This window comes from Mobula birostris, chromosome 16, assembly GCF_030028105.1.
Source record: "Mobula birostris isolate sMobBir1 chromosome 16, sMobBir1.hap1, whole genome shotgun sequence".
Taxonomy (NCBI): domain Eukaryota; kingdom Metazoa; phylum Chordata; class Chondrichthyes; order Myliobatiformes; family Myliobatidae; genus Mobula; species Mobula birostris.
The window spans coordinates 56591653-56880010 of record NC_092385.1 but is presented as its reverse complement, the minus strand read 5'-3'; the positions used below and the strand labels follow the sequence as shown (position 1 = coordinate 56880010).

Below are 288358 nucleotides of genomic sequence, written 5' to 3'. Positions count from 1 at the left end.
GCTGAGAAGTATGTTTGACATAACATCTCTGCCGGCATTCTGGATCAAAGTCAAGGCTGAATATCTTGAGATAGCCACGAAAGCACTGAAAACGTTGTTTCCATTTCCAACATTTTTCTGCGAAGCGGAGTTTTCTGCAATGAATGCAACGAAAACTAAATTGCGGAATAGACTGGACATAAGGAACCCCCTTCGAGTATCGCTGTCTCCCATCACTCTTTGATGAGACCGTGTTGTTGCAGGGAAACAAGCCCAGGGCTCCCACTGATTCAGCGATATTGGTGCGTTGCAATAATTTTATATGTTCATACCGGGAAAATATGTGCTGTGTGTTTAATATCCAAACATTACTTAAAATGTTATGATGCTATTGATTTACTTATATAACCATATAGCAATTACAGCACGGAAACAGGCCATCTCGGCCCTTCTAGTCCGTGCCGAACGCTGCTCTCATCTAGTCCTACCGACCCGCACTCAGCCCATAACCCTCCATTCCTTTCCTGTCTATATACCTATCCAATTTTTCTTTAAATGATAATATCGAACCTGCTTCTGCCACTTCTACTGGAAGTTCGTTCAATACTTACTTCAAGCTCCCCTGTCCTCCCCTGATAATTGACTTATCACTATATTCATGCGAGGAAAATATGCGCTGTGTGTTTAATATTAAATTCGTTAGATAAACCCTTTTACAAACAAAATTGAGTGTATTAGCCACTTATCACCTATATTCCGGTCGTGATTAACAACTCCCCCCACCCCCCCCAAAATAGAATCACCAAAAACGATTTGCAGGGAAAAAATCAGCAGGTCACGCATGCGCACAACAGGTGCCCGCACAAGGCTTCATGGTCATTGTAGTCTTTCTCTGAGTAAACGCAACGTATTTGACTGCTACTCTTGTCCGTTGGCAACCCTATACCCCCCACCCCCGGGTAGGCCGGTCCGCAAGAATATTGCCAATATTAAACTGGTCCGTAGTGCAAAAAAGGTTGGGGACCCCTGCTCTAAGTTCATCACTCTTACCTATAATACTGGCGATAAAATATACACCTTTCAGTCCATCTGTCGCATCGTTATTCATTACTTTGCTCCCATCTGTTCTTATTGGTCATGGCATCTACGTTCCTGTCCATCCCTTTGCTTTCACACCTGGTACTGTGGATCCCATTCCCCTGCCAAACTAGTTCCAACCTTTCCAGTTAGCATGAGCGGACCTCCTCGACAGGATATGGTTCCCCTCCTGTTAAACTGCAACCCATCCCTTTTGTATAGGTTACCCTTGCCCCGGTAAAGGTTCCAATGATCCCAGAAGCTGAAATCCTGCCCCCTCTACCAGTTTCTTAGTCGCACATTCAGCTGAGTTACCTTTCTATTCCTATCCTAACTCACGTGTGGCACCAGGAGTAATCTCCAGATTACTATTTTACTCTCTGGATTAAGGTTAATCCAGAGAATAAGGTTCTAAACTCTGAATTAAGGCACAAGGACAACTACATAGATTTCCTATACATTACCTGTAAAAGTGTCTTTTAAACTTTGTAGTTGTACCCCCAAAGTTGTAACCTCTGAATTAAGGTACAAGGACAACTACATGGATTTCCTATACATTAGCTGTGAAAGTGTCGTAAACTTCGGAGTTATACCCTCTCGACCATTTTGTCCAGCAGTTCATTCCATATATGCACCACTCTGTATAAAACTTGCTCCTCGGGCCCCCTTTAAATCTCTCCCTCTGTTTTAAACCTATGCCCTTTAGTTTTACACTTCCCATACCCTGGGGTATAGGTGAGTATTTGAATGATACTTCTCATTATTTTATAAACATCTATCGGGTCACCCTTCAGCTTCCTTTACTTCAGGGTAAAGAGCCCAAGTCTATCCAGTCTCTTCATAGCTCAGCCTTCCAGTCCCCGCCACGTTCTTTTGAATCTTTTCAGCACCCTTTCTGACTTAGTCACAGAGCAGTGGGAATGAGACACAAGGGATTGTGTGGAGACCCTGATGAAAGGACTTGGTCCAAAACATCGACTGTTTATTCCTCTCCATAGATGCTGCCTGACCTGCTGAGCTCCTCCAGCAGTTTTTATGGGAATGAGACAGTAGTGAGGAGTGAAGACAAGAGAAGAATGCAGACTAGGCCGCTACCTTCAGCTTCTCCCAACATTACCTATATCCGAGTGTTAGGAATTATTTTGGAGTTAAGACATTATGGATAGCATAATTATGCATCAGTCTTCAGGAAATAAAACTTGTTCACAATTTAACTTCAGACTGATACCTTTTGGCTATTGAAACCAGTCACTGTATGTGGGATTTTCTGATCCTGTCCCATTGAAACTACACAGGAGTAGAGAACAGGCAAATATTTCCGTTATTAGCACATTGTTAAAGGTGTATCCCTGCCTCTTAATGCACAGTTCAGGACAGGTCTATTTTGTCACTTTTTCTTCTTGTTAGTTGTGTATTCATGGAGCCGTCCTTCAACACTGTAACAAATGGAGTATATCTCGGTGTCTGGAGTTTGTACACAGAGGCTTTTGCAACAGACACCAGCACTGAATATTCAAAGGGGTTCTACTGGTTGGGCTGTGCTACTGTTGTAAATACTGTATGTAGTTCTGCAAAGTTACCTGGCTATATTGAAAATGTCCAAGCAGGTGATTATGGCTATTGTATTGAATTGAATTGACTCTATTACTTACATCCTTCACATACATGAGGAGCAAAAATCTTTATGTTGCGTCTCTGTCTAAATGTGCAATGTGCAATTTATAGCAATTTGTAATAATCAGTATGTACAACAGGACAGTCAATATAGCATAGAAATACAATTGTGTCAGCGTGAATTAATCAGTCTAATGGCCTGGTGGAAGAAGCTGTCCCGGAACCTGTTGGTCCTGGTGTAAACGTTTCTAAGACGGTAGCAGCTGGAGCAGTTTGTGGTTGAGGTGACTCGGGTCCCCAATGATCCTTCGGGCCCTTTTTACACACCTGTCTTTGTAAATGTCCGGAATTGTGGGAAGTTCACATCCACAGATGTGCTGGGCTGTCCGCACCACTCTCTGCAGAGTCCTGCAATTGAGGGAAGTACAGTTCCCATACCAGGCAGTGATGCAGCCAGTCAGGATGCTCTCAATTGTGCCCCTGTAGAAAGTTCTTAGGATTTGGGGACTCATGCCAAAATTCTTCAGCCATCAAAGGTGAAAGAGGCACTGCTGTGCCTTGTTCACCACACAGCCGATATATACAGACCACGTGAGATCCTTAGTGATGTTTATGCCGCGAAACTTAAAACTGTTCACCCTCTCAACCCCACATCCATTGATGTCTATAGGGGTTAGCCTGTCTCCATTCCTCCTGTAGTCCACAACCAGCTCCTTTGTTTTTGTGACATTGGGGAAGAGGTTGTTTTCTTGACACCACTGTGTCAGGGTGATGACTTCTTCTCTGTAGGCTGCCTCATTATTATTTGAGATAAGGCCAATCAATGTAGTATTGTCAGCAAATTTAATTAACAGATTGGAGTTGTGGGTGGCAACACAGTTGTGGATGAACACAGAGTAAAGGAGGGGGCTTAGGACACAGCCCTGAGGGGCACCTGTGTTGAGGGTCTGACGGGCAGAGGTGAGGGAGCCCACTCTTACACCTGCCGGCAATCTGACAGGAAGTCCAGGATCCAGCTACACAAGGCTGAGGTCTCTAAGCTTCTTGTCAAGCCTGGAGGGAATTATGATGTTGAATGCTGAACTGTAGTTAATCGTTTATTGCTATCTTTGTGTTGAAGTATAAAACGCCACGTCAGGTGAGTGAGATTCTCTTGGGGGTCTCCTGGACCTTCTCTCTTGGAGGTTCACTGCATGAATACAGACTTGTATATTTCCCAGTTTCAGCTTCCGTGTGGCTCAGTTTTAGCCAGTCACAACAATTTGCAATGTGCTGGTAAAACTGTGGAACCTTTTTGGAGAAGTTGAGGGTTTAGTATTATAAGACATTGGGGCAGAATCAGGCAATCTGACCCATTGCATCTGCTCCACCATTCAATTACAGCTGATGTTTTCCCCTAAACCCATTCTCCCTGTAACCCTTAACCATCTCACCAATCAATAACCTATTCACCATTTTTAAATACACATTGTGACTTGTGCTGTACTGCCTCTGCAGCAATGAACTCTACAGAGTGAACACTCTCTGGCAGGGCATATTTCTCTTCATCGTTGTTTTAAGGACCATTCCTTCATTCTGAGGCTGTGCCCTTGGATCTTAGATTCTCCAATGTCCATTCTACCCAGTCCTTTCAGTATTCAGTAGGTTTCAATGAAACCCAGCCTCCTCCCGTCCTTCTGCTCTCCATCAAGCTCAGGCCCAGAGACATCAGACACTCCTCATTGTAGTACTGATCCAAAGAGAAGCAATGGGAGAACGGAACGAAAGGCAGGAGGAGGTCAACACAGACTCAAACTGGCATGGATCTACTAGGATGTACAAAAAGATCTGTCTGTAGCTATATTGTAATACAATACAAAACCACAATCAAGCATACAGTCCCTACAAACCACAGTGAAACGTTAAGTCTGAGGCAATACCACACTCAAACACTGACTCTAAAACATTAACACACTCCACCAGTTTCCAAACATTGCAAATCCCCTCAGGTGCAGCATGAGACAGCAAGAAAACTTTGAAAAGAGAGCTCCAACACAATAGGGAAGTCTCAGATAATTAATAATTAACAGTAAAAAGCAATGAGATGTCAAATCTTTTAAACATCAGCTCACACACTGATACCCCTGCTCCGTTTATAAATCTGATTAATCTGTCAACTATTTCAAGTAATGTGCAGCCTTGAAACTCCTTCCATGCGGTTAACATTCAGAGCTAATCTCAGATTCACCTTTGTGGACACATCAAGCCGTGACCCCAGCTGGAAACTTGCTGGATGACTAGGTAACAGCGCAGACATAATTCCGTATAACTCTACAATATCCGCCTGTACCCAATCCCCTTCTGACTCACGTCCAAGATAGTTACTCATTACTTCAGCTGCTGTGTGGAAGGGAAGTAATGGCTTCTGCAGTAGAGGGCCACTTTTGTGATAAATGTGTAGATAAGCCATGTGACAGTCTGTTCAGTTCATGTTGCTATCATCAGGGAGGAGGTACAGGATCCCGAAGACCCACTTTCAATGTTTCAGGAACAGCTTCTTCCCCTCTGAACATACCACACCACCTCATTATTCCACTTTTGAACTATTGATTATTTTTATTGTAATTTACAGTAATGCCTGCACCGTACTGCTGTCACAAGACAACAAATTCAGCTTTGACTCAATGAAAATTTGACTTTGGTATTGGCCTATTTTCCCAGTCGGCATTGATCTACAGTGAAACTCGTGCCCCTGTCTCGAAGCTCCTGTTGAACTCCAGAGGTTGTGACCAGAATCGGAACCTGGTTTATCGTCACTGGCATTTTATTTCTACTTTTATCTATTTAGAGATACAGCGAAGTAGCAATGGGGCTGCGCCTCCCCAGTTACACCCATGTGACCCTGTCCGCCTTTGGAATGTGGGAGGAAAGCAGGACATCCAGATGAAACCCACGTGGTCATGGGGAGAACGTGTTGGCTCCTTCCACACAGCAGCAGGACTGAAGTCAGCCACTGGCGATGTAATGGTGTTACGCTCCTGTGCTGCTCCTTTTCACCCGAAGCAGAAGAATGGGCAAAATCTTGTCATCGCTCAGTGGCAAAAGCTGAGAATTCCGGGAGAAAAAGGCTAACACTAGGCAGAGTCAGAATTAAATTTGTTGTGACAGCAGTGCAGTTCAGGCATAACAAATTACTATAAATCCCAGTAAAAGTAAATTCAGTGCAGAAGTGGAATGATGAGAAGAGTAGTAGCAAAAAAGTGAATTTAAGGTCAGGCTAGAATTTTGCCCTTAAATTCCACCCTGCCCTTAAATTCACTCTGACACTTCCCTCCCCCTTCTCGATCTCTCTGCCTGCATCTCTGGAGACAAACTGTCAAATGGCATCTTTAATAAACCCACTGATTCCCACGGTTAACTTGACAGGACGTCTTCCCGCCCTACCTCCTGTAAAAATGCTATTCCCTTTTCTCAGTCTCTTCGCCTCCACCACATCTGTTCCCAGGACTCGGCTCTCCATTCCAGGACATCAGAGATCCCCTCCTCCTTCACAGAACAGAGTTTTCCTCTCTCCATTATTAATGCTGCCCTCAACTGCATCTTCTCCATTTTCCAAAGATTCACACTCACCACATCTTCCCTCCACCTTAATAGTGATAGAGTTCTTCTTGTCCTTACCTACCACCCCATCAGCCTCACATTCAACACACTATCTCCCACAACTTCTGCAATCTCCAAAGGGATCCTACCACCAAACACGTTGTTAGCTAACCACCCCCTCCCATTTACCACCCCCTCCCATTTTCCACCCCCTCTGCGATTCATCCCTCCCCACTAATCTTCCTGCAGGCACCTAGTAAGTGGCCTTAGTGCTACACCTGCTCATACACCCCCTCCCTCACCTCCATTCAGGGCCCCAAACAGTCCCTCCAGGTGAAGAAACACTTCACCTGCGAATCCACTGGGGTTGGCTGTTACAGCCTCCTCTACATGAGTGAGACCTATCATAAACTGGGGGACCGCTTTGTTGAGCACCTCCACATCATCCACCAATAGCAGGACTTCCCGGTGGCCAAACATTTTAATTCCCATTCCCATTCCCATTCCTATTCCCATTCCCATTCCCATTCCGAAGTGTTGGTTCACAGCCAAGAGGAGGCCACCCTTAGGGGAGGGGAACAACACTTTATATTATGGCAGAGTATGCCCGCAGGAAAATGAATCCCAGGGTTGTGTGTGATGACATTTCTGTAGTTTGATAATAAAATTTACTTTGAACTTTGAACTTTGGGTACCCACCAACCTTATGGCATGAATATCAATTTCTCCTTCCGGTAAACAAATTTCCCGCCCCCCCCTTCCTCTGTTCCCCACTCTGACCTTCTATTTCTTCTCACCTGCCTTTCCCCCTGGGTCCCCTCCTCCTTCTCTTTCTCCTGTGGTGCACCCTCCCCTCCTATCAGATTCCTTCTACAGCCCTTGACCTTTCCCACACACCTGGCTTCACCTATCACCTCCCCACCACCATTTTATTCTGGCATCTTCCCATTCCCTTCCCAGTCCTGAAGAAGGGTCTTGACCGGAAACATCGACGACCCATTCATTTCCATAGATGCTGCCAGACCCGCTGAGTTTCTCCAGCATTTTATGTGTGTTGCTAATGAAGTACAAAAAAACTGATCGCAAAGGGGAAGAAGCTGTTCCTAAAACATTTAGTGTGTGTCTTCAGGAAGGTGTCCTCAGTGTTGGGAAGGTTTGTGGTTTTGCTGGAGCTGGCTGAGAATACAACTCTCTACAGCCTCAGGTAATGTGTATTTGCATCTCCAAACTGGTCCTATATGGTCCTGTGTATTTGCATCTCCAAACTGGTCCTATATGGTCCTATGTATTTGCATCTCCCATCTGGTCCTATATGGTCCTGTGTATTTGCATCTCCAATCTGGTCCTATACAGTCCTGTGCATTTGCATCTCCAAACTGGCTGGTAATACAACCAGTCAAAATACACTCCCTCTCCACCATGCAAATTTTCAAGAGAAATTAGGTAGACTTTGGTGACATACCAAATCTCCTCAATATTTTAAAAAGTATAGTTGCTACTGTGGTCTTCCTTGCAATTGCATCAATACACTGGGCACAGGAAAGATCCTCCGAGATGTTAACATCTAGGAACTTGAAAATGTTCACCCTTTCTACTCCTGATCCCTCAATGAGGACTGGTGTGTGTTCCCTTCGCTTCTCCATCCTGAAGTCTACAGTTGCTGACATTGAGTGCAAGATTGTGACAGCTACTATTTACCAGGAAGCAGGACTGGGTCACAGAAGGTCTCCATGTAGTTCTCTTCTTGGAATCTTCTGATATCCTGTGATGCAATGAGCCCAGGCCAAGCCACCACCACAATATTACTATGTTTCATTCAGCCTCAAGATTTCCAAAGCTTCCTGCAGAGATGGCATTTTCATAATGGCTTCTGAGAAAGTTTTTGGGGCCAGTATTCAGAAGGGGCCAACTTCATCGGGATCAGTAAGGCTCTGCCTATGAACCTTGTCGTGTGGTTCATTTTCCAGCTTCTGGTTCCTCCTAGCATCCAAAAGCCCAGTCAGTCACTCTCTTTGTGGGGGTTGGGGGGGCTGTGAGAACTCTAACTGGAGGCAACTAAGTCCCAGACTCTGTAAAGATTGCTGTGAGAAAGGCAACTGTCTGGTGGAAGGTGTATGTTGGCCTGGACACATATCTAGGAGGGAGCTCTGCCCAAGGCCTCCAGAAATTGCAGAGAGATATGCAACCCAGTCCATCACAGAAGTCAGGCTCTACACCATTGACTTCCTGCTGCCTCTGGAAATCAGAATGACATTCATTATCATTGACTTGGATGACAGTATTGACTGGTGACCAGCTCTCAGCCCCTATAGGAAAGACTCCTGTCTTTGTAATGACTTTTGGCTCCAGCTCCTGTCAGTTTATCAGTGAGGGTCAGGTGAGACTCCCTGATAGAAGAGGTGCATGGTTTTCCACATGAATGGTCTCATCTCCAGAAAGGAGTCCACCTTTCAACGATCTACCAAGACATTTCTCCCAATTGCAGAAGACCCAACCGAAGAGACCTGTGGCATGTATGCAGGTCAATGGGATCCATCCCCATAAGCCAAGAAGATGACCTTTATGCTCAGCTCTCATATAACCAAAACTCTCAAACTCCAAAGGAGAAGATACCGGGAATGGTTCCACACAGCTGGCCAGATGTAGGGCAGGTCTGATGGATTCCTCTCCAAAATGAAAGGGTGCCATTGAGCGTTACTAACCCTGCTCCAGACCGTTTGCAGTAGGGTCCCAACACCTGACCTGGCTCACAAAATGCAGCACAACTCCCCCAAAAGGTATTCACGATCAACTTTGTCAAACATCTTCTCAAGGCTGAGAGAGGGGAAGGTGACTGATGGACTAACACTTTGGGAGAGAGGATCTGCTCCCTGACCAAATCAAAGTTGTCTTAAATGGACTGTGTAAGAGTCAGAACAAGGCTTATTGTCACTGACATGCGGCATGCCATGAAATTTGTTGTTTTGAGGCAGCAGTATCATACAATACATAAAACATACTATAAATTGCAATAAGGTATGAGTGGTCACTTTATTAAGTGCACATGCTTATTAATGCAAATATCTAATCAGTCAATCATGTGGCAGCAACTCAAAGCATAAAAGCACATAAACTTGGTCAAGAGGTTCAGTTGTTGTTCAGACCAAACATCAGAAATGTAATCTAAGTGACTTTGACCATGGAATGATTGTTGATGCCAGCCAGGACGGTTTTGAGTATCTTAAAAACTGCTGATCTTCTGGGATTTTCATGCACAACAATCTCTCGAGTTTGTAGAGAATGGTGCAAAAATACAAAGTGCAGCAGTTCTTTGGCGAAAATGCCTTGATAATGAGAGAGGTCAGAGGAGAATGGCCAGACAGGTTCAAGCAGACTGGAGAGTCATATACTCAGAGTCATGGAACACCACAGCACAGAAACAGGCCCTTCTGCCCATCTAGTTATGTGCCAAACCATTAATCTGCCTAGTCCTATCGACCTCCACCCAGACTGTAGTCCTCCATACTCCTACCATCACACACAGTGGCATGCAAAAGTTTGGGCACCCCTGGCAAAGTTTCTGTTACTGTGAATAGCTAAGCAAGTAAAAGATGAACTGATTTCCAAAAGGCATAAATTTAAAGATGACACATTTCTTTAATATTTTAAGCATGATTACTTTTTCTATTTCTATCTTTTACAGTTTCAAAATAACAAAAAAGGAAAAGGGCCCGAAGCAAAAGTTTGGGCACCCTGCATGGTCAGTACTTAGTAACACCCCCTTTGGCAAGTATCACAGCTTGTAAACGCTTTCTGTAGCCAGCTAAGAGTCTTTCAATTCTGGTTTGGGGGATTTTTGCCCGTTCTTCCTTGCAAAAGGCTTCTAGTTCTGTGAGATTCTTGGTCCGTCTTGCATGCACTGCTCTTTTGAGGTCTATCCACAGATTTTCGATGATGTTTAGGTTGGGGGACTGTGAGGGCCATGGCAAAACCTTCAGCTTGTACCTCTTGAGGTAGTGCGTTGTGGATTTTGAGGTGTGTTTAGTATCATTATCCTGTTGTAGAAGCCATCCTCTTTTCATCTTCAGCTTTTTTACAGACAGTGTGATGTTTGCTTCCAGAATTTGCTGGTATTCAATTGAATTCATTCTTCTCTCTACCAGTGAAATGTTCCCCGTGCCATTGGCTGCAACACAAGCCCAAAGCACGATCGGTTCACCCCCGTGATTAACACTTGGAGAGGTGTTCTTTTCATGAAATTCTCCACCCTTTTTTCTCCAAACATACCTTTGCTCATTGCAGCCAAAAAGTTCTATTTTAACTTCATCAGTCCACAGGACTTGTTTCCAAAATGCATCAGGCTTGTGTAGATGGTCCTTTGCAAACTTCTGACGCTGAATTTTGTGGTGAGGACGCAGGAAAGATTTTCTTCTGACGACTCTTCCATGAAGGTCATATTTTTGCAGGTGTCACTGCACAGTAGAACAGTGCACCACCACTCCAGAGTCTGCTAAATCTCCCTGCAGGTCTTTTGTAGTCAAACGAGGGTTTTGATTTGCCCTGCTAGCAATCCTATAAGCAGTTCTCTCGGAAAGTTTTCTTGGTCTTCCAGACCTCAACTTGACCTCCCCCATTCCTGTTAACTGCCATTTCTTAATTATATTACGAACTGAGGAAACGGCTACCTGAAAATGCTTTGCTATTTTCTTATAGCCTTCTACTGCTTTGTGGGCAACATTTATTTTCATTTTCAGAGTGCTAGGCAGCTGCTTAGAGGAGCCCATGGTTGCTGATTGTTGGGACAAGGTTTGAGGAGTCAGGGTATTTATAAACCTTTGAAATTTGCATCACCTGGCCTTTCACAGAACATAGAACGCAGTACAGGCCCTTCGGCCCACAATGTTGTGCCGACCCTCAAATCCTGCCTCCCATATAAGCCCCCAGCTTAAATTCCTCCATATGCTTGTCCAGTATTCTCTTAAACTTCACTAGTGCATCTGCCTCCACCACTGACTCAGGCAGTGCATTCCACACACCAACCACTCTCTGAGTAAAAAACCTTCCTCTAATATCCCCCTTGAACTTCCCACCCCTTACCTTAAAGCCATGTCCTCTTATATTGAGCAGTGGTGCCCTGGGGAAGAGGTGCTGGCTATCCACTCTATCTATTCCTCTTATTATCTTGTACACCTCTATCATGTCTCCTCTCATCCTCCTTCTCTCCAAAGAGTAAAACCCTAGCTCACTTAATCTCTGATCATAATGCATACTCTCTAAACCAGGCAGCATCCCGGTAAATCTCCTCTACCCTTTCCAATGCTTCCACATTCTTCCTACAGTGAGGCGACCAGAACTGGACACAGTACTCCAAGTGTGGCCTAACCAGAGTTTTATAGAGCTGCATCATTACATCGCGATTCTTAAACTCTATCCCTCGACTTATGAAAGCTAACACCCCATAAGCTTTCTTAACTACCCTATCCACCTGTGAGGGAATTTTCAGGGATCTGTGGACATGTACCCCCAGATCCCTCTGCTCCTCCACACTACCAAGTATCCTGCCATTTACTTTGTACTCTGCCTTAGAATTTGTCCTTCCAAAGTGTACCACCTCACACTTCTCTGGGTTGAACTCCATCTGCCACTTCTCATCCCACTTCTGCATCCTATCAATGTTTCTCTGCAATCTGCAACAAACATCTACACTACCCACAACACCACCAACTATTGTGTCGTCTGCAAACTTGCCAACCCATCCTTCTACCCCCACATCCGGGTGGTTAATAAAAATCACAAAAAGTAGAGGTCCCAGAACCGATCCTTGTGGGACACCACTAGTCACAATCCTCCAACCTGAATGTACTCCCTCCATCATGACCCTCTGCCTTCTGCAGGCAAGCCAATTCTGAATCCACCTGGCCAAACTTCCCTGGATCCCATGCCTTCTGACTTTCTGAATAAGCTTATCGTGTGGAACCTTGTCAAATGCCTTACTAAAATCCATATAGATCACATCCACTGCACTACCCTCATCTATATGCCTGGTCACCTCCTCAAAGATCTCTATCAGGCTTGTTAGACACAATTTGCCCTTCACAAAGCCATGCTGACTGTCCCTGATCAGACCATGATTCTCTAAATGCCCATAAATCCAATCTCTAAGAATCTTTTCCAACAGCTTTCCCACCACAGACGTAAGGCTCACTCGTCTATAATTACCCGGATTATCCCTACTACCTTTTTAGAACAAGGGGACAACATTCGCCTCCCTCCAATCCTCTGGTACCATTCCCGTGGACAACGAGGACATAGAGATCCTAGCCAGAGGCTCAGCAATCGCTTCCCTCGCTTCGTGGAGCAGCCTGGGGAATATTCCGTCAGGCCCCGGGGAGTTATCCATCCTAATGTATTTTAACAACTCCAACACCTCCTCTCCCTTAATATCAACATGCTCCAGAACATCAACCTCACTCATATTGTCCTCACCATCATTAAGTTCCCTCTCATTGGTGAATACTGAAGAGAAGTATTCATTGAGGACCTCGCTCACTTCCACAGCCTCCAGGCACATCTTCCCACCTTTATCTCTAATCGGTCCTACCTTCACTCCTGTCATCCTTGTTTTCTTCAGATAATTGAAGAATGCCTTAGGGTTTTCCTTTACCCTACTCGCCAAGGCCTTCTCGTGCCCCCTTCTTGCTCTTCTCAGACCCTTCTTAAGCTCCTTTCTTGCTTACCTATATTCCTCAATAGGCCCATCTGATCCTTGCTTCCTAAACCTCATATATGCTGCCTTCTTCCACCTGACTAGATTTTCCACCTCACTTGTCACCCATGGTTCCTTCACCCTACCATTCTTTATCTTCCTCACCAGGGCAAATTTATCCTTAACATCCTGCAAGAGATCTCTAAACATCGACCACATGTCCATAGTACATTTCCCTGCAAAAACATCATCCCAATTCACACCCGCAAGTTCTAGCCTTATAGCCTCATAATTTGCCCTTCCCCAATTAAAAATTTTCTTGTCCTCTTTGATTCTATCCTTTTCCATGATAATGCTAAAGGCCAGGGAGCGGTGGTCACTGTCCTCCAGATGCTCACCCACTGAGAGATCTGTGACCTGACCCAGTTCATTACCTAGTACAAGATCTAGTATGGCATTCCCCCTAGTCGGCCTGTCCACATACTGTGACAGGGATCCGTCTTGGACACACTTAACAAACACTGCCCCATCTAAACCTTTGGAATTAATCAGGTGCCAATCAATATTAGGGAAGTTGAAGTCACCCACGATAACAACCCTGTTATTTTTGCACCTTTCCAAAATCTGCCTCCCAATCTGCTCCTCTGTATCTCTGCTGCTACCAGGGGGCCTATAGAATACCCCCAATAGAGTAACTGCTCCCTTCCTGTTCCTGACTTCCACCCATATTGAATCAAAAGAGGATCCTGCTACATTACCCACCCTTTCTGTAGCTGTAATAGTATCCCTGACCAGTAATGCCACCCCTCCTCCCCCTTTTCCACCCTCTCTATCCCTTTTAAAGCACTGAAATCCAGGAATATTGAAATCCATTCCTGCCCTGGTGCCAGCCAAGTCTCTGTAATGGCCACTACATCATAATTCCATGTATGTATCCAAGCTCTCAGTTCATCACTTTTGTTCCTGATGTTTCTTGCATTGAAGTACACACACTTCAGTCCTTCTACCTTACTGTCTTCACACCGTTTATTCTGCTTCTCTTTCTTCAAAGCCTCTCTGTGTCTTAGATCTGGCTTTACTCCATGCACTTCTTTCACTGCTCTATCGCTCTGGGTCCTATCCCCTTTGCAAATTAGTTTAAATCCTCCCAAACCACGCTAGTAAACCTACCTGCAAGGATATTGCTCCCCCTCGAGTTCAGGTGCAACCCATCCAATCTGTACAGGTCCCACCTTCCGCAGAAGAGATCCCAATGATCCAAAAATCTAAAACCCTACCCCCTGCACCAACTCCTCAGCCACGCATTCAACTGCCATCTCCTCCAATCCTTACCATCACTGTCACGTAGCACTGGCAGCAATCCTGAGAACGCCACCCTTGAGGTCCTGTTCTTCAGCCTTCTGCCTGGTTCCCGAAACTCACTCTTCAGGACCTCATTCCTCTTTCTGCCTATGTCATTGGTCCCAACATGTATCACAACTTCTGGTTGCTTTCCCTCTCGTACCAGGATGTCGTGCACCCGGTCAGAGACATCCCGGACCCTGGCACCCGGGAGGCAACAAACCAGGCGGGTGTCCTTCTCACGTCCACAAAATCTCCTGCCTGCTCCCCTGACTATAGAGTCTCCAATGACGACAGCTCTCCTCTTCTCCGTCCCACCCTTCTGCACCACCGGGTCAGACTCAGTGCTGGAGGCCCTGCCACCGTGGCTCACACCTGGTCGGTCGTCCCCGCCAACAGTATCCAGGACGGTAAACTTATTATTCAGGGAAATGGCTACAGGGGTGCTCTGCACTACCTGTCTGCTCACCTTTGCTTTCCCCCCTCTGACTGTCACCCAACGACCTGCTTCTGACAGCCTAGGTGTGACTACCTCCCTGTAGCTCTCATCTATGACTGCCTCATTCTCCCTTATGAGTCGAAGGTCATCCAGCTGCTGCTCCAGATTCCTTACATGGTTTTCCAGATCGCCCAGCCGTATGCACTTCTGGCAAATATGACCCTGCGGGAGAGGGGCGTTCCCCCAAGACTGCCACATCTCACATGAGAGGCACATCACCATCTCAGGAGGGATTGTAAAGACTAACTGTGAGCAAGCTCGTCCTCCGCCTCTTCTCTTCGAAGCCTCTCGAGTCAAAGCCTCAAAGCTCCACTCCTTCACTGGCCCACTCACTCACTGGCCACTTTCCTAACGATGACTGTGAACAAGCCATAGCCCTAACAAGCTAATTAAGGTCTGAGACCTTGGTAAAAGTTACCTGAGAGCTCAAATCTTTTGGGGTGCCCAAACTTTTGCATGGTGCTCTTTTCCTTTTTTTCACTCTAAAATTGTACAAAACAAAAACAATACACAAATCTTTCTTAAAATGTTGAAAAGAATGTTTCATCTTTAACTTTATGACTTCTGGAGATCAGTTCATCTTCTTAGTGTGGGCACATAGCCAAGTGGTTAAGGCCCTCGTCTAGTGATCTCAAGGTCGCTAGTTTGAGCCTCAGTTGTGGCGTCGTGTTTGTGTCCTTGAGCAAGGCACTTAATCACACATTGGTCTTGTGACTGTGCGAGGAGTGGCGCCCCACACAGACTTCCAATCTGCACCTTGTAAGGCACGAAAGTACCCGATGCAGACCGCTCAGGGTCTGAGTCGACATTCCCTCTCATCTTCTACTCACTTAACTATTCACAGTAACAGAAATTTTGACGAGGGGTGCCCAAACATTTGCATGCCACTGTACCTGTCCAATTTTCTCTTACATGTTGAAATTGAACCCGTATCCACCACTTTCGCTGGTAGTTTGTTCTACACTCTCACCACCCTCTGAGTGAAGAAGTTCCCTCTCATGTTCCCCTTAAACATTTCACCTTTCTGTCATGGTCCGGTCCGTGAATTCCATATTCCGGTTCATGGTCCGGTCCATCGACCCTTGCTCCAGGTTTTCCTGTCTACCCTGTTTCTGTTCTTGTTGAGCTCTAATTGATGCAGCTGATGCTCGTTGGGTCTGGCTGCATAAATACATTCAGAGACCAGGGTGTGGCTGCTGGATTGTTCTTGTCCTTACTCCTTGTATCCCTTCCTCTGTCTTCTGTTTCCTCCCCTGAAGCCTTGCCGGTAACTCTCACCTCACCTGAAGTTCTCGTTTCGCTTTGCAATGCCTGAAGCCCTGCCTTGTCTTGCCAGTAACTCTCACCTCGCCTGAGTTTCTGTCTTGCCTTGCATTGCCTGAAGCCTTGACTTGTCTTGGTGTCTTGTCCTGGAGCCACCCCATACCTAGCTCCTTTCCTGTCCCTTGCCTCCGTCGGGTAAGCCAGGCCATCTTGCCGTTACCTGCGGTTGGTTCTGTCCCTTCCTGTCCCCTGCCTCCGCCGGGTAAGCCAGGTCATCTTGCCATTACCTGCGGTTGGTTCTGTCCCTTCCTGTTCCTTGCCTCTGTCGGGTAAGCCAGGCTGTCTTGCCGTTACCTGCGGTTGGTTCTGTCCCTTCCTGTCCCTTGCCTCCATTGGATGGAGATCCGTGCCCTGCCCAGGAGGAGCTTCCAGCCTCCTGCCTCCAGCCTCACCTCGCCTCCAACCTCCAGCTTTGCCTCGCCTCAAGTCTCCAGCCTCCTGCCAAGCCTCGCCTCAAGTTTCAAGTCTCCAGCCTCCTGCCAAGCCTCACCTCAAGTCTCTAGCCTGCCTAGCCTCAAGCCTGAAGACTCCAGCCTCCTACCTAGCCTCAAGCCTGAAGACTCCAGCCTCCTGCCTAGCCTCAAGCCTGAAGACTCCAGCCTCCTGCCTAGCCTCAAGCCTGAAGACTCCAGCCTCCTGCCTAGCCTCAAGCCTGAAGACTCCAGCCTCCTGCCTAGTCTCAAGCTTGAAGACTCCAGCCTCCTGCCTAGCCTCAAGCCTGAAGACTCCAGCCTCCTGCCTAGCCTCAAGCCTGAAGACTCCAGCCTCCTGCCTAGCCTCAAGCCTGAAGACTCCAGCCTCCTGCCTAGCCTCAAGCCTGAAGACTCCAGCCTCCTGCCTAGCCTCAAGCCTGAAGACTCCAGCCTCCTGCCTAGCCTCAAGCCTGAAGACTCCAGCCTCCTGCCTAGTCTCAAGCCTGAAGACTCCAGCCTCCTGTCTAGCTTCAAGCCTGAAGACTCCAGCTTCCTGCCTCCTGTCAAGCCTCACCTCGTCTCTAGCCTCTAGCCTCTAGCCTCAAGCCTGAAGACTCCAGCCTCCTGCCTAGCCTCAAGCCTGAAGACTCCAGCCTCCTGCCTAGCTTCAAGCCTGAAGACTCCAGCCTCCTGCCTAGCCTCAAGCCTGAAGACTCCAGCCTCCTGCCTAGCCTCAAGCCTGAAGACTCCAGCCTCCTGCCTAGCCTCAAGCCTGAAGACTCCAGCCTCCTGCCTCCTGCCAAGCCTCGCCTCAAGTCTCCTGCCTGCTGCCAAGCCTTTCCTCAAGTCTCCAAGACTCCAGCCTCATCCTGCCTGCCAGCCAAGCCTTGTCCTTGCCTAGTTCTGGGGTCCGAGCCAGAGGCAAGACCCAGGTACTGGGTCCTTGTCCAGTCTCTGGCTCGGAGTCTAAGCCCGGGCTCCTAGCTCTCTTGTCCAGTCCTGTTCCAGGTTCCCGGTTTTTGTGTCCATGTCCTTGCCCTCACCCTGTATCCTAGTTCTGTCCCTAGTACTTAAGTGTCTGTGTCTTGCACTTGGGTCTGTTCCCAGCCACCACCGTATGACACTTTCACCCTTAAGCCATGACCTCCAGTTGTAGTCTTTGTGCAAATGTATGAAAAATGGAAGGAAACCGTAACTCAAATAACCATGGTGTACAGAAGAGCATCTCTAAATGCACAATACTTTGAACCTTTATAAGTAACAGGAGGTACCTAATCAAATGGCCACTGAGTGTGCATAAAGTTAAAAAAGTAATGCTTAAGAGAGCAAAAATACCAAGGTAGTATTCATGGGCTGATCAGAAATCTGATGGCAAAGGGGAAGAAGCCTGTGTGTCTACAGGGTCCTGTACCTCCTCCCTCATGGTAGTAAAGAGAATAGGGCACGTCCTGGATAGTGAGTGTCCTTAATGATGGATGCCAGCTTTTTGACACATCACCTTTTTAAGATGGTCTCAATGGTAGGGATGCTAGCACCCACTGTTCCCACTAAGCTGCATGGGTTGCGGCCACACAATAACTAAAATGCTCCCATGCACATAGCCTTCGTTGCCTTGCAGCTGGAATTGGATGCAGCTAGAAAAAGTTTACGAAACATGGAAGATCTTCTTTGTTGTATGGTATTTCATTATACCATTCAATTAATAAATAAAATCAGAAGTATGGGATTTTTTTAATGTTCTTTCTAAATATTCATCGCGTGTATGTTACGCAATGGTTGGTCTGCATAGCTGTTAAAAAAAACAAGAGAACTTTGCTAGCACCCATGGCAAAGCTGCTGAGTTTACAACCTTCTGCTTTTTTTTTCTGATCCCTCCATACCAAACAATATTGCAACCAGTTAGAATGCTCTCCATGGTACATCTGTAGAAATTTGCTATAGAGTTTTTGGTGACATACCAAATCTCCTCAAACTAATGAAATCTAGCCTCTCGCATGCCTTCTTCAATATATTGGGTCTGCATGGAGACTGGACAGGTGGACATGACCCAAGAAAAGATCTTGTAGTTCATGCTGAGTAGGGAGACCAGACACTAGTTTCTTACATGGTGGTTATAGCTCCTCTTCAACAGCAGAGCAATGATAGCCTTGTCCTGAGACAGGGGTATCTCTCTGGTCACCAGGAACCCACACATAGTTCCTCCATCCTGTATATCCCAGAATGCTCCAAGGAATACCTTGGTCAGCCTGTCCAGCCCCAGAAACGTGGCCCTGTAGAGCTGATAGAGTACACCAATCAGCCGAGACTTTCCGAGCAGAAGTCCCAAACAACTAGTGACCTCCAAGGTGATTTTATACAGGTGCTTCCACAAGGGGTGAACGTGGTAGCATAAAGCTGTTACAGCACAAGCAACCCGGGTTCAACTCCACTGCTATCCACAAGGAGCTTGTATGTTCTCTCCTTGACCATACAGGTTCCTCTGAACAACACATACAAAATGCCGGAGGAACTCAGCAGGCCAGGCAATATCTGTGGAAAAAAGTACAGTCGACATTTCAGGCCGAGACCCTTCGGCAAGACTGAGTGTTCTGCTTTCCTCCCACATTCCAAAGATGTACGGGTTATTAGGTTAATTGGTCACATGACTGTAATTGTGTGGGATGGGCTTATTTGACTGGAAAGGAGTTGAAATAAATGAACTTTGCCTGTGTTCTTGCTGGAGGGATCCAAAGGGAAGAGTCCAGTAAAACAAATGGACCATTCTCTCTGAATCCACGATGCAGGAGATGACATCAGCCAGCAGCTCCTCAAGCTTCCACACTTTTCCTGAGTAGTTGAAGAGTGAGGCATGGACCAAACCTGACCTGATCCAGGTCACTGACCTTACACAAACCCTTTGGGATTCCTCTAGCTGCAAGTCCCTCAGTGTAAACGTTTCTTTGCACCCAGGGCTGGGTCCTCAAAAGCCCAGCCTTGATGGGATTTCAAACACCTCCCAGTCAGGTCACTTTATCTCGCACTCCTGTCTCTCGTTTGATCCCTCCTGAACCAGCTCAGCTCTGAACGGCTTCCACAACTCACACTCACGTTGTGTACTCCTGACCTAAAAGATGCATGTGATGTCAAGCCCACATCTCACCAAAGTTTCAAGTCCCTGCACAAACAAGAGAAAATCTGCAGATGCTGGAAATCCGAGCAACACACACAAAATGCTGGAGGAGCTCAGCAGGCCAGGCGGCATCTAGGAAAAGAGTACAGTCAATGTTTTGGGCCGCTGACCTTTTGGTAGTAGAACTTTGTTCAGAGAGCTTTACGATGTATCTAACTCTGCTGTCTATGAGCTGGGACTGTTCAATAGTATGTGATACACTGTATCTGCGCTGTCCCTGGGCTTGGTGGGATGGTGCCAGAGTCCGTTTTTGTTTCTGAGATCTCATTTGGGTGATTTACATTAAAGCATTTCTCCACTGTTGACTGTTTTGATAAACCACGATAGAAATGGATATAAATATCTGAAATTGGCTTTTTATGAAAATGCCACGCATTCAAACATTCCCTTGATAGTGACGCTCACAATGCAGGAGTATTCAGCGTTCCATAAATCGGTAACATCTGTTTCACCAGCTGTGCATTCCGAGTCCCATTGAAATCCAGGTTATAAATATAGTTTTACAGCTGTACCCTCAGGAGCTGTGAACAAAGTACAGTTAGAAACCATCGCCACCTGGTCCTGAGATCTGAGGACTCGCACGGACAAAAACAAGGAACATTTCAGCATTGACAACTGATGCGCGCTACTTACAGAGCATTAGAAAGACTGGCCAATACTGGGGCCACACAGTACACGCAACCACTCTGACAGAAACGACAGGTTAAGAGACAGCGCACATTTACCACTCACCCGAGAGTTTGCAGTGACAGCACAGCTTTTGCTTTCCCTCCATTTCCTTCTCACTGTCCATCACAGCCATCTCTCTTTCCTTAAGTAATTAACTCTTCCCTTTCTTCATGCAAGTGTTAGTGTTATGTCCCTCCCAAGGCACAGACCATTCATGCGTTTACATACTTTGAAATGAGAAATAAATCTTGCCAACTGTGAAACTCACAGGTAGCTGTACACAATGTCAGATAGATTTCAAGTTCAGTGTCCTGTCCAGATAAAGGGTCTTGACTTGAAATGACACCTGGTCATTTCCCTCCATTGACGCTGCCTGACCTGCTGAGTTCTTCCAGTATTCTGTGTGTTTTTCCCTATTCCAGCATCTGCAGTTTGTTTTGTCTGACAAATACCGGGGTGTGAATCTCATCCTCCTGTACAAGTCCAGCCTTAAGCTTCTCTCTCACTGAAGCCTCCTGTGCTGTTCATTGTCCACTGAGTACCCCACTCTCCTAACCCTCCAATTCCTTGAATAAGAACTGAAAATGCTAGAAACACTCGGCAGGTCAGGCAGCATCAAAGAAACAGCTACTGTTTCAGCTCCTGGACACTTCTTCAGAATGGAGAGAGAAAACAAGTTGGTGTTAGAAGGGTGTGGTATACACAGAATCTCCACTGGAGACACAAGAGACAATGGAATCTGTGGCAGCAACTCAGCTGGTTGACCAGCAGCTGTGTGAGAAAAGAATTGTTAATATTTTGGGTCAAAACCCTGTATCAGAATCTTCTGTTCTTGTGATTGGTTACTTAGCACCTTTACTGGTTTGGCCTGTGCTTACAGCCTTTAGAATACAGTATCGCTCCTCTTTCCACTCAGGCATCACTTGAGGTTGAGTATAATTCACTTCCAGTCCGGTTTCGTGGCTCCTGAAATGGCGGATAAGGCGGATGAGTCTAAACAGATTCTGCTTTCCTATTCCCCTACTCTGTTATCAGCTTACATTGGACTGACCTTTTGGCCATGTTCTCAGTTTTTTTCTCACCTCTTTAGTGAATTGCATTTTCATTCAGTTTTCTGTGCCACGCAATTTCCCAGGACTATTACAGAGATCCATAAATGACCATTTATTTCCATACTATCCAGATGGAATAAACTTTGATTAAACAAGCAGCAGGCTCACAGCCAACTCTTTCTGGAAATCTGTTCTCAGCAAATTATTTCAATATTACAGGCTTTGGCTGTTCTGCATCCCCTTAAATGGCCGGCAGTGTTGTTATTGTGAATTGAATTACAATTCCATTATTAAAGAATGGGGGACTTTTACTCTGTTAATGGGTAGAGCTCATTGAATTATTCATGGGGGTCATCATCATTTTACGCTCTCAGGGAATGTAAACTATGCCTACAGCATAAATGAGAGTATTGTGGGGACTATCCATGGGAATATTCCACAGCTGGACCAGGCAGACACTTGGAAATCTGTTCACTTAAATCCACCCATTATACTGTCGGGAATGGGACCGGTGGCTTAAACCTGTTAGGCAACAGTTCACTGGACCTTAAAAGAGTGAAGTGGGGAAGGGCCTTAGTCATTAGGATGTGAGTGCTTGCCAACTGGGAAGTTTCTAGGTCACTTCACTTCAGCTGGGTAAGAGTCCTCCGGGGGGGCCAAGGCAGGCAACAAGAATTGGCTGGAATGGACTGGGGAGGTAAAAGAGAAGTTGGGACTGTGGGGGTTGATGCTCCCTATCGGTAACTGGGAAGAACCTGGTCATCAGAATCAGGTTTATTATCACTGGCATGTGTCATGGAATTAGTTACATTTTTTGAGAAAATAACAGGCAGGATAGATAAAGGAGAGTCAGTAAATGTTGCTTACTCGGACTTTCAGAATGCCTGTGTCATGAGGCTGCTAAACACGATAACCAGATGGGCTGACTGGCCAGAGGCAGAGTGGGAATAAAGGGTCCTTCTCTGGCTGCTGGTGGCTAGTGGTGATCCACAAGCGTCAGAGTTCAGACCACTTCTTTTCATCTCATTTATCAATGATTTGGACGAAGGAATTGATAGCCAAGTTTGCGGATGATTCGAAGGTAGATGAAGGTGCAGGTAGTGCTGAGGAAGCAGGGAATCTGCAGACGGAATAAGGCAGATTAGAATGGGCAAAAAAAGTGGCAGATGGAATATAGTATAGAGAAGTGTATGGTCATGTACCTTGGTAGAACAAATAAAGACATAGTCTATTTTCTAAACAGGCAGAAAATTCAAAAATATGAGGTGCAAAGGGACTTGCGAGTCTTTGTGCAGGATTCCCTAAAGGTTAACTTACAGGCTGAGTCAGTGGTGAGAAAGGCAAATAAAATGTCAGCTTTTATTTCAAGAGGACCAGAATATTAAAGCACAAATATAGTGCTGAGGCTTTATAAGGCATAGGTTGGACCACACTTGGAGTATTTTGTGCAGTTTTGGGCCCCTTATCTAAGAAAAGATGTGCAGACATTGGAGAAGTTCCAGAGGAAGTTTACAAGAAACATCCCAGAAATTAAAGGGTTATTGTATGAGGAGCATTTGATGGCTCTGAGGCTATAATCACTGGAATTTAGAAGAATGAGGGGGGATCTCATTGAAGCCTATTCAATTTTGAAAGGCCTAGATCAATTTAACATGGAGAAGATGTTTCCTATAATGGGGGAGTCGAGGACCAGGGGACACAGCCTCAGAATAGAAGTATATCCCTTTAGAATGGAAACTAGGAAGGATTTCTTTAGCCAGAGGGTGGTAAATCTGTGGAATTCATTGATACAGATGGCTGTGAAGGCCAAGTCATTGGGTATACTTAAAGTAGAGGTTGATAGGTTCTTGATTAGAAAAGGCATCCATAGTTACAGGGAGCAGGCAGGAGAATGAGGTGGAGAGGGATATTACATCAGCCATGCTGGAATGGTGGAGAACATTTGATGGGCTGAACAGCCTAATTCTGCTCCTATGTCTTATGGTATGACTTTAAAGAAGACGAGACAGTAGCTTATCTCTTCTGGGGGCTGTGTCTTTGCAAAATGGGTGTGGAGAGAGATGCAAAGGTCTGTGTCACGATTCATCCTGAACTGTTGGGTGGTAGAGGATTCCCTGATTCACCTGATATTCCCAGGGGACATACACAGAGACCGCTGGTAGATCATGAACTCGGTGGAAGCTTGCCTTTGGTCTGCCTGAAACTAGTTGCTCTGGCAGCACGTTGAGACGTCCACCGGGGAATGCTGCCGACTGGCAGCTTCCAGGCTGCAGGAGTACAGTACGTGCTGCTGGACGCACGGAAGCTTGATGCAGCTACCACAAGTTATTGGGGGGAGGGCACAGTAAACTGTTCCTCCGCTATTGGACAGGAACGTGCCGGGTTGGATGAGGAAGCTCCTCCATTATTGTAGTAGTGTGCCACCCTAGGGTACACATGAGTGGCAACAGTCCTACTGGTTTTAAGGAATGCCATAAAAACACTACTTAATACATTAACTACAAATATAAGAATGAAAAAGCACTGTACAGTTTGTTCTTCTAAATGATTTTTATTATGAACAAAATGATTATTTTGATATTAAAAAGGTTTTGCTTCCACGAGCTGAATGCCTCTTTGCTTGCTTTGACTGTCGAAACATGCAGAAACCATTACAAGCTCACGCAGCCCCACCTCCATTCCCTGATGATCCTGTGATTTCTGTCTCTGAGGCTGACGTGAGAGTATCCTTCAGGATAGTGAACACACGTGAAGCACCCGGCCCAGATGGGGGAACCTGGCCAAGTGCTGGCCAGCTGGCTGGAGTCTTCACTGAGATCTTTAACCTCTTGCTTTGGCGGTCTGAGGTACCCCCTGCTTCAAGCAGGCTTCAATTATACCGGTGCCCAAGAAGAACATAGCAACCTGCTTAAATGACTATCATCCAGTAGCACTTACACTCACAGTGAAGTGTTTTGAGGGGTTGGTGATTAAACACATCAACTCCTGCCTGAAAGGTGATTTGGATCCACTCCAATTTGCCTACTGGTGCAACAGGTCCACAGCAGATGCCATCTCATTGGTTTTTCTCTCAACCCTGGAATATCTGGACAGTAAAGATGCATACATCAGGATGTTCTTCATTGACTATATCTCAGCATTCAATACTATCACCCCCTCAAAACAAATCAATAAACTTCAAGACCTTGGCCTCAATACCTGCCTGTGCACTGGATCTTCAGTTTCCTCAGTTGCAGACCCCAGTCAGTTTGGATTGGTAACAACATCTCCTACATGATCTTTATCACCACCAGGTGCACCTCAGGACTGTGTGCTTAGCCCCCTGCTCTACTCACTTTACACATCTTTTCCAATATTTTTATTAATTTACATATAAGAATACAGAGTACAGGAAAAAAAACAAGACATTATACTAAATCATATATAAAGACTCCTTACCCTATATTCATACAGGTTAATTAATTCATAACATTGAAATATAGTCATTTTATTATCTAAAAAAAATCTAACCCACTACCAAGACCGAAGCTGATTAGTAAAGAAAAAAAGGGAAAAAAACTTATTAGTCATCATCTGTGCTTTAACAACAAATCAAAGGTTTTGAAAATAATTCAGAAAAGGTCCCCACAATGTTTGAAAGTCTTGACTAGATTCAGAGATTGAGCATTGAATCTTCTCTAAATTTAAACATGACATTATATCATGTAACCATTGGGCGTGAATAGGAGGAGCCGCATCTTTCCATTTAAGCAAGGGTGTCCTTCTGGCCATAAGAGAAATAAAAGTCAAAATGTGCAAATCAGATGGCTCCAAAATAATATCCTTTCCTCCAACAATACCAAATAAAGTGGTCAAAGGATTAGGCTTAAAGTTTACTTTAAAAAGTATCGAGAAAGTTTGAAACACTTCTTTCCAATATTTTCCAAGACTTGAACATGTCCAAAACATATGAATGAGTGAAGCTTCTCCATTGTTACATTTATCACAATACGGAGATATATCTAAATAAAAACGAGACAACTTATCCTTGGTCATATGAGCCCTATGGACCACTTTAAATTGTAGGAGAGAGTGACGGGCAGATAATGATGAAGTGTTAACCAATTAAAAAATTTGATTCCAAGTTTCTTCAGAAATTGAAGTCTGTAAATCTTATTCTCAAAGATTTTTTAATTTTATCTAAAGGAACACTTCTCATTCCTAGCAGCATTTTTAAAATACTAGATATAGATCCATTATAAAAAGGTTTCAAATTAAAAATTACATCTAGTAGATTCTTATCAGGACTTTTAGGAAATGTACTTATTTGAGACCGTAAAAAATCTCTTATTTGTAGGTATCGAAAAAAATGAGTTACACTTAATGACTGTGTGGCTAAGCACAGCTCCAATGCCATCTTCAAGTTTGCTAATGACATCTCTGTCATAGACCGAATAAGAGGTGGTGACGAGTGAGCATACAGGAAGGAAATTGAAAATCTGGCTGAGTGGTGCCACAGCAAGACCAAAGAGTTGATTATTGACTTCACGTGGAGGAAACCAGAGGTCCACAAGTTAGTTCTCATTGGAAGATCAGAGGTTAGCAACTTCAAATTCTTTGGTGTAATTATTTCAGAGGACCTGTCCTGGGCCCAGCACGCGAGTGCCATTACAAAGAAAGCATGTCAGCATCTCTACTTCCTTAGGAGATTGCAAAGACTCAGCATGACATCTAAAACTTTGAGAAACTTCTAAAGATGTGTGAAGAGTATTACTGACTGGTCGCATCACAGGTTGGTATGGGAACAAATAACAATGCTCTTGAATGGAAAATCCTACAAAAAGTAATGGATACGGCCCAGTCCATTTCATGTACACATGAAGTGCTCAATGATGGGTAAATCCCTCCCCACTTCTACATGAATCGGTGTTACAGGAAAGCAGCATCCTTCACCAGGGACCACCACCTCCCAGGACATGTTCTCTTCTCGCTTCTGCCACCAGGAAGAACTTACAAGAGCCTCAGGACTCGCAACAGCACGTTCAAGAACAGTTATTAATCCTCAACCATCAGGCTCTTGAACCAAAGGGGATGACTGCACACAACTTCACTTGCCCCATCACTGAAATGTTCCCACAAACTATGGACTCACTTTCAAGGACTCTTCATCATGATATTTATTGCTTTTTTTTTCTTGTTGTGTTTGCAGAGTTTGTTGTCTTACGCACACTGGTGGAATGCCCATGTTAGTGCAGCCTTTCACTGATTCTATTACAGTTAGTATTTTATTACGGATTTACTGAGTATGTCTGCAAGAAAATCAATCTCAAGGTTGTATATGGTGACATATATGTACTCTGATAATAAACTTACTTTGAACTTTGAGGTCTCCATTGGAAGACACTGGTGGGTAACGTTAAGAGAGGCACATTGATGTTGCACAGAGGCATATGCCCAGGTTTAATTCAGGCCTTTGGTGTGTCCTGAGAGGTTTGGGTGACCTGCTCGTGTTTCAGTTGTCTACTCCTAATGGAGTTTGCCTGTTCCTTCCTGTGAATGTGCGGGTTCTCCCAGATTCCTGCTACATCTCAGAGGTGTGTGAGTTGCCAAGTTAATTAGCCATTGTAAGTTGTCCGTAGTGAATAGGCAGGAAGATCGGGGGACGCTAGTAGAGGACTGGACCTGTGAGGGAATTTACCAGGAAATCTTGGAGTTTGGGATTGATGAAAGTGGCACCACAGTAGACATGCTGGCTAGGTTATCTGGAACACAGGACTTCATTGGTCAGGGCACTGAGTATAAGATTTAGGAAGCAATGTTGCAGTTGAACAAGAAGCTGTGATACCACACGTTGAATATCGTGTGCAGTTTTGGTCACCCTGTTATAGAAAAGGTGTTATGAAACTAGAAAGAGTACTGAAAATATTTATGAGGACGCAGGCAGGACACGAGGAGCTGATTTATAAGGGTTGTTCAGTCAGGATAGGTCTTTATTCCCTGGAACATTGGAGAGTGAGAGGTGAACTTTTTGGGGTGCATAAATGAAGAGGAGTATAGGTTAACACCTTTAGCCTTTTTCCCAGGGAATGTGAACTAATACCTGCAGAGCACAGCTAAGGTGAGAGATGAAAGATTTAAAGGGGGACCTGAAGGGAAACTTCTTCCTGCAGAGCGTGGTGCGTATATGGACTGAGCTGCTGGAGGAAACAGAGATGTATGGGTTTGGGTTAGTGAGTTGTGGGCAGGCTATGTTGGCACCAGAAGAGTAGTGACACAACACTTGCTGGTTTGATTTGACACAGATTGGCACATTTTGCTGTATGTTTTGATGTACATTAGATTAGATTCAACTTTATTGTCATTGTGCCAAGTACAGATACAAAGCCAATGATATGCAGTTAGCATCTAACCAGAAATGCAAAGAATAGTGTTATTTACAAAATAACTGTGAATGAAAAGTACTACAGCACACAAATATAAAAGTACTGAGACAGTACAATATGGGTGCAATACTGCTTAGCGCTGTGATAAGAGGTTCAGCAGGGTCACAGCCTCAGGGAAGAAGCTCTTCCTGTGCCTGCTGGTGCGAGAGCGGAGGCTCCTGTAGCACCTACCGGATGGGAGGAGAGTAAAAAGTCAATGTGAGATGCATCCTTGATAATGCTTTTCGATAATATTTCTTTCTTTCTTTATCACCATTCTTTGGTGTAAGCTACATTTACTAAACCTCTCATTTGATCTTTCATACTCACACCTGGTGTTTCAGACCTTGCCTCTAGGTCTTAGTTCTGAGTGCGGTCCTTGGAATCCTTTTCCTTCAGGAACAAGGCTTCTGAATCCCAACAGCGAACTGGTAGGTAGCTCCTAACCTGCTCATGTGTGGAGGTACCAGTGCTAGGCACCAACCAGCTGGAAAGGTCAGGATCACATGTTGTTATTCTGTGTGCAAGCTCAGTCATGTTCCATGCCAAAAACCTCCATTGAGGCATTGCATTAAAACCTGCTTCATTACTCTGCTTGCTAAGTGAGAGGTTGCCTGACTAGAATAAACAGATTGGCATAGATGGCGTATGGATTGATTTGTAACAAGGAAGTCCCATCCCGATTATTAAACCTGAACTCTGGGAAGTAAAGTCCATACCACCCAGGCACAAAGGTTGCTGCACACTCAGTGCTGGAGCACTAAGGGTTAATGAAAATAATTTCTTTATCAGGAATTCTGGCTTCTTCCTCCTCCTTTTCCAATCCTGATGAAGGACCTTGGCCCGAAATGTAGACTGTTTATTCCTCTCCATGGATGCTGCCTCATCTGCTTGACTTCCTCCACCAGCTTGCGTGTTTTACTCTGGACTTCCAGCATCTGCAGAATCTCTGGTGTTTATGCTTAGAGTTAAGGCCAACACTCTTGCCCTGTTAAAAAACACACAGCAGTCTTGTGATTATGGTGCACAGTGGTAAACTCCCAACTGTGGAAACCTGCAATTCTAAAACTATATAATTGAGATAATCTCTCTCATGAATGAGTTTCCCACCTCTCGCACTCTGTTAGATCCCCATTACTGAGAGAACACACACACAATGCAAGTGGACAGTGAGATGCCATTGTCATGGGTACTGTGATAGTGAGAAGTTTCTTTTTGTATGCCATCCATATAGATCATGCCATGCACAAATACAGAATGCGCAGTCGCCAAATTTCACCAACAGGCACTGCGAGAAGCCCTCACAATCACGATCCTTCCTGCATGCACTGAAGCTTGGCGCAACCACCACAAGGACTTGGTGAGGAAGGACCACCGTATAGGGCTCTTTCGCTTCTGGAGAGGGAGGGGCAGGGCTGGATGAGGAAGCCCCTCCATTATTGTATTAGTGTACCACCCCAGGGGGCCTCCTGAGTGGCAACAGCCCGACTGGTTTTAAGGAATGTCATAGAACACTACTTAATGCATTGACTGTCAATGTAAGAATGAAAGTCATGGCATGGTTTATTCTTCTAAATAACTTTTATTACGAATAAAGTTTATTTTGATATACTAAAGGTTACACTGAAGAGGTAAAAAGAAAACAGAATACAGAATAAATTGTTATAGATGCAGAGGAAATACAGGACAGGTATACAGATAAAGTGTGGGAGTCAGAACGAGATAGACTGGTACGACAGGAAGGGGCTGTGGTGGTAGACAGGGCTTCCTACATCTGCCAATAGAGAATATCAAACAGAAGAGTACAGCACAGGAACAGGCTCTTCAGCACACAGCGTTCTGCCAAAACAATTAAATTAGTAATCAAATACAGTGGCTGACTGAACTAATCTCTTCTGGCTGCATTATGTCCATAATCCTACATCTTACTTACACTCATGTGCCTGTCTAAATGTCTCTTTAAAGCGCCTAATGTTTCTGCCTGTACCACCAGCCCGGGCACTGCATTCCAGGCATGCACCACTCTCTGTGTAAAAAACTTGCCCCTCACATCTCTTGTTAAATTACCCCCTTTCTCCTTAAATGCTGCTCTCTGGTATTGCACATTTCAACCCTGGGAAAAAGATACTGCCTGTCAACTCTAGCTATGCCTCTCATAATCTTATAAACTTCTATCAGTTCTCCCCTTAGCCTCTCTGCTCCAGAGAAAACAACCCAAGTTTGTCCCACCTCTCGTTATAACACATGGCCTCTAATCCAGGCAGCATCCTCTCCTGCACCTCCCCAAAGACTCAACGTCCTTCCTATAATTGGGCAACCAGAACTATATGCAGTACTCCAGATGGAGCCTATCTAGTTTTATAAAGCTGATAACATCCTGAGTTCTGAACCCAGTGCCTCAACTAATAAAGGCAAGCATGCCAAATGCCTTCTTAACTGACCTGTGTCGTCACTTTCAGGAAACTGTGAACTTGAACCCTAAGATCGCTCTGCTCATCAATACTTTTAGGGGTCTTGCCCTTAGCAGTGTACTGTCTCTTTACAGTGAACCTACCAATGTGCAACACTTCACATTTGGCCGAGTTAATCTGCATCTGCCATTTCTCCACCCACATCCACAACTAATTACTTTAAACTTCAATTTAACCATGTGTGAAACACCCAAATTTTACACATAGTAGTGCAACAGTGAGCAGTTTGAGAGAGGCTGGACCTCCTCACAACATCTCCCAGCTGCAGACAACAATGGGCTGTACAGCTTGACCTATGTGTTCTGAGGGAATCGTTGGAAGAATTAAATCCGTTTTTCTTCACAGCAGGTCAGGCAGCTCCTGTGGAAAGAGAAACAAGTTAATCCTTTGGGTAAAATATCTTTTGTCAGAACTGGAAAAGGGAGATTTTAAAAAGGTCATTTGAATTGCAGAGAATTTGAAGGGCAGGCTGGTCGGGGCAGGGGTAATGTCAATAATAGGGTGGGGTCAGGCTGCTCAAAGGTGTTCTTCTTTGTTGTCTGTGAAATGTGTTGCTGGGGACATTCCCAACAGGCCAGGATGGCTGATGGAGCAAGTGAAAACAGCCCAATATTTTGAGATTGAGCTGTTTTTACTCTCTCCAACAGCCAGCCTGGTGGTAGATGCTTTCAGGTGTTTGCATCTTCTGCCTGATGGGAAGGGGAAGAAAAGAGAAAGCCTGGGTAAGTGGGGTCTTTGATTATCCTATCTACTTTAGTGAGGCAGCTCGACAGAGTTGATGGAGGCCAGTTGTAGACAGAACAGCCAGTTACTTAAAGCTGACAAATTCAACATAGGAGTCCTGCAGGCTGCAATGTGCCCAGACTGAAGATGAGCTGTTGTTCCTCAAGCTTGGATTGGACTCCACTGTAGTAGCGCTGGAGATCACAGGGTTCAGCGTGGAAGGAGGCTGGTCAATTAAAGTGGCTCTGCATTTCATGCATTCTCTGTTAGAACCACAAGCAATAAGTTTCTGCCCCCCCCCAGTTCACAGAACTGTGTTTTCTGATAAAGGGGGTTGAGAAGATGCTGTGTGTCCTTCTTGAGGGCTGGACAGAGGGAACAAGTGCGAGTCAGGGATTGCTGCAAAGTGTCTGGGAAAAGGACGCCAATTCCCGAGATTGTGCTTACAGCAGAGGCTCAACCGTGTGATGTTGTCAACAGAGAAAAGACCCTCATTCATGACGAGGCAATGAGTTGAATCATAGACCAATAAGAATCACTTCGAACCACATTCAAGGGCACAGATGATGTCTAGTGTGGCCGGGAAGACAATCACAGACTGAATTCATTTCTAGGCAAGTGTAGTTCTTCGATGATTTACACAAAGGATATCTTTATGGAAAACATTTTGTTTGGCAGAACATTGCAAAGATTATAAAGGTTAATTTTATTTGTCACGTGCACATTGTAACAAACAGTGAAACGCATCATTTGCAGCACCAACCAACACAGTCCAGGGATAGAGCTGGCAGCAACCCACAAATACCGCCACGTTTCTACCGCCAACATATCATACCACACTGACCCGTACACCTTTGGGATGTGGGAGGAAACCAGAGCACCCAGAGGAAACCCACGCGGTCATGGGGTGAACATACAAACTCCTTACAGACAGTGGCAGGAATCAATCCTCAATTGGTGATCACTGGCACTTCAGGTGAGAAGGGAAAATTTTAATGGAGACATGCTGGCCAAGTTTTGTTTTACACAGATTGGTAGGTGTCTGGAACTGGTTGCCACGGGTGATGGTGGGGGCCAATACAACAGTGCTGCTTAAGAGGTTTTAAAACAGGCACATGGACAGGAAGAGAATGAAGGAATATGGATTACATGCAGACAGAAGGGTTTAGTTTAATTTGGCATCGTGTTTGGTACAGACATCGTGGGCCAAAGGGCCTGTTCTTGTTCTGTCTATTCCTTCAAAATTCTTTGGCCAAGTTGAAAAGTTTGACAACTGTTAATAATCTTACATGAACAGAGTACAACTCTCGTTATTATTAACAGATGAATGCCAACAATGTAACTACTGTCGATGCCAAAGGCTGCAGAACACATGGAAGAAAAATGCAGCTGGTTGCTCGAGAGAGGTTAAACAAGGATAGAAAGAGGGCACAGGCCCAAATTGTCCCCCAGCCCTTAGGCCTTCACGTCCCTCTTGGGTCTGCAGAGCTGGCTGTTTCTGTGCAACTAGGAGCAGTAGTTGGTGTGGCTCGGACTCAGACTTCTACCCCAAATAGAATGAGTACTCATACTGCAGCCAACAGGAAGTTGAACTTGCAGAAGGGTCTTGTTGTGTACAGCATGTTCCCATCAATCCTTTTGCTCTTTTACACCAATCCCATTTGCCTACACTGGGACTGAACCCTAATGCAGACCTGGTCCAAAAGCTTGTGAAAACGACTCTTAAACACAATGATTGTATTTGAATCGCCCTCAGCTGGCAGTAAATTCCAGGTATCAATGCTTTTCAATTACCCCCCAGATCTCCTTGAAAACTCCTTCCTCAGCTTAAATCTATGCCCTCTTGTTTTTGATACTTCTACCATGGGGAAAAAAGCTTCTTTCTACCCAATCGCTGACTCTTATAAATTTATCTCCCTCTGTCAGGTCAGCACTCAGCCTCCTTCACTTCATGTCCAGCCTATCTAATCCCTCCCAAAACTGAAGTCCTCGAAACCAGCAAATATCCTAATGAATCTCCTCTGTGCTCTCTCCAGTACAGTCACATCCTTCCTTTAGTGTAGGGTCACAGGAAGACAGGGTGGTGAAGAAGGTTTTTGGCACACTGGTCATCGGTCAGAGCATCGAATATGGAAGTTGGGACGTCATACTGCAATGGTAGAAGATGTTGGTGAGGCTGCATTTGGATTACTGCATTCAGTTTTGGTCACCCTGCTGTAGGAACAATGTCATGAAGATGGAAAGAGGGCAGAAAAGATTTTTGAGGATGTTGTCATGACTCCTGAAAATGGAATACAGAGAATGGGTAAGTAAGGACTTTATTCCTTGAAGCTAGGAGACTCTAATAGAGGTGTATAAAATAATGTGATGCATAGATTTTAAAAAAGATGAAGATTAGCTTTACTTGTCACATGTACTTGAAAACAATTCATTCATATCAAACCCGCAAAGTTGGTGCTGGGGACAGCCCATTGGTGTCACCATGTTTCTGGCACTGACATAGCATGCCCGCGACTCACTAACGCTGAGTGTACATCTTTGGAATGTGGGAGGAAACTGGAGCACCTGGAGGAAACGCACACGGTCAGTGGGAGAAGGTACAGACTCCTTACAGATAGTAGTAGGAGATGGGGAAATGCAAACAGTTCTATTCACAGGGTTGGGGAACAGGAGCTCGAGAATTAGAGGGCATAGTTTTAAGATGAGAGAGGATAGATTTAAAATGAACATGAAGGGCAAACTTTTTACCCAGAGGGTGGTGTGCATCTGGAGTGAGCAAGCCAAGGAAATGGTTGAACCAAAGTTGAAAGTAAATTTATTGTCAAAGTGCGTATATGTTAACATATACTCCCTTGAGATTCATTTAATTTCAGGCATTAAATACAATAGCATTAATAAAAGATTATTCTTAAACTCACAAAGACTGACAAACAACCAACATGCAAAAGCAGACTAACTACAAATAAAAATTACTGAGAACAGATTGTAAATAGTCTTTGAAAGCAAGTCTGGTGATCATAGAATCAGTTCAGAGTAGTCGAAGTTGCCCTTCTCTCAGTTCCCCTTTTTCTGTCACATCTGTTCTCAAGATGAGGCTTTCCATACTAGAACATGTGAGATGTCCTCTTTTTTCAAACAATGGTTTCCTTTCACACCACCCTTGATGCTCTCCTTACCCATATCTCTTCTCTTTCCTGTGCATCTGCCCACTCTGCTGACATAACAGAGATAGGGTTCCCTTTGTCCTTATCTACCACCCCAAGAGCCTCTGTAATCAGCGCGCCATTCTCCATAATTTCTGCCATCTCCAACGGTAGCCTCGCACTCCCTCCCACCCACTCTCCACAGGGATTGCTCTCTACATGACTTCCTTGTCCACTTGTCCCTCGCCAATGATCTCTCCCTGCAAACGTGACAAGTTCTACCCCAGCCCTTATACCTCCTCCCTCACCAGCATTCAGAAGACTCCAAACAGTCATTCCAGTTGAGGCGAAGCTTCACTTGCAAGTCTGTTGGGATCTTCTACTGTATCCAGTGCAACCTGCTGCAACTTCCTCTACTTTGCTGAGACCGAATACCAGTTGTGGGACCACTTTATCAAGCATCTTTGCTCTGTCTGCCGTAAAAGGCAGGATCTCCTGGTGGCCACCTGTTAGGGCGTTTTTGGGGTTAGAACATAGAGCAAACAACTTCAGCAAGTAACTTCAGCCACCAACCTTCAGATCTGAATATGGACCGTAGGTTAAATTTAAAATGCAGTTCTGAACAGTGGGTTCCTAAGAACCGTGAACCATAGTTAATTGGAAGATCAGACAATTCTGATTTAAATTCATTTGGGAGTCGAGTGTGGGGTTGAGGAGGGAGGTGTGAAACTTGTATGTAGTTCAAAGGAAGCACTGTGGATGCATTGTCTGGTCTTCCCTTTAACTGATTCATGGGAAGTTTGAGAAATCGATGTTCAGGCCATCAGCCTGGGGGCTACCCAGACAGAATATAAGGTGTTGTTCCTCCAGCTTAAGTGTGGCCTCATCACGACAGTGGAGGAGGCCATAGATTGACATAGCGGAATGGGAATGGGAAGTGGAATTAAAATGGGTAGCTACTGGGAGATCCCGCTTTTTCTCATGTACGGAGTGTAGGTGCTTGGCAAAGCTGTCTCACAATCTACATCAGGTCTCGCCGATATACAGAAGGCCACACCGGAAGCACCGGACACGGTATATGACCCCAACAGACTCACAGGTGAAGGGTTGCCTCACGTGGAAGGACTGTTTAGGGCCCTGAACAGTAGTGAGGGAGGAGGTGTAGGGGCAGGTGTAGCACTTAAGACCATAAGACCAAGGAGCAGAATTAGGCCAGCTGGCCCATCGAGTCTGCTCCACCATTCAATCAGGGCTGATCCTTTTTCTTCCTCCTTCGGGAACCCTAGTTCCCAGACTTCTCCCCATAACCTTTGACGCCATGTCCAATCAAGAACCTATCAATCTCTGCCTTAAATACACCCAACGACCTGGCCTCCACAGCTACATGTGGCAACAAATTTCACAAATTCACCACTATTTGGCTAAAGCAACACACATCAAAGTTGCTGGTGAATGCAGCAGGCCAGGCAGCATCTCTAGGAAGAGGTACAGTCGACGTTTCAGGCCGAGACCCTTCGTCAGGAAGGGTCCTGATGAAGGGTCTCGGCCTGAAACGTCGACTGTACCTCTTCCTAGAGATGCTGCCTGGCCTGCTGCATTCACCAGCAACTTTGATGTGTGTTGCTTGAATTTCCAGCATCTGCAGTATTCCTGTTGTTTACTATTTGGCTAAAGAAGTTTTTCCGCATCTCTGTTTTGAAAGGGCACCCCTCTATACTGAGGCTGTGCCCTCTTGTCCTAGACTCTCTCACCATGGGAAACATTCTTTCCACAACTACACTGTCTAGGTCTTTCAACATTCGAAAGTTTTCAAAGAGATCCCCCCTCATCCTTCTCAATTCCAGCGAGTACAGACCTAGAGCCATCAAACGTTCCTTGTATGATAACTCTTTCATTCCTGAAATCATCCATGTGCACCTCCTCTGGATCCTCTCCAAATCCAGCACATCTTTCTTAAGATGAGGAGCCCAAAACTCTTCACCCCTTTATTCTCTGATAGATAAAACTCCCTCTTTCCAGGTGCAGCAGCCAGGTAAATGTATCAGGCTGACAAGCCCACTGCAAAAGGCAGGATCTCCTGTGTGTCCATTGCCTCTTCTACTGCTACGACAAGGCCCAACTCAGGTTGGAAGGGCAATACCTTATACTCCATCTGGGTTGCATCCAACCTGATGGCATAAGCATCAATTTCTGAATCTTCAGGTAATTTCTCCCCATCTCGCCTCTCTTTGTTCATTTCCCATTCTGGTTACCCTCTCAAACTTTCACCTCACTCTGTTTTCCCTCCTCCTTTCCTTTCTTTCATGGTCACTGTCCTCTCCTATCAGATTCCTTTTTCTTCTGCCCTTCTCCTCTTCCACTTATCACCTCTCAGCTTCTCACTTCATCCCCCCGCCCCCAACCATGCACCTTCCCCCTCACCTAATATCATTGATCAACTGCCAACTTGTACTTCTCCTCCTTCTGGCTTCTGCCCATTTCTTTCCAGACATGATGAAGAATCTTGGTCCAAAATGTCAATTGTTTATTCTTGTCCATAGATGCTGCCTGACTTGTTGAGTTCCTCCAGCATTTTGTGTACGTTGTGCAAGACTTCCAGCATCTGCAGAATCTCTTCTGTTTAGAATAGTGGTGACTGAAGTTGTCCACGTCAGTTCAGAAGCCCGATGGTTGTAGAGTAATAACTGTTTCTGAACCTGGTGGTGTGGGACCTAAGGCTTCTGTACCTCCTGCTTAATGGTAGTAATGAGAAGAGAGCATTGCCTGGATAGTGGGGGTCTTTGATGGTGGATGTTGTTTTCTTGTGGCAGTAAATCTACTCAATGGTGGAGAGGGCTTTGCCTGTGATGGACTAGGCTACATTCACCAGTTTTGGTAGACCTTTCTGTTCCTGAGCATTGGTGTTTCTATGCAGGCCATGTCCAAGCCTGAGCCTGGGACAATAACAACCCTTGAAATACATTTGGACAGGTACATGGATAAAAAAGGGTTAGAGGGCCAGGGGCCAAATGCAGGATAATGGGACTAGCTTAGATGGGCATCTCTTGGGTATGGATGAGTTGGGCTGAAGGGTGTTTCCACAATGTATTACTCACACCATGACCACAACTACTCACGCTATTCCAAGTGCACTCAAACCAGTGTATTGTGAACTTCATCGGGCATATTCACTGAAAACTGACAGACCAGAGCAACAAACCAGGGAGTGCCCACAGCCTGTCTTCCACTCACCACCTGGCCCATCCCTTCCACCTTGGGAGTGCGACTCTCATTTTGGCCACCTGTTACAGGCTCCTTCCTCCAGCCGGTATACACTTGTGTTTGAGCTGACAAATGACAACCACGTCCCCTGCCTTGTTCTAGCCCTTCTCTCACTGAGAGTCAAACCCCCTCCAGGGTCTGGTACCAGCACTGCCAGCTCTGCAGGATCAGCACGATGGTTGTTGGCACTGTCAACATACTCATCGCTCTCGTAACACTCAACATGTCTTACTCACCCCACCAACTCAGCACCAGCCTCGATGCATTCACTTGGCCCCAGTTGGAGCATGGGTCTTCTGATGGGAAACTCCACCTTTTTTTAAGCAAAAATACAGTTTTTACAAATTAATTTCTAAACTACTACAAAAAACATAGACGTATTAATTGTCACTAACATGATCACCAACATAAATGAAAATGTTCTTAGAAAACGTGAGAAGAACGTTGTAGGTCAGGTAGCATCTATGGAGAGGAATAAAGAGCCAACATTTTGGTCTGAGACACTTCATTAGTCCTGATGAAATATTGGTTCTTTATTCCACTTCATAGATGCTACCTGACCGTGTTGAGTTCCTCTAGCATTGTGTGTAAGTGTTGCTCTGGATTTCCATCGTATGCAGAATCTCTTGCGTTTGTAAAATATTCCCATCCCTGTCACGGATGACATTTATTCCCTGCAGTTCCCTACAGTCCAGGAATACCTCAATGTTACCCTTGCACTTCCTCCCTCATTCCATCGTTCCTTACAATGTAGCAGACCCATCACATCTATGAGCAATCCCATTCCACCAATTTTTCCTGCAAACTATTCTCCCTACATTCCCATCAACTCCCCCGATTCTAATCCTCACACAAGGAAACAGAAAAGGGAGTAGTACACAAAGCTCCTTAAGCCTATCCTACCATTTAATATAGTTACATCTGATCTACGCTTGCCTCTTCTGTACTACTGTCAACAGTGCTTGATTAATCAACTTTAAATTCCTCGGTGTTATTATTTCAGAGGACCTGCCCTGGGCCAAACATGTAAGTGCAATTACAAAGGAAGCATAACAGCATGTCTATTTCCTTAGGGGTTTGCGAAGTGTCTTCATGACATCTAAGACTTTGACAAACTTCTATAGATGTGCGTTGGAGAGTATATTGACCGGTTACATCATAGCCTGGTATGGAAATACCAATGTCCTTGCATGGAAAAAGTAGTGGATATGGACCAGTCCATCATGGGTAAAGCTCTCCCCCCAACTGAGCACATCTACATGGAGCACTGTTGCTGGAAAGCAGCAGTCATTATCAAGGAACCCCACCACCCAGGACATTCTCTCTTCTCACTGCTGCCAGCAGTAATGTGGTATAGGGGTCTCAAGACTCACACCACCAAGTTCAGGAACAGTTATTACCCCTCAACCATCAGGCTCTTGAACTAAAAGCGATAACTTCATTTCCCCAGTTCCCACAACCTATTGACTCACTTTCAGGGACTCTTCATCTCATGTTCTCAAAATTTATTTCTTATTTATATATTATTATTATTTCTTTCTTTTTGTATTTGCACAGTTTGCTGCCTTCTGAAAACTGTTTGAACACCCAAGTTGGTGCGGTCTTTCATTGATTATATTATGGTTATTATTATATTATGGATTTATAGAGTATGTGCAAAAGAAAATGAATCTCAGGGTTGTATATGGTGACATCTATGTACTTTCATAATAAATTTACTTTAAACTTTGAACTTTGAAGTATTTATCCTCTTCCCATTGAGATACTTTCAAAAATCCAGTTTTCATTAGCCACTGGGGCAGAGAATTCTAGAGATTCAACACCTTCCGGGAGAAGTAATTTTTATGTGCCTTAATTTTAAATAACTAGCCTTTATTTTGTAGCTATGTCCCCAGGTTATGAATACCCAATTTACTGTATGGACCCCCACATACAAATGAATTCCCAAGTTATTTTTAAATTTGTATATATATTTGCTCCTACAAGAATAGAACTATTTGTCCCTCTCTCCACATTGTAATTCTTCATTATCAGTCTTTTAATGTCGTGGATGTATGATTACCATACAGAGTTGTTTTTGTATATTTTCCAACTTACAGGCAAAATTATCCCAGGGACGGCCTGGAGTTATGTTCCCTTGTTTGAGACTCTCTCTAGTGGAAACATCCTAAATTTTACCCTGTCACACTCCTTAGGATCGAATATTCAGATAAAGATTTTATTTATCAGGTGTACATTGGCTGCATCGGCGTGGTAAGTGATGCGTAAGTGGTCTAAACTCAGTTGCAAATAAAAGGAAGGTAGGTTGAAAGGGAGCGGTCATTGTCGGAGTGTGCCAGTGATAAGAGTGGGAAGGCTTTGGCTTGACAGGCTTCGTAATGAACAGGCAGAGGCATAGATAATGTCCTAATAGCCACCAGGACATTAAGGAACAGATATGTAATCAGATTAAGGAAATGTGTAAAAATAATAGGGTTGTTGTCATGGGGGATTTCAACTTCCCTAATATGAACTGGAACCCTTTTTAGTTGAAGGGGTTTAGATGGGGCAGTGTATCCAGGAGGGTTTCTTAAACCAGTATGTGGACGGTCCAACAAGGGGATAGGCTGTACTGGACTTAGTGTTGGGTAAAGAGCCTGGCCAGGTGACTGACCTTTCTGTGGATGAGCAGTTAGGGAACAGTGACCACAATTCCTTAACTTTCAGGATAGGTATGGTCCAGCCAAGCAGAGTATTATATTTACTATCGTTTCATACTCCAGTGAGCGCGAGCGCAGAATCAAATATCACTGTGATGTTTGTAAGCTCTAGTATCAATTGTTTGGTGACAATAAAATAAAGTAAAATAAAGTAGGTATGGTCTTTGTGGGAGAGTTTTACATTGGAGTGGGACAAATTATGAGGGCACGAGGCAGGAACTAAGAAGAGTTAATTGAGAACTTTTTTTTCCGGCAACAGACATGTGAAGGGTGTTTAAAGATCAATTCCACAGAGTACAGGAAAGGTATGTTCCTGTTAGATGGAAGGACAGGGATGGAAAGATAAGAGAACCTTGGATGTCCAGAGAGGTGATGAATTTAGTCAAGAAGAAAAAGGAAAAATACATAAAGCTTTGGAAGTCAGGATCAAACAAAGCATGTGAGGAATATAAAGAAGCCAGAAAAGAACTAAAGAAGGGAATTAGGAAAGCCAGGAGGGGCCATGAAAAGTCCTTGGCTACTTGCCAAGGTGAATCCCAAGGCATCCTACACATACATCAGGAGCAAGAGGATAACTAGGGAGAGGGTAGGGCCACTCAGGGATAAAGGAGAAAACATTTGCTTGGATGCAGAGAATGTGTGTGAGGTACTTAATGGGTACTTTGCCTCAGTATTTACCAAGGAAAAGAATATGGAGGACCAGGAGATCAGTGCTGAGTGTAATGGTCAAGGAGGAGGAAGTGTTGGGCCTCCTAATGAGTATTATAGTGGATAATTCCCCAGGGCCTAATGGGATTTACCCCAGGTTATTGAAGGAGGCAAGGGACGACATTGCTGGACCCTTGACCAGTATCGTTGTGTCCTCTCTAGACACAGGTGAAGTCTCAGAGTACTGGCGAGTGATGTGGCTAATGATGTATCTCTATTTAAAAGGGAACAAGGGTAAATTCTGGAAGCTATAGACCAGTGAGTCTCACATCAGTTGTAGAGAAATTGCTGGTGAATTCTTAAGGCTAAGATATATGAGCACTTGGAAACCCATGGTCTAATTAGGGAGTGCCAGCACAGCTTTGTGAGGGACGGGTCATGTCTTACCAAATTGAATGAGTTTTTTGACAAGGTGACGAAAGAGATTGATGAGGTTAGTGGATGTTGGCTATATGGATTTTTGTATGGCGTTTGACAGGGTCCCTCATGGGAGGCTAATCCAGAAGATTAAGATGCATGGAGTGCGCAGTGAATTGGCTGTTTGATTTCAGAACTGGCTTTCACATAGAAGGCAGGAGGTAGTGTTTGAATGGACTTATTCGAGCTGGAGGTCTATAATCAGTGGAGTTCCACAGGGATCTCTGCTGTTTGTGATGTGTATAAGTGATCTGAATGAAAATGGAGGTGGTCAGGTTAGTAAATTTGTGGATGATACCAAGATTGGTGGCGTTATTGGTGGACATGGTGGAGGATTACAAACGCCTGGGGATACGAATTGACAATAAACTGGACTGGTCAAAGAGCAGAGGCTGTCTACAAGAAGGGGCAGAGCCGTCTCTATTTCCTGAGGAGACTGAGGTCCTTTAACATCTGCCGGACAATGCTGAGGATGTTCTACGAGTCTGTGGTGGCCAGTGCTATCATGTTTGCCGTTGTGTGCTGGGGCAGCAGGCTGAGGGTAGCAGACACCAACAGAATCAACAAACTCATTCGTAAGGCCAGTGATGTTGTGGGGATGGAACTGGACTCTCTGATGGTGGTGTCTGAAAAGAGGATGCTGTCCAAGTTGCATGCCATCTTGGTCAATGTCTCCCATCCACTACATAATGTACTGGGTGGGCACAGGAGTACATTCAGCCAGAGACTCATTCCACCGAGATGCAACACTGAGCGTCATAGGAAGTCATTCCTGCCTGTGGCCATCAAACTTTACAACTCCTCCCTTGGAGGGTCAGACACCCTGAGCCAATAGACTAGGCCTGGACTTATTTCCGTCTGGCATAATTTACGTACTATTATTTAATTATTTATGGTTTTCTATTGCTATATCTATCCTCTATTCTTGGTTGGTGCAACTGTAACAAAACCCAATTTCCCTCGGGATCAATAAAGTATGACTATGACTATGACTATGGATAGCGTAGAAGGGAGGCAAAGAATTCAGTGTAATATATATCAGTTGCAGATATGGGCAGAGAAATGGCAGATGGAGTTTAACCCAGATAAATGTGAGGTGTTGCACCTTAGTAGGGCAAATGCAAGGAGACAGTACACTGTTAGGGGCAAGAAACTTAACATTGTTGCTGAGCAGAGAGATATTGGGATCCAAGTTGACAGCTCCGTGAAAGTGTTTGCACAGGTCAATAAGGTGGTTAAGAAAGCTCATGTAATGCTTGCTTTATTAGTTGGGCCAATGAGTTCAAAAGTCATGAGGTTATGTTGCAACTTTATAAAAACTCTGATTAGGCCACAACTGGAGTACTGTATTGCATACAGTTCTGGTCACCCCACTATAGAAAGGGTGGCTTTGAAGAGGGTGCAGAAGAGGTTTAACAGGATGCTACCTGGTTTAGAGAGCATATGCTATCATGAGAGGCTGGACAAGCTTGGGTTGTTTTCTCTACAGCAGCGGAGACTGAGGGGAGATCTGATGGAGGACTATAAGATTACGAGAGGCATAGATTGTGTAGACAGGGGAACGCAGCTTATACCAATGTTTGTCCAAGCAACAGGTGGGGAGCAAATGGGAGCCAGCATACTGTGTGTTCTCTCCTTAAACTCCAAAAACAAACTGAATGTGTTCAATCCCTCCTAAACTTTGAACTCCATTTTGGACTGGACACAAGGAGAGAGGGAGAAGCAGTGAGCCCTATACTATGTGCAAAAGTTTTTCAAGTGTTTTTGATAGCTTTCTCTTTTGTACATTCTTACAACTATTGCATTAGAAACGACACTAATCAAATATTGCAGCCTGGCTCTGAACTCAACTGTATAAAGGTTCAAAGGTCAAGTTTAATGTCAGAGAAATGTATACAATATACATCCTGAAATGCTCTTTCTTCGCAAAACATCCATGAAAACAGAAGTGCCCCAAAGAATGAACAACAGTTAAACATGAGAACCCCAAAGTCCCCCCCCAGCTCCTGCCTCCCGTGCGTAAGCGGCGGCAGAGAGTAACGATACCTCCCTCTCCCTGCCAGCAAAAATAAACACGTGTCAGTACAATCACCGAGCCCAAGTGTGTGCTAAGCGATGGCAAAGACACAGACCCCGACGACACACGAGTCTCTGGCTGTGACACCGACCCTCGATCTGCCCGTCTCCAAAGCTCCGAGATCTTAGGCTTCCGAACACGATTGAGATTCTCAGGCTAAACCCTTGGCATGTCGAATAGCGGCCAGTTGAGGAACCCCAAGAGCGGGTTCAATTCTTGCAAAGAACTGAAGCCTGCATGTAACCCTAGGTCAGGATCTTCAAAAGAACCGTGAAGGGAAAAAATAAAGATATTAAAGGTAGAAATAGAGCTGTTTCTGAAGATGCAACAAAGAAGTCACTGTTAGGTGCCATCATTCCTCCTAAGATGGATAAAATGAATCAGAAGCTGTTTACAAACATAATTATCACTGAACTTCTGTTTTACTCTACCCTGCCTTGGCACTCCATACACCAATGCAACTAGGGAAGACCTCAGTTGTGACAAGTACTCATACCACTGTACACGCACTTCTGAGGTTGGGAAGGTCCACTTTAAAAACTCTCCTACACAGGTTTCAAAAGTCAATCAATCAATCAAACATCAATCTGCTTTGCTCTACACTACAGAGTACCAGTCGGTTTATGGGCTTAGCAATCTCAGTCCCTGTCTGGCACCTGGCATACGTATGTTCATTTGTTCCTACAAGTGGCAGAACTATTTGCCTAACTGTCAATGGAGCCAAATCTTTACCTATTAAACTTCTGAGTTTAAAAACTTCTCCAACAGATATCAGAACATATTATTCACTCTGTGTCAAAAGCACCTCTCTCAAATCTGATTGAATTCGAATCATCCTTAGACATATTTTTCAAAAGTACAATGAATTTTGTTGATTATAGTTTGCATTTCCATGGAACTGAACATGCTGTCCGTTGCTAATGGAGGTGGGAACTGTTTTGTCCCCATTAAAAGTGCATCATATAAAACATGTGGATCGAAGCTCATAGATTTTTTACACTGTATTATTTAGGAATATAATTCAGAAATTGTGATAAATAGAGCATACGAAATGCTCTTACTGGAGATGAGTGTTTTGCTTTGAATAATTTTAAACTACCTGCAACGTCAACTCATTAAAAGCACTTTTTAATGTAGAAACTGTGCCAGAAGGACAACACTGATCTAAGACAACAGACAAGCATTCTCCAAGCTGTGTTCGCCTTGCCACTTTATTCAAGGTCACCTTACTTCCGAACTGAGCTCGAATGGAGTATGCTGAGGTCGAACCTGCTTGTCCTGCTTGGAAAGACTGGGGTCAGAGGAAAGCCCCTTCAGTATGTTCTATCATTCACCTAGATTACTGTTGATATATAAAAAAATCAGAGACATTTGTCTGCCCACCATTGAGTATATTTACAGGGAGCACAGCCACAAGAAACCAGCATCCATTAACAAGGACCCCCATCAGACAAGCCATGCCTTCTTATTGCTACCACCATTGGGCAGGTGGACAGGAGCTGTCGGTCGCACACCATCAACCACCATTATCCTACAAACATCAAAGTCCTGAACCAACGTGGATAACTTCACTCATCACAACTCTAAGCTGATTCTACAACCTACAGACTCACTTTCAAGGACTTTATAATTCCTTGTTTGTACACTGGTTGCTTTGTTTGTCTTTGCTTATTTATAGTTTTTCATAAATTCTATTGTATTTCTTCATTTACCTGTCCCAAAGAAGGGTCTGGACCCGAAACGTCATCTGTTTATTCATTTCTATAGATGCTGCCTGACCTGTTGAGTTCCTCCAACATTTTGTGTGTGTTGCTCTACAAATCATGCTCTCAGTATTATCTTTTCATAGTTTGCACACTGGTTGTTTGTCAGTCTTTGCTTATTTATAGTTTTTCATAAATTCTACTTTATTTCTTTATTTTCCATAAATGAATCTCAAAGTAGTACATGGTGAGATACATGCACTCTGATAATAAATTCACTGTGAAATAGCTCCTGACTTATTCAATATCTAGGAATCTAATCAATCTGTTTTGAATGAACTCAGTGACCAAATCTCCACAGTACTCCGAATAGAGAATTCTAAGGAGTCACCCACCGTTGAGTAGAGAAATTGTCCTCATATAACTCCCAAATGGCCCAGTTATTCTAAGGTTGTCCCCCCACAACCCCGGCTCTAGACTCTTCAGGCAGATGAAACATCCCTTCCTGCTTCCAGCCTGTAAGGACTTCGTAAATTTCAGTGAGGACACTTCTCAGTTTTCTAAAGTTTAAACAAAAGGGGTCTCACCTACCCAATCCCTCCTCATTCAACAGAAATCATTTCTGCAAGACTTTACTGCATTCTCTCAATGGCAGATATGAAAGAGAGCAAAATTACAAACAATAATGTGCGACGTCACTAAGGTCATGTGTAATTATAGTAAGATATTTTTAGGTTTGTACTGAAAACATCTTGCATTAAGAGCCAACATATCTTTTGCCTTAGTAAGTACCTCTTGCACCTGCATGATCACTCTGAGGGATGTGGTGAACGACTCATCTCCCTTTTGATCATCGACATTTCCTAATCTCTCATTTACAAGATCTCAGCTTTTGTGCTTTTTTTCTACCTAATTAGATTTTATTTAGAGATACAGCCCAGTAACAGGCCCTTCCAGCCCAATGAGCCCGTGCCACCCAATTACACCCATGTGACCAATTAACCTCCTAACCCACACGTATTTGGAATGTGGGAGGAAACCAGAGCACCCGGAGGAAACCCATGCAGTCAGGGGGTGAACGTACAAACTCTTTACAGACAGTGGTGGGAATTGAACCCAGGTCACTGGCAATGTAATAGTGTTATGCTAACTGTTACGCGACCTGTCATGTTTTTTACACCGGATTTTATCTGCCATGTTTTTCTCGGTCAATAAGTTTGTCTAGACACCCATGAAATCCCTCTGCAGCCCTTTCTCTGCTCACTTGTGCCATTAGCAAGTTGGAACAGGTTTCACTCGGTCCCTCAGCCCTCAGGCAAGCTGGTGATGTCGAATTTGACAATGTTTGGCCCAAGCGCTAATTCCTGTGTCGTAGAGTCATCCAGCAGAGCAAACATGCCCTTCAGCCTAACTTGTCCTCGCCAACCAAATTGTCTACCTGAGCTACCCGAATTGCCTGAATTTGGTCCATATCCCTCTAAACCTTTCCTATCCATGCACCTATCCAAGTGTACTTTAGAAGTTGTGGTTATATCTGATTCAACCAGTTCCTCTGCTGCTCATTCAATAAGCTGGCCATCCTGTGGGGGAGAAAGATGCAGCTCAGGTCACTGTGATATCGTTCCCCTCTCATCTTTAAACTAATTATACCCTCTAGTTCTTGATTCCCCTACCCCGAGAAAAAGACTGTGTGCTTTCATCCTCTCTATGCCCCTCCTGATTTCATATACCCCTGTAAGATCACCACTCAGCCTCCCATACTCCAGGGGAAAAAAAGTCTCAGTCAGTCCAGCCTCTCCTTATAACTCAACCCCCCCCCCCCCAGCAGTTGTGCATCCTATGCTCTTCTGCCTCATGCTACTGACTGCAATAGTCACCTCCTGACCTGAGAAGGGACGGATTATTCCCACTTTGTTTCCGTGTGCTAACCAATCTTACACTCGCATACACTGTCCGGCACTCTTCCCCCTGACTCTAAGAGCACTATTGCACAGACCCGTTCACCCTAACCCAGACTCTTTAAACAGGAACTGCTCACCAACTTCGGTCTGTCTTCCCTCAGACAACCTACAATCCTAACCGGCAAGTTTTAAGTCACCTGAGTCAGAAGATCATGGGATCAAGTCCTATCCCGGCAATTTGGGTACAAAATCCAGACCAATACTGCTGTATTGGAGAGCTGAAGAGGTAAATCAGTTTATTGTTGCCACATGTACCAAAAACTTTGCATGCTGCCTACACAGATCATTTCATCACACCAGTGCAGCAAGGCAGTACCAAGGAAAACAATAATACAATGTAAAATAAAGTGTTACTGTTACAGAGAAAGGGCAGTGCAGGCAGACAATAAGGTCATTTGCGAGGTTCAGAGTCCATTTTGTCATACTGGGGACAATTCTATGTTGTGATAATAGGATAGGAGCTGCCCTTGAGCTTGATGGAAAGTACTTTCAGCCTTGGGTATCTTCTGTCCAGTGGGAGAGAGCACAAAGGAAAATGTCTCACCTGGGGTGGGTGGGGTCTTTCATTAGGTTGACTGCTAACCTAACGAACGTAGATAGAGTCCACGAAGTGGAGGCTCTTTTGCATGACAGGCTGGGCTGAGATCACAACACTGCAGTTTCATGCGGGTTTGAGCGGAGCCTGTTCAACCCAATGCGACTCGGGCGTGAGGGGAGGGCTGAGTTGAGAAAGCATGTGGAAATGCCCCGTTTCAGCTGAAGGAGCCAGCAGCCAGGCAGACGTTTGTAACCTGCGAAAGACCTGTAATGTCCCTAAAATATTGTCCTCTCAACTTGGGAGAAACAAGTGACCACAAATGCTGGAATATTCAATTCAATTCAAGTGTAATTGTCTTTCAACCATATATGCATACCCCTGAATACACTCAAGCGGGGCAGCAGTATATGGACCAACAACCAAAATACTGGAGGAATTCAGCTGATCAGGCATCACTCAAACACGAGGAAATCTGCAGATGCTGGAATTTCAAGCAACACCCTTAAAAGTTGCTGGTGAACGCAGCAGGCCAGGCAGCATCTATAGGAAGAGGTACAGTCGACGTTTCAGCCTGAGACCCTTCGACACATTACTGAAGGGTTTCTTCCCTGTTCTGACCTGCTAAGCTCTTCCAGCATTTTCTTGGTCCAGCGACTTTTAATGTGCCTGGGATCTTTCTGTGCACAGATTTCATTTGGCCATCTTACAGTGGGGACTACATATTGGATATTTTGAGATTGTGAGATACATTGTACCATTTGTAAGCACTCCCTGCCTCTCAGAGTGACCAACCTTCAAAAGCTTTCTGCACAATGCAGGCTTCACCAATCAAACCCTCCTGATTTATCACTGCAGATTCTATCCTTGCACCTTTGACAGATACTAATTTGTGTTATATTTGAACCAGGGCCAAAGTCTAATGCGGGAGCTAATTGTCAGTTCTGCGGAGCTGAGTGACAGGTCACCAAGGTCTGATCCTTTGATCAGTATGCTAATGACACCAAACTTAGATACTCTTGCTCCTGAGTCCTCAGATTGCAAATGTTAATAGGTCACCCAGTAATTAAGTTCTTCATTAAATGATCTGATTAGCATAAACAATTCAAAATCGAGTAAAACACTGAACAAAGGCCTTGAAGGAAACTGGAAAAAAGGGGCATACTGAGATTAAAATTATCACATGCATCAATCTGACTAATACTGCCAATTAATTAGTATTCCTCTTTTCTCAATGGATGTCTCATTTAAACATAAAGGTTTGAACTGAGTATTCCCTGAAGGGGCTGTGGGTGATGTACATAGATTCCGAGACCCTACACTTCAAGACTTCTCTGTCCAGTGGAACATGATACATTCTTCACTTCCCCCCACACTTACAGCATCAGGGACTGTAATGAAGACGTGGTTTCTGTCTGCAAGACAATTAAGTTCTTTCAGGAACCACAGAATGCAGTTCATCTCAGTTCCCCCTTCCCATATGTTTTTAATAGCTCCCCCAGGGAGGCTGCTGTAAAATTAACACACCAAAATTAGATTAGTTGTGTTGATTGTGAATATGTTATTTTATTTAGCAATACAGCGTGAAGTAGGCCCTTCTGGACATTTGAGCCACACTGTCCCAGCAACCCCTAACAAACCCGATTAACCCTAAGCTAATCATGGGACAATGTACAATGACCAATTCACCTACCCGGTAGCAATGTTCCCTCTAATTTTAGTAGTCAGTGTGCGCAAAAATATAATGTTGTGCAAATTTCTTTCCTGTGACAAAAGTACGTGCGCACTGAATGCACACATGGGACAGTTTATGTAGGTTTACAAAATACTTGACATAAAACTGCACAGAATAACAACAAAATAACATACATATTTAAGTCACACACACAAAAAATGCTGGTGAACACAGCAGGCCAGGCAGCATCTATAGGAAGAGGTACAGTCGACGTTTCAGGCCAAGACCCTTCGTCAGGACTAACTGAAAGAAGAGATAATAAGAGATTTGAAAGTGGGGCGGGGGAGATCCAAAATGATAGGAGAAGACAGGAGGAGGAGGTTTGGAGCTAAGAGCTGGACAGGTGATTGGCAAAAGGGATACGAGGCTGGAGAAGGGAGAGGATCATGGGACAGGAGGCCTAGGGAGAAAGAAAGGGGGAGGGGAGCCCAGGGGGCAAGGAGTTATAGTGAGAGGGACAGGGGGAGAAAAAAAGAGAAGAAAAAAGGGGGAAGAAAAAAAATCATAATAATGAAAATAAATAAATAAATAAGGGATGGGGTACGAGGGGGAGGAGGGGCATTAACGGAAGTTAGAGAAGTCAATGTTCATGCCATCAGGTTGGAGATATTTAATTTTTATCATATTCAAGTCACTCAGTTCTTTTTTCTCTCTCCTGTCTTTGGCATTTACCCATTCTTTGTAAACTCTATCTCGACTAATAGAACTTGCATCACATTGATAGCTTTTGATTCTCATTAACATATCCAAATGACATTCACCTAAACGGTTTCTCAGCTTGTTTCTGAGTTGATTCATTAGGCTAAAACCTCGCTTACAGTCCGCACTAGACGCAAGAAAGGTTTCCCCAATGTCCATCAACTGTGCAAGGTCACAAAACTGTTCATTTTGAAGTACACATGCCACCATTTGAGAAAAGTTTGAAATCGGTCTGGATTTAATTTTTTCTTGCACGGAAAATTTGAAATCATTAAACTGTCTAACTATTACAATATCTTCAGCTAGAAAATCATGATATTTTAGACATAAGGCATTAACTTGTTCATCACCAAATGTGAAGTCACAATCTGCAATTGCGGAGAAAGCAAAAACTGACCATTCTTGTACCTCAACTTTGATCTCCTCTGAGTTTGATCGTTTTCGCTCTCGCTCATCTGCACTCAGCCGTAACATGCGTAGCACTCCTGTAACGGGTAATGACGTACTCTGTTGCCTGAGCTTTTGTACACCGTCCAAATGCGATTTACTTGCCAAATGACGCTTCAAAAAGTCAAGTTTCCAAATATTATCCCACTTCTTTCCACTAGCAAATTCTCCAGCAACTTTCGCATCACGATAATACAAACAGATAACTCCAGTTTCCGAATCATACATAAATATTTCTCGTAGCTGAACGTTCATGATCTCATGAGCTTTCGGTGTAACAGTTTCTACTATTTTGTTAAGCCATTCAACTTTAAACAAATTTGCAGTTCTTTTGTGCTTCACGCCCTTCACTTCTTTTGAATTCGACTGGAACAGGATAGGTGAGGTGACGTAAATTAGTGACGTGCATTGTGGTATTTGAAAAACTGACTAACTAGTTAACAGAAACAGTTAGCTAAAAGATTATTTTCAATAAGTATAATTATTAACTACTACACTATTTTAGGTAACTAACCTTTTGTGCGCACATTAATTTCCTTTGTGCGCTGGTTGAAAAACGTGTGTGCGCGCGCACACGCACACAGCTTAGAGGGAACTATGCCCAGTAGGTCCTTGGACTGTGGGAGGAAAGCAGAGGACCCGGAGAAAATCCACACATCCTGACAGAACAGCGTCAGACTTGAACTCTGAATTTCCAGAAAACCCCAAGCTGTAATAGCATTGCGCTAACTGCTATGCTTCCGTGCTGCCTCAGGATTGAAGTGTATGAGTTCTCCATTGACATAAAGGATTTTCACCCCAACTCCAGACTTATGGGTGAGTGGAGTCTAGAACAGGTCTCACGCATGGAGCTAACCACACATCCTTGAGGTGAATCAGTGTTGATTGTCAGAGAGGAGGAGATGTTATTTCCAATCCACACTGACTGTAGTCTCCAGATGAGGAAGTCAAGTCAAGGATCCAATTGCAGAGGGAGGTACAAAGGCCCAGGATTTGGAGCTTGTTGATTAGTACTGAGGGTACATTGGTTTTGACGCTAAGCTATTATCAATAAACAGTAGTCTGACATAGATATTGCTTTTGAATGAGGATGTGACCAACAGGGTGGATAATGAGAAACAGATGATGGAATCTCTTTGGATTTCAGAAAGCATTCAGTAAGTTGTCACTTAAAAGGGAAGGGAAAACCAACTACCCTTCTACCTGCCCTACTGGCCACCTCCAAACCCACCTGTAACAATCTGATGACTTTCCTTTGGCATCAGAACCCACAGAAGACTGATTTCTGCAGGAAGGTGGCCCTGGTTCCAACCATCACCAGCCAGCCTCGGTCTCACACCTCCCTCTCACTTCCATTCCCTCTGTGCAATCCTCATGCAGTCCTGATGCAGTGCCTTGTAAGTCAAAGTTGACCTGGTTGTAATATTCACAAGTACATGTGCAATGAAAAATTTACTTGCAGCAGCCTGACAAACACAAAACATCAGATTAGCAATATTCATAAGAGAACAAACATCAGTACAATTCATACAAAAAGGAACACAATTAAAACAAAGGAAAACACCCACTCTAGTGAGCGTGACATACAGACAAGAGTTATGAAAGTTGGCTCTGTCTCTGCCACCACAGATGCTGCCTGACCTGCTGAGTTCCTCGATCTGTTTGTATTTACCCTATACTTCCGTAAAGTTGGATCAAAACGTCCTCACATTTATACTCCTTATTCCTAGCAATAAAGGCCAATATTTCACCAACCATCTTAATTATCTGTGGTTATCTAGATGCCATCTCTTTGTGTTTAAGGCAGATTCATTTGTTTCATAACATTTTGTCATCTTACTTCATCTAAATTATTATTTGCTTTTTCTTTTGTCCTTTCAAATTGGATATCTTCCCACCTTCCCACATTATATTCCATCTGTCAGTTTTGATTTAAGCACCAGGCTGAACTGGAAAGGTTGGGGAAGAGGTGAATCGAGGTGGCAGGGCCCAGGCTCCAGAGCACATCGAACCAGCAGGGCCAGGTCTGAGAGTGAGGAAAGACCCAAAGTTTGGACAACTTAAACATTGGGCTAGCTTGAAAAGGTCAGGGTGTCAGGGTCGGAGGCAAGTGACAGGCCGGTTCACCCTGCAAGGTTTACTTGTCTCTGTGCTGTACTGAGGCTGTAGCCTGCGACTAATGGGCTCCTGTATCAGCTGCAGTGATGACTGGCTTTGTGGCTGTGAACTCACTTTTGCGAACTTCAGTTCTGAATGATATTTGCTTACTTTTACTGTTTGCACGATTTCCTTTTTCCTACACATTGGGTGTTTGACGATCTTTTTTTAATGAGTTCTATTGGGTTTCTTTGTTTTGTGGCTGTCTGTAAGGAGATGGATCTCAAGGTAGTTTATAGTATACATACTTTCATAGTAAATGTACTTTCAACTTCAACTTTGAATTTCTTGCTCACTCACATCACCAGTCATCCTCACAACTCTCTCACTAATCCACCTAGCTTTGTATCATCAGTAAGTATGACTCCAGTACCCCTGGTCCTTCCAGTCATCATTAACATTAATTGTTGAGGCCCATCACTGATTCAGGCAGCACCCAATATCTACTGACTGAACATCTGAAAATTACCCATCAGAAATTTGTTTTCTGTAAGTGTGTGCAATCCTCTGTCCAGTCCCTACACTGTATACTGACCCTTTATGCATCACCTGATTGAATGTCTTCCAGAAATTCAAAAAGATTTGAGGTTGACCTGTTGTCAATATATAAAATCTAGATGGCGATATCTACAGTGGTTGGTCACAGTCTTTCTCCTTGCAGTAGGGGTACCTAAAACTAGAAGGCCTAGGTTTAAGGTGTGAGGGAGAAAACTTAATGGGGATCTGAAGGACAAGGTTTGCACAGAGAGAGAGAGGTGGGTATATGGAACGAGTTGTTAGAGGAAATAGTAGAGGTGGGTATAAAAGGTATTCTCCTAGTATATGAATAGGAAGGTTTTAGAGGGATATTGGGCAAATGCAGGCAAATGGGACTACTTTGATTAGGCAACTTGGTTAATAGAGTTGGCCCTAAAGGTCTATTTACCTAATGCATGGTTCTATAACCTCAATGCTTCCACTGGGTCTCCTTCATATACCTTGTGGGTTACATCCTTAAGAGTGGCATAGCTAGCTCAATCTATGTAGTCCACTCTGGAGAGTGGTGGTGTGTGGGAGTTTGACTGGACTGAATAGTGTATTAATAACCAGGTAGAGTACCGCCTGCATGTTGCCCTTAGTTGCAGTATCAGGGAACGGTAACACGGTCAACTCACACCCTGCGGTGAGCAGCCCAAACATCTGTACAGTCTTACAGTTTTATGCAGATTACAGAGGTTCCTTGGCTTACCTAACATCTCAAGAAGGTTTTGTTTGCTTGAAAGAAAACGGTAAGATAAAGGAGCAGAATTAGGCCATTTAGCCCATCAAACCTGTTCCACAGTTCAATCATGGCTTTTTTTTCCAAACCATCCTCCCATTCTTCTGTAACCCTTAACTTCCTGAACAATTAAGACCTATCAACCTCTGCCTTAAATACATACAGTGACTTGGTCCTTTATGTGGCCAGGGTTTCAACAATTTCATCACCTCTGACTGAAGAAATTCCTCCTCATCTCAGTTTTAAAGGGCACCCCTTTAATCTGTGGTTGTGCACTCAGTTCATTGACACTCTTACTAATGGAAACACATTTTTCATGTCCATTTTATCCAAGCTTTTCAGTATCCAGCAGGTTTACAAGATATTTTCACTCTTCCTTCTGAATTCCATCAAGATCAGGCCCACAGGCATTATATATTAAGCCTTTCACTCTTGGGATTATTCTTGCGAACCTTCTCTGGACCCTCTCTCACAACTTTTGTAGATACAGTGCCTAAACTAGCTCACAATATTCCAAATGCTGTCTGACCAACACCTGATAATCCCTCAACATTACATCTATGCTTTACGTTCTGCTCCTCTTGGAAAATCACCGAAGCCAATACAATATAATTTAAAATGTCAGCTGATTGAATGCAGATATTGTATAGCCCAACCTATTAATACCACTACAGTGGTTTATAAAATGGCTGAGATGGTAAGAAATGTTAAATTTTATCTCAATTGTCCCTGTATACTCTTCGTTACAAGTCACTGAAAGTAGATACAGCAGATATTTGGAAGACAAATTGTTTTAAGACCTAATTTGTAAAAGGTAAGGTAACCAAAATTGTACCCAGGCTCTCTAAGGTTCTTTGTAGTGTAAAGATGTATCTGTATTATAAGGAATCTTAATGAGATCGCATCTAGACTATTGTGCACGATTTTGGCTTCATTACCTGAAATAAAGATCACCTTCCTCCCACACCAGGTCTATGGGTTCTGATGCCAAAGGAGAGTCATCAGATTGTTACAGGTGGGATTGGAAGTGCCCGGTAGGGCAGGTAGATGGGAACTTTATATTTTATTGTCGCCAAACAATTGGTACTAGAATGTACAATCATCACAGCAATATTTGATTCTGCGCTTCCCACTCCCTGGATTACAAATATTAAATATTAAAAATATTTAAAATAGTTAAAATTAGTAAATATTAAAATTTTTAATTATAAGTCATAAATAGAAAATAGAAAAATGGGAAGTAAGGTAGTGCAAAAAAACCGAGAGGCAGGTCCGGATATTTGGAGGGTACGGCCCAGATCCAGGTCAGGATCCGTTCAGCAGTCTTACCACAGTTGGAAAGAAGCTGTTCCCAAATCTGGCCGTACGAGTCTTCAAGCTCCTGAGCCTTCTCCCGGAGGGAAGAGGGACGAAAAGTGTGTTGGCTGGGTGGGTAGTGTCCTTGATTATCCTGGCAGCACTGCTCCGACAGCGTGTGGTGTAAAGTGAGTCCACGGACAGAAGATTGGTTTGTGTGATGTGCTGTGCCGTGTTCATGATCTTCTGCAGCTTCTTTTGGTCTTGGACAGGACAACTTCCATACCAGGTTGTGATGCACCCTAGAAGAATGCTTTCTACGGTGCATCTACAAAAATTAGTGAGGGTTTTAGGGGACAGGCCAAATTTCTTTAGTTTTCTCAGGAAGTAAAGGCGCTGGTGGGCCTTCTTGGCAGTGAACTCTGCTTGGTTGGACCAAGTCAGGTCATTTGTGATATTGACCCCAAGGAACTTAAAGCTTTTGACCTGTTCCACTTGTGCACCACCGATGTAAATTGGGTCGTGCAGTCCGCTACTCCTTCTGAAGTCAACAAACAATTCCTTCGTCTTGCTGATGTTGAGAGATAGGTTATTGTCTTCACACCATGCCACCAGGTTCTTAATTTCCTCTCTGTACTCAAACTCATCATTACCCAAGATACAGCCAACAATTGTTGTGTCATCAGCAAACTTGTATATTGAGTTTGATGGAAACTTGGCTACACAATCATGGGTGTACAGTGAGTACAGCAGGGGGCTGAGTACACAGCCTTGTGGGGCACTGGTGCTCAGAGTGATTGTAGAGGAGAGCTTGTCCCCTATTTTTACAGCCTGGGTCCTGTCTATGAGGAAGTTGAAGATCCGGCTGCATATCTGAGTGCTAAGGCCCAGGTTCCAGAGCTTAGGAATCAGTTTATTTGGAATGATGATATTAAAGGCAGAGGTGTAGTCAATGAAAAGGAGCCTTACATATTCATCTTTATTCTCCAGGTGTTCTAAGGAGGAATGTAGGGCCAGAGAGATGACATCTGCCGTTGACCTGTTGCTCTGCTAGGCAAACTGCAAAGCGTCCAGGTTGACCAGTAGGCTGTGGTTGATGTGTGCCATAACCAATCTCTCAAAGCACTTCATAGCAATTGATATCAGAGCCACAGGTCGATAGTCATTCAGGCATGCCACCTTGTTCTTCTTCGGCACTGGGATTATCGTTGCCTTCTTAAAACACAAGGGGATCTTAGAGTGAAGCAAGGCGCAGTTGAAGATGTCAGCAAACACTCCAGCTGGCTTGCTTGCACGGGCCCGGAGAACCCGTCCCGGGACGCCATCTGGGCCCATCGCCTTCCTTGGATTTATCTTCAGGAAGGCCCTTCTAACGTCCTCCTCGGTGACGATGAATCTCGATGCCACCAGGTCCAGTTCATTCAGAGGGAGCGGGGTGCTCCTCTTCTGTTCGAATCTTGCGTAGAATACGTTACGTTCGTCAGGAAGAGAAGTGCCACAGTTATTGATATTCCCAGCCTTTTCTTTGCGCCCAGTGATCTCATTTAGACCCTGCCATAGTCTACTGGCATCCCTTTGGTTAGTCTGGTAGTTGGTTTTAAGTGGCAATACAGTGAATGCTTTCTGAAATCCAAAGAGATTCCATTGTCTGTTTTTCATTATCCACCCTGTTGGTCACATCCTCATTCAAAAGCAATATCTATGTCAGACTACTGTTTATTGATAACGACTTAGCACCAACACCAACGTACCTTCAGTACTAATCAACAAGCTCCAAATCCTGGGACTCTGTACCTCCCTCTGCAACTGGATCCTTGACTTGACTTCCTCATCTGGAGACTGCAGTCAGTGTGGACCAGAAATAACAACATCTCCTCCTCTCTGACAGTCAACACTGATTCACCTTAAGGTTGTGTGCTTAGCCCACTGTTCCACTCTCTCTACACCCACCACTGTGCAGCTTGGCACAGCTGAAATGCCATCTACAGTACTAATATATATATATATATATAGCTAGGGTGACTACGACTTTAGCACAGTACTGTATTTGTCAATGTGCAGTGGAGAGTGAGTTTGTAAAATCTGGTAGGAGCAAAGGATTTTAGGAACGGAGAGGTGTGTGGGACAGGTGGCAGAGGAGGAATGCCAGGAGTGGGAGTTGGTGCAGGTGCAGACACACCCAACCCTGAGACACCAAGCAAGGATCCAAACAATTGGTTTATTGATCATTACAGAATGTTTCTCTGGTGCTTCCTGCTCCCTCCCCTCTCCCTTCCCCTTTTCCCAACCATTCTGTAATGATCAATAAACCAACTGTTTGGAATCAAACGACTTTGCCTGGTGTCTCAGGCCTGGGTGTATCTCTACCTGTGCAACCCCCTGTCCCTGGCACTCCTTCTCTGCCACCCGTCCCACACCCCTCCCACAGTGCTCCCCCCTCATCATTCCCAACATCTTTTGCTCTCACCAGATTCACAAACTTGCTCTCCGCACCACATTGACAAATACAGAACTGTGCAAAAATCTTATATATATATATATGTGTGTGTGTGTGTGTGTGTGTGTGTATATATGTAGCTCTAATTTTATCATGTTTTTATTCTATATTACAAATTACTGCTGCAGCACAGCAAATTTCATATGCCAGTGATATTAAACCTGATTTTGATTCCACAAAGGATCCACTCCGGAGTGACCCTGGTGAATGGGAGTGGCATATTCATTCTATTGCTTACAAAGTCTCCCAAACACTCAATACGGGATGTACATTAGTCAGAGGTCCATAAGCTGGGGAGCGTCTGTGAAAAGGAACTGAAATCAAGGTTCATCAAGTTTCTTCCTGAGACGATGGGCCTGTGGCGGGGACATAAGAGATTTCAGATATTGTAATGTGGAGTAACAAACAAAAAGATGGAGGAACTTAGTGGGTCAGGTAGAATCTAGAGACAGAAACTGACATTTCAGGTCAAGGCCATCTGGATTAAAAGGTGGGAGGGTGGGGAAATAGCTGGAAGAAATATAGATCAGATTAGTTTAGCAGCACGCATAAAATGCTGGAGGGACCCAGCAGGTCAGGCAGCATCAATGGAAAAAAGCAAACAGCCAACGTTTCACCACCATACCACCCTATCTCTGTTGGGGTGGTGTGAGGATGTGGTGAAAGCAGATGTGTGCGAGGAGGAAGAGATGCAGGTGAGGGCAGCGTTGATGGTGGAGGAAAGAAAGCCCTTTTCTTTGAGAGAGGAGGACAGCTCATTCGCTCTGAAATGAAAAGTCACATCCTGAGAGCAGGTCAGGTGGATCTGAGAAAAGGGGATGGCATTTTTACAAGTTACAGGGTGGGAAGAGGTATAGTCCAGGTAGCTGGGGGAATCAGTGGGTTTATAAAAGATATCAGTAGATAATTGTCTCCAGAGATAGAGACGGATCCATTCCCATTCTGACATGTCAGTCCATGGCCTCCTCTGCTGCCGCAATGAGACCACACTCAGGCTGGAGGAGTTTATATTCCGTCTGGATAACCTCCAACCTGTTGGCATGAAGATCGATTTCTCAAACTTCCAGCAATTGCCCCCCGTTCACCATTCCTCATCCCCTTTTCCCTCTCTCACCTTATCTCCTTACCTGCCCATCACCTCCCTCTTGTGCTCCTCCCCATTCCCTTTCTTCCATGGTCTTCCACCCTCTCCTATCAGATTTCCCCTTCTTCATCTCTATCTCTTTCACCAATCAACTACCCAGCTCTTTACTTCAGCCTACCCCGCTTCCTGGTTTCACCCATCACCTACCACCTTCTACTTCTTCCTCCCCTCCCCCCACCTTCTTGTTCTGACTTTTCATCTTTTTTCCCCCAGTCTTGATGAGGAGTTTCAGTCCAAAACGTCGACAGTTTAGTCTTTTCCATAGATGCTGCCTGATCTGCTGGGTCCCTCCAGCATTTTGAGTGTGTAGCTTGGATTTCCAGCATCTGCAGATTTTCTTGTGTCAGATTCGGATTTATCTTTACTTGTCACACGTACATCGAGACCTACAGAGAAATGAGTTGCTTGCATCAAATCAAATCTGCGAGGGTTGTGTGGGCAGCCCACCAGTGTCACCACATTTCCAACGCCGACATAGCTTGCCCACTACTCAGTAACCCTAACCCAAACGTCTTTGGAACATGGGAGGAAACCAGAGCAGCTGACAGAAACCCACGCGGCTCACAGGGAGAACATACGAACGCTTTGCGGACATCAGCGGGATCGAACCCTGATCTTACAGCTGGTGCTGCAAAGCGTTACACTAACCGCCACGTTACTGTGCCACAAACAGAAGTGAAGGGCAGAGATGGAGCAAGAGCAGGCAGGCGACAGGCGAAGAGGACGTGTGATAAGGTTGATAGAGTGGTGAAAAGAAGGTGGGGGGTAGGAATGATGACAAACGAGACTGTCAGCAGAGATTGATTAGGCAAGGCCTCCACTTCCGTAACTTAAGAATGAGAAATGCTTTCACTGAAACACACAACAATTTTAGGCAATTCAATAGGGTATGTGGGGAGAGGATGTTTCTCCTCAGAAGTCTAGAATTAGGGATCACAGACTCAGAGTAAGAGGTAGTCCATTATAGATTAAAATGTGGATTCATTTCATAGAAACATAGAAACATAGAAAATAGGTGCAGGAGTAGGCCATTCGGCCCTTCAAGCCTGCACCGCCATTTATTATGATCATGGCTGATCATCCAACTCAGAACACCGCCCCAGCCTTCCCTCCATACCCCCTGACCCCCGTAGCCACAAGGGCCATATCTAACTCCCTCTTAAATATAGCCAATGAACTGGCCTCAACTGTTTCCTGTGGCAGAGAATTCCACAGATTCACCACTCTCTGTGTGAAGAAGTTTTTCCTAATCTCAGTCCTAAAAGGCTTCCCCTCTATCCTCAAACTGTGACCCCTCGTTCTGGACTTCCCCAACATCGGGAACAATCTTCCTGCATCTAGCCTGTCCAATCCCTTTAGGATCTTATACGTTTCAATCAGATCCCCCCTCAATCTTCTAAATTCCAATGAGTACAAGCCCAGTTCATCCAGTCTTTTTTCATATGAAAGTCCTGCCATCCCAGGAATCAATCTGGTGAACCTTCTTTGTACTCCCTCTATGGCAAGGATGTCTTTCCTCAGATTAGGGGATCAAAACTGCACACAATACTCCAGGTGTGGTCTCACCAAGGCCTTGTACAACTGCAGTAGTACCTCCCTGCTCCTGTACTCGAATCCTCTCGCTATAAATGCCAGCATACCATTCGCCTTTTTCACCGCCTGCTGTACCTGCATGCCCACTTTCAATGACTGGTGTATAATGACACCCAGGCCTCGTTGCACCTCCCCTTTTCCTAATCGGCCACCATTCAGATAATAATCTGTTTTCCTATTTTTGCCACCAAAGTGGATAACTTCACATTTATCCACATTAAATTGCATCTGCCATGAATTTGCCCACTCACCCAACCTATCCAAGTCACCCTGCATCCTCTTAGCATCCTCCTCACAGCTAACACTGCCACCCAGCTTCGTGTCATCCGCAAACTTGGAGATGCTGCATTTAATTCCCTCATCCAAGTCATTAATATATATTGTAAACAACTGGGGTCCCAGCAGTGAGCCTTGCGGTACCCCACTAGTCACCGCCTGCCATTCTGAAAAGGTCCCGTTTATTCCCACTCTTTGCTTCCTGTCTGCTAACCAACTCTCCACCCACACCAATACCTTACCCCCAATACCGTGTGCTTTAAGTTTGCACACTAATCTCCTGTGTGGGACCTTGTCAAAAGCCTTCTGAAAATCCAAATATACCACATCCACTGGTTCTCCCCTATCCACTCTACTAGTTACATCCTCAAAAAATTCTATGAGATTCGTCAGACATGATTTTCCTTTCACAAATCCATGCTGACTTTGTCCGATGATTTCACCGCTTTCCAACTGTGCTGTTATCACATCCTTGATAACTGACTCCAGCAGTTTCCCCACCACCGACGTTAGGCTAACCGGTCTATAATTCCCCGGTTTCTCTCTCCCTCCTTTTTTAAAAAGTGGAGTTACATTAGCCACCCTCCAATTCTCAGGAACTAGTCCAGAATCTAACGAGTTTTGAAAAATTATCACTAATGCATCCACTATTTCTTGGGCTACTTCCTTAAGCACCCTGGGATGCAGACTTCAAAGTTCGAAGTATATTTATTGTCAAAGTATGTATATGTCACCATATACTACCCCAAGATTCATTTTATTGCAGGCATTCATGGTTGAACAGAGAAATACAATATAATTAATGGAAAAACTACTCAAAAACAAAGACTGACAAATGACCCATTTCACTGTATGTTTCGACGTACATGTGATAATAAATCTGAATCTTTTTCCAGCACTGAATCTGGAACATTTGTACCATTTTACAGGGACAGATAGGTGTTGTATTGCCATCTAGTGGCCATATGTGGCAAGCAGAGATTATGCAGCCAGTTTTCCCTCTTCATGCCACAGATCTGGGGGGGCGTAGAAAGTATTGCACAAAGCAGTACCATGTAACAGATTCTTATGTCAGCTTACGGACTCGCCACCTGCCTGTCATTTCTGAGGCCCGGGAAGTCAGTGTGTAATGTACATACACTGTACATTGAGAGAGATTGCAGGCTCTACTTGATTATCTGATGCGGCTTTTCCTCAGGTTTCAGCTGCATTTCAGGCCCGTGCTCCTGATCGTTGGTCACCCGGTCTGGGGCAATCAGGGAGATCTCCAAGGAGGTGGACAGTCGAGGGATCTGCCCAAGCTGATTGCTTGCCCTTCTCCCAGGTGTATCCCTGGTGAAGGAGAATTAACTATTCATAGGTACAACACGGTCCTCCCAGCACCTGTGTGAATCATACTAGATCGATGACGAGAACATGGCAAGTGCACATGCAGCCGTTTGATCATGCGGTGAATTGATTGGGCCTCCTACACACAGAGGGCGCTCTCTTTTGACGCAGCCCCTCTGTGGGCCTGGTACGGAGCCCCCGCACTGTAAGTTACCCAGCAGGTACCACTACTAACATGACTCAGTAAAAACATTTAATCCAACTACTCCATTCTCGTCCTTGCTCTGCGCATACGTAATCGTTTCTGACAAGGTTCAAAACACAAATGGCCTCTCTACTCCAACCACACAATCCATTTTGGGCTGCAGCTATGGCAGAACTGATCCCTGGAACCTGGCTGCGATGGAAACAACCTTCACGGAATATGTGAAACTCCTGCCAATCTTAACACCAGTGGTACAGCTGGAGGAAGCAATGAAGCTCAACCTGCTCCACCTGCACTTGGGAGAATCTGAGCAGAAATACTTTGATGCTGTGGCACCTACAGAGCGAGTCTGAACAGACAGATGCACTTAAGGCTCTGGGCAAAGTTTAGGGGATGTAGGATGCTTCAGGTTCTCAGAGTGGCAGTAAACTTGCAACAATAATGTAGATGATTTCATCACAAGATCCTAGCGGGGCACAGGAATGCAAGTACTAAGGTATTCCTTCGAGCAAATTCGAAAACGTGATGCTAATCCAAGCACTGATTGTTGGAGCTTCCTGAACCAAGGTACAATTTGGCCTGGGACAAAGCATGCTCCACAGCTCACCACCAGGAGGCAGTCAAGAGAGGCCTTATGCAGGTTCAGACTCCTCCCGAAAACGTCAAGGTTTGTCAGTGGCTACTGACCCACAATGTACAGTCTCCGCAGAGATGCCATCACTGTGGGGAAAGTCACGCCCTGGTTCTGCCAGAAGATATGGCACCTCGAGAAGCTGTGCTTCGCTAAGGAATGTGGCATGAGAAAATCGCAAAATTCAACCATCATCCCCATGCAAGAGGACAGCCGGCACTGAACTGTCAGCACTATTTTCCAAACCCATGAGAGGGGGCACCAGAACTAGCCTCCTTACTTGGTTATGCTCACAGTGGACGACCGGCCTGTGAAATTTAAGCTGGATACTGGGCCAGTCATCACCTTGGTAAGTGGATTACCCTTATGACTGCCGAGCTCGTCGATCTGCAGCAATGCTGGAGATGTGTGGTCTTTATGGCAGAAGTGGTTCGCCAGGGGAACCTGTTTCACTTACCTGTACATGTGGACAGGGGAGGCCGACGGCCTGATCAGCTGGGCAGAAATTGGACTGTGATGGAAGTTACTGGAGAGATTCTGAATCTGATGATATAGAAGTCAAGCATGCATTCTTCCGGAACTCTCTTGGTAGAGTCTCTCAAACTCAAGAGTATGTCACATTTTTATACCCTTAACATCAAAGGTAACAGTAGGTGATTCAATACAATTTCAATAGTTACAATGACATTGTTTACTTCAATACTTTGCATTGACGATGCTTTCTTTGAATTACATATCTACAGTGGGAAACACCTCTGAATGTTCAAACATCCCTTCTGGGACATACTATTTGACACAGATTCCCTAGCTGACTCTCTGAGTACACAAATCTCCCAACTATTGATTGATCAGCTATTTGATCTGTTCAATGATAGTATCAGTTCTAGTCTGCAAGCTGCCATGAACTTGTTTACAATGGTGCAAATTAATCTAAACTCATAACAGTCTGGATTGGGGTAGGCCAATTAACACAGCCCCATTGCCCTACATTGCATCTCTTGAACAGCTAGCCCTGTGCCTTGTGCTCCACAGGCAGTACTGTTTATTTGCAAAGGTGTTCTTTTAAGTTCAATTTTCTGGATGCAATTTACAATTTACATTAAGAACTGAATATTGGTTCTTGTTTGAATTAGATCTCCTATGTTCACATAACTCCAGCATACTCCCTAACACACTGCCCTCGACTTCAGCTAACCAGGAAGCCACAGAGAGAGAGGCTGCCCCCTGCAGCAGTCCATATGAGAGTGTGCCAGTTGACCCCTACCAAGGATGGAGAGTTCATCATTTTGCTCTGTTTACCTCATTTATTCCCCTCCTCTATAATTCCCATTCATAGGGGGAGGAATAAACTGTATCAGATTGAATGCAAGAATGTGGCAAGTACGCATGTGACTGGCTGGTCATGCAGTTATTCATTGGGCCTGCTAAGTGCGGGAGGCACTCTCTTTTGACATGGGTTTTCCGGTGTGCGTGTTTTTCTTCTCAGCAGGCCATAGTTCAGACCAATATGACTCATTAAAACTTTTAGTCCTACTGCACCATTGTTGTTCTTGTTCCGCAAATGCGTAATATTGTGGGTGCCACAAGGGCTCGAGTGCCTTCTAGATAGAGATGACCATGTCGTAATGTGAAATTATTGCTTAAAAATGGTGTGAATTGTGGAATGCTACAGTATTGTAGTATTGCAATGCTGAATAAGCCTGCTTTGGAAAAGAATAAAAGGAGGAAAGGTGTTGAACATCTTGTATGAAGGTGATCAGGATTCCACAGATTCCACTTTGCAGCCAACCTTCAAAGTAAGTGAAGACCTGCTCATGATCCAGCTGTTGTGCAACCTTTTCAGAGTTGATAGCATTCACCTGAAGACGATGGTGAGGTATCAACAGTACTACTAGCAGAACAGCTCACGTATAGACCCAGAGAAAGAGAAAGCATAAAGACAGGCCCTTTGGCCTACAAGGTCTGTGCTGGCCATCAACCAACCATCTCTTCAGGGGGCAGATATCAGATCCTTCTCCCCAACACAAGTTTTCACCTTAAAGTTCAGCATGGCTTTGTGTGTGTGGAACCAAAGGAAACAGGGGACAATTTTAATGAATATTTCTTGGGAGTTTTTATTGTGGAGAAAATGGTGAAATCTAAGGAAATGGGGGAAGATGAGTGGCGATGTCATAGACAAACATACAAATTAACAGGGAGGAAGTACTGAAGGCCTTACAGTGTATAAGGTGGATAAGTTCCCAGGGTACATTAATTTCTGGTAAAACTGTGCCATATTAGTGTTCTCAGCCTTCTCTTGGTATCAGCATTGTTACTAGTATTATCACAAATGACACAATGGAAGTTTCTGTGCGTAACTTGGAAGGATCTTTTCAATGACTGAGTTCACTCTCTGTCTTCTGACTCTCACTAGCTTCAGCTCCCACACTCCTTTCCCACTTAGTAGAGGTCCTGTTCCTAAAATTCCCAAAGCTTGGCAGAAACCGTGGAGGACCTTGAAGAGATTCTTGCTTCTTATCTGGCCACAGATGTGGTTCCAGAGGACTGGAGAGTGGTTAATGTGGCACCACTGTCTAAAAAAACGGTGGATAAAGCAAGCCAGGAAACTACAGGCCACTGATTCTGATATCAGTGATGGGTAAACTACTTGAGTGGATTCTGATGGACATCATCTACCAATATTTGGGGAGACAAGGTCTGATTTGGAACAGTCAGCGTAGCTTTGTATGTGGGAAGTCATGTCTGACAAATCTCTTGGAGTTCTTTGAGGAGGTAACTGAGTGGGTAGATGAAGGCAGGACAGGGGAACTTTAAATCCAGATAAGTGCAAGGTTTTGTATTTTGGAAGATCAAGCCAGGCTATGGATGTTAGGGCTCTGGGGAACGTGGTAGAAGGACCAAGAAGAGCAAGTACATAGTTCACTTTAAGTGGTGTCACAGGTGGATAGGGTGGTGAAGTAGGCATTTAGCAAACTAGTCTTCGTCACTCAGAGCTTTGATTCAGGAACTTGGAGTTACATTGCAGTTATGCAAGTTGCTGATGAGGTTGCTCTTGGAGCATTGTATACAATTTTGGTCATCCTGTATGAGCAAAGATGTTATTGCAGTTACTTGTACATTGTATTTTATAGGATAGCTTTTAAATTTTATTTATTGTGTTTTTTGTGCTTATTGAGTATTTTTATGCTGCATCGGATCCGGAGTAACAAACATTTCTTTCTCCTTTACATTTGTGTACTGAATAAAATGGAAAGTGGGAATGGTGGCAACACAATGCTATGGAGCAGATCAAGAACCAGCACCATCCATTCCATTGGGGAATATCTGTCCACATCCCAGGAGAATTACCTTTGGGTGACAATCCTCCATCATGAGGGATTACCAATGAGTCTATGACAAGTGGCACTTCTCATGACCTTCTGCTCACCAGCACCCCCTCCTGGCCACTAGCTGCCTCTTCCACTGCAAGGCAGCATGCTTTTCAAAAACTGGTAAAAATGATAAGAAAGATAACCTAACAGTGTAAATACTGCCAGAACGTGCGCAAAAATTGTGACCATGTTCAGCAATTATATGACTGTGGTGATTTGGAAATGCATAAAAAAAATGAGGTTCAGTTCCTCTGAAGCATCAATTACTTTGGACACAAGCATCAAAACTCCCAAAATTCAAAGGTGGATACTCCTGCTTTGAACTTTTTGAACTAATCAGTGTACATTCACGGCGAGTTTGTTCAAATCTATCAAGAGTTTATAAGGATGATACATCGAGTGGACAGCTAAAGAATTTTTTCCCCCAGGGAGGAAATGGCTAATACACAGGGGCATAACTTTAAGATGATTGGAGAAAAGTAAGTTTTTTAAAAAACAGAGCATGGTGGATGCTTCGAACTCCCTATCAGTGGTGGTGGTAGAGACAGATCCTGCCTGGAGGGGTGATGGAATGCTGCCACAAGAAAGCAGCATCCATTATCAAGGACCCCCACCACCCGGACATTCTCTCTTCTGTCTGCTGCCATTGGGAAAGCTGTACAGGAGCCATCAGTCCCACATCACCAGGTGCAGGAACAGTTATTACCCTTCAGCCATTAGGCTTCTGAACCTGAGTGGATAACCTTACTAATCTCAATGCTGAACTGATTCCACAACCTATGGACTCACTTTCAAGAACTGTACAATTCATGGTCTCAGTGTTATTTGTTTATTTATTTGCAGTTTGTCTTCTTTAATACATCGGTTATTTGCCAATCTTTATGTGTGTGTAGTTTTTCCATTGACTTGATTGTATTTCTTAGCTCTACTCTGAACGGCTGCAAGAAATCAAATCTCAAGGTATGGTGATATATACAGTAAGTACTTTGATAATAAATTTACTTTGAACTTTGAGATAAATGGGGGACATTTAGGGAACTCTTAGATATGCACATGGATGATAGAAAAATGGAGCTGTGTAGGAGAGAAGAGTTAGACTGATCATAGAGTAGGTTGTAATGTGGTGTTACATTGTAGGCTGAAGGGCCTGTACTGTGCTGTAATGTTATATGTGACTTCAGTGTCCCACACAGCGCCACATGATCTTCCTATCACATCTTCCCTCAGTAACTAAAAGTCATACAATGGCTGCTTCTAGCCTCACATTGCCCCAGGAACACACATCAAGTCCTCAGTTACCAGAAGACTCCATCAATATCTGTCCTCCCTGTCACCCTCACATCCCTTCATGCCAGAGTATTTTTATCCCACTTCACCGAGCTCAAGATGCAATATTCAGGGCATGTTGTGCTGTTTGACTTACCATACACCCTGCCTGCTGGATGCAGACTCGCTGAACGACAAATGCAGCCAGATGTTGTAAAATCAGCACCCTCTGCTATAGGAGCTTCCTGCCATCTAGTGGTCCAGGCAACTTACTGCCACTATTCAAATTGTTCCACTAACATTGCAAGATTAATTAATGAGTCCCAATGAAGGGTCTTGGCCTGAAAAGTCGTCTGTTTATTCCTCTCAATAGATGCTGCCTGTTAAAGAGTGTTCTGGAGTTACGTGAACTTAGCAGCTATCAATTCAATTGCAACATAAATTGCAAGCAGTAACTGGAAGTTAAAAGCACACCTTGGTAAATAAACAATACTGCATGTGGGCTGGCTGCTCCAGAGATGTAATGTAAGACAATGGGTTTGTGTTAATTGGCCTACATAAATCCACACAGCGCTGGGTTTAGGTTAATTTAACACTATTGTAAACAAGTTCAAGGCAGCTTGCAGATCAGACTGATACTATCACTTAGCAGATCAAATAGCTGATCTATCAGTAGTCAGGAGGTTTGTATACTAAGACAGTTGGCTCTTGCAACACCAATCTAGGGAACCTGCGTCAATTAATTTTGTCCCAGAAGGGGTGTTTGAATAACCAGAGATGTCTCCTACTGTAGATATGTAATTTAAAGAAAGCACTGTCAACCCAAAAAATTGAAATAAATGATGTCATTCTATCTATTGAAATTGTATTGAATCACTTACATTAAGGGTATAAAAATGTGATATACTTTGGGGTTTGTGAGACTGTACCGTCAGGATTTCCAGAAGAATGCCTGCTTGTTGTGATGAATAAAGACTTCTACGTCACCAGATTCAGTGTCTCTCCAATAACTTTGATCACAGTCACAACATTAGGGGCTCATCTGGGATTTGTTTATGACCCACTGTATAGCCAGTGACTTAAGCAGTCTAAGGGGATGAGTATTTTTAAGAGAAGCACCCCACGCTTTGATCTGTTCAGGTCAATGGCCATGGAACCACCAAGTATCAATGAACAGGGTGGAGAGCTGATCTGGTAGATATGAAACTGTGGTGTGTGTTTGTGTAAGGGACCAGCTAGAAGACAATTTTGAGCATTTTGGTGAAACAGGACTACCAGTTGCAAACGGTGGTTACTGACCAATTTGGACGCAGAAGGGTGCGTGTATACTCCTTCAGGACAGTGCATAAGCAGTAGATTTGATGGTGAGTTTTAAGAATAAGTATGAAACTTTGGGGTAACAGACTTTTATCTGGAAAGGAATATAACAGACATCATGAGTTCAGCTGCACAGAAGAAGCAGATTGCATACTCTGTGGTTGTAAGTAGGTCCTGTTTAATCGTTGGCCATCACTTCCATTTTGCTTAGTGTGAGAATTAATTTGTAGATACTTGAGGGAGAGGTGTATCTGTTGGGATGGCACATATTGAGGTCAACCAACACCACGTTAAGAAGCCTGCCAGCCCCTTACACTGATAACCAACATCCGTAAGCCCTTCACCCCTAGGGAGAAGCAGAGCATCTTGTCTGAGCTGCCTTCGCTCAAAGTCGCTTGTGGGAATTCAGGATTCTGAAGCAAGATTGAAGAATTGATTGAAATGCACCAGATGCACCCCAAAGACACACATCTGTTGGTAAAAGTGAAATGCCCGAGGAATATATGGGACAGTATGGCCTGTGGAGTACAGAATGCTAGCACTGAGGAGAGACATCGCTTTAGGGGGAAGTGAGGCAGTGAATGGGGGAGGTGAGAATAATTGGGGAACGATATCAGTGATTCAGAGAGCTGATGAACCTGCCATGGATTACGCAGATTGTAAGTATCAAGCAAATGAGGAGTACTCAGTATTGGACAATCCATGGAGGGACTGAAAATGCTGAAGGAAGGCCTGAACTCAGCCCACCAGAAAGTTTTAGATTTGGGGACAGTAGTGGGGTCGACACCCCATGATAGAATCTTGGGCTGGGGAGATAGACTAGAGAGGGAAGAGAAGTTGTTACGTGCTCTTAGTGAATTTAACTGCTATGAAGACACAGAGGACTTGCTTTGTGTGCAAACCATTGTGACTGTGAACAAAGCCACCGGACAGACACGGCTGGTAGATATAGAACATTTTATTCGGGACATCCACAAGCCGACAGGGAGGGGAGGAGATGGGAGTAAATTTGCTCCAGGAAAGGCCAAACTCAATGGAGGATCTAATTAAATATGACAGAAAAAAAGTCCTGTACTTTGGATCCCCTTCCCCAATTACCTGCAGGTATCTACATCTACCTTATCATCCCTAATGGCTACTCACAAGGCTCTAAGCAGAGATTGTTCCAGAAATTTGACCACAGGATGAAGAATTGATTGAAATTCACCAGCTGCACCTGAAAGATATACATGTGTTGGTAAAAGCGAAATGCCCAAGGAATATGAGGGACAGTATGGCCCAGGGAGTAAGGGATGGTACATGGGCACCTAGTGGGAATGCCAGCAATAAAGAGAGATATTATTTCTTTAAAGGGGAGGTGAGAGTAACTGGGGAATGATCATGTCAGTGGTTCAGAGAGCTGATGAGACTGCCATGGATTATGTAGAACGTAACTACCAAGCAGGAGGGGTATTCAGGTTTGGATAATCCAGGGAGGGATGATTCAGTCTTCCCAGAAATGTTGAAGGAAGGCTCTGAACTCGTCGTAGACTTGAGGATAGCAGTGGGATTGACCTACCCAAAGATAGTATCATGGGCTGATGAGATAGACCAGAGGAAGGGGAAGGGAAGTCTTAAAGTGGCTGTAGTGGGTGTAGCTGCTGTGAAGAAATGTAGGGCTTGTTTTGTGTGCCAGCAACCAGGGCACTAGCAAGGTTCTGCTGGAATAGATGTAGAAAGGAGATGATTTGTTACAGTGTGGCCTTCTGGGCTATCATGGAGGCAGTGTCCATAAAAGGGAGAAAGATCTACCACCAACACAGGCAGAATCCACAGCGGTGCCCTCTCTGTCTGATCTGACTGCTGACCCGATTATAGAGGTACTAAGGACAGCATCCAGGACAAACAAATGGCAGGTGACGGTCTCTGTTGACAGTGATTGTCACCCATGGATGTACATAAAAGGATTTTTAGGGGCTGACAATGTGATGTCAGTGGACAGCGTCATCAGTGTCGATAACTAACAAACCCTTTCCTATGATTGGGGAGGTGATTTACAGTTCCAGTGCAGGGGGTGAAACAATGAGGGTGGAGAGAAGTGAGCCTCAGGTACCTGAGATTGAGGGAGTGCAGTTTCCTGCAGATTTTGGAGTGTGCCAAATAATGAGGGTACTGTTCCCAGAATAAACAGTTCATGTAAAGCAGGTGCTATCACAGACTCAGCAAAGGGAGAAATAACATGGACAAGACAGGGACAGTGAGCATGTATGATCCCCAGAGCAGCCAACATTGCCCACAGAGAGACAGCAGCCCTGTGCAGGGATGGGAGATGGGACAGTGTTTCTGAATCATGTCAAACACAGGCGAGAACTATTACAAGCAGTGCAGCAATCAAAAACACAACAGAAAGGGGATAATAAGGAGCAGGAAGAGAATGAGTGTGCCGATCACAGGGCCAAGAGAGAAGCAAATGAATATGAGATGACAGAAATTGAAAGTCCAGAGAAAGAAACTACTGAGGCAATTTGGTAAACTTGTATGATGATGTGAAGGACCATTGTAATCAGGTCAATTCATTAAGGGACTGAGCAAAACAGCAGTAACATACTGCTGATCAGAGAGATCCAGAGGGAGAGAAGATTATCCTCACCAAGTCATTGGGAGAGAGCTGCCTGAAAAGGCAGTGTTTGCTTCCAGATGGACAGGATCACAGCTGATGCTTCAGACAAGTGACACCTATGTCTGTGTGCAGACCTGGCGATGCAACCAGTGGAAATACTGGACTCAGGTTAAATGGTGTGACTCACCTTGTGAGAGGAACAAGTAGATTCAGTCTGATAGTTTCAGGTATCAGACTGAAGGGGCGAAGACAAGGATGTGATTAAAGTACAATTGCAATGGTCCAGCAGGGAGGGAGGCAACAAGCACATGAACAACAAAGCTGCATTTTCCAGACTGGTTGACACTGAGAGGACAAAAGTATCCAAGAAGACAACATGACCAAATTTCTGGAATGTTTTCTTGCCATCTCTGCTAGCATCAGTTAGGGTGATAGCAGAGGGACATTGGGGAGGAGATCCAGAGTGAAGGGCAAATTTTGCTGACCTACTTAATTAGATCCTCCTTAAAGATTGCCTTTCCTGGAACAGACTTCTGTCCAGGGGCCAAGAGGAGGATATGTTAGGGAGTATTCTGGAGCTTTGTAATTATAGCAGATATTAATTCAACCAAGAACCAGTCTTCAGTTATTAATGTAAATTGTAAATTGTATGCAAAAAATTGAAGTTAAAAGAACACCTTTGCAAATAAACAAGACTATTTGTGGAGCACAGGCTAACGTACAGCATGGGGTTGGCTGCTCAAGAGATGCAGTGTAAGGCAATGTGGTTAGGCTAATTGGGCCTGCATCAAACCAGGCAACATGGCTAAGTTATTTGCAACCATTGTAAACAAGCTCAAGGATGCTTGTAGACCAGACTGATATTATCACTTAGCACATCAAATAGCTGATCTATCAGTAGTTGGGAGATTTGTGTACTCATGAGTATCAGCCCTAAACAACATTATTTCTGTGTGTCTGGGATCTCTGTCCTAGAAGCTTTTGAACAATGCAAGTGAATTATTTTGTCCCAGCAAAGCTGTTTGAACATTCAAGATGTGTCCCACTGTAGATATGTAATTTAAAGGAAGCATGGTCAACCCAAAATATTGAAGTAAGCAATGTTTTTGTAACTACTGAAATTGTATTGAATCACCTACTGTTACCACAGAACTTAAGAGTATAAAAATATGATATACTTTTGAGTTTGAGAGACTTTACCAAGAAGGTCTCCAGAATATCTGCCTGTCATGATGAATAAAGACTTCTGAATCACCAGCTTTAGTGCCTCTTCAGTGACTTAGATCACAGTCACTCCAACATTTTGCATGCTCCTCTAACATATTCAAGGGAACGTGAGCCCAGTCTTTCACTTGTCCTGAAAATTGAAATCCATTATCTGACTGAATCTCTCTGGGGCTCCCATGACAACTAATTAACTTCTGCATTTCCTTCAGAGTGTTGCCCTGATCAACTTTTGTTAAATTAACGCCACAAAGAGTGAAGGGGCGAGAAATGACGAGGCGAATTCAGCAGATGAGCCAAGATGGAGTGTTGCAGAAGGAGTTCCGATGCGAGTACGACTGGCCCGGGAGTGACGTTGGATTGCTCTGGATGCTGAAAGAAGTCAGAGCCTGGGCAGAGGAGATTCAGTGCACATACAACTGGGTGCCGAACTCAATGGAAAAGCTTGAGAGCGGCTTCGGATTAGGCGACGAAACCTAGGCCCGGAGTGAGTTGCTGGTCATCTCCATGGCGCTGAGGCTATGAAGACTGCCCCGGCTGCTGTGCTCTATGCCAGCTAATATGATGAACTGACAAGCGAGGCTTTGGGCCTACTCTGGGCTGCCCTGGGGTTTGGATCTGAGGACTGTTTTGGTTGGAATGCTGCTGTTTGCCTCAATTGTTTGCATGATTTTAATTTTTTTTCTTTAATTGGGTTCCTTTCAGTTTCTTGCTTTATGGCTACCTGTGAGCAAGCAAATCTCAAGGCTGTATAATTTATACATTCTTTGATAATAAGTGTACTTAAAACTTGAACTTTTGTACAAAAATTGCCATTAGAAGACCAGAATAGGGGTTCGTGCTTTTATTTGTTAACTAATAGCCCTGCCCTGTTGACTTTTATATTTACATTCAGTTGGACAACAGAAAGGCAGCCATTTTTGTTTTTAGAATTTTTCAGTCAGACTGAAGCACATATACACAATCCCGTGCCATCTTTCCTTCATTTGTTCCATTAAAATCATTGTCTGTAGGTGTTGTTTCAGTTCATAAAGGAGAACACTACTGAGCAATATTTTGTGTTAATATTATGTAAAAATTTATTTCTGATTATTGGTATAGTGCTTGACCAGCCTTGGTAAGGAATGTTTACATGATATTAGTCTTCTCAAGTACTTTAAAACCTTGCTTACTCTCATTGTGTATATTTTTGGGTATTGTACATGTAGGTAAGTCTTCTATATTGCTAATTTCTTATGAATACATGACTTAATCGTCATCAGTGTGTTGCATTAAATACATATGGAAGGTTTTTTCTCTTTGTTTTACCCTTATTCAATTGTATATGTGAGTGCTGTCCAATAAAGCACTGGGAGCTTGGACACTATATCCTGACTACCGTGTTCAATTGAGTGGAGTTTGGCTTACTGCTGAATTGTGTACTTCCTACTTCACACACAAGCAGAGCAGTACAGTGCAAAGAGGAGAATGCAGCTAGTCGAATGGCATATGAACAGTCAATGGCAGTGAACAACAAGCATTATGGATGACAGGCACTCAAAGCACACAACACCACAAGAAACACAAAGCTGGCGAAGCAAAGTTCCTGACAACAGTTCTCACCGTAGTTCACTGCGATCATGCAGACCATCAGTTTGTGCTGCAGCAGCATAAGCCAGAGAGAAGGCAGAGGCTGCATGAACCCAAGTTACATTTGCAGAGAGGGAGATTGCCATTAAAATAGACAAGGCTCAGCGAGAGGCTCATTAGGAAACTCTGCATCATGAGCGATTATGTCAGGGCCCAAGCCTTAGTCAGGGTCTTAGCCAGTAGTCTGAGTCGGCCTATAACACAACACTGGATCAAAGGTCACAAAACCCCAATCAATTGACCTCTCATAGTTGGGAAAAAAAGACAGCAATCAGCACAATGAAGCCAATGGTCGCCCTCCAGTAAACTGCTTACAACAAAGCTCAGAAATATTTAATCCTTCACATATGTTACACAATTCTTACCATCTGTCCAGCAGCAAATAAGAAATCTCCTGACTGTTAAAACGGAGGAGATAATGCCAAGTTTTGACAATAACGATCTACAACAATAGCTAAGGTTCAACATGCCTCAGTACACAGGTAGTTTACAAGTCGGCCATCCAGAGTCTTAAGTCATGATGGATGTGGCAAAGTATCTGGCACGCAAAGAGCTACTGAGCACCGGCCTATCACACTTTGATAATAGTCCAGAAAATTATAGAGCAGTGATTCCCAACGGGGGTAGTACCGCCCCCCCAGGGGGAAGGTTACGCATCCTAAGGGGGCATTAGGGGAAATAGAAGTTATCAGGGGGTGTTCAAGATTCTTGGGGAGGGTGCAGTAAGCATCATCCTAACTTAAGGCACGTGACTTGACCCACCATTAGTTTAGCAGGCACTTCCAAACAAAAAAGGATGAGGCACAGGAAGAACCATAGCTCTGCAGGTGGTGAAATACAGCCAATCAGTGAACCTGCTGACCCCTACGATTCTTCTTGAGGTCTTCATATGTGCAGTCAAGAACCATCTTTGGGGTTATGAAACCTTACAAGACTGGTCATTTGTGCTAATTGTAATAGTATAAAGGTGGCTTGCCAAACACCAGCTCTATCCTGACTAACATTCAAATTCCAGTCTGAATCCCTGTCAGCGTAATTTTTGCTGTCATGATCATCTTCATCTTCGCTTCACTATTCCTTTGCATGCCACTACCATTGTTCCATCATTGTCAACTCGCTGCCATCGTCAGCATCTGATACGCATTCCCAGTTTGTGTTAATTCATTTTTTAGTTTAGCCTTGTTAATGATGGATATGTATGGTGCAATCTCTGAATCTGAAGGTGGCGAAGCCTTAAATTCTAATCCTGCCAAGAAACAGAAACTACGGGAAGTGCATTAATACACTGTTACACACCTGGAGTATGGTTTTATTCTGTTCCAGTCAGACCAGCGATGCCCCATGTGTCTTATTTGTAATGCTGTGCTGTCTAATGAAGCTATGAAACCATCAAGATTGCAGAAACACTTCTGTAAGATACCCTGAAAAGGTTACTTACGGTATTACTCAGTTCCAGAAGATGAAGGAAACATTTGAAAAGTGTTGCACACTTGAGTCATAGAAGACTAGAAATGACCTTGCTAGTGGTCTCATTGCTTCTTATAACATTTCCAAATGATAGCACAGTGTGGAAAATCATAGAACTGGTGAAACATTAATAATACTTGTTATATCAAAACTGCTCACCACTGTTCTCAAAATGGATACCAGTATTCTAAAATCAATTCCTCTGAGTAATAACTCTGTACCTCGTTGTATTGACGAAATGAGTGAAGACACTGAGTATGAACTATGCTCAGAGCTACAAAAAACAGAATTTGGATAACTGGATGAGTCAACTGTGTGAGACAATGAGGCATTGCTAATGGTTTAGGTACAGTTAATCAGAAATGGTAAGGATTATGAACAGAGTATCTTTTGTAAAAAGTTAAAAACAAATATCAATGGAGCATCAATGAGCTCAAAATATATATTGAGGGTAAAAGTATTCCGATTAGGAACATGATTTCTTGTGCATCAGATGGAGCACCATATATGGCAGGTCACCATGCTGATTTAGTGGCATTTATGAAAAAAGAAATCCCAAGTCTGTTTGCAATCTATTGTGTAATTTGTCAACATCTCACAACTCAAAACCTCAGCCAGTGACTTTTTCAAGCATGACACTTGTAATACCTGCTAGTAACAAAATTAAAGCTCATCCATTAAATAGCAGAATATTTCACCAGTTGCGTCAAGATAATGATGGAGAGTTTGAACTTTTGCTTCTTCACACTGAAATGTGTTGGCTGTCAAAAGACTGCTGCTTAAACATTTCTTTGATCTTTTTACACAGTAAATGAATTTTTGCTTAAAGTCGACAAGAACTTGGAAACAAGATTGAACTTCTACGTGGAGATGTGGCATTCCTCGCCAACATGCGCGACAAAATGAAAATTCTAAGTACAAAACTGCAGGGTGAGAATTTCAATTTAATCTAGATAAAAAGTGCAGTGTCCACTTTTATCAGAAAATTGGAAATACATAAGCAAAACATTGGGAGAATCCCTGCATGGAAAGTATGGCACTCTCTCTCACAGACGGTGACTTACCAGAGTATTGCTTACATCTGCAGTCACTGAAGAAGAATTTTCAGAATTAATTCAGGGATTTGAATGATCTGGAAATTCTGGACTGGGTAATCAACCTATTTTTTTGTAATTGAAGAATAGGAAGAGAGTTTGCAAGAAGAAATTACTGAAATTCAGAATGATGAAGAAGCAAAAATGCTTTTCAAAAATATCAGCTTTTGTGGTATGTGGCTACAAATGAAATTTCCTGGTCTTTGGAGAAGAGTCAAACTGCTCTTCTTTGCATTTTCTTCCTCCTACCTTGTTGAAAGAGGCTTCAGTGCAGTAAACCACATACTCACAAAAAACAGAAACCACTTGGACATCATTAAGCATTGGGGCTTATGGCTTTTGCCGTCACAACTTGAACCAGATATTTCAACTCTTGCTAAAAACCATCGAGCTCAAGGATCACATTGATGTCGAAGCTGCTGTACAGCACACTGGTACTATGTTAGCTCTAAGTTTAAAGACAAATAAAAATTTTAAGCAGAATAATTTTTCTCTTGTGAGCATATGGTGCACATGTTTTTACACTATGGGGGCACCAGAAAATATGCTGAGCCCCAGAGGGGTGTTGGCAAGTATGCAAGTGCTTTGGGGGGCATTGGGCTAAAAAAGATTGGGAAACACTGTTACAGAGCACTGAAGTCATTCTTTAATAATATTGTACAATTAAAAACCTGGATCTTACTGCTGGTGAGGAAATGGACTGGCTATCAGAATGACCTGGTAAGGACTCCTCAGACTTTATTAAATGCTTTAGAGCAGTTCATATAGGCAACCAAGCTGCAGCTTTAAGAATGACCTGGGACAGACTCAATGAATATTACAGTGGAGGTATGAGAAAACACACCTTTCAAGAAGCTGGACAGCTTTCCAAAGATTGCAAATAAGAATAACTGTAAGTTAAGAGAACTTGGGGATCTGTTAATGGGGCTGCTTTCAGGAAAGGGTGATGGCTACCTGTCTGGCTTAGTTTACTAAGACACTGCTCGCAGTATTACTCCCATTGTTGAAAAGCTGTCACATTCCTTGCAAGAGAAATGGATTTCTCAAGTTTTGAAGTATAAATAGGAATATAGAACCATGCCCTTCCTTTTCTTTGTTCACTTATTTCATCTGTCATCAAGCTAAATCAAGAAAGGACATCAGCTTTGCTCTTCCTGGCCCTTCAGAGGAGCAAGAAACCTCCTCTAAAGCACAAAAACATTAGGACTCTCCGGTGTCCCTACATTAGATCAATGTCTGCCAACCTATAGCTCAGAAGGAAACTGTACCTAAAGATGACCCAGCAAAACATTGCCCCATTCATAGTAAGCCTCGCCTGATGCAGAAGTGCCTTGGCTTTAGGTTAAAAACCATTGAGGAACAAACGACTTACCTCAAAGAACAAGGGATTTGTTTCAGATGCTGTTCTTTATCATTACGTCTCACACGTAACAGCAAGGCCACATTAAAGTGTGATAAATGCAACATGTTCCAACCCTGCATCATCGTCCTCCCATGTGGGCATCCAATGTCTTAGATCGGATTTCAAAGAATGACAGGAAGGAGGAAGAAGAAACTTTGCCACCTGTGAGCTCTTAATGCACAGAGCTTTGTAACAGTAATCTAGCCATTAAATCCTGTTCCAGGATATGCTTAGTTAATAGTGTATCCTAAAAGGCAATGAGAGAATGATTGTACACTGTGCTCAATAACGAGACGACAGATTCTTAGTCTGGTTGGGGTTCTTTGATTGGTTTGGCATCCATCATCCTACAACTTGAAGACCTGTGCTGGTGTAATGGAGAGATCAGGTAGAAGAGCGACAGGTTGTCAGACTGAAGCAAGAGATGGTGGCATTACTCTTACATTTCCAACACTAATTGAGTGTAGTGACATTCCAGGCAATCACAAGGTAATAGCACCTCCTGAGGCTGCTCTCTATCACACTCATCTCAAGTGTCTTGCCGAACAGATCCCACGTCTAGATGATAAACCCCAAATCCTACTTCTGCTTGGGAAAAGTACATAAGGTCAGGAAGCAAATCAATGGTCCTGGTAATGCACACTTCACAGCGAAGCTGGATCTAGGATGGTATGTTTTTAGGGTATGTTCACAGACCTTCTGTTCACAGTTTTAAGACAAACATTCTGGAAAACAGGAGGCCTTCACAGCTCAGCCTTTGTACAAGTCATGTTAATCTTAAAGGTAAACTCCAATTCACAGCCTCAACATGGTCTCTCACAAAGTCATCAGTATCAGCAGAACAGTGAAGACTGTCTTGATCTCACAGTCTTCAGAGGAACTGAGGAAGATCATAAGCTTGCACTCTCTTTCTAAGATGAACACTTTCTTAAAGGCTATGGACAAACAGGACTTCCAAGATGAGACCAACAGGACAGCTTTTCTCGTGTGTGATTGGACATCTTTCCCTACCCCCCACTTTCTGCTTTCCTCAGGGATCGCTCCCTATGCAACTCCATTGTCCATTCTCCCTTTCCCACTGATCTCGCTCCTTGTAAGCAGAACAAGTGCTACACCTGCCCCTACATCTGCTCCCTTAATACTATTCAGGGCCCCAAACAGTCCTTCCAGGTGAGGCAATACTTCACCTGTGAGTCTGTTGGGGTCATCTATTGTGTTCGGTGCTCCCGTTGTGGCCTCTTGTATATCGATGAGACCCAATGTAGACTGGGAGACCACTTCGTTCAGCACCTATGCTCCATCCGCCATAAAATGAGGGATCTCTCAGTGGTCACCCATTTTAATTCCACTCCCCATTCCCATATGCCCATCTATGGCCTCCTCCACTGTCGCGATGAGGCCACACTCAGATTGGAGGAGCAACACCTTATATTCCATCTGGGTAGCCTCCAACCTGATGGTAATGCCCCCCACTTCTCTATTCCCCATTCCCATTTCTCTCTCCTTATCCCCTTGCCTGACCATCACCTCCCTCTGGTGCACCTCCCCTTTTTTTTCTTACTTCCGTGGCCTCAGGTCCTCTCCTATTAGACTCCCCTTCTCCAGCCCTGTATCTTTTTCACCAACCAACTTCCCAACTCTTTACTTCACCCTTACCCCCTTCCCAGTTTCACTTATCATCTTGCGTTTCTCCCTGCCTTCCACCCACCTTTTTATTCTGACTTCTCATCTTTTTTCTCCAGTCTTGCTGAAGGGTCTCGGCCCAAAACGTCGACTGTACTCTTTTTCATACATGCTGCCTGGCCTGCAGAGTTCCTCCAGCATTTTGTGTGTGTTACTTGGATTATCAGCACCTGCTGATTTTCTCTTCTCTGTGATTGGCATCTCTCCACTTTAAGTCTCCTAGACCATTTCTGCCCAAGAATAGAGACCTTAACTTACCTCTCTTCTCTATGGCGCCTGGTTGATCAAAATTTCAAGGTGAAAGAGCAGTCCATTGCTTTCCTGCATGACCCTCCACTGACTGAGGGAAAAGAAAGCTGATATCTACCATATTTGGAGGCTACCACCATGGATAGACAAGATCAAGGTGATTTTCGACTCTCATGCTCAATACAATGGCATCGGTCTGAATGGCATTCTGCTCACTTGACCAGACTTGAATTACAGACTTTTGGGGGTCCTGATCTGCTCTCCTGATGGCAGTTAATGCTAACATTCAGCAGATGTTTCATGTAGAGAGTATATTTACTGGCTGCATCACAGCCTGGTATGGAAACACCAGTGCCCTTGAACAGAAAATGCTACAAAAGGTAATGGATATGGTCCAGTCCATCACGAGTAAAGCCCTCGACATCATTGAGCGCATCTACATGAAACACCGTTGCAGTAAAGCAGCATCCGTCATCAGGGACTCCCACAACCTAGGACATGCTCTCTTCTCACTGCTGCCATCAGAAAGAAATTACAGGAGACTCAGGACTCACAGCATCAGGTTCAGGAACAGTTAGTAACCACCAGGCTCTTGAACCAAATGGGATAACTTCACTCAGTTTCACTTACCCCATCATTGAAATGTTCCCACAACCTATGGACTCACTCTTCATCTCATGTTCTTGATATTTATTATTTATTATTATTATTTCCTACTTTATGTATTTGCACATTTCTTGTCTTTTGCACACTGATTAAACACTCAAGTTGGTGTGGTCTTTCATCGATTCTGTTATGGTTATGGATTTATTGAGTATGCCCGCAAGAAAACGAATCTCAGGGTTGTATATGGCGACATATTTGTACTTTGATATTATATTTACTTTGAACTTTGAAAGGGAATATGCAGCGATGGATGACTTACTTACCGGTAGTTAGTGCCTTCGGCCCCCACTCACCAACCACACAGACCTGATTTTGCACAACACACCTGTGAGCTCATGCTTCTTCCCCTCTTCTCACTCTCTTATTCTGGCTTCTGCTCTCTTTCATTCCAGTCCTGATGAAGGGTCTTGGCTCAAAACTGTTTATTTCCATCCATGCTGTCTGATGTGCTGAGTTTCTCCAGTATTTATTCGTGTGTTACCCCAGTCGAGCATCTGTAGTCTTTGTGTCGGCCTTTTTTGGGGGGGGGGTAGAGTAACCTCTTTAAGGTTAAAGGGGAAAGATTTAAAAGGGCTTGAATGATAACACAACCCTTTCCACACAGAGGGTGATATTTAATGAGCTGCCAGAGAAAACTGTATCAATGACAATGTTCATAAGACATTTGGACAGATACATGACCAAGAACGGTTGGGAGGAAAATGGGCAAGCAAGTTGTCCATTAGTTTACATGGACAACTGGATCAACATGGGTAAGTTGGGCTGAAGGACACGCTGCCCAATTTTCTGACTAAGTGAGGTAAGCAAAGGAAGTTGATGAAAGCCATCCGGTAAACTTTGCCCACACAGATTTTGACAAAGTCCTGGTTCAGGGGTAAAAGAACCTGGGATCCAAGGCAAACTGACTAATGGGATCCAAATTGATTCTATGATAGGAAGCAGAAAGATCAAGGATGACTTCTTAATGGGGATCAGACCAGTGGTGTATCACAGGAATTTAGCTAGAACCTTTGTCTTTTCTTATATTAACAACTTGGATGTAAATGTAAGAGATTTGATTGGGAAGTTTGTGGATGACACAAACTGGTGTGGATTATAAGCGACTTTATCTAAGTCTACTGGATAGAGATCAGATAAATTGGGGAGGATCAATGGCAGTTATAATTTAATCCCAACAAGTGTGAGATAATGCACTCCATGAAATCAAATAGAAGTTTAAGATTTGCAGTAAACGGCAGCAGATGAAGGAACAATGACAGACATACCCAGGGATCCAAGTACCTTATTCCCCAAAAGTGGCAGCACAGATCAATAGGGTGGTCATCATCAGTGATCACTTGTAGTCAGGTATGATTCTTCTCCTGGTGGCTGATCTGGTCACTCGTGGGCTTTGAGATGACTGAAGAGGCCGATCCATGATCCACAAGTCCTATTACAGTGTTGGCAGGTGTAGGTCATTGAAGTGATGATGGGTGTAGCTGGCTGGCCCTTTCCCAGTCTCCCCTTACTTCGAAGCCACTCAGTTTCAGAAGCACAGTGGAGTTATTCTTTGAGCTGTGCAGTCCCCTCATAGACAGTCCTTCTTCAGATTTTCCTATCCTGTGCTAATTTCTTGCATCCATTCAGGTTGATGTGGCACTTCCTCAGGTGGGTCTTGATACTGTCCTTGAACCACTTTTTCTATCCTCCAGGAGTGCACTTTACATCCTTGAGTTGGCCAAACAGGAGTTGTTTAGGGAGGCAGTAGTCAGACATATGGATGATGTGACCAACCCATCACAATTGGTGCTGAGTCATAATTGTGGCTATGGAGTTAATGTTAGAATGCCTGTTTTTCCAGCTAACTCTCAGAATCTTTTGGATGCATCTTTGATGGTAAAATTCTAAGGGTTTTATGTGCCTGCTATATGACTCCACTCCATATAACAAGGAAGGGAGGACTATAACTTTATAGACCAGAGGCTTAGTGTTGGTCTTAATATCCCAGTCTTCAAAAAACCCTCTTTCTCAGCCTGGCAAAAGCTCCACTTGCACAGCCTATTCTGCAATTTATTTCAAGGTCAATGGTGGCTCTTGAAGAAAAAGTGCTGCCAAGATATGGGAAATGATCAGTTTTCTCCAGGGATGTTGTCAATTTGGATGCCTGGAGGTTTAGCAGCTTGATCTGGAACAAGTTGGTGTAGGACTTGGGTTTTCTTGATGTTTAGATTAAGTCTCAGGAGCTTGTATGCTCTGGCAAAAAGCATTCATTATACACTGCAGATCCTCCTCAGAGTGAGCTATGATGACATTGTCATCTGCATATTGGAGCTTCAGGATGGAATTAGTTGACACCTTGCTCCTTGCCTTGAACCTGTTAAGGTTAAAGAGTCCCCCATCTGTCCTATAGGGAATCTGGACTCCTTGTGGGACGCCTTAGCCTGTGAGGTGAAGAATGGTTGCAATGAAAATGGAAAACTGAGTTGGGCAAATGGTGCACCCCTGTTTGACCCTGGTCTCAACCTTAAAAGGTGTTGTTTCAGAGCCACTGATGCTGATGACTGTTGCACTTATATCATTGTGTTACGAGCTGCAGGATCTTGAGCTATTTCTCTGGGCACCCAATTTTACACAGTACTTGCCAAAGGGCAGGATAATTTAGAGTCAAATGCTTTTCTAAGGTCTATGAAGGCCATATAAAGTGAGAGATTTTTTTCCCAGGCTTTCTCCTGCAATTGACATGCTGTAAAAATCATGTCAGATATTCCTCTGGCTGGATGGAAGCCATACTGATATTCAGGCAGGAAATCTTCTGCCAGAGATAAAAGGTGAAAATTCGGGTGAGTACCTTTCCTGTTGTAGAAAGGAGGGAGATGTCTCTATAGTTTCTGCAGTCAGCTTTGTCACCCATTTTGAAGAGTGTGACAATCAAGATGTCCCTGAGTTTAACAGAAATCTTCTCCTGGTCCCAGATCTTGACAAGCAGGTCATGAATATGATTTAAAAGTTCTGTGCCATCTACCTTGAGGATTGCTACTGGAATTCCATCAGGCCCAATGGCCTTGTTTTTCCTCAATTTCTTGCAAGTCATCTGCACCTCTCTGATACAAGGAGATTCACTCCTGACCTCCTTCATGGGTCATTGTGGGAGCTGGCTGATGACTTCAATGTTAACAATGGTGTTACGATTAAGAAGCTCCTGAAAGTGTTCCTTCCATTGAGAATTGAAGGCATCATCGTCCTTTAGCAGCTTTTGTCCTTTTTTGGAATGAAAGGGGTTTAGGCCACAATGGTTTGGTCCATACGCTGCCTTAGTGGCAATAAAGAAACCCCTAATATCACCAGAGTCAGCTGTATTTCTAGAGCCCTCTCAGTCCACCACTGATTCTTTATTTCCCTTACTCTATACTGGACTACGGCCTCAGCTTTGGAATGGGCTTCTCTTTTTGCCTTGCATTTGATGTCCATCACCAACACCCTGTTCTGCTGGAGAAATAAGGTGAAAACTTTGTGGATTCATCCCCGTTGAAAGACTTGGCAACTTATAGATTATGTCATTGTCGGAGCAGAGATCGCAGAGACATAAAGAGTACAAGAGCCATAATCGGTGCTGATGATGGCTGGACAGGCCATCGGCTTACTCGCTCACTAATGACCATCAAAATCATGGTAAGAGTAGAGTGAGAAAGAAGCTGTGCTGTCCCAGGTTCAACATTGAGAGCCTAAAAGACACAGTGAAGGTACATCTCCAGGCTGTCCTTCCTGGAAGACTCACAAAGCAGTACCTGGAGGACATTGAAGCACACTGGACCACACTGAAGACCACCATCCTTGATACTTGTAAAAACATCGGATACACGACCAGGAAAAACAAAGATTGGTTTGATGAAAATGACAATGAAATAGAAGGGCTAATCTACAACAAAAGGAAAGCTTTCTGTGTCTGGGAGAAGGACATCAACTGCAAGGCAAAAAGAGAAGCCCACTCCAAAGCCAAGGCCATAGTCCAGCATAGAGTAGGGGAATAGGGTGGTAAAGGTTTAGGACAACAAAAAAATTACATGATATGTATCAGTGATAATAAACCTGATTCTGAAAGTCTGTTTGTTCTCCCTGGAGTGAAGGATGCTAAGGGGTGACCTGATAGCAGCACAAAGGATTATGAGAAATACAGATGGGGTAGATAGTCACATCTAACAAGTGGCAGCTTTTGTTAAGATTGTAACACTGAAAACAAGTGAGCACAGCTTAAAGGTGAGATTGGGTACCCAATGGACAACAGTATGTATAACTGAAATGCACTACTAGAGATGGCGGAATCAGATATACATGTAATTACTAACTCTGTGAGAGACACTTAAAGCAGCAAAGTTGAGGCAGATATGGATCCTAATGCAATGTGTACTCTCACTGGATTAATTAGTTTTCATCATGCAAATTTTGAACTTCAACTTTTAGCTTTAATGATTTTCACATAATGCAGTGTTTTTCAACATAGAATCTGAAACAGAATCAGAATCAGGTTTAATATCACTGGCATATGTCATGAAGTTTGTTAACTGAATGCCCAAATGGGGAATATTTACATTACTACTTTGAGAAAATGCCACATCACTCCTTGTGTTTTATACACCTGAGACTAAACTAGAAGACAACTGCCACAAGATCGTTTTTACCCGGAGCTCCGTGTCTATTTAAGGAATGATCTCCAGACAACCATTTAGAAGACAAGCCTTCATTAAAGCAAGCACACCTAGAGCTTCCTTGTGCTTTCATCTGCACTTGCTGCATTTTATTTCACTACAAGAACCCAGACAAGCATGATTCGCTGTTACAACAAATTAAATACATACTTTGCTGCTTTGTGTGGGCTGCATTTGATAACTGGGAAGTATCATCTGCCTTGATGCTCAATTGAGGCATTAGTCAACTTCCACCCCAGCCTGAATACACACGTAGCACCTTAAAACACCTCAGACAATTGACTATGAAATCATTGAGGGTTCGTTGCTCCAAGTAGAACATCACTTAGGGGATCTACTCAAACATAATATTTAGCAGGGATTGACAAGTTACTCAAGAGGAAATCCTAAGCAAGCATTCATGACAAAGAGTGATCCTTGCTGATAAGTTATGCAGCATTGGCTCTGACCCACTTTTCACACCCCATCCTTTTAATTTACTAATCCTAAATCAAAAACAGGTGTGCTGACTCAAATAACACCATCAGTCCTGCACTCTGATTCAAGATGCATGTAACAACGTTTGAGTTGTAGGGGAAGAGGAGTTATGGAAAAGGTTATATTCTAATTCATAAGTCCTCACAAAATTACTGTCAAAACCTCTTTTCCAAGGCAACATGCTACTGTAAGAATTTATAGAACTGATAAAGTGTCTTTGGGTCATACTTCCTCCAGGAGGAGAAGGAGTTACGGGAAAGCTGGCATTCGAAGTTAGACGACATTAAAGGACTTCTGAACAATGCAGATTCCTGAATCCAGAATCTCAGAGGAGCTATGGAAAGAGATCTTCAAAACGAGTAGAAATTGTAATGGACAGTGTTCATTTCTGCTTATTTGACATGACTATGAAGTAATGAACCTAATTTCATGACTGTTAGGGTGGATTCTGGTGATAGGATATATAGTGAATATTAATTTCAGCAACAACCAGTCTTCAGATTGGAATGTGGATTGCAGATTGAATTTAAAATGCAGCTCTGAACAATGGTCTTCCTGGAGTTGCAGACTGGGGATTAAAATTCATTTTGGGTGTCTGGAGCGTTGGTGTGAAGATGGAAATGTTTGAAAATTATACGTAATCTAAAGGAAGCATTGTAGATGCATTGTAACTATAGAATTGCCCTGCTGTTACCTTTGATCTTTAGCACAAAAAATGTCACATAATATTGGGTCAGGGAAACCTCTTTTGCCAAGAGTGTCTCAAATTTGATGCCTGCTGCTCGCTTTGCTGAATCAAGACTTCTATATCCACCAGCTTCAATGTCTCTCAGTGACTTTGTTCACAGCCACATTACACTATGTGTAACATTGCCTGTCTTACACATTTAAAATCATCCAAGATTAGTAATTATTGCTTATTCAAAAGCATATGCTTCACATTTCACCTCTCAGACACAACCTATCTTGTCCAAATTCCTGTATTTTTAAAGTGCAGTTAACTGTTTGATACGGCTGTGGATGTTGCAGCAAAGCAAGAGTTAAGATAATGTCCAGGCGAGGATGGTTTACGGGAAGTGTGCAGTCAACCCATGCAAGTGAGGCCTTTGAAGACAAAGTTGAAGAGTAAAGTTTCCCAGGCATATCTCTTCATGAGATAGTATTGGGATGACCCATGCATTTGCCAGTCACTCTTCCCGTTTCGGTTAAACAGATGGACATCCATACTGTTCTGCCCCCGATGTACTTGAGCTTAGTGGCCTCTATAGGTGCAGTTCACTTTATATAAATATCACTTACTGTACACAGACTTTTTTTCTGATTTGAAGCACACAGAGAAGACATCCATCTCCATCCACTCTTTAATTCCTTTGAAATAGCAATATTTTTTCACAAAATATTCTCATTAAAACCCCCCAAAAAACTTCAGCCTTGGGTGATTTTGAGAAGTTGTTCAGCTCACTGCATATCTGTGCTTACATGCACAATGAGGGCAGCAGAGTGAAAAAACAGGACATCCTCAAGGGCATCGCTTGTGGACTGCAGACAGGTCTGAACACCGCAGGCAATAATGTGAACTTCCAACCCAAGCAACTTTGAATTGCCAAGATGTGGAAGTCAGGTCAGAATGCAGCTAATCTGCCCGATCTTCACAACGTTCAAGCAAAACCACAATCAGCATCGCTGCAGCATGAGCTTGTGGCAAAGCTGCAGCAGCACAAATGAAAGCAGAGTATGCTAAGCATGAAATTGAGTTGCAAGTGAAAACAGCAATGCACAGAGGCTACATTAAATGTGCTCAAGCAAGAGTATGAAGCTGAGGCTGTTTCAGCATAGGCAAACATGTATACATAGAACATAGAATAGTACAGCACAGCACAGGCCCTTCAGCCCACAATGTTGTGCCGACCGGCAAACCCTGCCTCCCATATAAGCCCCCACCTTAAATTCCTCTATATACCTGTCTAGTAGTCTCTTAAACTTCACTAGTGTATCTGCCTCCACCACTGACTCAGGCAGTGCATTCCACACACGAACCACTCTGAGTAAAAAAACCTTCCTCTGATATCCCCCTTGAACTTCCCACCCCTTACCTTAAAGCCATGTCCTCTTGTATTGAGCAGTGGTGCCCTGGGGAAGAGGCGCTGGCTATCCACTCCATTTATTCCTCTTATTATCTTGTACACCTCTATCATGTCTCCTCTCATCCTCCTTCTCTCCAAAGAGTAAAGCCCTAGCTCCCTTAATCTCTGATCATAATACATAATCTCTAAACCAGGCAGCATCCTGGTAAATCTCCTCTGTACCCTTTCCAATGCTTCCACATCCTTCCTATAGTGAGGTGACCAGAAATGGACACAGTACTCCAAGTGTGGCCTAACCAGAGTTTTATAGAGCTGCATCATTACATCGCGACTCTTAAACTCTATCCCTCGACTTATGAAAGCTAACACCCCATAAGCTTTCTTAAGTATCCTATCCACCTGTGAGGCAACTTTCAGGGATCTGTGGACATGTACCCCCAGATCCCTCTGCTCCTCCACACTACCAAGTATCCTGCCATTTACTTTGTACTCTGCCTTGGAGTTTGTCCTTCCAAAGTGTACCACCTCACACTTCTCTGGGTTGAACTCCATCTGCCACTTCTCATCCCACTTCTGCATCCTATCAATGTCTCTCTGCAATCTTTGACAATCCTCTACACTATCTCCAACACCACCAACCTTTGTGTCGTCTGCAAACTTACCAACCCACCCTTCTACCCCAACATCCAGGTCGTTAATAAAAATCACGAAAAGTAGAGGTCCCAGAACAGATCCTTGTGGACACCACTAGTCACAATCCTCCAATCTGAATGTACTTCCTCCATCACGACCCTCTGCCTTCAGCAGGCAAGCCAATTCTGAATCCACCTGGCCAAACTTCCCTGGATCCCATGCCTTCTGACTTTCTCAATAAGCCTACCGTGTGGAACCTTGTCAAATGCCTTACTAAAATCCATATAGATCACATCCACCGCACTACCCTCATCTATATGCCTGGTCACCTCCTCAAAGAACTCTATCAGGCTTGTTAGACACGATCTGCCCTTCACAAAGCCATGCTGACTGTCCCTGATCAGACCATGATTCTCTAAATGCCCAGAGATCCTATCTCTAAGAATCTTTTCCAACAGCTTTCCCACCACAGATGTAAGGGTCACGGGTATGTAATTACCCGGACTATCCCTACTACCTTTTCTGAACAAGGAGACAACATTCGCCTCCCTCCAGTCCTCCAGTACCATTCCCATGGACAACGAGGACATAAAGATCCTAGCCAGAGGCTCAGTAATCTCTTCCCTCGCCTCGTGGAGCAGTCTGGGGAATATTCCGTCAGGCCCCAGGGACTTATCCATCCTAATGTATTTTAACAACTCCAATACCTCCTCTCCCTTAATATCAACATGCTCCAGAACATCAACCTCACTCATATTGCCCTCACCATCATCAAGTTCCCTCTCATTGGTGAATACCAAAGAGAAGTATTCATTGAGGACCTTATTCACTTCCACAGCCTCCAGGCACATCATCCCACCTTTATCTCTAATTGTTCCTACCTTCACTCCTGTCATCCTTTTTTCCTTCACATAATTGAAGAATGCCTTGGGGTCTTCCTTTAGCCTACTTGCCAAGGCCTTCTCATGCCCCCTTCTTGCTCTCCTCAGCCCCTTCTTAAGCTCCTTTCTTGCTTCCCTATATTCCTCAATAGACCCATCTGATCCTTGCTTCCTAAACCTCATGTACGCTGCCTTCTTCCACCTGACTAGATTCTCCACCTCACTTGTCACCCATGGTTCCTTCACCCTACCATTCTTTATCTTCCTCACCGGGACAAATTTATCCCTAACATCCTGCAAGAGATCGCTAAACATCGACCACATGTCCATAGTACATTTCCCTGCAAAAGTATCATCCCAATTCACACCCGCAAGTTCTAGCCTTATAGCCTCATAATTTGCCCTCCCCCAATTAAAAATTTTCCTGTCCTCTTTGATTCTATCCTTTTCCATGATAATGCTAAAGGCCAGGGAGCAGTGGTCACTGTCCCCCAGATGCTCACCCACTGAGAGATCTATGACCTGACCCAGTTCATTACCTAGGACTAGATCTAGTATGGCATTCCCCCAGTCAGCCTGTCCACATACTGTGACAGGAATCCGTCCTGGACACACTTAGCATACTCTGCCCCATCTAAACCCCTGGAACTAATCAGGTGCCAATCAATATTAGGGAAGTTAAAGTCACCCATGATAACTCTTCCAATTCTTACCATCACTGTCACGTAGCACTGGCAGCAATCCTGAGAACGCCACCTTTGAGGTTCTGTTCTTCAGCCTTCTGCCTAGTTCCCGAAACTCACACTTCAGGACCTCATCCCTCTTCCTACCTATGTTGTTGGTCCCAACAAGTATCACGACTTCTGGTTGCTTTCCCTCTCGTACCAGGATGACGTGCACCCGGTCAGAGACATCCTGGACCCTGGCACCCAGGAGGCAACAAACCATGCGGGTGTCCTTCTCACGTCCACAAAATCTCCTGTCTGCTCCCCTGACTATAGAGTCTCCAATGACAACAGCTCTCCTCTTCTCCGTCCCACACTTCTGCACCACCGGGTCAGACTCAGTGCCAAAGGCCCTGCCACCGTAGCTCACACCTGGTCAGTCATCCCCGCCAACCGTATCCAGGACGGTAAACTTATTATTCAGGGAAATGGCTACAGGGGTGCTCTGCACTACCTGTCTGCTCACCTTCGCTTTCCCCCCTCTGGCTGTCACCCAACGACCTGCTTCCGACAGCCTAGGAGTGACTACCTCCCTGTAGCTCTCATCTATGACTGCCTCATTCTCCCTTATGAGTCGAAGGTCATCCAGCTGCTGCTCCAGATTCCTTTCCAGATCGCCCAGCCGTATGCACTTCTGGCAGTTGTGACTCTGCGGGAGAGGGACGTTCCCCCAAGACTGCCACATCTCACATGAGAGGCACATCACTGTCTCGGGAGACATTGTAAAGACTAACTGTGAGCAAGCCTGTCCTCCGCCTCTTCTCGTCGAAGCCTCTCGAGTCAAAGCCTCAAAGCTCCACTCCTTCACTGGCCCACTCACTCACTGGCCGCTTTCCACAGGCCACTTCGTTTGAGCTATCCCTCTACTTATCTGTTTGAGCTTTTCAAAATGCTTGGTCACCTGACCTCGATTGCCTAATCAGCTGCTTTCTGCTGAGTCTGAGCTATTCAAATCTTGATTGTCTAATCAACAGTTTTCTGCTGATCTTTTCAAATCTTGATTGACTTGACTGCACAGACCAACTGCCAAAACTGCCAGAATCTCTCGAGTCAAAGCCTCAAAGCTCCACTCCTTCACTGCCCCACTCACTCACTGGCTGCTTTCCACATGTATGAAGCAGCAGACAAATGTATGAATGCCTACGAGAAATAAATCTCACGGTTCTATATAGCGATGTATATGTACTTTGATAATAAATTTACTTTGAACTTTGAACTGTGAATGACTTAAACATTTGTGAGTCTATAAACAGAACCAGTCAGGCTTTGAAACATAGAAAACATGCAGCACAATACAGGCCCTTCGGCCCACAAAGCTGTGCCGAATATGTCCCTACCTTAGAATTACCTAGGCTTTACCACAGCCCTCCATTTTTCTAAGCTCCATGTAGCCATCCAGGAGTCTTTTAAACGACCCTATCGTTTCTGCCTCCACCACTGCCGCCGGCAGCCCATTCCACGCACTCACCACCCTCTGCGTAAAAAACTTACCCCTGACATCTCCTCTGTACCTACTTCCAAGCACCTTAAAACTATGCCCTCTCGTGCTAGCCATTTCAGCCCTGGGGAAAAGCCTCTGACTATCCACGTGATCAATGCCTCTCATCATCTTGTACACCTCTATCAGGTCACCTCTCATCCTCTATTGCTCCAAAGAGAAAAGGCCAAGTTCACGCAACCTATTTTCATAAGGCATGCTCCCCTATTCAGGCAACATCCTTGTACATCTCCTCTGCACCTTTTCTATGGTTTCCACGACCTTCCTATAGTGAGGCGACCAGAACTGAGCACAGTACTCCAAGTGGGGTCTGACCAGGGTCCTATATAGCCTCAACACTACCCTTCCATTCCTAAACTCCATTCCACGATTGATGAAAGCCAATGCACTGTATGCTTTCTTAACCACAGAGTCAACCTGCGTAGCAGCTTTGAGTGTCCTATGGACTCGGACCCCAAGATCCCTCTGATCCTCCACCATTAACACTATATTCTGTCATCATATTTGACCTACCAAAATGAACCACCTCACACTTATCTGGGTTGAACTCCATCTACCACTTCTCAGCCCAGTTTTGCATCCTATCAATGTCCCGTTGTAACCTCTGACAGCCCTCCACACTATCCACAACACCCCCAACCTTTGTGTCACCAGCAAATTTACTAACCCATCCCTCCACTTCCTCATCCAGGTCATTTATAAAAATCACAAAGAGTAGGGGTCCCAGAACAGATCCTTGAGGGACACCACTGGTCACCAGCCTCCATGCAGAATATGACCCGTCTACAACCACTCTTTGCCTTCTGTGGACAAGCCAGTTCTGGATCCACAATGCAATGTCCCCTTGGATCCCATGCCTCCTTACTTTCTCAATAAGCCTTGCATAGGGTACTTAACTTGCTAAAATCCACATACACTACACCTACGGCTCTACCTTCATCAATGTGCTTAGTCACATCCTCAAAAAATTCAATCAGGCTCGTAAGGCACGACCTGCCTTTGACAAAGCCATGCTGACTATTCCTAATCATATTATGCCTCTCCAAACATACATAAATCCTGTCTCTCAGGATCTTCTCCATCAACTTACCAACCACTGAAGTAAGACTCACTGACCTATAATTTCCTGGGCTATCCCTACTTCCTTTCTTGAATAAGGGAACAACATCCGCAACCCTCCAATTCTCCAAAACCTCTCCCGTCCTCATTGATGATGCAAAGATCATTGCCGGAGGCTCAGCAATCTCCTCCCTCGTTTCCCACAGTAGCCTGGGGTACATCCCGTCCAGTCCTGGTGACTTATCCAACTTGATGCTTTCCAAAAGCTCCAGCACATCCTTTCTTAATATCTACATTCTCAAGCTTTTCAGTCCACTGCAAGTCATCCCTACAATCACCAAGATCCTTTTCCGTAGTGAATACTGAAGCAAAGTATTCATTAAGTACCTCAGCTATTTCCTCCGGTTCCATACACACTTTTTCATTGTCACACTTGATTGGTGCTATTCTCTCACGTCTTATCCTCTTGCCCTTCACATACTTGTAGAATGCCTTGGGGTTTTCCTTAATCCTGTCCGCCAAGGCCTTCTCATGGCCCCTTCTGGCTCTCCTAATTTCTTTCTTAAGCTCCTTCCTGTTCGCCTTATAATCTTCTAGATTCATATCACTACCTAGTTTTTTGAACTTTTTGTAAGCTCTTCTTTTCTTCTTGACTAGATTTACAACACCCTTTGTGCACAATGGATCTTGTACTCTACCATCCTTTCCATGTCTCATTGGAATGTACCTACTCAGAGCCCCATGCAAATATCCCCTGAATATTTGCCACATTTCCTCGGTACATTTCCCTGAGAACATCTTTTCCAATTTATGCTTCCAAGTTCCTGCCTGATAGCGTCATAGTTCCCCTTACTCCAATTAAACATTTCCCTAACTTGTCTGTTCCTATCTCTCTCCAATGCTATGGTAAAGGAGATAGAATTGTGATCTTTATCTCCAAAATGCTCTCCCACTGAGAGACCCGAGGTTCATTTCCCAATACCAGATCAAGTACAGCCTCTCCTCTTGTAGGCTTATCTACATATTGTGTCAAGAAACCTTCCTGAACATACTTAACAAACTCCACCCCATCTCACAACAGCCAATCGATCATACTAAAAAGATGCCTAAATGCATATGGGCTATAGAAAAGACAGTACCTCAGTTCTACATAGAGAAGCTTCCCTCACTACTCAATCAAAATATCTTTCACATAGACCAGGTATTGACAGTCAGATCTACAGCAGCAAAGATCCACAATGGCCCATTTTGCATTTTACCGCAGTGAAGACTTCAGTCTAGAGTTACTACTTAAGGCAGTTCCATCTGCACAGACATGGACAAACTGAACTTCCATCCACACCATGACACACATTCAGCAAATCAGTCTCCAAAATGCTCTCATTCAGGTGCTGCAGATGTATTCAATTTGGCTCTGTACCCTGCTCGTCGAGACCTAGTCACAACGAGACTAAAAGAGTTTGACAACTAGTCTGCCAAATATCTGTCTGGTTTCTCAATGTCGACAATGGGCTAAGTCTCAACCCTAACAACGAGCTATACCTTTTCTGTAGGTGGCTTGGTGGGGAGTCACTACAACATGCAAAAACGGTTAAGGTGGTTCATATTAATAATCCAGGAAAGGGTTTACAAATGAGGCTGGATACATGCTATGGTTATCCAGAGGCAATCGAGGAATCCCTCTTCAGTAGACTTGATAATTTTCTAAAACTTTCACACAAAGAACTGTAGAAGCTACAGGAGCTTGCAGATTGGCTGTTGGAACTGCAAGCAGCAAACAGTGAGAGCTACTTACTAAACTTGAGTTTCTAGGACACAGCAAGGGCAATAAACCCCATAATGGAGAAACTACCAAACAACATCAATAAACCCCATAGTGGAGAAACTACCGAACAACATCAATAAACCCCATAGTGGAGAAACTACCGAACAACATCAATAAACCCCGCAGTGGAGAAACTACCGAACAACATCCAATAAACCTCATAATGGAGAAACTACCGAATAACATCAATAAACCTCGTAATGGAGAAACTACCGAATAATATCCAATAAACCCCATAGTGGAGAAACTACCGAACAACATCCAATAAACTCCATAATGGAGAAACTACCAAACAACATCCAATAAACCCCATAGTGGAGAAACTACCGAACAATATCCAATAAACCCCGTAATAGAGAAACTACCGAATAATATCCAATAAACCCTGTAATGGAGAAACTACCAAACAACATCAATAAACCCTGTAATGAAGAAACTACCGAACAACATCAATAAACCCTGTAGTGGAGAAACTACCGAATAATATCCAATAAACCCTGTAATGGAGAAACTACCGAACAACATCAATAAACTCCGTAATGGAGAAACTACCGAACAACATCAATAAACCCCATAGTGGAGAAACTACCGAACAACATCCAATAAACCCCATAATGGAGAAACTACCGAACAACATCAATAAACCCCGTAATGGAGAAACTACCGAACAACATCCAATAAACCCCGTAATGGAGAAACTACCGAACAACATCCAATAAACCCGGTAGTGGAGAAACTACCGAACAACATCCAATAAACCCCGTAGTGGAGAAACTACCGAACAACATCCAACAAACCCCATAAATATATACACACATTCTTTTGCTCTCTCTCCTTTTTCTCCCTCTGTCCCTCTGACTATACCCCTTGCCCATCTTCTGGGTTTGTTCCTCCCTCCCCCTTTTCCTTCTCCCTGGGCCTCCTGTCCCATGATCCTCTCATATTCCTTTTACCAATCAACTGTCCAGCTCTTGGCTCCATCCCTCCCCCCCCTGTCTTCTCCTATCATTTTGGAACTCCCCCTCCCCCTCCCACTTTCAAATCTCTTACTAGCTCTTCCTTCAGTTAGTCCTGACGAAGGGTCTCGGCCCGAAACGTCGACTGTACCTCTTCCTAGAGATGCTCCCTGGCCTGCTGCGTTCACCAGAAACTTTGATGGGTGTTGCTTGAATTTCCAGCATCTGCAGAATTCCTCATGTTTGCCCCTACCATGGTTAGTAAAACTGAAGTAAAAAGCTCTAATATGAACCCCGACAAACAATGTTCTATCCATATGAAACTTCATCTCTTAAGGAAACACAAAGGATTCAGAGAAAACCCACTTGCACACTGGGGACACTTTCTAAAAGAGCACTCAATAGGTTTCAAGTGTTGTGTTTCAACAGCACATCAGACAAAAGATTGTAAAGCTGTCATACACCGCACTGAATGCAACAGTAACCGGCACATATTATCAGCACTTTGGGTTATTAATGGCTCCAGTACACCCAGAGCAGAGCATGGCGGGGAGCCAGCTGAGCATCCATCACAGGTACGTACTTCCTCATCCACAGAGGTTTCTGGGGAAGGTTTCCAAAGCAAATCCTGCTCTAAAACATGTCTCGCCAACACCTACCCAAAAGGATATCTTGAGCAAAAAATTGAAGTATTTGTGATATTAGGTCGTTAGAGCAATGTGTCATCAGCAAAATCAACATTTTTGACATATTTAGTGTTCAAAATTGTTTCCTCATACACACTAAAGACATGTTCTGGAACATCAGATGTTACCAGAAGAGCCAAAACATTTGTTGTGGAGTCAATAAGAGGAGAGGTCTGCTTTCCCTTGCCAACTCTCATTATTAAGTTTCATTAGCTTCTATTAAAATATTTTCATCTATTTAAGCATTTGAACTAATTGCAGTCATACTAATTTCAAAATCAACTGGAATACAAGCATGAGCAACTGTTAGATGTAAAGAGAATACATCAGTTCTTGCCCAAATAACATTGAAACCTTTGCTACAAAAGAGTCTTACTTCTCTTAATGAAAACTTCATTCACTGTAAAGCATAGGAAACATATGGAGATTTTCAAATAGAGATCCTTAAACAAAAAGCGACATTTAATCGTTTTTGATCAGATGACGAATTCAGTCCTACTTTTAATGCTCCAAACTTAATATCTAATGTCAGGTAACATTTGGGTGAGGAAGTAATTAAACAATCTGATCTGCTCAGCACAGTATAATGTTTTATTTCAAATGCTTCTTTGGACTGATTCAGCAAGCTTCTACATAAACTTGCAACTTGAAGCAGTCAACCCATCTGACTGCTGAGAGACAACAGTCTTTAAACCAGTTGCCTTTTAATTGCCAATTCACTACCACTGCATTTTAACTACTCAGTGCAGTGAGATAGACAAGTTTACTTTGAGATAAAACAATCGTGAACTAAGACCAAAGTATGATAGCTGCTACAGTACAACTATGCTGTATTAAAATTAAACTTACTAGAATTGTGAAAAGAAAGTGATCATCAACATCGTTAATCTCAATTTCAGCAAGATTCTTAGAACAGTAAACAAAATTGAATTCTTTCACATCTCTTTGCATGAAAATTGGCTTCCTTGAGGTATTAATAAGAAGGAAAAATATCAGAAAAATGTGTGTTTGTCTGGACTTATTTACTGGAGAAGTGAGATATCAAAGGAGTTAGATGAATCCCACAGAAAAATTAAGTGTACAAAAGTTGCTGGAAAAGAAGGAGACAAAGAAGAGGCAAGATAATGGTGTCTACTAATGTTTAAAAAAACAGTACTGGAATCTGAGGATGAAATAGATGACTGTAACTCTCTATACCCACTGTTTCCCTCAGGCACAGTTACAACATTGCCCACACCAAGTGCCACTTGAATACTCAGTAGCCAAAGCACGAGCCAGAGCACAACAACAGTCAGAGGCTCCCAATAGGAGACGCAGGGTCTACTAGGTGGAAGTTACAAAGAAAGCTAAGTGGCTGGGGAATGGGCACAATATTAATTTAACTATTTTATGGACTATCCTAATGTATTGTAAGGGTTCAGTTTTGTGGTTGTTGAATGTCTCACCACCACTGTGTCCTTGAATGTAACAGAGCTGGCTGCAGGAGCTTTGATTACTACTAGGGGAGCACATCATGGGACGCAGTACTGCGGGAACAGCCATGGGAACATGAAAGTTCACCACAGGACTGGGACTCATGAAGAGTGGTGACAAGTGACAAGGGATGATTGGTTCTAGTTCTGTGGTTTGAGATGGCGCTATGTGTTGGTCCACTTACTGCAGCATTTCATATCAGTGGAAAAGGGTATAAATGTAAAGTGGTTGGGTGGGGGGAGAGGGAGTGCTTGGGAGTAGTTTTTCAGGGCCTCACTGATGGCCTGGTCATGAACAGCAACTCAGATTGAATAGGAGGTATACTACAGTGAGAGGGACCCACGCATGCCTAGATAAATATTTTAATGCTTGCTCAGTTCTGTCCTAATAAATGTACTTTTGTACTTCTAACTAAGTAATAGGAGTTTGTGTCTTCCTGTCTCGCCGAGTTGGATCTGAGAACCTATTTTTTTAACAAAATACCCCACAACTGCCTGTAAATTGTAGAAGATACAGAAAGCAAATGAGAATGTTAACAAACGTATAGAACACATACTGTATGTACTGTATTTCAAGATCTTTCCAGAATAACCCAAGGTAGGGATGTCCACCTTGTTGAATGTTATTGAAATGGATAGCAACCTAGGATGAAGGAGTTACTTACTGTTACTTGTGTGGGATACAAAGACAAAGTTGCCTAAATCTTTTTTTTGTGACATTCTCAAAGGCAATTACGCCAGAAGTCTAAGCCCATTTATTTGTAGGTGATAGTGACAAGGTACTTGAGTCAGTAGTAGGGATACCTCACGTCCACAAGCCTGGGTTGAGGCAGAGGACATGGATGTCCGGAAGGGTTTTTTTTAGCTTACAGAGGACCTGACCACTGGGCTCGAGTGCTCTCAGCACTAAGGCAATTAGCAGTTTCTGCCTCTACCACCACCTGAAGTTACAAATAATCTACTTTAAATAATCTATTTGATCCACGTTGCCAGCCATCACTGCGACACCGGAATTCTACCCGTCATGAAGCCCTGAACTTGTCATTCCCTTGAATAGAAGTGGTGTTGGCCAGAAAGAACTAAAATCTGCAAATCAGAGAATAGGAATGAGGCGAGGGCAGTGGAAGCAGACAAAGCAAGTGAGGGTTAATACCTGTAACACTGGCCAACAGTTTGATTTCTGAATTGACACTGGAGTAATTTCTTCCACAACTTGTGCTTCCGATTGGTCACTAGCACCATTGAGCTATGAGTCAGTGAGCATTGTGGGACTGTTTCTCAAAGGTTGATCTATTGGATCAAGTGGCATACATAATCCACTGCACAGCAAATTACTCCACTGAAGGCTCAGATGACTTGTCAGAGGAATCCATATGGAAGCTATTTTCAAACTATCACAGTTAAGTCTTTCTCTCTTACTAGTTGCACCCTCTGCATGTGCCCTGAAGACATTGTCACTGCTATGAAATCACCAGCTAATACAGACCGACTTTTAAAATGCTGCCTGGCGTAAGTCCCTATGTTACTGTTCATACAAAACTACCATACTGCTCAACGGACTTGGGACTAGTGGTTTACTGTCTTAAACCTGACAGCAAAAGCTGTCTATACTAATCCAGAAGGAAGCCTTTACGTTTTCTGAGGCAGTTGTCTATAAATGCAATCGCACTTTGCACTTCGAGCCGGGTGGCCATCTTTTTGGCCTCATCTTTCCAGCCTGAGATAACGAAAGTTCAGGAACTCATGCCAGGCACCTGATCCACCTTGCCATGCACCAGGATGGCATGCCGATGCATTTTGTAAATGTTTACACCTTTGCGCCCAGCCGGAAGCAGGTGTGCCTGTTCTAAGAGGTGTCCGTTCCACTGGCTTTATCGACCATGGTGAGTGGGGGTGACTTCATTACACCATCGAGGAAAGGGGTCACTCCAGTGCCCAGAGTGACCGAGCATCACTGCGGATGTTAAGGGAACTGCTCGTTTCCTTTGACTTGGTTGATGTTTGATTCCTGCGCTTTCACAAGGAGGTCTGAAGTGGGGGAGGGGAGGCTCATGGATTGATCACTTGTATATCACCAGGACACACATCTCCCAAGTGTCAGTGGTCTCCATGCAGCTGGTTGTGTGCTCAGATCACCATTAGGTCAATCAGCTGCCTGCATGGATGGGGTCCATGTACTAACATTTCAACAACAGGTTGCTGGAGGTAGGCCAATTTCAGGATTTATTCCATCAATTTTTGGACTCGTGGAGGGAAGAACAGGGGAGTTTCCCCTCACTGAGGTTCTGGTGGGATGTGGATTGAGTAAATGGCAGGTATGTGAGATCGAGTGGCTTGAAAAAGATGTGCTCAACTTGAGTCCTGGCTGGGGCTGGCCACTGACGATCTGCTCCTCTGGGAGGAGCGCCTGAGGAAGAAGGCAGCCCTGAGGCACCTACAGCTTGTCAAGTCCTGAGGTGCATTTATGAGGTCACTGGTCCAGATGCTACAAGATCAGGACAACCTCTCACCCTTCTTCCACAGGCAGCTTGTGGAGCTGCTGACGGAAGATGACTCCTCTGTCACAGATCTGGATAGAGTTATTGCAGAAGTGCACTCCTGCTATGAGACTCTGTTCTTGCCAGACTCATCCTGCAAGGATGCGTGCAAAACTCTATCATTGACAGGGTGGACAATGTGAACCTTTTTGGAGCTCTGCACACATTCAGACTTGGACCACCCTGTGTCTGATTGTTGTATACTGCTGCAGATGGCCTTGTTAAAGTCCGGGGTCCCTGCCAGCGCCCTTGCGCTTTGGGAGCGGGGTGCATCAGGGGTGCTCCATGTTGGGGCAGTTGTACTCTGTTTGCGTGGAGCCATTCTTGTGCCTTCTCTGTGAGAGGTTGATGGGTTGGTTAGACGCAAACCTGATAGGGATGTCATCCTTTTGGCTTACACTGATGACGTCCTCCTCATGGTCACTGACTCTGTTGGGATACAAGACTGCCAGTTGCGTCCTCTGCAAGAGTCAACTAAGAAAATCGTGTTGGTCTTTTGGTAGCTCAGTAGTGAATGGACTCACTGACAGAGAGGCTAAGACCCTTTGGGTGGAGCACCATGAAACTCCTCTTTCAGGGAGTCTATTTCAGTTCCTACTGAGGAGGCCTAGCTAGTGAACTGGTGGGACTTAAGGATGGAAGTCTCTGCCTATTTGATGCTATTTTATACTGGGGCAAGAACATTGGTCATAAGTCAGCTGGTAGCCTGCATGATCTGGTACCGGCTTGTCACTTTAGTCCCGCACACTGCTTCTGTCCAGGACTGAGAAGAAGGTGGTGGACTTCTTCTGGGGCACACAAGACAGTGGGCCTCTCCTGCGATCCTGAATCAAATGATTGCAGAGGACAGTCAGATATTGGTGTGTCTAATACCCAGTTGGTGGTGTCCACCCTCAGGACCTTGCAAAGAGACCTGTACGCTGGGCACCCTCGGAGATGGCATGAGCTCTCAACCCACAGTTTGGGGTTTAGTTACATCCAGTCAGGGTGCTCCTGCATGAGTGTAGGGTAGTTTCTCTGGCTATAAGGGGACTTATCTCCATCCCATTGTGGAAGCTCAGAAGTGTGCAGGGTACCCGATGAACTAGCTCCTACTCAGCCGGAAATGCTCATGAGACCCAAGGCCTGAGGTTTCTCCCAGGAGAAGGACCAACATAACATGAATCATCCTGAAAAGATACCCCCTATTAGGTTTCGCAACACACCGAGGCAGTTCTTGTACAGGCTGCTCCTGCACACTTTTCACTTCCTTGCCCTCGTCTACCGACTGGACATACCATTGCAATCTGTTCTACAATCCAGCTGTGGGGGAGGTCCACAGTGGAAGTTATTTATGCAGGGGTACTTCCCTATATAATTGGCTGTGGGTGTACAGACATGTAGTAACTGAGATGCTCCTGCACAGCTGGAATTTTCTGTTATAAAATGTTAAAATAATTTTGAAATCACGCTAATACAATTATGAAATTATGCTAATGTAACTTTGAAATCTACACTAATATAATTTTGAAATAACATGTAATTAATTGTGTTAATTTTCTGAATAATACATGTACCACAACCTTTACTTTAAAACATCTTAAAGCATCAACATATTTACATTGTTAGTGTTTCAAGATACAACAGTTACAAATTGTAACAATACACACAGAATGGAAGTCAGTAGTTTATTGTTCGTTATCAGCCAGCCCGCTGAAAACCAATGCCTTCTAGTCAAAAGATTTTACTTTTGCCATTTTACATGTCAATTGTTCTGACTGTCTAACATCGTCTGTGTTGTGAGTTGCATTTGTTTGATATGAAAAATCCTATATTCTGACATTTTGCTAAGTAATCTTTCAAAAAAACAGAATCTAATAAGAATTTTATTTTTACAAATTGTTAGAACGAGGTAAAAATTTGTTTCTATAAAATTGTTCGTCTGATAGTATTTTTTTAATACAAATTATAAATTTTTCAATCTAGCTTGTTTGTTCATTCATTATGTGCTGTTATATGATGTAGGCGATCATGCTCTTTCCGTAACCATGATTATTCTTGGCAAATTTTTCTATAGAAGTGGTTTGCCATTGCCTTCTTCTAGGCTGTGGCTCTCATTATCAAGTTCAAAGTTCAGAGTAAATTTATTATCTAAGCAGCTCTATCGACAGCAGAACTGCACACTGTCCCTTTCATGTCACAAGAAGTGTAGGCATCTACATGGTAAACAGTGATCTGCCGCTGTGTCAATGGCCAGCTGGGACACCTGAAATCTACCTGATGTGAAGTTCTGAGCTTGACAATCCTTTGAATGTAAGTGGTGTTGCCCAGAGATCATTACCAGATAAGAAGCTATTTATTTGGTTATCTAAATCTACAGGCTTGTAGAAAGAACAGTCTGTGATCTGAAGTGGCCTGGATGCAATGTTTGTCTGACTTGGCCAGACTGGTTTGAACCAGTCTGAATTGCAAAGAACAAAGGGAATTATCCAGGGCACAAGTCTGGAATGTGGGGCAGGTTGGGGGGGGGGGGGTGGAAGAGCTATCAAGTAATACTTCTTATAGCCTTGCACCAGAGCCACTGAAAGCAGATACAGGTTGGTCAAATGAGCCTGCGCCAATGAAATCAAGATTACAGATTGATCTGATAAAGTAAAAGGTAAGAAAAGAGGATTTCGGGAACACAGACAGCACCAATTTTGTGGAGACCAACCATCGCAAAACTGATGACACCGTGTCAGAAACATGAAGTTTACATCGGGATCAAGAGGAATGCCTGGCCATAGACTTCTTTTCCCAGGTATTCTCTCAGTGCCGAAATGATGATTATTGTTGAGGGTTAATACCTGTAACATTGGACACCAGCTTGATTTCATAATCGGCACTGGAGTAATTTCTTCCACAATTGAGCTTCTGATTTGTCACTGAGCTATGAGTCAGTAAGCATTGGGAGACTGTTTCTTAAAGGTTGATCTATTGGATCAAGTGACATACATAATCCACTGCACAGCAAATTACTCTACAGAAGGCTCGGATCACTTGAAAGAGGAATCCGTGTGGAAGCTATTTTCAAACTATCACAGTTAAGTCTTTCTCTCTTACTAGATGCACCCTCTGCATGTGTCCCAAAGGCATTGTCACTGCTATGAAATCACCAGCTAATGCAGACCGACTTTTAAAATGCTGCGCAGTGTAAGCCCACATGTAACTCTTCATGTAACACCACCATATTGCTCAAGGGACTTGGGACTGATGGTTTACTATCTTATGCCAGACAGCAAAAGCTGCCTTTACTAACCCAGAAGGAAGCCTTTACGTTTTCTGAGGCAGTTGTCCTTACATGCAGTCACACATGAGTTTGGACAGTTATGGGGACTACATGGATTCCTCACCTCTTTGGGGACCCCAATACTGCATTATGAAATGTTTGCAAATCTTCTGCAATTGTCATTATTAAGTGTATGGCTCGTACCAACAGAAGTGATGAAGTATTTGGAAGTAACAAACATGCCGATTCCTCTGCTAAAGCAGCAGGAGCAGACACCTATGAGCATGTGCTACCCCGGGCTGCAAACTCTTTCCCAAATTCTGTTGACCAACTTGTACCATTACAGTGTGATGCATCAGAAGCTGAAAATCCTTCATGAACCAAAACACACAGTGTACGACTCACTCCAGTGATCATCCTGTTAAGCCCTCTGCTTTCCTTTTTTGGCTTGCCCTCGTGGTACATGTGTTGACATATTAACAGCATTTTTAATTCATCTCATCTTCTTTCTCCTATCAGGCAGAAAATACAAAAGCCCAAAAGCATTTACACCAGGCTCAAAGCCAGCTTCTGTTCCACTGTTATTTGACTTGTGAACAGACTTCTTCGCCTCACAATCTACTTCGTTATGATTTTGGATATTGTTTACTTGCACTTTCTCCCTGGCTTTTACATTTTGTTCTGTATTATTATTGTTTTAACTTGTTCTGTCACAATGCACTGTGTAATGGTTTGATCTCTATGAATAGGATACAGGACATGTTTCTCACTCTCTTGGTGCATGACAATTAAGAAAACCTAACTGTGGTAGCTAGAGCATGGCAAGAACAGGTCCTTTGAAGAGTAATGTGCCCCGACAACTGACAAGAGTACAAATGTAACACCCAGAGAACAGTACGAAATGCCAGGGACATGAGCAAACCAGGCCAGATAAAAATAACAATGAAAGACAGGAAAGCACACAAACTATTAAGGACAACTTTTGAGAGATGTAGATCTTCTTTTGTCCTGACAGTAAAATCAAGTATTTTAAGGTATTAGAAAATGTAGAGAGCACCTTCCTAGCTAGGAAAGGTAAGATCAAAACCATACAGCCTAGGGACCATAGATTAGTGGAACAGGTTTCAGTTCCAACGTAGGAAGAGGTTTGCACATAGAGGGGTGCTTTTAAAAGAATGCAGGAGAGATATAGAAGATACCTAGATGGCTAGGCCAGGGAATTAATGACGGGGGGGGGGGTTCCAGCTGAGGTCGAATGCCCCATTAACCCGGAAGAACTTGAGCTCCATTGTAACTCTCAGGTCGTGGCCTTGAACAATCAAACAGATATTCCAGGGTTCTCCCGTGTTTAGAACAGGCTGACGATGTTAATTTAATTTCTGATATACATTACTGCGACTGAGATTTTGAATGGTATTGTCAGTTTTAACAAAAATACTATGGCTAGCCCAGACAGATTTACTCTGAATGCTGTTTCCAGTATGGACAACAATGTATTATCAATTCTGTTTACTTCTTGGATTGAAGTAGTTAAGTACTTTCTTTAATGAAAAAGAGAGGGACTGTGCTAATCCCGAAATTTTGAGGCAATGAAAATTTAAAATCTGTGGACAACTGGTGTCCCATCACCATTGGTTTGATGCTTCTGATATTGTTCTCGAAGACTTTGCTCCAGTAGTTGATGGATGTGTTTGTCCATCAGAAGGGATCTGTCCCAATCACCCCGACTAAGTCAAAAGTACAGTATTGCAATATTAAGCGATAGGAATAATGGGATGAAGAAGAACCATAAAGAACTGGTTGATTTTATAGACCTTTCAAAGGCATCATTAAAGCCTTAGGTGAGATAGGGGTTGGTGCCCATTTTGTGAACCTAATTTAAGACACATAAAAGGACTTCTGCACTTTGTTTGATAATGGAAAGGCCAAAACTGGGTTAATCCCTATTTCAAGAGAGGTTAAGCAAGGTAACCCGCTTTGCTGTGTTTTGTTTAACATTTGATTATGTTTGTTAGCTAGGACTGCGTCTTGTTGCCGATGATGTGTCGTGCACTACCTTGGCCTTCACTGATGACATTGCCCTTGTGAGTGATTCTCACAAGGGCATGTCCAAGAACCACAATATTCTAGACAACGTTGTAAGATAACAGGTCTTGGGGTTAAACTCAATAAAACAGCGGGATTCATTTGATTTGTAAAGTAAGGCATTCATTTTAATACCACCGATAAACGGCTTTTTAACAAAGGTGGGGTCAATAGTATAGCAAAATATCTTAGCACCAGGATAGGCCCCTGGATTGAGTGTTCTGGCCACGAATGGCAGAATAAACTCGTGAGATGGAGTACGAGTATCTTGAGAATTAAGCTCAAGCCAAACCAATAGGTAGAATTTTTTAAAACATACACCACCCATTGATTTCATTATTCCTTAATACTTAACAAGGATCTCCAGGCCATCCCCATTAAGTTGGACCAGACAGTCAGGGGCTTTATTAAAGAATATTTACACCTCTTCAAGGGCTTTGATGATTAGTTTTTATGGTGACTGAACATTTGAAGCTTCAAGATTTAGAACTACTTGTGTTTATTGTTGTCAGTGTTATTTTGAACACTATTCTGGAAAAATATGATTTATGGGCTTTTCATTTTTATCCAAGCTGTAACTATTTACATCTTACAGAATTTGGAGTCACTGTTCCACATTCTTCATATTAAGAGGACCAGTATATTAGAAGTTAGATTTGGTGCAGGTTACCCCTAAAACATTTAAACTTTTATGTTTAGTCTAAACATTTACTTACTTACTTACTTTACTTTATTGTCGCCAAACAATTGGTACTAGAACGTACAATCATCACGGTGATATTTGATTCTGCGCTTCCCACACCCTGGATTACAAATATTAAATATTAAAAATAGTAAAAAATAGTAAATATTAAAAATTTAAATTATAAATCATAAATTGAAAATAGAAAAATGTAAAGTAAGGTAGTGCAAAAAAGCTGAGAGGCAGGTCCGGATATTTGGAGGGTACGGCCCAGATCCGGGTCAGGATCCGTTCAGCAGTCTTATCACAGTTGGAAAGAAGCTGTTCCCAAATTTGGCCATACGAGCCTTCAAGCTCCTGAGCCTTCTCCCGGAGGGAAGAGGGACGAAAAGTGTGTTGGCTGGGTGGGTCGTGTCCTTGATTATCCTGGCAGCACTGCTCCGACAGCGTGTGGTGTAAAGTGAGTCCACGGATGGAAGATTGGTTTCTGTGATGTGCTGTGCCGTGTTCACGATCTTCTGCAGCTTCTTTTGGTCCTGGACAGGACAACTTCCATACCAGGTTGTGATTCACCCTAGAAGAATGCTTTCTACGGTGCATCTATAAAAATTAGTGAGGGTTTTAAGGGACAGGCCAAATTTCTTTAGTTTTCTCAGGAAGTAAAGGCGCTGGTGGGCCTTCTTGGCAGTGAACTCTGCTTGGTTGGACCAAGTCAGGTCATTTGTGATATTGACCCCGAGGAACTTAAAGCTTTTGACCTGTTCCACTTGTGCACCACCGATGTAATTTGTGGCATTTATTGATAATAACTACATTTTATTCTCTTCCCCTGCCCCATATTCTATAATAAATGTAAAACTTCCATTCATTTTAGAAATTGAGAATTCTCTGTTGAGGTTTAGCCATCACTAGAGCAGTATATTGAACAGGACAAAAATATTTACAAGTCAAGACAGCACAAAGCTACAGTCTCTGTCGAGATTGTGGCTCAGATTTAGTTATTTTGTTAGGTTCATAGGAATGGTTTTGGGACAGCGAGTGGAGTTAGGGGTCAGGCTCATGTTTAGGGACAGTGGAGTTAAGACATCAGGCTGGAGTCTAGGCCCTCGCTCCATGCTCCGAGACCAGTGACATGGACGTGTGACAAAGAACTTCAGTGGATGGATGTTGGGCTGGCATCGCTGTGGACAAAGACGAGTGAGGATGAAGACTTGTGGCCCCCTCAGGTCGGCGGGTCCTAGGATCAGAGGTCCATGCAGGCAGAAGGCACAAGGGCCAGTGATTCCCCTAGGTCAGCAGGTCCACAATTCGAGGCCTGGCTTCAGGTTCCCAATATCAGTAAGTCTGAAGTTTGAGACCTGGAGTCCTGGGGTTGACACTGAAGATTGAAACCTGACTATCAAATACTGACTTCGACAAGTCCGGAAATTGAGACCCTATGGCTGAATCCCTGGGTCTGTGAGCACACCGGAGTAGTCGGAGGCTGGCAGTCTGCAAATCCACTGGACTGATTGTATGTGTGAGTAAGTGGGTGGGAGGGAGCAAAGGGACTTGTTTAGCTGTTGTTTTGCTGCTTGCTGCTGTTATGCTGAACTTTGTGGACATGCTATGTTGTTGTCAGAATATGTGGAGTCACTTGTGGGCTGCCCAAGCAGATCCTTATTGGTTGTTAATGCAAGCGGCACATTACACTGTTTGTTTCAATATGCATGTGATAAGTGAATCTGAATAATGTTTCCTGCACTCCTTAGATGTGTAACTACTTATCTACATCACCAGCAGAGTTTCCACAGAGAGCAAAGAATGAGTGGCCAAATTGTGGGAGCAAGATTCCACTGATTGACCTGTTAGAAACCCACCCTGCAACAGATGCCAATTTCAAAGGTCTCTGGTCACCTCAAAATCCATTTTCTCTTTCTAATCATACCAGACAATCCATGTACCAAGAGACCAATTTTACTCTAGCATAAAACCCCTAAACGTGCTGATTAGCTATGCCTGCAAACACAATTAACTGGCCAACAAGCCTGGACGCTTTCCCCTCACGCTGTGAACAAGAGATGATTAAATCAATAAAGATATTTAAAGCTTTACATTAATTTAGATAGTATGAATAGGGGAAGTGTTGCAATGATGAAACTTGAGCCACTCCATTAACCTACATTAAGGGGTTACACCAGAAAATAACATTTTCTTTTTTTTTGGTGTGTGCCTGCGTCGTGCGTGCGAGTCTGTGCATGTGTGTCTGTGTGTGCACGCGTGCGTCCGTGATGATGTCTTTTCCATGGCTTTTACAAGCCGCGGAGTGAGGGAGAGACTGTGTGGCGCGCCACTCCTCACACAGACATTTTCTCGCAGTATTTTTCCACTTGTTTTACGAGGTCGAGTTGCGATCTTGACACACAACCCGGCACGGATGGAAAGTGTACTCGGGAGTGGACCCGACTGGTTTCGAACCCGGAAACCTCCGTTCCTGGATCCGGCACCGATGTCATTGCGCTACCAGCCGGCCCATAAGTAGCATTTCCAACACAATTTTAATTCAGTACAAATAAACATAATTCATCCTTAGTAAGCAGTTCCAACATTCACTTTTGCATTACAATTCTATTTTCAAATGGGAATTTACATTTCAATCTTTGAATTCCAATTTGACTGATTTTGAAAACCCTTCCCAGACTTTTCACATATTCCCAGCATTATTTTTAAAGGGAAACCTTATTTGACTACCTTTAACTAACTATGTATTAATCAGTTTTGCAGATTTAGTAGTTCACAAGTGGTTATGCAAAACAAACTCACAAATGTTCCAGGCTTTATACTTTAAAACTTGAGGGAAAAAAAGACTGTTTAACAACCATTGACCTACTGCACCACCACATACACAACACCTAGTGTCACTTTATGTACACACAACCCAGGTAAGTGTGAGGTGGTTCATTTTGGTAGGTCAAATATGATGGCAGAATATAGTATTAATGGTAAGACTCTTGGCAGTGTGGAGGATCAGAGGGATCTTGGGGTCTGAGTCTATAGGACACTCAAAGCTGCTGCGCAGGTTGACTCTGTGGTTAAGAAAGCATATGGTGCATTGGCCTTCATCAATCGTGGGATTGAGTTTAGGAGCCGAGAGGTAATGTTGCAGCTATATAGGACCCTGGTCAGACCCCACTTGGAGTACTGTGCTCAGTTCCGGTCGCCTCACTACAGGATGGATGTGGAAACCATAGAAAGGGTGCACAGGAGATTTACAAGGATGTTGCCTGGATTGGGGAGCATGCCTTATGAGAATAGGTTGAGTGAACTCCACCTTTTCTCCTTGGAGTGACGGAGGATGCGAGGTGACCTGATAGAGGTGTAAAAGGTGATGAGAGGCATCGATCATGTGGATAGTCAGAGGCTTTCTCCCAGGGCTGAAATGGCTAGCACGAGAGGGCACAGTTTTAAGGTGCTTGTAAGTAGATACAGAGGAGATGTCAGGGGTGTTTTTTTTACGCAGAGTGGTGAATGCGTGGTATGGGTTGCCGGTGACAGTAGTAGAGGCGGATACGATAGGGTCTTTTAAGAGACTGCTGGACAGCTACATGGAGCTCAGAAAAATAGAGGGCTTTGGGTAACCCTAGGTAATTTCTAAGGTAAGGACATGTTTGGCACAGCTTTGTGGGCCGAAGGGCCTGTATTGTGCTGTAGGTTTTCTATGTTTCTATTTAGTCTATGTACGAGTTCATCATACATTGCATTTTATAGGATTGATTTTATAGTTACTGAGTTTTTATGTTCTTTACACTATGGTTTTTATGCTGCTTTGGATGTGGAATAACAATCATTTTGTTCTCCTTTACACTTGTGCACTGAAGAATGACATATAATCTTTAATCTAGAAACTGGTATCCTATTATTGTCACCCTCGCCATCACTGACCTTAACAACCCTGGGGATCTCCCATCTACTGCCACCAACCTCAGTTCCCTCACCCCGTGCCTCCCGTTTCTATAATCTACCCAAGGTCCACAAACCTGCCGGTCTAGGTAGACCCATTGTTTCTGCTTGTTCCTGTTCCACTGAATTCATATCTGCTAACCTCCACTGTTTTATCCACCTACCCCCTCCCCAGTTCAGTCGCTTCCTACTTACATCTGTGACACTTCACACCATCTTTTCAAATTTCAAGTTCCCTGGCCCCAAGCATCTTATTTTCACCATGGATGTCCAGTCCCTATATACCCCTATCCCTAAGCAGGAAGGCCTTAAAACACTCCGTTTCTTTCTGGACATCACACAACCAGTTTCCCCTCCACCACCACACTCATCTGTCTGGTTGGTGGAACTTGTCCTCTCTCTCAATAATTTCTCCTTTGGATCCTCCCACTTCCTTCAAACAAGAAGTGTAGCCATGGGTCCCAGCAATGACTGCCTTTTTGTCAGCTACATGGAACAGTCTATGTTCCACACCTACGCTGCTGTCACTCCCACACTTTTCCTACGCTACATCCACAACTGCATTGGTGCTGCTTTCTGCACCTATGCTGAGCTTGTCAACTTCATCAACTTTGCCTCCAACTTCCACCCTGCCCTCAAACTTACCTTGTCCATTTCCGACACCTGCCTCCCCTTCCTCGATCTGTCTCTTTCTCTGGAAACAGCCTATCTACTGATGTCTATTATAAACCCACTGACTCTCACAGCTATCTGGACTATACCTCTTCCCATTTGTAAAAATGCCATCCTCTTCTCCCAATTCCTCTGTCTCTGCCGCATCTGCTTTCAGGATGAGGTTTTTCATTCCAGAACGACGGAGCAGTCCGCCTTCTTCAAAGAAAGGGCTTCCCTTCCTCCACCATCAATACTGCCCTCACCTACATCTCTTCCATTTCGCGCACATTTGCCCTCACCCCATCCTCCTGCAACCCCATCAGAGATAGGGTTCCTCTTGTCCTCACCTACGACTTCACCAGCCTCCGTGCCCAGCACATAGTTCTCCGTAATCTCTGCCATCTCCAACAGGATCCTACCAAGCACATCACCCCCCGCCCCCACAGGGATCGCTTCCTACAAGACTCCCTTGTCCATTCATTCCTCCCCACTGATCTCCCTCCCAGCACTTATCCTTGCAAGCAGAACAAGTGCTACACTTGCCCCTACACCTCCTCCCTCACAACCATTCAGGGCCCCAAACAGTCCTTCTAGCTGAGGCGGCACTTCACCTGTGAGTCTATTGGGGTCATCTACTGTATCCAGTGCTCCCAGTGTGGCCTCCTGTATAATTGGTGAAACCCAACATAGTTTGGAAAACCACTTCACCGAGCACCTATGCTCCATTCATCAGAAAAAGAAGGATCTTCCAGTGGCTACCCATTTTAATTCCACTTCCCATTCCCATATGTCAGTCCACAGCCTCCTCTACTGCCCCGATGAAGCTACACTCAAATTGGAAGAGCAACACCTTATATTCTGTCTGGGCAGCTTCCAACCTGATGGCATGAATATCAATTTCTCAAACTTCCAATAATGCACCCTCTTCCCCTTCACCATTCCCTTTTCCCTATTTCACATTATCTCCTTTCCTACCCATCACCTCTTTCTTTACTTTGTTCCATGGCATTCTGTCCTCTTCTATTATTCCACCTTCTCCAGCCCTGTATCTCTTTCACCAAACAACTTCCCAGCTCTTCACTTCAACCCCCAGTTTCACCTATCGTTTCCCTCCCCCACCCTCTAACTCTGACTCATCTTCTTTTCCAGTCCTGATGAAGGGTCTCAGCCCGAAACACGGACTGTACTCTTTTCCATAGACACTGCCTGGCCTGCCGAGCTCCTCCAGCACTTTTCGTGCGTTGCTTCGGATTTCCATAATCTGCAGACTTCCTCTTGTTTGTAATTGCCCTATTACTGCAGGCAGGTTACATGGTCCGTATTGCACAGACAATGCTTACCAAATTTTGATCTTAGTCATGACTAATTACAGTTTTACTGTTTTCAGTTTAATTGGTCATTATTGCTTTGTGGGGGCTCACTATTAGTCATGTCCGTGTAATTCGGACTAACAGCTGCAAAGGGGTCTCGTTTAATCTCAGCAATTTCCAACACATTTCAATAAATTCACTTGAAATTGCGCCAGACACACCGTCCTTGACTTCCCCTTGGTATAATTCAATGTAGTATAAACCATGGCACTTTTAAAAATAAAATAATTTAAAATAATTCCTATATATAATCACCCCCCATTCAACAAACTCTTTACCGACCCGTACGTGCAAAAAGTCGACAACGCCCCTACACACGAAACGGAAATATCACGTGATCACCGCGGCGCTCAGCTCCCCTCATCCTCGTGCCTGACGTAACTCTTCCCCGATTGGTAGGATCGATGCCGTCTGGACGGCAAGCTATCACGTGAGCTTCCTTGAACCGCCTCAGCGTTCGCGCTCCTGTTCTCCGCCCAGCTTCTATCACGTGGTCTTCCACCAGGGCCCGCCTCCTCTCACGTCACACGACGCCATGGTTACGCTTTCCTGGGTTTGTTGGTTTGTTTAAAACGAATTGTTGTGTACATATGATTAAAAAACAGTTAAATAGTAAATTCTGAATTAGTAACTCAATGGTAAGATATTTTTCTGATGTTTCATCATACTTAAGTAAATAAGCGATTGTGTTAAACCTTAGTCGTCAGTTTAATTAAGGTAGTCATTTCCAGCCAATTTTTATTATTTGTTCTAGATGCAATATTACTGAATCCTTCCAATATAACAACTGCTAGTATAATGTCCACGTTACTAAATGTATTTAGTGTTTATGTCAATTTTGCATAGGGACTAAATATAATTATTTTGAGGAAAGATCTCAACCGCAACGTCGACGGTCCATTTCCCTCCAATGACTGTCCCGCTGAGCTCCTCCATCATTTTATATATCGTTTCAGATTTCCAGCATCCGCAGTCTCCCACTTAGGAATGAAGTAATATTCTAATGTTAAGAACCAGTCCCACGCAAATAAAATTCCTCTTCCTTTCTTATTTTCCTCAATGTTAGGTGCTCCGAATAAAATTCGCATTACAAACCCTGGAAGTAAGAATTATAGATGCCAGCTGGTTAAAAGGAGGTACTGAGTTAAAAATCCACTTTATGAATGATTATATAACAGGCACTAACCCAAAAAAAGCAAAAATATTTCGATCTTGTTTGCCACCCTTGTTCATGAGCCCTGTATTCCTGCACCAGATGTGATTATTATAGCTGGCGCCTTGAGTTTCTATTGGTTGCTTTGCATTTAGATAAATTGTATAGTTTCACCCTAAAGACTGTTTAAAATTCATTAATAGTTAGTACTATGCAAAAGAACAATTGGAATGGTTACTTTTAAGTGGAAATTGGAGATAAATCCTATGATGAAGCTGTAGGTACAGTGGATTTGGGTTAATTGGGACACATCAGGACCAGTACATTTTGGCCCAGTTAAGCAGCTACCCCAATTAGCTGAAGTTTCATGAAAATAGTTAAAAAGCTATATTTAAAAAAAAAAGACAAGCTAAGGTTTGACTGAGTTATGTACTTAAATGAAATACAGGACAAATTAGAACACTAACAAAACTACTACAATACTATAAAACTGTTATAGTTCCTATCAGTTATCAATAGAAGAATTAATCTAGTGTACACTGTCGTGCTCCTTTGACTGTAAATGAACAAAATCCATGCGGACACCTGGTGCAGATAGCTAACAACGTTCTTGATGATTGTATCCTCCAAATCTTCATTTTTATTGCAACATTCTAGATGACTGTCAATATCTTCAAATTCTTCCTAGTTCTTAACTTGGAGTAGGGAAATTGTTTCATTTTCACTCCCAGCTGTTTCTGGCATCTCCAAGCCTGAATGCTTAAAACTGCAGTAAGAAAACTGTTCTGAATTGTCTTACTGTTTATTACTCACCAACTATCAGCGACAAAAATCATTGGCTTTTGAACACAAACATGCAAGTGAAGCTATTTAAAAATTGTTCATTCTAAGCACGGTGCATGCAAATAACACTAGTTAGAAACTGTTCAGCAATAGTCTCCTGTCCCAATTAAGCAGCACAGTTTCCCAAATAAATGAAGGGAATCCCAACTATTTTCTCGATTAGTTTTGTTCTCTAAGAGGTAAGGGCTGCCCCAATTAACCGATGGCCCAATGAGCCATAATCCACTGTATATGGAGATCTCACTGCTATAAACGTTTGTGCACTGCTCCTTTTAATACAGGGACATCTAATATTAGAATACAATTAACTTATTAAAATTTTAATGTAGATTATGTTTGAAATATTTTCTTTCACCATCTTCATATTTTATAAATGTAATATTTTTAAATGTTTCCTGAATTATTTGAAACTTGCAATTCCCGTCACTTAGTGGAAATGAATAAACTGTCAACATCTCGACCCAAAGCGTGGACTGTTTATTTATATCCGTAGATGTTGCCTGGCCTGTTGAATTCCAGCAACATTTTGTGTGTGTTGCTCTGGACTTCCAGGATCTGCAGAATCTCTTATGTTTATTAATTCCCATCATTGTTTTTATGTACAGTTCTACTTCAGGGTTCAGTGCTCCGTATTTCAGTAAGCATATGGTAATATCTAACACCAGTCTCCTGTTCTACAGACACAATTAAAATGGCGGAAAACTGCATTGCATGCATGATCAAAAGTCCAGTCGCACTACAGAGTGGGGATTTGAAAACAGATTCTGCAAAGCCTGGTGTGTTTGTAATTGAGGTGACTTTTCCAAAGGAGAGAATTGCTAATGTATGTGAGTTTTGTGCCTTCAATGATCAATTAAAGGGCAAAAGTGAGAATGGAAAACTACTAACTTACTGTATATTAAATTAGATCATCATTGTAGGTATAGGTATTTAATGGTGCATGCTGTAAAGGGACTGGCTGGCAAAAGAAGCTATGTAATTATTGGTAAAACAGGTAGAAGCCTGCTTGATAGAGACATTGAGCTGCAAACTCATTCCAGCCAATGAGCTATTTGTCCCATAGATCCTGTATTTTTGTAAAGATGGCTTTTGGAATAAAGCAGCTGAAATTAGTTTTCAGTGGTGGGATATGCATATAAGAGGCATGTTAAGTCAGGGGAGAAGGAGTCCGGTGAGTGGAGCACCTTGTGAGCAGAAGTGATCATGGAGATGGGAATGGCTTGCGTAAGATTTTTAAAAAATTCTTAAACCTGTATTTTGCTACTGATATTGGAGAAAATGGTCAGCAACAACAATGGTATGGATCTCATATCCAGCCATTGGACGCCGATAGGAATTGGTACTCAGAAATCGCTGATGTCCGTAGGCAGGGTAAGCGGCCAAGTGCATAAAAAATTCTGCCCTTTACTTTCTGCTTTCTGGCTTGCTATTTGTACAGTTATTTAAACATTTCAAAGGATAAAAATTTCAGTTTTAAGATACAGATTAAAGTAAATTCTGCCCTTTCTGCTTTCTGGCTTGCTATTTGTACAGTTATTTAAACATTTAAAAGGATAAAAATTTCAGTTTTAAAATACAGATTAAAGTAATATGCAAAATATTTGTAAACTTTTAAGTTGAATATATTATTTCAAGAGTGGAATTTTAACATTTTTCATTTAATGTTGTGTACACATTTCTTTTTTGGGTCCAGAGAGGATTGTTTATGAGCAATTATAGCCTAAACATGTATTAAAGTTTGGTTAAATGCACAAAAGTGTTGCATTTTAGTATTTTTAACTGCAAAGTATTTTTAATACCATGTGATTAACTTGGAAGTGGCAGTTGCAATCAAAAAGAATAAGAGAAAATAATATATTCTGGCATGCTTTGAAATAAAAGGCTGACTATATCCCAAAATCTACCCTATTAAGGATGAAAACCTTGTCCCTTTTTAGAAATGCTTCATTTTAATACAGGGCATACACTTTGTGCTACATTCTTCTATAATGGTTGAAGAATTATTGTTCTCTTTTAGTTATTTTAGTGTTGCAAGCAGTCTGAATCTCATTTAATTGATTAACTTAGACATGCTGTTTTTCTTTCCAAATATTTCAATCCATTCCAAATTTACCATGTTTATTTACTTTTAATGTACCCTTTGTTTCAATTTTATTTTATTGTTTCCATCTACTTATTTGAACTGCTTATTATTTCAACTTTTCAATTGTTTGTTAACTCTGCTTTGTATTGCTGTTCACTGACCAGATTAAGAAAATCACATTTAAGAATTATTATACTGCTTTCTTAACAATACGCCTTCAACAACGAGTGTCTGTAGCATCTGACAAAACTCAGCTGAAGTGGAAAACTTCCTTACGCAACATGTGCCTGATGCCCAATCCTCACACTGAGAGTGGATCGCAAGAATACTTTTCCATCTACAGACATCAGGTCAGATTAGACTTTGTCTCCTCTGTTAATGGAATGAATGTATGTATTTTAAAAGAAAACTTTCCTCCTTAATTCTTCTATCCACAATCAAATGGGATAAATCCTTAAATTGATTACCATTTTAATTTAGCTTTTGTTTCAAAATGAATGTACCATTTCCTTCATCCCAATATATCTTTTATTACCTCTTGTTGTTCCTTCCCATGCCTTGTGAATCGGGCGGCAACCTTGCTGTTTCTTCCATTACCATTCGATAGCTACATTTGTTCACAAGATAATTCAAAGACACCAAATTTAAGCATTGTTGTGTAATAACTCCACGTACACCAGGTGCGATGAGGCTACCTGAACACATTACTTGTAAGTTTTTCAGGAAAATAATTACATTAGGGACAGCTGTCTGGAATAAATTATGTTAAACATCCATTAATCATAATTCTCTGCTTTTGGTGACTAGTTTGCAAAGTGATTCAAAGGAGAGGTTTTAATTGTATCTGGTTATAAAGTATTCATTTACTGGCTCTGACAACTTAATAACATCGTAGAGGCTTCCATCATGGAAACAGGCCCTTCAGCCCAAATCATCCATGCCATGCTGAGTTGCCCAGTGAACTAGTTGCATCTGCACATGTTTGCCCAATTGCACTCTATACCTCTAGATTCTCTGTACTTATCTAAATGGCTCTTAAGCATCACTAATATGCCCACCTCAATCACTGTTTCTGGCAGCTCATTCCGTATGTGCACCAGCTGCCCCGATGCCCCTTTTAAATCTGTTGTCTTTGATCTTAAACTTATGCCCTCTTGTTTTTAAGCATCACCTGCCTATGGAAAAAGATGATGTGCTTTCACCCCATCTATGCCCTTCGTGACCCTGTATCCCTCTCTCAGGTAGCCCCTCAATCTCCTACTTTCTGGGTAATAAAATCCTAATCTGTGCGACCCCTCCTTAAAACTCAGACTCTCAAAGCCTGGTAACATTCTGGCAAATCTTTTCTACATTCTTTCTAGTTCAACATCTCTCCTATAACAGGTGACCAAAGCCGTTCACAATACCCCAAGTGCAGCCTCTATTCCTTATATAGCATTAGAAGGGGATCATTTCCTCTGGAATGCACAGGTTTATTCTTCCCTTTCCATCAAAGTCGTTCTTTCTCCCATGGTACTTCTTAGTTGAACGGCAGGACATGCCACATCTGACTTCTTCTCCCTTCCTTCCCCAGCATCCAAATTTCCAAATGAACCAACCCAGTACGATCAGTATATGAGCTCATCTACACTGGAGAGATGTAGTGAGGATTAAATATCTTCTGGAGTGCATCCTTTCAGTGCTTAATGATGGCCATGAGCTTCCATTTACTTGTTGTTTTATTCTGCTTCATTCTTGCTCTGATCTTTGCCCTGCAATTCCTGCTGTGCTCTGTTGAAGTTTAATGTATGTTCAACGAATAACACTTGACCTTCCAGCTGGAAATTACAAGTCAAGTCAAGTCACTTCTTATTGTCATTTCAACGATAACTGCTGGTACGGTAGTTCTTTGACTTCTTTCCTATCACAGGCTTTACTTTGTGTACTTTCAGAAGCTTTCTCTGTATCGTAAAACTAATTCCATCTCTGGTTGCAGGATAGTAATGTAATATTCATTGTGTTTCTGCCTCTGTAGTTAAAAACGAGACAATGTTTTTCAGGACCATGGTGCTACATGAACAATACAAAAACTACACTGAACTATGTAAAACAACACAAAACTACACTAGACTACAGACCTACCCAGGACTACATAAAGTGCACAAAACAGTGCAGGCATTACAATAAATAATAAACAAGACAATAGGCACAGTAGAGGGCAGTAGGTTGGTATCAGTCCAGGCTCTGGGTATTGAGGAGTCTGATGACTTGGGGGAAGAAACTGTTACATAGTCTGGTCGTGAGAGCCCGAATACTTCGGCGCCTTTTGCCAGATGGCAGGAGGGAGAAGAGTTTGTATGAGGGGTGCGTGGGGTCCTTCATAATGTTGTTTACTTTATGGATGCAGTGTGTGGTGTAAATGTCTCTAATGGCGGGAAGAGAGACCCCGATGATCTTCTCAGCTGACCTCACTATCTGCTGCAGGGTCTTGCGATCCAAGATGGTGCAATTCCCGAACCAGGCAGTGATGCTGCTGCTCAGGATGCTCTCAGTACAACCTCTGCAGAATGTGGTGAGGATGGGGTGGTGGAGATGGACTTTTCTCAGCCTTCACAGAAAGTAGAGATGCTGCTGGGCTTTCTTTGCTTTGGAGCTGGTGTTGAGGAACCAGGTGAGATTCTCCGCCAAGTGAACACCAAGAAATTTGGTGCTCTTAAGGATCTCTATGGAGGAGTCGTCGATGTTCAGCGGAGAGTGGTCGTTCCATGTCCTCCTGAAGTCAACAATCATCCCTTTTGTTTTGTTCACGTTCAGAGACAGTCCGTTAGCCGCTGCACCTCGATGCTGACTCTCCGTTCTTGCTGCTGAGATCCACCACACTCGTGTCATCGGTGAACTTGATGATGTGGTTTGAGCTGTGTGTTACAGCACAGTCATGGGTCAGCAGAGTGAACAGCAGTGGGCTGAGCACACAGCCTTCTAACTTCAAGAAAGTGGGATTAATGTAATGCTGTAAATAGATGGTTGATAGTCAGCATAGACTCAGCAGTCCAAAAGGCTTGTTTCCATGCTGTATGACTAAGAATGAATTCAGATAATTAGCATTTCCATAATTTTTATTTCAGATTTTCTGCATTCATTTGCTGTATTTTGTTAACTATTCAGCTTTGTACTTCCTCCAGGCACGTTCCCTGTGCTGTACCCTCTCTTGTCACTTGATCTCCTTTGACTTCTTTCCTATCACAGGCTTTACTTTGTGTACTTTCAGAAGCTTTCTCTGTATCGTAAAACTAATTCCATCTCTGGTTGCAGGATAGTAATGTAATATTCATTGTGTTTCTGCCTCTGTAGTTACTGCCTGGCCTGGTCTGCATTTCCATTATTTCCTGTTCTTTTGGATTTCCAGCACCTGCTTTGTGTTTTGTTTGTGGTTTCTCTAATAATGAGCTACTTTATGTCTGTTCAAAAGTTCAAAGTAAATTTATTATCAAAGTACTTATGTCACCATATACAATACTAAGATTCATTTTCTTGCGGGCTTTCACAGTAACAAAAGAAGCACAGTATAATCAATGAAAGACTACACACAAAGTCTGACAAGATGTGAACTAAAAATATTTTGGTGATAAAAATTTGTCATGTTTAATGCCATCTGTGATATTAAGAGCAGATGGGAAAGCAGGTGCACCTTTGGTGTTTGTAGGATGTGCTAGAATTTCTCTGCTGCAGGTAAACAGTGATATTTTGTCAATGACAAGCACAACTTGTAAATTAACTTACAAGATGTATTGGGCTTCAATCATAGATGCTATTTGAACCAAATGATGTAATGACCATGCGGCTGATCCTCCGACAGCCATCTCCAGTCTGGCTGAATTTTACATTGGAAGATATCAAAGTATATGAATGCAATCACAACAAGGATGTAAGTATCAGTATGGAGCATCTTCAGAATAGTGTGAATAGTTGTTCCTGTGCTGTATGACTATCAATGAATTCAGATAATTAGCATTTCCATCATTTTTATTTCAGAGTTCCAACAAGCTAAATCAAGTTGTAAATATTTATAATATCTCTTGCAAAAATGATTATTATAATGTCATTACAGTATATTGATTCACAATAATGTAAGTGGTAAAAGGGAGTTTAATTAGTTCACTCCCAGGAAATGCTTCTCATAAACTGACTCTGTTCTGCCACAGAGGGAGAATGTTCTCTCAGATCTGGCTTGAGAGAGCTAGTTTACACCTGTTCCTGACACATGGGATGCCTTATTGTTAGACATTATTTTGGAGTCCTGCTAAATAAAATAAGATTTCATAAAATTTGTGAGTTACACTCAGTCTTTGTTATCCACTAATTTACTCTCCACTGGTATGTGTACCTGCACTGACGGTATTGTCTTCATCATGAACCTTTTTTCCCAAATGTATTTATATACATACAGGTTCAGGACCCAAGCGTTGTGCAAATAGAGTAGAGCAGTAGAATCAGGGAATACGGATATCCTTAATTCTTTGGAAGTGGCATCACAGGTCGACAGGGTCAAAAAGAGAGCTTTTGGCATTTTGGCCTTCATAAATCAGAGTATTGAGTATAGGAAATGGGATGTTATGTTGAAATTCTATAAGACATTAGTCAGGGCAAACTTGGAGTATTGTGGGCTGTTCTGGTCACCTTCCTACAGGAAAGGTATCGATAAGATTGAAAGAGTCAAGAGAAATTTTACAAGGATGTTGCTGAGACTTGAGGACCTCAGTTACAGGGAAAGGTTGAAAAGGTCAGGACTTGATTCCCTGGAGTGTAGGAGAATGAGGGGAGACTTGTTAGAGGTATAGAAAATTTTGAGGGGCATTGATAGGGTAAATGCAAGCAGACATTTTTTTCCACTGAGGTTGGGTGACACTAGAATTAGAGGTCATAGATTAAAGGTCAGTGGTGCGCTATTTAAGGGGAACATGGGGGGGGGGAACCTTTTCATTCAGAGGGTAGTGCGAGTGTTCAACGAGCCACCAGCGGAAGTAGTGGGTGCAGGTTTGATTGTAACATTTAAGAGAAGTTTGGATAAGTGTGTGGATGCGAGGGTATGCAGGGCTATGGTCCAGGTGTAGGTTGATAGAACTAGGATAACAGTTTAGCACAGACTAAATGAGACAAAGAGCCTGTTTCACTGCTGTAAGTATCCTGACTCTGAAAGTGACCAGCACGGTTTAAACTTGCTTCAAATTATGTATTTTATATCTATACTTGTTATGTCAGATGAACTATTACTTGAATTTTTTTCTTGTACATTGCTTATTTCAGAGATAAATGGAAATGGACATGGGAAATTTGTAGGATGAGTTAGAAAGGTTCACTTTATGCACCAACTAAATAAAATTAAATGTCAATTGATGATTTGCAAGTATTGTATTTTTTACAGAAAGAACAGGGACCATGGCTTTCTAAGCTTACTCCGCTGGAACAACCTTTGAACTTGTTTGAAGTGAGTGCATTGTTTATTTTTACATCTACAAATTGTACAGGTCTTTGCAGCTTCCAAAAGTGAAAAGAGACTTTCTACCAAAATTCCAACATTCTCTGTTCTGATGTTCATGATCCTTTCCATCCACTTTCTATACTTCAAATTTTAATAATCTTACTTATTTATGGGAATTTGCAATAGCTGAGTAGAGATTAATCTCTCTAAATACTTGTTACACCTGTACATTAATTTTATCAAATAATTGGGGTACGAGGACCTTTAGGTGCCTCTGACAACCAAAACCTTTCAATCTCCTGCAATAAAAACAGACAATGTTGGAATCATTCAGCAGGTCAGACAGTGTGAATGGAAGGAGAATCAGTTATCGCTTCAGACTTCACCAAAACTAGAAAAGAGAAACAAGTTCATCTTTTAATCTCCTACCATTTTAAAATTACATTTCTATTTTCCCATGTGACTGACCCGATATTTTTCCACATAAAGTATTCCATCTCTCCTTGCTCATTCATTAGCTTGTCTGCATCTTTGCCCAGTATTACACTATCAGCTCATCCAAATCATTGATATCAATTGTAAAAAAGATCTATAATTGCATTATTCATTAATCCAGCTTCCTACTCTGAACATAATACATATGTTCCTGCTATGTTTTCCCTCTGTTAAAGAATTCTCATTCTATGTCTATTTATTTAACCCTCCCATTCCCAATGAAATCTAAGACTGTTTAATAACTTCTTGTTCTCAGCTTCTTTCCCTTCTCGTCTTCACATTTCTCCTCTCTTTCTTGCAATTGATTATTTTAAAGATAAAAGATTAGCTTTACTTGTTCATCCCACGTCATGGAAATGTACAGTGAAATGTATCATTTATGTAAGATCAAATCAGCGAGGATTGAGCTGGGCAGCCTGCAAGTGTCACTACACTTTTGGCGGCAACATAACATGTCCACTAACCCTAACGGTCTTTGGAATGTGGGAGGAAACTGAAGCACCAGAGGAATCCCACGCGGTCATGGGGAGAATTTCTTGCGTACAGCAGCAGGAATTGAACCACAATCATACAACTGGTGCTGTAATAGTGATACTCTAACCGCTATGCTACTGTGCTACCACATCCCATGATGCAGTCAACATGGATTTTTAGCAAGATAAAAGGTTCCATGTGCCAGACTTGTCATAAAATATATAAGCCTATGGGACACAAGGGAACATTTGGCTAATTAGTTTGGTGATAAGATACAACAGATGAAAGTTGATGGGTGTTTACATGACTGAAGTGCTGTTAACAATAGAATTCCTCTGAGCTCAGCACTCAGTCTCAAGCCCTGTCATATTTGTTAATGTTTTTGATTTCATTGTTTGGGAAATAATAAAGAAGAGAATAAGTATGTTGTGTGGTTAATTGAAGAGGGAAGAAACGGACTGCGGGAAAGAATGGATGCTCAGGTTGTGTTGAAAAGTAACATCAAATGTGTAGCCCCCTGGCTACCCTCAGGGTCATTTGGCTTGCTGTCTTCTAGGGAAACAGCCCTCAGCCCCGCCAAACTGGGTAATTAGTTTGTGTGGATGCTGTGTGATGTACCCCACCCCGCCCAAATAACAGACAATACACCAGATAGGATTAAATGATTTACAGTTTATAGATATTACTGGAACTATATAATTAATAGAGAATAAAATATAAAAGGAAAATGAAAGGCGCCACACTTATCAAAGTTCAATCTCTTCGTGCACAAACAGTTGGAGGTCAATCAATTCCTGACAACCACCCGGATCCTGTCGACTCACGGCTCGGGACCACCCGGAGTAACCGACCGGAGCCTTTCCGCATGTCCACCGTCCTCTCCGTCTCCCCTCCTCGCCGAACGCCCCGCTCGGGGTCCCACCCCGTTAGCGGACCTCACAGCACCTGGTCCATTCTCTGTCCCTCTCTCCTGCCTTCTGCCCCAAAACCCCGCACCTACAGTATCTTCAAATATACCAAAAACGTAACAACTATCCCAATTGGTTCATTCGTCCTCATATCAATAGATAATACAAAACAAACCGCTAGCAGGAAGGACTTTCTCAGCGTTTAACATAACAAAGAAGCATTCCTAAGTATAAAATAACGAAGAAGCCATTTTAATTAGCCTCCGCAGTAACATAAAAGATGAAACCCCCTTACACTCTCCCCCCACCAAATAAAGTCATGCCCTCATGACTTCTAAATAGCTCGCCAACCAGCCCTGCAGACACACAACACACACATACACAGATACACACAGTGACAGTGCTCCCCTAACAGTGGACCTTACGCCCGTGCCACGGGCGCTACGGGCGCTACATAGGCCAACCTATCTGGGAGCTTCCTAATCCTCCGAGACCTCCGTACCCCCTCACCTAAACCCAAAAGGCTCAGACACTACTAGGGATACCTCGGGCCTGCTTGCCAACTCCCCTCTCACTCAGGCCGCCATTACAGCTCGGAGCCCCCTGTCCCGTGTCCGGGGCCCTGCTTCTTTTCCTTCCTGATCCTGCCGTAACTCAGACTGCCTACAGCTAACCCTCTCCACTACACCTGACTCTGGGAGAAGGGCCAAAGGTCTCTTCCTCAATCACGGGGAAGTTAGCGAAAGGCAGCATGTACCACATGTGCAGCACATCATCCTTCGAATCCGTATTCATCCTCATCCCCTTGATCGGTAGCCGCTGTTCAAGTTTCTCCAAACTGAAACATTTAGCTGGGGCTACCCCTTCAGCCTCCTGCAGTTGAGACGTCAGCTTTTTCGGGGACTCCTTCAACTCTCACCACAGCCTCAGCAGTTCTGACTCAGGGTTCTTGGCCATCTCAATCTGGGACGCAGTTACCCCACCAGCTTCTCCCACCCTGACCTGAAAAGCAGCAGTTAAAGGATGTTTAGCCTCCAGTTTTTTCTTCCTGATGACGTCTTCCAGGTCAACTTTCAGTTTTTCCACTTCATTTAAACGCGCGACAGTCATCTTCAGGTTCCTTTCAAGCGTCCGCCTCCCTTTTCTAAGATCTGTCCTCCATTTCTTCACCTCCTCGGGAGTGTAGTCAAACTCCCCTCCCCGGGCTCTCGGTTTTCTGTTGGCCTTAGTCAGAACACTTCCTTGATCTTCCCCAACTTGTAAGTCGTCCAATCTTTTCTGAATCAACGTCTCGAGTTTCTGCTGATCCCTTCGAAGGTGGGTCATTGTTTCTTCTAGCTGGATTAATTCATCAGTACATGACCGCAGTGTCGGCTCAGAATTCCGTTGCTCCTTCCCCACGTTGACGAGCGTGAATTCCAAGTCTACAAAAATGTAACAACTATCCCAATTGGTTCATTCGTCCTCATATCAATAGATAATACAAAACGAACTGCTAGCGGGAAGGACTTTCTCAGCGTTTAACATAACAAAGAAGCATTCCTAAGTATAACATAACAAAGAAGCCATTTTAATTAGCCTCCGCAGTAACATAAAAGATGAAACCCCCTTACAAATGTAATACTGAGAAATGAGGTAATAGATTTGGGGAGGTGCAAGAAGGCATGGAAATACATGATGTGTAGGAGGTTACCGAGTGATATGTAGAAACACAGGGCCCTTAGGATGCATGTCCAGAGAACTTTATAAAGGGCAGCAGGACAGAAAATAGTAAATAGGGGGAGGAGTAGGCCACTGCACCCCTTCCTACCAGTCAATGTGATCATGAATGATCCAACTTGGGCCTCATCTCCTCTTCTGTTTTCAAATCCTTAATTTTTAAAAATGTATCTACTTTCTCTTCAAATACCCTCCTGTGATCCAGCCTTCACAACTCAAGGGTAGAGAATTCTGAAGATTCACCACTTGGTAAGAAGTTTCTACACATCTCAGTTTTAAATCACGCCACCATAAACCTGTAACCATGTCCCTTTCTCTGCGATTCTCCCATGAGAGGAAACCTCTCTGTCTATGTGTCAAAACTCTTTAGGATTTTGTAAATCTCAATAACATCTCTTACTCTTTTCAGCTCAAGAATATAGATCTAATTTTTTTTAACTGTTCACAGTAGAGCAACCCTCTCATCCCAGAAATTAACAGTGAATCTCTTTTGGATTGCCTCCAATGCTAGTACATCCTTTTTTTTTTTAAGAAAAACGAGGGGACCAAAACTATGCACAGTACGCCAGGTGTGGCCTTGCCAACACCCTGTACAATTGGAATGGTGTTTCATCATTTCTAAACTCCATAACTCTTTCAGTAAAGGCCATTATACCATTTGTCTTCCTAACCAGACTGCTGACTTTTTGTGATTCATGCACAAGAACATCTAGACTCATCTGTATAGCCCTCATCTGAACTGGTAGGGAGGGAAGGATGAATGGGAGGAGGTAGCAGTGTGGATAGGAGATGAGCTGGCTAAGACAGACAGTTAGGCATAAGTGGCCTTTTCACTGGTTTGTAAGATGTAATGGGTAGTGTGCCAACATGTTATAATTTGGAAAGAAACTGAATACAAAAGTATGGAGATTATATTTCAATTCTACTAGGCATGGGTAAGGCCACATCTGGAGTATTGTACACATTATTGGTCTTGTGTAGAGAAAATATTCATGGTTTGGAAACAGTTCAGAGAAACTTTGCAGGACATAACATGGATGTCGGCTTGTACTTTGAGTGAAGGTCAGACGGGTTTGACTTGTTTAGAAAACTAAGAGAGGACTTGATTGAAACGACAGGATAACGGGGAGTTTTGACAGGGTGGTTGTGGAGAGGTCGTTCTCAACTGTGGAATAATCTAGAGCAAGGTGTTGCCCACTTAAGACAGATGAGATTAAGTTTTATTGTCAAAGGGCTGAGAGTCATTGAAACTGCTGGAAGAAGAACTTTACATATTTCTAAGGCAGTAATAGGTAGATTCTGTCACGTGACCAGCAACAATGAATATATAATTGAGTCTAGTTTTATAAACAAACATAAACATATATTAAACTCTGCTCAGCAATAGCGAAAAGAATTCAAACGACTAACTTAACCGGAAGTTAACTGCTATACGGCAACTCTGGAACAGTTCTTAAAGTGGTAAGTTCAAACACAGTCTTAATATGGTAAATTCGAAAGTCCAAGTGATTTACACAGTCAATAAGGAGAGACTTCTCTGGAAACGGATTTCTTTGAAGACGTGACGTTACTGCTGATTCTCCAAAGGATTCACGATGAAGGAAATAAAACGGCTTAAAGGAACTGACCTTTTCCTGGCGAATGAACACTGCAAAAAAACCTTCCTGATCTTACAGGGGTTATCTCAGATGCAGGTCACTATTTCTGAACGAAGATTCAATAAGGTCAATCCTTTATGAAACCGCCGAACGACACCAACTTTACTTAATCCTTCAGGTTCCTGAGTAAGGTCTTCACTCTCCAATACTAGACTGTAAAGTCAAATCAAAGATACCTCAAACAAAACCGGCAGCGATTGGTGAAACTGCCGGCACAACGATTCTACCTTCCAATAGAAAATAAAACTCCACTTTAAAACGAAACTGCGTCATAAGATGAATACACAGCATAACGGAGTAACTGATGAACTAACGAAACTAACCTCGTCACAACAGGGGTTTCTCTTTATATACCAGTTGAGAACGTCATCGCGTGACCTCACAATCGCGGGAAAATTACATCACCCCACCATCACAAGACCATTACATCATGCTCATAAGATAGTCACAAGATACCCACAGGGTATGTAACAATTGATAAATAAGGAAATGAAAGGTTACTGTTGGCATACATAAACATGAAGAAATGTTATATTCAGATCAGCCACGGACATGAGAGGTGGAGTGGCCTGTTCCTACAGCTAATTGCAGTGTCCATATTTGGAGTTTACGTGGAATTTGTGGCAGATTAGAGATGAGAAGGTACTGTTATGAACTGACAACATAATTTTCACAAAATTGCAATCTGATACAAGGATGGCCATCTACTTTACCTTCAATTAGATGTATTTTTTACAGGGATTACCAGATCCAGACGCAGTAGCTTCTAGTGTGCAGCAGATGTGGGTTTTAACCGAAATGGTCCAGAGCAATTCAACCACTGCCCGTGTGGGCCGCTTTGATGTAAGTATTATTATTCTTTTGTTGCAATTTATCAATAAGTAGAATGGAAAATGAGCTTAAGATTAGCAGGCAAATGTAAATAAATGCACTTACTAAGAGAAGTTAGTCATAATAAAGTTTTCAAAATTGAACCTCAAGTTATTCCCTTTGGCCTGACAAGAAAGATGGGGAAGGAATCATTTTAAATCAGAAGGTCACTGATTTAATTGTGCTGAATAAGCCAGGATCAATTAACAAATTGATTAACTGTAACTCTCTTCATTCCTGATTCGTGATTAGTAACCTTTGTCCATTATTGAAAGTCCTTGTGTGAAACTGTTTGTCCACTGAAGTTGTCGATCCTTCCATTGGGGAGTAAAATGATACTCGTTGTTGGAATTAAAGTCTGACAGTCAGAAAGAGTTCCGGGATTGTGATGTGATTTTCAGTGTCCTTGGATGTTACGTGAAAATGAACATGGAACAAATTGCTCAGAACACAAACAAGCATGCAATCACTGTCTAGTATCATACAGAACATATCTGCAAATTCAATAATAGAAGTTGATATAATAGCTATAGAAAACTAGTTCAGGAAAATGAGGGAGATTTTGAAAAGGGGGAAAAAAACAACAGTGAATTGAAATTCATTCAAAAATGGAAGAGCCATTATCACTCTATATTTCTTATACTTGTCCATAGGTGGATGGTTCCTATGATGTCAGCACGTTATCCTACATCTGAGCAGTTCTTCCATCTGTGCTGTTCCCTCTGTGAGGACCACAGCATTGACAGCACCTTGATTTGTGACTGTATGCAGGTCTGAATGCCAAGTTGTTCATTCCTCAACCGGAAATTGAACTGAAACCTGAACTGAGTTCATTTCACAGTATTGCTGTAATAACTCCACTATTGTTTTATATGTACAAAGTTAATAAATGTCTCATTGTAAATGTACACTATTGTAAATAGAACAGTTGTTAAGGTATGTATTATTTTTCATTTTGGTTGGACCCAATTGCTAGAGCTATGAATGTTCACCTCAATTGCGAATTTAATTATCAAAACTAGACAACGGGGTGACCCGTTGGGGCACCCTTTGAGAGAAGGGTTATGCAGTCTGATGTGACCAGAATGAACATAAAATTTTCCTGAATGCTATTGGTATCGCTTTGCTTTGGAAACTGAAGTAGAAAACCTCAGTTTATTAAAGAAGAACGACACGTAGCAAAGCAAATTTAGCTGCTTCTCATTTAAAGAAGGACACTTTTGATGGCATCATTTCTGGTTTATCTGCCACCCTTGTGCCTCTCGTTGTCATTCTGGAGATGTGCAGCCCTTTCATCCCCCATCTCTTAATCTGTTCTGCTGTTTGTTGTTTATCTCTGATCCTGGAGATGTGCATGCCTCTCCTCCTCTGTCTCCTCTTCTCTCATCTTCTTTTGTCCTGACTCTTTGATCTTGGAGTCATGCGGCCCTGGCCTCATCTGATTCTTGTTCTCTCCCTCTCCTTGCCGCTTTCCAACGACATTTGGCGTCATCTCTTGACCATAATGTCCCCCTTCCCTTTCCATGCGGCATAATTAGGCTGACCTTTTTTTTTTAACCCTAATGCTGGATAGAAGAGATGAAGCACTAACACCAAAGGATGCTAATTATTCTTGATGATGTGGTTGGCGCTCTCCTAAATGGACGTGATATAGTCACCACTGTCCTTTGACTCCAGCAAAGGGTTTTATGGGTGTCTCAAAGTACGTCATTACAATAAGAGTTAATTATCTCTTATTGAATGGTGGCAGTTAGATCTGTCCCAATCCTGCACATGCTGATGGTGATTAGCAGAATGTGACCCCTCGAAATAGAGCTGCCCTGCCCTTTTGCTCTGGTAGGTGTCACTGCTGAGGCTGGCCGTGCGCATGTGTCAGGCTGTCATGTCCTGATTTCCATGATGGCGGGTTAAAAGGGGGCCTGTTGATTTTTGTGAATGAGCAATTTTATATGAATATATAACCCTGAACTTTGCCTGCATTCTGTAAGTTAGCGCATTTTAATTCGATTCAGCCAAAAAAAGTGCCGTTGTACTGCACCGTTTGCGCTAATTGGAGGTCACAAACAGACAGACAGAGCATGAGAGTTTTAGTAGTATATAGATAAACTTTTCAAACCAGTCATTGCAAAAATATTTGAGGATGCATCAACTTGTTACAGCCAGAATAAGTGGCACCACTTGTGGACTGCCCGCAGCTCATCCTTGTCTGTGTTGCTTGTTAACACAAATGACACATTTCACTGCATGTACATGTGATTTAAAAACTGTATATATATAAATCTGAATCTAATGAGTGGATGGTATACAGATAAAACATTAGTTTTAATCTCCCATCAAGGAACTTTCAAAAGTAGGAAGCAAAAATAACTAAAAGAAAATCTGGGGAAGACTGACCAAGTGAGAGTATAAAAACAGAAAACAAAGTAGTAGTGAATAATCTTCCACTGTATCTCATCTTTGCGCAATGCTGCAACAGGATTGCCTGAATACCAAACTGTAAAAGAAATGTTTAATTCTGTGTTTCACTAATGTAATATTTACTCTATTTTTTCAATGGAGAATACTGATAAGGTCAGTCCAATAATTTTATCCTCAACACATTTTGGATTGTTAGTTGATTCCAAGTTATTGTTTATTTGGATAGCATGTTGGGCTAAGTTCATAACTTACAGTGAACTCAGCATAACTACAGTATGCACTACTAGCTTCAGTAATAGAAAACTAGTCGGTGTCTAAGAGAAGTAGGCTTAAGGGGAAAATGATGATTATTATAGCAACATGTTAAGGTTTGAGACAAAATTTAAGTACGCAAGTTGTCACAGCATAGATTTTAAGAATATGTGAAAGGAGGGGATAAATAAACTAGAAGATTTTGGATATAAAGTGAGAGTTATTCAGGGATACATTCAGATATTAAAGGAGAGAAAAATACTCAATTAATCAAATTTAAATTAAAACTTTGAGGTTTAAAGTTGAAGAGAATTCATTGGCAGTTTTTGGTACATTCATTAGATACAAGAATTGTTGCAGAGTCTGTGGATGTGATTCCTATAGTTTAAGGAGATAAAACAATACCAGAGAACTATATTTAGCTGTGCGTATCTGATAGGAAAGTTAATAACTCGTCTCTACAAGATTATATTTTTAGTTTATTTCTTTTCTTTATAGAATTTAACATGGATTTCAAATTTAGTCATGTTTGACAAAATTTGTATTATTATTTGTAAAGGTAAAAGTGCATAAACATGAGCAATATACAAGCTGTCCACAGGGTAATCTGTGTACATACATCTGTTGATGCTTCTGGACACACCTTAAGTGATGTTCCTGGAATCATTGGGTGTTTCGGGTCTTTCAACATCATACAGCCTCCTCCAGGTGACCCAGCGGGGGCTGATCAGACCCCAGCTTGTGTCCAGATGGCTAGCTACTTATGACTCCATGGCGCCCCTCTTTTGAGCCACAGCCATCTTGAGGCCCTCTCTGCCGCATCGGTGGTACTGCAGATGGCTCCTCTTCCTCTGTCCCTCGATGCCCAAAATGCTGAAGGCTCTAACTAAAGAATGGGCTACGAATCCCCTACAACCAACCTCCGCTGGGAGACACCACGCTCTCCATCCAGCCTGCTGACAGTTGCTGACCAGTCCTGCGTACTTGGAGAGCTTCCTTTCAAAGGCCTCTTCCAAGCTATCTTCCCATGGGACTGTCAGCTCCAGCAGCACCACTTGCTTAGTAGACTCAGACACTAGGACAATGTCTGGTCGCAGGGTGGTGGCTGCGATATGTTTGGGGAACTTCAGCTGCCCTTCGAGGTCCACCAACAGCTGCCAGTCCCTTGCAGAGGTCAGAATGCCTGCAGATGTTCTTTTGGCAGGTATTGGCTGCTCCCCAGCTCTGACAAAGGCAATGGTCTGCTTGGAGGGTCGTGACCGCTTCGCCCACTCAACTCCTGTGCTGACGGCTTCAGCGATGGTCTTCAGGACCTGATCATGCCTCCACCTGTACCGTCCCTCACCAGGTGCCCTTGCGCAGTCGCTGAGGATGTGCTCCAGGGTTCCTCGCTTGGAGCACAGTGGGCACGCAGATGACTCTGCCTTGCCCCATGTGTGCAGGTTTGATGGGCTTGGAAGCACATCGTACACTGCCTGGATGAGAAATTGGACGCGGTGTGGTTTGGCTTTCCAAAGATCAGCCCAGGTCACTTTCCTCTCAACCCCATTCTCCCATCTTGTCCAAGCTCCCTGTTGCTTCATTCCCACCGCCTTGCAGGCTCTCATCTCCTCCACTACTGCTCTCACCTCCTCCTGAACTAGAGGACGCCTTTCCTTCCCTCTGGTGTCCATTTGGGGAGTTGGAAAGAATCCTAGCCCAGCTTGGCCTCGTGTGACCACTCCCACCAGCCTCCTGTGACGCAGCCTCGCCTCTGCCTCCTGAACAGCTTCCTCTGCCCTCCACTTCCTGCCAGTCCTCACTTGGATCCCTGCTCTAGCCACCTTCGGGTCACTTGAGTCCCTATACTGTAGCACTTCTCTGGCTCTTGTTACCTTGAATTCTTCCTCCAAGGATTTGAAGGGCAGTTGCAGTTTGTTGTGGTGTCTGGCTGCTCAGACTCTTTGGCAGCCCCAGCCATCTCCTGAGGTGGTTGCTAACCCTCCTCTCTAAGGTTTTGACTGTTGAGATCAGAACTGCATAGACGAGGAGGGGCCACAGGATTCTGGGAAGAATGCCATGCTGATACACCCAGGTTTTAAACTTCCCAGGTAGACCAGACTTGTCCACAGATCTCAGCCAGCCATCCAACTCGGTGCAGGTTGCCTGAGTGGATGTTGTGTCCCTTAAAGAGCTGTCAAAAACTTTGCCTGAGCTCTTGACTGGCTTTTCTGTGATGGTTGGGATGGCTGTGCCTGCGATGCTGAACCGGAACTTGTTCCCCACCTTCCCCTTCCTCAGCACCATCGATCTTGATTTGGCAGATTTGAAATGCATCCGGGTCCACTCCACCAGCTTTTCAAGCCCTTGCAGAATTCTCCGGCAGCCTGGGACTGATTCTGTGGTGACTGTGAGGTCATCCATGAATGCCCTGATAGGTGGTTGTCGTTGAGCAGAATTCATTCTGGGCCCGCTGCACTCTGGTTCAGCAGACTTCGCATGTTCGTGGCTAGGGAGAACAGTAATGAACAGATTCTGTTTTATAGACATCCATATGTTAATTTTGTCTGAAAATACACCAAAATTACACTATAGTAACCATACCTCCTCAATATTGTAAAGTACCAAAGACTGACAAGGAAGAGCAATTAGTAATAGTGAAGAGAGGGAAAACATAGGAATGAACATGTGTTGGACTTTTGAATTTAATAATATTATGAGAAGCTTGTTGTTATTGTGTCCGTAGCTGGGCGTTCTCAACCCAAAGACGGTCTATATTATAATAGGTGTCTTCTTCTTTCATGTGCCTTTCGCGTTACACGCTTGGGCAATCATGGCTTTCCACATCAAACGATCCCATGCAGCGTCAATGATATCTCGCACACTTAGATCTGTTAGTTCTTTCGCAGTGTCCATATATTTTCTTCTTTGTCTTCCTCTTCCGCGTTTCCCAGGCATACGGCTTTCTAATGTAAGGCATTCTATTTCTCCCTTTCTGATGACATGGCCCAGGAATTTAAGTTTCCTCTCATTTAATGTTCTCATTAAAGATCTTTTAGTCTGATCTTTTTGTAATAGATGTAATTGAATAAAACTCAGGACATTTGAAGTTAGAAGCAAGGAGGACAACGAATGTCAAGTTGGCTGCAGAGTAAAAAATGAAGCAGTTCAAAGTAGAGCAGTAAAAGCTGGAAAATAGTTTTCCCACAAGCACTATTTCGTTACTATTTGCTGAGAATGAAAACATAGTTTCAAGTATGCTAGCGATACCATATTTAGAAATGATGCCCAGTGCTTTGGAGATTCGCTCAAAAAATCCTACTTCAATATATTTTAAATTTAGAAAATGGAACAGTAAAGTGTGAAAATAATTGTAGGGGGCTGGATTATTTTTCAAGGCACTGTAACTGAAATTCCTGATTCCTGATACCATCCTAATATCCTGTCTGTTTTCCTGACATCCAAAGTTTTGGTGCCTAGAAATTAACACAATATTACTTTAACAAATCATTGAACACATTTACAAGGAGCAGCATCCATCATCAACGACCCCCACCATCCAGGCCATGTTGTCTTCCTACTGCTGCTATTGGGAAGGAGTTACAGAAGCCTTAGTTCCGACATCACCAGGTTCAGGAACAACCATCTTGAACCAACTTAAAACTTAACTCACTTCAATGCTGAACTGACTTCACAACCGATAGACTCACTGTCATGGACTCTACAACTCATGTTCTCAGTATTATTTGTTTGTTTACTTATTTACTTAGTATTTGCACAGTTTGTCTTTTTGCACATTGCTTGTTTGTCAGTCTTTGTTACTGATAGATTTTCATGAATTCCATTGTTTCTTTATTTCTTGTAAATACTTGCAAGAAATTGAATCTTAAGATAGTGTATAGTGACATATATGTAGATCGATAATAAATTTACTTTGAACTTTAGCATAATGGTTGGGTAGAAAGTTTCTCTAAATTTTGAGAAGACCAGGGCCATAATCTTGGATCATAAACTATTCTTCTGGCAACCCAAAGCTGCTTATTAATAGAGAGAAATTGCATTTATGTAGTGTTTTGGATGGCATCTGCATAATATGTTTCTCTAAGTACATCATCCTTAGTGTGGACATTGACAAGTAAGGGGAAAGTTTAGTTTTAATTCAATGGTTAAATCTATCTAACTTAATCTAAATGTTACAACTTCTTGCCTTCACAGCTTTCAGTAAATTGGAAAGCCAGCTCTGATGGTGAAGACTGGGGACTGGAGCCCTGTCCTGAAATTGGAGGACTGTCCATGTGTGTGGGTAGGTGGGTGGGAGGGAGGGAGGAAAGAGGCTTGCTTTACTGTTGTTGCTTTGATGCTTGTTGTGTCCTGTGTTGTTCTGGCAAGCATTCTGTGCATGCTATGTTGGCACCAGAATGTGTGACGACATTTACCAATCCCTTGTTACACAAACATTGCATTTTATTCTCTGTATTGATGTACATGTGATAAACGTAAATTTAAATCTGATGGGTTGCCCGTTAATTCACTCAGTTGATTTACTTAGTGCCACAGGGGTACAAAGCTGAGGGTGGCTGGAGTTTAGCATGGTGTTTCTCTGAAAGCACAGACCTTAGAGTACAGACTTCACTGGAATTAGGGTAACTCTGCACTGACACTGCCTTGCAAGTGAAAGCCACAGCACCAAAGTGTAGCTGATTGGTGAGTATTTTCTGAAATAGTCCTTGCCACGTTACCTGAAGTTGAGGCATGGCAGGGTGACTCAGGCAAGAAGATTCTGCATTTGTGCCTTGTGCAACTTCCTTTTTAACAGATGTGTAGGAAATGTCTTAAGCTGCAGCAGCTTGAACTCTGGGCTTTAGATCTGGAGCAGAGACTTGAGTCACTGTGTGAGACTGAGGAGTTTGTGCTTTGTATGTTTATGGTCTTACTGCAGCTAATGAATACTCAGAAAGGGAATAGGTGACTGTGAGGGAGGCTAAGCGAAGAAGGCAAGCAAATCCACAGTCACCATAGTGAATATAAGATCAGAAGTCCCTTGTGTCCATCTAAAGAACTAACAGATTTTTTTCTTTGTAATATTGATGAAGGCAATAGTCCTCAGTAGAGCAAAGAAGAATAATACCATGTATGGCTCAGTTACACAAGGAGTAAACAGTGAGAAAACAATATTGATTGGGGAGTACAGTTCTGTGATCATACAGACAACTCCGGAATGGTTTGACACCTCTTGTACGATTGTAGAGCATGTCACTGAATACCTGAATGGGAAGGATGAAGAGCTAGAAACTGCTCTATTTCTGTATTAACAACACGGGAGGCATTGGGTCCTTCAAGCGGATTTTCAAATGTGTAGGAAAGGATTGACTAGCAAGCCTTCAGATATGGAAATCCCTGGAATATTTCCAATGTAAAGCTATCTGGAATACCAAGAGACAATACCGGCTGCCGGTTGTGGCAGAACATACATACTAGACCAGGCTACAAAACAAAGTCACACTGCATTACTGACAACAACACATCTCTTTTTGATGAACCTAACACAGTCTCTGTATATTTTGATCTGAAGATGATTGGAATGTCACCCACACCAACAACCTCCAATGCACCTGAATCCTTAGTCACTGCTTTGGTTGTAAGATCAATCTTCCAGGGAGTGGACTAGTAGGAAGCAACAGGCCCAGATGGTATCCCTGACTGTGTCCTTACAGCTGGGATACCATGTATGGCTCAGTTACACAAAGAGTAACAGCTGGCGGGGTATTGTAGACATTTTTAACCTCTCCCTGTTTCAGTATGGGTTTCTCACTTTCTTCAAAAAGACCATTATTATCCTGGTACCAGATTTAGATTTATTTATCACATGTACATTGAAACATACAGTGAAATGTGTTGTTTATGTTAATCAACACACCCAAGGATGTGCTGGAGGCAGCCTGCATGTCGCTACACATTCTGGCACCTACGTAGCATCTCTATATTGTTTGACACAACACAACGCAGAACAACACAAGCAGCAAAAGCAACAGCAACAGACAGAACAAGAGGCAACAACAGAGCAAGATAATGACAGCAAATCAATCCCCTTTTCCATCCTCCCTCCTCACACACTCACTCACTTCCAACTCCAGGATAGGCTGCCTCTGGACTAGACACTCAGACATCAAGGATCCAACATCCAATTTCTGACCTGGACTCACAGACTCGACCTTTCCGTTTTTTGGGCATTACCCTTCAGCTTTACCTGCTGGACTTAGTCAACCTCAGGGTGTCAACCCCGAGACTCAATAATTATGGGTTTGACCTTCAGGCTTTGATGAAGCCGAACTCCAGTATTGACTTTGGACTGTGGAGTGCCTTGGGCCTCAACTTCTGGACTTGTGTGGACTTCCAATTTTGGTGGCCTCAGGCGGGGTGGGGTCATTGACTTTCTTGACTACGACCCCTATGGACCTGTGACTCTGATTTCACTGACGTGGATTGTGGGTCTCCCAAGCACCTGTTGGATCCAACCTTTAGATCACTGACCTTTGATTGTGGAGTGTTCCAAATTGGACTCCAAGTGCAAGTTCCTGCTCCTGACTCTTTATCCTTCCTCATCCCTGATACTTAAACTCTAACCTGACCCCTAATTTCCCACACTTTCCCCAAAACCATTGCAACAAACCTAAAAAACAGCTAAGTCTAAGCCACGACATTGCATCTCATCTTGACTGGACACCTAAGAAAAACAAGGTAACTTACCTTAATGACAACTGCCTAATAGCTCTGACATCCACCTTCATAAAGTACTTCGATAGATTGGTTGTGGCGTGCATTAACTCCAGCCTCCCAGACAACCTCAACTCACGACAATTTGTCTGCCACCAAAACTGCCTGTGATAGATGCCATCTCCCTGGCACCTCTGGACAGAAAAAAACACATGTTAGACTACTGTTTATTGACCACAGCTCCAAATTTACTAATATAATTCCAAACTCATTAATCTCCAAACTCGTCAATGTGGGGCTCAACTCCTCCCTTTGCGACTGGATCCTTGACTTCCTGACCGGCAGGCTGCAATCAGTAAGGATAGGCAGCAACACCTCCGCCACAATTACTCTCAACATTGCTGTACCTCAGCGATGTGTGCTTAGCTCACTGCTCTACTCCCTCTACGCCCATGACTGTGTGGCTAGACACAGCTCAAATGCTATCTATAAATTTGCTGACAACACCCCTATTTCACACCACAGAATTTCAGGTGGTGACCAGAAGGTGTACAGGAGTGATCTATATCAGCTAGCTGAGTGCTGTCACAGCAACAAGTTCGCACTCAACATCAATAATTGATTGTGGACTTCAGAAAGGGTGAGGTGAGGGAACGTACACCAATCCTCATGGAGGGATCAGAAGTTGAAAGAGTGAGTAATTTCAAGTTCCTGGTTGTCAACATATCTGAGGATCTATCCTGGGCCCAACATATCACTGCTTTTACCAAGAAGGCACAACAGTGAATATGTTTCATTGGGAGTTTGAGGAAATTTGGTATGTCACTAAAGTCACTCGCAAGTTTCTATGGATATACCGTGGAGAGTATTTTAACTAGCTGCATCACCATCTGTTATGTGGGGGGGGGGGGCACTGCACTAGATTGAAACAAGCAGCAGAAAGTTGTAAATTCAGTCAGCTCCATTATGATACTAGCTTCCCCAGCAGCCAGGACATCTTCAAGGAGTGATGCCTCAAAAAGGCAGCATTCATCATTAAGATCCCCTCATCCCAGGATATACCCTCTTCTCATTGTCACCTTCAAGGAGGAGGTACAGGAGCCCGAAGGCACACACTCAACGATCCAGGGATAGTTACTTCGCTTCTGCCTTCGGATTTCTGAATGGACATTGAACCCATGAACACTACCTCACTACTCTTCTTGCACTACTTATTCAATCTAACATGTGTCACGTACCCCGTGACGAGGATAAAGAAACCAGCAGAGATGGAAAACACTTTGGAGTCTCGTATTGCTATAAACTACTAATATTTATTAGTAACTACGCAATACAGTAATATAAATGTACATAAATCAAACAGGTTAGCAATGTTTATATATCAAGTAAGTGTGGAATAGATATGTATGAAAACCAAGCTTCTTTAAGTCTAGGGGTAAAAAGATACAGTCTTACGATGTTGAGTAAAGTTCAGTTCAGTTCAGTGCGTGGTATTTAGTTGAGTAGTGATGGAGAGAGAGAGAGAAAGAGAGAGAGTGAGTTGAGTCTTCAGCTGAGCTGATGCCGTCGATCTTCTCGTCGTCCTCCGAAATCCTTTACAAGTCACCGACTGTGACTTTAACCAGGAGGACCGGTCTTCCTGTGGTGGAGCTATCACCCCGGCAAGGGTGGACACATAGACAACTCCCCACCAGTCAAATCCTTCTTCACCGTTGGAATAGCACTTTGGATCGATCCGCCTGTTTGATCCTCCAAAACCCACTTTCTCTGCAGCCACAACAATGCTCATTCAGTGTCCAGATCATGTGTCTGAGGTCTGTATCATCTGACCTCTCATTTATTTCTCTGTGCTGAGCATCACCTGTCATTCAAAGAGTCCCTCCCTCCTCTGTCTGTAAAGAAATGCACAAGCAGGCAACAAGTCCTTGAAAGTAACATCAACAATCTGCCTTTGGTCACCATAGCAACCTTGGAGCTGCTCAGTGCTGTCTCCAACTCCAAACTCAGTAGAAATACAAAGTTACTTCCGATAGCTTAAAATGACAGTCCAACTGTTAATCTTCGTCTCTCTCTCTCTCCTTTCCAAACAAACCATCAATGATGAATGTCTCTCTCTGTCTCTCTTCAAGCGGTTAATAGGGGCACTCCTGGATCCCCTCACACATGTATATATTGCTGCAGAATGACAAATTTCTGGACATGTGCCGGTGATATTAAACCTGATTCTGATTCTGAACCCCACAGTTCAGGTTCAGTACAAGTACCCTGCAGGCTACTTCCTCAGCCCCCGACTCTACTCCCTGTACACTCATGACTGTGTGGCCAGATTCTGTTTTCACTCCATCTGCAACCTTGCAGATGGTACCACCATAATTGGCGGTATCTCAAATCATGATGAGTCAGAGTGCATAAAGGAGATAAAGAGCATAGTGATGTGGTGTCATGACAACAACCCTTTTCTTAGCATCAGCAAAATAGAAGAGCTAGTCATCGACTTCAGGATGAGGCAGTGCACATACTCTGGTTTACATCAATGGTGCTGAGGTCAAGAGGGTTGAGAGTTTCAAGTTCCAAGTTCCTAGGACTGAACATTGCCAACAGCTTGTCCTGGTCCATCCACGTTTGATGCCATGATCAAGAAAACTCACCAGTACCTCTACTTCCTTAGGAGGCTAAAGAAATTTGACATATCCCCTTTGACATTCACCGATTTTTATTAATGCACCATTAACAGCATCCTAACTGGATGTATCACAGGTATGGCAATTGCTCTGCACATGACTGCCAGAAACTACAGAGAGCTGTGGAGCAGAAAAGCATATACACAAAAGATTCTGCAGATGCTGGAAATCCAGAGCAACACACACAAAATGCTGGAGGAATTCAGCAGATCAGGCAGCATCTATGGAAGGGAATAAGCAGTCGATATTTCAGGTCAATTATGAACATGTGCCTAGTCTGATGCAAGGTGGGAGAGGTTTAGCTCTGATACTTCAGAACCATTTCTGGGGTAGGTAGAAAAAACCAGGACCAATCTTCTCACATAGTGTGTGAGTACTTTTGGAGAGGGTTTAAACTAGCAGGCTAGAAACAAAGTTAGGAGTAGGTTTGAAATGCGGTAAGAAAAACAATTAGGAGGCAGAAACAAAAGTTAAACAAGGATATTTAAGGACATGTTACACCTGCAACAAGCTGGATGAATTCATGATATCAGTTCCCAGTTCTGCAACCTCCCATCTAGAAGAAGTTCAGCAGATGCATGCGAACACCATCAAGTCTCATATAATTGTACTGGGCTGGATTAATCAGTCCCTACAATTTGAGAGTCCAGGAGATGTGGTAATAGGTGTAGAAGCACAGCAAAATAACTTAAGCCTAATTTATTATCATAAAAATAGAAAGCACAAATAAACCACACAAAATATTATGTAGTAAGTCACAAAGATTTCAGGGCTCATAATTCTTAGTCACCACTTGATTGTTGCTGCTGTTGTGGGAACTCTGAATTCCGAGTCGATCGTGAAACCACCCCTTGGTCACAGGCACTGATCACAATCTGGCCCTTGGTGAAGTCCAATGAAATCAGAAAAGGCAGCCCAATATATTCACAAGCTTCACAGGGAAGATCAGAGTGGTCGGCTATGTGTGGAACCAAAGGAAATGGGGGAGATCTTAAATAGTTTTTTTGCGTCTGTATTTACAAAGGAAATTGGCATGAAGTCTATGGAATTAAGGGAAACAAGTAGTGAGATCATGGAAACTGTACAGATTGAAAAGGAGGAGGTGCTTGCTGTCTTGAGGAAAATTAAAGTGGATAAATCCCCGGGACCTGACAGGGTGTTCCCTCGGACCTTGAAGGAGACTAGTGCTGAAATTGCAGGGGCCCTGGCAGAAATATTTAAAATGTCGCTGTCTACAAGTGAGGTGCCAGAGGATTGGTGAGTGGCTCATGTTGTTTAGTTGTTTAAAAAAGGATCGAAAAGTAATCCGGGAAATTATAGGCTGGTAAGGTTAATGTTGGTAGTAGGTAAGTTATTGGAGGGAGTACTAAGAGACAGAATCTACAAGCATTTGGTTAGACAGGGACTTATTAGGGAGAGTCAACATGGCTTTGTGCGTGGTAGGTCATGTTTGACCAATCTATTGGAGTTTTTCGAGGAGGTTACCAGGAAAGTGGATGAAGGGAAGGCAGTGGATATTGTCTACATGGACTTCAGTAAGGCCTTTGACAAGGTCCCGCATGGGAGGTTAGTTAGGAAAATTTAGTTGCTAGGTATACATGGAGAGGTGGTAAAGTGGATTAGACATTGGCTCAGTGGAAGAAGCCAAAATGTGGTAGTAGAGAATTGCTTCTCTGAGTGGAGGCCTGTGACTAGTGGTGTGCCACAGGGATCAGTGCTGGGTCCATTGTTATTTGTCATCTATATCAATGATCTGGATGATAATGTGGTAAATTGGATCAGCAAATTTGCTGATGATACAAAGGTTGGAGGTGTAGTAGACAGTGAGGAAGGTTTTCAGAGCCTGCAGAGGGACTTGGACCAGCTGGAAAAATGGGCTGAAAAATGACAGATGGAGTTTAATACAGACAAGTGTGAGGTATTGCACGTTGGAAGGACAAACCAAGGTAGAACATACAGGGTTAATGGTAAGGCACTGAGGAGTGCAGTAGAACAGAGGGATCTGGGAATACAGATACAAAATTCCCTAAAAGTGGCATCACAGGTAGATAGGGTCATAAAGAGAGCCTTTGGTACATTGGCCTTTATTAATCAAAGTATTATCAGAGCTGGAATGTTATGATGAGGTTGTATAAGGCATTGGTGAGGCCGAATCTGGAGTATTGTGTTCAGTTTTGGTCACCAAATTACAGGAAGGATATAAATAAGGTTGAAAGAGTGCAGAGAAGGTTTACAAGGATGTTGCCGGGACTTGAGAAACTCAGTTACAGAGAAAGGTTGAATAGGTTAGGACTTTATTCCCTGGAGTGTAGAAGAATGAGGGGAGATTTGATAGAGGTATATAAAATTATGATGGGTATAGATAGAGTGAATGCAAGCAGGCTTTTTCCACTGAGGCAAGGGGAGAAAAAAACCAGAGGACATGGGTTAAGGGTGAGGGGGGAAAAGTTTAAAGGAAACATTGGGGGGGGGGTTCTTCACACAGAGAGTGGTGGGAGTATGGAATGAGCTGCCAGATGAGGTGGTAAATGTGGATTCTTTTTTAACATTTAAGAATAAATTGGACAGCTACATGGATGGGAGGTGTATGGAGGGATATGGTCCGTGTGCAGGTCAGTGAGACTAGGCAGAAAATGGTTCAGCACAGCCAAGAAGGGCCAAAAGGCCTGTTTCTGTGCTGTAGTTTTTCTATGGTTTCTATAGTTTCTATGATAGAGTGACCCAGAACAGACAGTCTTTGATCTTTTGTCTCAACGCAGCCTCTGTTTTTTCAAGTACATCCCCTATGTCAATTAACACAGTGTTCAGCATACCCTCATAAATCATTTAGACATTGTAATGGCCACTCTCACTTATTTTGTAGCACACAACATTCCTTTCGACTTACAAAAGAACATTAATGTCTATACACATAAACAATAAACTTGAATGCAGAAAAAATCCATCAACCTAGCTCTCTAACCAAAAGACATTAACAGACATCCTCAAGTTAGTCGTGCCAGAGAATAAGAATCCAGCTACTACTAACAAACGTTCTACAGACATTAACAGACTTCACATGCTACAATATCAGAAAGAGCTAAATTGTTATTTTGACCCTCCAGAAATTTATCCAATGTTTTATACAATTTAATGTAACATAATCACCTCAGTTTGGAAGTGTATTGTTATTTCATCATGGTTGAGTCTAAATCTTGGAATACCTGATGTAACTTCACCAGGAGACAGTTCTTTGGGAAGGCAGGTCACATTCAGCTCCTTGAGGACAATGCCAAGTGTAGAATAAATGTCCCCAATTATTCTCAGATATTAAAAACATATACACTTAGATATATATATATTGTTAATGCCATTACAGGGATGTGCTTAGTGACCAAAGCTTGGAAGAATATTCCAGTGTATCTTGGCTAAGGTTTGGTGTTTCGAATTTGAAACAGTTGAGACCCAAGTGACTGCAGAATCTGTAACAAAAAAAACTGCTGAAAGAACTCAGCTGGTCAAACAGCATTTGTGGAGGCAAAATGTTTCAGATGGAACTCTGCATAGAACTACTCTTCTTTCTACAGATGCTACCTCACCTGCTGAGTTTCCAGCACCTCAAAGTCAAATTAATTATCAAAGTATGTACTCTATATGTTACCATATATTACCTTGAGATTTATTTTCTCGCAGCCCTTTACAGAAAAATAAATACTATAGAATTTACAAAAATCTATTCAGAAACAAAGACTGACAACCAATGTGCAAAATAAGATAAATTATGCAAATAAAGTATAAATACTGAGAACATGAGTTGTTGAATCCTTGAAAGTGAGTCAATAGCTTGTGGAATCTGTTCAGAACTGTGGTGAGTGAAGTTACCCACACCATTCATGAGCCTGGTGGTTGTAGGGTAATAGCTGTTCCTGAACCTGGTGGTTTGGGACCTAAGGCTCCTGTACCTCCTGCCTGATGGTAGTAGCAGATGGTAGTAGCAAGAAGAGATCATGGTCTGGATGCTGGGGTCCCCTCTTAATGGATGCTGCTTTCCTGTGACAGTGCTCCATGTAAATGTGCTCAGTGGGAGGAGAGGGCTTTGCCTGTGAACTTGGCAATATTCACCACTGTCTGTAGACATTTTCGTTCCTGGGCATCGGTGTTTCCAGATCATAATTCAACCAGTCACAATATTCTCCATTGTGCATCTATAGAAGTTTGACAAAAGTTTATATTTGTTCCTGCATATAATATACCTTTCTATATTAGTCCATCACGGGTAAAACCTCTGTACTATTGAGCACATTTACATGGAGTGCTATGGCAGAAAAGTAGCATCCATCATCAGATATCCCCACCATGCTGGCTTCTTGGTGCTGCCATCAGGAAGGAGTTACAGGAGCCTCAGGATCCACACCACCAGGTTCAGAAGTTATCATCTCCCCAACCATCAGGCTTTTGAAGCAGAGGGAATAACTTCACACTGCAACACTGAAATGTTCCCACAACTCATGGACTCACTTTCAATGAATCTTCATCTCGTGTTTTCGTTATTTATTGCTTATTTATTTATTATTATTATTTTGCTTGTTTTTTTTGTATTTACTGTGAATGGCCACCAGAAAATGAATCTCAGGGCTACATATGTATTTTGATAATAAACTTACTTTGAACTTTGAGATAACATAGTGATGGTTAATAACTTTCCGTTGAAGCTACATGTATTCTCCAGATCACCTGTACGTCCAGAAACTGTAGGATTAGAGTTTAAACGAGCTTGTTCGAAGTGCGTTATGGGAGTTGTAGTTCTTTGTGGATCGGTGAGCCGAATCCCGAAAGGTCGGGACTACAATTACCAGATGTCTCATCCGATGAGCGAACGCCCGCTCAGTTTGTTGGAGAGAGCGAGTGCTGCTACACTGTACTTGTTCCCGGAGTAGGGAATATGTTGGGAGCCAGAGCTCGGTTGAGGTTCGCGCTCCGTCTGCATCGGAGCTACAGCCATGGCGTAACGGTAATGAGTGGATCAGGGGCCTGAGGTTTCTGGGCTGGGAGTAAATGGCAGGATTTGTTGTGGTGGGGAAATAGTATTGTATTAGTAAACACGAGTGTTGTCGAATTAGGAGGGAGTATTGCACAACTCCTGGGGTCATGCTTAATAGGGAATATTTCCAGTTCAAGAACTGCATTCATTGTTTGTTGTGGGGAGTAATACGAGATTTTTTGATGCGCATTATCAGTTCAAAAGCATAACATTATCTTTTAAGGGCTGTTATTGTATGGATAAGTTTTAACCCGATTAACATGTTTTCTGACCCATGGGCCCACGCACTGCTTGGCTGTTGATAGTGCAAGATTCAGTAAATTGACAGAGTGAGGCTTGGAGATGGAGGTGGGGGTGGGTGATTAAAACTTTTCATTTATAATGTCCCCTGCCTTTGAATGTAACTTCATCTTTGAAGAAGAGCAAATTATTAAAACAATGAAACTATATGCAAAGATGGTGTGTTTAAACGAGAGGAAGCAATACTGCACTCTTGTCCTCAGTTAACAAACGTGAAGGAGTAGTAAGTGTTCAAGGTCCAGAGAGGAGGTTCATGAGGATGATCCCGGAAATGAAATGGTTAATGTCTGAGGAGAGTCTGGTGGCTATGGGCCTGTACTCGCTGGAGTTTAAAAGAAAGAGGGGGATCTCATTGAGACATCGAATATTGAAAAGTCTAGATAGAGAGAATGTGGAGAGGATGTTTCCTCTAGAGGGTGAGTCTAGGACCAGAGGGCACAGCCTCAAAATAGAAGGTCGTCCCTTTAGAACAGAGATGAGGAGGAATTTATTTAGCCAGAGGGTGGTGAATCTGTGAGGTTCATTGCTGCAGATGACAGCGGAGACCAAGGCATTGGGAATATTTAAAGCGGAGGTTGATACGTTCTAGATTAGTAAGGTTGTCAAATATTGTGAGAGAAGGCAGGAGAGTGGTTTGAGAGGCATAATAAATCAGCCATGATAGAATGTCGGAGCAGACTCGATGAGCCAAATGGCCTCATTCTGTTTCTACCCTTATCAAATAGTAATCTTAAGTTAAGTTGGGTTTATTACCATGTGTATAATATATGGATACAGGTACAATGAAAAACTTGCAGAAGCAAAACGGGCATGTAGGTGCAGAAAACACAATATAAATTATACAAGACAGTGATGGGAGGGCGAAAAAACCTGGAAAACACGACCAGTGCAAAAAGACGACTAGAGACAAGTCTATGGTACTTGAGCTTTGTTCTTATTTATTATACCAGGAACATTGATTACTGTGCAGCTTTGTTAACTGCAGTGTTATAAAATGGAGATTAGATATTGTTTTGCTTGATAACTTGCTATTTGAATAATATATTTCAGTATTTGTGTAGAGTTTCCTTGCTTATCAGCTGTGCCATGAACCATCCAATCCTGTCATTCCCGAATTCAGATCAATGGGATTTTTTATTAAAGTGTTTTTTGTTCATTGCCAACTTGCAGTGATTATGACAGGTGCTGTCCAAGATGTTAAGTTGTGCAGGTCCACATCTATTCCCATTCCTCATCAGCTTGGTCAACCATTCACTCTTAATCCTTTGTATTTCTTTGTGACCAATTAAGACATCTGGGGATGTCAGAGACTTTTTGAATGGTGTGTGGTTAGTGGTAAGCACTGGAACTTTGTCCACAGGTGGAAGGCTGTGATTTTGAACTTGTTAAGCACAAGATTGCTGGCTTTGGTGTAGATGCTCTGTGTGAAATTTTATAATTTTGCTCTTTTGGCAATAAACTGTAAACTTGGTATGGGGAACATTGAGCCTAATAAACTCCTTTGCTGTAATTAGTAGCCCTGATCAGTGTGAAGGTCCATGGGCCTATGTTCTTTATGTATCTGTAATTCACTAAATGTTGGCTGGTCTGTTTTAGGACATCTAGGATCAGAGGCACAGCCTCAGAATGCAAGAACATATGTCCCTTTACAACAGAGATGAGGAAGAATATTTTTTTGCCAGAGGGTAATGAATCTATGGAATTCATTGCCACAGACAATTGTGAAGGCCAAGTCACTGGGTATATGGGTTCTTGGTTAGTAAGGTCATCCAATTTATGGGGACAGGGCAGGAGAATAGGGTTGAGGGAGGTAATAAATCAACCATGATGGAATGGTGGAGCAGACTCAATGAGCTGAATGGCTAATTCTGCTCCCTCCTTGGTCTTGTAACCTGACTGGGTACTTTCGTACAGTGCTTTATTACTGCACTAAGAACAAGGAATGGATTCAGATGTCATTCTTGAATTTGAATCATGTTTTTGTTTTACAAAGTATTCACAAAATTGCTGGGCTGCCTTAAATGTCCAGCTACTTCTCTACTTCTGTAATATTCTATAATGAAGAAAATCAGCATCCTTTGTCTGAATGATGTGTGTGTCATTACAATGTAAATGAGCCAACGCAACAAATTTCCTTCTTCATGCCTGCTGTATCTAATTGGTTAATGGTTGTTCTAAATCGAAGTCATGTTCCTCTGCTCTCCTCCATTTATCTCTTAAATTGATGAATGTTTGTTTCCTATACTTAACAACGGAAGTATCCACGGCCATCTGCAATACAGAATTTCAAAGACTTTTGGCCTTTTGGGTGAATACATTTCTGCACATCACAGTCCTGTTTGGCCATCTCTTTATCTGTAATAGTGGTTCTAGACTCTGTAGCTAGAGGAATCATCCACTGTACTGTCAAGCTGTTGAAGATTTTTCTTCAGTACAATCACCTGTCAGTTGAAAACTCTGACTAGTATTTGGTCTACTTAATTTTTTTCTTCTAGGAAGTCCTCTTATTTCAGGAGAGTCTAATGCATTTTCTGAGGCAGGAAGGACATCTCTTTATTTGAGGCCATTAACACTGATAAATAATATTTCTATAATATATGCTATTATACATTTGCTTTCTTTGTGTTTGCAACCCCTGAATGTTGGCGTTCCATAGATTATGCACCAAAATGCAAAGACCAGCACACCTTGTATCATACATTGTATTTTAACTGAAAAGACCTTTTCTCCTCTGGAAGTAAGTACCTATGATAAACTTCCAAGTTATAAATTTCCAACTTGAAAATTAGCAATCTGACAATATATTGTAAATGTTCCTTTGATTCGTTGAGCCCCACCTCCAACTCCAAGGCATATGTGTACCATAAACAACTTTGGACACTTTGCATTCAATACTTCCATCTTGATCAATTGAGAATGGGTGAGACCAGCCCAAAAGTAACTTACTTATTTTTATCTCCTGTTAACCAAACTTCACACTATATATTTTAATGAAGTTTTAATTTTTTACTTTATCAAATAATTTTGAAAAAATCTAATTAAGTTTCATCCATAGGTCTGCCTCGTACATTTTCCCAGTTACATACCTCAAACATTCTTGATTATTTGTAAAACATATACCCTTTCAAAAGGAGCTTGTTCCTTTTTTGATCAAGAAATCTTTCTTGCATGCTTTCTTTACACTTTTTGTAAGTGAGGCCTTCTCACCCTATGTTAGGATTAAGCGTCCCCCATGATTCTTCTACAGGCTGTCCTCAGGTTAAGAATACCCAATTTAGGAATATTTCTACCTATGAGTGTGCTCCAATCATAAATTCAAAACGTTTTTATTTGTATGAATGTCAGAACTAGCTCATTTGCTGTCACTTCCATTCATTGCAATACTGTGGAGGTTTAGGTACTGTATCAAGTAATCTTTGTGTGTTTTCTGAAAAATTGACTTAAGGACATTGATAAAACAGAACTCATTCATTACCCCGGATGCCCTGTATTACCCTTGTTGCATGAACTCTGATGTATATCCTGTTGAACACTACAACTATTGCCTTTTGAAACATGAGAACACATCAGGAACAATACCAGTGTCCCTAACGAGAATTAAATAAAAATAATAAAGCAAACTAGCTAAGGTCGAACTGTTGTCGCTGATCAACTGAACTGTGACATCTTCCTCTTGTTCCTCAATCACACTTTATGTACTTGTACACAAGAACAGCATGGCCTCATCAGCAAACTGTTCTGAAATTTGAACAAAGTCCGGCAATTTTTAGACAGATTCACTAGTTAGAGTCAGATATTGACCAATTGGTTACCTTGTGGATGTCAAATTCCTTATTTGCATGATCAAACCACAGTAATACGGGTATTAATAGCCAATAGAATCTCCACATAAAAACCACTAATACTTCAGAATGAGTATAGTAATTAGTAGAGTCGGCTGCGGTCGGGTGCTTCCAATGCATTGGCAAGTTTGTGGTGCTTCCATCCGCGTGAGATGATGGGGCTATCGGGACTTGAGACTTTTTTTACCGTGCCCATGGTCTGCTCTTTATCAAATTACAGTATGGCTTTGCACTGTTGTGACTATGTTATAATTATGTGGTTTTGTAAGTTTTAGTCTTGGTTTGTCCTGTGTTTCTGTGATATCATTCTGGAGGAACGTTGTATCATTTTTTAATGCATGCATTTCTAAATGACAATAAACGAGGACTGAGTGTCCTCATAATCTAATCTAATCTAATTGACCAATAGCAAGTGTCATGCTAGAAACCTTCATTTACACATCCTTGTCTTGGTATGGCAAATGGCTACAGCCCCATGCTATACAAAGGGAAGCTAAGCTCTTCAAAGATGTTTCTTACTTGGAGTGACTGCACACCATCTGTAAACCATCCTTGCCTGGACATCATCTTAACCTTTGCTTTGTTTCAACTTCCACACTACCATTACTAGAGCTAGTGATAGTTTGAATAGATCCATTCTGAAGCAAATCAAGTCTTGAATGTCTTGAGGGTTTTGAATCTAATCCCACTCATTCCCTCCCTCTCAAGTGTTGTAGGAAGCAGACATGGTCGGATTGACCATGTGTATTATCAGGTCACCGTCAATGGGCAATAAATTAGATTGCTTTGGTAGCGATGATTATAGCTCCATACCAGCCCTGGAAAAGTAGTTTATTTTGATCATGCCTGATTGAAAGTGTGCATATTCCTTACCCTGACATCAAGTCATGAAGATAGACGAGATGGAGGGACTGCAACAATGGTGTACTTCCCTAGTGAATTTGTAAGGGAACATTTACAGATAGTTAATACTGCTCTTACTATTTTTGGAGTTGGTTGATTCCATTTCGTGCCCTCTCACAACCATGTGAGGATTAAACTTTCTCTGACTTGAGCACAACGGTGTGGCGGGGGATGTCAGATTAGATGGCAACCTCTTTGACATCAGGAGGCTCCACGCAACCACCAAACTCCGTAGAGAGCGGGTCCTGGAGCTGCAGTATGCAGACGACTGTGCTTTTGTGGCCCATGCTCTGGAGGATCTTCAGACTGTCCTTGCTGTGGCAGTGAGAGTGTACAGCAGTATGGGGCTGACTGTCAATACCACTAAGACAGAAGAGCTTTGCCAATGGAGTACCAGTGTCCCACCCACTCTACCTGCCTTCACTGTTGGTGATGAAAAGCTGTCAGTAGTGCCATCTTTCAAATCTCTGGGGAGCATTCTCTCTGACGATAGCAGCATTGACAACGACATCCAGAGCCACATTGAGCAGGCATCAGCTGCCTTTGGGAGACTTTCGTGTAGGGTCTTTCAAAACAGGAGCCTTCGTCCCTCCACAAAGGTCACCATATACCAATCGGTCTGTGTCACCACCCTCCTTTATAGCTGCGAAGGTTGGGTAACCTACAGCCATCACATCCAGTCCTTGGAGCGCTTCCACATAAGCTGCCTCCAATGCATCCTGGGAATTACCTGGCGTGGGCGGGTGCCTCACACTGAAATACTTGTAAAGACCAACTGCAGAAGTATCGAGGCCATGATCACCCAATGTCAGCTGCAGTGGCTGGGGCACGTAATAAGGATGCCCCCATGTCAGTTCCCCCGCAGAGTGTTATACGGCCAGCTACATCATGGTCGACGCTCAGCTGGAAGGCCAAAGAAGCACTATAAGGATCAGTTGAAGAATGCTTTAAGGAAGTGCAAGATCAGACCCGAGGACCTGGAGGATGTTGCTGCTGACCGTACCACTTGGTGACAACTGTGTAGGGACGGGGTTCATATTCTGGAGATGGAAAGAACAACCAGAAGCCAGCAGAAGAGAGCCAGGAAAAATGCAGCCATGGTTGCCACCACTACTACATACTCCCTCTTGCCCCTTCTCTGCTCCTCACCTGCCCATCACCTCCCTTTGTCCCCCCCTTCCATGTTCTACTCTTTCCTATCAGATTCCTTCTTCAGCCCTTTACCTCTTCCACCTACCATCTCCCTGCTTCTCACTTCATCCGCTCTCCCCCACCCACCCCCCTTCCCCATCACAGGTCAGTTTGTACTCCTTCCTCTCACCCACTTTCGTAGTCTGGCTTATTGCCTCTTCACGTCCAAAGCAACACACACAAAATGCTGGAGGAACTTAGGACAGGCAGCATCCATGGAAATGAACAAACAGTCAACATCTTGAATTGAGACTGTTCTTCAGGACGGGAAGAGAAGGGGGAAGTACAGAATTAGAAGGTGGGGGTAGGGGAAGGAGGATAACCAGAATGTGGTAGGTGAAGCCAGAGGGTGGGAAAGATAAATCTGATCAGATAAAAAGAATCGATTAGGAGAGGAGAGTGGACTGTAAGGAGAAATGGAAGGAAGATGGGACCTGGGAGAGGTGATAGGCAGGTGAGAAGAGTTAAGAGGCCAGTGTGAGGAATAGAAGAAGAGGGGAGGGGAAAGAGAAGTCAGTATTCGTGCCATCAGATTGGAGGCGACCCAGATGGAATACAGAGTGTTGCTCCTCCACCCTGAGGGTGGCCTCATCGAGGCCGGGAAGTTCTGCTTTTGGCAGATGGAGTGGAGGTGCATGTCCAGTTCTGATGAAGGGTCGACCCGAAATGTTGACAGTTTATTCTCCATAGAGGCTGCCTGACCTGCTGAGTTCCTCCAGCACTGTGTGTGTGTGTGTGTGTGTGTGTGTGTGTGTGTGTGTGTGTGTGTGTGTCTCACCATGAGATCTGTGCATGTTTGGCATGGCAAAACTGTAGTCAGTGAGTTAGCAAATGATGGTGGGTGGGAAGGCCTCTTCAAAATGCAAGTGAAATTCATGTAAATGTATTTTCAGAAGAACTTACTTTTATTTTTGGAAGCGCAGGATTCCTCTGCACTAGAGTCAGAAAGTGATATCTACCGCACAGTAAGTTTCTCTCACTATCAGCCACGGATCTTTAACTTTAATTATTTACAACAGTTATTCAGTTTATGAAACTTTATCTATATAGGTCTCAATATTAAATAAAGTGAAAGGTGAGGTAATTGTAGTTAAGAGCTGCTTACGTCTGTGTTTTAGGATGAAAAACATACACGTGAATAAACTGGGAAACTTCAGGCTTTTAAGTTGTTAGACAGAAATGGGATCATTTTAGTCATGGAAAAATGATTTTTGTTTGATAAAACATAAGAGGCCTGAGGGCAACTTCTCCACAAAGAGGTCAGTGTAGATGTGGAACAAGCTGCCTGGGAAATGGTTGAAACAGATACAACAACAAATTTAAAAGATATGTGGACAGGAAGGATTTAGTGGGGTATGGACCCTGGTGAGTGCTGTAAAACAGAGGGATTGGGGAGATACAAGTGCGTAGTTCATTGGAAGTGGCATTAGAGGTACAGGGTGTGTGAAGAAAGTATTTTGCATGCTGCCTTCGCAGTCAAAGCTTTGTGTATAAGAGTTGGGAGGTTATGTTACAGTTGTTGCAGATGTTCATAAAACTATTCTTGGAGATTTCTGGACAGTTTTGGTCACTCTATTGTAGGAAAAATAACACTAATCTGGAAAGGGTGCAAAGACGTGCTGCCAGAATGTGAGGGACTGAGTTACCAAGAGGTTGGGTAGGCTAAGACTTCATTCCTTGTGATGTAGGAGAGTGAGGGTTGGTGACCTTACAGAGGAGCATAACATCATTAAGGGCATAGATAGAATGAATGCACTGAGTCCTTTTCACTGGGAAGGGGAGCCAAAAACTAAATGGCATGGGGTGGGGGGCAGGTTTAAAAGGAACCTGAGAGACAACTTCTCGCAGAGGGTGAGCTGTTTGTGGATTGAGTTGCCCAAGGAAGTGGTTGAGCTAGGTACAATAATAATTCTTAAAAGGTATTTGGGTAGGAGAAGTTTAGAGTGTTATGTGGGCACAGGGTTCAAGCTTGATGAGTAGAAACATAGACAATAGGTGCAGGATTAGGCCATTCGGCCCTTCGAGCCTGCACCGCTATTCAGTATGATCTTGGCTGATCATCCAACTCAGAACCCTGCACCTGCCTTCCCTCCATACCCCCTGATCCCTTTAGCCACAAGGGCCATATCTAACTCCCTCTTAAGTATAGCCAATGAACTGACATCAACTGTTTCCTGTTTCCAATACCTTGGTAGGCTTGAAAGATGTGGACTAAAGGGCATGTTTCCAAACTGATTTACTCTGACTCAGATGATAAGTTGCCTCATGAAACAATTACAAATGCACAATATTGGGTGTACTGTATTCTCAGGGACAAATATCCAGGCAAGTTTTCAGTTAAGAAACTGTAACGAGTGGAGTATTATAGAGCCACGTGACACGTAAACAGGCCGTTCAGCTCAACCTGTCCATGCTGACCAGAGTTCCCACTTGAGCCTGCCCCATATGCCTGCGTTTGGCCAATATCCTCTAAACCTTTCCTATCCATGTACTTGCTGAAATTATTTTATAATTATACCCCCCTCTACAGCTTCCTTTGACAGCGTGTCCCATATACCCACCAAGTGCGGTGAAGTTTTAAAAAAGCTTGCCCCTGAGGTCCCCTTTAAATATTTTCCCTCGCACCTTAAACCTCTGCCTCTGGATTAGATTTCCCCACTTGGGAACAAGACTCTGACCATTCACCTTGTCTATACCCTCACTTTAAACCTCTTTAAGATCTCCTCTCAGCCTCCTTCAGTCTGCGGGGAGGGGGGGGAGAAAAAGCTCAGTCTATCCAACTTATCTTTATAGTCCAATACCTCCATTTCAGGCAACGTTCTTCTGAATCTTTTCTGCACCCTCTTTAATCACATTCTTCCTCAAGCATAGTATTCAGAACTGCACCCAGTACTCCAAATGTGGTCTCTCCAATGTCTTGTACAGCTGTAACATGATGTCCAAGTTCTTAGAACATAGAATTACAGGAATTGATTCCAGATTGTATCTATTCCCCATTTTGGATGTGGGATCAAGTATGATATATCCAAGTTGTCTGTTGATATAAAGCTGGGTAGCAGTGTTGTCTGTGAGGAAGTGTACGGATCATGGGATTCATAGGTAAATGAATAGGCAAATATATCATAGATAGAATGTAATGTGGAAGAATGTGGTTGTCCACTTGGTTTAAAAATAAAGTAGGCAGAATATTTGTTTTTAAATGGTGAAGGACTAAACAGTGTTGGTCTTCAGTAGGAACTGGACATCCTTGTGTGCACCACTGAAAGTTCACGTGCATGTTTAGCAAGCAGTTAGAAAGGCAAAGAGGATTTAAGAGTTTATTTAGCTGTCTTGTTTATATAGGGTCCCAGTGCAACTACATATGAAATATTGGGATTTTAGAGAAGGATTATCAGATTGCTTCCTAGGTAAGTGGGGTTGCTGTTTGAGGAGAAACTTAAGTAAGCAACCTAACTGGCTTTAGAAGAATGAAAGGGCAGCTCATTGTGTTTTACAAATTTACTCCAGAGTTTAACTGAGCAGATGTCCAGCTGATGCTTTACCTGACTGGGAACATGGCCTCAAACCGAAGCGTTTACCGTTCAGGACAGACAGAAACACTTTCTTTGCCCAGCGGTTAGTGAATCTTTAGATTTCTCCATCCTGAAAAGATGAGGAGGCTCAGTATTCAAATACAATGAAGGCTTAAACTGGGATCCCACAGGGGTTACAAAGATTGTGTTAATTAGGCAGGCAAGTGAGAGGAGAGCAAGATCAAATCAGCCCAGCCATTATCTTACTCAATATGGAGTGTCAAAGTACAGTAGGACCATATACTACCTCAAGATTAGTTTCCTTGCAGGCATTTATGGCCTATTCTTGTTCTTATTCAACTGAATAATTATTGAAAATTTGGCAGCAAATTTGCAGGAGCACAAACATGAGAATGATTGGGTAAGGTGTTCTGATGTTAAATGTGGGAAAAAACTATTGCCAGGGCCCTAAGGTAAAATTCTAGGAGTTTTAAAATTCTGAGGCAGGCAGCTTCCGTGTATCATCTACCTCAGCATTCAAGATTTTGTGCTTATGCTTCTGGAATGGGACAAGACTGACCTTTGGAATCTGGAGGACTACCCTCAATTCGTACTTGGTTACAGTTGCGTCCTTTGGTTAATGCAGTGTTGTAAAGAGATCTGCTTATCAGGGAATGCAGTGCTGAGCCATCGTAACAACACTTTGTAAATGTGGGAGATTAGTTACCAAGTTCAACACTTTTTAATCATAGAGATTTTTTTAAATGGTGAAAGACTGGAGCTGCATGGGGCCCTATATAAATAAAACAAGACATCTATACTCAAATTATCTTTGCCTTTTTAACTGTTTGCTGAACATGTTAGCTTTCAATGGTTCACACAAGGATGTCCAGATCCCACACTGAACACCAACACCTTTCAATCCTTCACCATTCTAAAAAAACAAAAGACTGGATTATTTTTGTAATTTGTCAATGACAATGTCACTTCATTCATAAGCTCTCAGCTGTTCAACATAACCATGCTTTACTGTGGAATTATAATATTAGGAAGAAATATTCTTTTGGAATCAGGAATTTTGTGTAAGGGATTGAAGACATTTAGAAATCCCATTCTCTCTTCTGCATAGTTAACATTCGTTAGAATATTGAGAATGGATTTTCTTGAGATGGACTTCACTCTTGCTCCATATCCCCTGAATGGTATTGGCATCTTGGCAGATCCAGGAAAGCCCAGACATTGTGTGCCAACAGACAAGACACCTTTGGAGGGGTATTTTATGTATATTAAAGCTGTAGAATTTGTAGCCCAGAATGAAAATATTTGGCCATTTGTGTTTTTGACTTTTTGAAGGAAGTGTCCAAACATCCTATTCTGCCATACTGAAATCTTTCCTCGGTGTAATTACCAATCCACCTTTTGAAAGCAGCAGATGAATTTGAACTTTTTCCTGCAGTTAGACCTGCTCCCCCTTGTCATTGACCATAAAAAAAGGGAAGAATTATCAAGAGTTGAGATATCTACCTTGTGTAAAGTTAGTGCCAGGCACTCTCCAGACCGTGTGAAAGTTGCTTGTACCTCTTTGATTTCTTCTTCTTCGATGTCTACACTTCGATTCTATATGTGAATGTCTACCTGTGCTGTACCTGAATTATAGGGACCGGTTGAATAGGTTAGGATTTTATTCCCTAGAGTGTAAGAGAATGGGGCGGGGGGGAAGATTTGATAGAAGTATACAAAATTGAGGAGTATAGATAGGGTAAATACAAGCTGGCTTTTTCCAAGTGAGGTTGGGTGAGACTAGAACTAAAGATTGTGGGTTAAGGGTGAAAGGTGAAATGTGTAAGGGGAACATGAGGGGGATCTTGTTCACTTAGAGAGTGGTGAGTGTGGAATGAGATGCCAGTGAAATTGATGGATATGGGTTTGAGTTCAACAATTAAGAAACTACATTGATGGGGGGGCGGGGGGGGGGACGGAAGGCTGTGGTGCAGGTGCAGGACAATGGGACTAGACAGAATAATAGCTTGGCACAAACTAGATGGGCCCAAGGGCCTCCTTCTATGTTGTAGTTCTCTGACTCTAAACATTTGAACAAAACTGAGGATGATGATGTTAAACAAAGATGAGGAATAATATCCTGGCACTCATAAAAGGACAAATGTATTCATCTTGTAGAGGGTGAGAGAGCTGCCCATCAGGAACAAGGAACTGGTGTTGTGTTTTAGTGGGAAGAGGGGAAAGCATCTCTGATTCATCAATAACAATGTCCTTGAGCTTCCATGCATGACCCTCTTTGTGCGTGTCTCTCTGCTCAGGAATCTCTGAAGAAGACAGCACTGTTCCAGTTCCATCAAACTGAAGGTGCACGGATGGTGGAGTTTGCAGGCTGGAGTATGCCTGTGCAGTACAAGGACAGTCACATCAGTTCACACTTGCACACCCGCCAACACTGCTCGCTATTCGATGTTTCTCACATGCTGCAGGTAAGACCCGAGTCTGGATATCATACCTGGTGTATCAAGCAGCTCCCTACCTCATTGATTCAGAACTTCTAAGGCTTATTGGTGATACTGACCTCTGTGGACGGGGTAACAAACAAGGTACTGAGGAATAAATAGATTTTTGGAAACACGTGGCATGTCCAGTCTCTTTCTCTTCGATGTCTGCACTTCATTGAATACTATTCAAATACTATTGAGTATTGAAGGGCCTAGATAGAGTGGATGTAGAGAGGACGTTTCCCATAGTGGGAGAGTCTAGGACCAGAGGGCACAGCCTCAGATTACAAGTAGAGCCCTTTAGAACAGAGTTGAGGAATTTCTTTAGCCTGAGTGTGATGAATCTGTGGCCAGGTCATTGAGTATACTTAAAGCTGAGGCTGATAGGTTCTTGATTAGTAAGAGCATTGAAGGTTATGGGCAGAAGGCAGGAGAATGGGGTTGAGAGGGAAAATAAATCAGAAAAAAATGTGGAACAGAGTCCATGGGCCCAACAGCCTAATTCTGCTCCAATGTATTATATTTTTATAGACAATAGGTGCAGAAGTAGACCGTTCGGCCCTTCGAGCCTGCACCGCCATTCTGAGATCATGGCTGATCATCTACTATCAATACCCGGTTCTGCCTTGTCCCCATAACCCTTGATTCCCCTATCCATAAGATAGCTATCTAGCTCCTTCTTGAAAGCATCCAGAGAATTGGCCTCCACTGCCTTCTGAGGCAGCGCGTTCCACACCTCCACAACTCTCTGGGAGAAGTTGTTCCTCCTCAACTCTGTCCTAAATGACCTACCCCTTATTCTTAAACCATGCCCTGTGGTACTGGACTCTCCCAGCATCTGGACCATATTTCCTGCCTCTATCTTGTCCAATCCCTTAATAATCTTATATATCTCGATCAGATCCCCCCTCAATCTCCTTAATTCCAGTGTGTCCAAGCCCAGTCTCTCTAACCTCTCTGCGTAAGACGGTCCGGACATCCCAGAAATTAACCTAGTGAACTTTTATGTCAGATAACATTTGAGAGGAAAGGTAAAACTGAATTACTATTATAGATGACTAACCTTGCAACAGAACTGTCCAGTTCTGATATAAACGGAAGAAGTGAACTACCGAAAGATGCTATAGAAAATGTATGGCTGCTTGCCTTTGCTGGTCAGGGCATTGAGTATAAAAGTTACAGAGTCATGTTGCAGCTGTGTTAAATTGGTTAGGCAACATTGTTAAGAAGGGATTTAAACAAACACACGAACCGGCAAGGAGTGGAGGGATACAAACCACTTGTGCAGTTTAAGTTGACATTATGGTCAGTACAGACATGGTGGGCCTTGGACCTTGTTCCTGTGTTGTGCTGTTCTAAGTTCTGTACTTTGTTGAAGTCTGTGAAACTTAAGAGCTTCCTTCGGAATCATGTCGATGGTACTAGGCAGATTAATAGTTCAGCATGGACTAGATGGGCTGAAGGTCCTGTTTCTGTGCTGTAGGGTTCAGTGATTGACATGCTGCTCCACACGGTGGGTCTTGTGGGAACAGAACAGAACTCCAGTAGCTTGGAGTGAGATTGAGAAAGTGATCGGCAACTGAAACGAGAGGGTGAATAGTTTCTTTTTCCACAGATGTGCTTGACCTGTGTGTTTCCAGCATTTTCTATTTTTACTTTAGATTTCCGGTTTTCAGTTGAGGTAGTGAGGATATTTTGGACCCAGTCCCACAAACAACCTGAAGAATGGTTCCTCCAACTTTTTGTTTGTGGGTTAGTCTGGATTTCTAGCATCTGCAGAATCTCTAGTGTTTTTGAAAAATAGTGGATAGGTTGTGATGATGATGGATGGAATGCAAATACTTTTTTTTTTAAAAAAAAGGCAACTTATGTCCTATTAACGAGTGGCAGAGAAGGAGAGGAATTTGTGAGCATTCAGTGAAGTTTTACAATTACTACAAAACTATCCTCAGTGGAATCAGTTACCAAGTTGCAGTTCTGAGAAGCTGTAATGATTAGCATTTCACAGATTATCAGGTTTGGAAAAGAGTAAAAAGTTCAAAGTAAATTTATTATCAAAGTACTTATATGTCACCATACAACCCTGAGATTCATTTTCTTGTGGGCATTCACAGTAAGTACAAAGAAACACAATACAATCTATGGAAAAACTACACACAAGACAGATGAACTTCCAACCAAAATGATTTTAAGAACACAAGAAAGTTTGCAGATGCTGGAAATCCAAAGTGCAACACACTGATACACACAAAGTGCTGGAAGAACTCAGCAGGTCAGGCAGTGTCTATAAAAATGAATAAATGGTTAAAGTTTCAGGGCAAAGGAAGGGGGAAGATGCCTGAATAAAAAAAGGTTGGGGAGGGGAAAGAGGCTAGCTGGAAGGTGATAGTTGAAGCCAGGTGAGTAAGAAAAGTCAAGGGCTGGAAAAGAAAAAATCTGATAGGAGAGGAGAGTGGACAGTAGGAGAAAAGGAAAGAGGAGAGGACCTAGGGGAAGTAATAGGCGGGTGAGAAGAAGTGAAAATTCATTGTGGGGAATAGAGGGAACTCTGGAATTAGTTTTGCTTAAGGAATGTGGAAGAAACTTCCAGCAACACAAGTTGGCTTAATTCAGTGCCTTTAATGTTATAATAAGATATCCTAAAGTGATTTTCATGAATATGATCAGAAAATAAATTTGTGTCTTTGATGGTAAATTACAGGGGCAAGGTTACACTGAGGTGGTCACGTACTTCAGGAGAGTAACTGAGCTTGGGTGGAATGCTGGTCCAAAGGGCCATTGGCTAGTGGGGACGGGAGTAGAGTTTTCTTCATTACTTAGGGGATTGTGGAGGGACTGAGGCATCATTTTCCTTTTGTGGGGTCAAATCCACATCCTCATTTAAGTAAGTAAAATAAATATCTATGCAATAATGTTTTGTGTTATGTACACTTTTTTTTGCCTTTTCATTTCCAGCGAATGGACAGGATAAAAGTACTGGAAAATTATGTTAACCAGTTTTTTTCTAATATCCCACCTGTGTATGTTAAGAATATAACTTTCTTATAACTGACATACTTGGAAGTGTTTTTGGCATCTCATGTATACGTGTTCTGTGTTTCAGAGCAAGGTGACTGGGAAGGATCGAGTGAAGTTCATGGAGAGCTTGGTGGTAGGGGACATTGCTGAACTCAAGGACAACCAGGTAAAGGTGGCTTCCTGTCATAAAATATCTGCCCACTGGTAATCTCTCCATCCCAACGCTGAATTGAATTAATAATAATAATAAATACTTTATTGATCCCAAGTGGGATATTCTTTCGTTACAGCAGCAACATTTAAAAACCGACTTAGCAGTGTGGAAACTTAACTAATGATAAAGTGCAGAATAGTAGTATACACAATAATAATTTACCTATGTGCAATAACCTGCAATAATGTACAATAATAATTTATGAAATAGTATGTAACCCCCACCCCGGCCACCCTCAGGTTCGCACGGCTCGCTGTCGTCTAAGGAAACAGCCTCAGCCCCACCAAACTGGGTAATTAGTTTGTGTGGATGCTGTGTGATGTACCCCACCCCGCCCAAATAACAGACAATACACCAGATATGATTAAATGATTTACAGTTTATAGATATTACTGGAACTATATAATTAAAAGAGAATAAAATATAAAAAGAAAATAAAAGGCGCCACACTTATCCAAGTTTTTTTCTTCGTGCACAAAACAGTTGGAGCTCAAGGACCTTCTTCTTCACCCTGCGACCCCTTGGACCACCTCGACCAGCCGCCTGGGACCATCAACAGTGGTCGACCAGACGCTCCACACGAGTCCGTTTCCGTCTCCCCCCCTCGACAAACACCTTCCTTGGGGTCCGACCCCGTTAACGGACATCACAGCACATTGTCCATCCTCTGTCTCGCTCTCCTGCCTTCTGCCCCAAAACCCCGCGCATACAGTATCTTCAAATACACCAAAAACGTAACAACTATCCCAATTGGTTAATAACATATTTCTTATCACACTCTAAACCAAAACAAGCTACTAGCGCAAACTTTCTCAGCGTTTAACACAACAAAGCCGCATTCCCTACATTAACATAACAAAGACGCCATTTTAATTAGCTTCCGCAGTAACATAAAAGCCGAAACCCCCTTACAAGTAAAACAGATGCTGTTGTACTGTGATGTGTGTTCTTGTGTTACACAGAGATGAACTGTTGTATATGTTTATTGCATTTGGTAGGAAAGATCCTTGTGACAGTGGAGCTGAATGAGTTTGTTTGAAAGGGTGCTGCGCTGTTTATTCAGTAGGTCATGGAGAACATGTGCCTGATTGTCTATAATGGATAACAGTTTGTTTAGTGACCTCCTCTCCACCACCAACTCAAAAGAGCCTGGGTTGTAGCTGAGGATGGATCCAGCCTTTTTGATGAGTTTACTTAGTCTTTTTGTATCACCAATGCTGCTCACCCAACAAAAAGCCACAAAGAAGACTGCACTCACTACAACAGACTGAGAAATGATCTCCAACATCCGCTGCACACATTGAAGGATCTCAGCTTCCTTAGAAAATAGAGTCTGCTCATCCCCTTCTTGTAAACAGCCTTGGTGTTGGTTTTCCAGTCAAGCCCATTGTCAAAGTGAACACCCAAATATTTGTACTTCTCCACCACCGCAACTTATTCCTCCCAGAATGTATGCAGGACTCGTGACGTCCTATTCCTCCTAAAATTGATCACGATCTTCCTGCTTTGGGCTACACTCAGGAGCAGGTGATTTCTCCTGCATTACTCCACAAACTTGTCCACCAGTTCTCTATACTCTGACTCCTGCTCATCTCTGATACACTTAACCACCGCAGAGTCATCAGGGAACTTCTGTAAGTGACAAGACTCAGATTTGTACTGAAAGTCTGAGGTGTACAGTGTGAACAGAAACAGAGACTGGGCAATCCCTTGTGGTGCTCTAGTGCAACTCTCCACCATCTCGGAGAGAGAACTACCCAACCATACAAACTGAGGTTCATCTGTCACGTAGTCAGTAATCCAGGAGTGGCTGGATTGTATTGAAGGCACGAGGGAAATCAAAAAATGTTATTCTCACAATGCCACCAGCATCATCCAGGTGGGAGAGAGCTCTCTGCAACAGGTAGATGACGGCATCATCCACTCCGACATGAGGTTGGGAGGCAAACTGTAGAGGGTCAAATAAAGATCTCACCTGCAGTCCAAGGTAAGTCAGGACCAACCTCTCCAACACCTCCATCACATGAGATGTGAGGGCAATTGGTCTGTAGCTATGTTCCCTCACGCACACACACATTTTTCAACCAGCGCACAAAGGAAATTAATGTGCGGGCAAAAGGTTAGTTACCTAAAATAATGTAGTAATTAATAATTATACTTATTGAAAATAATCTCTTAGCTAAATATTTCTGTTAACTAGTTAGTCAGTTTTTCAAATGCCACAATGCACATCACTAATTTATGTCACCTTACCTTTCCTGTTCCTGTTGATGAACTGGCTGCACTGTGCAAGATTCTGCAAAAGACTGGCCTGACACCGATTGATTCACTTCATTTTGCGCAAGCCAAAATTAACAAGATAAGAAAGCAGTATCTGGGAGACAATGTTTTGTGGAATGACAAAGTTAAGGTTTTGCTAAGCCAACAACATGAAGAAAACGTCATAGTAGATACAAGTTCGCTGTTGACTTTTATAAATAGTCTTTGTGTTCATTTAGGAGAAAGGTTTCCTGAAGATGAGGTACAAGAATGGTCAGCTTTTGATTTCTCCACAATTGTTGATTGTGACTTCACATTTGGCGATGAACAAGTTAATGCCTTATGTCTAAAATATCATGATTTTCTAGCTGAAAATATTGTAATAGTTAGACAGTTTAATGATTTCAAATTTTCCGTGCAAGAAAAAATTAAATCCAAACTGATTTCAAACTTTTCTCAAATGGTGGCATTTGTACTTCAAAATGAACAGTTTTGCGACCTTGCACAGTTGATGGACATTGGGGAAACCTTTCTTGCGTCTAGTGCAGACTGTGAACGAGGTTTTAGCCTAATGGATCAACTCAGAAACCAGCTGAGAAACTGTTTAGGTGAATGTCATTTGGATATGTTAATGAGAATCAAAAGCTTTCAATTGGATGGAAGTTCTATTAGTCTAGATAGAGTTTACAAAGAATGGGTAAATGCCAAAGACAGGAGAGAGAAAAAAATAACTGAGTGACTGAAATATACATGTTATTTTGTTGTTACTCTGTGCAGTTTTATGTCAAATATTTTGTAAACCTACATAAACTGTGCCATGTGCACATACTTTTGTCACAGGAAAAAAATTTGCACAACTTAAGATTTTTGCGCACACTGACTACTAAAAATTAGAGGGAACATTGGTCTGTAGTCATTAAATTCAGATGGAGTTGCCTTCTTGGGTGCAGGAACCAAGCAGGAAGTCTTCCATAGCACCGGTATCTTTCCTTGACTCAGACTTGGGTTGTAAAGGTGCTGCAAAATACCAAACAGTTGGCACACATAGGCTTTCAGTACCCAGGGGCTGATACCATTCAGGCCTGCAGCCTTGCCTTGATGTAGTCTCTCCAGCTGTCTCTTAACCTGACCTGTGGCCTCAGCCAGGTTGGGGAGGGTGGTCATCCCCATGGAGGCAGGATACTCCAAGGTTGGGAGGTTTGGAACGCAAGCACTCACCAGAGGGAAAGAAGAAGTGGAGGGAGAAGGCTTTGGGGGCAGGGAGGGTGTGTAGTTTGGGCAAGTGGGGGGGGGGGGGGGACAGCAGGAGGTCCTGTGCTGAACCTGTTGAAAAACAAGTTCAACTCATTGGCCCTATGCAGGCAGCCTCGATCTTCCTTTCCTTAACCTTGAAGTCACTGATCAGCTTCATGCCCGACCACACGTCCCTTTGCTATTCTGCTGGAACTTGTACTCCAGCTTCCTCTTGTAGGATTCTTTGCACTCTCTCAGCTTTACCTTCATTTCTCTTTGTACTCATCTCAGTACTTGTCTGTCTCCAGACCCAAGGCTTTATTCTTCTTATTCAAAAGTTCTTTCAAGTCGCTGGTGATCCAGGGCTTGTTGGGGAAGCAGTGTACAGTCCTACAGGCAAGATGGTGTTCTCACAGAATTTGATATAGTCTGTGATACAGTCAGTCATTTTGCTAATGTCCTGCCTGTGTGGCTCACGTAACACATCCCAGATCATCAACTGGGTGAAAGATGCTCTTTGGTCGGCCCAAAACTTGATGATCTTCCAGCACATCGAGATGTCCGTGGGAGAATGCTGCCGACTGGCACATTCTCGGCTGCAGGAGTTCGTGCTGAAACTTGGTGCAGCCACCGCAAGGGCCCGCTGGGGAAGGACCACGGTTTAGGGTTCTTCTCCCGCGGGAGTGGCAGGGGTCGGTGGCGGGGAGTATACCCCTCAACAATGGTGTGGAAAGATGAAACAACAGAGTGCCACGTGGGTGGCTAAAAGTGTAGAAATGTGTAGACCGTAATGGAAACATCTGTAAAGGATTGACAATCATTGAATGGTTTATTGTAAGTAATTTTATTTTTGAATAAAGTATATTTTGCTAATTTAAAAAAATTATACTATATCAAGCGCTGCTGTGGCAGATCATGAACCTGATGACCTTTCGGTCTGCCCAAAGGTTGTTGGTCTGCTAGCACATTGAAATGTCCTCGGAGGAATGCTACTGACTGCCACGTTCCAGGCTGCAGGAGTACGTGCTAAGGGATGCAATGAAGCTTGGTGCAGCCACCACAAGGGCTCAGTGGGGGAGGACCACAGTACAGGGTTCTTAAACTACAGAGAGGGCCGGGTTGGGTGAGGAGCCTCTTCATTATTGTAGTAGTTTACCACCTCAGGGGACCACATGACTGGCAATAGACCTATCGGTTTTAAGGAATGTCATAGAATAGTACAGAAGCATTGACTATTATTTTAAGAATGAAAAGGCATTGCAAGGTTTATTCTTGTAGATATTTTTTATCCTGAATAAAGTTTATGATGTATATGAATAATATAGTATTTTATGTATTGCATAGTATTGCTACTGCATTACAACAAATTTCACAATTACAGTGGATTCCAGCTAATTGGGACATTGGTTAATCAGCACTACTACTACAATGTCGACTCAGGCCTACGGGGCCGGCGTCGGGCACGATGATGGACTCTCCACTTCTCCCTCTCCCTCATCAATGCCTCGCTAGTTGCAGTCTTCTCGCTTCGATTTTAGTGGAGAGCATCGGTAGGATCTTATAGAGCTCAACGTACATCATGTGCTGTTGCCAAATCACATCAAGAGCCATCCGGAGCATTCGTGTATAGCAACCATCTAGAGACTTTCACATAGTCTTGGTGAATGTCCACGTCTTGCATCCGTACGTGAGAATGGACCCTATGACTGTTATGAAAATCCTCTTTTTAAGCCCTCTGGTCAGGTTTGACTTCCAGATTTCCTTCATGTCGTTCATAGCCCTCCACGCCAGTGCCTTCCATATCTTTATGTCCTTCTCCGAACTCATCATTCTTGACCCGAGGTACTTGTAGTCAAAGACTTTCTTAATGGTATCATTCTCTACGGTCTTGAGAGTACCTTCGTTGCGGTTAAACGCCACGTACTCTCTTTTTAGCATTTAGGTGAAGTCCAACTTTATTGCACTCATTTTCCACTTTTGTCAGTAGCTGCTGTGCTTCCTCCATCTGGTCAGAGAGCAGGACTATGTCATCTGCAAAATCAAGATCTGTGAGTGTAACTGGTCTGACCGTTTTGGTTCGCCCTGGTTTTATGGTAAAACCAAGCTTGTCATGATCTTTGGTAGCTTGATGCAGAGCGTAATCAAGGACGACTATAAAGATGTAGGGTGCCAGAGTGTCTCCTTGCAGCACTCCAGCTAGGAGCTCGAACACTGCTGTTTCTCTGGTGATACAACTTTCGCCGTGGTTTTGGCATAGCTGGACTCTATTGCTGTCAGTAGACGGTCTGGTATTCCATAAGCTTTCAGGATCTTCAGCATTTTACCTCGGTGAATGGAGTCAAAAGCTTTGCGAAAATTGATGTAAGTAAGCACGGCTGGTAGGTTGTTCTTCTTGACTTCCTCGATGATCCTACGAAGAGCAAGTATTTGCATTACTGTTGTGCGCTTCTGCCGAAAACCATTCTGATTGAATCTTAGCTTAGGGGCAATGGCGGTGCGAGTCCTGTTCAAGATCATCCGATTCTATAACTTTGTTAAGATGCAGGTCCAACTGATACCGCGGTAGATATCTGTCTTTGTGAGGGATCCAGACTTGGGGACTGGGATAATGTTTGAGAGTGACCACTGTTCTGGTTTGTCGCCTTTTGTCAGTGCCGTATTACATATGTCCAGCAAGATGTCATCCAGGTCGCAGTTCTTCAGGACATCTGGTGGTATCTCATCTGGTCCAGCGCTCCTGCCCTATTTGAGTGCATATTTGCCTTCCTTCAGTTCCTCAATGGTGAATGGGCCGTCATCGATGTTGACTTGCGTTGGTATCATGGGTATGTCCTTTTCTTCTTCCGTGATCATTGGAGGGCTTCCCAGCAGGTTCTTAAAGTGGGTAAACCATGTCAGGACATGGTCCTGTGCTGTTTTACCACTTATTTGATCTAATGGGGACTTCTTCTGTCTACTGATCTCATTGACTAGGTGCCATGCTTCTCCATGCTGCATGTCTTCATTAACAGCTCCTATCTCTGTAATCCTCTCAGCTAGTTCTTCTTCCTTCAGATGGTCTTAGGTGGCAAAAAGATTCTTCTTTGCTGTCTTGAACTTGTCTCTTAGCTCTTCTATTTCGCTCCTTCTAAGACGATGTCAGGATGTTTTGAGATCCAACTCTTCTTGATTGGCTTCACAGTGGGCAAACTCTTTGTTGCACCTGTGTGTGCGTCTATGAGCTGCTGATAGCGGTCGGTGGCAGTCTCTTCCTCCCCCCTTTCCAGTGGGCCGAAGCGATTTCTCACCTCCACTGTGTACTGGGCTTGAAGAACAGGTTGTGAGGAGAATGCCTTCCAGTCTATGTTCTCCTTGGGACCTGTGACTTTGGGTTGCCACAGGCTCAGTCTCACTTGCATTGACACTACTCTGTGATCAGAACTGACCAAGTTGAAGGTACTGTAGGCTTCTGTGTTGATCACACAATTACTCTATTTTGTTCTTAAGAGGATGTAATCGAGCTGTTTCCTGTAGATGGAGGCTCTGTTTTCATATGTCCACAGTTTACCAGCTCACTTCTTGAATTGTGTGTTGGCAGCAATGAGACTGTGTTCCTGGATGAAATTAACTAGATATTGTCCATTTCTGTTGGTAAAGTCTTGGTATGAGTATGGAACATCTTCCAGTCCGACCTGGGCATTAAAGTCGCCGAGCACAGCCAGGAAGTTATGTGCCGGTATTGAAGTGACAGCTTCGTGAAATTTACTGTAGAGGGCCTCCACCTCCTTCTCCTTTGCCGGGTTTCAGTCAAATTCTGCAGTAAGGATTCTGTCACTGACTGAGACTACGCCCCTCAGTGCGTCCTTCGCCTTGTGGTTCAACATCAGCCCTACTCCACCTTGTGCTGACATCATCGTCAGCTCTGTCCATGCAGACCAGGTGATGAGGTGCATCCCCTCTACCTCTGTCAGGGTGTACATGACTGTGTTCTTGGATCCCCAGGATGGAGATCTCGTATCTGCTTGCCTATGATGCCAACTCTGTGCATCGAGGCAAGAGGCGGGTGGTGCTTACGTTGAAGGTTGAGATGATCGTTTTTACCTTACAACGCAAAATCAGGGCAGTTGCTTATTTAGAACAACTCTTGAAGAACAAATACTAATGGTAAAACTAACCAGGATTCCCGTTGTTTATTTGGGACACTATGTCACTTAATTGTGACACTATTGCTGAACTGTTTCTAACCAGTATCAGTCACGTGAACTTGTGTGGCTATTAATCACTACCCCATACTTGGAGCGAATCATTTTTAAATAGCTTCAGTTGTGTGTGTTTGTGTTCAAAGAGCAGTAAATTTTGTCACTGATAGTTGGCGAGTAATAACATGTAAGGCAATTCTGAACTGCTTTCTTACTACGGTGCCAAGCAGTCAGGCTTTCATGCTGGAAATGGCCGGGAGTGAAAGTGAAATTACTTCGCTCCTTCAAGTTAAGAACTGCAAAGAATTTGAAGATATCAACAATCATCTTGAATGTTACAATGAAAATGAAGATTTGGCGGATACAAACAAAAGCATTGTATGATGGCTGTCTATTACTTGCAGTAATTTTGTTCAGTTACAGTCAATCAAAAGACCACAAGTGTATATTGGCTGTTTGTTGTATCCAATGATGACAGTAAAACCTGTGCAGGAGAGTTTTTAAAGTGGAAAAGCTGTGCACTGGGAAAGTTCCACTCTCTCGGCCTTTAAAGTTCGGGTTCAGCGGGATGAGCAGTCGTCACAAGCTGGGATCTTCCTTGGTTGCAGTGGATGATCGTCACTTTTGTGCCTTATCATGACTTACGCTTGCCACGAAGCGTTGCAGAATCACCATCCTGGCTGTTGGATCTCGCTGTTGGTCTCATCCATCCACTTCACCGGAGCTGACTTCACATGTTAGGACAGGCTTGTCCTTATCTCACTGGGTTTTGAATTCTGCTGGCTACCCTCACCTGGTTTAGCCAATCTGTTGCAGTGGTTTACTGGGATGTAGCAGCTGTTGCATGCAAACAGCTACTTGGAGCCACAGGTGAGAGCTGAGTGTCCATTGGGGACAAAGGGTGAATAAGCTGTCCTGGAATGGATGTCACAAGTCCTCCCATGAGAGGTGCCAACCCTCTCCATGGACAGCCCATACATGGCACTGTACACTGGTTGAATTCCTCCATCAATGACTATTAGGAACGAATACGCAGTTTTATAGTGGTGGCAATATAATTTTTAGGACTATTAGGAACGAATATAATTTAATTTAAATATAATTTTTAGGACTATATAAATATAATTTTTAAATATAATTTTTAGGACTATTAGGAACGAATACGCAGTTTTATAGTGGTGGCATTGGAAGTATTCTCATTTGTTCTGTATTTAATTTAAATATAATTTTTTGTTACTCAGTTAAATGGTAGTTTGTCTTTTTCGTATCTTTTTAACTATTTCCATGAAATTCCAGCTAATTGGGGCAGCTGATTCATTGGGCCAAAATGTACTGATCCTAATGTGTCCAATTAACCAGAATCCACTGTATTTGTCAGTGATAATAATTCTGATTCTGAGCCATTACAATCTCTGACAGTGGTGTTGAGCGTAATTTCTGCAGAGCTGTGTCAACCAGAACTTTAATCTTGAGGGTTGTTTGAACTCTGGCCTGTGTTGCAGTTGATCTGACCAAGGCTGATAATATCTGTTTGGTTCAGGGCTAGGGAGGAAAGACATCAATCAGTCTGGGGTTTTGCTCATGATAACTACTTTAAATAGTGTTTCCCCATCAGACTTATTAATATGGGGAAATCAATAGTTCAGTAGTTCCATTTAATATCAGAGAAATGTATGCAATATGCATCCTGAAATTCTTGCTCTTGGCAGACATCCATGAAAACAGAAGAGTGCCCCAAAGAATGAGTGATAGTAAAAATGTTAGAACCCTAAAGCCCCTCCCTACTCCCCCCTCCCATGCACAAGCAGCAGCAAAGCAATGATCCTCCCCCATCCTCACCCACCTAGTTCCACAAAAAAGCATCAGCTCCTTCCACCCACCAAGCATGCTATGGCAAAGCCCCCAATAAAGACCATGATCTGCAGTACAGCAAAAACTAATTATAATATGATTGGTTTTAAACTAGTTCTAACTAAATAGTCTGCCACTTTTTTCTGTCTAGATTAAGTTGATGATCTAATGGACTGCTATTATCCTCAGAATAGTAGTTCACAGTGAGTCCGGCAATTAGAGGAAATTTTGAAAAAATATCCATTGGAATCTTGACACATTAGTTTGCAGTTAGTTTGTTGGCAAGCTTCAATTAACTGAAGCTTGGAGCTAATTTGGTGCAAGGCTGAAGTAAACGCTTGCAGTGGATGTCTACTTAATTGAAGAATGGATGCATTCATTCGCCAAGAAACCAGCATGTGATTCCCAAATAAAAATTCTCAGTTAACTTGATCAAATTCCTGGTTGTAATACTCATTTATGTAAACAAAGGGTTGGGGCTGAATACTTTTTCAAGGCACTGTATAAAGCTTTGATTATTCAATTTTGGGCTGTGTGGGCTGGGTATCCGACACTGCCTGTTTTTAGTGGTCACCAACCTGAGTGTGGCAGACAATCTCAGGTTTACTCAAGCGTGCACCTGGTACGCATGTCCCAATTGGTATAAGGATGGGATGGAGCTGCATTTAATGGCTGCATTTGTACTTCATTTCCTGCTGATGTCACACGGGATTTTATTATGATACCCCACAGCCAAGTAGCCTCGTGACAGTGATTGTCTTGATTGCTGAAATGTGGCCAGCTTCTCCTCTGTGAAATTCAACAGCTATAATGAACAATTTTTGTCAGTTGGCTTCTTATAATAATCATCGTGCACTTTATACATATCTAAAGCCCATCCCACATACCAACCAGTCAATGTTTCGGGTCAAGACTACCTGCATCCTTTTGTTCAGATAAGGAATCTTAACCTAGAATGATAGCTGCCCATTTCCTTGCACAGATGCATCCTGACCGGCTGAGTTACTCTAGCTGTTTGTTTGTTGCTCCACACACCAACTACAGAGACATAACAAAAGTAAAATCCTTGAGTCTAAAAAGCATCTGTTATGAGCTCGGAAGTATAGAGCTGATTGTTAGTTTGGCATGGGGGAGCACATTTGTGGCTGTGTGTATGTGCATGTGCATGCGGTGCTTGCTTTTGTTTCACCTACAGTATTTGGCTATGTTTAGTAGGTGCTGGGTCTGAGCTCCTTCTCAAGGATCAGCTTTATTCGTGATACATGTATTAGGAATTTGCTGTGTTGTGTTGGCGCGACGTGCAGAAAGACTCAACGTTCAACAGTTATAAAGAGTTCTATAAAAATAAGAGATTAAACTAATCTCTCACTGCTTGTTGTTCAGGGCACGCTGTCGCTGTTCACCAACGACAAGGGAGGAATAATGGATGATGTCATAGTGACCCGGACATCAGGTGGATATTTGTACATCGTCTCAAATGCTGGCTGTGCTGATAAGGACTCTGCTCACATGAAGGTGCATTGACTTTATTCCACATGTTAGGGATACAGAATCTCAGTGTCAGACACAGGTTGTACATTGTTTCACAGTACGGAATCTGGTTGGGTGAGGTGAACAGGACTTTGGGAATAATGTCTATAGATGTTCACAGATTGCTCTCTCACCCTTTCTGAAACCTGAAGATGCATTCTAAGGTCACTTTGCCAGGGTGCCAATGGGGTCATTTGGTGTGCTGTCCTTGCCCTGATATGTGGCCCTGTGCTTATCACCTTCCTTCTCTTTCCCAGGAGCAACTAGCCCAGTTCAAAGCTACAGGGAATGATGCCGACCTGGAGTTTCTGGAGGCCGGATTGATCGCGCTGCAAGGTGACTGCATTCAAATGCTATTTCAGAGCCATCATTAGTCTGGTAAAGGTCCTACCCCAAGCATTGGTTCTCTTTAATGCTGACTATCACAGCCAAATGTAAACATTTCAGGACTTCTTATTATCACTTTCCCTTCCCCTGGCTTCATGTATCACCTACTGGCTCCCCCCACCTCCCACTTCTTAATCTAGTTTCTTCCCCTTTCCTTACCAGTCCTGATGATTGGTCTTGGCCTAAAATATCATCTGTTGATTCCTCTCCTAGTTGCCATCTGACCTGCTGAGTTCCTCTGGCATTTTGTGTGTGTTCTGGATTTCTATCATTTGCAGACTCTCCTGTTTTTTTTGAGTAAGAATCCTGGTCTCTTGGCACTCTCAAATTTCTTGACAAGCGCAATTCCCCAATTCACAGATGGTGGCAGGAGAGCCACAGAATTGTATGTTGCGGTTTTTTTTGATAATTTAAAGATAAACATCAATATGGTTGTATGTAGGTTGCTCCACTCCAGAATGCCTCCTAACTAATTAAATACTTTCTGAAATGTGATCACAATTACAGTGTAGAACAGTCGGTGCATGCCCATAAGCAGCAATGAGGAAAGTGCCAAAATAATCTGCTTTGGAACCAAAGCAAAATTTTGCCGATGTTGAAAATATGAAATTAAAACAGGAAACTCTGAAAATGCACAGCCTATCAGACAGCACTTGTGGTGAGAAAGGGATTGATGGGATTGATAGCTTCAACATGGGTTAGTTCCTTATTCTTGGAAGTAATGTTTCTGGAATATTTGCGTCCGTCCAAGAGGGCAGATGGAGCCTTGGTTTAACATCTCATTCAGGAACATTTTTGGATATATATACGTTAACATTTCATGAAGGAAAAGCCATAAACTGAAGAGATTCTGCAGATGCTTTATATCTAAAGTAATAGACACAAATGCTTGAGGAACTCAACACGTCAGGCAGTATCAATGGAAAGGAATAAAAAAAACAACATTTAGGCTGAGGCCCTTCATCAGGAATGGTGCCTGACCTGCTGACTCCCGCCAGCATTTGTTCAAAGTAAATTTTATTATCAGAGTACGTATATATCACCACATACGACTTGGGATTCATATTCCTGTGGGCATACACAACAAATCTCTAGAACAATAACTATATAGGATCAATGAAAGATCAGCCAGAGACATTGGTGTTCCCATACCAGGCCGTGATGCAGCCAGTCAAAACACTCTCCAGTACATGCCTACAGAATTCGTCAAAGCTTTTGATGTCATGGTGAACCTCTGCAGACTCCTAAGCAGGTAGAGGTACTGTTGTGCTTTCTTTGCAATTACGTTTATATGACAAGTTCTGGACAGGTCCTCTGAGATAGTAACACCCAGGAATTTAAAGTTACTGACCCTGTCCATGTCTGATCCTCTGACGATGACTGGCTCATGGACTTCTAGTTTTTCTCTCTTGAAGACGACCATCAGTTCCTTGGTCTTTTCTGACATTGAGAGGTTGTTGTTGTGACACCACTCAGCCAAATTTTCTGTCTCCTTGTATGCTGATTCATCACCAGCTTTGATACAGCCCACACCGGTAGTGTCATTAGCAAACTTGAATATGGTGTTGGAGCTGTACCTAGCCGCAGAGCCATAGGTGTAAAGCAAGTAGGGTGGGGGGGGGGGGCTAAGTACACAGCCCTTTGGTGCACCTGTGCTGATGGAGGTGGTGGAGGAGATGTTCTTACCAATCCAAACTGACTGGTGTCTGCAAGTGAGGAAATCCAGTACCCAATTACACAAGGAGATATTGAGGCTAAGGTCTTGAAGCTTGTTGATTAGATTTGAGGGGATGGATGATGGTAATGAATGCTCTGAAGTGGATAAAGAGCATCCTGATGTATGCATCTTTGCTGTCCAGATGTTCCAGGGTTGTGTGAATGGCCAATGAGATGGTATCCTGTGTGGACCTGTTGCTCCAGTAGGCAAATTGGAGCGGATCCAAGTCGCCACTCAGACAGCCTCTCAAAACGTTCTATCTCTGTGGCTGTAAGTGCTACTGGAGAAAAAAGCCAGTTTAACTGCTCAATGTGATTCTGTTCTCTGGCCTTATGTGTCCATCATTAATGATAGCAGCAGTGCAAAGAGATCGTCAGCTCTGTGTAATGCTAAAATAAGTTGTACAAACACAGAGTCAGACCCCGATCTCACAAAGTCAAACCCTGGCAGAGTGATCTCACAGTTGTTTGAAATCAGCTCTGTACAATTAATAAAATTGTCAGTATAGATGCAGAGCCTGGACTGAGCTTGAGTGGTCCGGCGCTGGTAGGCCACTCTTGCAATGTTTCATTTTAAATCATGTAATTACAATAGATAGATACTATATTGATTCCAAAAAAATTACAGTGCCACAGCAGCATTACAAGTGCACCTATATACAAATATTAGAAGAGAAATAAGAAAGAATAAAAACTCAGACAGGAGGACTTCCGTTAATGCCCCTCCTCCCCTTCACACCCCATCCCTTCTTTATTTATCTAATATATTTTTTATTTTTCACCCCCCCTCTCCCCTCCCCCTCCCTCCCCCACTCCCTCCCCCCTCCCCTCCCCCCTCCCCACTCCTCCCCCTCCTCCCCCCTCCTCCCCCTCCTCCCCCTCTCCCCCCCTCTCACTATAACTCCTTGCCTGCTCTCCACCCTCCGGGCTTCCCTCCCGCCTTCTCTTTCTCCCCAGGCTTCCTGTCCCATGATCCTTTCCCTTCTCCAGCTCTTAGATCCACCCCTCTCCTCCTGTCTTTTCCTATCATTTCGAATCCCCCCCTCCCCCTCCCACTTACAAATCTCTTAATATCTCTTCTTTCAGTTAGTCCTGACGAAGGGTCCCAGCCCGAAACATTGACTGTACCTCTTCCTATAGATGCTGCCTGACCTGCTGCATTCACCAGCACTTTTTGTGTGTGTTGCAAGAATAAAAACTGTTACCTCAAACAGTCATCTCTTCCCTGCTATAGGCTGACTCATTACAGAGCCTAATAGCCAAGGGTAAGGATGACCTCATATAGTGCTCTTTGGAGCAGTGCAGTTGTCTTAGTCTGTGGGTAAAAGTGCTCCTCTGTTCAGTCAAGGTGGCATGCAGATGGTTCCCTAAGGATAATACGTCCAACAATTCCATAAAGTTTAACTTCCAGATTGAATGGTAGTAAGGAATGCAAGTACAATGTTAGCATTAATTTCATGAGACTAGAATATAAAAGGAAGGATGTAATTCTGAGGCTTTATAACGCATTTAGACTGCAGTTGGAGAGCCGAGTAGTTTTGGGTCCTGCATCTAAGAAGGGATGCACAAGCAGTGAAGAAGGTCCAGAGAAAGTTCATGAGAATGATCTTGAGAAAGGGAGTGTTAATGTATGTGGGACGTTTGATGGCTCTGGGCCTGTACTCACTGGAATTTAGAAGAATAGGGGTTGGGGGGGGGGCAGAAACGAATCAAATATTTAAATACCTAGACGGAGTGGATGTAGAGACGAAGTTTCCTATAGTGGGAGATTCTAGGACCAGAGGGCACTGCCTCAGAATAGAAGGTTGTCCCTTTACAACAGAAATAAGGATGAATTATTTAGGCAAAAGGTGGTGAATCTATGGAATTCATTGCCACAGATGGCTGTGGAGGCCAAGTGGATGTTGATACGTTCTTGATTACTAAGGGCATTATAGGCAGAAAGATGGGGTTAAGAGGGATAATAAATCAGCCATGATGGAATGGTGGAGAAGACGATGGACTGAATGGCTTAATTCGGCTCCTACGTTTTATGGTCTGATGTTGTTACAAATGGTTTTCAAACTGTGTAGCGAGCAAGTCTTGGTTTGCTGGCTTTGACTTGAGAGTTTGACGGTTAAGATTTTTATCCAACTGCACTCCCTGGAAGAGGCACACTGCTTTCTCCTGCTTAGGGTAGTTCTAATTGAACAGGAGCTCAGCAACTGTATCATAATTACTGAAAATCTCACTGAACAATTACATGTATATCAGTGATTATACAAAAATATAAGCAAGCATAGGAATGTTAAACTACAAGAAAAATAATAATTCTACACCTCAATCCAACAAAGGACATACCAGCCTTTCTTCCGGTGATGTTGGTAAGACAATTTCCATTCAAAATGTAGTTTGATTGAACGTTATTAATGATTGATTAATTATCAGGAAGTATAGGACGACCCAGTAGAAAGACCCTGTGATTAAATAGGGCCTTTCACAAGCTTTAACTGACCACATGGTTTCCAGTCAATGAATTTGAAGAGCTGTCGCCGTTGGAATTGGGAAATAATTTTAACACCACAGAGAAGTGGTATCCACGTAATCTGTTTTGAAGACAACCGATGCTGACTTGATATTGGCATGTCTCTGATGAGAGTCCCATCAGGTTGAAATAGTTTTTATTTTATTTATTTACAGATAACAGCATGGAACAGGCCCTTCGGTCCAACGAGCTGTCCCGCTCAACAGCTCGCCTATTTAACCCTAGCCTATTCACAGGACAATTTGCAAAGACCAATTAACCCACTAACCGGTTTGTTTTTGGACTGTGAAGGAAAACTGGAGCACCCGGAAGAAGCCCATGCAGCTCACGAGGGGAATGTACAAGCTCCTTACAATGGATGCTGAAATTGAACTCCACTGCCTTGACCTGAGCTGTAAATAGTGTTGCCCTACCACTATGCTACAGTGGTGCTCATGTAGGCTGGAGTAACACAAAGCACTGGATGAACTCATCAGGTCAGGCAGTATCTGTAGAGGGAACTAAATCTTTCTGGTTGAGATCCTTCATCTTGACTGGAAAGAAGGATTGGAAGTAGTGTTGGACCCTGATGTTTTTGAGCCAAGGTTCTTCAGAAGTCCACAGTAGCGGTTAGCACGACACTATTACAGTTCAGGCATCAGAGTTTGGAGTTCAATTTCGATGCTGTCTGTAAGAAGTTTGTATGTTCTTCCCATGAGTGGGTGGGTTCCTTCCGGGTGCTCTGGTTTCCTCCCAGATTCCAAAGACATACCAGTTGGTAGATTAACTGGTCATTGTAAATTGCCTTGCCATTAGGCTAGGGTTAAATAGGTGGGTTGGAAAGGCTTAATCTGCACTGTCTCTCTAAATAATGTTAAATAAGCAAGTCAAGCATGAAACTTATTTCATTCCTATAACAATTAATAAACGATCGTAGGCAATGAGGGGAAAGGGTGAGAGGAAGAAGGAGGAAAAGGGAAGTAACTGTATGGCATGGAAAAGAACAGCAAAGAGTCCGAGCCAACATGGTCCAGTCCTCTTATAGACAATCCATTCAAATTTCATTGTGAATTAACCAATAAAATAACCCCTATTCAAGTAATGTGGTACCCACAACTGCCACCATTTTAAAGAAAACATAAGCATACAAGTGATTATATAAAAATACAAACAAACATAAAAAAGTTAAACAACAAGAAAAATAACAATCATACAGTTCAAACCAGTATAAAAAGGTGGAAAGAAGGGGCAGATCAAGAGTAGCTGGTCGTAGGTAGATCCAGGTGAAGTTGGGTGATAGGGAGGTGGTTGGGAGAGTGGGGATGACATCAGAGGCTGGAAAGTGTTGGTTGGAAGTGACAAGGGGTTGAAGAGGATGGAATCTGATGGGAGAGGAAGGTGCAGCAAAGAATAAAAGGGAGAATAGTGGGGTGGGGAACCAGTGGGGTGAAGAGGAATGAAAGAGGGTGATGGTGGCTGTTTGGATGAGGAGCAAAGAGAAAGGAAGAATACTGGAGGAGAGAGGATTTGGTGGGGGGGGGGGGGCGCAAAGGGAAAGAGAAAGGACAATTACCAGAAGTTGAGAATTTCAGGTCAAATGAAGTCTCAATCTGAAACATTGAGTGTCATTTTCCTCCACAGATGCTGCCTGACCTGCAGATTTCCTCCAGATTCCTGCATCTGCCAAATTTGTGACTGAAATAGTGCTGTGGAATTATTATTTTTTTGTCTGTGCAGACGAGAGGGCAGACATGACCTTGGGTTGAGTTCTCATATAAAGATAGCCCTACCAAACAGTGGGAACATGCTATATTAATGTACTGAAGTGTTAGCTACGATTATACATCCAGGTCTCAGCAGCTGGAGCATTGTTCCCTAGCTCTCTGGTCAGAGATGATCAGGCTGTCCTTTGTCTTTCTCAAACCTTGACTGACCAGCATCTTACCCCATGGGAGGGAGGAAAGGGGCTTGTTTTTCTATTGTTGCTTTGTGTGTTTTGTGTTCTGTGTTGTTCTGTCAAGCATTGCGAGCATGTTGTGTTGCCTCTGGAATCTGTGGTGACACTTGCGGTCTGCCTCGGCACATCCCTAGATTGATGTTAACATAAGTGATACATTTCACTATATCATACACAAAATGTTGGAGGATCTCAGCGGGCTAGGCAGCATCTATGGAAAAGAGTAAACAGTCAAAGTTTTGGGTAACCAGAAGAAGGGTCTCAGCCTGAAACAGCGACTGTGTATTCATTTCCATTGATGCTGCCTGACCTGCTGAGATCCTCCAGCATTTTGTGTGTGTGTGATGCTCTGTATTTCCAGCATCTGCAGATTGACTCATGTTTGCATTTCACTGCATGTTTTGATGTACTGTACAAGTGATAAATAAGTCCGAATTTGGTTGGAAATTCTCTGTTCCCATGCATGGAATTGACCAAACCAAGATGCAGGAGCACCTCTAGGACCCCAGCATTTGCTTTTGCCCATCCACTCTGTTGGGATCTTGCTGTGCTGAAACAAATCCAGACTCCTCTTCCCATTGCAGAGCACAGCACAACTCTCTAGGTAACGTGGACCTTTTATTTACCTCCTTCCCCCCCTGCAGGTCCATCTGCAGCAAGGGTGTTGCAGGAGGGCGTGTCCGATGACCTCAGCAAGCTGTCCTTCATGTGGAGCGCGGTGACGACAGTGTTCGGAGTCAAAGGTTGCAGAGTGACCCGTTGCGGCTACACTGGAGAGGACGGGTTTGAGGCAAGTTCTCTTCTCCTGAAGTAAGTGCCAATAATCAGGTCAGATAGGTCTCTCTTATTTAGCATATACAAGGACATCCCCCTTAGAACAGAGATGAGAAGAATTTCTTTAGCCAGAGAGTGGTGAATCTGTGGAATTCATTACCATGGATGGCTGTGTATATTTAAAGGATCTTGACTAATAAGAGTGTGAAAGGTTGTGTGGGGAGAAGGTAGGAGAATGGGGTTGACAGAAATATAAATCAGCCATGATCAAATGGTAGAGCAGACTCGATGGACCGAATGGCCAAATTCTATTTCTATGTCTCATAGTCTCATTATCATCAAGGTAGTTAGAATCGGCATCAGAGAAAGGAGTGATTTTGATTTCGATACTCTGGTACATCAACCACCATAGTTCTGTTTTTGTACATGGCGCAACTTTTAGGCATCTCATAAAGTATGAGCAGACCAAATTTAGTACTGAGGCACACAAGGAGAAAAGACAAATATCCTGTCTCATTTCCCTGCCCTTGACTCATTTCTACCCCTTTCCAAAGGGACGGAGAGTTTTAATGATGAGAAAGATGCACCGAGGGATTAAGGGACTGAAGGATGTTCCAACAAGCGAAGCAGAGCTGAAGTTTGTAGGGTGGACAGCTCACAGTAGAAACAGCCAAGGCCATGGGATAATAAGATGTGGGTGAAAGTTTCATCTGATGAGCAGAGGTTATAGATGTACAATATTACAGCGATAAATGTAGACAGTGATAGGACGGCGAAGCAATTAGATGGGGACTGTAAACAGTGGACGGTGGAGAGTCATAGGTCAACTAAACAATCCGATGATGGCCACCTCAGGGTCTAACAAATGAATGTAGACAGCACGCTGCATTCACTACTAACAGACAATGGCCATATCTGGGTATGTCCACTATCTGTTCCACCCTCAAGACTGTTACCAAGGGGTGAATGGAGTCGGTAGTTTGGAACAAAGTTTATGATGAGCAGCCAAGGCAATAGAGTTGATTTTTCTCACTATTTGTGGAAACGTCTACTCCTCCAAGTGCAAGCAGACTGTACTTTAGAGAGACTGAGTAAATTTGCAACCAGCATTATTTTTCCTGATGGGTGTTGGGGAGGATCTTGTGGATCTGGAGTGGGAAGATCTGTTTTATTCAGAATCCTCTGCCTACGACTGGATATATGGAGATGAGGAGGGATTTCTTCAACCAGAGGGTGGTAAATCTGTGGAATTCTTTGCCACAGGTGGCTGTGGAGGCCAAGCCATTAGGTATATTTAAAGTGGAAGTTGATAGGTTCTTGATTAATAGTGTCAAAAGGTACGGGGAGAAGGCAGAAGGAATAATATATCAGCTGTGGTCGAATGGTCGAGCAGACTCAATGGGCCAAATGGCCTAATTCTGCTCCTGTGTCTTATGATCTTGTGGATAAAGAGTGAAACCAGGTAAATGCAGCCCAACACCTGATTGAGGAAGAGGATTTGGAGGAGGAATTTTCCAGAAGTTGTGAATACGTGAAAGGATGTGTAGGTCCTGGTTCCACAGTCCTGTGTAAGGTAGACACCTAACTGCAGTAGTTCAATGCAGTTGTGGGGAGGATGAACACAAAATTGGGAGTTGACGAGGTGACATCCTAAAAAAGAGATGAAAGAAGTTGCTTGTTGCAGCATTGGAACAGTGTGAAATAAAGTGGAATCAAGCATTGTGGCAGCAAATTGATGTTGCAGAAAAGTTAGAGCATAATAGAATGGCATTGAGGGTGAATTTCTGGATATGATTTAGAATGCTGCCTCATGGAATATTGCACAGGCTGAGAGCACAAATGGGAGTATTGTCACTCGACTACAGGAAGAATGTTATTAATCTGGAGGAAAGATTCACAAGGATGTTATCAGGACTGGAGGGCTTTGGTTACAAGGAAAGGCTAGATAGGCTGAGGCTTTTTACCGTAGAGTATAATAAGCAGAAGGGTGACTTCAGATCAGGGGTTCCCAACCTTTTTTTTTGTGCCATGGACCCTGACCATTAATTGAGGGGTCCATGGACCCCAGTTTGGGAACCCCTGCTTTAGAGGTTTATCAAATCACAAGGGCTGTAGCTAGGCGGGATGGTCATAATCTTTTTTCTTCAGATAGAGGGATCTGAAAATGAGAGGTCGCAGGTTTCAGGTGAGAAGGGAAAAGTTTAAATAGGACTGAGGGTAAACAGATTTACACAAAGGATGCTGGGTATGTGGAACGAGCTGCCAGAAGAAACTGTAGAAGTGAATACAATTACAATATTCAAAACGCGCATGGAAGGGTGCACGGATAGTTAAGTTTTAGGTGGCTGTGGGCTAAATACAGGTAAATTGGACTTGCTTGGATTGATGGCTTAGTCAGCATGGACATGTTGAGCAGAAGTTCTGTGCTGTACAACTCTATGATCTCTGACTCTGGGTGTATCTGAATTGGAGCTGATATCAGCCTGCAACGTGCTGGAGCCTGTGACATCCATTAAATGTGGGGCGGGGGGGTAGGTGGGGGGGTGCAGACTCTGATTGTGGAAGTGAGTTTTGGTCAGAATCTTCTAAAAGGTGAGAAGGGAGCCAAAAACCACTGAGGATGAACAGTGTGAAATGCACTGATGGAAGTCCTATTGGTGTGAGGAAGAGAGCTTCTTCAAGGTAGCCATGTGTGTGAGAAGTCAGAGTGAATTCGATAGTAATGGATAACAAACTACCGATGCTAGGATCTGAAACAAAAATGAATGGTAGAAGAACTCAGCCAGTCAACAGCCTCTGTCCAAGTCAAAGCAAGTGTACAGGTGTCCCCCGCTTTTCGAACGTTTGCTTTACAAAACCTCACTGTTACGAAAGACCTACATTAGTTCCTTGTTTTCGCTAACAGAAGGTGTTTTCACTGTTAATGAAAAAAGGCAATGCATGAAAAAAAGCAGCGTGCAATAAAAGGCAGCGCACGAAAAAAAATCAGCGCACGCCCCGAGCAGCCGCTCTCCCCCGGATTCGGAACAGCATTCTCGCTGGCATTGCTTAAGCATGTGCCTGTGAGCAGCTATTAGCAAGATGAGTTCTACGGTATCAGAAAAGCCTAAAAGAGCTCGTAAGGGTGTTACACAGTGTAAATCTAGACATAATTAACTGTTTTGATCGTGGTGAACGAAGTAAGGATAAAGTGAGTTTGGCTTGTGGAAGTTGACGAAGATGATGTTGGAGAGGTTTTGGCATCCCATGACCAAGAACTGATAGATGAAGAGCTGATGCAATTGGAAGAGGAAAAGATAACAATCGAAACCGAATGAGTAATGATAAAGTACGACTTTAATTTTGAAAGGGTACGTCGGTTTAGGGCATATTTGCAAGATGGTTTGAGTCCTTACAAAGAACTGTATGATAGAAAAATGCACGAGGCTCAGCAGTCAAGCAAGCCTTCCACATCAGCCACAGCAGACGATGAACCTCGACCTTCGACATCGAGGCAGGCAGAGATAGAAGAAGGTGACCTGCCTGCCCTAATGGAAACAGATGATGATGAAATGACACCCCAGTATCCCACCACCCCAACCCCCGGGCTGCGGACAGATACCGATTCGCAGAGAATGCAGTGGTAGCCGGGAGGCACACAGCACATCTTTAAGAAAAAAGCCAAAATAAACATGCTAATTAATTAGGTGCCACCCGGGACGTAATTGTCGGCCCAGATCAGAGGCGATGCCATCGACAATCCCCTCTGATCTGGGCCGACAATTATGTGCCTGGCGGCACCTAATTATTTAGCATGTTTATTTCGGCTTTTTTCTTAAAGATGTGCTGTGTGCCTCCCGGCTACCGCTGTACCTCTGCATGCTTCGCAGATCGGTATCAGTCGCTGCCCGGAGGGTGGGGGCCACTGCACCACCCCAAACCTCCGACGACTCAGCCTAACACACTATCATCAGTGTGCTCGGCACTTTCCTAATTCCGGTAAGTGATACTACACTGTACGTACATTATTTCTACTTTGTATAGGCTGTGTATTTTTAGGTGTTATTTGGTATGATTTGGCAGCTTCATAGCTTAAGAGTTACTGGAGAGCGCTTGCGCCGTGTTTTTGCCAACAGCGCCTGAGTGAGATTTTCGCTACGGAGAACAGTTCAGGCAATGCTTGTGGAAAAGTATTTCTACTTTATATAGGCTGTGTATTTATGATATCATTCCTGCTTTTACTATATGTTACTGTTATTTTAGGTTTTATGTGTTATTTGGCATGATTTGGTAGGTTATTTTTGGGTCTGCGAACGCTCACAAAATTTTCGCATATAAATAAATGGTAATTGCTTCTTCGCTTTACGACATTACGGCTTACGAACTGTTTCATAGGAACACTCTACTTTCGGATGGCGTGGGAAACCTGTATTATTGAAGTGCCTTTTTGTCACCATATACTACCTTTGAGATTTATTTACTTGTGGGCATTTAGAACACAGACCACAGAACAGTACAGCACAGGAACTGGCCCTTTGGCCCACAATGTTGTGTTGAATTAATAATCAAATTGCCAACTAAACTAATCTCTTCTGCCTACACAATGTCCATATCCCTCCATTTTCCTCACATTCATGTACCTACGCGAATGTCTCATAGAAGTCGCTAATGTATCTGCCTCTGACACCACCCCAGGCAGTGCATTTCAGGCACCCAGCACTCTCTGTGGAATGAAAAATCATTGCCCCTTGCATCTCTTTTGAAATTACTCTCTCCCACCTTCAATATTGGATATTTCAACCCTGGGAAAAAGATACCGTCTGTTTACTCTATCTATGTCTCTCATAATCTTATAAACTTCTATAGTCGACCCTCACTAATCCGACTACCTGTAATCCGGTTCCTTCGATAATCCGGCACTGATTATGCTTAATTTGATCCTTCTGTAATTCGCCATTTTCACTAATCTGGCACTCCTCAGGTCCCAATGGTGCCGGATTAGTGAAGGTGGGCCTGTACCAAATCTCCCCTCAGCCTCTGCAGCTGCAGAAAAAACAACCCAAGTTTGTCCAACCTCTTGTTATAGCGCATGGCCTCTAATCCAGGCAGCATCCTCTCCTGCACCCTCTCCAAAGACTCGACATCCTTCCTATAATTGGGTGATCAGAATTGTATGCAATACTCCAGATGTGACCTAACTAGAATTTTATAAACCTGCAATATAACTTCCTGACTTTTGAACTCAATGACTCGACTAATAAAGGTAAGCACGCCATATGCCTTCTTAACCACCCTTTCAACCCATGTAGCTACTTGCAGAGAGCCATGAGCTTAGACCCCCAAGATCCCTCTGCTCATTAACACTGTTGAGGATCTTGCCCTTAACAGTGTACTGAGTTTTTAAACTTGACCCACCAAGGTGCAACACTTCACCTTTGGCCGGTTTAAACTCAATCTGCCATTTCTACACCCATATCTACAACTGATCTATATCTTGCAGAATACTTTGCTATCCACAACACCACCGATGTTCATATCATTTGTAAGCTTACTAATCCACTCATCTACATTTTCATCCAGGTATTTTATATACATCACAAACAGCAGAGGTCAGGACAGGTCCCGACGCAACACCACTAATCACAGACCTCCAACTAGAAGTCCTTTCGACCACTACTTTCTATCTTCTATGGACAAACCCGTTACGAATACAGATGGCCCCCATGGAACCCCATTTATCTTCTGAATGAGCCTCCTATGAGGGACCTTGTCAGACACCTTACTAAAATCCTCCACAGCTCTACCTTCTCCAATCACTCTTGTCACCTTGACAGAATGTTCAGTCAAGTTAGTAAGACATGACTTGCCCCACACACAGCCATGCTGGCTGTCTCCAATTAGGTCGTGGTTTTCCAAACGGTCCTAAGTCCTATCCCTAAGAATTCTCTCCAGGAACTTCCTTACCATTAACATGAGATTCACCAGTCTATAGTTTCTAGAATTATCCCTGGTTCCCTTCTTGAATAATGGAACAACATTAGCTACTTGTCAGTCGTCTGGGACCTTGGCTGTAGCTAGATAAGTCACGGAGATATTGGTCAAAGCCTCAGCAATCTCTTCTTTTGCCTTTCTCAATAGCCTGGGGTATATCCCATCAGGCCCTGGGGACTTCTCAGCCTTAATGCTCTTTAGGAGACACAACATACCTCCTCCTTTACTTTGAGATGCCCTGGCATATCAATACTCTCAGCACTGATCTCCCTGTCCTCCACGTCCTCTTTCTTGGTGACCTCACCCACATCCTCTGCATCCAAGCAAGTGTTTTTCCCCCTTTATCCTTGAGTGATCCTACCCTCTCCTAGTTATCCTCTTGCTCTTGATAGAATATCTTGGGATTCCCTTTGATCCTACTTGCCAAGGACTTTTCAAGGTCCCTCTTCACTTTCCTAATTTGTTTTTTGAGTTCACTTTTGGCATCTTTGTAATCCACAAGGGCTCTCTTTGATTCTAGCTTTCCAAGCGTTACATACTTCTTTTTTCTCCTTGACTAAATTCATCACTTCTCTCAACATCCAAGGTTCTCTTACCGTGCAATCCTTGTCCTTGCTTCTGACCGAAACATACCTATCCTGTACCCTGTGCAGTTGATCTTTTAACACCATCCACAAAGTACCTGTGCCCTAGCTTAGCATCATGCAGATGTTTCTGTAAGAAGAATAAGAGCTCTATGGACCACAGGAAGAAAGCAAATCTACGGCAGGACGGACAGTCTCAATCTTTAGTGAAAAAGCTCCCTGTACTTGATGGAGAAAAGATTTTTGCATTCCATTTTGACCCCAGAAGAGTTCTAGCTTTGGCAGAGTTCAGAAGGGCCTGATAATATTTAAATAAAAAGAGAAAATTATAGGAATATTTGTAATATGAGTAAGGGACGTCTGTCATGATATTGAATGGTAGAGCAGTGAGCAATGCTCTCATCATTCCCTCCTTTTATTTATGAGGCAGAGAGCAGAGTAGTGGGCAAGGATCCTGTCATTCCTTCCTTTTACTTATGAGGAAGAGAGCAGAGTAGTAGGAATGGATTGATCAGACCTGTAGGGGAGAGAGGCATTGATATTTGATGTCACGTAAATGGGACAGTGGGTGTAAAATGATCCTGGGCTATGGGTAGAAATACGTATAAGGGTTAGAAGCAGGACTAGAGTAGTCAGGACTAGAGGGAGTTAGATATGGCCCTTGTGGCTAAAGGGATCAGGGGGTATGGAGGGAAGGCTGGTACAGGGTTCTGAGTTGGATGATCAGCCATGATCATACTGAATGGTGGTGCAGGCTCGAAGGGCCGAATGACCTACTCCTGCACCTATTTTCTATGTTTCTATCCTCTGGACCCTTTCTTGCCAATTCAGCAACAATGGTGATGGTCATAGAGAGATGTAGTACAGAACCAGGTCCTTTGGCCCACTGTGTTTATGCCATCCATCAAACTCCCATTTACACTAATCCTACATCAATCCCATTTACTAATTTCTCCCCACAATCTTATCAACTCCTCCTGTACACTTGGGGGAATTTACATTGGGCAAAGTATCCTGCGCATCTTTGGGATGTGAGTGGAAACTGGAGCATCCAGAGGAAACTCACAGGCACAGGGAGAACGTACAAACTCCTCACACACAGCACCAGAGCTCAGGATTGAACCTGGGTTGCTGGCATCATGAGGCTACACCAATGTCTCAACCATAAATCAGCGCTGAAACTTCGGTCTGTTTATCCCTTGATTTCTGTAAGATCTAGAAAGTATCGATTTGATTTGAGTGTAATTAGGCTTCCAGACTTGTCCAGGATACAAAATTATAAACTTTCACAATTACATTTGTGATGAAAATTCTACTCATTTTTGTCCTGGCAGGCCTACTTTAAGATTGTTTCCCCTGGTTGTAAATCCCTCAGCTCAGGGAAATCTCTCTTATCTCCACCCAATACCCGATGACTATTAGTTTTGCTCCACAGATGCTGCCTGATGTGCCGAGTTCTTCCAGCATTTTGTGTGGTGCTCTTGCATTCACCCAATGGGATTTAATGAGACTTTATGTGATTGTTTGAAACTCTGAGTAAACCAAGTCTTCCTTCTCTAATATCCCATTGTGTGACAGACCCACCATCCCTAGAACCTCTTATGTGAATCTTTGCTGTTCTCCCTCAGTGAAGTACAATATATAATTTTTTAGATCAGAAGTCCAAAAATATAAACGATTCTCCAGACCTGTTCTCATTAAGATCCTAGATAATTGCAGGAAAATATGTTAAAGCTAATGTACCATTTGCTTTCCTAATTTCTTACTGCATTTGCATGTTGGCTTTTGGTGACTGGTTTACAATAACATTGTGGTCTTGCACTAGGATTTGGGTTTAATAGGACGTTCTAAAGTCTTGAGAGACTGGATTACAGGGAGATGTTGGGAAGGCTTGGACTTCAATCCTTGGAACATTGGAGACTGAGCAGTGATCTTGTAGATGACCAGAAGCTCACGAAGGACATAGAGTGAATATGCACAGTTTTTTTTCCCCAGGGAAAAGTAATCAAGAACTATAGAGCACGAGTCTAAGGTGAGTGGGAAAAGATTTAATAGGAATGTAGGAGGCAACTTCTTCATCCAGAGAGTGGTTATGTTTATGAAAAGATCTGCCAGAGGAAATAGGTGAGGCAGGTAGAATACAACATTTAAAAGATATTTGGACAGGTACATGGATGGGAAAAGTTCAGAGGGATGTGGGTCAAATGTCACCATAGGTGACTTAGGCCGAGGGCTTTTCCCAGTAGTAAACATGAAATGCTGAAGATTTTTACAAATGCTTCAAGATTTTTACCCTGGGTGTCACAGATCTACATGTTCAGCATCGCAAGTTTTCCACTGAAGTGGGTAATTCACATTTTTCATATTGTACTCTACGTTGTTGCCTTCTCACTCAGTTGACACTATCCCCTTGGATCCTTCATTACAACTCATTTGGATGAGCATGGAGATGAAAGTTGCAAGCCATTTTTGTGGGATTGACCAAAGTTTAGAGTGAAGTGGTATGGTTGCATTGGTACAGGCTGTAGAGATTGGGGCAGTTGGTTTGAGAATGTTGCAGGGCTATAAGTAGAGACCGTAGTTTAGGTTTGAAATAAGTATAGGGCTCTGGGCAGAAGATACTGGGTTTTGGAATTAAATTGATTTAGGGGTGAGGACAGAAAGAGAGGTTTAGAATGGAAATGTGATTAAGAGCAAGAGCCAAAGGGTATGGGATTGATGCAGATCTGTGGGGAGAAAATGAGGCAGTGGTTGGGTGCAGGCATAAGGATATGGAGGAGTAGTGATCGGGAGGAAAATGAGGTAGATTTGGTTTGGAATTAATGGAGGAGCATGGGGTAGGTCAAATGGAGGGATTGAGTTTGAGGTGGAGACTCACCCTTGGAAAGAGTAGACACGTGGGACTGGGATTAATGTTGGAAACAGGATTTTCTATTAATGCAGGGCTGTAGCTGAGAGCAGACCACTGGGATTGATGGGGATGTATTGAGAGGGTAAGGAAATAGAACTGGATTTTAAAATCTACAGAACGATCGGGAGTAAGCAGGATAGTGTATGTGGAATTGGGACTGAGGTAGTTATATTAGACGAGGTGTGTATTTACAGGGACATTACCAGGCTGGAGCATTGATAAAGGAATTGGCTACATTGTGGAACAAAAGAGACTGTAGTAGATGCCAAAACCCTTGCACTTCAATCAAAGTTGTGTTTAGTATCAATTGTATGCATAAGTACAATGAAAAATTGCAACAGCATGGCAGGCACGTAGCATCAGATACACAACATTCACAGGAAAAACCTAAATCACGTTATTATTTTTATTAAAGTCATAGAGCGCTACTGCACAGGAAGAGGCCTCTTGGCCCATCTAGTCAATGCCAACCCATTTCTCTGCCTAGTCCCATCTCCCTGCACATAGACAAGCCAGACCGTCGCCCTCCATACCCCTCCCATCCATGTACTTATCCAAACTTCTAAATGTTGCGATGGAACCCACATCTTCCACTTCCACTGGCAGCTTGTTCTGCATGCACACCAGCCTCTGGGTGAAGAAACTCCCCCTCCGGCTCCCCTTAAACATTTCACCTTTCACCCTAAACCTATGGCCTGTAGTTCTAGTTTACCCAACCTCAGTGGAAAAAGCCTGCTTGCACTTACCACATCTATACCTCTCATAATTTTATAAACTCTCACTCTCCTATGCTCCAGGGAATGAAGTTCTAATCTGTTCAAACTCTCCCTATAACTCAGGTCAAGTCTTGGCAACATCCTGGTAAATTTTCTCTGTACTCTTTGAAGCTTATTGATACTTTTCCTGTGGGTAGGGGACCTGAACTACACCCAGTACTCCGAATTTGACTTCACCAACATATTATACAATTTCAGTAAAACATCAACTCCTATATTAAGTACTCTGATTTGTGAAGGTCAATGAGCCAAAAACTCTCTTTATGACTCTACTTGTGATGCCACCACTTTCAAGGAATTATGGATCAGTGTTCCCAGATCCCTCTGTCCTAACGCACTCCTCAGTGCCCTACCACTCACTGTGTGAGTCCTACCCTGGTTTGTCCTCAAAAAAGTGCAACTTCTTACACCTTGTCCGCATTAAATTCCATTTTGCCATTTTTCAGCCCACTTTCCCAGCTGGTCTGGATCCTGTTGCAAGCTTTGATAGCCTTCCTCATTGTCCACTGAGCCCCCAATCTTGGTGACATCCACAAATTTGCTGATTCAGTTGACCACATTATCACCCAAATTGCTGATATGGATAGTAAACAACAGCAGACCCAGCACTGATCACTGTGGCACACCAATAGTTGCAGACCTCCTAGTCAGAGAAGAAACCTTTAGGCCTCTCCGACCCTTCAGGCCCCACCACCCAGCAACCCCCGATTTAACTCTAGCCTAATCACAGGACAACTTACAATGGCTAATTAGCCCACTGACCTGTATGTCTTTAGACTGTGGGAAGAAGCCAGAGGACTCGGAGAATAACCGTGGTTTCCATGGGGAGGACATCAGAGTCCTTACAGAGGACTCCAGGATTGAACTTCGAACTCCAAGGCCTTGAGCTGTAATAACATCACACTAACCACTATGGTACCTTAGCTCCCCCTAAATGCACTGCTTATTTCTGTAATTTAGAATCACTTATATCTTTGCACTGTACTGTTTCGCAAGGCAACAAATTTTGTCATATAGATTGGTGATAGTCGGATTCTGAAATTGTAAACAATTTTTACAAAAATCACAATTAGAAGAAAAATATCAATTGCAGTGCAATGTAGTCATGGTGTTGCTTTAAGATGAGCCTGTCCTAGCTTGTGAAGTCAGCTCCAGTGAACTGGGCAGATGGGATCTACAGTGAAATCCAATGCTCTGGAAGGTGATACTGCAGCGTTCTGGAGAGTGAAGGGCGTGACAAGGCACAGAAGATGTCATGGTCATCCACTGCAACCGAGGAAGACCCCAGTTTGTGACACTTGTTTGTATCACTGGACCCAGACTTCTGAGGTTCAGAGAGTAGAACTGCCATAGTACAATGGCCTTTCTCTTTAGAAACTCTCCTGCACAGGTTCCCTGTCATTGTCAGACATGATGGACAAGATGAGCACTTGTAGTTCTGCAACTTGCAGGGTGACCAGCTGAACAATTATTTAGCATGGACACTGGCTGCAGTTGCCTTTCTGAGGGGCAGGTTGGGTTTATGGGTGTCACAGGACTGTGCAAGAGCATAAGGCATTGGGATTGGGACATATCTGAGAAGGCAGCAGGGTTAACAGGGTGCTACCTAAGAACTATGGAGTAGCGATGGACCATTGCTTTCTGTTGTATTGGGAACAAGTAGTAACATTTCCACTTTTGAAATTTTAGATCTCAGTACCCATTGAACACACTGTTGAGCTGGTGGAGTCGCTGCTGAAGAACAGTGAAGTCAAACTTGCAGGCCTCGCGGCACGGGACAGCTTGAGGCTGGAGGCTGGCCTTTGTCTTTACGGAAACGACATTGATGAGACCACAACACCCGTGGAAGCAAGCCTTTTGTGGACTATAGGTACTCTCCTTAACCCCTGGTGTGTCTGCAGAAGATACAATACTCATCTTTATAAGCAGGATCAGATATCACTTTTGAAACTTGCTAATTTGACTTGGTTCATTTAGTTCCTGTACTGGCCCAGAACTTAGCCGTTAGTTCTCTTTCGTATTTCAGTTCCTACTTCCTTTTGTCCATTTAGCCTCATAGCTTTGATGATAAAACAAAAGATTGATTGAAGTAGCGTCACGACGGTGCAGCGGTCTGCAGTGTTGCCTTATGGCCACGAGGACCCAGCTTTGACACTGCCCTCTGCCATCTGTGTAGAGTTTACACATTTCTCCTGTGACTAGCATAGGTTTTCCCAAATGTTCCAGTTTCCTCCCACATCCCAAAGACATGCTGGGTCAGTAGGTTAAATGGCTACTGTCAGTTGTCCCAATACAAGTAAGTAGCAGGAGAATTGGGAAGAACCAATCAATGCTGAGAAGAGAATAGGTTCCTGGGAAATGAATGGGATTATTAGATTGCTCTGGGAGATAGCACAGACTCAATGGGCTGAATGGCCTCCTCAATATGATATGTGAATTCTTAAATTCTTCCTGCTTGTAAAAATTAGGCAAAACTTCTATTTCCTTTAATGCCTATTTCACGTCCATCCCACTCCCATTATTTTGGTTTTAGTTTCAGTTTCTTCCTTGCTTTGTTCAAAATCCTCACACAAAATGTCCCATTTCTCCTATCTCTGTCAATATTGATTGAGTTTTCATCTGCAACGTCTCTTGCCCCAGAATGGTAAGAGTGTTCTGATAACTTAAAACCATTTAAGACCATAACATATAGGAGCAGAATTAAGCTATTTGGTCTATCGAGTTTGCTGTGCCATTTAATTATGGCTGATCCATTTCCCCTGTCAGCCCCAATCTCCTGCCTTCTCTCTGTATCCCTTTATGCCCTGGCTAATCAAGAATCTATCAACCTCTGCCTTAAATACACCCAATGACTTGGCTTTCACAGCCGCCTGTGTGAACAAATTCCACAGATTCACCACTCTCTGGCTAAAGATATTCCTCCTCATCTCCTTTCTAAAAGGACATCCATCTATTCTGAGGCTGTGTCCTCTGGTCTTAGACTCCTCCACCATAGGAAACATTCTCTCCACATCCACTCTATTCAAGGCCTTTCAACATTTGATAGGTTTCAATGAGGTCTCCTCTCTTTCTTCTGAATTCCAGTGCATATAAGCCCAGAGCTCTCAAGTGCTCTTCATATGATGTCTTTCATTCCCAGAATCATTTTTGTAAACTTTTGAACCCGCTCCAATGTCAGCACATCTTAGAAAAGGGTCCCAAAACTGCTCTCAATTGAGGCCTCACCAGTGCTTTATAAAGCCTCAACATTACATCCTTGTTCTTATATTCTAGTCCTCTTGAAATGAATGCTAACATCGCATTTGCCTTGCTCACCACAGACTCAACCTGCAAATTAACCTTTAGGGATTCCCTGCACAAAGATTCCCAAATCCCTTTGTACCTCAGATTTTTGAATCTTCTCTCCATTTGGAAAATTGTGTACCCTTTTATTTCTTTTATTAAAGTGCATAACCATACACTTCCCAACACTGTATTCCATCTGCCACTTTTTTGCCCATTCTCTTAATCTGTCTAACTCCTTCTGTAGCCTCTCTACTTTCTCAAAACTACCTGCCCCTCCAACTACCTTCATATCATCTACAAACTTTGCCATAAAGCTATCAATTCCATCATCCAAGTCATTGACATATAACGTAAAAAGAAGCAGTCCCAACACAGACCTGTTTGGAATACCACTATTCACCAACAGCCAACCAGAAAAGGTTCCCTTTATTCCCACTCCTTGCCTCTTCCAATCAGCCACTGCTTTATTCATGCTAGTATCTTTCCTGTAATACCATGGGCTCTTAACTGTTAAGCAACCTCATGTGTGGCACCTTGTCAAAGGCCTTATGAAAATCCACGTACACAACATCCACCGATTCTCTTTTGCCTGTTCTGCTTGTTATTTCTTCAAAGAATTCCAACAGATTTGTCAGGCATGATTTTTCTTTGAAACCATACTGATTACTGCCTATTTTATCATGTGCCTTCAAGTACCCCGAAACCTCATCCTTAGCAATCGCTTCCAACATCTTCCCAATCACTGAGGTCAGGCTAGCTGGCCTAGAATTTCCTTTTTTCTGCTTCTCTCCCTTCTTGAAGAGTAAAGTGACATTTACAATTTTCCAATCCTCTAGAGCTATGCCAGAATCAATTAATTCTTGAACGATCATTCCTAATGCCTCCACAATCTCCTTAGCCACCTCTTTCTGAACCTGGGGTGTATACCATCTGGTTCAGGTGACTTAACTACCTCAGATCTTTCAGTTTTCCAAGAACCTTCTCCCTAGTAATGCCAACTTCACACATTTCTGCCCCCTGACATACTCGAACTTCTGGCATACTGCTAGTATCTTCCACAGTGAAGACTGATGCAAAATACTTATTCAGTTTGTCTGCCATTTGTTGTCCCCCATTATTACCTCCCCAGCATTATTTTTCCACAGTCTGATATCCACTCTCACCTCTTGTTTACACTTTATGTATCTGAAGAAACTTTTAGTGTCCTCTTTAATATTATTGGCTAGCTTACTTTCGTATTCCATCTTTTCCTTCTTAATGACTTTATAAGTCACCTTCTGTTGGTTTTTAAAATCTTTCCAGTCCTCTAACTTCCTCTAATTTTTGCTCTATTATGTACCCTCTCTGGCTTTTATGTTAGTTTTGATTTTTCTTGTTAGCCATATTTGTGTCATCTTGCCTTTAGAATACTACTTTTTCTTTGGGATGTATATATCCTGTGCCTTCCAAATTGCTTCCTGAAATTCCAGCAATTGCTGTTCTGCCATCATCCCTACCAATGTACTTTTCCAGTCAATTTTGGCCAGCTCCTCTCTTAAGTCTTTGTAATTCTCTTTACCCCACTATAATTCTAACATATCTGACTTTAGATTCTCTTTCTCAAATTGCAGGCTGAACTCTATCATATTATGGTCACTATTTCCGAAGGGTTCTTTTAACTTAAGCTGTCTAATCAATTCTGGGGCATTGCACTATGCCCAATCTAGAATAGCTGATCCCCTATTGGGTTCAGTATTGGCACGTGGCCAAGTGGTTAAGGCGTCGGTCTAGTGATCTGAAGGTCGCTAGTTTGAGCCTCAGCTGAGGCAGCGTGTTGTGTCCTTGAGCAAGGCACTTAACCACACATTCTGCGACAACACTGGTGCCAAGCTGTATCGGCCCTAATGCCCTTCCCTTGGACAACATCGGTGGCGTGGAGAGGGGAGACTTGCAGCATGGGCAACTGCCGGTCTCCCATACAACCTTGCCCAGGCCTACACCCTGGAAACCTTCCAAGGCGCAAATCCATGGTCTCACGGACTAACGGATGCCTATAATATTGGGTTCACCATGAGCTGCTCTAATAGCTATCTCACAGGCATTTTAGATATTACTCCTCTTGGGATCCTGTAACAACCTGATTTTCCCAATCTACCTGCATATTGAAATCCCCCATGACTATTGTACCATTGCCCTTGTGGCATGCGTTGTAATTTGTAGACCATATCCTTCTTACTGTTTGAGTGTCTACATAAAACTCCCATCAGGGTCTTTTTACCCTTGCAGTTCCTTAGCTCTACCCACAACAATTCAACACCTTCCAAGAACTTGGCAGGTGCAACAAGTGGTTAGGAAGGCTGGTTCAGTATTATCCATTATTGCAAGGAGGTTGAAGTTCAGGAATGGTGAAGTATTACATTGAAACAAAGTGTTGCTGAAGCCACAAATGGAGTTGTAACCCTCTCACAGTGGCTCGAAATGAACTGAGCTCATTAGCTATCTCTGGCAGACAGTCACATGTTTCAACATTGCATGGGTATGATGAGATGGCCAACTTCAATAAGTAGCACGTCTAGGGTCGGTATGATTCGGGTCAACCAAACAGGATAGTTGGAATGTTCCGTTGAGGGAACAAAAATTATGGTGAATGCTGTATAAATACAGCCCCATGCAAAGTTATCATTCGCCAGGAATTAACAATTTGCACCAGCATAAAATTAAAGTGGAACTATATTTACAATTATTTCTACTTTAACAAACAGTTAACAGTAAAAGGCCCATTACAGCTGAACCAGTCTAAAAGTGCACATAAACGTTGGAGCTCATTGCTGGATAGTCGGTAGTCATGCGCTATGCTTTAATTACTCACATTGCTGAATCCACATTCTGTGTGAAAGACACCAGCCACAGTTTGAACTTTCCTTGAAGATGGTGGCAAATGAACTGGCTAACTCAGAATGGTGGAACCATTTGTCTGCACGAAGCACTTCTTACGACGGGGTCTCTCCTTCGGGTGGGGTTCCGTGTGCGTCTTCCCTTCTGCTCTTTTCTGCACTTTTCTTCCTCCAACACCTGCCAACAAAAACCCAAAACCAACCCACCATCTCCTAGAAATCTGATGCCACCAAGCTCTCTCGAGTGTTCCATGGCATCCCACTGGACAGCAGGTTATCAAAGCAAACTCAATTGGCTGACACAACACTCTTAAGCTGAACAAGTGACTCCTTATCTTAGCAAAAACCAAAATACTAGATTGTGAAGCTTAATGACAGAACACACTTTACAGAAAAGCTGCAGAAAATAAAACATAACAGTAGTCATACAACAAAACATGTTCTTCACTAGGGCATCACAGAGTGTTACATTATTTTAGTCCTCTTAGTTAAGAAGAGGTATACTGACATTGAAAGCTGTCTTAATGAAATTCCCTCAGTTAACTATCAAGATGAGAGGCCTGTCCTATCACAAACGATTTAAGGTGCTGGATCTATATTCTTTAGAGTTTAGAAGAATGAGGGTGACCTTACTGAAACATATGAAATCATAAGGGAGTACGGCTGGGTAGTTGTGATGTTTACACACGTGGGAGGGTCTTGAATAAGAGGACAAAGATAGAAGGGAGCTGTTACCTAAAACTGAGGTATACAGGATGTCTCCTCTCGGAGTCTAGTGACTCTCTGGAATTCTGTACCATGAAGGGTTGAAGAGGCTCCACCATCAGGCTATTTACAGAGCAAGCTGATGCATTTTTTTGAAAGATCAGCAAATTGAGGGCAATGGGGATCCAGAGCAAATCAGCCATGATATTAAATGGCAGGGCAAGCTTGGGGAGTGGGGCAAATGGTCTACTCCTTTTCCTTTCTTTCTTTTCTTTCATCAACACCCATGGTCTTTCTGTGTTTAATGGCTATCTAGAGTAGACAAATATCAGAATTGTATTGTACCTGCATACTTGACAATGAACTGAACCTATGGACCTATATTCTAGCTTATCCCACTCCATCTTGGTGAATGATATGAGGGCAAACAAGATTACTCTCTATTCAGCGCTAACTTAAAACTTTCCACCTATAAATGCTGCCTACATGCTGAGTACCATTTGTATGTTGCTACTAGCTCTCTCCCCTCTTCCTTTTTCAAAAATGTTGACTGTACATTTCCCTCCATAGATGCTGAGTTTCTCCAGCACCTATTACTGCTAACTATCTCCCCTTCCTTCCAGACCGATGAAGGGTCTCATCCTGAAAATCCACTCTCCATTTCCCTCCATCAATGCTGCCAGATCCGCTGAGCTCCTTCAGTGCCTTTGAATCTTTTTCCATTCACTGTTTCTCACAAAGTTTCTGACTGTCCTCTTGCTCTTGGCCTTGTTTTTTTGCAATCTTTGACTCAAATTAAGACCCAGTCTCTGTGACCAAAAATTCACATCCCTTTTCTATTTGGAGTTCCAAGTTATATCCACCAGAATCATTAAAACTCACTCTCTATGCTTGCTCTTCAGGTCACTTCACCAAATGCTAGAGGAATTCAGCAGTTCAGGCAGCATCTATGGTTGGGAATAAACAGTCAACGTTTCAAGCCAAGACCCCTCATTGTGGCTAGAAAGGAAGGGGAAAGAAGTCAGAATAAGAAGGTGAGGGGAGGAGGAGGAGGAGTACAAGTCAGTAGGTGATAGGTAAGACCAGATGAGGGGGAAGGTGGGTAGGTGGTGTACGGTGATGAACTGGGAAGCTGGGAGGTGATAGTGAAAGAGGTAAAGCACTGAATAAGGAGGAATCTGATGGGAGATGATAGTGGACCACAGGTGAAAGGGAAGGTGGAGGGGCACCAAAGGGAGGTGATAGGCAGGTGAGGAGAGGAGAAGGGGTAAGAGGGGAACCAGAATGGGGAATGGAAAAAGAGAGAAAATGAAAGTGGAGAGATTACTGGAAAAGTTGGAGAAATCAGTGTTCATGCTGTGAGGTTGGAGGCTACCCAGGCAGAATATGAGATGTTGTTCCTCGCACCTGAGAGTGGCCTCATCTTCCGACCTTCATGTCAGAAAGAGAATGGGATTTCCAGCATCTGCAGAATCTCTTGTGTTTACTTCACCACCTTCCTGTCTGTAACGTGTGACCTCTTGGCACTGTGTTACCGAGCTATTCTCCAAGTGTTTGTAAACTTAGTCTACATCATATCCATCTATTGGTGGAATCAGACTGCAATCTGCTCAGCTTGTCATCTTCTGCCTTGTTGGTTACTCGACATCCTACACCTGCGCGGTGCTTTCTGCTGACTTGGGGCTTGGTGAGTCCAATTAGGGCCCTTTCCTATACGGGCAATTGCCCTGGACAACCTTGATTTCCATGTGGGAAAAATTATCCACACCGCTCATCTGTCCTGCTCAGATAGAGCACAGTAGAGGAACAGGCCCTTCAGCCCACGATATTATGTTTAAACTAGTATTAAATTAATTCCTTCTGCCTAGACAATATTTATATCTATCCATTCTCTGCACATGAATGGGTGGGTTTGGATATTGTGTAGGCAGGAAGTGCATATCTAAGAATCTCTTTAGTGTCTCTCTTGAATTTGCCTTCACTACCATTACCCTTAGCAGCACCTTCCAAGTACCAGTGACTTTAAAAAAAAACCTGCTCTGCATATCGTCTTGGAACTTCTTCCCTGTAACCTTTAATGAATGCTCTCTCCTATTAGACATTTCGACTCTGGGAAAAAGTACCGGCCATCTACCTATACTTGTCATAATCTTATAAACCTCTATCAGGTACCCCCTCAGCCTGTGCTGCTCCAGAGAAAACAACCCAAGTTTGACCAACCTCTCCATGCCCTCTAGTTCAGCAAATGTCCTGGTAAACTTCTTCTGCACCCTCTTCTGAGATGTGGGTGACATCGTTTAAGTAATCACCCAACACATCCTCAAGTGATCATGCAAAGGTCAACTTGGGAAGCCCACTGTTTATTTTGTACGACTAAGCTACGTGCAGGGCCACTTCAAAATGTGAAATTGTTTTCCCCCAAGGAAATGGGGGGGAAAAAAGACCAACTGCTGGAGGAACTCAGAGAATCGAGTCACAGCGGTGGGGAAGGAATTGCCATTGTTTTGATTCAGTCCCTGCATCGAGACTTTTTCAACGACTGGTACTGCTCGACCCGCCAACTCCCTCCAGTTGATTGATTGCCCCTCCTTATTCCAGCATTTACCATCTCTTGTGTTCTCTCGAGGGTAGAAAGTTTCTTCCCCTGAAGAATTCAGATTTATTCATCACATGTACATCGAAACATGCAGTGAAACGTGTTCTTTGTGTTGACCAACATTTGGTTAACCAACTTTGGGGTTCTCACGTTTAACTGTCGTTCATTCTTTAGGGCACTTCTCTGTTTTTGTGGATGTTTGCAAAGAAAAAGCATTTCAGGATGTATATTGCATACAATTCTCTGACATTAAATTTGACTTTGAACCTTTGAACCTAAAGATGTACTGAGGGCAGGCTGCAAATATATTTGGGAACCACTCAAATTTTGCAATAGTTCAGCAGCCACACAGGTGTGTGTGTATAGAGAGAGAGAGATAGATATATAGATAGATATAGAGAGGGAGATATATAGATATATATATCTGATATTAGCTATTTATTTCCAGATTTTTTTGAATTGCATTCAAATGCTCCAACTGTCATAGTGGACTGGGTTTCTGTATATTACTAATCCAGTGGCATAACCAACAAACTACCCCCTGTAATCCCCAAATTCTCTCCTCGCTGAGATGACCTCCCACTCCCTGTTCCCTGTGGCTGTATCCCACGGACACTGTTTGTCCTTCACCCACCTGCAGCTGGGGCAGCGGGGACCCTAGTTGTTTGGTGCTGCTCCTGTTAATATGAAAAATATTTTTTTGCCAGCCAGCAATCATTATCTTTGACACAGTACCCCCCACTTCTTCTCACAGGAAAACGCCGGAGAGCAGCAACCAACTTCCCTGGAGCTGAGATTGTCCTGAAGCAGATCAAAGAGAAAACGAGACGGAAACGAGTTGGTCTGACGTCAACTGGGCCCCCAGTCAGGCAGCACACGCCTATTTTAAACGTTGATGGAAAAGTCATTGGTATGTTCCAGGGGAGTGTTACATTGGAGGGAACATCATGAAGGATTCATTAAAAACTTCTAAAGGGAAATGGGCTAAATACTTGAAAGATTTGGTAAGGTTGCGTGTGAAGAATAGGGATGTAGGACCAAATCAGATATGATGGAATGGTGGAGCAGACTTGATGGGCCAAGTAGCCTCATTCTCCTCCTATATCTTACGGTCTTGTGATACCTTTGGAACCTCTTTGATCCAAATGGTGCTATGTGATTATTTATTGTTCATACAGTCATACACACAGAAGCAGGTCCTTTGGCTCAGCTCGTCCATGCTGATTGAGGTGCTCTCCTAAGCTAGCCCCGTTTCCCTGTATTTGCCCTTATTCCTTTTGACCTTTCCCACCCATGTCCCTCTGACAGCTCATTGCCTAAATGTGTCATCCTCAGTGTGAAGAAGTTGATTCTTCAAGTCCCTTTTAAATAGATCCGCTCCTGCCTGAGTGCATTCGCCGTCTGTGCCCCTCATTTTTTCATAGGTCGCTTACACCTTGCATTCCAGTGAATAAAGCCCTCCTCAGAAAGTAGAGGCCTTGGTGAGCTTTCCAGGTTGTGTAGGGTGTGTTCTGGGACCATGAGAGGTTGTGCGAGATGTCCCAGGAGTTTGAAACTGTTTGCTGTGCTGCTGATATATAAAGGTACCACGTGGGGGGAGGCATTTCCATGCTCTGTCTCTCTTTTTTTTTAAAGGCCTATTGGCCCAACTCGCTCAGGCTGACCAAACTCACCTATCTTAGCTAGTCCCATTTACCCTGTTTGGCTTATATCCATCTAGGCCTTTTCTATCCATGTACAAATAAATGTCTTTTAAACACTGTAATTGTACTGTGTTGGTTTGCAGGACAGCTGGACGCATACAGTATGTCCCCTTACCTTCATTTATACATAGGATGTCCAGTAGACTTCAGGAAAACTTGTTTAAAGATGAATGATTATCAAAGATTATTGATTATCAAAGAAAATGATTATTAAATAGAGAAGTTATAAGAATTGTTAACCTTCACCTCTGTTTTCCATTAATGTACAGGGGAGGTAACGAGTGGCTGCCCCTCCCCGTGTCTGAAGCAGAACATTGCCATGGGATATGTGGATACAGAATACAGCAAGTTGGGCACGCCGATAAAAGTGGAAGTTAGGAAGAAGATCGTGGATGCCGTTGTCACCAAGATGCCTTTTATACCCACCAAGTACTATACTGTGAAGTGACACCTTCATCAAATATTAGACGTGGCCAGGGTTAAAATCATAGTTTTAATAGTTAGGTGATAGTTGATGAATTATCAAGTCTTCAGGTTTACAGATTCTGACAATTGAGCTGCTCCATTCTCCCGTAGAGAATCAGAAAATCTACAACAGGAGTGGAAGCCATTTGGTGGCATTTGTCTATGCCAAGAGAAAACATCCATCCAACCGAATGGCAGCTTCCAGCTCTAGGTCCACAGCCCTGCAGGTCATGGCTCTCCAAGCATGATGAGGGCTTTTGCCTCCATCAGCTTTCCAACACACCAGTTATTTCCTTTTGAGAGGGTGTGGGAGCTGCCTTCCTTCAGTAGTGCTTGATAATTATCCTCTGTGAACTAATCTTTCATACTGCCTTTGTAAATGAACATTCATTGTTAATTAGGTGCTATGCCAACTCTGTAAAGAAAGCTGTAGGTGATGCAGAATTGCCTCTGCAATATTTGAATTATGACATGGATACTAATTCAATTGATGATAACTGACGAGAGGTTAACACTGTCTGCAGCCAGTTCAGTAATTTTAATAAATGTAGTGCTTTATTTACAGACAGTGTTTGGTAATATTCACACCTCTGTACAAAAATGTTAATGTTGGTTTTTGTGTGCGTTTTTTCCAATGTATTTGTAGAATAATAAAATTAAATAACCAGCACTGAGGAATGAGATGAAGTTTAATATGAAGGGGAACCAGCTTGTCCATTAACAGCCTGTAGTTATGTCTCCTACTCTATCTCAATCTTGCTCAGACACTTCAAACTACTTGAGGCTTGGCCTCATTCATGTGTATTAAGTTTCTTTTCCCAGCTTCCTTTTAAAGTGGCCAATTTTAAACCCAAGCTTAGCACACGACCTTGAAATTAGTTTACCGGTTCTTTTAAGTTGTGCATTTTGGTCCTGTTTGAAGAACATGAGTTTGCCAAAAGGCATGTGGGGACTCTGAAGTCAACTGAAAGAAAGTTTTATGGTCTGATGAAACCAGATTGAGCTTTTTGGCTCAAGCCAAATACAGCACATCATCAAAAACACACCATCCCTACCGTGAAGCTTGGTGGTGGCTGCATCATGCTGTGGGAATGCTTCACTGTAGCAGAGCCTGGAAAGCTTGTGAATGTAGAGGGTAAAATGAATGCAGCAACATACAGAGACATCCTGCAGGAAAACTTGATGCAGTCTGCAAGAGAACGGTGACTTGTTCACAGCAAGACAATGACCTCAAACATAAAGACAAAACTACACGGGAATGGCTTAAAAACAAAGTTAATGTCCTGGAGTGGCCAAGTCAGAGTACAGACCTCAATCCAATTGAGAACTTGTGGTTGAACTTGAAGGTTGCGCAGATTTGTAAAGAAGAATGGGGAAAAATTGCAGTGTCCAGATGTGCAAAGCTGTTAGAGACCTATCCACACAGACTCAAGGCTAATTGCTGCCAAAGATGCATCTACTAAATACTGACTTGAAGCAGGTGAATACTTATGCAATCAATTATTTTGTCTGTTTTATTTGTAAATAATTTAGATCACTTTGCAGAGATCTGTTTTCATTTTGACACAAGTGTGTCTTTTTCATTTGATCATTGAATCACAGTGGATTTAATTTGTCTTTTTTTGACAGTGTTGTAAAACAATAAAACATTAAAACTTCCAGGGAGGGGGAAATACTTCTTATAGGCACTATATTTTGATAATATATTTACATTGCACTTCTCCTTCTCTAATAAATGCTGGCTATTACCTTGCCTGCCGTGTCACCTGATATGCTCCTATGTTACTGGCAAGACCTCCCTCAAAATTTGGAAGGAGGCTATAGAGAGGTTTTCCAGGGTGCTGGCAACTTAGGAGGCATGTGCTACCTCTCATTATAGCACATGCCTTCTAATCGAACCCAGGTGTTTACTTTCTGGGAGATGGGTGGGCCTGATGATAGAAGATTGTGGGAGGTTTTGACAGAGTAGACCGCAAGTAACTTTTCCCGGGGTTGAAATGCCTAATGCTAGAGAGCTTGCAATTGAGGTGAAAGGAGATGCACAGGAAATGTTTTTACTACATTGAGTTGTGGGGTATTGGAAAACGCGGCTGGAGATTGTAGTAGAGACAAATATAGTAGTGGAGCTTAAGAAGCTTGTCGATAGGCATGTGAATGTGGCAGAAGTGGTGAGTTTTTTTTAAGATTATGAGGACGGTCAGTCCTCATTTATTGTCATTTAGAAATACATGCATTAAAAAATGATACGATGTTCCTCTGGTATGATATCACAGAAACACAAGACAGACCAAGACTAAAACTGACAAAAACCACATAATTATAACATATAGTTACAGCAGTGCAAAGCAATACCATAATTTGATAAGAGCAGACCATGGGCATGGTAAAAAAAAAAAGTCTCAAAGTCCTGATAGCCCCATCATCTCACGCAGACGGTAGAAGGGAGAAACTCTCCCTGCCATGACCTTCCAGCGCCACAAACTTGCCGATGCAGCATCCTGGAAGCACCCAACCACAGTCCGACTCTGAGTCCGTCTGAAAACTTCAAGCCTCCGACCAGTCCTCCGACACCGAGCACCATCTCTGCTGAGTGCTTCAACCCCGGCCCCAGCCGCTAAGCAACAGGCAAAGCCGAGGATTTGGGGCCTTCCCCTCCGGAGATTTCGGATCACACAGTAGCAGCGGCAGCGAAGCAGGCATTTCAGAAGTTTCTCCAGATGTTCCTCCGTGCTTCTCACGTCCATCTCCATCAAATAAGAATTGTGCACGGCCTCCTACTTGACAGATTACAGATATTCATCACCGGAGAGGCCGCGCGCGCTGCATCACACCGCCTCCTCCTCCCGAGTTAGGCATTTAATTGCTAGTTTAATTGTAGACTGTGGGCTGAATTCCTGGTTCCTGTGCTGTACCATGTATTCTATGTTCTGTGATCTATACCTCAATCTCCCATTGTCTTCTACACAACACTCACCGCTCTGCCATCGATTGACCCTTCACTTCCCATTGTTTTTTATTCACTATGCCTTTTCCCCAAAAGCAGTGGCTAGCATTATCAACATTTGCTGCACATCATCAAAACATTTCCAATGCAACAGTAGCTTGAGTGTACAGAAAACCAGAGCAAAAACTAATTTAGATTGAACTAGACTGGAATGGGAGTGGAAAGGAGGTGAAAACTGGGCAGACAATTTTTGTCCAACATTGCATCTTTTATGACCTGACTTTGATCTTTTGTTATTTATTCCAGGTTTCCAGCATCTGCAATGTTGTGATTCTGAGGTACACCCTGCGGATGCGCTGGGACACATCATCAGTGATGCAACCTGGGGTCGTCGGGTGTTTCAGGTCTTTCAATATCATACACCCTCGCCCAGGCGACCCAGCCGGGGTTGATCAGACCCCAGCTTGTGTCCCAGCAGCACTGGCCCATGGGTCACCCCTCCTGATCTATAGCCATCCGGAGGCTCTCTTAGCGGCCTCTGTGATGGTCCTGATCGCTCTCCTCTTGCCAGCCCCAGTGATGGCAAGTAGGGTGTAGACTCTGCAGAGTGAGCGGCCGGCAAAACCCCTGCACCCGACTTCGATGGGCTGGCAGCGAGCCCTCCAGCCTTGCCTCCAGCACTGCTCGACCAGCTCCTGGGACTTGGCCTGCTTCCGCTCATTTGCCTCCTCAATGCGGTCCTCCCAGGGAACTGTCAATTCAATGAGGACAACCTGCTTCGAGGACACTGAAGAAAGGACAACATCCGACCTCAGTGAAGTTACTGCTATATGGTTGGGAAACTTCAGCTGCCTCCCGGGGTCAACTTGAAGCAACCAGTCTGCTGCGGTGCTAAGCAGTCCTGATGATGATGCTGATCTGGGCTGACGTAGGGGCTGTGCTCCGGCTCTGACAAAGGAGGTGTTCTTCCTCTGACCACTCTGTTTGCTGGTGGTCATGGCCATTGCAATGCCCTCTGCCACTGCCTTCAGCACCTGGTCATGACGCCACCGGTAGCGACCTTCCCCCAAGGCTTTAGGGCAGCTGCTAAGGATGTGCTCCAGAGATCCTCTTCCTGGACAGAGAGGACATGCTGGTGTATCGCTCTTGCCCCAGACGTGGAGGTTTGCAGGGCTTGGCAAGACATCATAGACAGCCTGGATTATAAATTTAATACGCTGGGGTTCTGCCTGCCAGATATCAGACCAGGAGATTTTCTGCACCAGCACACCTTCCCACCTTGTCCATTCTCCCTGCTGCTGCATGCCCACCATCCTGCTATTCCTCTCCTCTTCAATGCCAGCCCACACTTCCTCCAGGACTAGTTGGTGTCTGACCTTGCCTCTGGCCTTGTCATAGCAAGGTTGTGAAACGGAGCCCAGCCCCGTTCTCCCAGTTGACACTGTCCCCACCAGAGCTGTGTGTCTCAGCCGGGACTCTGCTACCACCAGCCCTTCCTGTGCCTTCCACTTCCTGCCAGTCTGTACCTGGATGCCTGCTGCTGGCATCTGCTGCTGCTGCTGCATGCGAGGGTCCTTGGAATCCCTGTACTGCAGCACCTCTCTTGTGCAGGAGACCCTGAACTCCTCGTCCAGGCTGCTGAAGGGAAGTCGCAGCTTATTGCACCTACCGTACAGTGCTGCGCCGCTCAGACTACGAGGTAGGCCCAGCCACCTTGGAAGGTAGTTACTGACCCTCCTCTCCAGCAACTCCACAGTTGTCACAGGCACCTCGTATACCAGTAACGGCCATAGGATTCGGGGTAGGATGCCATGCTGGTAAATCCAGGCTTTGAATCTTCCAGGTAAGCCTGACTTGTCCACCCTGGTGAGCCAGCTCTCAAGCTCCTTGGAAGTTGATCGGACGGCAGATGCATCTCTGAGGTTACGGTCAAAGACCTTCCCCAAGCTCCTGACTGGCTTCTTGGTGATAGATGGAATTGTAGTGCCATCCAAAGTAAAACGAAACTTGTCCACCACTTTGCCCTTCTTCAACACCATGGACCTGGATTTAGCTGGTCTGAATCTCATCCTTGCCCATGTGATGAGCTTTTCCAGGCCCTGGAGGATCTACCTGCTGCCAGGAACTGATGTTGTCATGACAATGAGGTCATCCATAAAGGCTCTGATCAGGGGCTGCCGAACACCAGACTTGGTCAGCGGGCCTCTACACTCTGCCTCAGCTGCCTTGACTATCATATTCACGGCAAGGGCAAAGAGAATAACGGAGATTGTGCACCCAGTTATAATCCCCTTCTCCAGTCTATGCCAGCCTGATGTCATAGCTCCAGAAGTGACTCTCAGTCTGAAGTTCCCATAGTAGTTCATGATGTACTTGATCTTTCTGGGAACATGGTGCTGGTCCAGTGTAAAGTCCACCAGTTTGTGGGGTATTGACCTACTTGCATTGGTGAGATTTAGCCAAAGCACGACCAGGTCTCCCTTCCCCATGTGCGCCTCCCTGATCAGCTGGGTAACTACTCCAGTGTGTTCCAGGCATCCAGGCACTCCGGGAATTCCACCCCTCTGCACTGAAGTGTCGATGTCCGTCATCTGGCGGGACAAGACACTAAAGAAGATTTTCCCTTCCACACTAAGCAGCGAGATGAATCTGAACTGCTCCAGGTTCGATGAATTTTCCTCCTTGGGGATCCAGACCCCCTCTGCGTACCTCCACTGGTCTGCCACTGCCCCCTGTGCCAGATCACTCGTAGGATCTTCCAAAGAATCTTGAGAAGCTCCGGGCAGTGCTTGCACACCTTGTAAGGGTACTCAGCTGGGCCCTGGCGCAGAACTGGCTCTGGCTAAAGACACACCCTCCTGGACTTCCTTCCAGGTGGGCTCCCTCACATCGAACTCCACTATGGGGAGTGGTTGGCTTGTAAGGGCTCTGTGGAGGCCCAGCTCTTGCTCCCTTGCATGGTTGCTCAGGATGTTATGAAGGAAATGTGTTCTTTAGAGCACACAAGGCGGCCGCTGCTTTTCTGACATAGGAGCTGTTTTGTAAAACCAAACGGATTGGCTATGAAGGCAGTTCACTTCCTGGCTCTTTCTCTCCTTCGCCTCCTGTGCCATTCTGCTCTGTGCAGTGTCATTAGCTTCTGTTCCGGAGCTCAAGCAGGGGAGGTTTCTGCTCCTCTGTTGCTACCCTAAACTGCCGTGCCAGGGTCCGGAGCTCTTGGCGCAGTTGGTGGATCTGGGCTGCCCTGTGGTTCAAAGTGTATTGGGATCTGGTGGTCTTTCCTTCCTCTATTCCAAACCTCTCTGTGGCAAAGCTGACAATGATGGTGGTCATTGACTGAAGCCGTCTGTCAACTTCTCCCTTGGCTGTCAACTCTATAATTAGCTGAAGATTATTTAATTGTTGGCTAAAGAACAATGAACACTAATATAAATGCTAGAACTCACCGAATTAACAATTCTTTCTTTGGCATTATTAATCTAGTTGTAAAGCACCAGTGACCTACCAAATTAAAGGAAATTGGTAAGTTAAAAACAAATCATGGACTTGCCCCGCACAAACGTGGCGTTCAGTGCGGCCGTGGCGAGGTTTCTGCGCGTGCGTGCAGTCGCGTACTGATGACGTAGTGAGGCCTGCTCCTGCGCCGGGCCTGGGTTGTAGGAGTAATGGAGAGCGGGGCGAGAACATGAATAAAGGCTGGCTGGAGCTGGAGAGCGACCCGGGTGAGTACAGGGAGAATGGGGAAGGTTAAGAATATGAAGCGGCGGGGTAAATCCCGCGGGGAGCGGAGTAAGGACGGGAGCCGCTCCGAGCTGGAGCCCACTGCGCCCAGTGAATGAAGCAGTCTGGTTGGGCTCAACTCCCTGGTAACCTCCGCCTCCCTGCCGGGATTGTCTTGGCGACAGAACCATTTGTAAAACTAGTCCTGTGCCCTGCAAAACTGAGAAATGTGTGGTGTATGCAACCCAATTTGCCATTAAACCTAGGCACCAAGTTTAGTGCTGCCTTGTTACAGGGGCTGTAAATGATTACGGCACCCAACATAGAGATTCCTGCTTCTGCACTGAATAATTCCAGCAGAAGAGTGTTGCGTAAAGTATTAGGCTGTAATACCTTAATTCTAGGAACATGTACAACCATAATGCAATCTTCCTGTGTTGGGGAACAGGGCTGTGTCAAGGTAGCAGATAGACCTCGATTCTCCAAGAAATTGGATATAGGGCTTTGGTAAGCGTGTGTGCGGTGAGATTAATTTAGAATTGGAGAAGGAAAGAACTAGTGAGTTAGAGTATTTTCCTCTTTAACTGTAAAGGTCTGTGCTGTAGATGTTTCTGACAGATGACAAAAGTGGGAAATATCAGATGGTGATTGTTGATTTTAAAATGAGGTGTATGTACAGTACTTCCTCTTCTCAGTATCTAAACTTGGTCTTGTGAAGCAGTATATCATATTTGTTTTTGATCTTTGCAATGATTTGCTATTGGTGTGGCAGAAACGCCCCAAGATGTTTGACTGAAATGTTGTCAAATTATGTCTCATACCAGGATACATATGGAGATATTTGAGCAAATGATCAAAAAGGTAAGGCTTTAGTATGTGGAGAACCTTAAAGAAGGGTAGTGATGTTCATTATGGGAATTCTGGAGCTCAGAATCTTGACTAATGGTGCAGTAGTTGCATATGGGTGTGATAGGCCGTAGTTGGATCAGCACAACCTTAATGTTTGTGAGGCTGTTGGAGGAAGTGCGGGACAAAACCATGAAAGGATTTGAAAACAAGGATGAAGATTTTAAAATGGTATTGCCATGTAAAGTGACAAGCCAATGTATGAGTGGAGTAGGACATGCAAAGTCGAATTTTACATTACCTGAATTTTCTGCCATGTAAGCCTGAAGGAAAGCACATTAATACTGCAACTGGAACTAAGGTCATTCCTGCCTTCGATTTGTCTTTAGAATCCAAGCTATTTATTTTCCATCTCTTCCCATTGTTCATATAGCCAGACTTTTCCCCAAGTTTCCCTGACCCCTGCGATTGTGTCACATGGATGGCACAGCTGGTAGAGCCGCTGCCTCATGGCTTTAGTAACTTGGGTTCACCTCTGACCTTGGTTGCTGTCTGTGTGGAGTTTGTATGTTCTCACTGTGGTTGCATGAATTCACTTTGAGTACTCTGCTTTTCTCCCACATCACAAAGACGTATGAGTCAGTAGATTAATTGGCTAGAGTAAATTGTTCCTGATGTTTAGGTGAGGAGTGGATATGATGCAAATGTGTGAAGAATAGAGGGGGAAAAGGGAAATGTGTGAATGGATATGGTGATCCTAAGGGCCTGTTTCCATGATCTGTGCCTCTTTCCTGTCCTCTTTGACTCAGCTATTGCTCTCAAGCATATTTCCCCGAAACCTCAAATTACTGTTTCTGTTTGGCTCTAGTTGCTATTGTAGAGTTCTCTGTCCTTGGGACCTGCCTCCTCCCTTTCAAATCTATTGGCAAAGTCCTTTTCATTTCCAGTCAAAACAGTCTTTCTAGATGTTTGAACCTTGGACCATATTTCTTTCCTTACCTTGTGACTAAACTTGTATCAAAGTTTCAGAAGTTTATTTTATGACTGTGAATGTAAATCATTGACCTTCCTTCTCCACTGCTGCTGCTTCTGTTATCAATTGCATTTTGCTGCCTCTTGCTAATGTCCTTTCACTGCTGTTCTTCCTGCTCTCCATTGTTTCATCTGGGGATCCCTCAAATCTATCCTTATCCTCAACACAAGAGATTCTGCAGATGCTGGAAGTCCAGAACAACACACACACAATGCTGGAAGTCAGGCAGCATCTCTGGAGAGGAACAAACAGTCAACATGTTGGGCCCAGACCCTTCATCAGGACTGGAAAGAAAGGGGGAAGAAGCCGGAATAGGAAGGTGGGACTGGAGAAGATGTACAAGCTGGTAGGTGATAGGGAGAAGGTAGGTGGGGGCGTGGGGTGGAATCAGTGAGAAGCTGGGAGGTGGTAGGTGGAGAAGTTAGATGGCTGAAGAAGGAGGAATCTGATAAGAGAGAGTGGACCATGAGGGAAAAGGAAGAGAGGCACCAGTTGGAGGTGAGGAGAAGAGAAGCGGTAAGAGGGGAGGCAGTATGGAAAAAGAGAAAGGGAGGTGGGTGGAGAAATTAGCGGAAGTTAAAGAAATATGTTTGTGCTGACAGGTTGGAGGCTATCATACAGAGGATGAAGTGTTGTTCCTCCAAGCTGAGAGGGTCTTCATCGTGGCAGTAGGTCAGAATGGGAAGAAGAATTAAAATGGGTGGACACTGGGAAATCCATTTTAGTGGCAGACTAAGTGGAGGTGTTCAAATTAGTTCTCTCAATCTCTGTCTGGTCTCACTGATGTAGAGGGATACTTATCCTCACCTACTTCTGACTCTCCATTTTCTCTGTTAATACCGTTTCATTTTCCCTTAAACTGAAGTGATGTCCTTGGTGGCTTCTTCAGTGCCATATTGAAAGTTTGTGCTTGTGATGGTAAGAAACAAACTGCAGATACTGGAAATCTTCAATTCACTAGAATACTAGAAGCACTCAGCAGAGCAAGCAGTACAAGTATAAACATCAATGCTTCAACTTTTGGCATGAGAAGTTCACCGACTCCCTGCGTAGCAGGGTATGTGGTATATCTAGGTGAAGATTCTCAAGCAGAGATGTCAATTGTCCATTTTGCTACAGGGTGCTGCCTGACCTGCTCTGTCAACTCATCTTTTGCTCAAGATTCTTCAGCGTCTGCAGTCCCTGCTTGTGTCCCTGTGTGCTGTATCCTGATTGCTGCTTTACTTGGCTCCAGGCTTGTTGATCATAAAGGCCTGCATGCAGATCAGCTTCTTCCACAATCAGTATGGCCAGAAGTTAGAACACAGAACACTACAGAACAGTACAGGAGCTTTGGCCCATGAAGTTGCGTCATCTGTTTAACCTACTCTGAGATTAACCTGATGCTTCCCTCCCACATTTTTTTCCATCCTTGTGCCTACCTAAAAATTTCATAGATGCTCCTAACCTATCTATCTCTACCACCACCTCTGGCAGTGTGTACCATGCACCCACCACCACTCTCTGTTGGGGAGGGGGTGTCGGAGAGAACTTGTCTCTAACAATCCCCCCCCCCCCCCCCGGTTCTTTCCTCTAATCACCTTAAAATCATGCCCTCTTGATTTATCCATTTCCTCCCTGGGAATCGTCTTGTTCTTCTCTATCGAGGCACCTCTCATTCTCCTTCACTGTGAAGTGAAAAGCCCCAGCTCACTAAACTTTTCTGCAGAAGACGTGCTGCCTAATCCAGTGGCATCCTGATAAATCTCTGCACCCTCTCTAAAACTTCCACATCCTCCCTTTAATGAGGTGACCAGAACTCAATGCAATATTCCAGGTGACGTCTAACCAGAGTTTTACAGAGATGCAACGTTACCTCATGGCTCTTGAGCTCGATCCTCTCATTAATGAAGGCCAATGCACTATACACCTTCTCAACCACCCCATCAACTTGCACAGCAACTTTAGAAATCTATGGACATGGACTCCAAGACTCCTCAGCTTCCCCCACACTTTTAGGAATCCTGCCATTAACCATATACACTGTCTTCAAGTTCAACCTTGCAAGCTGATACAGGAGGAAGTGTTTCATGTATCTCTTCCAGGGAAGGTGGAACCTGTACAAAAGAGATGCTTTGTACCTGATCTTGAGGGGGAATAATACCCTTGTGGGAAGGTTTGCTAGTGCTGCTGTGAGGGGTTTAAACTAGAGTTGCAGGGGTGGGGGGGATAGGAACCAGGATGCCAGGGCAGCTTATGGATGTTAAGTCTATGTACAAATACAGAAACTGAACAGTTGAGTATAGTGGGGTTGTTGTTCTGAGTGATTGTAGGAAAGGCAATTGAGTTTAGAGCACGGATCAGCACGTGAAATTATGGACATTGTGGATATCATTGAAATTTGGTTGCTGGATTGGCAGCTCACTCTTCTGGGGTCCTGTAGTGTTAGACATGACAGAGCGGGACTTATTAAACAGAAAGGGGTGGCATTAATCATCATGGAAAATGGCACTGCAGTGCTGATAGAACAGTCTGGAGAGCTCGTCAACTGAGGCTCTGTGGGTGGAACTGAGGACTAAGAAAGGAATAAGCACATTTAATGGGACAGACCTCCTAATAGTTAGCGGGATTTAGGAGAGTGTATCTGTAGGGAGGTTGCAGACAGTTGCAAGGTTGTGATAGTAGGTGATTTTAACTTCCACATATTGACTGGGATTCCTCTACTGTAAAACGGTTGGATGGGGTAAAGTTTGTCATATGTGTTCAGGAAAGTTTACTGAATAAATATATGGAGGTCCCGGGGTGTGTGTGTGTGTGTGTGTGAGAGAGAGAGAGAGAGAGAGAGATGAGAAAATGAATTTGAATGAATGAGAATATCTCCTATTAGGGAATGAGACAAGGTAAGTGATAGGAATGTGTGTGTGCTGGGGGAGTACTTGGATCTAGTTATAATTCCATGAGTTTCAAGATAATATGAGAAAGATGGGTCTGGTCCTTGGATTGATATTCTAAATTGGAGAGAGAGGCCAATTTTGATGGCATCAGAAAAGATCAGGCAGGTGTAGATTGGGAGTCAGGTCTCCGTTCAAGATTTAAAAAGCAGAACTTCGAGCCAGTTTTATCTGAATTGACCAGTCCACACCAGGGATGTGTAAAATGAGCTACTTTTTAAGCAGCGATGGAAATTTTGAAGACAGAGTTTTGTGGCAGTTTCTCTGAGTTGAGAAGTGACCAATCAGCAAGAGGAATTAAACAGAAAAGGCCAATAAGAATAATTCACGTACACGAGAAGTGGCCATTCTTTTGCAGTATGCCAGTCTTTGCAGTGGCCTTGGCTCATCAGGCTTAGGTGAGGTAGATTGTCTTGTAAGTTTCTCCCCCTCCCCCCCTCCCCCCTCCCCCCTCTCTCCTCTCTCTCTCTCTCCTCCCCCCTTCTTATTGGTTCATTCCTCATCTATTAGGGCATTGAGTAGTGAGAATGGCTCCAGGGGCATGTTTTGTACTGTGTGTGGTATGTGGGAAGTCTGGGAAACCTCACTGTGCACTAAGCAACAGCTCCTGAGAAAACGTACAGTATTAAGGAACTGGATCTGTGGCTCTATGACCTTTGACTCATACGGGAGAATGAGGAGGTGATAGACAGGAGCTACAGGGAGGTAGTCACCCTTAGGTTGCAGGAGACAGGTAACCGGGTGACTGTTAGGAGAGGTGGGGGGAATGTTCAGCCAGTGTAGAGTACACCTGTGGCTGATCTCCTCAACAATAAGTATGTAACTTCAGATACTATTGAGGAGGATTGCCTACCGGGGGAAGCCACAGTGACTGGGTTTCTGGCACTGAGTGTGGTGCTGCGGCTTGGAAGAGCAGGGAGGTGAAGAGGACTGCAGTTTTGATCTGAGATTCCTTGGTCGTAGGAACAGAGATGAGGTTCTATGGGTGTAATAGAGACACCCGGATGGTATGTTGCCTCCCCGGTGCCAGGATCAGGGATATCTCTGACCATGTTTGTGGCATTCTTAAAGATGAGGGTGAGCAGTCAGAAGTCTTAGTACATATTGGCACCCATGACAAAGGTAGACAAAGTGAGGAGGTCCTGAAGAGAGATTTTAGGGCGCTAGGTAGGAAGCTGAGAAACAGGACCTTGGGGTAGTAATCTCTGGATTACTGCCTGTGCCACATGCCAGTGAGGGTAAGAGTAAGATGATTTGGCAGGTGAATATGTGGCTGAGGAACTATTGCAGGGGGCAGGGGTTCAGTTTTGTGGATCATTGGGATCTTTTCTTGAGAGGGTATGACCTGTACAAGAGGGACCTGAACCAAAGGGGTTCCCATATCCTTGCATGCAGGTTGGCTAGAGTTGTTTGGGTGGGTTTAATCTAATTCAGCATGGGAGGTGGGAACTGGAGTCATAGCGCTGAAGTTGGTTTACAAACAGAGGCAATGCATAGTGAGACTCCAAGCAAGGATAGGCCCTTGGTAGGGCAAAATTGCATTCAACAGGATGAGTTGCACCATAAAAGGTGGATAAAATCGAGAAAAGTGAATACAGGGCTAAAGCTGTTATAATTGAATGTGCATGGTATACAGAATAAGGTCCATGAAATTGTAGCACAATTACAGATAGTCAAGCATAATGTAGGCATCACTGAATCATGGCAGAAAGATTATAGCTGAGCTCTTAATGTCCAATGATACACATTGAAAAGATGGGCAGGAAGGCAAAGGGGGTGGTGTGGCTCTGCTGGTGAAAAGGTGACAGTTTTGGAAGGTGTTGAATCGGTTCTGATAGAACTAAGGAACTGCAGGTGTAAAAAGACCCTGATGTCTACAAATTGCAATGGGAGATAGAAAGTGCATGCCAAAAGGACAGTGTTATAATAGTCATGAGGGGTTTCAATATGCAGGTAGATTGGGAAAATGAGGTTGGTGTGGGATTCCAAGAAGCAGCATTTCCAGAATGCCTACAAGATGGCTTTTTAGAGCAGCTTGTGATTGAGCCCACCAGGGGATCAGCTATTCTGGAATTCCAATTCTTTTTATGTTTAAATGTCAGTGATTTAGATGATGGAATTGATGGCTTTGTTGCAAAGTTACCACATGATATGAAAATAGGTGGAGGGGTAGATTGTTTAGAGGATGTAGAGAGGCTACAGGAGGAGTTAGACAGATTAGGAGAATGAACAAAGAAGTGGCAGATGGAATACAGTGTCGGGAAGTGTATGGTCATGCACTTTGGTAGAAGGAATGAAAGATTTGACTATTTTCTAAATGGAGAGGAAATTCAAAAATTTGAGGCGCAAATGGATTTAGGAGTCCTTGTGCAGGATTCCCTAGAAGGTTAGTTTGCAAGTTGAGTATGTGGTGAGAAATGCAAATGCAATGTTAGCTTTCATTTCTAGAGGACTAGTATTACATTCTTGTGCAAGGATGTAATGTTGAGATTTTGTAAAGCACTGGTGAGGCTATTGTGAGCAGTTTTGGGTCCCTTATCTTAGAAAGGATGTGCTGAAACTGGAGAGGGTTCAGAGGAGGTTCAGGAAAATTATTCCAGGATTAAAGAGCTTGTCATATGAAGACTATTTTATGGCTCTGGGCCTGTATTCGCTGGAATTTAGGAGAATGAGGAGTGACCTAATTGAAACCTATCGATTGGTGAAAGGCCTTGATAGAGTGGATGCGGAGAGGATGTTTCCCATGGTGAGAGTGCCTTAAGACCAGAGGACCCAGTATCAAAATAGAGGGACGTCCTTTTACTATGGAGATGAGGATGAATTTCTTTTGCCAGAGAGTGGTGAATCTGTGGAATTCATTGCCACAGGCAGCTGTGGAGGCCAAGTCTGTCCACACACACACACACAGACACACACACACAGTGGCATGCAAAAGTTTGGGCACCCCTGGTCAAAATTTCTGTTACTGTGAATAGCTAAGAGAGTAAAAGATGAACTGATTTCCAAAAGGCATAAAGTTAAAGATAACACATTTCTTTAATATTTTAAGCAAGAAAACTTTTTTATTTCCATCTTTTACAGTTTCAAAATAACAAAAAAGGAAAAGGGCCCCAAGCAAAAGTTTGGGTACCCTGCATGGTCAGTACTTAGTAACACCCACTTTGGCAAGTATCACAACTTGTAAGCACTTTTTGTAGCCAGCTAAGAGTCTTTCAATTCTTGTTTGGGGGATTTTCGCCTATTCTTCCTTGCAAAAGGCTTCTAGTTCTGTGAGATTTTTGGGTCATCTTGCATGCACTGCTCTTTTGAGGTCTAGCCACAGATTCTCAATGATGTTTAAGTCAGGGGACTGTGAGGGCCATGGCAAACCCTTCAGCTTGCACCTCTTGAGGTAGTCCATTGTGGATTTTGAGGTGTGTTTAAGTTCATTATCCTGTTGTAGAAGCCATCCTCTTCATCTTCGGCTTTTTTATAGACGGTGTAATGTTTGCTTCCAGAATTTGCTGGTATTTAATTGAATTCATTCTTCCCTCTACCAGTAAATGTTCCCTGTGCCACTGGCTGCAACACAAGCCCAAAGCATGATCGATCCACCCCCGTGCTTAACAGTTGGGGTTCTTTTCATGAAATTCTGCATCCTTTTTTAACCAAACATACCTTTGTTCATTGTGGCCAAAAAGTTCTATTTTAACTTCATCAGTCCACAGGACTTGTTTCCAAAATGCATCAGGCTTGTTTAGATGTTCCTTTGAACCTCTTGAATAGAACTTTTTGGCTGCAATGAGCAAAGGTACGTTTGGTGAAAAAAGGATGCAGAATTTCATGAAAAGAACACCTCTCCAACTGTTAAGCACGGGGGTGGATCGATCATGCTTTGGGCTTGTATTGCAGCCAGTGGCACGAGGAACATTTACTGGTAGAGGGAAGAATGAATTCAATTAAATACCGGCAAATTCTGGAAGCAAACATCACACCATCTGTAAAAAAAAAAGCTGAAGATGAAAAGAGAATTGCTTCTACAACAGGATAATGATCCTAAACACACCTCAAAATCTACAATGGACTACCTCAAGAGGCTCAAGCTGAAGGTTTTTCATGGTCCTCACATTCCCCTGACCTAAACATCATCGAGAATCTGTGGATAGACCTCAAAAGAGCAGTGCATGCAAGACGGCCCAAGAATCTCACAGAACTAGAAGCCTTTTGCAAGGAAGAATGGGTGAAAATTCCCCAAACAAGAATTGAAAGACTCTTAGCTGGCTACAAAAAGCATTTACAAGCTGTGATACATGCCAAAGGGGGTGTTACTAAGTACTGACCATGCAGGGTGCCCAAACTTTTGCTTCGGACCTTTTTCCTTTTTTGTTATTTTGAAACTGTAAAAGATAGAAATAAAAAAAGTTTTCTTGCTTAAAATATTAAAGAAATGTGTCATCTTTAACTTTATGCCTTTTGGAAATCAGTTCATTTTTACTGGGGTAGCTATTCACAGTAACAGAAATTTTGACCAGGGGAGCCCAAACTTTTGCATGCCACTGTATGTCTGTTTTTATTTTTGATATATTTTATTTTTATATATTTATCTCTTATATAATTTCTATATCAGTTAAGTTAGACAACCTCTCCTCCTCCACTCTCACCCTGAACACCGGCGTGCCTCAAGACTGTGTGCTGAGCCCTCTTCTGTACTCCCTTTTCACCTATGACTGCGTTCCTGTACATGGTTCTACCTCCATAATCAAGTTCGCAGACGACACCACGGTGGTTGGCCTTATCAGAGGGGATGACGAGACGGCTCACAGGGACGAGGTCCAGCACCTGGCCGCATGGTGTGCCGGCAACAACCTGGCCCTTAACACCCAGAAGACCAAGGAAGATCATTGTGGACTTCAGGCATGCTAGGAGCCACACTCACGTCCCCATCTACATCAACGGAGCTGTAGTGGAGCGTGTATCAAGCTTCACATTCCTTGGTGTCCACACTTCCGAGGATCTCACCTGGTCCCTGAACTCCATCCTGATTGAAAAGGCGCAACAGCGCCTTTATTCCTGTGGAGCATCGAGAAAGCTCACCTCTGTCCCAGGATACTAATGGACTTTTACCACTGTACCATTCAGAGCACACTCACTAACTTCATCTCAGTGTGGTACGGCAATTGTCCCGTATCGGACCGCAAAGCACTCCAGCGTGTGGTGAAAACTGCCCAGTGGATTATTGGTACTCAATTGAACCACCGTTGAGAACATCTACCATAAACGTTGCCTGGGCAGGGCGAAAAGCATTATCAAGGATGCATCTCACCCTAACCATGGACTTCTTACTCTCCTCCCATCCGGTAGGCACTACAGGAGCCTCCACTCCCACATCAGCAGGCACAGGAAGAGCTTCTTCCCTGAGGCCGTGACCCTGCTGAACCTCACACCACAGCGCTAAGCAGTATTGCACTGTCTCAGTACTTTTATATTTGTGTGCTGTAGCACTTTTTACTCGCAGTTACTTTGTAAATAACACTATTCTTTGCATTTCTGGTTAGATGCTAACTGCATTTCATTGACTTTGTATCTGTACTCGGCACAAGGACAATAAAGTTGAATCTAATATATATATATATATATATATATATATATATATACACACACACACACACACACACACACACACACACACACACACACACACACACACACACACACACACACACACACACACACACACACACACACACACACACACACAGTGGCATGCAAAAGTTTGGGCACCCCTGGTCAAAATTTCTGTTACTGTGAATAGTTAAGTGAGTAGAAGATGAACTGATCTCCAAAGGTCATAAAGTTAAAGATGAAACATTCTTTTCAACATTTTAAGCAAGCTTAGTGTATTATTTTTGTTTCGTACAATTTTAGAGTGATAAAAGGGAAAGGAGCACCATGCAAAAGTTTGGGCACCCCAAGAGATTTGAGCTGTCAGATAACTTTTACCAAAGTCTCAGACCTTAATTAGCTTGTTAGGGCTATGGCTTGTTCACAGTCATCGTTAGGAAAGGCCTGGTGATGTAAATTTCAAAGCTTTATAAATACCCTGACTCCTCAAACCTTGTCCCAACAATCAGCAACCATGGGCTCTTCTAAGCAGCTGCCTAGCACTCTGAAAATAAAAATAAATGATGCCCACAAAGCAGGAGAAGGCTATAAGAAGATAGCAAAGCATTTTCAGGTAGCTGTTTCCTCAGTTCGTAATGTAATTAAGAAATGGCAGTTAACAGGAACAGTGGAGGTCAAGTTGAGGTCTGGAAGACCAAGAAAACTTTCTGAGAGAACTGCTTGTAGGATTGCTAGAAAGGCAAATCAAAACCCCCGTTTGACTGCAAAAGACCTTCAGGAAGATTCTCTGGAATGGTGGTGCACTGTTCTACTGTGCAGCGACACCTGCACAAATATGACCTTCATGGAAGAGTCATCAGAAGAAAACCTTTCCTGCGTCCTCACCACAAAATTCAGCGTCAGAAGTTTGCAAAGGAACTCTCCAAGTGTTAAGCACGGGGGTGGATCGATCATGCTTTGGGGTTGTGTTGCAGCCAGTGGCACAGGGAACATTTCACTGGTGGAGGGAAGAATGAATTCAATTCAATACCAGCAAATTCTGAAAGCAAACATTACACTGTCTGTAAAAAAAAAGCTGAAGATGAAAAGAGGATGGCTTCTACAACAGGATAATGATCCTAAACACACCTCAAAGTCCACAATGGACGACCTCAAGAGGCGCAAGCTGAAGGTTTTGCCATGGCCCTCACATTCCCCTGACCTAAACATCATCAAGAATCTGTGAGTAGACCTCAAAAGAACAGTGCATGCAAGACGGCCCAAGAATCTCACAGAACTAGAAGCCTTTTGCAAGGAAGAATGGGCGAAAATCCCCTGAACAAGACTCTTAGCTGGCTACAGAAAGCATTTACAAGCTATGATACTAGCCAAAGGGGGTGTTACTAAGTACTGACCATGCAGGGTGCCCGTACTTTTGCTTCGGGCCCTTTTCCTTTTTTGTTATTTTGAAACCGTAAAAGATGGAGATAAAAAAAAGTTATCTTGCTTAAAATATTTAAGAAAAGTGTCATCTTTAACTTTATGCCTTTTGGAAATCAGGTCATCTTTTACTCGTTTAGCTATTCACAGTCACAGAAATTTTGACCAGGGGTGCCCAAACTTTTGCATGCCACTGTGTGTGTGTGTGTGTGTGTGTGTGTGTGTGTGTATATCAAAGGTTGATAGATTCTTGATTGGTTGGCATGAATGGATATGTTGGGGGTTGGGGGGAGGCAGGAGATTGAGGCTAAGAGGAAAAAAATGGATCAGCCATGATGAAATGTCAGAGCAGACTCGATAGGCCGAATGGCCTAATTCTGCCCCCATGTCTTATAGGACAAGTTATTTTCTGGCAAAGGGATGCTTGGTAAGTAGGAGGCCTTCAATAGTGAAATTTGAGAGTACAAAATTTGTATGTTTCTGTTAGAATAAACTGCTAATAGATAGGAAATCTTTGTTTTCAAGGAATATTGAGGCTCTGCTTAGGAAGAAGAAGGTTCATAACAGGTGGAGGCATTAAGGAACGGATGAGGCACTTGAGTACAAGAAATGCAAAAGAACACGAGGGAAGTCAGAGCTAAAAGAAGGCATGAGGTTGCTCTGGCAGACGAGGTGAAGAAGAATCTCAAGGGCTTCTACAGATAAATGAACAGCAAAATGATAGCAAGTTCGAAAATTGGTCCTTTGGAAGATCAGCATGAACATCTATGTATGGAGCCAACAGAGATGGGGGTGGGGGGGAGATCTTAAATGGCTTTTTTGCACTTGATTTTACTTGGGAGTTGGAAACTGTCTATAAACTTGGGCAGCACAGTAGTGTGGCCCTGAACTGTATCTGGATTACACAAGAAAAGCTGCTTGCTGTCTGGAAGTAAATTAGGGAAGACAAGTCCTCAGGGCCTGTCAAGGTGTCATCTCGGATCTTGTGGGAGGCTAGTGCAGAAATTGCAGAGGTATCTAAACTGCCCTTATCCATGAGTGAGACACCAGAGGACTGGAGGAAAGGGTCTAAGAATAAGCTGGAAAATTATAGACCAGTGAGTCGGACATCTATAGTGGGTAAACTATCAGAAGGTATTCTAAGGCAGTGGTGCCCAACCACCGGGCCACAAAGAAACGATATGATTTGGCGATATGAAATGATATGAGTTAGCTGCACCTTTCCTCATTTCCTGTCACGCAGTGTTGAACTTGAACATCCACCCCCCACCCCACCCCTGTTGCGTCTGCAAGAATATCGTCAATATTAAACCGGTCTGCAGTCGGGACCCTTGTTCGAAGGGACAGGATATATACTTGTATATTTAGATAGACAAGACTTGATTAAGGCTAGTCAACATGGCTGTGTGTGTCGGAGGTCATGTCTAACCAATCTTTACAGAATTTTTTGAGAAAGTTACCAGGATAATTGATGAAGGAAAGGCAGTGGATGCTGTATACATAGATTTTAGCAAGGCCTTTGACAAGGTCCCGCACAAGAGGTTGGTTCAGAAAGTTCATTCACTTGGCATTCAGGATGAGCTAGTAAACTGGATTACTCCAATGCAGCCTCCTTTACATTGGTGGGACCCATTGTAAATTGGGGGACCACTTTGTTCAGCTCCTCCGCTCCATTCGCCAAAAGTGGAGCTTCCTGGTGGCCAAACATTTTAATTCTGATTCTCATTCCCGTTCCAGCATTTTGGTCCATAGCCTCCAATGTGCCAAGATGAGGCCAGTCACGGGTGGAGGAGCAACACCTTATATTCTGTCTTCAGTAGCTTCCAACCTGATGGCATGAATATCAACTTCTCCTGGTTAAAAAAAAAATTTCCTTCCTTCCTTCCTCTCTTCTTCTGTTCCCCACTCTGGCCTCTTGCCTCTTCTCTCTTCTCACCTGCCTATCACCTCTTTCTGAGTCCTGTTCCTTCTTCCCTTTTTCCCTACAGTCCACCCTCCTCTCCAATCAGATTCATTGTTCTCCCACCCTTTATCTTTCCTACCCATCTGGCTTCACCCATCACCTCCTAGCTATCCTCCATCCCCTTCCCTCCAACTTTTTATTCCAGTGTCTTCCTCCTTTCTTTCCAGTCTTGAAGAAGGGTCTCGGCCCAAAATGTCAACTGTTTATTCATTTCCATAGATGCTGCCTGACCTGAGTTCCTCCAGCATTTTGTGTGTGTTCCTTCGGATTTGTAGCATCTACATGCTTTCTCGTGTTTATATTTGGATTAGATATTGGCTTTGTGGGAGAAGGCAGAGAATGGTAGTGGATGATTACCTGTCTGACTGGAGATGGCCGGTGGTGTGCTGTAGGGATTGGTGCTTAGAATGTTGTTTGTCATATATATTAACAATCTGGATGATGTAGTTAACTGGATCAGCAAATTTGCAGATAACAACAAGCTTAGGTGCATAGCAGTGAGGAAGGCGATCCAAGCTTGTAGCGGGATCTGGTCCAGCTGGAGGGCACCGTGTTGATAAGACTGGACAGAGTAACAGTTCGGCACGGACTAGATGGGAGAAGGACTCGTTTCTGTGCTGTAGTACTCTTATGACTGTGACCTCAGAATCATTTCTAATTTCTCTGACAGGACACACTGCTATTTGACTTGAACCCTGTTCTGGTTTCTCCTTTTTCCATGCCAGAGAACTTTAATTTAAAAGATTTCCTTCAAGCCTTTGAGAAAACAGTACAGCTTGACATAGTGCAGTTGATTAATTTTTGTAGTACAGGTGCTTGGCTTATTGAGTGGTTGGTAGGAGGGCTGGATAATCAGAATCAGGTTTATTATCACTGGCATGTGATGTGAAATTTGTTAACTTAGCAGCAGCAGTTCAATGCAATACATAATCTAGCAGAGAAAAAATAATAATTAAATCAATTATCTATCCCTCCCCCTCCTGTCTTCTCCTATCATTTTGGATCTCCCCCTCCCCCTCCAACTTTCAAATCCCTTACTCACTCTTCCTTCAGTTAGTCCTGACGAAGGGTCTCGGCCCGAAACGTCGACTGCACCTCTTCCTACAGATGCTGCCTGGCCTGCTGCGTTCACCAGCAACTTTGATGTGTGTTGCATGTATATTGAATAGTGTTTTAAAAATGTGCAAAAACAGAAATACTGTATATTTTAAAAAAAGTGAGGTAGCATCCAAAGATTCAATGTCCATTTAGGAATTGGATGGCAGGGGGGGAAGAAGCTGTGCCTGAATCACTGAGTGTGTGCCTTCAGGCTTCTGTACCTCCTACCTGATGGTAACAGTGAGAAAAGTTCATGCCCTGAGTGCTGGAGGTCCTTAATAATGGATGCTGTCTTTCTGAGACTCCGCTCCCTAAAGATGTCTTGGGTACCAAGATGGAGCTGACTAGATTTACAACCTTCTGTAGCTTTCGGTCCTGTGCAGTAGTCCCTCCATACCAGACAGTGATGCAGCCTGTCAGAATCTCTCCACAGTACAACTATAGAAGTTTTTGAGTGTATTTGTTGACATGCCAAATCTCTTCAAACTCCTAATAAAGTATAGCCGCTGTCTTGCTTTCTTTATTACTGCATCAGTATGTTGGGACCAGGTCAGATCCTCAGAGATCTTGACACTCAGGAACTTGAAACTGCTCACTCTCTCCACTTCTGATCCCTCTATGAGGATTGGTATATGTTCCTTCGTCTTACCCTTCCTGAAGTTCACAATCAGCTCTTCCATCTTACTGATGTTGAGTACCAGGTTGTTGCTGCGGCACCACTCCACTAGTTGGCATATCTCACTCCTATACGCCCTCTCGTCACCACCTGAGATTCTACCAACAATGGTTATATTGTCAGCAAATTTATAGATGGTATTTGAGCTATGCCTAGCCACACAGTCATATGTATATAGAGATTAGAGCAATGGGCTCAGCAGACACCCCAGTGCGCCAGTGTTGATTGTCGGCGAGAAGGATATGTTATCACCAATCCGTACAGATTGTGGTCTTCTGGTTAAGAAGTTGAGGATCCAATTGCAGAGGGAGGTACAGAGGCCCAGGTTCTGCAACTTCTCAATCAGGATTTTGGGAATGATGGTATTAAATGTTGAGCTATAGTCTCTGAACGTCCTGAAGTAGGTATTTGTGTTGTCCAGGTGGCCGAAGGCCGTATGAAGAGCCATTGAGATTACGTCTGCTGTCGACCTATTGTGGTGATAGGCAAATTGCAATGAATCCAGGTCCTTGCTGAGGCAGGAGTTCATTCTGGTCATGACCAACCTCTCAAAGCATTTCGTCACTGTTGATGTGAGTGCTACTGGATGATAGTCATTAAGGCAGCCCACATTATTCTTCCTAGGCACTGGTATAATTGTTGCCTTTTTGAAGCAAGTGGGAACTTACGCCCGTAGCAGTGAGAGGTTAAAAATGTCCTTGAATACTCCCGCAAGTTGGTTGGCACAGGTTTTCAGAGCCTTATCAGGTATTCCACCGGGACCTTCCGCCTTGCGAGGGTTCACTTTCCTTAAAGACAGTCTAACATTGGCCTCTGAGATGGAGATCTCAGGGTCATCAGGTGCAGCAGGGATCTTCACAGCTGTAGTTGTGTTCTCCCTTTCAAAAAGGGCACAGAAGGCGTTGAGTTCATCTGGTAGTGACACGTCGCTGCCATTCATGCTATTGGGTTTCGCTTTGTAGGAAGTAATGTCTTGCAGACCCTGCCAGAGTTGCCGTGCATCCGATGTTGCCTCCAACCTCATTCAAAATTGTCTCTTAGCCCTTGAAATAGCTCTCTGCAAATTATACCTGGTTTTCTGGTACAGGCCTGGGTTGCCAGACTTGAATGCCACAGATCTAGCCTTCAGCAGACGACGTACCTCCTGGTTCATCCACGGCTTTTGGTTTGGGAATGTACAGCAAGTCTTTGTAGGCACACACTCATCCACACAGGTTTTAATGAAGTCGGTAACAACTGCAGCATACTCATCCCTGATGAATCCCTGAATACAGTCCAGTCCACCAATTCAAAGCAGTCCTGTAGGTGTTCCCGTGCTTCGCTTATCCATGCCTTCTTGGTCCTCACTGCTGGTGCTGCAGTCTTCAGTCCCTGCCTATACTCAGGGAGTAGAAGTACAGCTAGGCGATCAGACTTCCCGAAGTGAGGGCGTGGAATAGCACGGTAGGCATTCTTGATGGTGGTGTAGCAATGGTCCAGTGTGGTGTTTCCTCTGGTATTGCAAGTGATCTGTTGATAGTTGCTTAGTGATTTTTTCAGACTGACCTGGTTAAAATCTCCCAAAACGTTGGTGAAGGCATTAGGGTGCGCTGTTTCATGCATTTTGATCCCATTACTCAGATCATCTAAAGCCTGCTTGACATTGGCCTGAGGTGGAATGTAAACTGCTAACAAAATGACCCCAGAGAACTCCTGTGCTAGGTAAAAAGGACGGCACCTTACTGCTAGATATTCCAGGTCTGGTGAGCAGAATTGGGACAGCACTGATATATTAGTGCACTAAGAAGAGTTGATCATGAGGCAAACTCCTCCAACTCTGCTTTTGAGAGACTTTATAGATCTATCCTGACGGTGTATAGTAAACCCGTCGATCTGAAGTGCTGCATCTGGTACGGAAGGGCCAATGATGACCCAAATCTAGTGACCTTAAACAATGCATGGAATGACACAATCATGGCACTTTTGTGACTTGCAGAATATGAGGCAACAATTAGAACAAAGTAAATATTGTCTTTCTAGGGAAACAATTTCAAATGATTCAGTAGGAAAGCCTCATAGGTTCTAGACATTGTCCATCTTTACCTGTATCAGCCATTTGATCAATGTGGATCATATATGGTGCAGCCTGCTAAACTGATCAATACTTAGTAAAATTTACTGGTATTTCCAATCAGAATGCAGCACTATGGCAAATCAGAAGAGGCAGTGCTTCCAAAATCACTGCAAAAGCTTTGAGATCTGGAATAAAAATGTGCTCTTATAAAATTTGTGAAAAATAAATAAACACAATGCATTCAGAAAATTGAACTAGTTTACCAAGAACAATGGTCACTGTGGGAGGCCACTTAAGGGTTTTGCTTTGGAAACTGAGAAGGCATTCTCATCTATTGATATTTGGACAATGATATTTTATTGAACAGTTTAACATCCATATATAGTCAATGAAAGCAGCAACCCTTTCTCTTCTGTCAATAACATAAACAGAATTAGACCATTAATTCCCTTGCATATGAAGTGCGCACCAACAGGGATATTACAATGAGAAAATAAAACATCCTGTCGAAATGCAACCCCACCAGTAGCATTAGATGATAAGACATAGGAGCAGAACTAAACCATTCCATTGTGGCTCATTTATTATCCCTCTCAACCTCATTCACCTGCCTTCTCCCTGTAACCATTGACACCCTTACTAATGAAGAACTTATCAATCTCCACTCTAAATATCCCCACTGACTTGGCCTCCACAGCTGTCTGTGGTAATGAATTCTAGAGATTCACCACCCCCTGGCTAAATAGGTTCTTCTGTATCTGTGTTCTAAAAGGATGTCCTATTCAGAGGCTGTGTCCTCTGTTCCCACTATTGGAAACATCATCGCCACATCTACTCTTACCTAGACTTCCAGACACCTTATATTCCATCTGGATAGCCTCCAACCTGATGGCATGAACATTGACTTCTCAAACTTCCGCTAATGCCCCTTGTACCCCATCCGTTATTTATTTATATACACGCATTCTTTTTCTCTCTCTCCTTTTTCTCCCTCTGTCCCTCTCACTATACCCCTTGCCCATCCTCTGGGCTTTTTCCTCCCCTCCCCCTTTTCTTTCTCCCTAGGCCTCCTGTCCCATGATCCTCTCATATCCTTTTTGCCAATCAACTGTCCAGCTCTTGGCTCCATCCCTTCCCCTCCTGTCTTCTATCATTTTGGATCTCCACCTCCCCCTCCCACTTCCAAATCTCTTACTAGCTCTTCTTTTAGTTAGTCCTGACGAAGGGTCTCGGCCTGAAACGTCGACTGTACCTCTTCCTAGAGATGCTGCCTGGCCTGCTGCGTTCACTAGCAACTTTTATGTGTGTTGCTTGAAATTCCAGCATCTGCAGATTTCCTCATGTTTGCGTTCAATAGCTTTCAATGAGATTTCATTCCCCCCCACCCCCACATTCCTATAGACTCCAGCGATAACAAGCTCAGAGCCATCAAACACTCTTCATACCTTAACCTTTTCATTCCCGGATTCATTCTTGTAAACTTCCTGGATCCTCTCCAATGCCAACACATTATTTCCTAGATATGGGACCAAAACTGCTCACAATACTCCAAATGTGGTCTGACCAATGCCCAGTGATACATTACTGCAACCGTTTATGACAATGAATTCCACAGATTCACCACCCTTTGGCTAAAGAAATTCCTCCTCTTCTCCGTTCTATAGGGACATCCTATTCTGAGGCTTTGCCCTCTGGTCCTAGACTCCCCCACTATAGGAAACATCCTCTCCACGTCCACTCCATCTAAGCCTTTCAATATTCAATAGAACAGTGGCGGGGTGGGGGGGGGAGGGAGGAAATCACTTTTTTGAAAATCATGATATGGGTAGTTTACAAGGAATGCGAGCTCTCCATAATGCAGGGACACACTGTATTTGCGGCTAAAGTTTAGCCAAAGCACACTGTTTTCACTTGAAGCCAGGTAGTTGTGGATTGAATTCCACTCCAGACCCTTGAATACATAACCTAGACTGAAAGCACAATACAGTACAGAAAATGATGTCAAAACTCAGCATTTTAGGCTCTATCTGTGGAAAGGGATCTATCTTTAGATTCTGCTTGACTTGCTGAGTTTTTCCAGTATTTTCTGTTTTGATTGTAGATTTCCAGCATCTGTAGCTTTATGATTTTCGCCACAATTGTACTTGTGAGATGTTGCATTGTCAAAAGTGCCAACTGTCAGATGAGACGTTAAATTGATAGCATCACACACAAAATGCTGGAGGAACGTAGCAGGCCAGGCAGCATCTATGGAAAAGAGTACAGTTGATGTTTCGGACCCTTCATAGGGACTGGAGACAAAAAAAAACTGTTATTAAGAAAATTTATAACCAGTTTACTTTTTATTTGAATGTAAAAAATCCTGCACACAATTCCAAACAGAGCAAGTATTCTCCTACTCTGTAGTTATCACTTAACCAACATTGAGATGTGACCTGATAGAGGTGTATAAGATGATGAGAGGCATTGATCATGTGGATGGTCAGAGGCTTTTTCCCAGGGTTGAAATGACTAGCATGAGAGGGCACAGTTTTAAGGTGCTTGGAAGTAGGTACAGAGGAGAAGTCGGGTAAGTTTTTTACGCAGAGAGTGGTGAGTGCGTGGAATGAGCTGCTGGTGACGGTGGTGGAGACAGATACAGTAGGGTCTTTTAAGAGACTCCTGGGCAGGTATGTGGAGCTCAGAAAAATAGAGGGCTGTGGGTAACCCTAGGTAATTTCTAAGGTAAGGACATGTTGGGCACAGCTTTGTGGGCTGAAGGGCTTGTATTATGTTGTAGGTTTTCTATGTTTCTATTACTTTGTTAAAAACATTTAGTTGCTTGATGAACTGTGCAATAAGCGTTTTGGCTATTGCAGTTCACTTCATTGCTAATGAAGCATTTCAATATTTCAGTTTTCTTCTTTACAGTAAAGAGAGTTTCCTTAGATTATGCCTTTTGTTTCAGAAAGCCACATTTTTGAAGTGTGCCTGACTTTATTCATTAGGGCATCAAATAAAAGATAGTGAGATGTCAATTGTGAACAAAGTATATCATGCAGTGGTATGACTTTCCCCATTCCAACCATTACTCTTCATTCTTTTGTGTGATTTACAAAATGTATCTTCTAAATGTTCCAGGGTCGTTCACTAGTAATTTGTGACATATTTAAATAACCTGAATGAAAATGTGGATGGGTGAGTCATAAGTTCACAGAAGTTACCAAGATTGGTGGTGGTGTAGAAGAATGCAGTGGAATAAAGATCAGTTGCAGGTTTGTTTAGAGAAGTGGCAAGTAGAATCTTGTCCGGTCAAGTGTTAGGGGTTGCTCTTTGGAAGATCAAATGTAAAGGGACATTGCACAGTTAATGGGAGGACCCTTAACAGCATTGACGTACAGAGGAACATCGGGATTCAGCTCCATGGCTCTCTGATAGTGGCTATACAAGTTGATAGGTTGGTAATGTGACGAAAAACCAAGTTATCAGAAGATTGATGCTAATGAGAGAGATAAGTGAGACAATGGAGCAGCATTCAAAAATGTTAGTGAGAGAGAAGAGAAATTAACGAAAAGAGACGCAGTTCCGAGTATTGACAGACCGGTTGCTTTGAACCTGAACTGTTTGAAGTTTGATGGACAGGTGATACCCCAGCAGGGGGATAAAAGGAACAGGTTCGCTAAGGCACGACAGACACCACGAGATCAAGAGATAACGAGACCCTGGAAGTGCGGTGTGCCCCCACAAGTTGGTGGGAGTTTGGAGGTCTGGTCGCGGGACCGACCATAGACGCACAGGGTGAAAAAGTACGATCGGCGGGAACCTGGTGTGTGTGTCCGCCCTTGCCTGGGTGCCGGGTTCACCGCGGAAGAACGATCGTATCCGGAACGGAGGGGTCACAGTTAGTGACCTCAGAAGACATTAAAAGGGCTCGCCCGAAAGCTAACTGCGAGGAACATCAAAGGTCTGTTTGAATCGTAATTTGCATATTCGCTCTCTCTCTCTCTCTCTCTCTCTCTCTCTCTCTCCAATGGCACAACAGCGATCACTGCGAACTGTACTAAGCTGAACTGAACTCTGCATCACTTGAGGCTGATCATTCACCCCTAGACTGCGATAGAGCTTGATTGATTCCTATTACCCTAGTTCTGTGTACATGTGTGTTTTATCATTGCTAACCTGTTGCATTTATATCCTTACGATTAGAGTACTGTGTTACTTATTTCTTTAATAAAGCTTTCTTAGTTCCAGTAATCCAGACTCCAACTAAGTGGTCCATTTCTGCTGGTTTGGCAACCCAGTTACGGGGTATGTAACAGTAAAAAGGGCATATGTCCTGCTTGCCTTTATTAATTGAGGCTTTGAGTTCAAGAGTCAGAAAATATGTTGCAGCTTTATAAAACTCCACAATTTTCCACTCAATTCTGATCACCCCATTATAGGAAGAATGCAGAAGCTTTGCAGCGGGTGTACAAGAGCTTTACCAGGATGCTGCCTGAATTAGTGGGTATGTGCTGTAACTATAGTTTGGACATACAATATAGGTTGAGATGTATGGGGTGTCAGGGAGGGGTAGCACCTCTGGTTGGGGGAACATGTTGCATCCTTTTCAAGGTGGCTATTCCACCTTTGGTCCCCACCTGGCACTCAGCTCTTACCTGTGGCTCCCCGTAGCTGTTTGCATGCGACAGTGGCCACACCCCAATGGCTTTGACAAGCCGGCTAAAACCAGGTGAGGGTAGCCGACGGGTCTCAAACCCTCGGTGAGATAGGGAGTTGTCTATTCCAGTATGTGAAGACAGACTCCGGCGGATTGAGCGGATGAGACCAATGGAAGGTCCAACGGTCAAGATGGCGGTCTCTGCAAGTGTCATGGAACGTGTAGAGCACAACAAGACACAGATGATGTACTGGTCATCCACTGCGCCTAGTCCCATCTCCAGCCTTCTCGGTTCTTGTCTTGGCACTGGATCCAGATGGGAATTGGGAAGAGAGAGTGAGGCTGACGCTGCGCAATTCTCCCTCACTTAAATCCAAATCACGCACTAGTCTCAACACCACCATAATGGTGTCGAGGTCCTCATCGACGTCAACGATGGACGGATGTTACATAGGTTGGAATAACTTTGGTTGTTTTCTTTGGAATAGTGGAGGCTGAGGGGAGACCTGATAAAAGTTTAAGATTACTAGAGGCATCAATAGTGTTGGAAGCCAGTATATTTTTCCTAAAGTTGAAATGCTTAATACTGGAGGCATGCATTCAAGGTGAGAGAGGGTAAGTTCACAGGAGATGTGCTGAGCATTTGTTTTACACAGAGTGGTGAGTGCTTGAAATCTGCAGCCAGTTGGTGATGGAGGCAAATACAAAGAGCTTTTCAAAGGCTCTTAGATTATGCACTTGGATGTACAGGATATGGATATTCTGTAGGCAGAAGTCATTAGTTTAGTTATAAATTTAATCACTAGTTTAATGTGTTTCAGCATAACATTGTGTGCCAAAAAGACTGTTCCTGTGCTGTACTGTTCTATATTTCAGTTTACAAGTCAGAGTTCAACAGCTCAGAAAGAGGCCGGTTGGTCTATTGAGTGAGTGTCATTTATCAAGCACCCATTTTGCACTAATCCTGTCGTACTCTCCTTACACTCCCCAAATTCCAGCTATCACTCACCAATTTACAGTGCCCAGTGAACTAATGTAGAGACACAACGTAATCACAGGGAGCGCATGTAAACTCCATACAAATTGCACTCAGTTGCAGGAGTTATGAGGCCAAAGAGACTTCAGTTATGAAATTTGCAGAACTGTGGAGAAATAGCTGGGCAAAGAAGGTGATTGGCTTGTATCTTCAAAAGAGCCAGCAAAAACATGTTGGATAGAGTATCTTGAAGCATACAATATTGTGAGCTATTATTGTAAACAACATTTTTGTCTGGTTTATTAACTATGTCAGCATTTATTATGGAGTCATAGAGCACCGCAGCACAGAAATGGTCCCTCGGCCCCTGTAGTCTGCACCAAACTATTATTCTGCCTTGTCCAGATTGCACCTGGACCATAGTCCTCCATACCCCTCCTATTAACTGCCTATCCAAATTCCTCTTAAATGTTGAAATCAAACCTATATCAGCTCATTCTACTATCTCACCATCCTCTGAGTGAAGAAATTCCTCACCTTTCACCCTTAACCCATGACCCCTAGTTCTAATCTCACTCAAACTCGATGAAAAAAGCCTTTTTGCATTTAGCCTATCTATGCCCCTCATAATTTTGTATTCCTCTATCAAATCTCCCCTATTGAATTACATATTGCTCCCACTATTGCTAGTATCACTGATGTATCTGTTAGGATTCATAGCTTACTTAGTCCAGAATATTCTTCAGACTCAAACCATGTTTGAAAGAATTGAATCTGGATTTACAATGTTGGATTTTGTCACAGTTCATATGGGAAAAGCACAAACATTTTCTCAGTTTTACTGAAAGCCTGCTGCATGGATACATGTATGTATTGGAATCAAAATTGTTTAAATCGTGATTATTACCGATATCATCACAATTTTGTTTGATACCAATATTTTTAATCTCCATTTCAGGGCTCTTCACCCTGCTGGTAGAGGATTTTGGTAAGTATTTTTCATGTTACACTGCACCTCACTATGTTACAAGAAGTTGGCCATTAATGATTTTGGAGATTTTTTGGGGCATATATTGAAATAACTACAGTGTAATCCTTGGGTAATATTTTATCCAAGCTAATTAGGTTTAACTTCTGCATCTTTGTCCTAAGGTGTTAAAGGTGTTCAAGTGGAGGAGATCTATGACCTACATTGTAAGGTTCAGGGGTAAGTTTTATGGTGTTTTATTTTTGATACATTCATTCTGCCTTCATCTTTCCTGTTCTTCATAGAAGTAATGTGGTTAGCTGATTTCAAAAAATAACTTTTTTAACTTTCCCTACCCCATGGCATGCATTTGGACAGAGTGATAATAGACTATTCATCAGGAAGGTGTGACTTAACCAAGCTGAATCTTGTTTTTATATCTTCACACCTCTCTGCCATTTGCTAAGGCTATGGGTGATCTTTTACCTAAACGTTATTTTCATGCCCTGGCCCAATATACCTTGATTTCCTTAAAATTTGTCAGTCTGTCTTTGGAATGTGTGTTTAATGATTGAGCCTTCATAGCTCTCTTGGGTAGAAAATTCCAAAGAATCACTAATATCATTAACTCTTTATCATCTGTCCTGAGTGAACAATCCCTTGCTCCAAGAGTATGATTGGTGTGAAACACCTTAGGCAGAAGAAGTCTCATAGAGTGGTAGAACACTACAGCACAGAAACAGGCACTTTGGCCCATTGAGTCCGTACAAACTATTAATCTGCCTAGTCCCATCAACCTGCCCTCTCATCCATGTACTTATCCAAACTTCTCTTAAATGTTGAAATTGAACCTGCATCCACCACTTTCATTGACAGCTTACTTCCCCGCTGACATTTCTCCTTTCACCTTTAACCGCTAACCAAGTTCTCATCTCATCCAACCCCAGTAGAAAGTCTGCTTGCATTTACCCTATTCATACCACTCATAATTTTATATACCTCTATCAAATCTCCTATGCTGTAGGAGGAAAAAAGTCCTAGCCTATTCAACCTTTCCCTATAAACTCAAGCTCTTAATCCCGCTGCCATGGTAATGTAGTGGTTAGTGCAATGCTATTACAGCTCAGGGCGTTGGAGTTTGTATGTCCTCCTCGTGAATGCATAGGTTTCCTCCCACATTCCCAAGACATACCAGTTAACAGATTAATTGGTCAATGTAAATTGGCCTGTAATTTGGCTAGAGTTAAATAAGTGGGTTGCTGGGTAGTGTGACCCATTGGGCCGGAAGGGTGCTGTATCTCTAAATAAAATAAAAATTTTTGTAAATTTTCAAATCCTGGCAACATCCATGTGTTAAACCTATTCAGTCCCATAAAATGTTTGTACCTTTTAATGACAGCATATTGTGCTTAATCTCTTCTTGTTGACCAAGTGCAATCTCAGGAATGAATATGGTGAACTTTTATTGCATTTCTGTCACAAGCATTTCCTTCTTTGGGTGGGGATAGCAAAGCAAGTTGGATCTCTCCAGAGCCTGTGTAATTGCAGTAAACTGTCTACTCTTGTACTCTAATCCTCTTGCAATTAAGGCCTTCAGGTTTTAATGTGTGTACAGGAATATCCAGGTATCTCAGGCTTTGTATTTGTTCTTCCAAAGTAGGTGCCATTTTTATAGAGTTTCCTAGCATGGAACCTGCCTCCTTGGTCCAATTCATCCATGCTAATGCTGACTAAGATGTGTATCCACGCTAGTCTGGCTTGCTGTATGTGGTCCATATTGCTCTTCTATCCATGCACCTGTCTAAATGGCAGGTGGTGTAGTGGTATCAACACTGGACCTTGAAGCAAGTGGTCCCGGGTTCGAATCCGGCCGACTTCTTGTACACTTTCTATCCGTGCTAGGTTGAGCATCGAGCTAGCAATTTGGCCTTGTTAAAAAACAGACCAAAAAAGCCAAAGAAATGGCAAGGTGGTGGCCTGATGTGCCTCATGGTGCAGAGAGGAAAAGAAATAATAACCTACTAAATGCCTTTTAAACATGATAGTGCCCACCCACGGCTTCTCTGGCAGGGCAGTTCATTCCATATACCCATCACCCCTGTGTGTGGAAAAAGACTGACTATTCACTTATCTATGCACCTCAGCCTCCTGTGCTCCAGGGGGAGAAAAGGAATAATAGTCTTTTCAGCCTTATATTCAGGGGTACTGGGACTCCAGACTAACCTTGTGATATCCTACTACATAAGGGAGTACTAGTGGATGTAGAGTATTTGAAACTCCAAGTACATGCATTTACTATTGCCCCCTTATCTTTGCAGCTACTTGTATAGAACACTACAGTACAGTACAGACCTTTTAACCTACTCTAAGATCAATCTAACCCGTCCCTCCTACATAGTCCTCCATTTTTCTATCATCCATGTGCCAAGCTCAAATAAATTCCAACTGAATCTCCAAACATTTTCATAGTTCAATTCCAGCTGCTCAAACCTATCATTATTCTCTCAGAGCTCTATTATTGCTTCCTTAATAACAGATTCTAATATATTTCAAACTGATGTCAGGCTAACTGGATGTTCTGCTGGATGTAGAACACAAGTTTCAGATTCTAGTTCAGTTATCTCCATAACATTGTCTTGCCTTTTTTGCAGTTCAACGGCAGTACATTTCAGAAAGCTCATGACTTCCAGTTTCTATTTACAAATCCAACTATATACAAGACCATAAGATGTAGGAGCAGAAGTAGGCCATTCGGCCCATCGAGTCTGCTCCGCCATTCAATCATGGGCTGATCCAATCCTTCCGGTCATACCCACTCCCCTGCTTTCACCCCATACCCTTTGATGCCCTGGCTAATCAAGAACCTATCTATCTCTGCCTTAAATATTTAAGCTCATGTACATCCAGGTCCTGTAGTCTTTAGTCCATATTGTCTCTCCTTATTCCTTAAGCCTGTTACTTACTTAACATTTCTCTAGTAGGCTGGCTGAGTGAAATTTAATGCAGTTTTTGAGTTTATATGTTCTGTTATCATTCTTGTCTCTTTATGTCACCCACAAAGTTGAAAACTTTGCATTGCATAACCATGTGCATTATCATTATTTCAAGTCAAATAAATAACAAACTAAAGTGCATTAATATTGAATATTATCTGTACCTTACAATATTTAATGTACTTGGTTTGTTACTTATGTGCGGTTCACCTGTAGATTTTATCCTTACCTTCGTAAGTTATTGTGTGTTATGTGTGCTATGTGTACTACTGTGCTTTACACCCTGGTTCAAAGAAACGTCACACTTATGTGTGTGTGTGTGTGTGTATATAAAAATGTGTATATATGTGTGTGTGTGTATATGTGTATATATATGTGTGTGTGTGTGTGTATATATATGTGTGTGTGTGTGTGTATATATGTGTGTGTGTGTGTGTATATATGTGTGTGTGTGTATATATATATATATATGTGTGTGTGTGTGTGTATGTGTAGTTTAGTGACAATAAACTTCACTTGACTTGAATTTTATTATTCAGCCTTTTGACTGATACTACATCAGAAACCTTCTATTAGTCTTTGTAGACAACATCTACTACATTCCCTTCATCAATCCTGTCTGTTAAGTGTCACAGAAAAATTCACTCAAACACTATTTGTCTGCAGCAAATCCATATTTGCTCCCTCCTTATAATTTCAAACTTCTGTAAGTGCCTGTTAATAATGTCCCTGATTATTGTATCTACAAGTGTCCCCATAATGTTAAACTGACTGGCCTGTATTTACCTGGCACATCCCTCTTCCCTTTCTGGACAAGTGTGTTACAACTGCCATTTTCCATCTTTGGCATGTCCCCTGTATTTAGGGAAGATTGGAAGAATGTGATGAGTTCTGTATCCTCCACCCTCAGTAATCTAGAATGTTTGCCAACAGGATCTGATGACTTACAGAAGCACTGCCAGCCTTTGTAGTCCCTCTTCTTCATCAGTTTTCATCCCATCTGCTATCTCTGCCAGCTCCTATTCTGTTGAGATTTTGGCAACATTTTCACCTTTGAATATTTGCAGCTAATATCTGGACTCCACCAATAGAGGCACTTGACTCCATTCTGCCATCTTGTCGCAATTAGTTTGGATCCTTTTATCATCCTCCTTCTCTTGAGATTGAATTAAAATTATGAAAAGGGTTGTTAAAGCAACAAAACTCTGGCTGTGCTTCCTTTAACCCTACTGCCTAAATCCACCCAATATAACATGCTTCCCAATATTTCTATTGGTCCAGTGGTAATCTTCCTCTAATTCTCCCTGGTCAGAAGTCATTTAAATACAGGCTTTTATGTGATCGAGGTTTCTATACAATAGTGAATATGTTATCTCACACTGGTCCTGCCCTCTTGTTTTTAGCCCAGTATATGGATTCATCTTCCTATTTAAATGGATTGAAGAGCGGCGGTCACGGCGCAAGGTAACACCACTAGTGGATGAGACATCAGTGTTCGATGAAGAGATTGTTAATGACATGTTCTTTGCTCACCAGGTAAGCACTAACATTTCTAAAGTTGTCTTGCACACTGTCCTCTTTAGACTGATAGGACAATGACATTTTTGGAACCATAAAGAGCACAATGAGGATATTAGGCATGTGCATTTGAAAGAGCTGTCCAATTTTTCTTTCCTACATTCCCTTTTGGAAGTCGTGATTAAAGCTAAAATTCAAAATGGTTTCAATGCTTTCATAACTGCTAGCAATGTAGGATTTGCAGTTTTTTTTTTCTCCAAAGAAAACAATCTAGTTTGCTGTCATCTCTCCTCCTTTTCCTTACTTAACCCCCTAAAAATGTCAGGTACTTCATATAGCAGCTGTTTTGGGTCTCATGGTATTACTAGAATAGTTGTAAATGGTGAATGTCACAACCTTATCCAACAGTGTCATGATTCGGCATTGCAGTTCCTTGTCGTAAAATAGCTGAACTCATTGAAAAATGACCACATTAATTATGCCAAAGTATCATGAAATCTTATCGAACTATAATAAGTAATTTTATTATTGGAGAAAACCTGCTTACAAGCAATGTATTTCAGAAAGACAAATTCAGGCAGAGAGATTGTGATTAAACAGATAACATAAAGAATTTTATTTATGACTGTATTAATTATTATAGCATTACAAAGTATCTTAGCATGGGTATGGACTACTTTTCCCCAAGTAGGTCTCTGCCAGTGGTTTTCTTCTGAACTATTCTGGCCATTTCAGCCACAATTTACTTGCCCCAGCCATGGGAGGAAGCCCATGCGGTCACAGGGAGAACATACAAACTCCTTACGGACAGTGGTGTGAGTTGAACCCTGATCTTACAGCTGATGCTATAAAGCACTACACTAACCACTACGCTACTATTTCGCCCTCCTTTGCTACCGTACAGTAGAAAGCAGGGAACTGTAGGCCAGGTAGTTTAACATCTATTGTTGGCAAGATGATAAAGTCAATAATCAGAGGAAATAACTAATCATTTCAGAAAGCTGAACTTAATGACATCTAGTTAATATAGTTTTATGAAAGGTAAAATATTTTTGACAATTTGCTCAATTTTTTGTGAATTTGACAGGACCATTGATAAGAGGAGAACCAATAGATGTAGTGTATTTAGATTTCCAAAAGACAAGGTACCACATAAAAGTCTAATGCATAAATTAAGAACCCAAGATATTGGAGGAAGTATGTTAGCATGAATTGAAAACTGGTTGTCACATAGAAAAGGAGTTAAAATAATGCATATTTTTCAGACTTGAGGGATGATATTAATGGAGCACCCCAGGCTTGTTTCTTGGCCCTCAGTTGTTTACGATTCGCATCAGTGATGTAGAGAAGGGAACAAAATATAAGGATTCCGAATTTGCCAATGATATGAAAAAAGGGAATGTTGGGCTGTTGGAATGTTGTGATTCCGTAATGAGATTCAGTGAAAACCTGGCAAGTGGACTTCAATATGGGGAAATATGAGGCCAGAGAAGAGGCATCAAAATGTGAATCATTACCTAAATGGAAAGAGACAGCAGTACCCTGTGCGGCCCTGTGGACAAGAATTCTCACCAGTGTCACATACTGAAGTGTAGCAGAAGCAGGAACATTGAAGACAGTGAGAGTGGCTGTTGGAGGGATTTGCTGATTCTTGAGTTGGGGATCTCAAAATAAAATAGCAACTGTTCAAAATTTCTGTAATATTGAAATAGTGACTGTTATCTCCCCCTTCACAGTGTAAGGAGCGATATGTCTCTCCCTTGTTAAGAGAGCCTGTGGGATGTCAAAATGTAGGAGTGAACAGTTAGTTTTTGATGGACTATTAACTATGCATGATCTTTCTTTAGGGGATTTGTTTTTGCTTGCATGGTGCGTTGCGGGAATGCTGATGCTTTATGCTAGAAAAAGTGGGAGGGAAAGTGGGGAGGGTTGATGCTATTTCGTGTGTGTGGGGGGAAACGGAGCTTTGGGTTCTTACATTGTTTCTGTTATTCATTTTTTGGGTTTTTTTCCTCCTATTTTGAGGATGTCTTTGGAGAGTAAGAATTTCAGGTTGTATATTGTATACATTCTACGATATTAAATTACAATATTGAACTATTGAAAGATCCAGGTGATTTTAGTGTCTGAATCATTAAAACCTGGCAAGGACAAAAGGTAAAGAAAGCAAAACCATAGCTTAAGGATAAGGTGGTTTTATTATCCTCATACAGGCTGTTGATGAAGCTGCATCTGGAATGCTGTGCACTAGTCGCCTTACCTGGGGACGGGGAAGGTAAAGTAGTGTTGGAGAGATTTGACAGGTTAACTTCATGGTTGAGAAGGTTGTGCTATCAAGAGAAGCTGGCCAATTAGTGTTTGTATTCCTTGGAGTTTATAAGAATTATGTGTGACCTTATTCAAACGTATAAAATCCTATGGTGGCAGACAAGGTAGATGTTGAGGCAAGTTCTCTATTAGGAGAGTCACAAACAAGAGGACATAGCTACTCATTTACAACTGAGGTGCATAGAAATTTCTTCTCAGAACGTGGTGAATCTCTGGATTTCTCTATCCCAGAGGACAATGGAGGCCAGATCATTCAATATATTTAAAGGCAGAGATAGATAAATGTTTAAAAGATCAAAGAATTGAAAGCTATGGGGAAACTAGAACAGGAGTTGAAGTCAGTATAGATCAGCAAATGATATTAAAAAGCAGGACAGGCTATAGTAGACTGGTGGCCCACTCCTGTTCTTGTTTTTGTTCATTGGCACATTTTTCTTCCATTTTGTAAAGTCCCAGTGACATTATCTGGAATATTTTATACAGATCTGTTCTCCCTCTTTTAGGAAAGATATTCTTGAGACATGGGAGTGCATTTAACTTCAAAACTCTTCAGATGCTTGAACTGTAAAGTAAAACCAGAAGATGCAGGAAATGCTCAGCTGGACAGGCTGTACCTCTGTAAAGAGAAACAGTTAGTATTTCTACTGTAGTGAAAGTTTGTCAAGTTGGTTGCACGGATGGTGAGGTTGTATAAACAAGATTAAGCAAACTGAACCTAGAATTTGTAGAGTTCAAGAAAGACAAGTGATGTTATTTAAATATACAAAATTCTTAGAGGTTGACAGAATAAACCTGGAATTTACATGTCCTCTGGTTGAAAATCAAGGGTTAGGGTCTGAACAACTTCTTTCTGGCTATGCGTCCACTAATCTCATTGCGTTTTGATCTTGTCCCAAAGCTGATCCCAAACTCATGCGCAACGCACGCGTTGCTCAGTGTCCTCCTGAACTGCGACAATGTTGAATTGGGACCCACCCTCAGCCGGATGAAAGACTTTACCAAAGGATTTAGCCCAGAGGTATACATCATTAAGAGTCTCCTGTGCTGCATTAAAGTGCTTTAATTATTTAAATTGTGACTTTTGCAAAACAATATCAAAATAAGTAATCAAGCGGACCTTGAATATGCTTTTCAAAGGAGTTTTTTTTGCCTATAGACTGCTTAACATTTGGTCCAATTTTACATATGATTTCTCTGTTTTCACTGGTTGTCGTATCCGTCCCAGCTTTCTAAGCAGTGTGAAGGATTGGCCTGGGTATAACTGAAAGATTCCATTTTGTATTTGTATGACTGTTTCCAGATAATGGGTAAGCATTTTAAAAGAAAGCTTTTGGATTCTAAATTAATAAATACCTGTTCCCAACTGAGTTGCCAACTCATTTCTAACTACTGTGTACTGTGCACACTCTATTAGATCCAGCTACTGTAGGAACCCTGTATGATTTGCAGAATGAATATGTATTAATTAAAAGCAGTTTTTTTCCTCTGTACATAATATCTGGATATCACTTGTGATATTCAGTATTGCAAAGAGCAGATTCAGGCACTGGTCTGTCTGGATTAAGTAATCCTTAAAGTGCTGCAGTAATTAGCACCATTGCAAGTGGAAATTCAAGCAGGTGTAAACTATTCTGTACAGCAATCTGACACTTCATTTTGGAAAGGGCAGGGGAGGTAAGAATAGCGTTAGACACAATGAGTGAATGCCATTATCAAAGTTTGCCAATTGCTATTCTGTATGCTTGCACATACAGAACAGCCGCTTGAGTGAATACCCATAGGCGCTTTACCTAGAGGAAGCATTACCTTCAGCAAAAAATGCAGGTTGGAGGAAACCAAAAAGCTGTCACATTTATTTTAGAACTTGTATAATGTGACTGCCTGAATAAAATGGAGTAAGATGGTATTGAACTTGTCCATAAACCATTTGTTACTGCTCACCTTCAACCCACAAGTGACGAAAGCTGTTCATCTTGGCTCCACAGAGTAAAGGCTATGCAATCGGTAATGCTCCAGAACTAGCAAAGGCACACAACAGCCATGCCAGGTAAGAATGCATATTGTTTTCCAGTCTTTTATGAAGTGTCAGACCACACTGCTTAGAAATTGTATCTTGTGCTATTGCTCATGAGTGTTTGCTACTTAGTCCTAATGTATAACTCAGCTTGAACTTGACCTTTCAAAATCAAAAGGGGTTTGAATACATAGCTGTAGTTGTGTATAAATGTACGGTTCACATTATAAGAAAGTACTGAAGGAATGATGTGCATCAGTGAAGAACCTGCTGTTATGGGAAAATAGCCACTTCCTGTGGATGTAATCACATTTATTTCTAAACATACAAGTCATTTTTCCTGCACAGAGTGAATGGATAATCTGCAAGAAGCAGTGATTGAGACTGATGGTGGCAGCTAGCAGGTTTACTGAAGTATTTTGGAGGCACTGAAGTAGTTAGTTCAGTGGAAGGTCTCTAACTAAAGGTGCAATGTATGATAACTCAGTGCCTTACAGAAGATTTCAGTTTGCCTCTGATCCTTGCTGACTTATCAGATCTTCTGGAATAGACCATGCCTGCATGGCAGTGATATCTAAGAAAAGCCTGAACTTTGAGAGGGGGAGGAAGCTCTGAAAAATTGCTTGTGAATCATATAAATTTTATGTATGTGGCATCTTAAATACTATGCCAAGCGTCAAGTAGTACTATCAGATTCCTCCTTCAGCCCTTTATCTCTTCCACCTACTGTATCTCCTCCCAGCTTCTTACTTCATGCCCGTTTCCCACCTACCTGGTTTTACCTATCACCTGCCAGCTTGTACTCCTCCCACTCCCCCCACCTTTCCATTCTGGCTTCTGCCATATTCCTTTCCAGTCCTGGTGAAGGGTCTAGGCACAAGTCGTCAACTGTTTTTTCCTCTCTAGAGATGCGCTGTGACCTGCTGAGTTCCTCCAGCACATTGTGTGTATTGTTTAAATGCTACTGTTCGGTTTCATTTGTGCTAACATCTCTGATGGCAAAACGGATTATCAACATGAATGTGAACAGCTGGTTTCTTTGAAGGTTCTGTCTTGTTTTTAATGTTATCTTGCATCTAGATGTGTCTTCCCATAAGGGCAGATCACCCACCTTTATGTGCCAATTTATCCACGTTTTGATCAAGTGGGTGTAACAATGCACTTTGACGTGCAAGTTGAATATAATATTGCCATGCACATTTTTTTAAGGAAAATTAAACCAGGTATATTTTGATTAATCGAAACACTTTACCTTTGAGTGGTAATATAGGATTGTAAATACACAATGTTTCTACACAAGTGATTGTTTCACTCATCTTAAAAATCCTTTCATTATTCTATAAGCCTGAGCCTGTGGAAGATCTTGGATTTGTAGGGACTGGATCCGAAAACTAGATTCATAGAATAATACAACACAGAAACAGGCCCTTCAGCCCAACTGGCCCATGCTGACCACAGCATCATTCCTGCTGGTCCTAGTTGCCTACATTCTGTACAAAACTTTCCAAGCCTTTCCCCTCCATGTACCTACACAAATACATCTTAAATGTTACAATTGTACCTACTTGGACCATTTCCTCTGGCAGCTTATTCCAAGTATCTCATTAACCTCTTGTTACCTCTCAGGTCTCTTTTAAACTTCTCCCCTTTTATCTTGTATCTGTGCTCGCCCCAACCTGAGGAAGAAACTATGACCTTCCACCTTAATTATGCTCCTCATAATTTTATAAATTTCTATGAGATCACCCCTCATTGTCCTGCTCTCCAGGGAATAAAGATCCAGTGTGGCCAACCTCTCCCTATAACTCAAATCTTGTAGTTCAGGCAGCATCCTCATAAGTTCCCCGGGCTGGTTTGCTAGAGTTGTTGGGGAGATTTAAACCCAGTTGGCAGCGGGGATGGAAACTGGAATGGTAGGGCTGAGCATCCACAGTTCATATACAAGTTGATGCTTGAGGTATAGAATATAAGAGCAGGGATGTAATGTTGAGGCTCTATAAGGCACTCGTGAGACCACACTTGGAGTGGCAAATGAAATACGATGTTGGAAAGTGTATGGTCGTGCACTTTGGTGGAAGAAATATATGGGCCGACTAATATTCAGATGGGGAGAGAATTCAAAATGCAGAGATGCAAAAGGACTTGGGAGTCCTTGTGCAGGATACCCTGAAGGTTAATCCCCAGGTTGAGTTGGTGGTGAAGAAGGCAAATGCAATGTTGGCATTCTTTTCTAGAGGTGTAGAATACAAGAGCAGGGATGTGATGTTGGGGCTCTATAGGCACTCGTGAGACCACACTTGGAATATTGAGTGCAGTTTGGGGCTCCTTATTTTAGAAAGGATATACTGACATTGGAGAGAGTTCAGAGAAGATTCACGAGAATGATTCCAGGAATGAAAGGGTTACCATATGAGGAACATCTGGCAGCTCTTGGGTTGTAATCCCTGGAGTTCAGGAGAATGAGGGGGGATCTCATAGAATCATTCCGAATGTTAAAAGCCTGAACAGATTAGATATGGCAAAGTTATTTCCCATGGTAGGGGAGTCGAGAACAAGAGGGCACGACTTCAGGATTGAAGGGTGTCCATTTAGAACAGAGATGTGGAGAAATTACTTAACCTGTGGAATTTGTTGGAGGCCAAGTCATTGGGTACATTTAAGGCAGAGGTAGATAGATTCTTGATTAGCCAGGGCATCAGGTATGGGGAGTGGGGATGACTGGAAGAATTGCATCAGCCCATGATTGAATGGCGGATCTGCTCCTATGATGCCGAGTGTAGTGAGACTGTGAGGAAGGACAGGCAGATGATATAGCAAAATTGCGGTCAGTGGGATGAGCTTGAGTGTAAGATGAGGGCAAAATCGAAAAGGGTGATGAATGCAGGACTGAAGGTGTTATATTTGAATGCATGCAGTATGTGGAACAAGGTAGATGATATTGTAGCACAGATGCAGATTGCCATATATGACGTGGTCATCACTGAATTGTGGCTGAAAGAAGATTATATCTGGGAGCTTTACGCCCATGGATTCACCTTGCATCAAAAGGACATGCAAGTGGGCAGAGAGGGTGAGGTGGCTCTATTGGTAAAAAAATGAAATCAAATCCTTAGAAAGAGGTGACATAGGATTGGAAGATGTAGAATCCTTGTGGGTAAGTAAAAGACCCTGATTGGAGTTAAATCCAGGCCCTCGAACAGTATCCAGGATGTGGGATATAACTTTCAATGGGAAGTAGAGAAGGCATGTAATAAGGACTATGTTATGATAGTGACAGGGAATTTCAATATGGAGACTTAGATTGGTGCTGGGTCTCAAAAGAGGGAATTTGTAGAATACCTACGAAATGGCTTTTTAGAGCAGCTTGTGGTAGAGCCCACTAGGGGAAAGGCAATTCTGGATTGCGAGTTGTATAATGAAAAAGACTTGATTAGGGCTCTTAAGGTGAAGGAACCCTTGGGAGGCAGTGTTCATAAGGTAGAATTCACTGCAATTTAAGAGAAAAGCTGAAGTCAGATGTGTCACTATTATAATGGTGTAAAGGGGATTACAGAGGCATGAGAGAAGATGGCAGAACAGCATTGCAAATGTTACTCCACTCTTCAGGAAGGGAGGGAGGAAATTACAGACCAGTTAGCTTGAACTCAGTGGTTGGGAGATGTTGGAGCTGATTATTCAGGATATCGGATGCCATCGTCTACCTGCTGAACCGTGTTTACGCCCACCTGGACAAGCCAGCGAGCACTGTGAGGGTCATGTTTTTTGACTTCTCCAGTGCGTTCAACACCATCCGTCCTGCTCTGCTGGGGGAGAAGCTGACAGCGATGCAGGTGGATGCTTCCCTGGTATCATGGATTCTTGATTACCTGACTGGCAGACCACAGTACGTGTGCTTGCAACACTGTGTGTCCGACAGAGTGATCAGCAGCACTGGGGCTCCACAGGGGACCGTCTTGTCTCCCTTTCTCTTCACCATTTACACCTCGGACTTCAACTACTGCACAGAGTCTTGTCATCTTCAGAAGTTTTCGGATGACTCTGCCATAGTTGGATGCATCAGCAAGGGAGATGAGGCTGAGTACAGGGCTACGGTAGGAAACTTTGTCACATGGTGTGAGCAGAATTATCTGCAGCTTACTGTGAAAAACACTAAGGAGCTGGTGGTAGACCTGAGGAGAGCTAAGGTACCGGTGACCTCTGTTTCCATCCAGGGGGTCAGTGTGGACATGGTGGTGGATTACAAATACCTGGGGATACGAATTGACAATAAACTGGACTGGTCTAAGAACACTGAGGCTGTCTACAAGAAGGGACAGAGCCGTCTCTATTTCCTGAGGAGACTGAGGTCCTTTAACATCTGCCGGACGATGCTGAGGATGTTCTACGAGTCTGTGGTGGCCAGTGCTATCATGTTTGCTGTTGTGTGCTGGGGCAACGGGCTGAGGGTAGCAGACACCAACAGAATCAACAAACTGATTCGTAAGGCCAGTGATGTTGTGGGGATGGAACTGGACTCTCTCAGACGATGGTGTCTGAAAAGAGGATGCTGTCTAAGTTGCATGCCATCTTGGTCACTGTCTCCCATCCACTACATAATGTACTGGGTGGGCACAGGAGTATGTTCAGCCAGAGACTCATTCCACTGAGATGCAGCACAGAGCGTCATAGGAAGTCATTCCTGCCTGTGGCCATCAAACTTTACAACTCCTCCCTTGGAGGGTCAGACACCCTGAGCCGATAGGCTGGTCCTGGACTTATTTCATAATTTACTGGCATAATTTACATAGTACTATTTAACTATTTATTACTATTCTATTACTATTTATTATTTCCATGACTATTACTATTTACTAATAGTAATGTTACTATTACTATTTCTATTATTATTTATTATTTATGGTGCAACTGTAACGAAAACCAATTTCCCCTGGGATCAATAAAGTATGACTATGACAATATGGTTTCAGGGAACTTGGAGGCACTTAATAGAATAGGCCAAAGTCAGCATGATTTCCCTAAGGGAAATCTTGCCTGACAAATTTGTTGAAATTCTTTGTAGAAATAGCAAGCAGGATAGACAAAGGGGTAATGGTAGATGTGATGCACTTGCATTTTCAGAAGGCCTTTGACTTCGTGCCACAAATGAGGCTGCTTAGAAGTATAAGAGCCCATGTTACAGGAAAGATACGAGCCTGGGTAGAAGATTGGCTTACAGGCAGGAGGCAAAGAGCTGGAATAAACGGGGCCTACTCTGGTTGGTTGCCAGTAACTAGTGATGTCCTGCAGGGACCGGTATTGAGATTGCTACTTTTCACTTGGTCAACAATTTGGATGACAGAATTAATGGCATTGTGGCCAAGTTTGCTGACAATACGAAGATAGTTGGAGGGGCAGGTAGTGTTGAGGAAGCAGGGAGTCTGCAGAAGGACTTGGACAGATTGGGAGAATGAGCAAGGAAGTGGCAGATGGAATACAGCGTGGGGAAGTGTACAGTCCTGCACTTTGATAGACGAGATAAAGGTGTAGATTAGGGATTTCCAACCTTTTTTACATCATGGACCAATGCCATTAAGCAAGGAGTTTGTGAACCCCGGATTGGGAACCCCTGGCGTAGACTATTTTCTGAACGGGGAGGAAATTCAAAAATCAGAGGTGTCAGGGGACTTGGGAGTCCTTGTGCAGGATTCCCTAAAGCTTAACTTGTGGTTGGAGTTTGAGTGTGAGTAAGGCAAGTGCTATGTTAGCACTCATTTCAGGAAGACTAGAATATAAAAGCAAGGATGGCTTTATAGGGCATTGGTCAGATAAGGCTTGGAGAATTTTGAGCAGTTTTGACCCCTTATTGAAGAAAAGATGTGTGGCATTGGAGAGGGTCCAGGGGAGGTTCACAAGAATGATTCCAGAAATGCAAGGGTTAGCTTATGAGCAGTGATTGGTGACTCTGGACCTGTGCTCACTGGAGTTTAGAAGAGCGAAGGGGGAAATCTCATTAAAAGTTAATTGAATATTGAAAGGCCGACACAGAGTGGATGTGGAGAGGATGAGTGAGTCCAGCACTAGAGGTTGGTGGATCTGTGGAATTCATTGCCATGGAGGGATGTAGAAGGTAAGTCATTAAGTATATTTAAAGTGGTAGGTTTTTGATTAGTCAAGGCATGAAATGTTATGGGGAGAAGGCAGGAGAATGAGGTTGAGAGGGAAAATATCTCAGCCATGATGGAATGTTGGAGAATAAAATGGGGTTAGTGCAAATGTGTGGTTAATGGTCAGCATGAACATTGCAGTTCATGCTGACCATTAACCACACATTTGCACTAACCCCATTTTATGTTTCCATGCTGTAATTCCCTAAAGACAAAAACAAAAGATTTATTTCTAACTTAATGCTTATTTTCATAGAATATGGAACTCATTCCTTTTCCCCGCAATTTCCTTTGCTCTATTTGTGAAACCAAAAGTAGGGTTGTTTTCTTTTGGTTGGTTTTACGTGCATCAGAATGAAAAGAAAGCAAATCTTCTCTCTTGTTCTTCCTCTCCTTTTCATTATTGTCTCCCTTTTGTAGTTGGTTGTCTCACCACAGGGTTCCTTACTATAACTTTATATTGGGGTAGTCTCGAATATACAATCATGCCTATTCCCAACCATTCTTTTAGTTTCTGCGTGTGTGGAGTGTCAGCACAAACATAATTCTCCTTCACTTGATGACTTTTTCTGCTAAATAAGTACTTTAGGAATGTGTGAAGCTCTCTGACTGCTCTTTCTACCTCTTTTTACTCTAGACCTGAACCACGGCACCTTCCAGAGAAGCAGAATGGGATTAGTGCTGTGCGGACCATGGAAGCCTTTCATTTTGTCAGTTACGTTCCCATTAAAGGTCGCCTCTTTGAGCTGGATGGTTTGAAAGCCTATCCCATAGATCATGGTATGAACTACTCTGTATAATCTTTCATATCAACTTTAGTGAATATTTACAGTTTGCTTTGAACATTCAGATACAAAGCCTGCATCTTTTTACATTGGATAGAGGCATATTTTTGTGTCAGAAGATTGAATTGTTAATATAAAACTTCTTTTAATGTGTACATTGCAATTTTGGGTTTGGTTTTATTCCCTACTACATTTCACTGCTCTTCTTTCAGGCATCTTTTGTATTTTACCTTCTACCAACAGTTTGTTGTCTGCATTCAGCTTCAAATGCAAGGGCTTATATTTACTGGGATTCTTGTCCGCGATTGAGGCAGTGGGACAGATTATTTGTCAGCTCATGTCAGCTCTTGGCACTCTTGATCTTGCACACCAGGTAGATTCATGGAGTGACTTTAAGCCTCTTCATGGTGACTGCATTTTAGTCAGACCAGTAGTCAGACTGTTATTAACATCCTGGTACTCATTTGACTGAAGTTATGAATGTTGTCTTTGGCTTCCACACCAGATCATCACCCATTCTGGAAGTACAATTATTGATATTAGAAGAGAATACAAAAGATCTGGAATCTGTTTTTTTCCTTGTCCCTAGGATTGAACAGTCCTATCAGAATAAGAATCGGGTTTAATATCACTGACATATATTGTGAAACTTGTTAAATTGCAATACATAGTTTTTAAAATCTGTAAGTTACAATAAGAAATATATATAAAGAGAACAAAAAAATGAGGTAATGTTCATGGGTTTATTGTCCATTCAGAAATCTGATGGTAGAGGGAAAGAAACTGTTCCGAAACAGTGTGTGTGGCTTCAGGCTCTCTACCACCACCTCAATGGTAGCCATGAGAAGAGGGCATGACCTTGGGTGATGGAGGCCCTTAATGATGGATGCTGCATTCTTGAGGCGTCACCTTTTGAAGGTGTCTTTGATGCAGGGAAGGCTGGTACCAGTGATGGCGCTGACTGAGTTTACAACTTTCTGCAGCTTTGTCTGATCCTGTGCAGTGGCCTTTCCATACCAGATGTGATGCAACCAGTTAGAATGCTCTCCACAGTACATCTGTGGAAATGTGTGACTGTCTTTGGTGACATACCAAAATCTTATCAAACTCCGAATGAAATCTTGGCGCTGTCATGCCTTCTTTGTAGTTGCATTAATATATTGGTCCCAGGATAGACCTTCAGAGATATTGAGACCCAGGAACTTGAAACTGCTCACCCTTTCCCACTGCTGATCCCTCGATGCGGACTGGTGTGTGTTCCCTTGACTTCTCCTTCCTGAAGTCCACAATCAATTCCTTGGTCTTACTGATGTTGTGTGCAAAGTTGTTGTTCTGTTGTTATAGATCAACCAGCTGATCTGTATCGTTGCTGTATCCCTCCTCATCACTGTTTGAATTTCTGCCAACAATAGTTGTGTCATCGGCAAATTTATACTTGGCATTTGAGCTCTGCCTAGCCACATATTCATGAGTATAGAAAGAGTAGAGCGGTGGCCTAAGCATGTGTCCTTGAGGTGTGCCAGTGTTGATTGCCAGCGAGTGAGAGATGCTATTTCCAATTTGCACTGTCTGTGGTCTTCTGGTGAGGAAGTCAAGGATCCCTTTGCAGAGGGAGGTACTGAGGCCCAGGTTTTGGAGCTTGTTGATTAGAACTTGGGGTATGATTGTGTTGAATGCTGAGCTGTAATCAATAAACAGCAGCCTGATGTAGATATTGCTACAGTCCAGGTGATCCAAGGCTAGGTGGAAAGTCAGTGAGATTGTATCTGCTGTCAACCTATGGTGACGATAGGCAAATTGCGGTGGGTCCAGGTCCTTCCTTAGGCAGGAGTTGATTCCGGCCACGTCCAACCTCTTAGAGCACTTCATCACAGTAGGTTTGAGTGCAACTGGACGATAGTCATTGAGGCAGATCACCCTGCTCTTCTTGCTACTGGTGTGATGGTTGCACTTTTGAAGCACATGGGAGCCTCTGACTGCACAGAGAGTAATTGAAGATGCCCTTGAACATTCCTGCCAGTCATTTGCCACAGGTTTTCAATGCCCTACCATGTGCACCATGAGGACCTGATGCTTTGCGAGGGTACTCCCTCTTGAACAATGTTCTTATGTTGGCCCAAAGACAGAGATCACTGAGTTGCCAGATGCTACAGGAATTTGCACAGGTATAGTTTTATTCTCCCTTTCAAAGCGTGCATGAAAGGTGTTGGACTCATCTGGGAGTGAAGCATCACAACCATACATGATGTTATGGTTCGCTTGTGGGAAGTAATGACCTGCAAATCCTGCCAGAGCTGATGTGCATCCAATTTCATCTCCGACTTCAATCAGAATTGCATTTGGGCCCTTAAAATCCCCTTCTGAAGATTGTACTGGGACTTCATGGATTGTTCTGGATCACTGGTCTTGAATACCTCAGCAGTCTTGCTCAGTGGTCTTGAATCCCTCAGCAGACTATGAATCTGCTAGTTCTTCCACAGCTTTTGTTTTGGGTATTCCCAGGCACACACTCATCCGCACGGGTCTTGATGAAGTCAGTGACAACCGTGGTGTATTCATTCAGAATCAAAGATGAGTCTCTGAATGTTGTCCAGTCTACCGACTCAAAGCAGTCTTGTAAGCACTCCTGTAGAAGCTATTTATCTATTTCCTGTCTGTCTGTACAGTATTTTGTGTTACACATTTATAATGAGTAATTTATCACATGGGTTGGGACCTGGTAGAAGCAAATGAGTACAGTTATGTATTTATGCTTTGTCTTAGTCAAGTTACTCTAGTTGAAAGAGTGAGCCATGGGGTCTTTTTTTCTGTTGACCGCTAATTATGTTAATTTCACAATATTACTAATTTTTTAGATTATGAAGACATAGTCCTCTTTTATTGTCATTTAGTAATGCATGCATTAAGAAATGATACAATATTTCCTCCGGTGTGATATCACAAAACACAGGACAGACCAAGACTGAAAAAAACTGACAAAACCACATAATTATAACATATAGTTACAATAGTGCAACAATACCATAACTTGATGAAGAAGTCCATGAGCACATTAAAAGTTCAAAGTCTCTCAAATGTCCCACATCTCACGCAGACGGGAGAAGGAAGAACTCTCCCTGCCATGCCGACCACAGTCCGACTCTGAGTCATCCGAAAACTTCAAGCTCTGATCAGCTCTCCGACACTGAGTACTGAGCGCCATCTCTGTCTGAACGATTCGACCTCAACCTCAGTCGCCAACAGCAGGCAAAGCCAGGGATTTTGAGGCCTACCCTCCAAAAGGTTCCCGACCACGCAGTAACGACAGCAGCGAACGAGCGTTTCAGAAATTTCTCCAGATGTTCCTCTGTGCTTTCACGTCCATTCTCCATCAAATCAGAATTGTCCATGGCCCCTATTTAACAGATACGATATCATTTTTCACCGGAGGGCTACGCACGCGCGGTGCGCTGCTCTCTCTCCTCCTGCGGATAATTTTAGTTTCATTAGTTTTTCATCGCTATAAGATAATTTGTCTTTGGTTTCGTAATGAAGGATTGAATGTACTTTTTCGACTTGGAGCTTATTTTATTTTAGAAATGCATCATGCAGCGTCAACTCCCATACTCAGTCTCTCAGTGGCTTTGGTTTGTTTTACAAGTAACCGCTACATTTTTGTCAACAAAAAAAAAAGTTATACCAAATGAATACCAGTCTACGGCAAAGGATTGCCTAGCACCTGTTGGGGAAATTGGAATGGCAACACCTAGAAACCTGCACGTTGGCAGCTATAGCAGTTTGCAGTAGGACTGTCTGTGACCTTTTGTTAATTCATGCTATGTATTTGTGGTTTGAATGCAGTTTGGAATGGTCAGCACTACCTGACCACTGGGGACTGTTGCTCGATTGCATAGCATTTACCTGAGGGTTTGTCACTTTGTTTTATTGAAATGCTGAAGCATTGTCCCGGTTATTGACAGTTGAACTGAACGCTGTTTGTTTGGTGTGGTTTAAGCGCTGTGGATGAGCAGACTGTTTGTTGACTACATATATTGAATGGAATATTGCCAGTTTGCGGATGTGCTGCAGGCGAACAGTTAATTCCAAGTTGCGCAGTAAGGAAGAAGTAACTTGAGTGCCTTGAAGCATGGAACTGTCATCAACAACCCTGCAATTGGGGCTATCAAAGAGAAACTAAACTTACTTTGAAAGCTTAAGCTGGAAGAATCCAAAAAAAATATAAAACAAATATGAACAAAATTAAAGGTTAATTATCATCAATTAAGGATCTTTTGGGAAATAAAGAAAATGCCTTACAAGTGCATTCTTATCTTGAGGACGACTAATGTCTGTGAAGCTGTTGCTAAGCAACATCACATATTCATTTCATTACTTCCCAAGGATGAGCAGAGGAAACAAAATGTTTTTCAATCATTGATAGCCTTTGTAGAGCATTCATAGAGGATGTTACACAATGGTTGACCCAAATATGTCACTTTAAAGGTCATGTTTAGCAATAAGAGTATGTGGCTCACCTTCCAACAGGCGATGTTTCCCAAATTCCAAAACATGTTTTGACTATGCCTATAGCAGAGGACCCACAAGATGATGTAAACCTGAAAGAGAGTGTATCAAATGTCAGTGCTCAAAGTTTTGCTGCAGGAAGAGCATCTTCTGTATCTAATACCAACTCTGCATGGTTTAAAATAGAGGCATTAATCGCATGTCAAGGATTATTGAAGGACAAACAGCTACGGAAAAGGAAGGAGCAGCTTAAGTTTCAAGGAGAAATTGCCACACAGGTGGCCAAAGTTAATGTGCTAAGACTTCAAGTGAGGTGAGTGCTAGAAGTGCTCCAGCAGGACAGTCCCATGGTGTGAGTTCCTATATTGACAAAGCACAGGAAAACAAAAACACTCAATGTCAGTGATTTCATTTGTTCCTCAAGTGTCTGTGAAACATAATCAAGACCCCAAGAGGTGGTTAAGGGTGTTTACTCTTAGCCTGTGCTAATGGGGCACTCTGAACATAAGTCATATCCAACAGCTCAAGTGGCTTATGGGAACATTCACTTACAGCATGGAAGCAATTGTTTCAGACAATAGATGTCAGAATTCTATTATTGATATTACGAGGAAGCAAAATAAAATAACAACCTTATTGGTACACCAGCAATGCATTTCATCTTTTCCTAAAAGAGAGATTCAAATCTTTGTTGGTGATCCATTCTAGTATCATGCATTCCTGAAGGCTTTTGACAATACTGTTGAAGGCAAGACTGACAGCTATAGTGACTGCCTCTATTTTCTTGAATAATACACTAGGGGTCGTCCTAGAGGACTTGTCAGAAGTTGCCAGCATGTCAAGCCTAAGAAAGGATATGTAAAGGCTAAGCGTTTACTTCAGGAACAGTTTGGTAATGTTCAGAAAATTGTACCTGCCTGCATGCAAAAAGCTTTCTTGGGTACCTACCAAATCTGAAGACGTGACCAGGTTTTCAAGACTACAGTCTTTTTCTTAGAGGCTGTTGCACTGCCTTGGAAGAAGTGCAGTACATGTATGAGTGAACATGCCTGCTAATATGTCAGTTGTAAAAATTCAAAAAAATTACCGTATGTGCTTTGGGATAAATGGAAAACAGTGGTCTGTGAACTGCAAGAAAGACATAAATCAGACTACTTTTGCTGACATTGTTGATTTTATTGAAGTGCAAGTAAAGATTGTTACAGACCTGATATTTGGGAATATACAGGATGCTACATCACCTGCAGTTAACAAAACTAGCCTTAACTTCGTTGTAAGGCTGAAAGAAGCAGCTTTGCCACTACTGTGGTCACCGTAAGAAGTAAGGTTAAAAGTTAACCTGAAACTAATAAAAGGGAAATGGTCTCATCTGCCAGAGGGGTTTGTCTGTTCTGCGAGGGTGAACAGACATTGGATTTGTGCCCTCAGCTGGAGAAAAAGGCTCTTAGTGAGGAGATTGCCTTCCTAAAGGAAAATGATGTCTGCTTTGGCTGTTTGTTTACAGGACACATCAGCCAGGATTGCAGGAAGCATCTTTCATGCAAGGTATGCAGTTGCAGGCATCTCAGCATACTTCATATTCACTCTAACAAAAAAAGATGCAGAATTAAAACAAGCCATGAAGCCCCTGGATTTTGGGAAAGTTACTGCTGCACAGTTACACCATTTTACAGATGCAAGCAGAGATGGCTATGGAGCAGTGACCTACCTGTTGTCAGACAACTCGTATTCTCAGCTGTACAGTGTATTTATCGTGGGAAAATCTGGGCCAGCTCTGTTGAAGTCAGTTTCCATCCCTTGTATGGAGCTCATCGCTGCTCCAGTGACAAGATTGTGGAAGAAGAAGACTGTCTTAGTGTGTTGTCTGTTGACAGTTGCATACAGCTCCAGCACGCCAGTACATGGCTGATGTATCTCCAGGTGACCCTTCGTTTACACATTAGGAGTGGAATACTTTGGACCATTTGAGGTGAAGAGCAGGAGTGCAGTGAGGAGGTATGGGGCCATATTTACCTGTTTAGCTATTTGAGCAGTTAAGTGGCATCTTTTTCGACACAGATTCTTTTGTTAATGCACTTCAATGCTTAATAGCAAGACAAGGATAGGTTCCTGAACTGCACTCTGATAATACGACAAACTTTGGAGCTGACCATGAGTTGAGAGAAGCCTTTATAGAAGGATCAGAGAAGCCCTTCTTCAGAAAGGAATTTAGTAGATTTTTAACCCCCACCCCACCCGCAGCTGGTTCACATCATGGAGGAACATGGGAAAGATGAATCAGGTCTGTGTGAAAGGTCCTTAATTCCACCTTGTAGGTACGGAATCTTGACAAAGGAGGTTTCTACACAGTACTTTGCAAATTAGAGGCTATCATCAATGGTTGTCCAATTACTAAGGCATCCTCTGATCCCAATAACTTGGAAGCATCTATATGATGAATAAACTCTTCTCGAGCTTCCAGCCAGGTACAGGTATCGATTTTTGACATACGTTTCTATGACAAACTCTGCCATCTTCCTCAGGAATGATGCCAAGGCAGGCATAGTCCTGTGGTATATATATCTCCATTGCCTGTCCCTCCTTATTGGTTAGTTGACATCAACAGCAGAAAACTACTATGGGATTGCCTGGTGAAGGAAGCCATTGAAATAAAGCTGGAAGAAAAGCATTTTAGCAAAGACAAAGGTCTTGCTCTAAGTAAGAACTGGAATTCGATTGTAAATAAGGTGGGACAGCGGAAACCTGATTGGATGAGGACTAACCAATCAGGAGAGACGATGACGAGGGTATATATACCATTGGAGTAGACATGCCCAGGTATCATTCATGATGAAAGATGGCAGAGTTTCTCATCAAAGCATCAGTTAAAATTGATATCTGTGCCTGGCTGGAAGCTGGAGAAGAGCTTATTCATCTCAGTATGTTTCTAGTGAATCTTCGCTGTACTATAAGCCCAATGGTGGTCATCTCCTAATTGTAGTATCCAGGGCTGAATATAGTGCTCTGGATGAACTCAAGTTAAAGCTATGCAAAACTAAAATATTTCCTTTTCTATTCGTATTTGAACATACAAAAGAATTAGGAACATAAGTAACTCACTAAGCCCTTTGAGTCTGTCCTCCCTGCATAACTAAAGTCCTGCAATTGGAGCAACGTTCTTGTGAATCTCCTTTTCACTCTCTCCAACTCAGCCTCATCCTTCCTACAGTGTGGTGACCAGAACGGCACGCAATATTCCAAGTGCATTGTAAAATTACAACATGACATCCCAACTTCTATGTTTTTTTTATTCCTTTATTTCTAAAGGGGTATTGGGGATAAGTCTGGAATCTATAAGATGGTGAGCCTTACGTCAGTGGTGGCGAAGTAGCTGGAGAATATTCTGAAGGGACAGGATTTGTGTTTACTTGGAAAGGGATTAATTAGGAGAAGTAAAAATTATTTTGTGCAGGGAAGATCATGAAACAGTGGGTTTTTTGATAAACTGAGAAAATGAATGAATGCAAAGCTGTAGAGGTGGTTTATGTGGACTTCAGTAAGGCTTCTTAACAAAAACCCATGTGTAGGTCTAGTCTGGAAGGTTAGGCACAAGGCATGTTGACAAATTGAATACAAAATAGACTTGGTAATAGGAGGAAGAGGGTGATGATGGGTGGGTGTTGCTGAACCTCTGGAACAAGTGGTGTACCACTTGGATCAGTGCACAGGGATCAGGGAATATAAATGACCTTGCTGGTAGTGTATTGTAGGTGGAATGATTTAGTAAGTTTGCAAACAATGTGGAAATTGTGAGAGTTGTATAAGGTAAAGTGGGTCTAATGATGGAGTAGGGTACATATCAGCTGGAAAATTGGGTGGAACTGTAGCAGATGGAATTTAATCCATATGTGTGAGACGAGGAAATCTGCCCATACTGGAAATCTAAGCAACACACACAAAATGCTGGAGGAACTCAGCAAGCCGAGCAGCATCTATGGAAATGAATAAACAGTCAATGTTTCGAGCCGACACCCTTCATCAGGAGTCAGGAAGGGTCTCGGCCCAAACCATGGACTGTTTAATCTCATGGCTGACGAAAGTACTTCATTGGGACTCTAGCTATCTCCTTCCTTGCTTCCCATAGCAACCTAGAAAATATCTCGTCTAGCTCAAAGGATTTATCCATCCTTACACGCCACTTGTCATCTAATATCTCTTCCTTAATAATTACCTGCTTCAGATGACCAATATTCCTCTGTGTGAATCCACTGTCTTCCATGTCATCTTGGAAAATATTCATGAGAAGTATTCATTCAGGAGCTCACCCACCTTGCCTGTCTCCACACACAAATTATCTGTTTGGTCCTTCAGGGGTCCACTTTTCCTGACTACCCTTTTACTCATAATTATAGAATGTCTTGGTATTCTCTTTATTTTTACTTACCAAGAATATAGCACATTTTTGTCTTCCTAATTTCTTCAATCCCTTCACTCCTACACATTGTATATTCCTCAAGAGAATCCCTCAATCCTAGCTGCACATTTCCTTTTTATTTCTTGATTGAGTCGCAGTGTCCCTTTTTGAGCTTTCCTTATTTTGCCATCTTGTCCTTTCACCCTTAATAAAACATTGTGAATTTTTACAGACTTTCTCTTTATTTGTTTTATTGTCTCATTGTTTATTTTGGGTAGAATTACACTAGAATAACAAATTTACCATTGTTCTAGCTGCTTTCTATCATGATACTTAAGGGCGTTAAGCAACTGGAACTGAGTTGATAGAAAAGGTATTAGTTAATTGCCTAGCTTCATTTAAAGTAGATAAATCATTTGGCCCAGATGCAATGCATCTGAAGTTGTTGAGAGAAAGAAGAGGGGAAATTGCAGAGGTCCCAGCCATGATTGCCCAGATGCCTATAGATTTGGAGATAGTGTCCGAGAACTGGAAAATTGCCATTATTATATTCTGGTTCTGATGAGGGTCCAAAAATATAGGTACTTACCAGTCGATATAACAGTGATGACAGAGATAGTTCCAGGAGCAGTAATCAGAGATAAAAGATTAGTAGACACTTAAGCAGGAGAAAGACGGTATGAATTTGACACAGCCAAATTTTGTTTAATTAACTTTACAGAGTTTTTTGATGACTTAACACAAGGGTTCCCAACCTGGGGTCCGTAGATCCCTCAGTTAAAATTAGGGGTTCATAGCATTAAAAGGTTTGGAAACCTCTGATAACAGATTGAGTTGATTCTTGTGCCATATGTTCTTATGTCTTTCCTCAGACTGGCAGTTCAGGGCTACAACTGACAGCCCTGTTCCTGGCCACTTGAACCTTTGTCAAGTCACCTCGCAGACTTTATTATGATATATTCACAGCATTTTACCAGTGGAATTTTCCTGTAAACTGTAACTTGTACAATTAGTAAACATACACAAGTACAGCTTATATATTTAATGATTCTGCATATTCAGATCACTCCACAGAAACAAGCGGAAGAATATTAGGATTCAGTACTTATGGGTTATAACGTAATCCAGAAGGGGCACTTCCACAAAGCGTACAAGACTAGACTGTCCAGTCCGTTGAAAGTGATAGGGCAGGTTGAGAAAAGGATCAAAGGAACTTGTTGGATCCTGGGCTTTATAAAGCACAAAAGCAATGAACCTTTTTAAAATTGGTCGTAACTGGAATATTGTGTCCAAACTGGGTGCGGCACCTCGGGTAAGATGTAAAAGCTTAGAGACTTGCTACTATATTTCCATGAACGAATGGCTCTAGATATGTGGATGGACTGCAGAAAAACTGGGATTGTTTGCTTTGGAACAGTGGAGGTTGCTTGAGGCGTATAGTTGAGAGAGAGACTGAAAGAGAAACTATTCTCATAGCAGAGGGTTAACAATCAAAAGAATGAAGATTGTTGTCAAAAGGAGTGAACATGAACAAGAGAAAGCCTTGTTAACAGCAAGTGGTTAGGGTGTAGAATGCAGCTTGAGGATACTAGTGGAGACAGATTCAGATGTAGAATCCAGAAAACTGGTAAAATTATGGAAGGATAGAACATGCAGCACTAGGGGGTGGGATTGGGGAAGTGGGACAAGATGGACAACTCTTATGTAAAACTATAAAAACCTTACAGGCTGAATAGCTTTATTCCATATTATAACTGTTCCATGATTCCTTCAATGACTGAATTTCAGTCTATCTCCAGTGACATTTACTGTAGGTTCTTTTCCCTGTTCTCATCAATTTGTTAGTGTGGGAATCCCTCAGGTAACCAGTGTATGTTCTGGGAATTTTTTTTATAGCAAATTGTTTCCTTGGTGTCACCTTTTCAAGTCTAAATTAAAACTTTATTGTTGTAATCCTTTTTAGTTCCTCCTAAACTCCTCCTCTGTCATGAATGATAGCAAGTCTTGTTACATCATTATCTCATTCTTTCCCATGTTCCCGCAATCTATCAAATTTATAGGTCTTTAATAATTTTAGTTTAATGTCTCCTATTCATTATATCTTGATTTCGTCATTCTTTACTACCGACCCATGACCTTTCTCCAACACTTGTTTAAATAAATTGTCTTTCCTTGAAGCATTTGAATTAGTACTTTGTCTTGCATAATACGGGCTTTAGATAGTTCTTGATTTGTCTGCTTATGTATTGAAGGACCACATTCTGTTTCCAGGGCCTTGGGGTGAGGATGAGGAGTGGACAGACAAAGCACGAAGAGTAATAATGGAGCGAATTGGACTGGCTACCGCTGGGTAATGAGCTGAACGTTCTTTATTTAAGAAGTTTTAAGTAGTTTGCTGTAACTTCTTTATTGCTGCTTTCTTGCTTATGGGATGGATCACTTTATCCAGATAGATGATACATTTTAAGAATAATTGAACTGCAGGTTATTTTTCCTAAAATATTGTATTGAACTATTGGGATTTTGCAACAATCGGAGCTTCACGGTCACCCAGCTTCTTACTATGGTGATGATGCACACAAAATGCTGGAGGAACTCAGCAGGCCAAGCAGCGTCTATGGAAAAAGAGTACAGCTGGTGTTTTGGTCTGAGACCCTTCAGTTGGACTTGGCAAGAAATGTTGACTGTACTCTTTTCCATAGATGCTGCCTGGCCTTGCTGAGTCCCTGCAGTGTTTTGAGTGTGTTGCTTGGGTTTCCAGCATCTGCAGATTTTCTCTTGTTTGTGATCCTTACCCTGTTGAGTTCAAATTCTGGGTTTGAGTGCATTTATTAGCTCGAGTCTCCAGATGACTAGTCTAATGACATTTACAATAACTGCGTGTATTTACAGAGCTTTTAATGTAAGAAACATCTCAAGGTATTTCACAACAGTGTTATGAATATAATGTTACTGATACTGAGCTACAGAAGGCATGGCTGTGTACTTGCTCAGCAAGAGGGTGTAAAGGGGAGAGAGGGTGAATTCCAAAGCCCAGTGTCAAGGCAGCTGTGAGCATTACAGCCAATGGTGGAGCAAATTGGAGGAGTACAGCGATTAAAAGATTTGTAAGGTTTGTGAGGAGGAGACGAGGGAGAGATTCAAAAACCAATTTGAGGATTTAAATTATGATAATTGTCAGAGGGTGGGAAAATGGTGATAGATGAAAGAGACAATGCAGGGTTCAGGTATCAGAGTATTGATTATGTTTTCAGGTTGGGAGACTGGATATACCGCAAGTCCAGAATAACATCAACATCGACAACATTTTTCAGCAATGGATGAGCCAAAGTGGGAGACATCAGCAGATGTTGTGATGGAACAGAAACTTGTCTCAAGAGTCAGACACAATAGCACATTTGAAAATGGTCTAACTTGGCTGGTTTGGTAGAGGGTGAATAAAGTTTGTGATAGAGAGACGCGACAACAGCTTCACTGTTCCCAAGGTTAACTGCTTTGTTATCTTCTTGTCACTGAGGAGAATCAGGAGCACGTGTCTTGACTGATGTTTTTCATATTTTTGGTAGAAGTTGCTTCTCCTTTCCCAGCTCTGCTACAGCTAATTATGGTGCCCTTACGACCATTCAATCTAAAGTCAACAGAATGCTGGGCAAGCCCAGGCTTTTGATATTGCTGATAGATTGTTGGCAGTAACTTTGTGCCTTTAGTGGACAGGGATCACAGTTCTGTGTGTGAATTTGAAGCCACTTCATTATTTTGTATTGTCTAAAATAGTTTTTGTTTGTCACAGAGAACCATACCATGATATCCGTTTCAACCTTATGGCTGTGGTGCCAGATCGCAGAATGAAGTACGAGACCAAATTGAGCCTTCTGAAAATGAACCGGCAGACGGTGCTCGAGGCCCTCCAGCAGGTATTGACCTAATCACATCACAAAGTCTGATGACTTGTTTCAATTGTATGGGTTGAGGAAGACCTGCAGTTGCGATATTAAATGACGAAAGACTGGAGCTAGGTTAGATTTAAATAAATAATTCTTTTGGCGGGGATGATGGAAATTTGGAACAGTTATTCATGACAGAGAACTGGACCACTTGGCTATGATGGTGTTAATTTTGTACTGTGGGGAATTCATGAGCAGAACCACCAGGAGCCATTCATAATTTGGAGAGAATGTGTCAGATATCTTTTTGTTAGTGTTTTTTGTTGTCTTTAACCGTGGTGTGGGCCTGCCTTTCAGGGTTTGCCATAATATCATATTATTTGAATGGGTTTGGTTCTCTGTATGTTGTCACATTGTCACACACAGGGTATCACAGGCAGCAGGCTGGATGCATTAGAGCTTTTTCTGTCCTTCAATGTTTGAAAGGAATGGAGTGTGACTTCAGATACCACCATCATTCACACAGGAACACCAAGGTGGCGGCTTTCACCATCTGTATTTTCTGGTTTTTAACTTAGACCATTCTGAGCATAGTAACAAGTACACTCAGTGGCCGCTTTATCAGGTATACCTATACACCTCATTAATGCATGTCTGATTGGCCAAACATGTGGCAGCAACTCAATGCAGAAAAGCATGCAGACATTGTCAAAAGGTTCAGTTGTTGTTCAGACCAAATAGCACCATACAAAAGAAATGTGATCCAAGTGCTTGTTGGTGCCAGATGGGGTGGTTTGATTATCTCAGAAACTGCTGATCTCATGGGATTTTCACACACAACAGCCTCTAAAGTTTACAGAGTATGGTGCGAGAAACAAAAATGCAGAGAGCAGTAGTTCTATAGGCGAAAACACCTTAATGAGAAAGGTCAGCAGAGAATGGCTAGACTGGTTCAAGCTGACAGGAAAGCAACAGTACCTCAAATAACCATGTGTTACAACAGTGACATGCAGAAGAGCATTTCTGAACACACAACATGTTGAACCTGGAATTGAATTGGCTACAACAGCAGAAGACCACTAGCATATACTTAGCGGCCGCTTTATTAAGTACAGTAGGTCTTAATAAAGTGGCTACTGGGTGTACAGACATCCTGAGAAAAAATACTTTGTCATTAATAAAATAGCAATACTGTTCAGTGTAAATTCTGCTGTAAACCCATGTTCTTTGTCTATGCTTCCTCTCCAGCGCACGTGAAGAGAATTTTAAAAAAGAAATCTGCTGGAGGAATTCAGCTTTTAGCGTTGTAAAGGGAAATAAGCTGTCAATATTATGGGTTCAGACCCTTTATCAGACTGATGGATCTCAACTTGGAATGTCCAATGTTCATTTCCCCCCCAAAAAAACCTTGAAAACCTACTGAGTTCCTCCAGAGTTGTTTTTTTTTAACTCCATATATCAGCAGAAGCTCATTGAATTAATATTACATGCAAATTTTCTCTCAAATTTATTTTTATTTCAGTATCTGCAGTCTCTTGTGAGTCTCTGCATGGAGACACATTTCAGTTGAGACATTAAGAGTTTTCCAACTCTGGTAGATGAAAAAAGAGTTAAGCCCTGTCCAGTAGAGTTACTAATATTCCTCTAGCCAGTATCTATAATTAATTTGTGGGATTTGCAGAAATTGGTTTCTGTGCTACCTTCACCTTAGCACTGACTGCACTTTAACATTATTGGGTATCATGTTGAAGAAGCCATAGTGAAGGTCTTCAGAAATGTAGTTTAATTGACTTTTTTATAACATGGACACTATCTTTAGGCCCAGGAAATTTCTATATATGCTCTCAATAGTTTTCTATACTGTGTATTTAAATAACCAGATAACACCATTGCATTTCTCCCCCCCTTTATTTAGATTAGATTCAACTTTACTGTCATTGTGCCGAGCACAGATACAAAGCCAGTGAAATGCAGTTAGCATCTAACCAGAAATGCAAAGAATAGTGTTATTTACAAAATAACGGCGAATAAAGAATAAGTGCTACAGCACACAAATATATAAGTACTGAGACAGTACAATATGGGTGCAATACTGCTTAGCGCTGTGATGAGAGGTTCAGTAGGGTCACAGCCTCAGAGAAGAAGCTCTTCCTGTGCCTGCTGGTGCGGGAGCGGAGGCTCCTGTAGCGCCTACCGGATGGGAGGATGATCATCATGACTCCAGTATTTCTACTATTTTTTAATTGTACATATGATGTTCTTTGAGTTCTATCGCTGAGCAGCAGTGAACCATCTGATTGGCCTATCAGAGTTCTCTTTGGGAACTAGTTGACTTGATCAGCATTTGACTTGATCTGCCTATTGTTCATGATTGCGTTTAATTTAAAAAAAAGGTCCATGGTTAGGGTGAGATGCATCCTTGATAATGCTTTTCATCCTGCCCAGGCAGCGTTTATGGTAGATGTGCACAATGGTGGGCAATTGGCTATCTCCCCCATGGATGATACAAGGATAGGTAGAGGGGCAGGTAGTGTTGAGGAAGCAGAAGGAGTTGGACAGATTAGGAGAATGGGCAAAGAATGTCAAAGGTTATGGAGAGAAGGCCATAGAATGGGGTTGAGAGGGAAAATAAATCAGTTATGATCAAATGTTAGATTTGCACGTACTCTAGGCTGGCTTTATGTAAACTTGCTGAAATATCCTAGGTCAGTCGCTCTTTGAACTGGACCTTCTGATTTTTTTTTCCCCAGCTGATCCGTGTCACCCAGCCTGAACTGATCCAAACGCAGAAACCCCAAGAAGCTCAGGCCATGGAAGAGGCAAAGCAAGCCTTGAACAAGCCAGCACCTGAATCAGAAAGCAACAAGGCACGTCATGTTCAGGAAACCCTGCACACAGGTAAGGCTCACCAATACATCCATTAAGTCATCAGTTTGTTTCCTGCAAGTTTTATAGCCAGCTTTTCTGAGTAGATTGTGGTGATTAATATTTGCACTGTGACACACAAAGCAGATGGTGATATTTGCACTCGCAGGTAATGTTCCCATTACTCCCCCTCTCTAACAGTGTGCTCATTTCTATTCCTGTCTTTTAGTACTAACTTAGTTATTAGTGCTGCCATCTCAAATCTGTGGAGCTGAGCACAGAACGTATGCTGACACCCAAGTTCAGTTCTCTTGGAGTCCACCACTGTTGAAGGTTCTGTCTTTTAGGTGAGGCAGGCTCCCATTTGTAGATTCAGACAGATGTGAAAATTGCCCTTATTACGACACAGAAGGAGGCCCTGTGGCCCATTGTATCCTTGCCGGCCTTCAGTGCGGCAATCTCCTCGATCCCGTTCCACCACTCCATATGCATCTTACCTTTCCTCCTCTTTGGTTATTGTGTCCTTGCCCTACACCAAGGTATAATTTACACTAAACAGTTCTAGCGCTGGTTTAGAACACTGTTGTTCAGAGAAGAATAGTAATTCTATTTGCTGACATTACACCAACCAGTGGAACCAAAGCATATTACTATATTTCTTTCTTCCCCAACTGTTTCCCAGTGCCCCACCACCATTGTTAATTTTATCCTGAATTCCCATCGTTCAGCTATTTGATACCAACATAGATCCTGGGGGAGAAAGCCCAAACATTAAGTTCCTCTTTTAAAAGTCTCATTCCTATTGAGTTCTGCAGGAGTTCATGAAATGGAATAATAAAGCCCTGCCTGCCCATCACAGAAAAACAGTTCTCTCTTGAATTTTTCCACTCACCATTGGACTTCCTTTGCAAAGTTGTGTGTGTCGTGAAAGGGTCTCAAGGATGTAATGTTGAGACTTTATAAAGCCCTGGTGAGGCCTCACTTGGAGAATTGTGAGCAGGTTTAGGCCCCTTACCTTAGAAAGGATATGCTGAAACTAGAGAGGGTTCAAAGGAAGTTTCATGAAAATGATTCCAGGATTAAACGGCTTGTCATATGAAAGCTTCTGATGGCTCTGGGCATGTATTCACGAGAATTCAGAAGAATGAGAGGTGACCTCATTGAAACCTATTAAATGGTGAAAGGCCTTGATAGAGTGGATGTGGAGAGGATGTTTCCTATGGTGGAAGAGTCCAAGATCAGAGAACACAGTTTCGGAATAGAAGGGCATCCTTTTAGAACGGAGATGAGGAGGAATTTCTTTAGCCAGAGAGTGGTGAATCTGTGGAATTCTTTGCCACAGGCAGTTGCAGAGGCCAAGTCTTTTTGTATATTTAAGGCAAAGGCTAATTGTTTGGTCATGGCACGACATGATACAGGAAAAAGGCAGGAGATTGAGGCTGAGAGGAAAATTAGATCAGTCATGATGAAATGGTGGAGCTGACGCGATGGGCCATATGGCCAATTCTGCTTGTATATCTTGTGATCTTATGGTCTTGAGGTCATATGACACTAATGACCGCAGTGCTGGTGCCTATGGAGTTTGCGTCTGATCCTGTTGTCTGTGCCGCTGGTGCTCACTGATGATGCTGACAATATCGAGGCTTGTGAGTAGTGCTGGTGATCCTGTTTGCACTTAGTGTTGGTACCTGTGGTGTTTGCAAATAATGCTGATAATCGCAGTGGCTGTACACAGTGCCAGTATAGTTCCCACACTGCAGTGCCTGCAAAAGGTGATGGTTCTTGCCATCAATGCTGCTACAGTCTCTGTACTCACAGTACATATCCATGGTGCTGAGGGCCCACTACATAATCTCGGTCCATGTGGTACTTGTATAGACACTACAGGGTTGCTGAGTCTATTTCCTGTGACCCTGTCAGTCAGAGTAAGGTTTGTGCATGGACTTTAATTGTTGAATCTGTAGGTTTGATGTTACATAACAAATGGATTGTCAGCTGCTTTTCTCTTTTTTTATATAAAGGACCCAGTGAAGCCTCCATACCTCCAACTCAGCCACTTTGTACGTCCAGCCCATCCAGCAAACTAAAACCTCCAAGCAAGCCTATAATGCCCAGTACAAATGGACCCACGTCTGCTCCCAGTCCTGTCATCCTGCGGCTTCCAGCTTTCCTCGATAACCACAATTATGCCAAGTCGCCAATGCAGGTCAGTGAGCAGGTTGAACTAAATGCCATTGTGTCATCTTCAGAGGCCAGACTCACGCGCACTTGAAATGGTTTTTGAATTTTTTTTTGTCCTGAAAGCTGTCAGTGCCTTTGGTGGAGTATTTGCAATGAGCACAAGAACTGTGAGCACAAGAGTTTCTGAAGATGCTGGAAATCCAGAGTACACACACAAAATGCTGGAGGAAATCCGAAGGTCAGGCAGCATCTATGGAGAGGAATAAACAGTTGCATTTTGGGCTGAGACCCTTCATCAGGACTCAGAAATATGGTTAGGGTTAGATGTTAATCAGTATTGTATGACTCTAATCTAAGCAAATCACTTAATCTACACCAGAGCAATATTTGATCTTTGTACACTTATTATCCGATTATTCTCTGTGACCAACTGAGAACTGTGTACTGTAAGGTCCTAATCACTCAGTTGTATAGGAACGAGGATATCTTACTACTGACCAAATTTACATCTCTGTTTTACTTTGGATCTAGGCCCATTTTATATATCTCACAATATACAAAAACTACAGTGAACTGTCTGGGCAGCAGAAGAGATCATTGGCGGCAGTCAACCGTCACTGCAGGACTTGTATGTGTCCAGGACAAAGAATAAATCATTGCAGATACTACCCACCCTGCAAACTACCATTTCCAAAGGCTTCTGGAAAGTGCTATAGGGCTATTAAAATAAAATAGTTGGCCTGCCCCCCCCCCCCCCCCTTCGCCTCTATATTACCTGTGTCACTGCACTATTTTCATTTAAGCTCTTTCTAATGCTGTTTACATTGTAAATACATGCTGATGTTCATGCACATTTTGTTCCATATCTGTACTTTAGTTTTTGTATAATTCTCTATTCTTTATAATTGTTGAATGTTACACCAACACACCACAGCAAATTCCTAATACATGTAAATGTATATGGCGAATAAAATTGATCCTTGATGGAAAGAATAGTCTGGTCAATAGCAGCTAGGTACACCATGGTGCAGGTGTTTCTTTGGAAACTATAATATCTGGATATTTACTGATACTCCCTGTGGCTGACATGAGTTTTGTTAGCATTAGATGGTCGAATGCATTTTCCCTGTTTCTTTGGTAATTTTGCAAGTGTTTATTCTCCTCACCAATTTTCACATGTTATTGCTGATTTCGGAACAACTCTCTCTCTCGATGTGATTCTGAGTAACTCATTAGTGCTGTTAGTGTTCTTCTGACTCAAACCATGACTCACTGAGAGCTTTCTCAACTTGAACTTATGGGGAATGTGGTTAAATTCAAAAGTTTAAAGTAAATTTATTGTCAAAGTACGTATATGTCACTATATACAACGCTGAGGTTCATTTTCTTGTGGGCATACTCAATAAATCTGTAGAATAATAATCATAACAGAATCAATGAAAGACCGTCCAACTTTGGCACTCAACCAGAGTGCAAAAGACAACCAACTGTGCAAATACAAAATGAAAGAAATAATAATAATAAATAAATAAACAATAAATACTGAGAACGTGAGATGAAGGATCCTTGAAAGTGAGTCCATAGGTTGTGGAACCATTTCAGTGATGGGGCAAGTGAAGTTGAGTGAAGTTATGCCCCTTGGGTCAAGAACCTGATGGTTGAGGGATAATAACTGTTCCTGAACCTGGTGGTGTGAGTCCTGAGGCTCCTGCATCATCTTTCTGTTGGCTGCAACAAGAAGAGAGCATGTCCCTGGTTGTGGGGGGCGGAGGGGTGGGGTCCCTGGTGATGGATGCTGCTTTCCTGCGATAGCATTTCATATAGATGCGCTCAATGATGGGGAGAGCTTTACCCGTGATGGACAGGGCAGTATTCACTACTTCTTGCAGTATTTTCCATTCAAGGGCATTGGTGTTTCCATACCAGGCTGTGATGCAGCCAGTCAATATAATCTCCACTACACACCAATGGAACTTCATCAGTGCTTTAGATGTCACGCCGTATCTCTGTAAATTCCGAAGGAAGTAAATGCACTGCCATGCTTCCTTCATAATTGCACTTGCATCCTGGGCCCAGGACAGGTCCTCCAAAATAATAACTTCACTTCAGAGGCTTAGAGCCCATTATCTAGGGTGTGAGTCTTGTGTCTTATTGAGGGAGTACAACCCTGCAAAAGAAAAGACAAAATTCATTGTACAACCAACATCTAAAGTGCATAATCTGATCATTATAATGGTTGTACTTGGAACATAAAACCAAGGAGGAGGACTAGGCCATTCGCCCTTCGAACCTGCCACCGTCCAATGTGATCATGGCTGATCCTATATGCAAATATTCTTCTCTTTTGTTCATGAAATTCATTTAACTCAATATATCTCATCTGTGATAGTTCACCACCTACTGCGAAGAAAATCATCCTCATCTCAGTCCCAAGTGTCTTGCCCTGTGTTCTGTGACCCATGGTTCCAAGTCCCCAACCCCATGCTTGGGGAGACATTTCTTTCTGCATTTAATTTGTCAAGGCCTGTTCAAATTTTGTGCATTTGAATGAGATCCCCCCATTCTTGTAAAACTGCAGTAGATGTTAAGTCAACCCGTTCTCCTCTCACTTAACTGCCCTGTATCCCAGGAGTCAGTCTGGAGAACCTTTGCTGCGCTCTCTCTGTGGCAACACATCTTCTAGAGAAGGAGACACGCAGACTCCAGGTGAGGTCCTGTATAATTCTAGTGAGATATTTATGCTCCTTTACACAAAATATCTTGCATTGATGGCCAATGTAACATTTGTCTTCTCGCTGCATGTTTGCTTTTAATGACGTGCACAAGGACACTTCCAATCTCTCACGTGTAAATAATGCTCTGCCTTTCCATTTTTCCCACTCTCACAAATTGTCTGAGTCATTGTGAACTTTTCTGCATTTTATTTAGCTGTCAGTTTTCTAACATGACAGTGTTACAATAGTAATTAATTGGCTGTAAAGTGCTTTTAAAAATTTCATGGTGATGGAAGACCACATAAATAGAACATAGAACATTACAACACAGTACAGGCCCTTTAGCCCATGATGTCTTGCTGACCTTTTAACCTACTCTAAGATCAATCTAACTCTTCCCTCCTACATAGCCCTCCATTTTTCTATCATCCACATGCCTATCTAAGAGTGTCTGAAATGTTGGGGAGTGACAATGGACAGCCAGAGATGTTCAAGCGGGTTAAGATCAGGAGAGATGTCAGAGGCAAGATCTTTACACAGAAAGTGGCAAGTATATGGAACACCCTGCCAGGGATGGTGCTAGACTCTGACGAGCCATTCAAGCGTGTCAGTTTTCTTATTTGAAGCCAGTCCCTGGTTGCTCTGGCAGTGTGTTGTGGATCATTGTTCTGCTGAAAGATGAACCTCCTTCCCAGTTTAAGCTTTCTGGCAGAGGCTAGCAAGTTTTTATGCTGGATCTCTCTGTATTTAGCAGCATTCATTTTTCCATCAATCCTGACTAGATTTCCAGTCCCTGCTATTGAGAAGCATCCCCATAGCATGATGCTACCTCCACCGTACTTTACAGTAGTGATGGTGTTACCTGGCTGATGTGCAGTATTATATTTACACACATGTACTGCTTAGCATTGATGCCAAAAAGTTCCACTGTAGTCTCATCTGACCACAAGACCTTCTTCCACATCTTTTGTTTTAGCCAGGGCTCCTTCCTTTCCTCTCTTCCTTGCCCTTTTTGTGCAAAGCCTTAGCGATTGTGGAGCTATGTACTTCATCTCCGTTTGTGCAGCCAATGATATCTGTAGCTCACTCGGAGAGACTGGTGGCATCACAATAGCCCCGCTTACAAGCGCCATTCTTCTCTGGCGACCAAGTTTAGTGGGGTGACCTGATCTAGGCAGTGTGACTGTTGTTTCATATTTTTTCCATTTTTTCACAATGGACTGCATTGAGCTCTGAGGTATGTTCAGTGCCTTTGAGGTAGGTTTGTACCCTTCCCCAGATTTGTGCTTCTCTATTATAATTCCCTGATTTGTCTGAATGCTCTTTTGTCTTCACTTTGGTTTGGTCTGTTGAAAATCTGCCATACTGTTGGACTTTACAGAGAGAGGGAGTATTTATTATGAATTCATTGAAAACCGCTGATCCTCCAATTTTCTACATCAGCACATTGAGTGAGTTAATACTGTATATTGCACCTGAGGAAATTTAGTGTAGTAATGATAAAGGGGATGAATACTTTTTCAGGCTCACAATTTTTGCTTTTAATTTTCAGTAAATTGTCAGGTTTTAGAATTTTTCTTTTGATTTTGCATGATGCACAACATTTTGTAGATTAGCTCAAAAATCCTACTTCAATATATTTTAAATTTAGAAAATGAGACAGTAAAATGTGAAAATAGTTGTCGGGGCTGAATACTTTTTCAAGGCACTGCGATTGAAGTTCCTGATTCCTGATGCTATCTCGATACTGTCCACTTTTTTGACATTCTTCTTAAGATTTGGTAGCTAGAAATGAACACAATAGTACTTTTGCAAATCAGTAAACACATTTACAAGGAGCACTGCCGGAAGAAAGCAGGCCATGTTCTCTTCTCGCTGCTGCCATTGGGAGGGAGTTACAGGAGCCTTAGTTCCCACATCTCCAGGTTCAGGAACTGTTTTTACCCCTCAACCATCAGGCTCCTGATCTAGTGTGGACAACTTCACTTACCTCAATGCTGAACTGACTTCAAAGCCCATAGACTCACTTTCAAGGACTCTACAACTCGTGTTCTCAGTAATAATTTCTTTATTTATTTACTTAGTATTTGCATAGTTTGTCTGTTTGCACGTTCCTTGTTTTGTTAGTCTTTGTTATAGATAGATTATCATGAATTCTATCATATTTCTTTATTTTCTTGTGAATGCCTGCAAGAAAATGAATCTTAAGGTAGTATATGGTGACATAGATGTACATTGATAATAAATTTACTTTGAACTTTAACAAAGCTGTAGCATAAATTCTATGCTTCCTTTCTCTATTTATAAAGCCGAGGAACCTCTGATTTTTCACTCACTACTGTAAGTTGTTTTTACCGCTCGCCTATCAGCTCTTGCTTCAACAATTTCTCCTCACCTCTTAATACTAGCTGTTTCCCATCTATCTTTCAATCCAGATAAAGAGTTTCCGCTTGAAACATTGACTGTCCATTTTTCTCCATAGATGCTGCCTGAGCTGTTGAATTGCTCCAGAGTTCCTAGTGTTTCTCAGGTTGTTATGTGATCTTCAAATATTTGTGTATAAACATTCCTTGGTTTCTACGTTCCCTATGTGACTGACCTTGCCTTTCTTTGCTAATATATTCCTTACGCTGCCATTTTCATTCGGTTGTTTGTGCCTACATGAAGTCTGATACTCGCTTCCTCATTGTTTAATCTGCTTCTGATTTTATGTGAATTCCCCACTTTGAAATTATTCCCTTTATACTCAAATCAAGGTTGGTAAAGCTAGGTGACTGCTCTGCCAAACACCTATTCTCTATCCACCATGGTTTTAATTCTCCTCTCTATTCCTACACGGACATGTCTGTCCTCAGCCTCCACCACTGCCAGGGTGAAGCCAAACACAAACTGAAGGCACCTTTTCTTCTGCCTGGGTAATCTACACCCTGACAACATGAGCATTGAATTCTCCGACTTCAGGTAAACTGCCCCATCTCTGTTCGCTGCCTCCCATCACCCATACACTTCTCTGTGGCCCTCTTCCCCGCTGTTTCAGTCTGCCCTCCCCATCCCTCTTACTTGATTCCATGCTCCACCTCCCTCTCCTATCAGATTCCTTCATTTCCATCCCTTCATCCTGCCTATTGTTTACCAGCTCCTGGTGCTATTTCCATGCTCTGCTCGATTTTTCCTATCACCTGGATACATCAAAAATTTGTCCTTGCCCCAATATACTGATCGTCTCTGCTCTGTCAGTCCAGATGAAGTGTCTCAACCCAACCATCAACTGTCCATTTCTTCCATAGGTGCTGCCTGGCCTGCTGAGTTCCTCCAGTGTTTGTGTATTGCTCCAGATAAAGATTAGCTTTATTTTTCACATGTACATCAACACATACAATGAAATGCATCATTTGGCTTATTGTTTGCGATGTTCTTGGGGCAGCTTGCAAGTGTCGCCATGCTTCTAACACCAACGTAGCATACCCACGGCTCAATAACCCTAACCATCTGTCCTTGGAATATGGGAGGAAACTGGAATGTGTAGAGGAAATCCATGGAGACAATGTACAAACTCCTTATGGATGGCAGCGGGTATCGAACCCCAATCCGTGACCATTGGAGCTGTAAACCACTACACTACAGTGCCAACCCAGCATCTATAGACCCTTGTGTCTCTAGTTCTATTATTTGCTACTTTATCACATTTTAATGCCTATACACACACACAAAGTATTCTCTCCATCAAAGGACGCAATAACTTAAATGAAGTCAGTTTGCAAATCTGCTCTTTCACTTATTAGCCTATTTTGGTTTTTTATATGTCGCATAATTTTTCCCCCCAGATTATTACTTCCAAAGGTCCCCCCACCTGAACAGCCTGGTTAGGGTGTTATACCTGTTATTGCCTCCTTACAGGAAGAGGAAGATTTTGCATCCGGAGTTGGTCGAGGCCGCCTTCCCATCCCCCCTCACCACCGTTACTCAGACAATGATGATGAATACGATGAGGAAGAGGAGGAGGATTGCCAGAACACAAACACTGCTATTAGGTCAGTACAGGATGTATTCTGTCCTTGGCAATCCAACTAATTGACCTGTTAGTAACTAGTCACAGCTTGGTGCTAATACTTCAGAGGAGCAGAATCACAAGCATATAAAGAAATCATTGCTTTTCAAATCTGCTGCAAATTAATTTAGTTGACATATATTTTTCTGCCTTGTTAATTGTTCAGTCACAGTACAATACTTAACATTGTTCCTGTGGGTTAGATGGTAGTAAATGTGAGTGCACTGTATTTGAAAGGAGGGAGAGAGACCAGCATTTACTAGCTGCAGATCGTGGGCTTACTTTGGTTCTTTTCTTTTCCTCTATCTTCCCAGTGCTGTTGAAGAACATGAGAAATAGAAACAAGAGTGGCCCTGAAGGCACCCATAGGATATAATTTTTTAACGTTATCTACCCTGGAATATCACATTTATAATTAATGTGTAATTGTCTGGAAAGTGGGATTGGCAGACTATTTAACCCAGAGGACATGATAACCAAGCTCTAAACAGTTCACTGGCAATTTCTACGTTTACATGTGTCAGGATAAGCATTTGCAATGAGGCCCCGACTTGCTTTTCATCCTTATCTCAGCAGAGCTCAGGTTCTCCTGCCAATAGTTATCCAGTGTACACTAGAGGACCTTGGAATCAGAGAAATACTGTAAGTGTGCAGTATGGAAAAACCATGCCAAGTCAATCAGTCAGATTAATGCCTCAGCTACATAGAACACTGCAGCACAATACTGACCCTGTGGCTCACAATGTTGTGCCAATCTCTTGACCTAGTCTAAGATCAATTTAACCATGTCCTCCTACATAGCCCTCATTTTTCTATCATTCGTGTGCCTATCTAAGGATTTCTTAAAGGCCTCTAAATGTATTTGTCTCTACCATCGCCAGTGCATTTCAGGCACCCACCACTCTGTGGGGGGGCTACCTTTGACATCTCCCTGAAACTTCCCTTCACTCACCTTAAAAGGATGTAAGGTTGTCCTCTGGTATTGGTCATTGCTGCTCTGGGTGAAAGGTGCTGGCTGTCCACTCTGTCTATGCCTCTCATAATCTATACACTCTTATCGAGTCGCCTCTCATCCTCCTTCGCTCCAAAGAGAAAATCCCTTGCTTGCTTAACCTGTCCTCATAAAACATGCTTTCCAATCCGGGGAGCAACCTAGCAAATCTTCGCACCCTCTCTAAAAACTTCCACGTCCTTCCTATAATGAAGTGACCAGGTCTGACACAGTATCCCATGTCCTACCAGGGTTTTGTAGAGCTGCAAAATTATCTTGCGGCTCTTGACCTCAATCCCCCAACTAATGAAGGCCCATTCACCATACACCTTCTTAACAGCCCTATCAATTTTCGCGGCAATGTTGAGAGATCTATGGATGTGGACGCCAAGATCCATCTGTTCCTCCACACTGATAAGAATTCTGCCTTTAGCCCTGTATTCTGCCCTCAAATTTGACCTCCTTAACGTATTAAAAGGTCTTTTTCATTTCGTCAGCAGCAAACTCTGTACTTATTTTGCTGTGTTTCAGGTATAAAAGGAAGAGCCATCTGTTACAGGAACAACGACCCACTGAGCAGCTTTCTCTTCTGCAGCCCAACACTATCAACGTGCTGACTGAGAAGCTCAAGGAATCTCAGAAAGACTTGTCAATTCCCCTTTCCATAAAAACCCTTGGAGGTGTTCCAGCTCACCCCCAGGCTTCCCCAACGCCCAGCAACGAGAGTACGGACACTGCCTCTGAGATCGGGAGTGCTTTCAACTCCCCACTCCGCTCCCCCATCCGCTCAGCCAATCCCACTCGTCCCTCCAGCCCGGTCACCTCTCACTTTTCCAAGGTGCTGTTTGGGGAGGAGGAAAGTCTATCTCGTGTCGACTGCATGCGTTACAACCGAGCGGTGCGGGACCTCGGTCCCGTTGTTAGCACAAACCTGTTGCACCTGGGCGATGAAGGAACGCTACAGACCCTTGGAATCACCGGTGAGTCAAATAGTGAGAAAATGAAGTCCTAAACTGAAAATATTTGTTTTAGCACGCCCAGAACATCCAAGGTGCTTTAAACATTTGCAGTTTTATTTATCTAAGATCTCTGTCACAGTATAAGAAATATGCTGGCCTTTCCCAACAGAGCAGTTTTTAATTTCCATCGTTAATTAACTTACAAATGGCAAAATAAGTGGTGAGTGTTAACCTTGAACTAGAGAGCAAAATGTTGGAGGAACAGAGTGGCTCAGGCAGCACCTGCCATCACCCAAGGATGTGATGCTGAGGCTTTATAAAGCATTGGTCAGTCCATCCTTGGAGTATTGTGAAGAGTTTTGGGCACCATGCAAAAAAAGGAGGTGCTGGCATTGGAGATGATACAGAGGAAGTTCATGAGAATGATTCCAGGAATGAAAGGATTAATATATGAAGAGCATTTGATGCCTCTGGGCCTGTATTCACTGGAGTTTAGAAGAATGAGGGGGTATCTCATTGAAACCTATCAAGTATTGAAAGGCCTAGATAGAGTGGAAGTGGAGAGGATGGTTCCTGTATTGAGGGAACCTGGGACCAGAGGTGTGGAGGCTAAGCCATTAGTATATTTAAAACGGAGGTTAATAGGTCCTTGATTAGTAAGGGCGTCAGAGGTTACGGGGAGAAGGCAAGCGAATGGTCATAACAGAATGGTAGAGCAGCCAGGATGGGCCAAATTGCCAAATTCTGCTCCTATGTTTCGAGGTTTTAAATGGGCAGTTGAAATTTCATGTCAAGACCCTTCAGCTGGACTGGTCCACTGTCAAAAAAGCACTCACCGATAATCTACTACTGAGCTTGGGTTTTCCTGTATCATGTGGCTCCAGACTTCAGAATCGAATTGAAAATACACTTGGACTAAGATGTTAACTGTCCTGGGCTATCACCAGTGGGATCATCAGTTGATCTGCCACCTGTCTTCAGGAGTTTCGGCCCGCTGATGATCAAGACTCCATCGAGGTGGTGGGCCAGCAGTGCTAAAGCACCACCTCCCACTGGTGAGCTTAAAAACTTGGCATCTGCCTCTATCAGATTTGTTGGTCGCTTCCATCCAACAGGTAGTCTACTCTTCAGGTATCTATGCAACTACTGAAGGGTTTGCAAAAGATGGATACACTGTCTGACTATCTGCCCCTCTGGATGTACTTGGTCCACACCCATGATGATCCTGTCTCTGCTGCCTCAGCTACAGGCCTGCTGGTTGACTTGATCTCTCTTCCAGTGAAGCCAAGGTCACACAGCCACTTCTGGAAAGTGAACGCAATAAAGCCACAGCAACCTACTTCGAATAGATAGCATGAGACCTTCCACCCTCTGCCTCTGCAGCCTGATCTTAATTCTGCATACTTGGTTAACTTGCGCTCATGGGCTTCATCGATGTTGTCTTCCCAGGGGACTGTGAGTTCACCTATAACCACTTCTCTACCGGTGTCAGACCATACGATTATACCTGGACGCAATGTGGTGAAAGCTGTTTGCTCCGGGAAACTGCCTTTCCCATCCAGGTCGGCCTTGACACACCAATCACTGGCTGAAGAAAGTATGCTTGATCGTGAGCCTGCGCTGTACACCCTTGACTTGGAGCCTTCTTTCACAAATGATATGCGATGTTCTGTGCAGCATGGGGCATGAGATAAGTTGTGCTGCAGTACTCTCTGCTCAACCGCTTCTGTTACAACTTTGAGAACATTTTATGTCTCCAAGTGTACATGCCGCCGGAGAGATTGGCTCTGCATGCACTCAAGATATGTTGAAGTGTTCCCTTCTCGCCACAAGCAGCACACCTGTCTGTCTCATCTTCATAGCAGGTGCTGAGGTTGGCAGGTGTTGGGAGCAGGTCGTACGCTGCTTTGCATAGAAAAGAAACGCGGAGCAGTTCCATCTGCCACAGAACATTCCAAGGTAGGTATCGTTGTTCAACACTTTCCCACCGGGTCCAAGCCCCTCGTTTGGCCAGGCCAGCTGTTTTAGCTAACCTCTTCTCCTCTTCTACCTCTTGTATTTCTTGTGTTACAAGCTCACGGCACTCCTCACCTGTAGAAGATGACCACCACTTGTGAGTTGTCCATCCAAGTCCCTGGCGGTCTAGCTGAGTAGCCCCAACCGTCTCCTTGTGCTTCAATCTAGACTCTGCCTCATCAACTGCTACACGGGCTGACCATTTCCTGCCTGATCTCACATCCGGCTGGGTGTCCTTGATGACAGGGTCATTCAAGCATCAAGAATGATCTCACCTTGGCTACCTTAACCTCTTCAACAAGGGATTGCACTGGGATGGTAAGCTTTGTCTGGCTACTGTGGATTGCAACATTGGTGAGGCTGCTCAGTACTCCAAGCCACTTCTTCACATACTTGTTGATCTTCCGTTCCATTGCCTCAACATGGGACATTGCCACTTCATAGACAGTTAGTGGCCACATTATCTGTAGCATCAGTCCGTACTGCAAGCACCACAACTTCAACTTGCCAGGTAAGCCACACTTGTCGACACCCATCAGACCTCTGCTGATCTGTCCTCCTGTCTCTTGAAACCTCTTGGTGTCTCTCAGCAACTCTGTGTACCATTGCCCGAGGCTCTTAACTGGTTGGTCCTGGATGGATGGAATCTCCTCTCCACAAAGGGTGAATTGGAAGTCAACCGGCTTTCCTCTCCTAAGAACAAGGTTCCTTGACTTCTTGGTCTTGAACTTCATTCTTTCCCAATCCATTAGCTCCTCGAGGCTAGATAGTACACTTTCCACTGCCTCCGTGCTAGGACCCAAAAGGGTGAGATCGTCCATGAACGCACGTATTGGTGGTAACTCCCCTCCACCATCAAGTGCGACACCTGGTCCTACTGATTCTGCAGCCCTCACAATGACCTCCATGGCTCCCATTGAGATTCCAACATCCAAGTTCTGCCACGTAGTTGTAAACTGCTGAGTGGAAAACCTCATCCTGAAATCATTGTAGTACTGCATAACAAAGTTCCTCACCTTAGCAGGAATCCATAGGAATTCCTTCGCAAACTCAATCAGGGTTTCAGTAAGGCCCATGGACTTCAGTAAGGTCTTTGACAAGGTTCCATACTGAAGGTTAGTTAGGAAGGTTCAATCATTAGGTACTAATATCGAAGTAGTAAAATGGATTCAGCAGTGGCTGGATGGGAGACGCCAGAGAGTAATGGTGGATAACTGTGTGTCAGATTGGAGGCCAGTGACTAGTGGTGTGCCTCGGGGATCTGTACTGGGTCCAATGTTGTTTGTAATGTATATTAATGATCTGGATGATGGGGTGGTAAATTGGATTAGTAAGTATACAGATGATACTAGGATAGGTGGTGTTGTGGATGATGAGGTAGGTTTTCAAAACTTGCAGAGAGATTTAGACCACTTAGAAGAGTGGGCTGAAAGATGGCAGATGGAGTTTAATGCTGATAAATGTGAGGTGCTACACTTTGGTAGGACTAATCAAAATAGGACATGCATGGTAAATGTAGGGCATTGGAGAATGCAGTATAACAGAGGGATCTAGGAATAATGGTGCATAGTTCCCTGAAGGTGGAATCTCATGTGGATAGGGTGGTGAAGAAAGCTTTTGGTATGCTGGCCTTTATAAATCAGAGCATTGAGTATAGGTGTTGGGATGTAATGTTGAAATTGTATAAGGCATTGGTAAAGCCAAAATTGGAGTATTGTGTACAGTTCTGGTCACTGAATTATAGGAAAAATGTTGATAAAATTGAGAGAGTACAGAGGAGATTTACTAGAATGTTACATAAGTTTCATCTCCTAAGTTACAGAGAAAGGTTGAACAAGTTGGGTCTTTGTTCTTTGGAACATAGAAGGTTGAGGGGGGACTTTATAGAGGTATTTAAAATTATGAGGGGATAGATAGAGTTGATGTGGATAGGCTTTTTCCATTGAGAATGGGGGAGATTTGAACAAGAGGACTTGAGTTGAGAGTTAAAGGGCAAAAGTTTAGGGGTAACATGAGGGGGAACTTCTTTACTCAGAGAGTGGTAGCTGTGTGGAACGAGCTTCCAGCAGAAGTGGTTGAGGCAGGTTCGATGTTGTCATTTAAAGTTAAATTGGATAGATATCTGGGCAGGAAAGGAATGGAGGGTTATGGGCTGAGTACAGGTCGGTGGGACTAGGTGAGAGTAAGAGTTCAGCACGGACTGGAAGGGCTGAGATGATCTGTTTCCGTGCTGTAATTGTTATATGGTTATAGGGCATGGGGAACAGAACCATATGCATTTGCAAGATCAAGCCAAACTATAGCCAGATTTCTTCTCAACCTTTTTGACTCCTGGATGGTGTGCCATATCATACTAGTATGTTCAAGGCATCCCAGGAAGCCTGGTGTTCCTGCCTTCTGCACAGATGTATTTACCAATCCATTTGCTATCACAAATGAAGATATTCTTTCTGCTAGAGTGCCAAACATAATCTTCCCCTCTACATCCAGGAGTGAAATTGGTCGGATCTGATTCAATGTAGTAGAATTCTCTTCCTTCGGGATGTATACTCCTTCAGCCTCAATCCTTGACAAAGGAACAACACCTGGTCTCCACACCACCTTTAACAGTCTCCACAAGTATTTCCTCAGCTCTTCACACTACATCTTCGCAGTACATCTTGTTGAGACTCATTGCAGCTAGAGCACATTGGTTGCAAAGAGAATCTGTGCCTAAGGATGCCTGTCTACTTTGTCCTGAATTGTGTCGAGCTTCTTGAGTGTTTTTGGGGTTGCACTTTGTCGAGATCTGTCAAGGCTCAATGTCACTTCTTGTTTCACCAATAACTCTTTACCTGTAATGAGGTCTGGAGCCGCACGATTCAGGAAAACCTAAACCCAACACCAGTAGCAGGTTATTGATGAGTGCTTCTGTATGGCACTGTGGTGTTTGAGTACTGTCATTAGCAGGATTGTATGTGTCATTTTTGGGCAGAACAAATCTGGGCAATTTTTCAAAGTGTGATTTTCTTTGTGTTGAAATTAAACAGCTTGGCTAAAGGGCAACTCTGGGACATAAGATTAAAGAATAAAGACTCTTATTTGTCATGTACACATTGAAATGTAGTGAAATGTGCTATTTGCATCAAATCTAATCAGCGAGAATTGTCCTGGGCAGGCCGCCAAGTCACCATGCTTCCAGCACCAGCATAGCTTGCCCACAATTCATTAACTAACCCTAACCTTGGGAATGCGGGAGGAAGCACAGCGCTCTGGCAGGGGCGTTACGAGAGGCCTGAGCCCTGCCAGCATGCATGCTCACAGATCTCTCGTGACAGGATTTTGAACTGAATCTAATTGGCTGGAGTTGTCTTCACCTGAGATGTCTACCGTCACAGGAGGCAGAAGTGATTCACTTACTTGGCACTCCTGGGTAGAAAGAGTTGTGATGGGCAGGTACAGCAAATAAGGTTGGTGCAATTAGCTTCAATGTGCCCTTTTTAGGAAGTTAAATTGATACGTTATTATCACATGTACTGAGCTACAGTGAAAAACTATTTTACAAGAGCAAGAGGATAAGACATGAGAGAATACGACCAATCAAGTGTGACAGTGGAAGAGTGTGTATGGAACCGGAGGAGATAGCAGAGGTACTTAAGGAATACTTTGCTTCAGTATTCACTATGGAAAAGGATCTTGGCAATTGTAGGGGTGACTTACAGCGGATTGAAAAGCATGAGCATATAGACATTAAGAAAGAGGAGGTGCTGGAGCTTTTGGAAAGCACCAAGTTGTATAAGTCTCTGGGGCCTGACAAGATGTATCCCACACTACTGTGGGAGGCAAGGGAGGAGATTGCTGAGCCTCTGGCAATGATCTTTGCATCATCAATGGGGTCGGGAGAGGTTCCAGAGGATTAGAGGGTTGCAGATGTTGTTCCCTTATTCAAGAAAGGGAGTAGAGATAGCCCAGGAAATTATAGACCAGTGAGACTTGCTTCAGTGGTTGGTAAGTTGATGGAAAAGTTCCTGAGAGGCAGGGTTTATGAACATTTGGAGAGGCATAATATGATTAGGAATAGTCAACATGGCTTTGTCAAAGGCAGGTCATGCCTTACAAGCCTGATTTTTTTGAGGATGTGACTAAACATGTTGATGAAGGAAGAGCAGTAGATGTAGTGTATATAGATTTCAGCAAGGCACTTGATAAGGTACCCCATGCAAGGCTTATTGAGAAAGTAAGGAGGCATGGGATCCAAGGGGACCTTGCTTTGTGGATCCAGAATTGGCTTGCCCACAGAAAGCAAAGTTTGATTGTAGATGGGTCATATTCTGCATGGAGGTTGGTGACCAGTGGTGTGCCTCTGGGACCCTTCTCTTCATGATTTTAATGAATGACCTGGATTATGAAGTGGAGGGATGGGTTAGTAAATTTGCTGATGATACAAAGGTTAGGGGTGTTGTGGATGGTGTAGAGGGCTGTCAGAGGTTACAGCGGGACATCAATAAGATGCAAAGCTGGGCTGAGAAGTGGCAGATCGAGTTCAACCCAGATAAGTGTGAGGTGATACATTTTGGTAGGTCAAATATGATGGCAGAATATGGTATTAATGGTAAGATTCTTGGCAGTGTGGAGGATCAGAGGAATCTTGGGGTCCGAGTCCATAGGACACTCAAAGCTGATGTGCAGGTTGACTCTGTGGTTAAGAATGCATTGTCCTTCATGGAATGGAGTCTAAGAGCTGAAAGGTAATGTTGCAGCTATATAGGACCCTGGTCAGACCCCACTTGGAATACTGTGCTCAGTTCTGGTCGCCTCACTACAGGAAGGATGTGGAAACCACAGAAAGGGTGCAGAGGAGACTTACAAGGATGTTACCTGGATAGGGGAGCATGCCTTATGAGAATAAGTTGAGTGAACTTGGCCTTTTCTCTTTGGAACGACAGAGGATGAGAGGTGACTTGGTAGAGGTGTTTAAGATGATGAGAGGCATTGATCGTGTGGATAGTCAGAGGCTTTTTCCCAGGGTTGAAATGGCTAATGCTTCTAAGGTGCTTGGAAGTGGGTACAGAGGAGATGTTTGGGGTAAGTTTTTTCACACATAGAGTGGTGAGTGCGAGGAATGGGCTGCCGGTGACGGTGGTGGAGGCAGATACAATAGGGTCTTTTAGGAGTCTCCTGGATAGGTACACTGAGCTTAGAAAAATAGAGAGCTATGGGTAACCTTAGTTAATTTCTAAAATAAGTACATGTTTGGCACAGCGTTGTGGGCCGAAGGGCCTGTATTGTGCTGTAGGTTTTCTATGTTCCTAAGTCATCTGTACAGATCACAATGGTACATTGAAATAGTACACAGGAAGATAGTAATGCTGAGTAAAGTGTTAAAGTTACAGAGAAGGTGCAGTGCAGGTAGATAATATAGTGCAAGCCTTAATAAGGTGAATTAGGAAGTCAAGAGTCCGTCTGAAAGTACAGGAGATCCAGTGGGATAGAAGCTGCCCTTGAGCCTGGTGGTACATGTTTTCAGGCTTTTCTTTCTTCTCTCCGGTGGGAGAAGAAAGAATTTCCGGCTAAGAGGGGTCTTTGATTATGTTGATCGCTTTACCGAGGCAACAAGAAGTGTAGACGGATTCCATTGAAGGAAAGCTGATTTCCCTGATGCACTGAGCTGTATCCACAGCTACGCAGATTTTCCAGGCTCCGGCAGAGCAGATACCATCCCAAGCCATGATGCACATTGGGGAGGGTCGATGAAAACTTGCTAAAGAGAGGAAATCAGCAAGGAATCCCAGGCATTTCTCACCTGGGCAGTTGTTCTTTACATAGTTTGAAAACCAACTATTCCTATTTCTGATCAGGCAAACCACATTACATGGAGAATAGGAGATTTGTGAGGGAGTACTCATCCTGTGAAAATCAGGCCTACAGCATGTGAAAGAATGCAAAAATAAGAGAAGCATTTTGACCACTGGGTTATATTGTGGAATGCCTACATATTCAGTAATGTACCTACAATGCTTAATGTAGGAATCTTGGGCTGTATCTATAATGATCTGGGGCACACACATACAGCACAGTTTTACTACAGGCTGTTTGGATTCCTTTGGTCATCAAAGTTAAGCATTTATAGAGAGTTTGCTAACTTCTTTGAAGTGATTTTATTTAATCATCACCTCTTTGGTTGTAGACCAGCAGAAAACAGACTCCATTAAAAGCTCACCATTGCCTCACACTGTGGACAGGCCTACAGAAGTCAAAATGGAGGATTGGAAAGAGTCCCCTGGATCGTGTGACAGAAAGGAGAAATTTTCAGGGACTGCAAATAATGAACAAAATGTTGCAGAAAAATATTCCCCCAAGGTGAGTGGGAGGCAATATGAAGAGTGGAATTTCTCCTGGTAGTTTGACTGCAGCTCACCAATGAACTGCTCAGACTTTCCCAGCCTCACTTTTCACTGTGTGGCTGACTTAAAGGGAGCAGTCACCCAGGTGAACTTATTTTGAGCAATAACAATGGTTCATTTTGGTATACCTACCGTGTACAAGGAGGGGAACATGTTAATGCACAAGATTGTTCTAATTATTTAGCGATATAATGTGGAGTAGGCCCTTGGGCCCTTTGAGCCACAGCACCCCAGCATTCCCTGATTACCCCTGACCTAACTATGGGACAATTTACATTGACCAATTAACCTACTCGGCAGATCTTTGGACTGTGGGAGGAAACTGGAGCACTTGGAGAAAATCCATACAGATGGTGCTGAAATTCAGCTATGAACTCTGGAACACCTGAGCTGTCAATAGCACCATGCTAAGTGTACGCTATTGTGGCGCCCAAATTCTCTTGGGAGCTGTGGTGGACATGTGTGGTGAAAAGCAAATGCTCTCACTGCTGGCAATAGTTGTAATACATTGTAGGGTAGGGAAGGTGTTGGGGTTCTTTATGGAAACGGACCCCACACTGATTCTTAAGGAGATGTAGCTTGTTTTATCTTTTAAAGATTGGCTTTATCTGTCACATGTACATTGAAACTTACAGTGAAATGTGGTGTTTGCATTAATGACCAAAACATTCTGAGGATGTGCTGGATGGAGGCAGCCCACAAGTTTGGCCATGATTCCAGCGCCAACATAGCATGCTCACAACTCACTAAACCCAACCCGTACATCGTTGGGATGTGGGAGGAAGCTGGAACACCCGGAGGAAACCACCGCTGATGGGAGAAACTCCTTATCGGCAGCTGCCTGCCGCTGTAAAGCGATACGCTAACGCCTCTGCTGTCACATCATTCATGACATTGGTTAACCAGGGGTGAATGTAATTCCCGCATTTGGCAAAAGATTTCTGAAACATTCGAAGGAGTTCTGCAGATTAATGAGCGAACACCAAAAGGATTGTGTGCTTAAATATTAGTACAGTCTGTGTGGATCTGTTACAATGGTGAACAATGTTACTCATCTGGATATTTAAACAATATACGAACAACAATATTCTCGCTTATTTTCCAGGAGTTGCTGGCCTTATTAAAGTGTGTAGAGGCTGAGATCTCTAATTGTGAGGTGTGCCTTAAGGAGGAGGTAGAAAAGAGGAAGAAGTACAAGGTAAATGGGGAAAAAATGGTCTCCCTCTCCTTTTAGTGGTTAAATACACTTTTATTTGTTGGATGGGGTCCAGTGATTACTGTTCTCTAACTACCTTTAAACTGAGCAGACTGTCCTGAGCTGCCATAGTGGTGGAGGACTTACATATGGGTCCAACCCAGTAATGGATCACAGATATCCTCACTGAAGGATGTTGTTGATCCAGTTGCAGTTTTGAAAACAAATAATGGTAATCATGGTACCAGATTTTTATTCTGGCTTTATTCAGTAATCTGCATTTAAATTCCCTTCTTGCATTTGTGGGAATGGAGGATGTCTCCAAATATGTGGCCTTGGTCTTCGGATGCTGTCTGGTAATAAGCCAATTATGCATGCAAACTCCCATAGTTCCCCCTGAAACGGGTGAGATAGCTTCCTTTATTCTGTTAGTGGGGTTCCTTCAGCAAAGAGCTCAACAATTGTGTCCAGTAAAATTTTGTTGCACGCTGATGGAAGACGTGCATTTGATGTAAGTTCAGCGTAGACGGAGGCCGGTAGCATATTGCTGTTTTACTCCCCACCCACTGAAATACATACAGTACTGCACAAAAGTCTTAGGCACCCTAGAATTTTTATATAGTTTCAGATGGCATGACCTCTACAGAGTCCTGATCTCAACATCACTGAGGCTCTCTGGGATCACCTGGAGCGACAGAAGCAAGCAAGACAGCCAAAGTCTGCAGAAGAGCTGTGACAAATTCTCCAAGATGTTTGGAATAACCTACCAGCTGTTTTTCTTATAAAACTGCATGACAGTGTATCCAAGAGAATTGATGCAGTTTTAAAGGCAAAGGGTGGTTACACAGAATATTGATTTGGTTTAATTTTTATTACTTTTCCTGCTCTTTGTAGTAATCTTTTGATATTTAGAAACTTTTCATTCCATTATTTTTGAAAGCTTCTTTTCTTTACAGAATTTTTTCCATGTATCTAAGGCTTTTGCACAGTACTGTATAAGAAGAAGAATATCACCGAGGTTGTCAGTTTTAATCAACTTGCAACTAAGCTAATGATAGTACTGAGAATATTTCTGAAGTGTCCAGCCATCAACAGAACCTGATTTAAGGTGTAAGGACTGATGATCATTAGGGATGATATTGTTAGAAGTCCTGCATTAATTATAATTAATGTTTTGTTTAATAAATCCTATGTGGGTTGTCCTTTGCATAATATGTCTGTTATTTTTGATCAGATTGATGATCAGCGAAGGACCCATAATTATGATGAGTTCATCTGTACGTTCATCTCTATGCTATCTCAAGAAGGTAAAGGACTTTGTCAAAATTCTTCATTCCTGTATGGAGCTCCATAGAGAAGGGCACAGTTCTTTAGCACCACATTTGGGTAGTTGCAGCCTGACTTGCTGCAGGTTTGGTTGTTTAATACCTTATGTACATTATACTTTATGAATCCTTCATAGCGACATCTTGTAATCCCTGACATTGCTTACTCGGTGAAAGCGATGAGGATTTTTGCCTCTACCACACTTTTACGCAGTAAGTCTTAGGACCCAACACTCGAGTGAAATAAAATCTCATCGGTTTCTCTTAACTCTTCAGCCAATTACCTTAAATTCATGCCCTCTAGTTAAAGACAACTAAGTTAATTAGATCCTTCCTATTCACCCAAAGCTGTCATAAGTTTATACACCTCACTCAATCTTCCCTTAACACAGCTCAGCACATCACAGGAACCAGCCTCACTTCAATGGACTCTATCTGTACTTCTCGCTGCCTCAGTTAGGCAGGCAAAGACCCCACCCACCCTAGACGTTCTCTCTTCACCCCTCTTGCTTCAGGCAGAAGATAGGAAGGCCTGAAAGCAAGTGCCACCAGGCTCAAGGATAGCTTCAGTCAGACTCTTTAAGAGTGTCCACCTTGTACGATAAGGTGGACACCTGGCTTCACAATCTGCTTTGTTATGACTTTTTTGGTAGCTTTTACAGTTTATTCAGTGTTGTTATTGTTTTACCTTATTCTAATTCAGTGCACTGTGTAATGATTTGATTTAAACTGTATGCGAGACAAGCTTTTCACTGTATTTTGGTAGACATAATAATAAACCAATTCCCCCTATCCTCTCCTTCCCCGCAGTGACACCCCCCCCACCCCCAAGTCCAGTCTAGCTATAATTACTACTGCTCTTGCTAAACAACATCTGAGGCCTCTCACTAATAGTATTGGATCTTCCACTTGTGTCATGGTGAAATCGTGGCTTAATAGTTATGAATTTCTAGTTTGATTTCCCAGGGACGAGGGGTTTTCCATATAGGGTCCTAAATGAATATTTCTCATTTGTAGTCACCGGAGAGAATGATCAGGGCTGACGAGTTAAGGGTGGGTATGCTGATACTCAGAACACATCAGACTGGAGGAAGTGTTAGGGTGGATAAATGCCAAGAACCTGGCAGGATATATCCCAGGATGCTGACGGAAGAAAGTGATGAGATTGCTGGGGCTCTGGAGATTACTGTATCTTCATTTGCCACGGGTGAGATACCAGGAGGATGGCCAATGTTGTCCTCTTGTTCAAAAGGGGAGTTGAAGGCACAGGCCAGTCAGCCTTACAGCAGTGTGGGGGATTAGTAGAGAAGACCCTGAAGGACACAATTTTTGTCCACTTGGAAAGGCAGGGACTGGAGTCATCCCGGTCCAGAACTGTTATCTGTTCATTTCCTCCAGCATTTTGTGTGTTAGTTTAAAGTTGGTTTTCTTGCCACCTGGATCACAATTCTAGCCAGAGGGGCCATTGCACTTTAGTTTGACATAGGAAGGAAACTGGCCCAGTTCATTGCTGAGAGAGTGAGGTTCTGATTGGCATGTTACTTACCACTGTTGTCCAATCCCCTGCTAGGAATGCTGGCCAGCCTGGTAGAGCAGAACATCTCTGTGCGGAGGAGACAGGGCGTGAGCATCGGACGCTTGCACAAACAGCGCAAACCAGACCGGCGGAAACGTTCCCGGCCATACAAAGCCAAGCGGCAGTGAGGATGAGAGCACAGGCGCCCTCCGCCTTTGGCGTCAGAGCCGTCCCACAAGGCAGGCAAGCAATTCTTGTCGCTGAGGAGCGCGGCTTCAGCTGCTGGAGCTGCTGACTCGCATCACGGGCTCTTGACAGGAACACAAGATGATTACACTAACTTCTGGTCTGGACAATGAAGCCATCCGCAGTGCAACAGAACTGAGGATAGGATCAGTCAGTAATGGGTCCAGTGAAATTAAGCATCTGCTTTGTAATGACGGACCAGCCATAGCCAGAGTCTGTGTGCTCTTCTCAGCACCCTGCAAAGCTTGCCAGCAAGACAGTAACATTACATGGGAACTACAACCTTGGTCTGGTCCCCTGCTCTGTGTGTACTGCCTAAAGTAGCTCCATATGTGATTCTTCTTCACCTTGCACCATCCAAATTCAAGCTTTACTCCAAACTCACTGCTGTCTTTGGAAGTGCTTTTTATACTGGAGACTAGCTAACAGACAACTGTGATATGCCTGACCACTGACCAAGTGCTGGAAGGGACGAGATTACTCGACCGGTGATAATAGAATGAGGACCCTGTTCATTCAGAGGATTGCAATTCCAGTTTTGAATTTATTACCAGTTTGAATTAAAGAGCACTTTTTTTAAAACTTGTTTGGAGTCAGTGATATGGATTAAAAATAGTTTATTTCTATGTTTAATGAGACAAGGTTATTGAGTGCAATTTTTAAGATTCTGTCTGATTCAGCTCCCACACGTTGAACACTGTGAACTAGAACATGCATTCCCACCTTCATAACGCTTGCACTGATATTTCAGTCCAAACCTAGTGACATTCTTCTTACTGCTGAAAGATGACAAAATTACCAAATACTGCTTGTCACATGACTAACAATTTCTGGAAGTCAACCTCTTCCAAGATTTAAGTTTATCCCATGTACATTGAAACATTGAGTGAAATGTGTCATTTATGTTAACAGCTAACACACTCGAGAGTATGCCAAGGGCAGCCCACAAGTGTCCCCACACGTTCTGGTGCCAACATAGCATGCCCACAACACTCAGCAGAGCAACACAGAGCACAACAACAGCAAAACAAGCCTCTTTCCTCCCTCACACCCACACCTACACATGCACACTGCCTGTTAACTCCAGGACAGACCTCCTGTTAAACTTCTTATCCATGCTGTTTGAAGGAAACAGGCAAATCACCTATAACCACATTGTATAAATGAAGAAAACTTCCTCTCACATTTTTCCCCATCTCTCTTGTATATTTCCATCACTTTGAAGATGTTCCCTAGTTCTTGAATCATCTGCCAATGGGAAGAGTACTTGAATCATCCTATCCCAGCCTGGTGTGACCTTGAACACTTCTACCAAATCTCCTTTCTCTGCTTCTCCAGTCTAACCATATAACTGAGAACCTGTCTATGTGGTAGCACTATTGCCCAAAGACGAGTTCAGCACCCAGCTCTTTATATTACAGAGCAGTATTGTTGAACAAATTGTCTTTCAAATTAACAGCTTAAAACAAAAGCCTTGTACGCTTTTCAGGGAGATTTTAAAAGATCAATGGCATTGAAAAACAATAAGGAATCCTGATGGTTTAACTAATATTCTTTTCTCAGCTAAAGTGTTTTTTTTTTAAACCTCCACTTCACTCTACCTGTGGTGGATAAACGCTTGAGCAATCTGTGCTGCCAACTTCTTCATTAGGATGAAGTAACAAGGTATTATTTCGCTCTGGTCTTTCATGGGGTTTCTGTTAGTTACACCATAGGAAGTCAGTTCCTGATAATATACTTTCCCCCCGTCAACCACTGCTATTTGAAAAGATCACAGGTCCAGACCATTCATATCCCTCTGGTTCT

General features: G+C 43.1%; 3 protein-coding genes and 1 pseudogene across 6 annotated transcripts; 3 read left to right on the top strand and 1 right to left on the bottom strand.

The window, feature by feature from the left end:
• Positions 1-112736: 112736 nt before the first annotated feature.
• nicn1 (nicolin 1) lies at positions 112737-132501 on the top strand. Of its 4 annotated transcripts, none has more exons than XM_072280679.1 (7): positions 112737-112863; positions 114902-115044; positions 116469-116654; positions 120089-120208; positions 121706-121768; positions 127755-127859; positions 128540-132501. In XM_072280679.1, the coding sequence occupies exons 2-7, from the start codon at positions 114913-114915 to the stop codon at positions 128579-128581; spliced, it is 648 nt and encodes a 215-aa protein (XP_072136780.1). In that variant the 5' UTR covers positions 112737-112863; positions 114902-114912; the 3' UTR covers positions 128582-132501. The 4 variants fall into 4 exon arrangements, with proteins under 4 accessions (XP_072136780.1, XP_072136783.1, XP_072136781.1 ...); XM_072280682.1 differs by lacking the exon at positions 128540-132501 and adding an exon at positions 127556-127658 and having other exon boundaries at positions 127740-127826; XM_072280680.1 differs by lacking the exon at positions 112737-112863 and adding an exon at positions 113283-113361.
• Positions 132502-144749: 12248 nt separating this feature from the next.
• Positions 144750-201357, top strand: amt (aminomethyltransferase). The gene is made up of 9 exons (XM_072280673.1): positions 144750-144920; positions 157017-157184; positions 160303-160383; positions 171336-171467; positions 171740-171818; positions 178690-178835; positions 190750-190930; positions 199274-199429; positions 200492-201357. Exons 1-9 carry the CDS (start codon positions 144852-144854, stop codon positions 200668-200670), a joined length of 1191 nt encoding a protein of 396 aa, XP_072136774.1. The 5' UTR covers positions 144750-144851; the 3' UTR covers positions 200671-201357.
• Positions 201358-204083: 2726 nt separating this feature from the next.
• LOC140210809 (uncharacterized) lies at positions 204084-206964 on the bottom strand (annotated as a pseudogene).
• Positions 206965-207258: 294 nt separating this feature from the next.
• On the top strand, positions 207259-287175 carry bap1 (BRCA1 associated deubiquitinase 1). The gene is made up of 17 exons (XM_072280672.1): positions 207259-207353; positions 231544-231573; positions 231738-231792; positions 235949-236081; positions 239290-239409; positions 240377-240438; positions 247186-247328; positions 258501-258579; positions 260020-260143; positions 262864-263011; positions 265000-265184; positions 271771-271904; positions 273444-273892; positions 282054-282226; positions 283376-283468; positions 284700-284772; positions 286361-287175. The coding sequence occupies exons 1-17, from the start codon at positions 207317-207319 to the stop codon at positions 286492-286494; spliced, it is 2172 nt and encodes a 723-aa protein (XP_072136773.1). The 5' UTR covers positions 207259-207316; the 3' UTR covers positions 286495-287175.
• Positions 287176-288358: the final 1183 nt, after the last annotated feature.

What these genes read in the sequence shown, in the direction of transcription:
- nicn1 (XM_072280679.1), top strand. Translation starts at nt 114,913, where the DNA reads ATGGCGGAAAACTGCATTGCATGCATGATCAAAAGTCCAGTCGCACTA. An exon ending in CAAAGGAGAGAATTGCTAAT is followed by an intron (nt 115,045 to 116,468) that starts GTATGTGAGTTT and finishes TTCACTGACCAG; the next exon opens with ATTAAGAAAATCACATTTAA. An exon ending in TTTCCATCTACAGACATCAG is followed by an intron (nt 116,655 to 120,088) that starts GTCAGATTAGAC and finishes CTTCAATCATAG; the next exon opens with ATGCTATTTGAACCAAATGA.
- amt (XM_072280673.1), top strand. Translation starts at nt 144,852, where the DNA reads ATGTTGGGAGCCAGAGCTCGGTTGAGGTTCGCGCTCCGTCTGCATCGG. An exon ending in AGGACTCTGCTCACATGAAG is followed by an intron (nt 171,468 to 171,739) that starts GTGCATTGACTT and finishes TCTCTTTCCCAG; the next exon opens with GAGCAACTAGCCCAGTTCAA. An exon ending in CGGATTGATCGCGCTGCAAG is followed by an intron (nt 171,819 to 178,689) that starts GTGACTGCATTC and finishes CCCCCCCTGCAG; the next exon opens with GTCCATCTGCAGCAAGGGTG.
- bap1 (XM_072280672.1), top strand. Translation starts at nt 207,317, where the DNA reads ATGAATAAAGGCTGGCTGGAGCTGGAGAGCGACCCGG. An exon ending in GCACACAACAGCCATGCCAG is followed by an intron (nt 240,439 to 247,185) that starts GTAAGAATGCAT and finishes TTTTTACTCTAG; the next exon opens with ACCTGAACCACGGCACCTTC. An exon ending in TGCTCGAGGCCCTCCAGCAG is followed by an intron (nt 260,144 to 262,863) that starts GTATTGACCTAA and finishes TTTTTTCCCCAG; the next exon opens with CTGATCCGTGTCACCCAGCC.